General features: G+C 45.6%; 4 protein-coding genes across 4 annotated transcripts; 3 read left to right on the top strand and 1 right to left on the bottom strand.

Annotated features, from left to right (window-relative positions):
• Positions 1-30201: 30201 nt before the first annotated feature.
• STX2 (syntaxin 2) lies at positions 30202-45800 on the bottom strand. The gene is given in 17 exon segments (XM_066331788.1): positions 30202-30332; positions 32403-32530; positions 33565-33673; positions 34995-35082; positions 35085-35102; positions 35105-35138; positions 35230-35243; positions 35246-35301; positions 36050-36074; positions 36077-36161; positions 37024-37097; positions 37512-37529; positions 37532-37585; positions 38870-38884; positions 38887-38968; positions 39459-39530; positions 45715-45800. Coding segments are annotated over 16 exon segments (858 nt in total). The 5' UTR covers positions 45745-45800; the 3' UTR covers positions 30202-30332; positions 32403-32446.
• Positions 45801-49173: 3373 nt separating this feature from the next.
• On the top strand, positions 49174-53501 carry RAN (RAN, member RAS oncogene family). The gene is made up of 7 exons (XM_066331777.1): positions 49174-49289; positions 49974-50016; positions 50906-50990; positions 51081-51206; positions 52120-52307; positions 52804-52974; positions 53065-53501. The coding sequence occupies exons 2-7, from the start codon at positions 49981-49983 to the stop codon at positions 53107-53109; spliced, it is 651 nt and encodes a 216-aa protein (XP_066187874.1). The 5' UTR covers positions 49174-49289; positions 49974-49980; the 3' UTR covers positions 53110-53501.
• Positions 53502-76774: 23273 nt separating this feature from the next.
• ADGRD1 (adhesion G protein-coupled receptor D1) lies at positions 76775-149321 on the top strand. The gene is made up of 14 exons (XM_066331810.1): positions 76775-76778; positions 76844-76918; positions 77573-77637; positions 78302-78454; positions 81923-82040; positions 82903-83013; positions 84811-84886; positions 88145-88286; positions 125699-125772; positions 127584-127707; positions 138450-138553; positions 140991-141102; positions 145998-146151; positions 149251-149321. The coding sequence occupies exons 1-14, from the start codon at positions 76775-76777 to the stop codon at positions 149319-149321; spliced, it is 1383 nt and encodes a 460-aa protein (XP_066187907.1).
• A 917-nt stretch (positions 149322-150238) lies between these two features.
• LOC136369118 (adhesion G-protein coupled receptor D1-like) lies at positions 150239-178412 on the top strand. Its single transcript, XM_066331787.1, has 6 exons — positions 150239-150374; positions 153883-153974; positions 174382-174508; positions 175669-175710; positions 177572-177664; positions 178261-178412. The coding sequence occupies exons 1-6, from the start codon at positions 150360-150362 to the stop codon at positions 178354-178356; spliced, it is 465 nt and encodes a 154-aa protein (XP_066187884.1). The 5' UTR covers positions 150239-150359; the 3' UTR covers positions 178357-178412.
• Positions 178413-288358: the final 109946 nt, after the last annotated feature.

Consider the following 288358-nt stretch of genomic DNA (forward strand, 5'->3'; position numbering starts at 1 on the left):
ACAAGCATGAATCAGTCCCTTCCAAAGGCTTTATTTTCTCCCCGGAATGGAATTCTAAAAATACCTTTGGAGAGTGTCCCTCCACACACAGGATGGCGAGGCAGAGGAATTGCATCCTATGTGCACGAGCTAAATATCAGAGGTTGCAGTCTGACAGATTGCAGAGTTAATGATAGATACTTCCACCCAAAGCCCCACATTCCAGCTATTTTTAAAGGCCTTTACTTACATAATGTTTGGTGTGTTCACCAGCACGAGGCGGATCCCGGCGCCAGCAGCGAGGCTGTGCTGGAGGGACACGGGAATTACCGGGACAGGGATGGGTCCTCACAGCCCCTGGGACACGGGGATCACCGGGACAGGGATGGGTCCTCAGAGCCCCTGGGACACGGGGAATTACCGGGACAGGGATGGATCCTCACTGGTCCTGGGACACGGGACTCACCGGGAGAGGGATGGGTCCTCAGAGCCCCTGGGACACGGGAATTACCGGGACAGGGATGGATCCTCAGAGCCCCTGGGACACGGGGAATTACCGGGACAGGGATGGATCCTCAGAGCCCTGGGACACGGGACACGGGGATCACCGGGACAGGGATGGGTCCTCAGAGCCCCTGGGACACGGGGAATTACCGGGACAGGGATGGGTCCTCAGAGCCCTGGGACACGGGACACGGGACTCACCGGGAGAGGGATGGATCCTCAGAGCCCCGCTGGCCCTGGCCGGAGCCCGGAGCCTTTATTTATTCATGGCTGTGCTGAGCAGAGCCCTGCCTGCCCCGGGCCGGCTGGGCACGGTAATTCCATCCTCCCTGCCTGAGTTCCATCCTCCCTGCCTGGGTCACTCCTCCAGGTGCGAGTGACTGGAAGAAAAGGTCTCTTTGGGCAGAGCCTTTTGCTGGGCAGAGCTAGCCCTGCTCTGAGCAGTCACTCCATGCACTGCAGGTTATCCACGCCTCCTCTGAGGGAATTTCCTCAGCTCCTGAACAGATGCACTGGAGCACAGCCCCACCACGGACAGGTTCTGCTGCAGGGGTGGTGCCACTGGGCACCAAAATGCAAGTTCCCAGCTGCAGCCCGGGGCTCCAGCCTTGTCCTGCAGTTCTCCACATTCCAGAGGAGCTCCAGCCTTGTCCTGCAGTTCTCAGCATTCCAGAGGAGTCCCAGCCTGGCCCCGGGGCTCTGCGGGTACCAAAGAGGAGGAGTCCCTGCACTGCCACCAAGGCACACCTGGTACCTGCGGGCACCACCCTGGCAGGGCCACAGCCTGCTGACTGTGATTGTCACACAGGGGACACCAGGCCAGCAGCAGGACTGGGACTGTCACACAGGGGACTGTCACACACGGGACACTTCAGGCCAGCAGCAGCAGGACTGGGACTGAGATTCAGGGATATGGCACCAGGCAGTTCCCACAGCACAGGACTGCAAATGTCAGAGCTCCAGCAGCTCCCAGAGCTGCCCACAGCAGCTCAGGCAGAGCCTGCATTAAAAGATACGGGTATATTCATGTGTATGGGTATATGTATATGTATATGTATATGTATATGTATATTTGTATATTTGTATATTTGTTACATTAAATTTATATTTATTATATTTATATTTAGTATTTATATTTTATCATTATATTATATTTTTGGTTTCAGGTCTATATTATTTAACTTTATATTTATATTTAACTTTATATTTATATTTATAGTTATATTTCAGGTTTATGTTACTTAACGTTATCTTTATTCTATTTAAATATCTATTTATTGTATTTCTCTTCTCCAGTTGGAGGATCCTCCCCTGGCACGTCCCCACCCCTGAGGCTGCCCCGTGCAGAATATTTGGGTTGGTGTTTTAGTGTTAAACCAAATGTTCTCCTCAGCCCTGTCACAGCTGAGAACAGGGAGTGGCTTTGATGATATTTCTCCTAAATCTGAGAGCTCCTTGGTGTGTTCACCAAACACCAGGTTTGGGCCATTCCCTCCCGTTTCAAAGTCACCAAACAAATTAATTAGCGAGACGGTGCCACCTCGTCCTTAATCTCATTAGAGAAGACGAATGGCTACAGAATCAATTCTTTCATAGAGACTTCTGCCTCAGCAGCAGCAGCCTTCACATCACACAGGCTCCTCCTGAGTTCTCAATTCCACTGTCATTTCCTCCACTAGTTTAATTACAGCCCTTAATCAAGTCCCTTCTTTAATCAACTTTCTGTCTATGTCCATTCATTTACGGCTGCATGTAAAACAAGGAACAAAGTGACTGCCAGAGCTGTGGGGCCGGAGCAGAGCCCTGCAGGCTTTGGCTGGCCCCAGCCTCTGCTCCAGGAGCTGCAATTCCCCCCTTTGAAACACCCACAACGAGAAATTTCTCCACAATAAAGAAATATCCACAAGAAGAAACCCACCATTTCATAACGAATACAAAGAAACCCAAATTTTAAAGCCAAGGTTTACAGCCCATGATACAGTTTTTATTCTGCAGTTCCTGAAAATCCAGTGGATTTGTCCTCCCACTGACACACTCCATTGTTTAGTCTCCTGCCAGTTCAGGTTTTGGGGGTATGCAGGTGCTGTGTTCTCCAGAATGGATAATTTCATTTCCAAAGCAATAATGGAGATTTTCCAGCTTCTCTCCACTATTGTCATAACCAGTTTGTATTTCTTTCCAATGCAGTACCAAATTTTTCCATTTGCTTGGACACATTTCTACTTTTTTTTTTTTTTTCTGATTTTTTCCCCATGATGGTAAAAACATTTCTTGTCATTTCCTAAAAGAGCCTAAAAGATAAAGAGTCCAAGTGGTTTTTTTCTCTTCAGTTCTATCCTTCAAATCCTCATGCATAACTGATAAAACCATCCAGTGACTTTTTTTCTTTAAGATCTACTGGAATAAATGTTCCAAAAGGAAATTAGGAACAGAAATGAGAAAAGCCAACACTCTCTCTGTATGCAAATTTCTTCTCCTAAGTACAAAAACTGAGACCATGGGAATCCTGTTTCACTGAGCAAATTACCCAAAGGTCAGAAAGCTTGATCTTTGTCACCGGTGTCCTCTGTCTGAAAGCTAAGCTGCCATTTAAATATTTATAGGGGCGGGCTGTAACTGCAGGATGGGAGCTGTGGGAGAGCTCTGCCTGCACGGAGGAGGGAACCCAAAATATTCCTGACACGGCACATCCTCCACCAAAGGAAAATCTGGGTGAAGGGAAGGGGCACCAACCTGGAATTGCAGTGATTTATGGATCCAGACACGAAAGGAAGTGCCCTAAAGCCTTTTATTTGGGGGTCTCTTGTGGGACACAGACACAGGAGAGAATTGAGACTTCAGCAGCCACTGAAAACTGATGGGAAAAGCGGCTCCAGCTGAGGACAGGAGCACAAGCAGGACATGGAACCACGTTTCCTTTCTAGGAATATTTGTAATGAACCACAGAAACAAAGGAGGAGAAGAAGCAGCTGGCAGGTGTCCAAGTGCAGGGAGCAGACGAAGGTGTCCAGAGGCTGCTGCAGCAGCGCTGGGCACAGCAGCAGACCCCGCCAGCACCACGGGCTCTTGCTAAAAACCCTCCTGCCGGACTGTAGTGCCTTTCCTTAAACTAAATTCACTCTTCTCCCCGTGGCTGGGTACCCAGCTTATTGCAGTTTTCTCTGCTTGAGCACCACAGCAAGGCTCAGAGATCTCCCGGCCAGTTCTTCCCACACAAACCCCAGGTAACACACATGTCCACCCTGCGTCCTCCACCTGGGCTCCCTTCGAGCCCAAACGGGCTTTTCTCACCCGGGGATGTTCCCCCAAAATGTGCTTTTCTCACCCGGAGATGTTCCCCCAAAATGTGCTTTTCTCACCCGGGGATGTTCCCCCAAAATGTGCCTTTCACACCCATTTGGGCCATTTGGGAAACTCCCTTCACCCCAGACCTGCTCTGCCAACCAAAGGCAGCACAGCAAACGTCCCACAGGTGAGATCGTACTTTGGGAGAACAGTGCTCAAGGAACCACCCTGCAATAACCTGGATGCTTGAACGGGAATTACAAGGTAAATAAAGTCTAAACTCGGTATCAGAAATACACACAGTGAGCTTGTAGGAATTCTTCTCAACCATCTAAAGAGAGTGAGTATTTGGCTTTCCAGAAAGGATCATTATCTGCGGGTCCCACTAATTATCCCACAGCACTGGAAGTTCTGGAAACAAGCTGCCACCGGGAAATGGAAAGTGGGCTCCAAAAGCAAGAATCACAACTCCCTGTTAAATAATTTTTGGAAGGTGTAACAGAAGATTCTCGTTGGCCAGACAAGGCGACACCCAAAATACTCCCCTGAGGACACCTGGTGGAGTCGCACAGGGTTTTGTCAGCTCCCTGGGCACACCCCACACTGCGGCAGCCAGCCCCAGGCCATGGGAGTGGACTGTCCTCTGAATTAACTGGGTGGTGTTAGAATGATGGGACACCACGTTCCCTGTATCCCACAGCCCCGTGCCAGCTGTGCCAGCTGTGCTCTCGGCTCTTCCAGGGCATCAGGAATAAATGAGCAAGGTGTGTTTATCATCAGACAAAACCAGATCCCTGTGTCTCTGTTCAAACATCCTCTGAGGTGGCAGAAAAGTCACCGGAACTTTCCCAGAAGTTGGGAACTCGAGCCTGTTGATTTCAGCTAAAATAATAATAATAAAAATAACAATAACAATAACAATAATAATAATAATAATAATAATAATAATAAAACCACCTTCCTTTTGAGCCTGGTGACAGACCCAGCTCCCCAGCAGGAAAGGCAGACACAGGCACAGTCCCTGGCCTGGGGGAGGTTTAATCACCTTGCTCCCCCCCAGTCTGGGTTGCCAGTGAAGCTGCTCAGGTGGCTGTCAGCTCTTTCGTGGGATCAGGGATAAATGTGTTGATCAGCAGACAATAAACCCCTCGTGTCTCTGTTCAAACATCCTCCCAATGTCAGCCAGACTGAACAATGCCCACCACGGCTGAAAATGCAAAGTTTGGCCTGTGGCTGATTATCCAGATCTAGCTGAGGGTGATGGGGATTTGATTGTCAATGGGAAGACTGTTGATTCGAATTTTTAATAAATAAATTTAAAAATTAGAGCTCACTTGTCCCTTGCAGCTCGAAGTAAGAGAGAACAAAGGCACCCTGGAGGCTGTCCAGCCCCAGCACTGGAACAGGAACACCCAGAGCTGCAGCACCACAATGAGAAAATGAATGCAGACAGCTGACAAGGAAAAAGCCCTGATAAGGAATAAAATGCTCACACCAGCCAATGGAGAACACTGCAGAAAAGCTGGTATTTATTTGATTTGATAAGTGAACTGTGTGGCAAAGTGAACTACTTCCTTCCAAATGAAGGAGCAAAAAATCAGCTGAGGGCTGATTTTTTTTTCTTCTTCTCTTTTTTTAATTGGAACAGGATTTCAATATAAATTTCAATACAAATTTCTTTAATTTTTAATTGGAATAAATCTTCAGCAACTCCATTAACCTATAAACTATTGAAGAACTTTCCCCCAGTTTCCCACACTTCTTTCCATCTGAGACCAGCGTGGCCCTGTGCTCCCTCTCTCTGAAGGAGACATTCTGTAACCTCCTCCTCAGCACACAAACCCTTCCTTCACCGATGGAAATTCTCCAATCGCTGCTGGGAGCTCCAGGGAGCAAACTCCTGCTGCACCCCCCTCGTTTCTCACAGCCTGCCCTTCAGCCTCCTGTTCTGTGCACTCGGTATCACACTGCCCTGCCCTCTCAGCCTGAACGTTTCTCCCTCACTCTCATTTCCATCTTGGCTCTTGCTGCAGCTGACACCAATTCTCCAAAGCTCTGCATATTCTCCCATATTTTTAGCTCCTGTGCCAAATTGCTCTGAATGTAATTAGTTAAACACCTATCTGCAGGAATCCAGCCTAAATTCCAAGCGAGAGTCTGCTGTCAAAGTTTTTATGACAAATCCAAAGCCTCTTTGGTGCCTCCTGGGCAGGAAGCTCTGATGCAAATGACTCATGCTGCTGTGGGAATCTAAAAACACTTCTCAAAAAAGTCCCAAAAAGAAAAGTATCACAGAAGGTGCCAATAAATCCTGTGGGCAGAGCAAGAAATGACATTCTGGGGGGAAGTACAAATCTGGCTACCTAGATGGAATAACTGCTTTATTTATTATTCTTGAACACTCTGATATCAAATTTACAAGGATAAACTGAGATAAAGAGGCAAAGACACATCTGTACCACTATCTCTCTCATAAAGTATAAGCATCAAGTAATTTCCCTAATTTAGAGATTAGAAGGTGAGTGAGCATGAGGCTGGCTGGTTTCTCCTCTGCTCCTGCGGCTGTGTCCTGGCACAGTGGGGTGAGGAGTCCTCCTGGCTGGGGGCACAGGACCCTCCTGTGTGGATCCACAGTGCTCTGCTCTGACTCTCAGCCCAGCCCTGGATAACCCCTGGCCAGGGCAAGAACCCTCAATGAGCACCAGATTCCCATCCACGCCGAATCCTCTGGAACACTCTTTTTGGCAGCAGAATTGAGAACCCCTCAGGTCAGAGGGTTCCCGTGCAGGTGTGACAGAGCCCAAGGGATGTGACATGGCAGAGCTGCCACAGCTGCAGCCCTGCTCTGCTCCTACAGCTCCGTTTTAGCACCAGGGGAGGAGAAGGGACTGCATCACCTGCAGGAGCAAACGGAACACCCACCTCTTTCCCGTGGGGCTGCTGATTTTTACTCAAGTGAATTATGTACCAGCCAGACCAGCTCTGTTCCCTTTCACACACGTAACCAGTGTGTTTCTGACTGGAATTACCCCACAGTGATACTGCCACGAGTCTGAGGAGAATCAGGCCCTTAAGTCCCAAGTATTATCACCATAAAATGTAAATCCTTTAAAAAGGATTTGAGGTGGCTTTTTATGAGGAAATGACAGTCAGGGAAAAGCCTGACTGCCTCTGACACAAACAACAGGACGAGAGCTGAAGATTCATCTCTGTGAAGGAATCTGAAAGCCAGACCCAGAGCTCCTCTGAGAGCAGCTGGTCCCTCTCTACAGCCAAACCATCCCCATTCTGGCAGCAGCAGAAGCACACTCTGGCAGAAGCAGGAGCTCCCCTCACAAACACCCCCCTGGACCTGTCCTGCAAAGGCCAGGCTGGAACAATCCTGGGCAAACAGCAGGGCTGCCCCTAATCCACCCTCAGCCTCCTCCAGGGCTCTGCTGGTAATCAGAAACGGTGCCACGACCACGTTTAGGGGGATCTGCCAAACCAGAGAAGGAACCTGCAGAGACAGAGCAGGTTTCCCCAGCGCCATGAGCCCTGCTGGCCCTGTGCCCACAGGGGCAGCCAAAAGCACCGAGAGCCCAGAGCAGCCTGCAGCTTGCCCTGCTCCCAGCCTGGCCGGGCACAGAGCCCAGCAGAGCCTTGGGCTGGCTGTGCCCACACTGCTCCTCCTCTCCAGGGCCAAGCCACCCCCAGGGGAAAACCACGACCCCTCCAGTTCCTTCAAACCTCCTGCTGATCCCACGGACCCGGGACCGCCTCTGCGGAAATTATAAATGATGCATCAACCTTTATTAGCCTCAAACATTGTTCAAGACTCCCTCTGGTTACTGAGATTAAAGACGGTCGTGATTAAAAATTAATCCATTTATTGCACAAAATGGAAAAGAAAATCTTCACGGGATTATTTTGTTTATCTTTGGAGGTATACAAACACCCACACTGGAGCTGTCAGTGAAGAAACGGGCACTTTTGGATGTAATTTATATCCACTCTAAGAGGTTGCATATAAAATATATCCACTAAATACCAGACAAAAGGTACTAAAAATAGAAATCTTTCTTTCTCCATCTGATTTTTGTCAGTTATTACTGCCTGAGCATTAATCCCTGCTCCTGTCCCTGTGCTGGGGCTGACCCTGGCCCTGCTGCCCTCTGTGCCCAGCCCAGCTGAGCTGTGCCACCAGAGCTGCTGCCACCTTCTCAGGGGAGCTCCTTCCACAGAGGCAGGTGACATAACTGAATAAAGGCAGGTTAAATAACTGTATCATCACCACAGCTCCAGAACTGAGCCCAGCAAGTGAGAATCAATTCACTCTGACTTTCCCATGAAGTTATGTGAAGATTAGTGAAAGGATTTTCTTGTTCTCCACGTGCATCCTGCAGAAGCACAAGGCAGAAGTGATGGTATGCAAGGCACATCCATCCCCCCTTTGAGCCAGTAAGGAAACTGAGAGTTGTTGCCATTTCCTGCTGCCCATCCATGAAGGAGTGTGCTTACCTTGAAGATTCCTTGGAGCTCACAGTATTTTCCTTTATGACTAAATTCTCTTTCTCCTGGATATCTTGCCTCCTTGTCACTGCTGTGTGGGGTGGTTTGATGCTGGTGTGGTCTGGGTTGGTTTAACTGTGGTGTGGATGGTTTAACTGTGGTCTGGGGTGGTTTAACTGTGGTCAGGATTGGTTTAACTGTGGTGTGGTTTAACTGTGGTGTGGGCTGGTTTAACTGTGGTCAGGATTGGTTTAACTGTGGTCTGGGGTGGTTTAAGTGTGGTCAGGATTGGTTTAACTGTGGTGTGGGCTGGTTTAACTGTGGTCTGGGGTGGTTTGATGCTGCTGTGGTGTGCCTGGGCTTTGCACAGTGATGAGGCTCCCTTCCCGAGTCCTTCAATGTTTTAACTACCTGCAGCTGAGTGATTGCATTGACAAACTTCCAGAGCAGACAGCACGCTGAATTCAAGGCACTGTTCGTGCAGGAAGAGAATGGATGTCTTTAAATACATTTCTCCTCTAAACTCCAGAAAAAGAAAGGCAAACTCTGGCCTGATTTTCTCTGGAGGAATCCTTCCTTAGAAACCTCCAGCAACCTCTTGATTCTCAGCAGGATTTATAGGACCAGGAGAATTCCCTCTCAGCTGAAGAAATTTTTTTCTTTATTTTTAAGGCTGTCGCAGCAGATCTAAGGTTCCTCTCCACCTCCCATCACAGGTCTGCAGAACTCAGATCCCAGTCATGACATCCCCAGAAATTACAGTTTGGAGACCTTGAGGTCAAAAGCATCCACCTGCACTGTCCAGCACTTGCAGAAATTCAACATTGTTCAAAAGGGTTGCAAGATGAGCACAAGCTTTAGGGGTTATGGTAATTGAATTATCAATAATAATTATCAATATCCAAGGTGGCAAAACTCTCACTTGCATAAGATCAATGATCAATACCTGCAGAGTCACTGAGCAGGGCTGCATTAGGAATGTCACCTTTTGGAGCTGTGGGGAAAAGCTGTGACCTCCCACCCTGCAGGAGCCCAGCTGAAGTTCACTGGAGCCACCAGAGCTGTGACACGGGTGTGACACGAGGGAACAGCCCTTCCTCCCCACTGCCCTCTCCCTGACCACAGTGTCTGTGCAGGGTTTATCAATCCCTGCTGCCATTCCCTGATCACAGTGTCAGTACAGGATTCTAAAGTTTATCAATCCCTGCTGCCATTCCCTGATCACAGTGTCTGTGCAGAGTTTATCAATCCCTGCTGGAATTTCCCTGACCACAGTGTCTGTGCAGAGTTTATCAATCCCTGCTGCCATTCCCTGACCACAGTGTCAGTACAAGATTCTAAAGTTTATCAATCCCTGCTGTGTGTGTACAGGAGTCTAAAGTTGATCAATCCCTGCTGGCATTTGTGGGAATTCCCATTGCTGGGACGCCCCAGGAGGAGCCCAGGGCAGGGCAGGGGACACAGGGGGACACTGCTGACAGAGCAAGGACAGATGCGCTGCGAGTCCCTTGGGCTTTCACTCCCTGCTGAGTGGGTGACAGTGTCCTGGCAGCCCAGGCACTGCAGCTGCCATGGGGACACGGGGCCAGCTCTGCTGTCCCTCTGGCCCTGTGCAGGACACCACGCTGTCCCCAGGAACACCAAAACCCGTGTCCTGAGGAGCTCAGCCCTGTGATGAACAACAACAGCTCCCTTCAGTGGCAGGTTTCCTTCCCTTCAGACTCACAAACAGCTGGAGACCCACCTGTCCCACCAAAAACCCATAAAGCTGCTCCACAGCTGCCTCTGTGCCCTGACTGCAGCTCATCCAGGAGCCCCAGGGATGGTGACACAGCATGAGCTGTGCTCCGTCCTCAGAGGAACCAGAGTTGCTGAAGTCCCAGGGAGGGTGTGGTAAATACATTGTGTAAAGGAAATACATTTGTACGGGAGATTTAAAAGTGCTGAACACAGAGACCCTTTCCAGAGAGACATTTGCAGTTCCAGTACACCCAGCAGGAGAACAGGCAGCCCTCAGAATACACACACTGACTGCAGCTCCCTGGTTTATGACAGGAGCAATTTTTTTAAAGATTAATACATTTGCAGACTGATTACTGTGAGTAGCACATGGCCAGTTAATTTCAAATGAAACAAGAAAAAAATCTCTGGTTTTAGAAGATCAATACTTCCCCCTCCTCCTTTCTTACACAACATTTAATTAAGAGAAGCAATAAAATGGATAAATGTTAGATCAGGTTCTGCAAACAATCCCCATGGGTTTCCATTGACCCTGCTGAATGATCAGATAAATAGACCTGAAGCACATTGAAAACTCTGCAAAACGGACAGAATGACATCAAACCATCACTCTGAAGCCCCCAGGGAAGAGTTTTCTTACTGAAAAGTGCTACTGCAGACCAAGGGCTTCTCTGGACAAAATGCAGGTTCACACAATGAGATTTCAATACAAGATTATAAACTTGTCATCTGACATCCTTTAAATAAAACAAAACCCACCCAAAATTTCATCCGGTTCTTCCTCATCTCCATTTACGACTTCCACTGTGAGCCCCCAGCAGCTCACTGGCCCTGAGCCCTTCCTGAGACACAGAAAGGGAGGCAGAAACCTCCTGGGTTTATCAGAGAGCACAACCAGGGACACAGGCAGGGCTCAGCCTCCAGGGCACCCCAGCCAGGAAACCAAAGTGAGAATTATTCCCTTCAGGAGGTTCCTTCAGGGCCAGGCTGCTCCACCCTCGGAGGGCTGAAGCTGCACTGGACAGTGGATAAAGATGTACGAAGATGTACAAAGATTTATTAAGATCTATAAATATCTAAGAAGATGTATAAAGTTTATAGAGATGTATAAAGATATACATACATGTATGAAGGTGTATGAAGATGTATATGGATGTGTAAAGATTTATAAATATATAAAAAGGTGTATAAAGATCTATAAAGATGTATAAAGATGAATAAAGATGTATAAATATATATAAACATGTATGAAGATTTATCAATGTATATAAACACGTGTAAGGGTGTATGAGGTGTATGAAGGTGTTTTAGGCCACAGGAGTGTGGAACTGTGTGTGAAGTTTCACCGAGAGCTGGTTTGGCTGGGAGGAGGGAGAAGAGCTCTCGCCCTGTCAGGGGCACGTTGCTGTGATGTACAAACGCTCCTTTAGCAACGCAGAACCTAATGAACTCCTGAGCATTCCCGACTGATCGTTCCCCACGTGCGTTTTTAACCTGTATCGATTCCTGTTTCATTTGGCACAAAGCACCAGAGCCCAGCCAAGACCCGGGGAGCTGAAGGGCTGGGGGACAAACTCAGGGGTTTTCTGTGCTGTCCTGTGCTCGGGTCGGGTCCGAACCGGGCTGCGCAGAGCTCTCAGGGGAGCAGAGGGCTCGGAGCAGCCCGGTTGAGTGTGTGTTTGCTCCTCACCTGGCAGTGTTTGAAGGCAGCCCTCCCTGCTCTGCCCTGCAGGGGAGGCAGAGCCCTGCAAAGCATCTCAGCAGGGGAAGAACAATTGACCTGACAAGCGAGGGCACAAATCTTGTGCCAGAACAAACCATCCACAAGATTTCCCCAGTCATGGAACATAAAAAACCCGCTCAGGCTGCTGGCTGCAGACAGAGCCTTCTGTCAGGCCCGGGATGACACAAGCACATTTCCCCAAACTACTTAAAGGTTATGTAATAGAGATCTGCAGAGCATTAGCAGCCACATGACACGGCCCACTAAGATTCCAAACTGCCACCTACAAAATTTAATTAGCAAGCAGTAAACAAGAGGGAAGGGGAGGAACACGCTCCTGGAGCTGGCAGGGAATATTCCTGAGGTTCCAGACCCCGTGCAGGGCTGGGGGCAGGGCAGTGGGGAGAGCAGAAAGTCAGATTTTACCCAGAGTGAGTGTGACAGGCCAGGGAAATGCAGCACACAGGGGCCAGGGTCGGCCCTGTGGGGCTGATTCCAGTGCCAGCTGTGAGCTTGGAGCACCAGCACCTCCATCCATCCCTCCTTCCATCCATCCATCCCTCCATCATTCCCTCCATCCCTCAATCATTCCCTCCATCCCTCCAGCCCTCCATCCCTGCATCCATCCCTCCATCCATCCCTCCATCATTCCCTCCATCCCTCCATCATTCCCTCCAGCCCTGCCCAGGCCACTGCTGTGCCCACCATCCCTGTGCTGAGCCCTGTCTCGGGTGTGTCCAAGTCTCTCACTAATACCAGAGAACACTCTCAGAGAGGGGACACAGTTCTCACTCCATGTGCACTTCCCACACCACTGAAAAGGCACCGTGGCTTTCCATACTGGAGTAAAACATGCTCTTTTTACTCTTTTACAGGAGTAAAATGAGCATTTTTTCAGCTCTGTAAGAAGGAGGTACAGAAATATTCAGCAGGAGCTGAAAAGGTAAGATCCCAGAATGAATTCTCTGTTCTGGAGGAATTTAGCCTCGATTTAGGATTTTTCTAAGCCAGCCCTGAACCAGTAAACCTGCCCCAAGAAAGGTTTGTTTTCCTTTCACAGCTGGCAAGAGGGGGTGTTATTGTCGGTTTTTTCCGTCACACATCCAGTGTAAAAACTTGCTGAGGCTGTCTATAGAAATGATTTATGCTGCTCAGAGAAAGAAAAGCAATCAGTGCAGCTGTAGGGGAGGTGGAGCAGGAGAGGGAAGGGTGCAGGTGGTGGCTGCCAGCAGCTCTCCGGGGTCACATCCAGCCGTGAGGAAGAGGAGCTGCTGTAGGATGATCTCGAAAGGAAAAACAGGAGAGGGTTTCCAGTTGTCCTGGGCTGAGAGCAGGGAAGAGAAGCTGTTACACCCTCAGCAGCCAACACTGGGCACAGCAACCCCTCCTGCTCTAGGAACCCGGCCTGTTTGTAACAGAAAATGCAAAACTTTATGACAATGATATTTATTTAAAAAAAAAAAGGCAAAATCAAACCCACAGTGCCACTCCCTCTGGGCTGACTCCTGCACTGGAAATGTTTCTACCCAAGCACTGCCCTCGAGGCTCTTCACCCCAACCCGGACACACCCAAAGCACAACACAGAATTCAGCTCATGCACCTCAGAACAAAGTCAAATTCTTCTGGCACTCAGCAATGCTCCTCTGCGGATCAACAGCACACAGTGCAGCCTGGCAAGTGATTTATAAGTAGCATCTAGAAGCCTCTGTTGGGATTCAGCATCCTGACGGAGAAAATAGTATTTGGTCTGAAAATCTCATTTCCTAAACAGATAAAATAAATAGAATGTAGTGGAAAGGCTTCGTTATTATTCCCATTTACAGAAGGAGAACAGAGCCCAGGAGATACGAAATGCTTTGCTCAGGGCCATTCACAGACTCTGTGGCAGATTGGAAGCCCCACTCTGATTTCCTGATGCAGCACAAACCCAGGTGAGGAGCCACCAGCCTTTGGGCCACCCTGACTTCCTCACCAAAAGCCCAGCCACAGGAGGCTTTACAGTCACCATTTACAGAAGGAACTCCAGCACAGCATTTACCAGGGTGGTCCCAGGGCACAGAAAGCCCAGTGACCCCTCGAACTGCAGCCCCTGAGCTGCTCTCCAGGGCCGTGGCACCCTGCCCAGAGCCCCAGAGCAGCCTCCCAGAGCCCTTCCCCAGCCCTGGGCACAAACTGCTCCCAGACACTTCCCTGCAAGGAGCTGCATCTTCCCAGCTCTGTGCCTACACTCCAGTTTGAGTTTCATTTACAGTATTGGGAGATACTTTTCAATTCTAAGAGCAGCTGTTGCTCTAACAGAGGAACTGCTGCCGTCAGCAACATCCCATTTTATTGTGGCAATCAAATCCTCACTGGGGTGGGCAGCACCTGGCACAGAACATCAGCAGTCACAGGGGCCACCACCAGCAGCACCGGGTGATTTCCAAAACTCTGAGATGGGTTTCGGGTCCTTGGTCCAGGCACAGAGAATTCCCAAACAACAGAGAGGAATTGTTACCCACCCAGCTCACCTGCCATCAGAGTGGGATACACAGGCTGTGAAAGGGGGAAATGAAGGATTTGCACAAAATTCCAGTTTAGTCAGAACCTTTGGCTGAATAATAACCCAAAAATAAGTCCCAGGAAAGAAGTCGTGACTAACAGATACTTCAGCTGCTGTGACATATTTCACAGCAGTGATGAGGGCCTGGAACACTGTCAGTGAAATGACAAACAGCCTTGCCTGTCACACTGTGCTTCATTCAACACAAATTCTGAAAGGACAGGACACTGATGCATGACCAGCCACTTTCTCATTGCAGAGTAAAGTCAGAGTGATTTTGGATATTTAATTTTGCTCTGTGGTGGGGCATTTGACACGCGAAAGGAAACCCCCTCTAATATCCAAGGAAATTAATTATCCAGGCTTCTCATTTCTCTGGTGGCAACCCAGAGAGGTCCAGAGTTTTGTAACAGGAACCCTGTTGTGCTGATACATTAATTTCACACTCAGGACCACCCAGCTCTCTAAACTGCAGTGGTTGCACACAGGAGTGTGTGCACATCTAACACACATCTAACCCAGAGACACCTCCGAGGAGATTCCCTTTGTACAAAGCAGAAATACAGACACAGCCTGTACCGGTGTGGGGCGGGTCACACCTATAGAGACGCTTCAGCTTTCTGCCCCTGCAGCTGTCGGTAACTCAACGGGCTTCTAGCAGCTGTTCAGGGCATTTCCATGCAGAGATCTGTGGCGCTGCCCCGTGTTTCGTTCCACTCCCTTCTCCTGCCCCTGAAACCCACGTGCTGCTTTAGAGCCCTGACTTGGTTTGAATTCTAGAAATTTCAACTCACTGCCTGGCTCAAAAGGTGCTGCAGGTGGAGACAAATTCAGCAAGCTGGCTGTAAGAGCCGTGCCCCTCTGCTCAGTGCCCCCAGCACACAGCCATGCTCAGCCTCAGCAGGCTGGAACTCATTCGGGTGTGGAAGTAGGGAAAAGCAGGGAAAAATCGGGGAAAATCAGGGAAAATCGGGGAAAATCAGGGCTACTCTCCAGCCTCAGACAGCATGAGCACTTCACTGCTTTCATTTCTAGTCGGTCTTTTCCCTGTTAAAAGCAAACAGGCTGCACAAGCCCCTGACCAGGACCATCAGAGCAAAAAGGAATAACAAAAGCGGAACCTAAAAAGACCCAACCTCCTTTAAGGACCTGGAAGTAGCACATGCATTTCAAAGGCTGTCTGCAGTGGTGAGTCCTGGCTGACATCTGTGATTCCTGATCTGAATTACCTTCTTCATTTGTCAGATGGGCAGACTTGAAAGCCCTTCTCTAACAGAAATGTAACAGCTCCTGATCAAAAACGCCAACATACAAAATGACTACAGCAACTCCCATACCCGTGCCATATTTTCTGTCATACTGACTTTATGGGGATGCTGTAACCTCCCCTCTGCTGCTCGGTCTGTGTTTCAGCATTTCATGCTGCTCTCCTAAGGCAGCTCTTCCGTCTTGCACAGCAATAGTCCTCCTCTTTATCTGGATGGCAAAAATCATTCCCCTGTCACAGAATACTCGGTGCAATTCTTAACATTACAGCCAAGGGCTTTGAATTCGAGTATTTCTTCAAAATATATCCAATCCCTTAAGAGGCAGAGTCTGCATTTACCAGGTGCAGTGCCAAGACTCACTGATAAATTATTCTGCTGAGTTATTTTATATATAAACCCCGCATCACGAGCTGCACTGGGCAGAACAGCCCGGGCAGTGTTTTACCACTGAAATAACAGGCAGAGTAGCTGAGAAAAGAAAACCCAGAGCTGTTCCTGACTGCCCCCAGTCACACCGCACTGAGGCCACGCACAGCTGTAATGTCGCCCAGCACATCCATCACTCTGGGGATGTCACACCCCTGCCCAGCGCCACAGGCAGCAGCCAATTCTGGAAAGAGGTTAATAAACCCTGAGGATCCCCTGTAATACCCAGCACGGCACGCTGCAACATGCTAATTCTGCTATCTACGGGAATATGCAGTAATAAAATGTTATTATTCTGTTGTACGTGCTCGTCTGCAGAGCAGACCTCCCCGATGCTGCTGTCGGTAACGTCCAGAAGTACGTTATATCTGTGTGTGTATCCATCTGCAAAGCGGGCCGCCCTGTGAGGAAAGGATGAGCTCTCCGGTCTAATTCAGCGTCAGACGCCAGACAAACGCCGCGCATTTGCGGGGCCGGTGGCGGCGCGGAGCAGCAGCCGGCGGTGACTTTGCCATGACACGACAATCCACATTTGCAAGGCAAACACATCCTGTGCGACTGCAGGGGCTGGGGGCAGGGACAGCCACCGCCGCTGGCACCGACCGCACAGGCACCGGCGGGGAACAGAAACGCAGGCCGTGAGACCCGCCGGCACGGCTCGGGTTTTACCGCAAACCCTGCAAGTGCCTGGGAAATGACATCAGATTAAACATCACCGGGAGGGAGGATGGAATAATCTAGCAAGGGTTTAATCCCTTTACCTAGCGCTCGTGCACGATGCACATTTTATTATTCACAGCAGCACCAAGGAGGGAAGATTCGCTGAAGGGCATCACCAGATCGCTGCAGAATAATAAAGTTTGCCTGCCTGCCATGAGAGTATCGACGCATCCGCCACAAGCGGATTCTGCCCCCCGCACACGCATCCCCATCCCCGCAGAGCACGGGCCAGCCCGGCTACTCTCGGGGAGGGAGAAAACCCCCGTAGCTGGGTAAAATCCCCCCGTACCCGGGTAAAATCCCCCCGTACCTGCGAGAAATCCCCGCGTACGCGGGGTGAAACCCCCTGTACCTGGGTAAAATCCCCCCGTACCTGCGAGAAATCCTCCCGTACCCCGGTGAAATGCCCCGTACCTGGGTAAAATCCCCCGTACCCAGGTGAATGCCCCCGTACCTGCGCTCAGGCGGTGCCGAGGGGCAGCGGGCTCATGCGGGGAGCGGAGCGGGGCCGGCGGCGGCAGCTCCGGTACGCCTGTGCTCAGCTCTTCAGCAGCTCCGGTACCGCCTGTGCTCAGCTCTTCAGCAGCTCCGGTACCGCCTGTGCTCAGCTCTTCGGCAGCTCCGGTACCGCCTGTGCTCAGCTCTTCAGCAGCTCCGGTACCGCCTGTGCTCAGCGCCTCGGCAGCTCCGGTACCGCCTGTGCTCAGCTCTTCAGCAGCTCCGGTACCGCCTGTGCTCAGCGCCTCGGCAGCTCCGGTACCGCCTGTGCTCAGCGCTCCGGCAGCTCCGGTACCGCCTGTGCTCAGCGCTTCGGCAGCTCTGGAGCCGGCTGCGCTCCGTGCTTCAGCAGCTCCGCCACCGGCCTTTCCGCAGCTCCGGTGCCGGGATTCCGCAGCTCCGGTGCGGGCTGCTCTCGGTACCGGCTCCTCTCGATGCCGACTGCGCTCCGTGCTTCAGCAGCTCTGCCACCGGCCGCTGTCGCTGCTCGGTGCCGGCTGTGCTCAGTGCTCAGTGCTCAGTGCTCAGTGCTCGCTGCTCGGTGCGGCCGCTCTTGCTGCTCAGTGCTCAGTGCTCGCTGCCGGCCGCAGTCAGTGCTCGGCGCTCGGTTGCCCGCCGCTGTCGCTGCTCGGTGCCGACCGCTCTCGGTGCCGACTGCTCTCGGTGCCGACTGCTCTCGGTGCTCGGTGCTCAGTGCTCGGTGCCGGCTGTGCTCAGTACCGGCTGTGCTCAGTACCGGCGCTCTCGGTGCCGGCCGCTGTCGGTGCTCAGTGCTCGGTGCTCAGTGCCCGGTGCTCGGTGCCGGCCGCTGTCGGTACTCAGTGCCCGGTGCCCGGTGCCCGGTACCGGCGCGGTCGGTGCGGGCTGTGCTCGGGGCAGGCGGGAGCGGGCCGGCAGCACGGCCGTGCACGGCAGCCTATGAGGCGGCGGGGCTGTCGCAGCCGCCCAAGATGGCTCTTGGCGCCGTGTCGCCGCGGTCCCCGCCGGCCGTGCCCGCGCTCTCGGCCCCGGCCCCCGCGGGTGGAGCACCGGGAGGCCGGCCCCGGCCGGAGCAGGGCCCGGGGGAAGGCGGCGGGCACGGCCGCGGCTCGGCCGGCGGGCCGGGCTGGGCTCTTTCGCCGCCCGGGCCGATGATGGGGAGATGCCGCCGGCTCTCTCGCCCCCGGCCTTGCCCGGTGGGAGGGCGGCAGCGCCGGTGCAGAGGGCTGGAGGGGATTACCGGAGCCCGCCGGGCCTCGCCGCCCCTGGCCCGGAGAGCGGCCGGAGCCCGGCTCGGGAGGGGCGGCGGCGTCTGCCCGGGGGCAGGGACAGGCGCTCTAACGGGGCGCGGGGAAGATTTCAGATAAATCGGGTTTTAGACACCCAGCTTCAGCCGTTCTCTCGGTGTTTCTTGCTCCTGGTTTCTCCAGAGCAGACATGATCCAAAGGGCAGAATCTGGCCAGATTTTTGGGAGTGCCTTCACTACAACATGACTGAGTCCTCCGGGCTGAGGAAGGTTAAATCGTCGAGGAAACATCTGAATTGTATTGAGTGGTATTTCTGTATTTCCCTGTCAGTGTTTTACAGGGGAAGGAAATATGGCCCTCTCAAGGCACTATTTTATTGAATTCTCTTACAGTATGTAGAGAAACGCACCCCTCAGTCCAATAATGCCTTTCCTACAGCTCCTTTCCGGACAGCAGCCCTCCTCCCAGAGCTTTCCCCACAGGCATGGCGAGGAAGAGCAGGAGGATTTTCGGGAGAGTCCGGCAGGGACAAGAGGAGGCAGATCTCCCCCCGGGCCCGGGTTCTTTCTGAGGCTGAGGAGTGCTGCTCCCCAGGAGCTGCCAGCACCTGCTGCTCCTCTGGAGGCATCGGGAGCCACGGGAGAAGAGGGGTTGTCAGGACGGTCTGTGGCTCAGGTTTTGTCCTGTCTGGATTTCCAGCGTGAGGCCCTGACCCATCAGGAATCACTGCAGATGGCCCTTTGTGGGTGCAGCAGCTCCGGCCATCGTCTGCTGCGGCACCCAAAGCTCCCAGCACCCCACTCCCACTGACACATTCCTCTTGGCAGGTCTGGGATCAGCTCATGGTCACAGGGAGATCTGCAGAGCAGCTGCTGCTGCTGAAGGATCTGTCCCTTGTTCCACGGATGGAACATCCAGATCTGGGCCCTGCTGACGTGGGGGTGCAGGAGGTTCACAGACAATCTGGGCTGTCTCCCTGAAGCTCTGCACTGGCACAGCCTAGAAAAAACCAGAATTTTCTGAATGAGGAGGCCAAAATCTCAAAATAAGGTGTCCAAGATCTCTCTGCTGTGCAAATCTCAGCCCCAAATGACCCGAGATCACTCATGGCTGCAGCAGGAGCAACAAAACTGTGGCATTTTCTGGGTGAAAAGCTGTTCCTAGCCAGGTTCAGATGTTCATTCCCAGATTAGATTATGGCTCTGATCATCAGGCAAGGCACTCTCACTTTTATAACCAGTTTCTGGCATAAATGGCTTTCTCTTTTTTTTAAATCTAATTTTGGCAGGTCAGATTTCCCCCTCAGCTGAGGCACATGGAAGCTTCAGCCTGCAGAGCTGCTGCTGCCTGTGTCAGCAGTTCCCACCTGCCTGAGCACCCAGCACTGCACAGGACATCCAGGGGTGTTCTGGGGATGTGATGATCCAGGCTGCAGGAATGGGGCTGTTCCCTTGTGTGCGTTTGTACAAACAAAACCAAACTCTGCCAGGCCAACCTGGTACTTGGCAAAGTGTCAGATCCCTGTGAAATGGAGTTATTGACGTGTTCCACTGAGCCAAACCAGCTCCTCCTTCCTCGCCATGGGGGGGTTTCAAACGTGTGTCTGTGTGAGGGGGTTCATACATGGATAAATATGTTCATTCTCATCAACTTCTGAAAGCCCTGTTAGAAAAATATGGACATTTATATGAATAAATTTGATTACGTCACTCTGAAAGCAAAATATCGACTAGTTTTTAAAACTACCAGTATGGATTGACTGCTATGAAAGTTTCAAAACATATTCTTTATCTCAAGAACATGTTTAGCAATTTGAGTCATAAAAATTTTGACATATGCAACTTGTTATGCCACAGCAGATGAGAACTGACATTTTACTGGAACTGTGAGAAGATAGGATTACTATAATAAACATTTTATTATTAATTTGGTAATTTGTGTGGCCAAGTATCAGCATTAAGGATGTAGCCTGACAATAATATTTTTCTGGCTGCTGTTGATGGGTCACTGGCATGTAAGGATATACATGACAATATAACAGCTCTGCTGAGAGAAAGAGGGAATTTCAGCTCTGGGTGCCATGGAACCCCCCAGACCAACAATCCCCACAGAATGACCTCCCTTCTGACAGAGAGTCTTTGGGAAAGAGGGAGAACAAAAAACAGACTTCCCCGAGTGCCTGATACCTAAAATTCCCCTTTCCTGTATAACTCCCTTTTAACTTTTATTTCTTATGGAATTTATGGGGTTTTCCTATTGTCTCTTTCATCTTTCAATATCCAGTTTCATTTCTCAGCAACCCACAGTTTGTTCGTAAAGGCAAATGCCTTCTCCACCCATCCACCCATCCATCCATCCATCCATCCATCCATCCATCCATCCATCCATCCATCCATCCATTCATCCATCATCCATCCATCCATCCATCCATCCATCCATCCATCCATCCATCCATTCATCCACCCATCCATCCATCCATCCATCCATTCATCCATCCATCCATCCATCCATCCATCCATCCACCCACCCATCCATCAGTGGGGTCCTTGCCATTGTTTCTTTCTCTCTCAGGCTGGTTTTATCCACCAGCAGCCCCAGAGTTTGTTTGTAAAGACAAATCTGTCTCCTCGCACTGGGACAGGGGCTGGGCAGTGCCAGCTTTGGGAACTAGGATTGTTCCTCTCCCAAGGGCTGTTGCTGTGCAGAGGGCACAGAATCGGGACAAGACAATGCCAAGACCCCAACTCCTGTTTGAATGGCAATAATCTTGGTGTTGGGGTGGAAATACAAAGAGCAGGAATGTCCAAAGGACAAGTTCAGAGCCTCAGTGAAAGTCCTGAGTCCAAAGCACAAGTGCTGTGGATTCAGACCCAAACCCTCCTCCCCACAGGAGGGTTTATTGCTGTTAAATAACGACTATCTCTGTTTGAATGAGAAATGCACAGAGAAATAAATACTCGGGGTTTAGCACACCTCTCAATGAACTGTCCTCACTGTCACTGCTCCCCAGCACAGCTGGATACCAGGAGCAGAACGGGATTTTTACCCACCCTCAGGAATCCCAGCCGGCTTTGGAGCCCCTCACACAGCCCTCGCAGCAGTTGCATCTCCAGACCTGTTGTGCTTTGGGGTGTTTGTTGCTGTTTTGCAGATGTTGAGTCAATATTGACAGAGTGCAATTCCTGCTTTGGAGGCCGAGTTCTGGTGATTGTTTTTATGATGACAGCAGTGTTATGGGATGACAATGTCAATGGAGCTGAAGGCTTGACAGCCTGGCAAGGAGAAAATACATTTTTCATGTCATTCTTGCTAAAGCTTTGTCTGAGGGGAAGAATTTAATTCAAATTCTTTCAAAAATCATAGTGTTAGTGCTTCAATTGAAAGTTTTCTTCCTGAGACATTTCATTCAAGCTGTAAGTAAGTAAGAGACAATCCTGCTTGATCAAGCACAGGCAAGAGATAGGGATGACACAAAGGAATGAAAACAGGACTTTTGCTTTTGCTCCTTTTCCCTTTCCCCCTCAGCAGACCGCGGGCAGGGCTCACGCCTGAAGCGGACGCCGATGGATTTTACCACAGGATGGCAACAGAGCGCGCTGCTGCCTCCGTGTGCGCCCAGCGCCGCTTCTGCGGATGGAGCCTGGGGCATTTGCTGGGGTCAGCTTGGGGGGTCTGGGGCAGGGTTTTCGGCTGTTCTTAGGACCTGCAGCTCGCCCGGGATGCTGAATCCCCCAGGATGCTGAAGTCCCCCAGGGATGCTGAATCCCCCAGGGATGCTGGGCCGTGCCCGGCAGCTCGGGGTCAGGCAGGACAACCTTTTCCTTTTGCTCGGGTAAAGCAGTTTATTGCCATTCAAATAGGTGTGGGTGCTGAGAAACGGGCAAAAGTTACAGCAGCGCCTTCTCCCAGGCTGGACCCTAACTCCTTTCCTTTCCTTTCCTTTCCTTTTCCTTTCCTTTTCCTTTTCCTTTCCTTTTCCTTTCCTTTTCCTTTCCTTTTCCTTTCCTTTTCCTTTCCTTTTCCTTCCTTTTCCTTTCCTTTCCTTTCCTTTTCCTTTTCCTTTCCTTTCCTTTCCTTTCCTTTCCTTTCCTTTCCTTCTTTCCTTTCCTTTCCTTTCCTTTCCTTTCCTTTCCTTTCCTTTCCTTTCCTTTCCTTTCTTTCCTTTCCTTTCCTTTCCTTTCCCTTCCTTTCCTTTCCCTTCCTTTCCCTTCCTTTCCATTCCTTTCCATTCCAATACTTACATTTCCATTCCTATCCTTTCCAATACTTTCCTTTCCCTTCCATTCCTTTCCTCCTTCCTTCCTTCCTTCCTTCCTTCCTTCCTTCCTTCCTTCCCTCCCCCTCCCTCCCTTCCCCTGCCCGCTGAGCTCCCCGGGAGTCTCTCTTTGCCTTCGCTGCTCCCAGAGCCGGGCACGGGGTCAGAGTGAGCAGCCGCTGCTGCTCTAAGCAGGATAAATATTTCAGCACTGATGCCTTTTTCAAATGTCGAGATATTGCTCCGTCATGTCAGTTTTACAGCTGCTGCGGTCAGTGCAGCCAGTGCAGCCTCCCTGAACCTCCCCAGCTCAACAAACACCCCAGAGCACCCCCAGAAATGCGCTGGGAGATGCAGCCCAGGGATGCAGGAGATGCGCAGGGAAATGCACAGGGAAATGCAGCTCAGGAATGCAGGAGCTGCACAGGGAAATGCACAGGAAATGCAGCCCAGGGATGCAGGAGATGCGCAGGGAAATGCAGCCCAGGGATGCAGGAGCTCTCCGGGAGATGCCCCGGCTCTGTGCTGCAGTGCCAAAGCAGCTGCTCGTGCACTTTACATAACATTTAATCTGGTCTAACCAGCGCCGCTCCCCCAGGGCAAACAGAGGCAGGGAGAGCCCGATCCCTCCGCCCTGAGCTTCTCCTCCCTCTGCCCGCCCAGCCCGGCCGGGCGCTCCTGGGCTCTGCACCTCACAGCCGGGGGAAGCTGAACCCTGCAGCACCAAGCACAAAGGTGTTTGTGGAAAAGGGAGTTTGGGTTGTTCTCTTCTCTAGTCAGATCTCAGGATGGTCCAGTTACTGATCATTCACAGCAGCTCAGTCCACATTTTAATTTATTTTTATTTTAATTAATTTAGTTTTTTTTTTTTTTAGTTTTATTTTATTTTGGTTTATTTTATTTCATTTCTCCTGTGTATCACTGCCCTGTGCTGTGGCACTGTGGGTGTCAGGGTGTGAGAGCAGAACTTCCAAGGTTGTATCAGATGTTATGGAACAGCTCCTCTTTAAGCACAAAAAGATATTTTAATGCAATTTAAATAATGCACATTCACTGCTCTGGTATACATGGTAGGGAAGTCAACAGGGGCACTATTATATCTGTGTAGGATGAAGAGAATGCTCAGTGAAACCCAAGAAAAGCATCCCACAGGTCTGAGTCACCGTGCTCAGCACTCGCTGCCTGAGCACTGAACCAGCTTTGGGGAGCAAATCACAGAAAGCAGATCTGTCACCTGAGCCCAGCCTGTGCACAGGGACATGTGAACCCAGCGGGACTGCACGGAAACAGGGGTTTTGCCTTTACGTTCCTCCAAACTCACCTGAACCTTATAGTAATTTCTGTTATTTTATTTTTATTTATTTTGTACAGGTCAACACTTGCTGAATTTCATTGCCCTGTGCATTTATGGTTTGTTTCGAGGACTGATTTGTTCCATGGTTTTATTGCCCCTTTATTTGGAAGGAAAACCCTGTCCAAAGATCATGAGGAGGAACTGTACAAATGGGAACTCTGACAAAATCCATCTATAAATAGTTCCAAAGTCAGGAGAGCACAGGAGGGCCCAGCTGCCAGCCCCGGGCAGGGCTCAGAGCTCAGAGCAGTGACTGTGGCAGCTGCAGGCCTGGGGCAGGATTTCTGCACCCCAAAATCACCCCAAACCCCCAGGGCAGGATTTCTGCACCCCAAAATCACTCCAAACCCCCCAGCTCTGCAGCCCTGGCAGACCTCAATGCCCCTCTCTCAGGGCTCTGCTGAGCACGGTAAAACCCCCTGCAGGAACTTGCTGTGGTTCCTGGAGTGGGTCTGACCCTCACTCTGGGTGAACTTTTTTAAATCCTGCCATCGGTGACTATTGAGGAACTGTAAATCCGTGGTGAGAAATAGCTCTGTGCTGTAGGAGTATCTAAATGTTGCCCTTCCACCATGCAAATCGATTTATTTCGGATCAGTGTAGCACTTGGTGGGCAGCTCAGGAGGTCTTCAATGTGGGGAACATGAAAAGGAGCTGTAATTATTTTTAACAATGGAGGTTTAGAATGTTTGCACTGGGGCAGTGACATCGGCTCACCACAAATGGGGACGGCAGATGTGGGGAATATAAAGACAGAGCAGGCAAACCCTGGGGAGAGCCAGGAGAGACACAGATATTAAACTGGGATCTTTATTGGGGATTATTTCTTGTGGGGATAAACATCTTTCCTCAAGTGAAACACCTTCCCTGCAGTGAAAGCAGCTGGTTCCCAAAACTCCATCTGCAGCTCAGCTCAGCCTCACAGGACACCCAAAGTGACCTGGGAGAAAAGTCCCACAGGCAATTTTCTGTGCTGGAATTGTGATTGCAGCTCTGCATAACTGAAATATTCCAGGTCTGCAGCCAGAGGACTCTGTGAAGTGAAAATTGGTGGCTTTGGAGCTCACAAGGAAGCTGCATTCTCATTGTGCTTGTTTCAAAAAGCATCTCCACTGGTTCAGCTCTCCCCCAGACTGCAGGGCTTGGGGCTCGAATGGATTGTTCTGCACACTGGAGGCACATCCTGCACCACAACCATCTCATTGGCAAGGCTGGGACAGTTCCTCTACACGGGAAGGGGTTTAAAATCCTTGTTTAAAACAGTTGCCTACAACTCCACTGCTTCAAAATTAAACCCGGCCGAGTTGTTAGCCAAGTTCTGGCGTGCCCTGGATGGGAAATGGCCATGGATTGGGAATGACCAGTGCAGGGTCCCTGGGGGGTCGGTCTGACCCCAAATCAGTGTCCAGGTGGGCAGGACCCGCAGCTCCTGGGAGATGTTCCCCCTCTGGCCCCTGCTCATGCCTGCGCAGCAGGAGCTCGGAGGTGACAAAAAGTGTCTCCCCAGGAGCCTGCACTCCTCAGGCTCTGCTGACCTCGGGCTGCAGCAGAATTGACGATTTTGGTGAAATCTTTATCGCCTCTGAAACGTTAACGACGCTCCAGGTTCCTCGAATGAAACCAGCTCTTGTTAAAAGCCTCGATTTGAAACATCCCCATCACGGCTCCCAAACAAAACCAAACTGCGAGTCGAGGCTTCAGCTCCCGGCAGAGAAACGCTGACAGGAAAAGCAGCGGAGTCATGAAAGGATGGAAATATTCCAGCTGTGCCTCTGCAGGAGTGAAGGCAGAGCAGCCTCTAGCAGCCCCCCTTCACCCGGCCTTTCCTTTGTTCCAAGCCCGAAGCCCAAAGCCCCAGCCCAAGTGAGCAGGTGATTCCGTGTGCCAGGAGAGGGCCCAGGTTTGTCTCTACCCACAGCACAAAAATGTGACGTTTTCCTAAACAAAAACCGTGCAAAGCAAACACAGAGAAAATTGTATGGCAACACCCTGAATATTGAACGGCTAGCTATGCAGAACAAACATAATTAAAGGGTCTCATATCTTCTAAATAATCATTGTAAATAATGCTTTAGATAATTACTTCATTAGTTCTCAAAACACTGCTTTTATTCTCCTCTGAGATTCTACCCACTAACTCTACTCTGAATAAATTGCCAAAAGGGAGAATCAAAAGCAGAGCAAGTGTGTGAGCTGGCAAATGCAATGTGAGCTGGTACGGACTGATTCAAACCCAGGATGTTTTCAAATGGGTTTTTGCAGATTTTCAGATGGTTGGGAGCAGTTTGTTTGGATTTTTAATGTATGTATTTCTTCCTTCAGCGTGCTCTGTGCTGCAGTCAGGCTCCCTTGCTGGCAGCTATATTTAAAAACATTTAAAAACCCATTTAAAGCTGGCTGGCAGCAGCGTGGAGAGAACCAAGAGCATCCTCAGCAGGGATGATGTCCCTCTCCAGCAACCACAGACTGCCATTCCCTCCACTGCCAATACATGAACAGATCCACTGTTAAAAGAAATTACACCTCTAAAACCACAGCCTAAACAAAAGGACAGCCAGGGCAGGGTAAGAATGGGCAGAAAATCTGAGCCCCACAATGAGATGGCCCAACAGCTGAGAAGGTCTGCATTAGGAAAAGTACCTTTTTTTAAACGCATTCTGTCAGTACTGCCAGTAATTAAAGTAATGGCATAAAAAAGTGACAAACATTTTCTGGTTAGGTCCCAAGTCAGTCTGGAGCACTGCAGAAGGCTGAGACTTCCCAGCCCGGGGTTTTAAAGGGCCTTTTCCAGAAATTCATTAAAGAAATTAGGTAGGCAAGGGGAAAGCAGGAACTCTGCAGAGCAAGTCAGCAATACCCAAACCTGAGAGGAAAGGGCACAGCCCCAAATCCCAAACCCTCTGTGTGACACAACTGCCCCAAACCCTAAACCCCCTGTGTGACACAACTGCCCCAAACCCCCTGTGTGACACAGAACTGCCCCAAACCCTAAACCCCCTGTGTGACACAGAACTGCCCAAACCTTCCCAAACCCACTGTGTGACACAACTGCCCCAAATCCCGTGTGACCACAACTGCCCCAAACCCCCTGTGTGACACAGAACTGCCCCAAACCCTAAACCCCCTGTGTGACACAGCACTGCCCAAACCTTCCCAAACCCAACTGTGTGACACAACTGCCCCAAATCCCGTGTGACCAACTGCCCCAAACCCCCTGTTGACACAGAACTGCCCAGGACCTGCCCCAAACCATCCCACATCCCCTCTGTCCCAGAGCTCTCAGGGCAGAGCTGTGGGCCCTGAGCTGCAGTTGGCAGCAATGGGATTTTCTCTCAAGCTTTAAGTTGATGTTAATTGCTCTCACTAAATACTCTTCAGGTCTCAGAGCTTTTCCCCAGACTCGGGTCCAGATTGGTAGCTGTGCTTAAATCAGAAATCCCAGGGAAGGCCTGGAAGAGTACAATTAGAATTGTACAATTAGAATTAATTGTGTTTTTTAAGAGCCTTCCCATCCCACTGAAATCTGCAGCATTAAGAGCACAGAGCTGAGAGGGAGCCCTGACTGGAATGGCTCTGTCTGCCCCACAGCCAGCACTCAAAGGCTTTGCTTTCCACTTTCTCCATTAAAACCCCCAAATAAATTAAAAGCAGAGCCAGCCATGCTCTAAGGCCAGCACCTCTCCTGCCCAGGAGCCTGGTGTGGGTCAGGGACGCGGAGTCAACCTGCCAGGTCCTGCTCTGACAATGCACATCATCTGCATGTGGCCAGATCCCTGGCGGGGTGGGAAATGCTGCTGGAAAGCCCCTGAAACCTGGGCAGGGGGAAATGCTGATTGAGAACAGGAAAGCAACTGTATAAACTTCCACAGACTCCAGCCACGTGACACATCCCTTGTGTTTTCAGTAACATTCATTAACTGGGCATTTCTAAGTGCTTTAATCAAACCTCAAACCCCCACTGCTCTCAGACTGTTCAGGAGTTGTCACAAATTGTTTCTGTATGAAGAGAGCACTCAATGAAACATTGGGGTTTCTCACCTCAACATTTTCTCCAAAGAACTCCCCCATGGGCACAGCTGAAGTTAACAAATCCCATTGTTTTCTTTGTAATTCCCTCTACACCTTTTCCAGTAAGAAGCTGCAGAAAAGACAGCACCTTCCCCTGTGCTCGATGTCAGTTTACAAAAACCCACCAGCCTCATTCAAACACCTCCTGGGACATTCCCACAGCGACCCACGGGCACCAGACAGACACAGGACTCGCTTAGATGAGTTTATAGTGCATAGGTTAGAGATTACCCCCCTCCAATATGAACCAAACAAAGAGTTTCATGTGAAAAGGTCTGTTTTGCTGGAAAACAAACTCACTGAGGCAGCTGTTCAACAAGAACTAAAAACTGTGGAGTAGCCTATTCAAATTTCTGGTCTTGATGGGCAGATTACTGCATGACAGAGAGAGAACTTCAACAAGACAGGATCTGAGGGTCAGTTTACATGACCAGCTGGTAAACAGAAGGAGTGATTTTCCCCCCATCTAATTTGCATATCTGTATAAATAATATTTACTGATAAAAATCTAGAAAACTACAGAATAAAAAATATTTACCTAGAATGAGCATTAAGGCAACCAATCCTTCCTTACTTTGCATGTAAACTTCCTCACAAACATCAGTGAGCATTCTGGACTCAGAGGTAAAAGAAATTTGTTCATTATTGAAGCCGAATTTTTGAAGCGACTTCTTTATGGCTGACTTGTAAAGAGACCAATAATAACAACAATAATAACAGTATTTGTTTTCTTTTTTAAACATGTTGACATCTGAATAGCTCCAGCATATTCACAGTATACCTGGACAGCAAAGCAGGAATATTCATACATACAAGAGAAATTGTAAACTTTGCTGAATTTTATGAAGTCTGAATTCTCACTTACTGAGTAACTTTGATCTCAGACACGTTGACAAAACTAAGTTTAAGGATTTTAAACTTGTAGGACTGAGTTACTGCAGTCAACACGAGAGCTGAATCTCTGAGAACATTGATAAGTGTAGTTTTAGACTGTGTTTATAAAGGCACAAATGATCCTCTCCCCTCTTTCTCTTAGAGTGTAAATATATCTACATATCTACATGGATATGCTTGAACAACGAGGAGTCACAAACCCGAGTTACAAACACTTTACACACACGAATACAAAAATAACCTGTAACATGAAATGCAGTTATTTGGGTACACTGGAGCTCTCTGAAGCCCCCAGGCCGTGCAGGCTGGCACCACAACAGGCATCACACCAAAACACTTCACACTTGTTAGACCCCACGGGCCTCACAACAAATCCATGTCTTAGTTTGTGTTAAGTCTCAGACTCTCCTGGGGGAGTTCATCCCCGTGTGCTGTACTCACACATCAACATTAGCAAACTCCCAGAACAGAAAACTTGATTTGGCTTTAGATAGTCATTTCTGTCATATTCAGGTGAGCAATAGGCTAAACTGATCCATCAGTCTCCTTTGCACAAGAATTACCTGTGAAATACCTGCTCACGTGCAAATTCAGCATTTCAGAGCTTTTACCAGAAATGTGCAGCTAACTTTGTATAACCACAAAGGAAGTATTTAAAGCAGTTAACCTTGAAAGAAAAATAAAAAAAACCTGGCAAGTGTAAAAAAAAGCTTTTTTTTTCCTTTTGCTTCTCAAGTGTAATGCACTAGGCAGTTAAATGAGTAGTCTTTTCAGGATAAAATATTTTAGCACTTGTTGGAGAAAAAGCATGAAGTTTAAATAGGTTAAGGTGACTAAATAATTATACACTTAAACACAAGGCTACATCTTATAAAAATATTCACAAGAGTGCTAACCGAGGCAGCACTGGCAGGTACTGAAAGTCATGATTAGAGTCAGGTTAGCAATAGGAAAAAAAGCCAAACAGTCAAAACTCAATAGTCTCTCAACTCCCTATTTCAACTGCAACACTGAGATGTGAAAAACCCCTAAGTTACCTTAGTTCAGAACAAAGTTTCAGTCTCCCAAGTGTCTGGTTCCTGATGTACAATCCATACACACCCAACACATTCTGATCTTCATCTATCAGTAAACATTACGAGTGATTTTGCTTTCATTTTAACCATTAGTGCCAGGTCATCATCGTGGGCCAGTGTAAGGCAACATCTGTGGAAAAGGTTTGGTTTTGCTGCAGATGTTCTGGAGTTCCTGAAGGCTGGTAACTCTTGGAATGTGCTTGCTAGGACAGAGTTGTTGCTAGGATAATTCCAAGTATCAGAAGCAATACAGTTACACATATTATTATGAACATCAATTTCTGCAGGGAAAAGAAAGAGAAGTTAAGACTGAAACACTTGCTGGAGACAGAATTGTTTAAATATATTCAGAGCCTCAGTAATACCGACAGCCAGGCTGAGTGCTGGGATTTCTTCCTAAAGAGCAATCACTGCTATGATTTCCTGTTGTTTCCTGTTCCTAACATACATGTAACCATAGCCACCAGATAGAACCATCTGTGCAACATTTCTCTGCTTTCCTTCAGAGAATAATGGCCATTACTCCTGCCCAACTTCTGTAAACATCATCAGAAACAGATGTAGGTCAAGTCTAAGTAACTGCTCACTGCCACCCTCCTTGGATAAATATTTGCAGCCTGCTCAGACCTTTACATCTGCATGCTTAGTGGAAGTCAGCAGAAAGTCAGTAAAAACACTGTGCAGGTAAGAGCTCAGAGGAGCTGCAAGGGTTAAAAAAGGAGAGCTGGTTCTGTGTAAATGCCTCCAGGTGTGACTCTGGGTCAGCTATTTCTGACTGCAGCTGAATTCTGCTCCCTGCCCACAAACCAGGGCTGAGAACCTCCAGCACCAGAACAAAAACTCAGATGTTAAAAGAGTGTTAGTACAGAAATGTGAATTTCTGATCAGCTGTCTGAACTGGCACCGGCTCCTGGTGTTCTGTGTGGAGCTTAAAGATGCTGCATGTTAAAATCTGCATTTCTACTGCACTCAGAGAAGTTAACTGCCATTGCCTACTTAGCCTAAGCATTGTCTGGACAGGAAATGGGACTTCGCTACAGCAAAAACATGAACACTGAAAGACATCTCGTGTCCTAAACACAGTTATCTCCCACTGTTTCATTTAGTCTAGCATTATTAAAGTTTCAAAGGAAGAAATTTGAAGATGTTCTCCAAGCCATAACAGCCAACCCCACGGCTGCAGACATCCACTTCTTAAAAACTCTACTTGAACCCCCACTGGACAAAGTTCCAAGTGTACTCAGTATTGCATGTTGTTTGCTGATGTGAACTTTCAGCATAAAAAACCCACAGTTCCAGGAGCTGGGAGCCAGCCCGGGGCTGTTTGTGCCCCCTCCTGGGGCTGGGTGAGGCAGGGGCTGTTCTGTGTGCCCTGGGCAGGTCCCAGCAGGGTCACTGTGCCACAACACACACACCAGGCACACGCAGGGCCTGGCACACACAGCACACACAGAACCTGTCACAGGCACTGCAATATCCACATCAGGAACACACAGCACACACAGGACCTGCCAGGGTCACTGTGCCACATCAATTCCTGTATCAGGCACATACAGCACACACAGGATCCTTCACAAGCACAGGGTCACAGCAACATCCACATCAGGAACACACAGCACCTGCCAGGGTCACTGTGCTACGTCAATTCTCACATCAGGCACACACAGGACCTGGCACAGGCACAGGGTCGCAGCAATATCCACATCAGGCACACACAGCACACACAGGACCTGTCACAGGCACATCAATTCCTGTATCAGGCACACACAGGACACACAGGACTGTCAGGGTCACAGCAATACCCACACACAGCATCACAGCACACACAGGACTGCCAGGGCACAGGGTCACTGCAATATCCACATCAGGAACACACAGCACCTGTCACAGACACAGCAGTACCCACACACAGCACACAGCACTCACAGCACACACAGGACCTGCCAGAGGACAGGGTCACTGCAATACCATCAGGCACACACAGGACCTGCCAGGGTCACTGCAATACCCACACACACACACACAGTACACACAGGACTGTCACAGGCACATCAATTCCTGTATCAGGCACACACAGCACACACAGGACTGTCAGGGTCACAGCAATACCCACTCACAGCACACACAGGACCTGCCAGGGGCACAGGGTCACTGCAATATCCACATCAGGAACACACAGCACCTGTCACAGGCACAGCAGTACCCACACACAGCACACAGGACCTGCCAGGGGCACAGGGAGCAGGGCCACCACGTCACCCAGCCCTCCCCAGGGCCCTGGGCACACAGGAAGGGTGAGCAGAAGAACACAGAGAGAGAACAAGAGCCAAATTAGTTGATTAGTTACTTACTGCCACAGTGGCAGGAAGCCATGCATGCTGAGGTTATCCAAGCATCACCGAATACCCACAGACAAACCAATAATTAGAGCTACTATGGCAATCAACACCACTGACACAATGATAATTATCCACATTTTCTGTCAAAAAACAAGGTATGATTAATATTAAGCACATTAAGACTTGCATTTTTTTCAATTTTTCAAGTGCTTTTTGGATCCACAAGCACTTTATTAAAGCCCCCTGTATTCTTAAATTGAGATAAATTTATCTGTAGAATCTTGCAAACGTAAGAATTAACATTTTTAAGCAGGTAAATTCATGTGATTAATGCCTATACAGTTATCAGAGATGATACAAGCACCATTTACATACATATTAAGTGGCTCTTTTAACCCCTCTGAAAAGATCTTTTGTAAAGGATCAGGTGTGTTATCTCTGTGTAGATCTCAATCTACAGAAAATGATTATTCCCTCAATTCCAGCTCACCATAATGAGCCTCACTGAATTGCACAGCACAGCAAAAGGGGAAATGAGAATGCAAAAATAAACTACTCAGTAGTCTGATATCAGAATATATTATTGGTGTTGATGGGAAGAAAGCCACTGAAACAAAACAAGTGCCATGGAAAGTGCTGGAACATTCCTTTGAACTCAAGTCCTGCACAAATTCAGTGTCATGGCACAATCCACCCTTTCCAGAGGGAAGAGCCTCCTAATTAATCTGAAAACTAAAAATTACAAGTGGAATTTAAAAAAATAAGCCTATTTCAGCAAAGCACTTTTATTTTTCCTGCTAGCAAACAGATTTTATAGCTTTAAGTCCAGGAAAGTTTACTTGTGATAAACAGCTAGAAACTTTTAAGATTATTTAGAATCAGAATAATTTAAGGTATTGTGAAAGCTGATAAGAAATCATGTGAATTTATCCACTGGAATACATTAATTCTTCTTTGGGGGTTTTTACACTCTGTAATGGCAGCTCTGAGTGGAAAATTGTTAACACACCCTTAACTGTGCATGAACTGCTGATCTGCTCTCACAGTCCAACAATGTCTGTCCTCTATCAGTATTATAAACTTTCAATACTACAGCAAAAGAATTGGAATTGCCATTGGAAATGTTCCTGTGCTAAATTAAATATTGCCAGCACAATCACAGAAAGACAACAACCCTGCGTGCTTTGCTCTGATATTTAACTGCCTTTTTTGTCTCCTCTTTTGCATGTTCCACATAATCTGTCGCATTCATCACGTTCTTCTCGATGTTGTGATCATTTCACCTTAGAAGGAAATTTGGAAGAAAACCCCCATTACTGGAATGTATGGATCCTTGTCCCACTAATCTCAAAGAAAAGCTCCAGAATACCAAGAAGTACTTCCACAAAGCAACGGTGCACGTACTGGGGATGGCATTTTCCTGCTTTGGCATGGAGAGGAGAAAGGAATGAGAAGCAAGGGCTGCAGCTCTCAGCACACAGGGGATGTCCATGAGCAGGGCAGATGGAGTTCTCCCTTGTGCAGGAGCAGGAACTGAGCACCTGCAAACATCCCCCATGTGGGAGGGATGTTTCAGCAGCCAAGGCTGGGGAGGACACACAGGAGCAGAAATCCCTGTGCCTCCAGTGGGATATCACTACTGCCACACAGCTCCAATAGCTCTCTAGGAAACACACAGGTGAGCTCCTCAGAGCTCAGGGATTGGGATGTCAGTGCATGACAAATTCAAAGTAACTATGAGGAATGACATTTGGCAGTGAAATGGAGGATTGGTGAAAAGTGACAGTAAGTCATTACCTGTGTCTCTGTCCATCAGAAGAAATAACCAGCAGCAGTAAACAGCAAAGCATTACAGAGTGATGCACAAGTAACTTCTGTTCGTGTGTGATTCACAAGAAACCTGCTACCAATTTCCCTTGGCTGTATTTAATATCAAAGCAACAAAGGTCTTCTAGAACAAAACCCAATTACATAAACCAGGCAAGTCTCTAATGTGCTTTTCAGGCAAGTTTCTCTTCTAACACTATTCTTTTCACTTTCCTGCAGAAGTCAAACCACTTTAGGATCAAAGTTAAAAATACTTCTGTAGGATAATTGGTATTTACAGACTAAAAATAGAACAGATTATGTACACGTCAAGACAAAGCTTATGAATAGAGAGATGACTCGAAGCACTTGTCAAGCCATTACAGTCCTGCTGGTGACCACAGAATTGCACTCCTGCACGCAGTGCAAGGTGCACACATTGCTGACACACTGCTCCTCCACTGTGCCTGAGAACCAAAATCCCCAAGGCATTAACAATGTTCCACGAGATAGTTTTTCTTACTTAAACATGCACAAAGATGTTCAGCATATTGCAGTTAATATATTGAAGAAAATGTTACATGTAAGGAAGCAGGTCTGTGGTCAGTTACTGAAAGCATTAGGACATTGAGATAGTCAATTTGTCCACAACAAAACAAAAACCTCCAGTAATCGATTTCCATAGTTCTAATCACGTCCAGAATCACTGAATCTGCACTAGCTGAGTATCACCAACTGCCTGTGCACATTGCAGAGGGAGGAGTGAGGAAACAGCCCCAGCCCAGAGAAGTGTCTCACTGGCTCACCTGAGTCTCCACAAACATTGCCATGTCCATGAACATCTCGTGCAGCGCCCGGATGCTGGATTCCAGCTTCATGATGTCTTGTGGCGAGACTCGATCTCGTCAGGGCCTGCCTGGTTATCTGGGAGTCCGAAATGATCTGGGGGAGACACAGGGACCCACCCTCAGTGCCACACACCTGGCAGCAGCAGCAGGACAGAGGAGGACACAACTGGCCCAGGAATACGTACATCAGAGGTGAAATGGAAGGATTGCCACTCTCTACATGTCTTCCAGCTCCCTCATCAGTGGTGTCTTTCCAGCTAGGATAAAAACAACAGGAACTTCACATAACATCATACTCAGGACTGATGAGTAAGTAATTGCCATCCAGCAGGATGACAATTCAAGACAATTCCTGCATTGAGATTTTGAGGGTAAAACCTGTAGAGTCAGCACCACCCAAGGGCCATTTTGCATATAACAAAATGCAGAAAGTATTGAGTAATAATCAGAAAAACAAACATAGATTCAAAGCTACCATGAAGACCCCTGGTCAGAATACTATTAGAGAGACTACCCTTAATACTGCATTGGAAGTAAGTCATATGTGAGTTAGTCAACAAATGAGTTAAAGCCATATAACAGCAGCACTGACTTTATGCCAGATGATTTACCAAGTGTCCTGTAGACAAAAAGGGGACACATAAAAAGAGATGTTATCCTGTTAGGCATGTTAATTTGGGAATGGCTTTAATAACACTTGCTGTTTCAGAATTCAGCTTTTCTTGATGCCTCATTTAAAGTTGCAAACAATTGGAAGTAATGAAGCAAAGGAAAAAGATAATTTCTTTAATAATTTTCTATCTAAAGGAAATAATTGAGTTTTCTCTCCTTTCTTTACAGCTGTCCTAAAAAGAGAAATACGCAGGAGTTTGTGCCATGCAGTAAATCGTTTCTTTCCCCCATGCCCTCCGCGATGCTGCCCGAGGTGACACTGTGTAGCTCATTAAGGCCAGGAGCAGGGGAGGCCCTCCAGTAACAGGTGCCCGTGTCCCAGGCCCAGGTCACTCACTGATCTCCAGCTGGCGCTGGATCGGCCCTTGCTGCGCTCCCGGAACAGCGTCTGCGTCTCGTTGTACTCCGTCATCACTCCACAAACTTGTGTGCCCACACCGGAGTGCTGCGGACAGCCCGGGACACGGGGGACAGCGGACACACAGGGACACGGGACAGACAGGGGACACACAGGGACACGGGACAGACAGGGGACAGGGGACAGACAGGGGACGTGGGACAGACAGGGGACCACAACAGGGGACGTGGGACAGACAGGGGACAGGGGGACAGGGGACAGACAGGGGACATGGGGGACAGGGGACACACAGGGACACGGGACAGACAGGGGACACACAGGGGACAGACAGGGGACAGGGGACAGACAGGGGACATGAGACAGACAGGGACACACAGGGGACGTGGGACACACAGCGGACAGACAGCGGACATGGGACAGACAGGGGACATAGGACAGAGCGAACAGAGAGGGGACATGAGACAGACAGGTGACATGGGACACACAGGGGACACACAGGGACATGGACACAGGGGACACACAGGGGACATGGGACAATGGGGACAGACATGGGACAGACAGGGAGACACAGGACAGAGGGGACAGACAGGGGACAGACAGGGGGACATGGGGACATGGGACAGACGGGGGACAACACACAGGGGCAGAGAGGGGACAGACAGAGACAGAGGGACATCAGAGAGGGACAGGCATGGGGACAAAGGGACATAAGAGAGGGACAGACAGGGACAGAGGGGCAGCGGCGGGGACAGACAGGGATAGACAGTATCAGACAGGGACAGACATGGGGACAGACAGGGACAGAGAGGCGCATCAGAAAGGGCCATTCCTGTCTGCACAGCTCCCAGTGGCACTCACAGCCCCACAAAGCACCACAGGAGCTCTGAGATGAGCTCAGAACAGTCAAATTCCTTCTCCACGTTCCCAGAGTCCACAGATTTGCTCCTACCTGTGTTTTCCTGATCCTGAGGTCCACTGACGTCCGGTTTGCATTTTCACCCTGATCAAAACTCTGCTCAATAGCTGAGAACAGGACAGGAGCACTGAGTCAATGGAGTTATTTGATCTGCTCAATTACTTTGTAAATATTATTGTTACTTTAAAGGTACAAGTTCCCCAGAGACCTGTAACATTTCAGGGCAGAGGGGTGGCAGTAGATATATAAGTAAAAATTTAAAATCATTTTGATAATTGGTAGAGATCTTTGAACACAGGAACTGCTTCAATCACACCCCTAACAGAGTCCCACTACTGTCTATTACACTGGAAAAAATTTAAAGGTGTCATTTTGCAGTTAAAGTTAATCTTCTTCCAAAATGTCATCCCCCAAAAAGCACTTCAGCTGCAGAAGACATTTCTATGTGGAGGAATCACTTTGCACTGTCATTTTCTAGGTTATTTCTGAAAGCAAGGAGTTTATTTGTCCTCACAACTTACCCTTTAGCCTGGCCCGGATTTATTAGCAATCTTCTTTATTTCCTCATTTAGTTCTTCAAGTTCTTCCTTCGTTCCTTTAAAAAATTTTTTTGAACTGTTAATGATTGCTAACAGTAAATCAGCAAGAGTCTATGAATCTACCTTGCAATCTCAGAATTTTATTCAATACAACTATACAGAGCTGAACTTTATTCTCCTCCCAAGTACTTTAAATACCGTTTTTATAACAGCAACCATCAGGTTCTTGCTTCTTATGACAGGCTTCCACATAGGAAATGTTATTATTGTCAAATCTTCAACTAAACCAGGTGATACACAGTTTTTTTAACACTTTCAGGGTAATGTTAATTTGCTAGTCAACAGTTAAATGCTGCTGAGTTGTAAGTCCAGGTGAAAACACAGATGTCTCTCCCCTTTTCCTCAGTGTGGTGTGCACCATGGGTGCACTGCTGTCACACCCACTGACACTGGGGGGGATTCCATCCAGGGCATCCACGGAGAGCTTTGCTGCATCCCAGGGCTCACTGAGGGACCACACACACAAAACCACACACAAAACCACACTTTGCTCACTGCCATTTCAACGTTCAGATGAGCCCTGACTAAACCTGAGATCCACAGAGAGAGCAGTTGCAGAACCAGCTGTAGGGACACACACACACCAAGGAAAACAGGGACAGGATGAACTAAGAGCCCAAGGTCAGTTTCCACCAAGAGAAATGTTAAGGCAGCATTGCAACATCCAAACAAAGACTCCCTCAGCATCTTCTCTTCCCTTTTCTGGGAGCCCTGCCCACGGGCACAGGGTGCCTGGAGCCACCAAGGGCTGGGAACAGGGAAGGTGCCACAGCCCTGGGCAAGTTCCCTGAACCTCCCAGTTCTCTGCTGGGAAAGCACAACTTCCCTTCCAGTTGTGGGGTAAAGCCTCTGCAGCCAGGGCTGCACAGGGAACTGCAGTTCTGCAGCAGCAGCAGCAGCTGGCCCTGCTGGCACACAGGACCTGACAGTACAAGCCTCAGTGACAACTTCTACATTTTCACACTTTAGGAGAAACGCAAGTAACCTCTCTGTTTCTGAAGGAAAGAACCCACATTAAACTGAGTTTTGGTCTAGGAAAGGTTTGGATGATGCAAGAAACATTCTGACCACAGATTTTTACAGATGAGACTCAAAAAAAGGTCCAAATAAACAAATGAAAGTATTAATTAATTCAATATTAAAAATGAAACTATTTACTTAGTGTTACATTTTGCATTCTGAACACCTGAAGTTCTATTCCTGTGGACAGCTAAAACAAACAAACAATATTTCATACTATCTAGCCACACTTATGTGACATCTTAAAAATTATTACTCACTTCCTTCAGGATTTGTGCTGACAGGATAATGCTGTGCTGCTTCTTCACTTCTTCCACATTTTGTGCTATTTTTGCTATATTATTTCTGATTTCCTCAACCTAGAGGAAAAGAAATATGGCAAAGAAGACATTAGAATAATTTAGGGCAAATATTTTTTTAAAAGAAAAAAACCCCGTTAATAAATCTGAACTATTTAATCTGTAAGTAGAAGAGAAAGACATTCCAGCAGAAATGCCAACATTTAAACAGTCTGTAATTATTTTTTTAAACTATATCCTGTATTGTTAACAGCAAATACATTCTGAATGGCCAAAAACTTAAGTGCTAATATTCCTGATAAACAACTGTTTTAAAATTCAATTAGCAAATTCTTGTTGACAGGGAATTAAAAACATTTCTCTGCAATAAATACAGACAATACTCCGAAATAAATTTATAAAGCATTATCAACATTTGTTTTGGCATACAATTACAAACCATACTGGGGAGGACGTGTGGATGAATTGTTAAATTCTTCCATTACTGAAATTAAAAAGCACAGGCAGAAAACAGTCAATCTTTAACCCACGGTGAAAAACGGGACTTTACCTGTTGGAAAAAGTCATCCATAAAATGGTCCTTCTCGATGATAACTGTCTCCCCATCTTCATTTCCTTTATACTGCAAAAGACAACAAACAGGAATGTGTGAAATGCCCCCAGGACAGTGTTCTGAAGAAGCCACAGCACACACGTGTCCATCCAGAGTCTGCAGAGCCAAAGGAGTTTCCCTTTTCCCAGGACTGCAATCTAAACCAAACAAGCAGAGAGGCCACGGAGAGCCAAGTGACTTCTGCAGAGGAGTGAGACACCACAGAGGGCTGAGATGTGACAGGACACAACCCAGCCCCTGCTGCTGCCCTCGGGGGCTGCCACCCCACACCAGGCCAGCCCTCACTAGCCCCCCTGAACCAGAAACACACACAGAGCTGACAAATCCCCAGAGGCTCTGCCACAGCCCAGCCACATGCCCCAGCCCCGTGCGATCCATGGATCCCCAATTCTCATCCTGGGAAATGACACAATTAACAGGATCATATCAAGGCAGAGTTCAAACTTGTCTTCTTTAATTCCCTCCGTGGAGCACGGGCTGTTTGAAGTGCATTGAATCTAAACTGGAACAAAATATTACCTTTAACATACAGCAAACAGGTTATCTGTTGGAAAAAAAAACAAACTACAAGATAATTGTCATTAAGGGATTTTCTTCCAAGACACCTTTTTTTCCTTACAAGGCCATCTGATCTAACACCCACTTTCTGCTCCGAACCTCTGATCCTACTACCCAAGAAGTTTGGTTCTGCCTTTATTAAATTACGTGAGACATGCATTGTTTGCATGCCAATTCTGCAGTTTAATCCAGTGTCAAACACCATCATTATCTAATAAAGAAGTGACTGTCAGTGAAGATCCAGCCAAAGCCTTCAGGGAGAAGGGACAGCCTCAGACTCGGGGAATGCACCAAGCCCTGGGGCAGCCCCTTGGGATTTGTGCTCAGGGGAAAGAAACGAAGATTCCCCAAGAGAAATCCAGGAAGGAAGATGTCCCTGCACTCCTGGACCAACCACCCAGGGCCGGGCCTCCCTGGGGACTTGTGTAAGTTACTCATTTTGGGGAGATAATGCTAGGACTCCAATTATCTGGCCTTCCAGATTGCCATCAATTAACAGCCTTGCTGAACCCAAACAAGGGAGGAAGTCTGTGCCCCAAGGAAGTCACCCAAAACTTCACTATTCCAAAAGTGCACTGCTACTAAGGCACAAGCTCCAAGTTAATGTTTAAGAAGGAGCTACATTTTAAAGACATTTAAGTCCATTATCTATGCAGAAGAATACTTTCTGTTTATATTTACTGAGTAAAGAATAATTTTTCTGCTTGTTCATAACTGCATCCTGTATTTAGTTATTTCAACTAAAAACAATGAAAATACCACCTACTGAGGCATTCAGAATGTCAGCTTTTAGTCTGATCAGATCTTAGCAAAGCATGCACCCTCTGAGTGAGTCCCAAATGAATGAAAGGCAGAACTGTGACTCAGAAATGTGCATGGAGATGCTCAGCTGGGAGGCAGCTGATCATGACTCCCCAGCCCACAGCCACGTATTTCACTCTCCTACTTGGCTGCAGTGACACCACTGACAGATCCATTTGCTCCCTACAATCTGTTGAAGGATTTATGGACAGCCTACCTCAGTCATCAGCACTTGAGACACCTGAGAAGTTTGTCAACCCCTGTTCTCTACATTCTTAAATCATCTCTTGCCTAAAATACAGCCTATTTGTGGACTCTCTTCCACTGATGTGCTTTAGTGGCTCTTGTGACAGGCACACAACTGACCAAGAGCTCCCTTTTATCAGAGTTTAGCAGAAACATTCTGCTCTCCCTGGACTTCACCTCCCCAGTCCAAGCAGTATCACAAAAAGCTGATAAAAAGTTTCACGTCAATGCCAAGAGCAATCCAATAAAGTCTGTTTGCAGCTCATACCTTGACCTTGGGATCCAAAGCCTGGGACTTACAGCTCCATAAACGTTCAGAGACCTATAAAATCCATCCAGCCCTGTCAGGAGTTTGTGCTGCTTTGGCTGGGTCAGAATTAACCATCTCCACAGCAGCTGGCACGGGCTGTGTTTGGGATGACACAGGGATGTTTCAGTGATGGCACCTACAGTCAGGGCCTTTTCTGCTGCCCTCCAAGGGGGCTGGGGGCACAGACGGAGCAGCTGTCCCCAGGTGACACGAGGGACACTGCAGACCACGTGGCATTATGCTCACTGTATGAAGATGAAGCAAGAAGGACAGTGGGCACCTTTAGTGTGAGGGCATTTTGTCTTCCCCAGTCACTGTTATGTGTGACAGAGCCCTGCTTTTCTGGGAACGCCTGACCCCTGCCTGCCCACTGGAAGTACAGAGGAATTCCTTCTTTTTTTTTTAATTTGCTTGAGTGCAGCTTTTGCTTTACCAATTAAACTGCCTTTATTGAATCCATGAGTTTTCTCCCTTCTGGAATCCTGCCCCATCCCTCCAGGGCAGCCGTGTGCTGCTCTCACTGCCTGCAGGATTAAATGACAGATATTCTCACAATATCATTTCACTGCTCCAAGAAAGGCTGTCCTGATGGTTTATGAAAGTTCTGTCACTTCCACTACCTTAAAGAATTGCAGAGTAAGTCAGGCTGGAGATATCTCAGCAATTATTGACCTTTGAAACTGGAAACAGCTTTTGACTGAAAAACGTGACTGTTACTTGCCCTTGAAATTCCACTGAAGGTTGGCCGTTTCTCAGCGCAGATCACGCGTTGCTCTGGCAGGCTGAAGGATCCTGCCTGACCCTTCTCCCGGGGAATCGGCCCCAAGGAGCAGCTTACAGCGTGGTCCAGCCCTGCTGACAGCACTGGAGTGCCCAGAAGCCCTGTGCAGCCCAGGCAGAGGGCCCAGGGAGCTGCGGCAGCCCGGGCGGGTCAATCATTAACGCAGCGCCGCACACGGCAGATGGGAGCCCGCTGCAGTAAATCCCCTCACTGCACACAGGCACACCGCCCGTCCTCTGCAGCCCCACGGCCGAAGGAAGGCTCACGTCACAGGCTGACTCAGGGAAAAACAACATCGTGTCTTCCTCCTGCTGCAAAGCCTCACTTGGTGCTGGTTTCCGTACCACCCAGCTCTGACAAGTTTAACTCCTGTGCCTCTGGATTTTCACCTGCTCCTGAACAGTTCTGGGGGCACTGAGTGACTGTCCAAGAAACAGCCTAGAAACAAATCAAGTCCTGTTCAAGTTACAAGTCCTTGCTTTAAAAAGCTCCAGTCAAATATGAACTTAGATTGCCATGTACTACTCCTTTTTCAAAGATTGTGTAACAGATCTTCATCAACACTCCTGAGTAAAGAAACACAAAAATCAAGAGTTTTAAATGATTCACCAGTCAAACATGACAAATGGATTCCAGGGCTGCATCCACTTCAGCATGTCACAGGGGGGAAATTCTGGAGCCATATGGACAGTGCACCCCAAACCTGAGATCTAAAGCAGCACTGACGTTTACATCTAACCCTGTTCTGAAACAACTGAACAGCAAAAAGAAGGTATGAAAAACTTTTATTACCAGACCTTTAAAAGGACATCTGTTTGTAATAGCTGGAGTTAGCTAATGTGCTCAGCTGAACATCTGCACATGGACTGTACAGCTCTTGTAGAGCCATTTTAGACGGGCTCAGATCTGAGAACAGCAAACCACCGAAGGCTGTGAGCACATTCTGCAATCATAGCTAGGTACTACTCATTTTCTTCTTTCCTGAACCCCCACTGTAAACCACTGCTGAAAAAAGTGTATCAGACCAGAGAACTTCTTAACCTTACACTCATTAGTGCTCAAAATAACTAAAACCAGTCTGGGATTTGCTCAATTGTCCCATTAATTGTATTAAAGGACAATTCAAACAGCTTAAAGAAGTTCACTTGGGCCTGCTTAGAGTAATTTAGAAACGACATTACAATACCCCCCTGAAGTTGAACAGATACAGTTATGGTTGCTGTCTTCTGAAAAAGCAGTACTTTACAAAACTTCTTGGAGCTAAGAAAACAAGAGGAAGCAGCATTATCTGAAGGCTCTATAATCTGCATGTCATCAGCCACTTCTTTCTCCAGCAACTGTCCAACGGCCCAAACACAGTGTGTTAACCAAAATATCTGACAGTTATGTTAATGAGGTGTTAATGAACCACAAACATCGATAGGCACCATTTCTCCCTCTTCTTTATAATGATCTAGGAAAAACTAATGAGAAAATATTTTGCTTGCTGGCCAGTAAAATCCAGGGACACACAGATGAGGACACGGGAAATGAGCATTTCTGCTAAAGGCAATTTCTGCTCAGTTAGAACAGGTCAGTGCAGGCTGGGACCTTCCAAAGGCCTCGTGTCCCACAGCAGCTCTGAGGGAACTGAGGTGAGGTAGGAGCAAAGGAACACCAGGAAATCCTCATGTGCAGGAAGAGAGGCGAGCTATTGTTATTTCTGAAGACTTTAGAGGCCTAGGCCTGTTTAAAACCACAGGGTCTGTGTTCTACTCTTAGTGATTTAGCCACATGAAATACAGTGAAACGACATTAATAACCCAAACACTTTGGAAAACAGGCAAACAAGACTTAACACACTATTCCTTCAGACTTGCTATTCCTCTTTAGAGCATCTTATCCATGTGTCAAACATCTCTGTTCAAAGTGTTTATTCCATGAGAGGAAAACCACAAAATCATTATTATATTTCTGAGATTTTAGATAAAGATGTAAGATGGAAGCGCTACTACAATGAGCTGCCCATGGAAATGGGAACATCCATCTCCCTTGGACATGCAACTTTACAAAACTTCAGGTCAACTACACACTTCTAATTGTGATGAAACACAGACTACATCTTCAGTAAGTTTTACCTTCACATCATGTTTAACTATTTTCTTCATCAGAAGAAAATTTTTAAGTTTCTAAGCTATTTATTAATTCCACAGGCAGTGCAAATGACATTAATGAACATATGAAGCACTTCAGTGATACTGGCTGATACGTATTTCAAAAGCAGCCCGCTGCAGTAATGTTTTCAGAAGTCAAATCCTAAAGCTGGCTCCAAAGAGCCTCTGTAGAGCTGCATTAAACACTTTTAACCCTGTCAATGGGGGGTGTGTCAGGGTGTGGAATTGGTTTCTTCCATTTATAGAAACATGAACAGGATTAAGTCTACAGGTCCAGAATTATAAATATAAAGCCAATGTGGATCGCTATTGGTTGCTTCCTCTCTCTGGGAATTTGGCATCAGCACTGGAATTTGGCACACGTTCCCACAACCTGGACACGTTCAGAATCAGGGAAAGGGAAAAAGTGTACCTGAAAGAAATGACACTGCTTTTTTGGCATGACTCCAAAACATCATTCCTGGCAGAGAAACTGCAATTCAATAATCCTAAAACTTTTCCAATGTCAATTCATCCTTTCAGAGAGGAAGACAAAGAGGATGATAATTCCATCACTGGAGATGGAGCTTCCAAAATCCATTTTACGATGCAGAAGATGGAAGAGCCCCAGACCTGAATGCAGCTCAACACAGCCCAACTGCTACACATACGTGGAGAACTGGAACTATCACAGGAACTCCTGTGTGTTCTCCATTTCCATTTCTTTTCAGGAAAAAAAACCCAAACAAAGCAAACCTAAAACAAAACCCCTCAAATCTCCTTTTACTTTACCCAAGCCACATCCCGTTGCAGACAGACTGATGGTGCCTCTCCCCAAACTCACCCTTTTTTTTAGGATACTGTTTCCACAGCACGAAGCAGGGAAAGGAAAAGAGCCATAAACAGAGGCAGCTACCATTTTGTAAACACGCGGAAAATAAAGGCTGCAGAGCGCTTTCCTGCCGCACCACGGCCCCGGAGCGGCCGGCCGGGCAAAGGCAGCCCGCCGCGGCCCGGGCACGGCACTACCGGGCAGTCCCGGGCAGTCCCGGGCATTACCGGGCATTACCGGGCATTACCGGGCATTACCGGGCAGTCCCGGGCATTACTGGGCAGTCCCGGGCATTACCGGGCAGTCCCGGGCATTACCGGGCATTACCGGGCATTACCGGGCAGTCCCGGGCATTACCGGGCAGTCCCGGGCAGCTCCCGGCCGCCAGGCCGGGCCCGGGGAGAAGCCGAGCGCTACCGAGGGTGAGCCCCGCTCCACAGCCCGGGGGATCCCGGCGGCAGCGGGCCCCTCCCGGCCCCGGGCCCCGCCGGACCGCTCCCCGGGCCCCGCTGCCCGCCCCCCGGGCCCCGCACCTCCGCCAGATCCGCCAGCCGGTCCTTCATCCCCGCCGCCGCCCTCCGCCGCTCCCGCGGGGCCCCGCCGCCGCCACAGCCCCACACAGCGCAGGCCCGGCCGGGGGCGGGGACCGGCACCGCCACCGCCCGGCGCCGTGACGTGAGCGCTGTGAGCGCTGGGGCGCCGGGACGGGAGGGCTGCGGGCGGGAACCGCAGGAGCCGGGATGTGAGGGCTGCGGGCGGGAACCGCCGGGCACCGGGATGTGAGGGCTCCGGGTGCCGGGACGTGAGGGCTGCGGGCGGGAACCGCCGGGCACCGGGATGTGAGGGCTCCGGGTGCCGGGACGGGAGCGCTGCGGGCGGGAACCGCCGGGCCCGGACCGCTCGGCACTGGGATGTGAGCGCTCCGGGTGCCGGGACGGGAGGGCTGCGGGCACCGGGACGTGAGGGCAGCGGGCGGGAACCGCGGGAACGGGAGAGGGGAGCGGGAACGGGGAGCGGGAACGGGGAACAGGAGAGGGGAACGGGAACAGGGAACGGGAGCGGAGAACCGGAGCGGGGAACGGGAACGGGGAATGGGAAAAGGGGAGCGGGGAACGGGAATGAGGAAAGGGGAGCAGGGAGCGGACACGGTGGGCAGGGAGCGGGCACAGGGAACGGGCACGGAGGGCGGGAACGGGCACGGAGGGCGGGAACCGGGCACGGAGGGCTGGCGGCGGGACACGGGCGCTGTGGCGCCGATGCGGAACGGGCCGGAGCCGTCCGGAGCCGGAGCCGCCCCTGTGTCACCCGCGCCGGGGGTCACTCGGCGGCTGTCCCGCCGAGCCGCAGCGATCGCGGGGATGGGTGCGAGGGGCGGCGGCGGAGAAACGGCCGGTGACCTGCGGGACAGCTCAGGTGCCCAGCGGCGCCGCAGGTGCGCACCGGGATCCCCACGAGGAGTTAGTATAACGCGACTGTGGGACGCTGCCACCAGAGAAGGAGCTGTAGAAAGGTGCGATCTGGTTATTTTTTAGTGGCACAGCCTTGTCTCAAAGGCCTGGGGGTTTGCAGGAAAGGGAACATGCCCGGGCTGTGGAGGCAGTTCTCCTTTCTGCCGCTCCTCATCTGCATCTCCAAACACTTTGTACCCGCTGCCTTTTCTTCTGTACAGTTACCTGTGTCACACTTGCTACGTTTGTTCAGTTGACCCGAGTTAAGATACAGGAAATGTAAAGGCCTTTTAAAAGTAATTATTGTGCTGATCACCTATGGGTCTCACGGACTGGAGTCTTTTAGGCAGTGATCAAACACTGCCGAGTCTCTGCTGCCTTTGCTGAATGGGGTTATCTGGAGCAGATGTTCTGTGCGTCCCCTGAACTGAACGCCTAATTATACATGCTGATAAAACACACGCTAAAAACCAGATTCCACATGGTAATTAATTCTTTTAACAATGAAATAAGTGTTTGCCAGGAGCTTAAATACTATGAGAATGGAAATTTTAATTATTCCAAATTAAAGTGCTAGACACTTTGGAGGGAAAAAGTAGTTTAGTAATAAATTTGTTACAATATTAAGAAATAACTAAACCACAGTGAGTGTTAAATACACAGTTACACATTGCTTTCCCCCCCGTGCTTGTATTCTTCAAAACTGGCAAACTCCACTAATGTGGCTTTATGGTCTCCTATTTATAAACACGTTCCTATTTGTCAAAAGGAGAATTCACAAGAGTTGTACCAGGATAGCACTGTGCTGACAAGAATTAAAGATGAGTTGTGTGTTCTGAAAAAATAACCCTGACACCTAGAGGCGCTCAGGGGAAATGCTACAAACCACACAAACCCAACTCATCTCAAAAAGGGAAGGCAGATTCAACACGCCAGTGATTTTTCCAAGAAGATATCAGGCAACATTTGGATTGGCATTACACTATCAAATAAGGAAAAATGACAGCACACTGCAGGCACTCTTGTAAAGCTTTGTGTGTATTTTGTGTCTATGTCGAAAATGAACAAGGAATAAACTGTTGGTATATGTCACCTGCCATGAAATACTTCATCCTTGTCAGTTTTGTTCATTCAGATACAGGTAAAAACGTATCATTCATTTATTCTAGATTATGGGGACAGCAACAAAGATAATAGAAGTATTTGAAACATACTGGATTAAAAAAAAAAAAACAAAACAGAGACCTTAAAAATCAGAGTGACCCATGAACTTGTTATTTATAGACATATGCAAAACTTGCACGTTCTTCGAAAGTCAGTTTTAAAACAACTTTTTTCCACTGATGTTTGGACAGAGTTTTGAGATCTTGCAGAACTATTCTAAATCCAAGGCTACAAAACAATTTTTGCTTTCACTACTGCACTGTCTAGTGAACGTAGATGAGTTTGTGTGCAGAATGGAAGATCACGGTCATGGGGCACACTGAAGGAAAGCCGCTCTGGCCGCAGCCCATCGTACCCGAGAGCTGTCCAAGTGAACCCTGCACTGACTGGCCTGTCGTGACCTGGAACGTCCTCCTCCTTGCTGCCTTTGTGTGAGTGGGCATCATATCGGCCGCCCTCAGTCCTCTGGAAGCCCACCAGAGAGGACAGGGCCCAAGATGGAACCAGCGGAGGTCTCTGAGAACGTCTGGGCGCTGTCGGGGTGCTCGGGCATTGGGAGAGGTGATGGGGTCACCACCCCGAGGTGCTGGCGAGGACGTGGGCTGTGGTGCGGCCTGGCGTGGAGGCCGTGCTGGGGGACGTTCTGACCGGCTGACCTCACGGTGTCATACCTGCTGCCATACGCAGTGCCCGGTGCCATACCCAGTGCCATACCCGGCGCCCGGTGCCATACCTGGTGCCATACCTGGTGCCTGGTGCCATAGCCGGTGCCCTGTGCCTGGTGCCATACCCCGGTGCCCGGTGCCATAGCCGGTGCCCTGTGCCTGGTGCCATACCCCGGTGCCCGGTGCCATAGCCGGTGCCCGGTGCCATTCCCGGTGCCCGGTGCCATACCCAGTGCCATAGCCGGTGCCCGGTGCCATACCTGGCGCCCGGTGTCCTGTGCCATGCCCGGTGCTATACCCGGTGCCCTGTGCCTGGTGCCATACCCCGGTGCCCGGTGCCATACCCGGTGCCATACCCAGTCCCATACCCGGTGCCCGGTGCCATACCCGGTGCCATACCCGGTGCCATTCCCGGTACCCAGTGCCATACCCGGTGCCCAGTCCCATTCCCGGTGCCCGGTGCCATTCCCGGTGCCCGGTGCCATTCCCGGTGCCCGGTCCCATACCCGGTGCCATTCCCGGTGCCCGGTGCCATACCCGGTGCCATACCCGGTGCCATTCCCGGTACCCAGTGCCATACCCGGTGCCCAGTCCCATTCCCGGTGCCCAGTCCCATTCCCGGTGCCCGGTGCCATTCCCGGTGCCCGGTGCCCGCCTCGCTCCCTTCCCGGCCCCGCCTCCCGCCGCCTCCCGCGCGCTGCGCACCACGTGACTGGAGGCCCCGCCCCCGCCCGCGGCCGCGCGCCGTCGCCGTCCGGGTATTTGAACGGCGCTTCCGCCATTTTCCCTGCGCCCGGCACGGAGCGAGCAGCGGGACCCGCCTCGGCTGAGGTACCGGCCCGGGGCCCGCTCCCCGCGGCCCCGCCGCCACCGGGCCGCGCGTGGCCGCTCTGCAAAGCGCCGCCGGCGGGGGCGGCGGTCGCCGTTCGCTCGCGGCTGGCGTGGGCTGGGCCGGGCGGCGGGGAGGCTGCGCCTGAGGGAGCGTTGCGGCTGCGGGAGCCGAGGCGCGTGGCGGGCTTTCGGCCCCGGGAGCGGGGCGGCGGAGGGGCCGGGGCCGTGCGCGGCTCGGTCGGCGAGGAAAGGGCGGGCGGGCCGCGCGGGGCGGCGAGCGGGGCTCCCGCGGCCCGGGCCGGGGCGGGCGGCGGCGCTGCTCAGTCATGGTGGCCGATGGCGGGGCCCGGTGCGCGGGCAGGCCCGGCCGGGGCGGGCCCCGCTCGGCAGCGCCCGCCGCCGCCTCTCCCCATCGGGCCGCAGCGCCCGTGGAGCGGGCCGCACGCCGGTTCCGCGCGGGTCGGGAGGGGAGCCGCGGCCGGAGCCGCCCTCGGGAGGCCGCGGGCCGGGCTGGGCGCGGCGGGGCCCGGCGGGCGCGGGGGGCCGGGGCCGGGCGCCGCCGCCATGAGCACGCGCGCTGCCGCCACACGCGGGCGGGAGGCCCCGGCGGAGCTGGAAACGGCCCCTTCCGGCGGCGCCGCTCCCCGCGCGGGCCGCGCTCACACGCTGCCATTTCCCCCGCAGACGCAGCATGGCCGCCCAGGGAGAGCCACAAGTGCAGTTTAAGGTAAGGCGGGGTCCGCGCCTTGCGTTTGGGGTTTGGTTTGTCTTTTTTCCCTTTCCCTGGAAAAGCAGCGCGAGCGACTCCGGAGTGCCGACGTGGATGGTGGGTTTGGTTTCGAAGTGCTGGCCCCAATAAATGGGGCCATTTATTGTAGTGTTGCATACGAGTTACACAGAAAGAGTCTGTTAAACTCTGTCAATCTGTTCTATTTGCAGCTTAGTCTAATAAATTTTAATGGATCTTTACCTGCAGAGTGATTTTTAAATTTAAGAACTCAAGTGCCCTCTAAGAGATGTTCAGAGTGAATTAGAATAGCCTGCTTTCTGTTACGTGCTAATTGTTCAAATGTTTCAGAAGAAAATTTTCTGGTGTTTCATGTGGCTGGTGGGTTGGTGGTGTTTTTTGTTATCTTAACAGCCAGAAGTCTTGAAGACTGCTTCTTGAAGGTTGTTACTTGTGTTTCCTGGAGTGCTTGGCTAGCATATTCCAGTTCATGGTGCAAATGTTGGTGGGTTTTTGGTTTTGGTGGGTTCTTTAATTGTGAGATAGCAATAGGTTTCTCCAGTGGATGCCTTGATCATTTCCTCTCCAAATCTGGTCCTGTTCAGGTTGAAAGCCCTAAACATTCTTCATTCAGTCGCTTGTAGTGGTTTAGTAGAACCATATTCATCAGTGCAGTGCAGATTTTACCTACAAGGGCTGGATCAGACTGCCAGAGTTACAGTCTGATGGATGGGCTTAACAAGTTGGTTCCCAGCACAGGGAGCTGCTTCGTGGGGAGTTCTGTCCATTTTTTTACAGCACCTTGTAGGAATAAAAGGTATTTGTGCTACATGACTGGTAAGTGTCTCCAAATGCATTGCTCTGACTCTTCTCCTTTATTTGTCCTCAGCTTGTCCTGGTTGGAGATGGTGGCACTGGTAAAACAACATTTGTAAAACGTCACTTGACTGGTGAATTTGAAAAGAAGTATGTAGGTATGTCTGAGGAAACATTTGAGCTCCAATATCTTACAAATGGAAGTACAATCCATGAGTTCTAAATGTGCTGCTCTTTGTTATTTCCAGCAACTCTTGGTGTTGAGGTCCATCCTCTGGTGTTCCATACTAACAGAGGCCCAATTAAATTTAATGTATGGGACACAGCGGGCCAGGAGAAGTTTGGTGGCCTGCGTGATGGCTACTACATCCAAGGTAAGATCTCCTGGAGCTCAGTCCTTCATTCTGCTCGTGTTGGCCATGCTGGAAGCTGCCAGTGTGGCTGCAGTGATGAGCTGGCATAGAAGTCTTCAAACTCCTTGTGTAGAGAGGAAAATGTCCTTTGCCAGACACTGTGTGCTGATGGGGGAACATGATCAGTTCTGTTTCAGGGTGTTATTGTGGGCTTTGCTGTTACTGGCAGTGGTGCACCTTTAAAGACACGAACTACAGGTGACATTTGGTGGTTAATAGGGGAAGATGTGTGCTTCAGTAAGTGCAGACTTTTGTCTGTCTGGCTATGCTCAGGCAAGGGCTTGGAACACAGAAACTAGGTTTTCAACACTGAGGAAGCTGAACACCTCCATGCCACAGTCTCTTTCTGAAAAAGTGCAGACAATATCCCTTACTTCTGCTTGTCCTGTGCTACTTCACTTACCTGCATCTCTTTATTATACCTTATTTTTATAAAGTGTTTTTGAGTTCCTTGAGGAAGTGCTCTGGGCAGGGGCATCCTGAGTTGTAGCCCACAGGCTCTGAGCCTACCTTGAAGCCCCATTTGCGTGTCTGAGGCGAGTTAAATAGGTCTTAACTGAGTCTGCCAGATATTTGGGCAAATCCAAGCTGGCTTCTGTATATTCTCAAATGGTGCAACCCCGTGTTCCTCAGCGATACAGGTGAATTGATAAAAGCAGCTGGTGTGGTCCAGGGCAGCACAGGTGAGGTGACACAGCCATGGGACTCACAGTGACCTTGTGAACAGAACAGGAGCTGGCAGAGCTGTGATGCTGAGGGGGGAAAGCTAATGCAGATGCTGACTCCTCATGTGGAAGATCTCTGGCTTTCTCTATCCTGTGGTGCAAGCCAGGTGCAAGTTACTCCTGGTGTAAGCTGACTTCTTCTCTTGCAGCTCAGTGTGCCATCATCATGTTTGATGTAACATCGAGAGTTACCTACAAGAATGTACCTAACTGGCATAGAGACCTGGTACGAGTATGTGAAAACATCCCTATAGTGTTGTGTGGCAACAAAGTGGATATTAAGGACAGAAAAGTCAAGGCAAAATCCATTGTGTTCCATAGGAAGAAGAATCTCCAGGTAAGCCAGGAGGAAGGGTTGGGTGTGCAGGGTGCAGCTGGGTTTTGGTGCCTCTGTCATTACAGGCAGCCTCAGGTCTGTTGGCTCTTCAAACCAGAACTCAGGGCAGGGGAAGTGCTGATGTTCAGGGTCATCATCACTGGCCTGCAGCAGGAGCTGTGCTAACTGCTGAAAGGGCTTGTATGCCTCTGGCTTTGCCTGCTCAGAGCCTCGTCCCACGGCAGGGTTGGGACTGCAGTAAATCACAGGAGAAGGATACACACACAGTTGCCTCCTCAAAGTTCTGTCCTCGGGGAGGTTTGATAACCTTGCAGTTAACAGATTCTGCCTGAAACTGTTTCTAGGCACTTAAATCCTAACTGCTTGTGAATATGCAAACAAAAGCCATGCAGTCAAAAAAGAAAAGGAAGGTAAAAGAGTTGATTGTATGTTAATCTTGATATGCCCCAAACATTAGAGGGTCTTTTAAATAATGTCTGATGTGTACTTCTTTCAGTATTACGACATTTCAGCTAAGAGTAACTACAACTTTGAGAAGCCTTTCCTGTGGCTCGCTAGGAAGCTCATTGGAGACCCCAACTTGGAGTTTGTTGCCATGCCTGCCCTCGCACCTCCTGAAGTTGTCATGGACCCAGCACTGGCAGCACAGTATGAGCAGGACTTACAGGTCAGTGCCACGGGGGGAAAGATTGCCTGGTGTCACAGCAGGGCACACGGAGCTGGGGGACAGTTCTGAGGTGTCACTTCTTTGTTGCAGATCGCTCAGACCACTGCACTGCCAGATGAGGATGATGACCTGTGAGGGATGAAGCTGGAGCCCAGCGTCAGAAGTCTAGTTTTATAGGCAACTGTCCTGTGATGTCAGTGGTGCAGCGTGTTTGCCACTTTATTATCTAGCTGAACAGAACATGTGCTTAATCTTTGGGATGCTGAAAGAGATGAATGGGCTTCGGAGTGAATGTGGCAGTTTAAAAAAAAAAAAACAAACAAAACAAAATGAAAAAAAAAAAAAAACCAAAACAAAAAACCTTCATATTTTGGACCTGCATATTTAGCTGTTTTTTGGACTGCAATTATTTCCCCTTTTGAGTTTCAAATATAAGACTGCTGCAGTCACATCAGAGTGTTAAGTGGAAAATCTTGTTTCTGTCATTCCCATTCTTTTGTTTAGGTAATAAAGTTGTATTTCAAGTATCTCCAAGCAAGTGAACTTCCATGCATTGTTAGGAAAACTGTTCAAAGTGTCTTCTGTTCTTCATTTGAGGGTAATACTTGATTGTCTACTACTGCATTTCTCATTCTGTTTTCCTTCCTGCTTCTCATGTTCTGCTCCTCTTGCTAATTCTGAGCTAACAGTTAACCTTTGCTGTTTTGTTGGTGCCCAGAAGTGAGGCCTGTGAGGCTGAGCTGGCAGTGCCCAGTGCTGCAGGGAGCGTTGGGTGCAGAGCACAGGCTGCAGTTCTGCCCCTCACTGCTCCCTGTCCCACGGGTCCCCTCAGCTGTGTGCTTTCAGCAGCCAGAAGCCAATGGCAGCCAGGGCTGTGAGCTGACTTCAGCTGTGTCTTTGCATGGAACAGCAGTAGAGCTAGAGCTGCTTAAACAATTCTGAGCCTCTTCAAATTCACTGACCAGAAAACAACCCTGGTTTGAGCTGAAATGCTCTTGCCTACCCAGTGGTGTATTAACTGAAGCCACAGTGCTCTAAACATCTAGACTTTACTGTAACTGCACCAAGTTCTTAATTTGAAACTGGCTTATTACAGCACAAATGGTGGAAAATGTCAACTTTTAACACTACCTTGTAGAGATGAATCTTGGTCAATATTAGTACTGCTAGGAAGCAAAACTTAAGTTTAGGATTTTATTTTTCTGTAGTGTTTGAGTACATGAAGTCTTGAACTCTTCAGTTTTGTATTTTTGGTTTCTTAATAAAGTGGAGCATTTCATTTATTCCTTTTAACTTGCATGTTTGTGTATGTAAATTGTTTCAATACTGAACTTCTCTGCCTGGTAACAAACATTGGATTATGATGATTGTGCAATATTGCTGTAAAGGAGTAGTTTTTAGTTTAGTTCAGTTTGGGAATTCTTGGGGGGGTTGGTTTTTTTTGGTTTTTGGCTACTCAGTTGAGTTGTGTCTTTAGGACTTGAAGCTCCTGGATGAAAATGGGGAATGTTGTAAAGGGACAAACTCCCACTTAAGGTTTCATTGGCTCTCCTTGCTGCATAATCCTGCTCTAACTTCTGTGGTAGGCTTTTGCCTGTCGTGTCACTAATTGCCTGTGCAGGTCCTGGTTAATCCTGCTGCCTTGGCTGCTGCTGCTTTGCTGGGGCTGCTGTGGTGGCCTTTGTGTCTTCAAGCTCTCACTTCTGGAAACAGCTGCTCAAAAACACGGAACGGAAAACTCGTGTAGCTCTGCAGTGTGGCCACACTGAGAAGGCAGCAGCCCTGGAGTGGGTCTGTGTGGCTCCACAGCGTGTCACTGGTGTCACCTTGAGCCCTCACCTGCCTGCCACGGGCCCTGCCCTGGCCGTGACTCCTGCAGAGCAGCTCCAGAGGGGGAGAAACTGTTTGGGGGCAGCTCTGACTGTTGGGAGCTTTGCTCTGTGATCTTCTGTCCATCCCCCAAGTCCAAAGCAGTCCAGCTCTGAGATAAATAGGAACACTCCTGCTGTCAGGGCATCTCCTCAGTTTGCCGTGTTTGGGGAGTGGAGTAAAAGCATTTGTTACACTTAGTCCTTGTTACTATTTGATTGTAAATAATGTAGGTGGCTTTAAATGCAGAGTGCTCAGTTCAAGTTGCTTATCTATAACCATTCTGAGGAAGTTTTCAGTAGCTTTCTTCAGAGGAAAAAAAAACCCAACCTGTTAAGTCAAGAGACTTAGACCAGAACTTGAAGACGCTGACTGCAGGAAACAGAGGAGTGCCGGAGCTGAGTGGAGACAAACCCTCCCCTGGCCCCGGTGCCCGAGGGTTCTGTGCCTGCCTAGTCCCTGCCGGGGTTGTGTGTCCCCCACACTTGGGCAGGTTCCCCACAGCTCTGGGCTCAGGTCCCTGCCTCGGTTCTGTGTCCCCCACACCTGGGCAGGTTCTGGGCTCGGGTCCCTGCCTCGGTTCTGTGTCCCCCACAGCAGGGCAGGTCCCGGGCTCTGGGCTCTGGGCTCAGGCTGTGCAGGCAGTGAGGAGCAGACCCTGCTCCCTGGGCACTCAGCAGCAGCCCCAGGGGCTGGGCCAGTCCTGCTCCTGTTCAGGACAAAGCCGGAGCTGTGTCCAGGCCCTCATGTCCCCAAGGCAGCTGCAGAATGTGTGTGCAGAGCAGCCAAAGCACGGGCAGGAACCTGGCAGAGGAGACGTGCTGCTTGCTGGGCCTTGGCACAAGGAGAGTTAAAGCCTCAGGAGCGCTGCGGCTGCCCTTGGACCTCAAGACTTCAACAATCTTTTTTTCTCTCTAGAAACACTGGGTAGCACTTGTCTGCAGCACTGGGAATCTTTGTGCCTGCTGTGTCTCCTGTACCTACAAGTTAAAACACATCGGAATTTGTCTCTTCCCTGCAGAAATGTGTTTGCCATGTTGCTGTTACAGTCAGTTTTTCACTTGTGCCGCATGTTTTGTTTTATTTGAATACCTAAATTGAGGTTTAGGTATAAAACTTATTTCAGACTACAGTAAATGAATAATTCTGCCAAGCTGACGTGTGAAAGAACTGTCTGGGGTCCATCACCTGCGGCTTTTGCCAGGCTGAAACCAGCTGGGAGCAGTCCTTAGCTCAAGGAGTGAACAGTTCTGATGGAGCTTTAAAATAACTTTGCCTTGGCGATCGGGGCTGACTGCGGAATTCCCTTTTCCTGATGGAGCAGGTGGGATGCTCTCAGCAGATGGGGGATTTTGGGGTGGGTCTGGGGCCATTTGGGGTGATTTGGGGTGATTCCGGGTTGGAATGAGGTTCTGCTCAGCAGGCGGGGTGCTCCGAGCAGACGGGGTGACTTTGGGGCGGTTTGGGGGTGACTGTAGCCTGTTCGGGGCCGGAACGAGCTCCTGCTGCAGCAGACGGGATTGCCTGAGCGGGCGGGGTGGTTTTGGGGCGGTTTTGGGGCGGTTTTGGGGCGATCCCGGGTCGTTCCGGGCCGGTTCCGAGCGGCTCCGGACCCCGCTGCAGTTCCCGTTTTGGCCACACGGTGGCGGCCGCTGCCCGCGCGGCGCCGTCCCCTCCGGAAACGGATTCCAATCGATCTCCCATCGATCTCCCATCTATTGCCCATCGATTTCCCATCAATTTTCCCATCGGTTTCCCATCGGTTTCCCATCGATTTCCCATCAATTTTCCCATCGGTTTCCCATCGGTTTCCCATCGATTCCCCATCGGTTTCCCATCGGGTTTTACATTTTCACAGGTGAAATCCGCCAGAAGTGTGAAACGCGCCCAGACCGAGCTCTGCAGGCAGAGTTCTCCATCCCATTACTGTTGGCACAGCAAAGCCCAGGCACCAGGATCATCCTTCCCACAATTCATCAAATTTATGTTGAAGAACCGTTACAATCAGAGTTTATTACATGAAAACAGCCAGCACTTTGATAACTGACACTGAACTGAAGTACGGCTTCACCTGCGGAAAAAAATCATCCATTAAATGCTGATCGGATGATGTTACAGAACAGAAATGTGGCGAGGAACGTGCAATAGCCAAACCCAGCAGAGCACCGTCGTGTTGTTCATGGGCTGATCCTGTAGTAAAGTTGCGCTGTGAGCAGCAAAGTGAACCGAGAGCTGAAGGGTTGTTGTCCGGGGTGTTACAGGTCCTGTTCTGCCCTCAGGAGGTGTAAATAGCGCAGGAAGATGCTCCTGACAGAGCCCAGCCCTGAAGGCGCCGGAGGAGCGGCTCTGGTGCTTTGCTCTGCTAAAAACGGAGACCAGAGTAAGAGCTGAGAGAGAAATGGGATTTAGGCCCGTGGGATATTCCGTGTGCAGTTTGAAAGGCTTTCAGCCCGGGACAGGCGTTTTCCTGGGGCACTTTGGGATCCTTCCCGCTGAGTTTTGCCAGTTTTGGGGGTGCAGCCCCTGACCCTGCACCCGAGCCTCCGCAGAGCCCAGCACGTAATTCAGCAGATCGTCCACTCTGGAGGGCACAGCGCTGGCTGCTTCGGTCCATCACTCTTCCCAGGTTTATCTCCGTTTTAATTGCGGCTGTGGAGCGGAGAGTGGCTCATTGTGGTTCACCACCAGCACAGGATTAATGGTTTTATTCTCTCCGAGCGAAAAATCCTGCTCCTAAATACACGGCACACGTCCCTGGCTGAGGCAAATCCGACCCGCTGAGTTTTGTAATGCCATTTGCACAGGTGCTGCCCCGAGTGCAGAGCTCTTGATCCCGTATTTAACTCCACGGAGTGATGTGCTGGGTTCTCCTTGGTGATCCCACCTCCTGCTCCTCATCCAGCTGACTTTGCATATGCTTAGAAAGTCTTAGAGCCCAAAAGGGAAACACTTCATCTCTTCAAAAATCAGCGCTTCTAACTAATTAAAAGGGGAATGAATCAGGTTGCGTCCATCGTCTTTAGCTGCAATGACATCTGAAAATGACATTTCTTTAAGGAGCCTTTTGAAATCACTGAGAGATTGACAAATCCTCCAGAAAAAGAAAGAAGGATTTCTTTGATCTCCATATCCTATCCATTTTCATAGTCAAAATCACATTTTGAATGGTTGATTTTATTCCAGTTTACTTTCCTGCAGTGTACATTAAGAACAGTGGCAGATACAAATGTGATTATTTTTTAAATTTCATTTATTGTTTTGCCACTATGTTTTTAGCAGTTCCATGATTCCAGGGTGTGTCTTGTGATTTGGGGATCTTTGGGATGACTGTTCCAGCCGACAGATGTGATTATTCAGATTATAAAGCACTGCAGCAGAGTGAGGATCACACCAAAGGAATCACAGGGGCTGAGGGAGGCCAAGCAGGAGAATCTCTGCCGGGTTTGGGTTTTGTGCTGGCCCCAGAGCCAGGACAGCACCTCAAATTATCTGACGTGCTCTGCAATTCAGTTTTCAGGCCTTTCCATTAGCTAATGAGCTGCATTTCAGATTTGGTGACTCCTCAGGTTTTAGTCAGAGTGTAGATTTGGGAGCTTCTGCCAAGTCCTCAGCCAGCTCTGGGTCCTGTCCCCAGCCTCTGCTTTTGTCACTTCGAGCTGAAACAGGAAACCCCAAAAACCCTCCGTGCCCACAGGAGGAGGAGTTCTGGGGTTAATGTCTGTGAGAACCCCAGATGTTCCTGCTGAGGAGTCAGTGCCCACAGGAGGAGTTCTGGGGTAAATGTCTGTGAGAACCCCAGATGTTCCTGCTGAGGAGTCAGTGCCCACAGGAGGAGGAGTTCTGGGGTGAATGTCTGTGAGAACCCCAGATGTTCCTGCCCAGGAACATTTCGGTGCCTGCTGCCTTCTCCTCTTGTGCTGGTGACCTTCTCCCAAGGCACTCCCAGGAAACCTCCATGGAGCTGTTTTTACCCCGAGGAGCAAGAGGCAAATCTGTGAAACGCTGAGAGAAAAGCTGGCACAAATCCCAGGGGGAACGTTTATCATGGTTTAGGGATTATTCATCATTATCCGGTAATATTCTAAATATTATTTTAATATTTGTGTAATTAAGGAGATCTGACTACCTGAATGATCCCAAAACATACCCAGTTACAGACAGTGGCTTCTGGCAAAAAGGATTTGGTTTAATCACATTTTAAAAGGATTTGTAAAACATTTTATTTGTACAATTATCCAATTTTACGTCAGCTTGACATTAAGGCTCAGATAATCAAAGATTTGATAAATTAAATCTTTGGGACTGGCACAAAATCCTAAACTACTTTGCAAAAATCTGATGTTTCCTCCACTGCATGGAATTCAGGGCATTGCCAAGATGCAGAAAAAGAAAATAGACAATAAAAAAACCTAATCCAATAACCATCAGTTAGGAGCTGGGACCTCATTTATGGAAACTTTAAATGTATAATTTATTGTATGGTTTTATCTACCTGCCTAATTGCTCTTTGAATCATCAGTGTCTGAATGTTTTCATAAAGAATATCTATATATAAATGTATTAAATCAGCTTAATATTACATATGTTGCACAATAAAAGTATTTTCATTTGATTAGGCCTAAATTTTATTGCCAAAACCTTGTATTTTGTTTTCTGGCATCAACCAGCAACTTCTCATTTCCTTAATTAGAAAAATATTTTTCCATGATAGCGTTGGCCTCGCTGGATTAGCTCCAGGCTCTGTGTTTGTTTTCTCTCTTCCCAGGCTGAGCCTTTCCCTTTGTCCTTCCCAGTGAAAGGTTCCACGGGATGTTCTCCTGGGCCGGGAGTGGGACCAAAGCCTCCTTAATTACTTGTTCCGAACATCCTTAATTACCTGGTTCCTCCTGGGGAGTGGAGCCGCACCCTTCTGTGCCCTCTGGTGGGGAATTCTGGAGGGGTCTCAGAGGGTATTTGGGGTGTTTCAGAGGGGACTGTGGGTGTCCAGAGGGTATTTAGGGTATTTTTGGAGGCTGTTGTGTGTATTTTGGAGGCTGTTGTGGGTATTGAGAGGGTATTTAGGGTGTTTCAGAGGAGATTGTGGGTGTTCAGAGGGTATTTAGGGTGTTTCAGAGGGGATTGTGGGTGTTCAGAGGGTATTCAGGGTATTTTTGGAGGCTGTTGTGTGTATTTTGGAGGGTGTTGTGGGCATTCAGAGGGTATTTAGGCTGTTTGTGAGGCTGCTGTGGGTGTTCAGAGGGTGTTTATCCGGTATTTCAGAGGTTGTGCAAGTGAGACCTGAAGAACCCAAATTCCCGCTGCCTCTCGGGGCTTTTTCAGCCCTCCGCTCAGGAGAACACACCTCGTGTGCTGGAAACCTCCAGGAGAAGCACAACTCAGCCTTTTCTGGCCCATGCCCATGCACTGCATCAACTCAGATTAATACGATGACATTGTAAATAATCGATTTTTGCCCCTTTTTGAAAGCAAAGGTCTTCTGGCTTTAGGTGTTGTTTGAGTTTTTCTGCTTTCCCCCGGAGCCGGGGGCTCCCGCGTTGTTGTAGCTCAAGTGGATCTCCCGTAATTGGCCAATTAGTGTCGCTCATTACTGTGATGTGATTGTAATACATCGAGGGAAGGGAGAAGGAAACATTCTTCAGTCTCTTTGGAGGTGATGCAGCTGGGAAACGATTTTTCAAAGTGCAAATCTGACCAAATTGCACCAATGTCCGTCTGAGCAGTACCCGGAGCAAAGGACAGACGGCTGAGTTTACTCAGCTGTGGGGTGATTTGTGAGTGAATTAAAGAAAATCCCTTCCACAAGCGCTTAGCGGGGCTCTCCATCACCAGGGGAGCTGACAGTAAAACACGAGTGGATGAGCGTTGATGTACCAGCTGTAATCACTTCCTAACAATTCCTGTTCCTGGAATCACTTTGGCCACGGAGGCATTTTAATCCGGAATATTTATTGGTGTGTTAGTAGAGATGGTGATGGGAAAGGAGTTTTGCAGAATCTATTGATTATTAAAATACTCCTCGCTAAGATGTTTGCTGGAATATTTCAGTCCCGGTTAGGCACCAGCTCTCCCGTGGCAAATCGGTGATTCCAGGGCAAACAAGGGAAGAAAAGAGCGTCACACCTGGTTTGTCCTGCCCAGGGTCACACGTTCTCTCCTCATTGTCCCTCTGCTGGGGTCAGCTGTCACCTGCAAAGGCTCCTGGCCCGGGTTCTTTGTCCTGTCCCGATAAATGTCACCTGCAGCCTTGGCTGCTTTGGTGTCTCCGTCCTTCCCACCCTGAACGAGCCGTAGGTGAGTGGGGCTCTGCCCTGCTTGTCACCTGCTGGGCCACTGTCACCTGTGCTGGGTCACTGTCACCTGTGCTGGGTCACTGTCACCTGTGCAGGGTCACCCTCACCTGTGCCAGGCCACTGTCACCTGTGCTGGGCCACTGTCACCTGTGCCAGGCCACTGTCACCTGTGCCGGGTCACCCTCACCTGTGCTGAGCCACTGTCACCTGTGCCGGGCCACTGTCACCTGTGCTGAGTCACTGTCACCTGTGCTGGGCCACTGTCACCTGTGCTGGGTCACTGTCACCTGTGCTGTCCCAGTACTGTCCCCAGGGTTGTCCCCAGCCCTGCACTCCTCTGTGCACCCCTCTGGGCTGTACTGGGGCCAGTGTGGCATTTTTCAGGTCGTGTTTCCAGAGCCTCACAGGAATAAATTCAGAATTCGTCTCTGCAAATTCCAGTGCCTGCTCGCAATTTGCTGTTTCCACAGAAATTTCTGGCCCTGAACTTGTTTGCCTGGATTCTCACAATTGTTTTGGTAAGCATATTCTCTCCCTTGACAGGCCCCTCTTGGCAAATATTTCGAATTCCTCTCTCTTTTTACATTTTGTAGGGTTTACACAGAATTCTTTCTCTTCCCTCCAGGACATGGAGAAGGTTGTGGCCAACAGTGATGAGGAAGGAAGTTTTAAAAAAGCTGGAGGGAAACGAGCAAGAGCCAGGCTGGTTATCTCTACATTTGTGTAGGAACTGAAATTCAAAATGTTCAAAATTCTTCTTTGATAGGTCCTAGATCAGGATTACAAACAAAACTCACATTTTATTTCAATACTGAATTTTTGGTTGAGGATTAGCGTGTTATGGTTCTGATTTGTCATCTCTGATATTGTCTACATCACCTTCAGTTGGCTCGTGTGAGGATAAAGAAGGGGCTGATAGGGAGATGAGGGGAAGAAATAAACAGGGATGGAAAGCTTCTCAAACTCTCTTTGAAATATTACTCCTTCAGCCTCTTTGGGTGAAAATAAAGAACAAGGAGACAGCTGAAAACAAGATTTTACCACAGAAGAGCAGATCAAATGAAGAATATCAGCTAGTTGTAGCCGCTGTTTTTCTTTAACGTGTAAAATGCTGATTAATATTTGTGTCATGGAGTGTAACTGGGAGACTCTTACAAAAACGGTTCCATGTGATCACTTTTGTTAAACCAAGTGAAGCAGCGATGCAGAAGTTCGTCCCTGTGTGTGTGCACCCGTGAGGGGCCCGGCGAGATGCTGGGCCTCAGTTTCCCTGCCGGGATCGGGGCAGCGAACGCGGCTGAATTCAATCGGCGCTTTTAGAGCCCGCCTCGCACAGAAACACCTGGGCTGCTTTAGCAGACGGACGGCGCCTTTCCCGGGAGCTCCCTTTGTTGTTCGCAGGTGTTTGAGCTGTGGGTAAGCACCTCAGACAAAGAGACACCCAAACACCCCCAAACTAACACACACATACACACACACTCACAAAGAGACGCCGCCAAACAGAGACACCCCCAAACAAACCCACACAAACGCCCCCAAACAGACCCCCGGCTCCGGGCTGGAGGTGGAGCTGAGCGCGGCGGCCGGGGCCCTTGGCGGCTCCTCGGGACTCCTCTGGACTCCTCCCGGCTCCTCCGGGCTCCACCGAGCCGCTCCAGCCCCTTTCCGAGGGCCGTCCTTTCCTTTCCCATCCCATCCCATCCCATCCCTTCCCCGGGGCCCGGCCCCGGCCGCCTCCGGAGCTCCGGCAGAGCGATCGCGGGGAAAGTTGCGGACAGGAGCTTTTCTTCTCCTGGGCACAGATGGGAATAGAAGGGCTCGATTCCAGCACCACTCCGGGCTTGGAGCGCGTTCCTGTCACTGTCCGTCCGGCAATTTATTCCCAGTTAAATAAAGACACCGAAGGCTGAAGCAAGGAAAGACTACTTGGAGGCTCTGGGAGGATGGTTTGCCATCACTGAAGGACTTTTTTAACCTGAAAAACCTGAACCTTTTTGAACGGAAAATGTCCTTTTTAGTACCAGAAGTCGCAAAGGAAAACTTATGATTGAAATCTTGCGGGAATTTTATTTCAGCATTACTTTTAACCTTAACTAGACCATGAAGAGCTTGTTACCTCTGCTTTGTTGCCATTATTCTCTGCTGATTTTGTTTCAGCACAAATATCAGGTAATGTTTTGAATCTGGTCAGTACTGAGATGTGCTTGGATTCCTCTTGGCAAGTTTTACCTCACCGTGTCTCTGATGTTTTATGTACAGGTGTATGGAAACTACTCCCAGCTGCCCAAACACCCAGGTAAGGAACGCTCCATTCACACTTTATGACAGTGTACATAAAGATTTATTTGTGCTTTTTATTTTTGCAGCTTTTTATTTTTAATTTCCTTAGTAGCCCCAAAGAAACTGAGCCCGTGTTTGGCGTTCAGCTCTGCATTAAAGATGTAACAGTCCAAAGTTTCAGACTGTCCCGGTCGCTGTGAGCTCAGTACCCTGCTGCTGAATGTTCTGAGCAGAAACACGTGCGGAGAAAAATGGCTTGTACTGGAGATGTAAAGTCCTCTGTACACTTTCCTTGAGTGCAAGTTTCTGAATCAGATCTGCTCACGGACTCTTTTATATCCCCCCGATGTCCAGCAGTTGGGTTCAGTGATTTCAGTTGGATTGTACCCTTCACACTGCTCCGGCATCCCCTCGGGTCCTCTCCCTCCTCCCGGGGGTTTCACTCACTACAGAGCAGATTAAGGGTCTCTCATCTGTTTCCAATGTAAAAACCCTCGGAGCTCATAAGGGTGTGTGTAACTGCAGAATTGCTGTGTATAAATAGTTTAAGCTCGGGCCTCACGGTGGTGTCCGAGCACAGCTTTCTGCTCTGCCCGTCCGTGTGCTGCTGTGTGCTTTCTGTTGTTTGAACCACGCGGAATTGTTCTGGAGTAAGACACAGGGGAAAGGCCACTGCTAAAGGAGAGGCTTCAGCCTGGCTCATTGCCTCTGCTGCACCTTTGCTCCAAAGCAGCAGCACGATCCATTTCCCAAAACGCGGGTCCTGGGTGATGGAGCACACGGGGAATCTCTCCTGCCACGGGTGGAGCTCCCCAGGGTTTGTGCTGGGCCATCCTCGGGGATGTCCCTGCCTTTGAGCCGAACAAACCCGGGGGCTGCTCTGAGCCAGTCCTGGCCCCTGGAAAGGGTTTTGTGTTCAGGGCAGCGCTTGTGTGCTGCCAGAGGTCTGGGCTGGGTCTGGGTTGTCTGGAACACTCAGATCGTGGGTTTGTGTGTGTGGTTGTTGTGGGTCCCCGAGGCTGGCCGTGTCCCTGTCCCCGAGGCTGGCCGTGTCCGTGGCCCTGTCCCCCAGGCTGGCCGTGTCCCTGTCCCCCCAGGCTGGCCGTGTCCCTGTCCCCGAGGCTGGCCGTGTCCCTGTCCCCCCAGGCTGGCCGTGTCCCTGTCCCAGGCTGGCCGTGTCCCTGTGCCCCAGGCTGGCCGTGTCCCTGTCCCCGAGGCTGGCCGTGTCCCTGTCCTGGCTGCTGTGCCCTTCTCTGCCCCCCGAGGAGATGGGGAGCCACAGAACCCCAGACATTCCCAGGAGACATCCCCACCTTATCTGGTTGTGCTCTGCTCCCTCCTGGAGGGAAAACCTCTATGACAACGGCAAACATTTAGTTAGGTGGGCTAAGAATAGATCCTGAATTAATGACTCCAATTATGAATCATTTGTTAGATATCTCTGGTATCATTGACTTTGGAAGAAAGTCTGAGCGATTCTCTTGTCCTCAGAAGGCGCAGAATTGGAGTTCTGTCTCCTCAGATCTGCAACTGCTTGTTGAGGAGTTTAGCAATTTTATCAACTTGGCACCCAAAATAAAAAAAATAAATCTTAGGACCCCATCTGTGTGACCCCTCCAGCTGTACCATGAGCATGGAGGTCATCCAGGTGCTCTCCAGGGTGGGCACTGGGCACTTGAACAAAGCTTTTGCAGCGTCATGCCCATGGCACAGAAACCCTCTGTGTGTCCAGGACAGTCAAATGGCAGAGCAAGGATCAAAGAGGCAACGACTGTTCTGGCCCCAGAAGGGAGGAAAGGTGTGGGATGAACTGCAGGGGCCAGAGGACGCTGCTGGGATTTGGGTGACTTTGCACGTGAGCTGTGGGGAGATTTGCTGGTGTCTGGCAGCTGAAGTGGGCTTTAACAAACTCTGTCAGCTTCACACCTCAGGCTCTTGGCAGATTGCTGGGGAATGAAAACTGGTTGTGGGGCAGAGAAGAAGAGATGGTGTGAGGGGAATCCTTCTCCCCTAGTCCCTGTTGTCCTCGGTGTGTCCCCACCTCTCCCCCCCAAAGAAGAGCACCTCAGACTAGAGGGATGATGTTCCATGGTGGTGCATCCATAGAAAAACGTTGGTTTATTTGTACCAACCCACCCAAACTTTCTTAGCTGTAGGGCACGCTAAATTTATTTCATCACATCTGATTAAATTAATTGTTTTGAAAACAAAGGGTTTCTTGCAGCTAGCAAGATAGTAAGAAATTACAATTCATGCTTTTCTACACTATTAATGCCCTACCCTTAAAATAGAATTGTTATCTTAACAGGAGATGTGGTTGTTTTGGGCAGCCTGCTGCTGGTTACGTTTCTGTGACTCCATCTCCCAGAATTTGTTCAGGCTCTGACAATCAGACTGTGCAGGCAGAAATGCCAGTGGAGACCTGCAGGTGTTTGCCTCTGTCACCTTCTCCACCTGTGGCTAAGGAGAACTTAACGATGGAAAACAAACTGTTTCCATCAGCCCCCAAGGCTTGGGCTGGTTTTGGGGTGGTGGAGAAGGCTCTGGAGGAAGAGCTGGTGCTGGATGGGGAGCTGGGAGCTCTTCCATCTGCTGCTTAATGTGCTGGGAGCTCTGTCGGGAAAATCCAGCTCCTTGGATGCCTCCAGTCACCCCTGGAGGAGGCAGGAGCTGTGAAATTTGCCGTAGAGCTGCACATTCCCTCGTGTGCTCCCATCTCAGTGCTCTGGGCTGTCCAGCATGTGCTGGAGATCTCAGTGAAATCTGGAAATTACTCTGGAATGACTCCTCAGCTGTTGCTTCAGCGAGTGCTGCCAGATACACGAGCAGAGATTGAGTCAGAGATTGATACACATTTTAAGTGCAATTAAAATGGAAATCAGCTGGGATTTAAAAGCAGGTTTTCTGCAGTGGTAATCAGTGATATGGCTTTAATCTGTTCTGCTGCTTTGATTTATGGTCTCGCTTGTGTGCCACACTTGATTTACATAAAATATTTTGGTTTACTTAACCTTTTGACCTCTTTTATGGTTATTTTTTGTGGAGACTTGTTACGTACCTCATTGGTCTTTCATTTAACAATCTTTTAACCTGTGTTTCTTGAAAGGGTTCAAAGTCCTGGCATCAGCTTCCCATTACTGGCCACTGGAGGATGTGGATGGGATTCACGAGTTCCGGGACACAAACGGAGGTAGACAGAGCATTCCCTGCCAATGGCAGGAGCACGGCTCCCTGTGCCTGGCTGGGACCAGAGGGGGAGGAGATGGGAAAGGGGCTCACTTCTGTGGCTCCGAGGTCGGGATTTTTTCCCCAGTTAATGCTTCTGCAGGGCTCCCATATCCAAATGATGTTGTGTTTGTGAGCTGATTTTTATGGAGCGTTCTCCGGGGTTTTATGGGCTGTCTGAGCATTGCTGAGGTTATAAAGAGAAAAGGTTTATGATCCAAGGAGCCATTGAGATCCCATTGTTATTAGTTGCTTTGGTGCACACAAGGATGCTCTGGCACGCTCAGGGTCTGAGGTCTCTGGCTCTGCCAGTGGGGAAAATTTCTCCTTCCCTTGGATTTTGGAAGGTGTTAAATGCCCAAGCCCCTCGTGCACTTTTGAACGGTGCATGTGGTGTCTACAGAAAGAGAAGTGTGAGCTCTCAGCTGGATACCCCTCTCTCATTTTTATCTGCTTTGGGGTGTTTCCTTCAGAGCAGTGTTGCAGCCTCAGTTCATATTAACTCAATTCCTTTTCCAACCGGGCGAAATCAGGGGAGATTCGCAGAGGCAAAGCTCTCAGTGCCCAGCCCTCAGGACTCTGGGGACAGAGGGACAAGGACCTCAGGGGTTCTCCGGGGTGTGTGGCTGCTGCAGCGGAGCAGCTCCAGCCCCTCTGCCCCTTCCAGAGGAGCAGTTCAGCCCAGCTCTGCCCCTCAGGGGGGTCCCCAGGAGCTGGGCTCTCTCGGCTGCACTCTGCCATTCCAGGCTGTGCATCCCCACGGCTCCTCACACAAAGTCTGCTGGAACAAAGTGGCAATACCAGTCCCTGCTCCTGAGTGGGGGAAAGGTCCATAAATATCGAAATCCCTTCATTGTAGAGGTGCTCAAGTATTTTAAGCCTAAACTTTGACCTATCTTTCCACAAAATTTCTGAGAGGAATGAAATTGCCTGGCCAGAAATATATCTGGGCAATATTCTGCTTCCATTAGGAGCTGATGGCAGCATTCCCACTGACTTCAATAGAATAATAATTTGGCTTACTAAAGTTGCCACATAAGTTCTCTCAAAGTGTGTTAAAGCAATTTTCTGACCCTGGACTTCATGTGGTTTCAAAAAGAGTCAACTGCTGCATATCTAGCACTATTCTGGCAATCACGTTACAATAAAGTTTTTTTTAAAGTGCTGGGAAATTATATATATAATATATATATATATATATACACATTTATTATACATGTTATATATATTATATCTGTTATATGTATATATATATAATACAGCTCTTGGAAAAGGACAATCAATGTTACATTGTTTTTTCAAATTTTGTTTAATTTTATTTCAGCAAAATTCAGAAATATTTTCAGTGTCTTGGAGGAGAGAAAACAGAGCAGATGAGGTTCCTGATCCTTTCCTTGCAGGAAAGGCACTGGCTCACTGAGCAATCTCTTTTAACTCCTGATATGACACGATGTTAAAGAAAGTTATAAATGAGCCAGCTGCAGGACTTTGCTGCAATGTTTTGGTGGATTTTGTCTTACAGTTACTTGCAGGGGATATCAGTGGCCAGAGGACTTTGTCTGCAGTGCAGTTCTGACAGCGCTGAGTTCTCCTTTCAGAGCTGCACTGGATGGCTCAAATTCCTCTCAGCTGCTTGAAATAATATCTGCAGACACAGATATTATTTCAGCTGCCTCCAGCAGAGGTTTTATGTACCTGATATTTCACTTTGATATACAAGAAAAGTGTTCTTTATTGTTGTAATCTACTCCAGGTGACAGTGTGCTTGGGTTTGGTTCCATTCAGATTACACAATTCTTCTGTTTATTGCAAAGTCTTTCTTGTTTTTCCACTCATCATATCATGCAATTATTTTCATCCCATGTTTCTCCTCTTAAATCCTTGAAGCATCATAATCTGTCTGTCATGTTAATCCATTTTATTTGTTGAAATCATTGTGTGTGGAGCCAGATTTGTATCTCTCAAAGCATTCGTGTGGTGAGAGTGTGTCAGCAAATTAATGTTTTGGAAATCTCAGCACTAGAAGCAATTGAAGGGAAACAATCAGCTTGAAATGCAGCAAATAAAAGGAAAGTGGCCATGCTCCGGTTTTTCATCTGACCCCTGGTTTTCCCTGCATTTTTATCTGGAGGTTTTAGTGCGTGCTTTTCTTTTCCTAAGAGCATTTGTCTTTTTGTTCTGTGAGCTCAATTGGTCTAAATCCCAAATCAATGTCTCTCCATCTACTTTCATGGGCTTTTCATCAGGCTTTATTTGCCTGCCCAGGGCAAACAATTACAGTGTGCAAGATACTGTTAAATTTTCAAAATCAGAAAAAAAAATTAGAGAATAAAATTTTATTGTCAGACATAGAAACATAGAAAAGCTGCAGGTTTTCTTATATTGGATGGAGTTTGTTGTATTTTGATTTGTACCCACTGGGTACAAACAAGGAGGGCCTGGCACATCTTTCCATCTCCAGCTGAGAATTTTCACAAATTGAATTTTGACAAAGCCCTGAGCCCTCTCCAGGCTGTCCAAGCCTCTCCTGGCCTTGCTCCAGGGTGTCCACGTCTCCTCCCTGGGGAGCCAGAACTGGGCGTGGGGTTTGGGCTGCCAGAGCTCCTGCATCCCTCTCGTGACTCTCATTACACACAGTGTTTAATTCCCTGCCAACAGGAATGTATCTCACAGCCCTTCAACTGCAGCTGGATTTTTTAGTTTTATCTTCTCAGTAACTGTGAAGAAATGCTCTTTTAGTGACCTACATGTCCCTGAGCAGGTGAAGCTCCTCAGGAGTGTTTGTGAGGTAAATGTAAAGGCCACTCCTCACCAAACCTGAGATCTGTGCTGAGAGATATGAACTGGCCACTTCATTACTGACTGTGTTCATTCATTGTTTTGCTCATTTGTTTGTTTTCTTTTGTTGTTCCACCCAGCTCTAAGAATCCACAACTTCACTGTGCTTCCCTCCCATAACTCTACCTTTGTAAATACCAATGACTCTGCCTACTCTAACTTCTCTGCAACTGTAGGTGAGGAATTGCTCGTTTTTTTGTTCTGCGTTTGTCAGGAGTGGTGGTTGGATTCAGGTTGTAACATTGGATTCCAAGTTAACTCTGAGTTTTGGTTCAAGGGATAGTGTGGCAAAAGTGTTTATTGCTATTACTATTATTGCTATTATTATTATTATTATTATTATTATTACACTGTCATACATGATTGGAAAAGCACCCCTGCAATGTAACCTGGATTGCTGCAGCTCTGGGAGAGGCATCCCCATGGGAATCCCACCATGGGAGGATGGGCCCCAGGGATCCTTCAAAACCTAAAAAATATCTCCTATGCTTAAGAGAAACAGAAATGACATTTCAGAGGAACATATGAGAATAAACAGGTTAATTTATTTCTTGTCTGTCAAGGCTAAAATGGAAAAGAATGCCTCTGCTTTTCACTGGTTTATGACTGTTTCTAGGGGACATGTTAAGAAAGACAAATGCAAGCAGATTTGCAAAGCCTGGAAGTGAGATGTCAGTCAGGACAACTTTGGTTAACATGACGGTTTATTTCGAGTTTTTGTTGGGGTTGTTGTTTTGTTATTGTTTGTTTTGGTTTTGAGTTTTTTTGAGAAACAAATCTCTCTCTCTGTCCTTTTATTGTTCTTTTCTAACATCCCCACGGTAGGGGACGAAAGGAAGGAGATGACAAGTCCCAGGCAGAGCCTGGAGCAGCTCCAGGTGCCTCCATTGCAGTAACTGCATTTGTGCCGTGTGGGTGCAATTGAAACACGACCTCGTGCCCACTTTGCTTTAGGTGTATTCACTCACATCAAACTGCCAGAAAACCTGACCCCAGGAGAAGGATGGAAATGCTGAAACTGTCACTTGGGCTGCTCAGATAGTGAGAATTTCATGTTGGAATACTAAACCCACAGGTTTTTTACTCTCTAGCAGTAAGAGTATGCTGGCAAATGGGAACTCTATTAATGATGAACTTCCAATGACCCTAATTCCTTCCAGTCCTCTCTTATCTGCTTTATAGACCATTTGCATAGTTCTCACATAATAAAATATGTTCAATACGAACATTTTAGAGAGTGACACCAATAGCAAAGGAAATTACCTTATGGCAGTTTTCCTGGAGAGATGAATTCATAATTCAGGTGCCTTGAGAAGAATTTAGAAATGCTCGATTTACTGCACAGTACACACTCCCATTTTTAAAAGAAACTGGATTTTGTTTTTGTCAGCTGGAGGCAAGACTCGATGGTTTCATCCTCAAAGGGAGGGGAAGATATCTGAAAACTGATGTTTAAATAAGGATCTGGGATGAGCTAAGAGAACACTGAAACTTGCATTCACTGCATTCACTCAGAAAAGGAAAAATGTCCTCTCACTGCTGGAGCTCCTTCAGAGCAGCTTTTCCCAGTAATGTTCCATAAGAAATTATGAAGAAGGGTCCTAAACCCAAGGTTCTGAATCTTCAGAGTCCTTGCAGAAATGCTGTCCCAAACAAAGGTGGTGAGAGGCAATGGCACGTTCTGTCAGCTCAGAAAGTCACAGTCCAGTGTCCTCTGCTCTGGGCAGCGTTTGAACCAAGCAGAATGTCTGATGGTGGCTTTGGCTGTGATTTCCTGCTGTTCCTATTTCATTGCTGAAATCAGTCAGGATAAACGGGAACAACTCCCCATCACCCTCTGTCAGACCCTAAGGGGGATCCTGGAGCAAACTCGTGTCAGCTTTGGTGGTGCTGAGGGGATTCCTGGCCTTTAGCTGGGAGATGAACCAGCAGCGCTTCTCTTTGGGAGGGAACACGGAAAATCACAGGCAAATCACTCATGATCCTCGTTAGACACGCGATGGCCGTTCCAAGTGCCTGTCTGGAAAGGAGAGCAGTGCCCATCCTGGGAGTGCACCTCGGCAGGGGAATTTCTCTGGTTTCTAGTGAAAAGCAGGGTTTGCCCACCGACTTGCCCTTTCAAAAAATAAAACAAAGAACTGCTATTTTGTGACTTTTTAATTGGTTAAAGCATTTCTTTACTAGCTCAGCCTAGCAGTGAGACACCTCTAGGAAGTGTCTGGCATTCAAAACTCTGGGAAGCACGAAGGTAACTCAGATCACTTTAATATTGTCATTTTTGGTGTTTGGGTTCTGTCAAACAGCCTTAGTCAACCACAGAGCTGAGTGGGTATGAGTGTAATATTTACAAATGTGAAATAAAAGAGGTATCTGTGTAGTCTTTAAAAATACAACAAATCACTGACAAATGGAAACAAAGAAACCGAAGGAACCGAAATTGGCAAACTGAAACAAAGAGAAACAAACACTAAAAAAGAAAAACAAACACTAAAAGTCACAAGCCCATATGGCTGGAACAAGATAAACATCTGAGCTACACGAGTCTGATAAATCCTGACTGCAGGAAGGTTTCCCTGATGTGAACGTTAATCTGGATTTTGCCTTTGCTGTAGATATTGTAGAAGGCATGGTGAACAAAGGAATTTACGTCACTGAAAAGAAAGGAGTCACCTTCCTCTTCTTCGGAAGTTATCGGAATTCCTGCATTAGTAATCCAGAGGCTTGTGGGCCTGAAGGTGAGAAATCAACATTAATTATGATAGACTTTTCTTTTGCTGCCAAATTATGTTATTCAATAATCATTGTTTCTTTCCTCCCTGGAATGAAATCTAAAAGTCAGGCTTGACACTTTATTGACTTTTAAAACAATTGAGTGTTGATTGCTGAAAATTTAGTCTTTTCTAACTGCAATTTAAATCAGAACTGATCACCAACTACTCAGATTCTTTGCAGGAGTGGCCTTGGGGTTTTTAGATTTATCTCTGGAGATAAGAAAACTTTTAGGTCTCTGGTGTTATGGAATCTATTTGTTTTCATGCTGAAATCCCTTCATTCTGTTTCCCTTCCCTTTCTCTTGGGTTGGGATCACAAAGTGAAAGGTTTGACAAGAGCTGATGACAGAGGATGATGGAAACTGTCATCCAAAGTCATCAACAGTCAAACCAAACATTTCCTGGTCGTTCCCACAGGACATTCACTGGAGATTCACAATTCCGTGGAAATGGAAAGTTCCATAGCAAGTGGAGCTTTCCCTGAGCTCCAGCAATCTCCAAACTTGAGCAGCATTGTTAATATTGGATTTTCTTGCTTTCCTGGATTTGGGCCATCCATCAGATGGGTAACTTGGCTTGAAAGAGGATCACTTTGCTTTGAGCTGCTGGAGAACTTTGCAAACACTCAGAGAGCAGCTGGTGCCCGGCTGTTACCTGAGAGGGTTGGGAAAAGGGCTTCAGCATTCTGCTGTTGCTGTGTTTGGTGAAACCTGCTGGACCTTTTCAGATTTTTTCATGCTACGGGGAAATAAAAATCATCAGGAAGTCATATTCTTTCCACATCTATAGTATGACATAACAATCAGAATAAATTATTTTTGTAGTACCAGAGCACTCACAGTATCTCACAAACAAGAACATTAAGGGCATAAAACATTGAAATGTTCAGTAGATAAAATGTGAGGAGAAGAAAATGTATAAATAATAAACACTAAGTCACTGTAGCAGGTATTAATAAAAGGAAAAAAAGAGAAAAAGCAACATCCTTTTGTCTAAAGAACATGTCTGTGTTGTTTTCAAATCAAAGGCACCTATGGTGAGGATAAAGTGAAATTTATTCCTGCTGCTGCTGCTTAACCATCCCTTGATGTGTTTGTGTGAAAGTGATGTCAAGAGCACTTAACAAAAGGGAATGCCTTTGGAAAAGGTGTTGGGATCTTCCCAGGTGAAATACAATAACCCGTGAAACAAAAATCCCCGTTTCTGAATTTCAAAACACTTCAGGGCTATTATTTTCACTTGAGAAAACAAATTCTTCCCTCGCTTTGCTCCTTCTCAAGTAATCTTTAAACAATGGTTTTCTGTAAGCATTTTGGGCTCATGGGAGAGGCATTTTCAGTCAAAAGAAACATTTGTGGAAGATGCAAGAAAATATTCTCCTAATCCTTGGCTTGAACTCATTTGGAGGAGCTGCATGTAGTCAACAGAATTGAAGCGTGAGTGAGGTTTGATTTACCACCTGTGTGTCAGTGACGCCTTCTGGGGCAGCCTTTATTAAAGAAAGCCATCTCATGGAAATTATGTTTATTCACTAACACGGGGCCTGGAGAGCTGCTGTTTTACAGGATAATGGTGAAAGTTACTGTGAACTGGAGAGGATTATTTGTGGATGAATTTAATCACGTGTGCACTTGCATTTTCAGGATAATTCTTTTATTTTTGTGTGAGTGGGGGACACAGGGTCTTTCCTGTGGCTCTGCATGTACAGTTCTCCCTTTATTGTACCCTTTGCCTTCAGGGGCTCCTTGGTGCACTGAAGGGTGCAAACACAGGGGATGACATGCCCAGGAAATTCAGCTGTTGGGGGAGCCCAGAAGTGCTCACTGGATTCAGTCTGGCTGTGCTGATGTTGGGGAACACCACAAAAATGTCGGTGTCTCTTGGAGATCAAAGACCTTTGAGTTTCACTGAGAGAAGCTGCTGCAGTGATCACTGCAGTGTCCTGGGTGTGCTCCTGGGATGCAGAACGAAGGGAGGGATTGTTTATTTATCTGGTTTAAACTGCTGGAGCATTGTCAGTGTTAAAAATGCTGTCCTGGTTTGTGCCAGCAGATCTGTCCTCCAAAGCCTTCCCACTGTCTGTATTCTACACACTGGAAATTTTAAATTGTACTTGCTTTCTTCATTCAAGTCTCCTTCTCTTTGCTTTCCTCAGGAGTAACATTTTCCTTTTTCTGGAAGACTCAAGACCAGCAGGCCAAGCTTCTCCCTGCCTCTGGTGGACAAGTAATTTCCAGTGGCTTCAAAATCTCCTCAAACGAAGGCGAAGGCTCCGTGGAATTTTACACCCGTGGCAGTGCAATGATGAAATGGAAAGCAAGCTTTAGTCCACCAGGTAAAGTTCCTGTGTTTAAAACAACCCAAATTTCTTTGTTATTTTGCTTTGTTCTTGCAGAGAGAGGTAGTGAGAAGAGCATAACTCCAGGACAGAGAAGTGGGTATATAAAAATAGCCACAGACCTCTGTGCTTGAGATTTCTCTTGGTGTGGGGAGGAAGAGATCAAATGCAAACTGAAAAGCAGTGATGTATTATAGAACATTTGCCATTCACTAACAGCCCTTGGATCCTGCTTCCAGTTGTGTCTGGAGTGGAGTCCTTATTGACTTCCATGGGTTCATGCATGTTTGGATGGAAACATGAGCAAAGAATGCAGATTAATCCCTGACAGCTCCCAGTGTATCCCAGGGGCTGCTCTCGGCTGAATTCAGGCTTTATTTGGTAACTCTCTAACTGCTGTTTGGTGCTTTCATGATCCTGTTTTCTGTTGAGTGTCAGGTTTTCTATGCCAAGCCATAGCATTAATAAACATTTTGGTGTATCACGTATCTCACTGCTTCTGTCTAAACTGTGCATTGCTGGGGCGCAGTAATATCCACTGACTGGAACAAATTCTGGTCTTCTAGGAATGCTAATGGCATTCAATGAATGTTTTCTTGCCTAATTTGACTACCTATACATTGTTAGAATAGGACTCGTGCTAGCAGTTTCATAAACATTAATGAATCAGTTTAAATCTTATTTTAAGAGAAAAGCAGTAATGGCAATTATAATTCCCACGTTCATAGATTGTCCCATCCAAGTGAAAATTAATATTGTGTTTTCTGCCTCTCAAGCGTAACAAGGAAGCTGTGAGAACTTCTGAGTAGTTTATTTGCCTGTTCTCCAGCCCTGGCAGTCTTTGCTGAGCTGAGTTTTGAGGCAGCAGTGAAGACACCTGGAATCTTGGCCAGTGGCCCTCAGCACGTGGAATTTATGGAGCTGTAGTTAGCTCAGGGTCAGGCCAAGCTGACGGGCATCCTGCCAGGGATGGGCTTCCCCAGGGGGGAAAGATGAATGGGCACAGCACCAGCATTCCATAATTCAGGACCAAACCCAGCACAGGGGAGCTCAGGGTGAGATTGTCAGCAGGACAAACCCAGCACAGGGAGCTCAGGTGGGATTGTCAGCAATCCAAACCCAGCCCAGAGGAGCTCAGGTGGGATTGTCAGCAGGACCAAACCCAGCACAGAGGAGCTCAGGTGGGATTGTCAGCAGGACAAACCCAGCACAGGAGAGCTCAGGTGGGATTGTCAGCAGGACAAACCCAGCACAGGGAGCTCAGGTGGGATTGTCAGCAGGACAAACCCAGCTCAGGAGAGCTCAGGTGGGATTGTCAGCAATCCAAACCCAGCACAGAGGAGCTCAGGTGGGATTGTCAGCAGGACCAAACCCAGCACAGAGGAGCTCAGGTGGGATTGTCAGCAGGACAAACCCAGCACAGGAGAGCTCAGGTGGGATTGTCAGCAGGACAAACCCAGCAGAGGAGAGCCCAGGTGGGATTGTCAGCAGGACAAACCCAGCTCAGTAGAGCTCAGGTGGGATTGTCAGCAATCCAAACCCAGCACAGAGGAGCTCAGGTGGGATTGTCAGCAGGACAAACCCAGCAGAGGAGCTCAGGTGGGATTGTCAGCAGGACAAACCCAGCTCAGGGGAGCTCAGGTGGGATTCTCTCCTGGGAGCTCAGGTGGGATTGTCAGCAGGACAAACCCAGCAGAGGAGAGCCCAGGTGGGATTGTCAGCAATCCAAACCCAGCACAGGAGCTCAGGTGGGATTGTCAGCAGGACAAACCCAGCACAGGGAGCTCAGGTGGGATTGTCAGCAGGACAAACCCAGCACAGAGGAGCTCAGGTGGGATTGTCAGCAGGACAAACCCAGCACAGAGGAGCTCAGGTGGGATTGTCAGCAATCCAAACCCAGCACAGGAGCTCAGGTGGGATTGTCAGCAGGACAAACCCAGCACAGGGAGCTCAGGTGGGATTGTCAGCAGGACAAACCCAGCACAGAGGAGCTCAGGTGGGATTGTCAGCAGGACCAAACTCAGCTCAGGAGAGCTCAGGTGGGATTCTCTCCTGGGAGCTCAGGTGGGATTGTCTCCCCGCAGGTCCCTACTGGACTCACGTGCTGTTCACGTGGCGGTGGCGGGAAGGGCTGAAGGTGTACGTGAACGGCAGCCTGAGCAGCGCGGACCCCGCGGGCCGGCGCTTCCATGAGTACGGCGCGGGCGGCGCGGCCGAGCTGCTGGCGGCCGCCGAGGGGCCGCGGGCCGCCACCGGAGCCTTCGACGAGTTCGTCATCTGGGAGCGGGCCCTGAGCGCCCGCGAGGTGCGCCTCTACTTCACCGCCGCCGTCGGTGAGTGAGGGATTTGGGTGTGTGTTACACTGGTTTACACTCCCTGAACCCCCGCGAGGTGCGGCTCTACTTCACCGCCGCCGTCGGTGAGTGTGGGGCTGTCAGTGGTCTGAAAACACTGCTGAGCCTCAGGGGCTGCCTTAGTGTGTGGGATTTGGGTGTGTTTCACACTGGTTTACACTCCCTGAGCGCCCGCGAGGTGCGGCTGTCCCTCACTGCTGCCACGGGCCAGTGTGGGGCTGTAATAACCTTAGAAACCCTCAGTGAGGGATTTGGGTGTGTTTTACACTGGTGTACACACCCTGAGCCCCTGCGAGGTGCGGCTGTACTTCACCGCCGCCGTCGGTGAGTCTGGGGCTGTAATAGCCTCAGAAACCCTCAGTGAGGGATTTGGGTGTGTTTTATACTGTTTTACACACCCTGAGCCCCCACGAGGTGCGGCTGTACCTCACTCTGCTACCACGGGCGAGTGTGGGGCTGCAATAGTGCTCTGAAAGCATTGGGGAGCCCCAGCTGCCTTAGAAACGCTCAGGGTGCAGGAGCTGCCTGTGGTTTACACTGCTTTAGGTGGGAATCTATAGATAAAATTACATGTCTGATATAAAAAATTCAGGTTTGTTACGCAAATTCTCATTTGTGTTTGTATTTCCCCAGGTGTGCAAGTTCTGCTTTCCTCAACACTCCCGTGGTCCCTGATGACACCCACTCCAAAGCCCGTGGTAGGACAGTGCTCAGAACTCTGTTCCATAGTGGCAGAATGTGCAAAAATCCCATCGTTACAGACCCTCTCCCCTGCTTCATTTTCCTTAATGGCACTTATTTCTGTACCTCAATTAAAAATGCTTTTGGATATGCATAGGCGGAAGTTTTAGCCACCGTGGAAAAATGGGAACACAAAGGAAATTAATTGTTAAATAAAATAGTTATTATATTCAAAAGGAAAAAAGTAGCAATTTTTGAATTATTATTATTAACTCTGAAAATATAGAAGGCTAAAAACCATTTTGATATTTTTTCCTTTTGTTCCCTTTAAAATTAGGAAAAAAAATTCCCACCACAATAAGAAAATTTGTTTTCATCTGTTTAGTAGAAGTATAATTTAAAAAAAACAAACAAACTTGATTTTTCATATGGAGAATACAACAATTGCCTGGTTTAGTCTATTCTCATGTTCTTGCTCTCCAAGAGTTCTGTTGGTTTTCTTTCTTTCTTCTATCAGTTATTGTTCGCAGAAACTCATGGCAGATAGACCTGAACTGCCAATGAAAAATTAATGTTTGAATTTGCCTCCCCTGCCCTTTTCCCTTCCCGTGCCCGTTGCCCGGTGGTATTTCGGGGCAGTCCGGGCTAACCTGGGCCGTTGTGGCTGTGTGTGTCCCGCAGCTCCCCGACGCCTACCTGCCGGTGATCTCGGCGCTGAGCCGGGCCAGGGGCAGCCCCCGGAGCCCCGGGCGGGCGCTGGGGCAGCTGCAGAACGTGTCCTCCAGCCTGCCCGCACAGCCCGTGTCCCAGCACAGCGCCCTCGGCCTGGCACAGGTGAGTGCGGGGCCCGGGGGCTCGGGCTGGCACCTGTGAGCACAGCGGGGCCGCTGGGGGCGGCAGGGGCGGGCAGCAGTCACAGAGAGCTGAGAGCAGTGCCCACTTTCCGGGTGGCAGAGAGAACTGAGAGCAATGCCCACTCTGGGGGCAGCAGTCACAGGGAACTGGGAGCAGTGCCCGCTTTGGGGGCATCAGAGAGAGAACTGAGAGCAGTGCCCGCTCTGGGGGTGGCAGAGAGAACTGGGAGCAGTGCCCACTCTGGGGGCATCAGAGAGAGAACTGGGAGCAGTGCCCACTCTGGGGGCATCAGAGAGAACTGAGAGCAGTGCCCACTCTGGGGGCAGCAGTCACAGAGAACTGAGAGCAGTGCCCACTCTGGGGGCAGCAGTCACAGAGAACTGAGAGCAGTGCCCACTCTGGGGGCAGCAGTCACAGAGAACTGAGAGCAGTGCCCGCTCTGGGGGTGGCAGAGAGAACTGAGAGCAGTGCCCGCTCTGGGGGTGGCAGAGAGAACTGAGAGCAGTGCCCGCTCTGGGGGTGGCAGAGAGAACTGAGAGCAGTGCCCACTCTGGGGGCAGCAGTCACAGAGAACTGAGAGCAGTGCCCACTCTGGGGGCGGCAGTCACAGAGAACTGAGAGCAGTGCCCACTCTGGGGGCAGCAGAGAGAACTGAGAGCAGTGCCCGCTCTGGGGGTGGCAGAGAGAACTGAGAGCAGTGCCCACTCTGGGGGCAGCAGTCACAGAGAACTGAGAGCAGTGCCCACTCTGGGGGCGGCAGTCACAGAGAACTGAGAGCAGTGCCCACTCTGGGGGCATCAGAGAGAGAACTGAGAGCAGTGCCCGCTCTGGGGGTGGCAGGGGTGGGCAGCAGCCAGAGAGAGAAGAACTGAGGTGTCTCACCAGCCCTTAGAGGTATTACTTTGTGCCTTTGGACCCACCATCGCCAAGGAAAGACATTGAGGGGTTGGATCTCTTCTCCCAATTAACACGGAGAAGAAGAAACAGCCTCGAGTGATGCCAGGGGAAACTTAAGTTGGATCTTAGGGGAGAAGCCCTCCCTGGAAGTGTTGCCAAGCCCTGGAACAGCCTTGCCCAGGGAAGTGGTAGAGTCACGGTCTCCAGCGAAATGGGTTCAGGGAATTTATTTTGTTCATCTAATGCACAGAGGGGGAAAAGCAAGCCGGTGTTTTCTGCAGTCAGAGCTGAGAACAAGTGTCCCGGTAACATAAAGTTAGCCTGCTGGAAAGAAAGTGATGGGCATCTAATTCCCTGATCTGAGCGGGCTGCGAAGCCATTATTGCAGGACTCGGCTCCGGCCTCGCCGCCGATTGTTCCCCTAAGCCGGAGGGTGATTCCAGAGTGACGAGGGCGCTTTACTCAGACAAAAAATACAAATAAGCCTTCTGAAAACGACAGGGACAGCAATTGAGAGGTTGTGTTAAAAGCTTAGTATTTGCAAACTCTAAAGCTTGGATTTCACGGATCACAGTTCAATATGTGGAAAAAGCCCTTCTAAAAAGCTTTAATACGTTGTTTCCTTTGTTTTCCTGAAAAAATTGTGTGGGCTCTACATTGTAAATGGAGCGGCATCCTGCCAGACACCGTCCCTGCTTCCCACACCATTCCCGGTGCTGTTTGGGTGCTCGTTCTGCTGTCTGCCGCTGCTTTGTGTGCCATGGCAGTGATTTGCAGACAGAAATGTGGGACATGATTATCTCTAGCAGAGCTATTTTGGGACGTAAATACGAGAGAGTCCTGATCATAGGCAGCGACTCTGTCATTTGCCTGATTGATGGTGAGGCTTTGTATTGTCACAGCTAATTCTCTGACAGACAGGCGCTGAGCGTGCATGTGATCTGCTGTAAAGTCATCTCTGCCTGATTGTCCCACGCCTCACAGCACAAGGAAATTTGATTTAAGTGATATGCAATAAACTTTCTGATTGCTGACCCACGTTTGTAATGAATTGCTTCTGACAAATCTGACTTGGGTGTTGTTATGTGGTGTCTTCCACATTTCACAGTGGAACTTCACTATATTCATTCTCCGAAGGCTTTTTCATAGATAAGTTTAAGCTGGAAGCGGGTTTTTTTTTTTTTTTTAATTTCCAGTGCAGTTTTCTGTGCTCCCCTTTCTCTGTGTGTGTGCACATCAGCAGGACTCCCTGGGACTGGGGCTGTTTTGCTCAGCACTGGGGCAGAGCCTGGGGCACTGGAAGTGTCCCTGCTCACATAAAAGGGGCTGGAAATATGATTTTTAAGGTCCCTTCCAACCCAGCCCCCTCAATGATTCTCCAGATGTCAAAGGAGTTTAGATAAAATGGGAGAATAAGTTCACTTTAGTCAGTCCTGGTGTTGGCTCAGCTGTAATGGCTGCACCCTGTGGTGGTGGGACTTTCAGTAAAATAATTGTTACTTTGAGAAGTCACCACACAGAACGTGGTGAGGGTGCTGGCAGGTACAGATGGATCTGTGACTGGAGTGGAAGTGGGCTTGTCATCTGAACATAAACCTGAGAAAAATCCTAGCAGAGATCTGCCCTGGATCCTTGCCAGGAGATGTAAATGATTTATAAATAACCGAGTTTTATTTGTCTTTTAGGCATTTTTGAAAGCTATTGAAGACTTTATGTTACTGTCCAATTGGATTGATGTACCAGAGGTAAGACAAGTGGGCTTAGACTGGTGATTTCCTTCAGTTGCTTAAATTCACACAGATGATAACAGAACTGGTTGTCACTCTCATTTTGATTGCTGGGGCTTTTTGGCACTATGAGTTATTTTATCATCTGTCACTGATGAAATACCTGCAGGGTGAATCCAGAAATTTCCTGAGTTTTTTGTTTGAATCTTCAGAAAACACAGATTTCTGAGAAGAATCTTAGAAGAGAGAGCGTTTAAACTGAGAGAAGGAGGATCTAAAGTACAGGGGGGGTCTCGTTGAAGTCCAAAATGCTTTTAAGACAAAAGGACGTCTAATTGATTTAAGTTTGTACCTTAATCTTAGCAAATCATTGATCATCTCTGGTGTAAATGGATTTCAGGTAATATAGATTTCCTTTTCACTGAAACATGCATAACCCTGGGAGTTTATGAATCAAGTTTCAACCTGGAGGGTTAAAGCAGCTTTTGTACTGAGGAGCATTTGGACAAAGATGAAAGAAAGGCCAGACTGAGCTATCTCAGCTTGTGTTCCAGGAAAGATCTGATACCAATCTTTACATACTGTCCAAAACCACGAGCACAGTTCTTGGCCTCATCCTGAACCCTGAGTGTAACAGCGTGTGTGATCCTGGCTGTCCGGGCTGCTGGGAGCACTTGGGGCTGTTCTGTAAAACACACATTTGGGGAGGCATCAGCTGCTGTAAGGTTTATCCAGGGAGGAGCCCTGTCTGGGGCAGGGCTTTCAGCTGCAGCCTGTGCAGAGCAGAGCAGTCCCTGCTGACAGTCCGTGTCTGTCCCCGCAGAGCCCGGCCGTGTTCGGCAGCCTGGTGCACACCATCGGCACGGTGATGGATCACCTGGCCCTCAACCTGGACGGGACCCCGCCGCCTCTCACCCTCGAGGGCTCCTCGGCCGTGGCAGGTGGGGCTGGCAGAGGTGTTCCCGGGTGTCCCAAACCCTGCTGTGCCTGCACCTCTCCTCTGCCAGCACGGGACGAGAACAGAACCCATCCCCTCCCTCTCTGGAATGCAAACCCCAGTTTCATTTGTAGGAAGATGTCCCTGCAGTCAGACTGGTGATGGCTCTGGCTGTGCTTGAGCTTCCCTGAGGTTATTTGGGAAGGAATTCAGAATAAGTGTCCTGTGTGGAGTAATGCTGTGCTAATGGAGTAAAAGGGCCTGCAGCTGACATGCAGTGAAGGTGTGGGTGCTGCAAAACCTTCATCCTTACAAGGGTTCCACAGGAGACTGAAAACAATAGGAACAGTTTTCACCTTTCTGGAGAATTTTATTTTACTGCTGGTTAGCATCTTAGCGCCCTAATTTCATCCGCATCTTTGGATGCTGCAGGTGTCAGGTGTTTTACCTGTTCTGGCTGCCTGCTTTGCCTTGTTGAGACCCTTTGGGGGGTGAATAACCTGAGCAGCCCCCAGGACCATCCAGCACTGCCTGGATCTCTCGCACGCTGGGATTCTCGTGTGCAGGACTGAAATGATGCCTGCAAATGTCAGTGCAGGAGGGCTGCTGGGCTGTTCTTGCCCTGGGGAGCTGTGTCTGAGCCTGGGGAGGTGATCCCTGCTGGAATAACTGCACAAACCACCTGCTCTGCCAGACAGGACTCGGATATAAAAGGCAGGTTTGGGCCTGGGGGATTTGCCATTTGTCTGCAAACATCTGGGGTTTAAATGCAAGACGTGCAATAGCTCCTGGGGAAGTCTGGTTAACCAGTCAGGGGGGTGTAGAGGCTGTTGATTGCTGATGTTTGTGTTTGGGTTATCACACAGATTTCACTGTGCTCAAAATGCACCCTCAGACCCTGAACGTGTCCCACTATCGATTTCCATCCCAAGGGCAGAGCTACATTTCCATTCCCAGTGAGGCTTTCCACGGGAAAGGTAAGGAAAAGATTAAAGACAGAAGTGGACTCATGTGCACAGGGCATCCAAAATCGATTTTGCTTTAAGAACAAGTTTTGGTTCACTTTATTTTTCCAAGAAACTGATTTGATCCTTGTGGATTGCACCGAGTCTGAGGAAGCAGCAGTGGTCCAGTCATACTAATGAGCAATTAATGTGCTGGAGATTTCATATTAGTTGAATTAATGTTGAATAATAGAGCTGAGCAACAGAGACTGAAGCCATTTAATTCTGACACATTTTTACATTAGAGAAGCCATAATTTCATAATTATTTTTTTAAATTATCTCAACTGGTTATTTTTAAGAAATTCTAGGATGTCAGATCAGGTATTATCTATCCCTTCATGCAAAATTGGTCTTTTGTATAAAATTAAACCATAAAATGCCAGGTTTAAGTGATAGCAGCTACAGGAACAGGATGAAGGTATAGACTACACTCGTGGCAAAAAGGCAGAACTCAGAAATCCACACCTATGCTGAAATGTTAAGAATCTCGAAAAGAAGCATGGCTAAAATCTGCACCTTTAGTCAAGACTCTAAAATAACAGTGTTTGAAGTTAATTATCTCTGTTAAGTGTCCACTCTGAGATTAAAGGAAGCCATTTACAGGAGTACCCACCTCCATCCTCAGATCCTTGAAAATCTGATTTAATGTGCCCTGAATCGCAGCCCCCAGCATTTCCTCACCCGGAGGCCTTTCTGCAGTCCCCTCTGCAGAGGGATGGTCCCTCTTTCATGAAGTGCAGAGTTGGCTGAAAATAACCTGCAGTGAGAAATTCTCTGATAATTACTGAACTGCCTGCCTGAGTTGTGGTGACAGCTTTGTTTCTTTGCACTGGCAGGAGCTCTGGCTGGCGACTGCAAGTCCTCCCAGGTTTGAATAACTATAATTGCAAACCAACTTGTGATGCCAGAAATAGCATGTGAGAGGAGTTTTTTTCCTTTCCCGCTTGCACAGCTCCTCACCATGCAGATTTTCTTTGATTTTCCAGAACACTGTCATGCTTTGTATCCTGAAATGATCCAGGGATGAAATGTTTTACTCTTTTCCAGCTAAAGCTCACTTCTGAGCAATTTCAGCCTTCAGACTTCTGCACTGTCCTGATGAGCTAACCTAAAAAATCTGTTACTTCACCTTGAACAGCTGACACTACAAACACTTGGAACCCAACAAAAGGGATAGTAAAAGCCATCTGTGTGGCTCACTCTGAGCAAACACACACATCTGTCTCTTCACTCAGCTGCTGGAGAGCCCAAAATTCCCTGGAATGTGGGCAGCAAACAGAACATTGGGACTGATTGCCTGGGTTTATCAGCTGCCAGTCATGGAGGGGCTGGCCTGGAGACCCTGGTGGCTCCCAGGGAGGCACTGCAGTGTCCTACCACCCTTCCTGCTGCCGGGCTGTGTGTGTGTGTTAGAATTGACAATTGATGGCTTTGACAGCTCCTTTTGGGGGTGCAGTGTGCAGCATCCTTCTGTGGTACTTTTGGTGTGTGAGCTGTACAATGCGTGTGTTAGAATTGACAATTGATGGCTTTGACACTCATTTTGGGGGTGCAGTGTGCAGCACAGGCATCCTTCTGTGGTACTTTTGGTGTGTGAGCTGTATGATGTGTTCACACCTTTTCCCTTGGCCGTTAGAACTCTGCTGAAGCCAGGATGTGAAGGTCTGTGTAACTCAGGGCTCTTGATCAGCACAGGGCTCTAAAATGCAGCCCTGCAGAGCCGTTCTCTTGCTCGGGACTGAGGACTAACCCCTGCTCCTCTCCACAGCCTACATCACCATCGTGGGCCTGCTTTACCATGACATGCATTATTTCTTCCATTCCATCAACCCCGTGGACACCAAGTGAGTATCCCAGGAGGTAACAGCCGGTTTATTGTCGTGGTGACACACCTTTACACGGTCAGGTCTTTATCAGCTGTAAACAAAGGACAAGCCATAACCCTGCTCCTGCTGAGGGGGTGTAGTCATTAACTGGAGAGAGATTGAAGTTTACATTACGTGTTTTATTTCAGGTCGCCATAAAATAGATTCCCGTAGCGACGTGTTTGTCTTTCTTTGTCTTCTCCTTCCATTCATCAGATCTGGTACTAGAATTTCATATTTTAATCTGTCCCATGAAAGGAAATTGCATTTTTTTCTCCGAGCACATAGGAAGATAAAGCTTGCACTTAAATGAAACAAGTAAGAAAACATAACATCCCTCTTTAGACAAAATCTGAATCCTAATCCTAGAAACCCATAAGGTGATTTTATTACAGGAGACCAGGCAATTATTTAAAGACCTTTTGCTTTATGAACCACATCAGTGAAATCATTAGCAGATAAGATAAGGTAAGTGCAGAGCTGTATAACCCTCTGCAGCACAGCACCCCCGGGGATTTTTGCAGGGCCATTCATGCAGAGCACGACAGGTCCTTGTAAGCAAGCGCAGGACTTGTAGGAAAACGTGTTTCCATCTGATTTTCGCTGGGGGCTGGATCAGTTCCCAGTGTCAGGCTTTTGGCTGGGCTGGTGCTGGCAGCAGGAGAGGAGCAGCCGCTGGGGCCAGGCAGGGATTGTGTCTCCGGGCACTCCTTGGTGGGTGAGGAGCCCCTGCCTGGCTGCTGCGGGTGATCCCAGCCAAAGAGTCACTGAGTGGCATTTCTGAGCCAGCAGCGAGCTGTGCTGTCCTTTGCCCTGCTCCCTCACGGGCAGGACCCTCAGCAGGGGCTGGGAGGAGCTGGGCCATCAGGGTGCAGTATTTTGTACCTACATGAAGAAGCTGAGGCAATAACTGATGGGAGCCTAGGTTTTTCAAAGGGGAGGATCAATGCAATTTATTAAGGTAATAAGATGTAATCTCAATTTTTCAAAGGGAGAGAAATAAAATGATCCTGACTTAGGTCGAAGTTCAGCAAACACAACCAGATTAAAGATGCTGCATATCAAAGCTGTGTATTCTAATGCATGTCACAGATGCTGGGCCCTGGTACAGCAAATGAAACAGAGCTGCAATCTCTGAGTGCATTCCCTGAAATCTGTGGGGCAGGGCAGCCTGGAGAGCCATTCCTGTTCCCCTGAGCTGTGTTTGTTCCCAGCACTCGTTTTGAGGATGAAGTCTGCCCTGTCACAATGTTAGAGAAACACAAAGACACGGGAGAAGAAATGTTTCCTAGATTTCTATAATTAATTCAAACTGCTTGAAATGTCTGCAGCGTGTAATGCACTGCACCATCATGTCTATAAATCTGTAGGTGCAGCTCTGCCCAAGCCAGCATCCAAAAAGGTAATAATTCAGGGGATGCTGCCTTAGCAATTTTTTCTCTGTGGAACCAAACCCCAGGTACTCAAAGATGTTTTAAAAATAAGTATTCACTTCTATTCTGCTTGCTTTCTTTTTTTTTTTTTTTGTGCTCTACTATTATAACTTTTTTGCTTACTTTTCAGTAGAATAAATTTTTTCTCAGAGTAGTTTGTTTTAAAGTATTTCTTTTGTGTTCCTTCTACCACTGAGCTACTCAAACACCTGTAATTTGAAACTTGACCTCTTTCATTTTTTGTGGTGGAAAGCCAAAACCAAAACTCTTGGAGCTTTTGTGCTGTACAGACAGATGATTTCTATTTTCAGGCTACATAAATACAAGTTTCTAAGGGGAGCAACTTTTGATTCTTTACCCAAAGAAAATGAAACACAGCGATGTTTTGAGCCCATTCTGCTCCTGTTTGTGTAGATGTGCACCTGACACTCAGGGCCAAGGTGAAGAAAGGCTTGTGCAGGCACAGAAACTCCATTCCCTGCTTCTCATGGAGATTTGTCTCACTTCAGAATTCAGCAAGGTCTCTAAAGTTAAAACAAGCAGATAAAGGGTGTGAGAAAAGCATCCATGCTCTTCGTCTCTGTAGGAGAAACCTCAAACTGTTGGATAATGAGTTTAACTTTAGGAGTCCTTATCTAAACTTAAATTTGTCTGTCAGAGTAGCAAATTCTGCCTTCAGGTGAACAAGCTGCATTCACACGCAGGTTACTGGGAGCAGAAGTAATCTCTGATGCTGATGGGTTTTTTAAGGTCAGCACTAAGGGGTTGTGCTAAATGAGTTCTGTTCTGTGACCCTGCCAAGGAGCTGAGTGAAGTTATTTGAACGACTGACATGAGGTTTTTATTTCGTTTTTTCTAAAATAAAAATAAGAAACCACTGCAGACAGGTGTGGGTGTAAACAAGGTGGTTTTTCATTTGCTTTCAAAGTGGCCCTTTCCAGGGGTGGGCTGTGTTCAGAAAGCCAAGCTGGTGGTTAATTCACCAGGGCTCAAACTTCTCGTGGTAAAACCCATTCATCCACCTGCTCCAGAGACAGATGACAGCAGTCATTTAATCCTGCAGTTTGTGACTGAGGGTAGAAAATTCTACCCTGAAGCCAAATGCATCTCAGTTACTCCTAAATGTGTGAAAATGTCAAACTCATAAGTTTTACCTTAAAATAAGGGTTCTTATGTACTGCAGAATTGCTTCCCACTAGAATAAATGCATTTCCAGCACTTATCAGCTATTTAGATTTAGTCGAGTTTAGCTGCTTGTGTTATGACCTTTCTTTCCCTCTAACAAATTTAACTGACCATCAATTTTTCAAGGTAAAGCCATAAATCACTTCTGGATACATCCCTATGTTTATGTGCATTTGTCTGTGTGTCTCACGTTGATTTATCTGTTTGATCAGCCAGCCTGAAACCCCCTGCAAATTTTCCTCCTCACCTTGCTCAGGGTATTGTTTAGATCCCTTTATAGGATATTCTCTAATTGCCTCAAACACTTCCAGCAAGGCTTGTAAACCTTTGCAAAGAGGAACAGAGTGAAGGAAGACCTTTGCTATCAGTCTCCAGGTGTCCAGAGCTGTTCCTTTTTCTTTATAGTATATATATATATATTATAAAGCATATATGTAGTTCCCTATACTTTATAGGTATGGCTCCCAGTCCTGTAGGGTCCTTTGGGGCCAGACCTTGCTACCCTAGAGGAATTCATTGGCTTGAATGGAAAAAGGAGGTCCTGTGTTCCTTTCGTGTTATGTATGAACTAAAGAACAGTTGTTATTCTTCTTCTGTAACATTTTTATCTCTTTCCAAGGATTGCTGAAGCTGCTGCCTACAAAGGTTACATGATCTCAGCCAGCAGCCACCTCATCTCTCTCACAGTGGAGCCCCTGCCCCAGCTGTCCTACAACCTGTCAGGATCTCCTCTCATCACCATCCAGCTCACCCACAGGCTGGTAAGTCTCAGGATTTCCTGTCACCATCCAGCTTCAGTGCCTGGGGCCATTTCTTTGTGTTTCTCTGGTGATTTTTGTGGCAATTTTAGCAGCAATGCAGCTGCCATTTGTGGATACACCGTTATGTTTTTCCCAGCATTATGTCTTTTTTCCCCATCCCTGCAAAGGCTGATGAATTGTTGGAGAAGGAGCAGTGACCAGAGCAGTGTGAGGCCTTTGTTTCTGGGTGCTCTGGGTGTGTTTGTGCAGGCTGCAGCAGACTGGGATGAAGTGCTGCTTTCTCACTGGAGTGTTCAATAGCAAGAATTCGCTTGTGGTTTCACTCTTTGATCTTAGTCCACACTGAGATAACTGAGGGGGTTGTTGGTTTGATGTCGGTGGAATGGAGGAGAGTTTGGACTCTGAGGTGAAGCATTGCAGCATCTCTGACCCACTTACAGCTCTGAATGGCAACAGCAAGGAAAGATTTAAATTCTTGAACATTTCCTAGAATACATCTCTTAGATGTTCTTCTGAATATTTTATCATATTTTTCTTTTAAAGCTGTTTTCAAGGCAGTTTTTCTTCTTTCTGTTGGGCTTTTGATAAAGCTGGAGTCAGCTCCAGAAAGCAGGAGGGGTCCCTGGGGCCCCGGACTGAGGTGTGCTGTTTTTCAAACTGAGGACTCCTAAAATGTCCCGAGAGGCCTCTTAGAGCTGGGCCCTCGTGAAGAGTGAATTTTGTGCGGATCATTTACAAAAGGCACTTTGCTCTATTTACCCAGGTCCCTCTCACGCTGTAGTTATGATGATTTACTAGGAGGCTCTTAAGACAAACCTGTGGTTTTTTCCTTTTCCGGGGTACAGATAGAAATGTTGTATTTTTCAGGCACCTTTCTGTGCTGCAGCCAGCAGAATCCCGGGAATGAGGTGTGACCGTGGCTGGTGCTGTCCCCTGGAGCAGATCCAGCTGCTTTGGGATTTCAGACTCCTCCTAGGGCAGGCTGTGCTCTGTGGTTTCTCTCACAGAGCTCTGCTGCCTAATTAGCAATGCAATCACAATGTTCCATTTGACAGGAGGACGCTTCCCTCTGACACCTGTGGCTTTCAGGATGGAATTGCCCATTCGGCTTTTAATGAATGGTTCAGTTTAACACTGAGGAATGGATGAATAGATTATTCCAGCTGTGGCCGAGTGTGGCCACACCGGGCCAAAGCTGTTCTCTTGCACACTGCTATGCCTCCAACGAATTCCATGGAATCATTTCGAACAATATAAATTTAGACAACTGTAAATTTACTTAAGGAAACGACTTTAGCAAGTTTACAGAAGTAAATTCAAGTGAGTTTACTTCAGCAGGTTGGGAAAGGGCTCCACGTCCCTGGAAGCTTTCGGCTGACAGCAGCACAGATCCTTTCTTACTCCAGATATTCAGATACTTCAGATATTATTTCACTCTGAAGTGGTTTCCTTTGCTTGAGTGGGGCTCCTCATGGAATAGAAGTAGAATTTAAAATGTAAAAGAAATTCTGGCAAGATCACTGTGTCAAAGTAGGTGCTTTAGTCAAGTTATTTATCCAAGTTTGTGGTTGAATAATATGTTTAAACTGAGAGCATAAAAACTGGCTTAGAAACCTGTTTTATCCATTAAAATACTGCAGGAATAGGAGAAATATTTGAAATGGATACCATTTAATTCTTATAGCTGTTTGTTTGTTCCACATAATGTTCTCAGTTGAACAGAGGAAAGCGTAATAAGAAAAAGTAAAAAATACCAAGTCCAAACAAATAGTTTTTCTTTATGAAAGTTTGAGTCTGACTTCTTAATTCCCCTTCTTGTAATGTGTGTAGGAAAAGTGCCAATCACTGAGCACGAGAAACCCAAAGGCAGCTGGAATAAACCAAGTCTATTTTAGGAAATAGTTACAAAGAGAATTCCTGTGAACTCAGAATCACCCCTTGAAACAAAACTTCGCAGAGTTTGTGGTCCCGCAGCTGGACTCGGGGTGAGTTCAGTGTCCCTGGGGCAGGGCTTTCTCCGGAACTCCGCGCTGCTCCCACCGCCCTGAGGAGCTGCTGCGCTCCGTGGGTTTCTCTCTGCTGTGACCCACGGGGTGTCTGATCCGTCCACGGGGATTTCTGTAAATGGGGTGTCCGTGCTCCCAGTGCGGAGAGCCGCGGGCTGAACTGGGGCCGTGGGGCTGGGAAACGCTCAGAGTTCATAAAACCCTGTTAATTAGGGTTCTTGGGCCGGGGGGAGCACACTGCGCTCAGTTACAGGCTGTAATGGCAGCACAGTCTCCGTGAGCACTGAATCTGTTCCGTTTCTCTTTCTCATCAGCAAACTTTTGCCTGAATTAAGTCCTCTAAGAGGCAGAATTTAAGACACTAAATTGCAATAGTCGGTTGCTGTTCAGGAACACTTCAGCGATAGACAGACAGTTTGTGACAGATTGAAAAAGTGGTGATGCTCTGCTCTTCACCAACCCCTGTGTGCAGCGGAAGGGATCACAGAAATCCCCCAGCACCTCCAGGGTGTGCGGGAGGATGTGCAGTCTGACGGTGGTTGGAGGCTGGAGACAGCTTGGGCTTGACCTGCCCAGATGTTTTGTAGTGAGGCAACAAGAGTACATTTTGTAAAATGATTATCTGAAAAAAATTCAGTTTCCAGCAAGATGTTTTTCATAGCAGGAGCAACTAGAGAAGAACTAACATTTCACTTCTGTGATCCAAGAAATTACAGCACAGGGTAGAAATTTAGAAAAGATGAGTGTCAAGGCTGAAATGCAACAGAACGTTCTCTGGAAAAAGTCAGAAGAGGCAGCAGAGGAGGAAATTGTGTCAAACAGCACCAGTGTTTTGTAAAAGTCATGTGGCTACATAGCACAGACTGTGTAGCATCAGCCTTAATTTCTGCCCATGCTGCAGTTACGTTTTGATGCTCCTGGGGACAGAGTAGCTGTAAATTCTCCTGTTTCAGGCGACTCTCAGCCGGTAGAAACAGCAGCAGGGATAAATCCAGGGATATTTGGTACAAAGAGGGCACAGAAGTGCCACAGAGAAGGTGATGGGACACAGGGCAGCAGTCCCAGCCTGGGGCTGCTCAGGGCTCTGTGGGTGCCTCTCTCCTGGCTGCCACTCCAGGGAAAATTGCCTCACATCTGGAAGAAAACTCCTACACCAGTTTCAACCACTCGGAGTTTTCTCCAGGGCTTTATTTTCTCCTTCCTCTTTGCAGAAGGGGAACATGTGCAGCTGCAGTTCTGGAGAGTTCCGAGCTCCTGGCTGCTGCACCCTCTGTGAGAGTCCTCACATGAAGATTAGATGCAAATTGGGAATTCCTAAAGCAGCTGCTTTTCCCTCAAACACAGTTTGGGGCAGTGCCACTTTAGAGCGTTGTTTGATTCAGGGAACAAAGGCATGTTTTACTGAGATACTACAAGTCGGGACTAATTGAGCTGTGTTCCCCCTCAGTCCTTTGCTCAGCGTGGTCCATTTTAACAAACACAGTGCCTGGGGACTCGTGAGCTGTTAATGTTTCCTACCACGTTCTTACACCGGATCATTAAACAGCTGCTTCTCCCCTCGGTTTTGGGGCTGCCTCTGCTCTTGCGCTTTGTGCAGTTCCCTTCAGAGCCCCCTGTGACCTTTCCCTCTGTCAGCTTCTCCTCTCCACCATCAGCCTCTTCCTCGCTCATCTTCTGCTCTGTCCCCTCTCCTGGCCAGTGCCGTGGCTTTGCTGAGCCGCAGGAGCTGTGGGAGCAGCGGCAGCTCAGGAATCCAGGAATTCAGGAATCCAGGAATCCATTCCCTGTGCTGCAGTGCGGACACACACAGAGCTCCGCAAACCAACCCTGCCTCATCCAGAGCCTCTTCTGTCTCCTCTTTTGTCTCCTTCTCACCCAGCTTTTAATGAGCAGTGGGATTTTTGCCTTTCAAACACACCCAAACCTCATCCTTTCCTCTCTCCTTTTCCTGGGCATGCAATTCCCCGAGGTTTGTTTAACATCATTACTGATAAGGAAAGAAAATAAGGGAAGAACCAATTCCCGTTTGTACACAAATATCAGTGCTACCGTGAGAGAGACTAATCAATGTGGAGCCAATTAATTTTTATGGCAAGTTAAGTGTTGGCTAATTTATATATTGATTGAGGAAAAACAATGAATCTTGTCCACGTCTGAAGAACACAGGTATAATTTTTCACTGGATGGACTTTGACAGAGAGAGCTTGACTAAAATACAATTAAAACTGTGACTCTTGCAGAATGTACCACAATTAAGCAAAAAGAAAAAATAATAATAAAGCTCACGATTTTAAAATCGATGCAAAGTTTGGCACCTTGTTACACAAGTTCAGTCCTTGCTGTAAAGAATGCAGGAACTCCATTGAGTTCACATGAGAAATGAACACAGTTGCAGATACTTTTCTTGCCTCTGGGCAACTTTAAAACCCAGCAGTTACGATGATGAAGTACAGCTTCTTTTAACAATGCAGCAAGAGTTTTCTATTGTTAATGTTATTAACAGAAACATCCCAGAATTTATTTTCTCAGGGGACTCCGTCCTACCAGCCTGGAAAGGTGAACTAACAAAACCCACAATTTTTGTCAAGCACATTGAAGATGTTCTGCTCTAAGGACCAGGATTTGCTTTGTGATAAGCTGTAATTCATGGAAGGTTTCATTTCCATGTCAGGACAGGTTCAAACCTTTGGAGACACGAAACTTTGCCTGTGTTATCACTCATCCATCATCAAACAAGTCCTCAGTATTTCTTTGTGAGAGAAATAGCAGGATGTGGGTGGGAACAGGAAATTTATTAATTTGTCTGTATTTCTGTGTCATAGAATATTAAAGCCTTGAATGTGGAATGCTCCTCTTGGCTTTCAGTTTAGAGGGACTGGACCAGGAATATTTGAAAGCTGCCTGTTGACATGTCAGACACATAACACATGATGAGGGAGTTCAGTTTGGTTTTGTGGAACTCAAAGTTTAGTTCATCATGAAGGTTGAAAAGTTGTGTCAGCTTTGCTGTTCTGGTGATAAAGGAGCAGTGGGCAGTTTCCAGAGGGAATGAATTTATGGTTAGGAAGAGGAGGCTTTGAAAACTCCACAAGTCCATTAATGTAAGTCGATTTCTTCTCCCCCCCACATTAAACATTTACCCTTTCTGCAGGAAAATGCTGAGCATTGCCTTGCACCACTGAGTGGGAAAACTGGAACACGCTCTGCTTTAGGAGAGGGATACTCACAGTCCTGACAGAAAAGGGAGAAATGCTGTTTTTACAGTCTGACAGGCAAAGATTTCTGCTCTGCTGGTGGCTCAGGGTTTGCTTTGAGCCCAGCTCCTGCAGGATTTGCCAGGGACCAGGACAGGGCCAGGGCTGAGCTGGGCACGGGGCAGAGCTAAACAAGGACAGAGAGGAGATGGGACAGCTATAAACAGAGAAATCCCATGGGCAAATACAATTAAAGAGAAATAAATCTCATTTATTTGCCATAAAAAAAAAAAAAAAAAAAGTTGGATGAGCTTAAAATTCTAATTCAGAACATTAACCTGTTCTTAAGAAAAACCCAACTAATTCCATTTCCCTTTTTAATTTCTTTGCCCAGGTTTTTAATTTTCTAAATGTTTTTTTCTTTGAAAATTATTTTTCTCAGATCAATGGACATCGAAGTTTTGCTTTTATTTGCTTTCCTAAGGTTAAATCTGGACTTGTTTCATGCAGGTATCTAATGCAAGGGACTGTAGAATATTCTCTATAGAAAGTCCTTACGAAGATAAGTGTAGTAATTAATGCCTCAGAGGCACAGGTACTTTTAGTTCAAAATCTGATGATTGATTTCAGAGAAATCAGACACAGAGACATATTTTTAATATTGGTTAAAATAAATTCTCATGTTTAGTGAGAACAAATCCAATCTGGTTAACTGGTAAAGAGAGAGGTTTTTTTTTACTTGTCATATCTATATTTATCCTAATTGAGTCATCCTAAAGGCTGCTGTTTATTTATTTATGTGAACTCCCAAAGTTAGGTTAAACACTGCTGCTGTTCCCTTCCCCAGCATGGCTCTCAGGTTGGGAATGAAGGAGCTGACTACTCAAGGAGATACCTAATTAATAAAGCTGCAAGGAAAAAAACATCCTGTGGCACTTTAGATCAGCTCCCATTAAACTTGTGTGAGTTATGCTGCTCTTTGTCAGCACTTTTTACAGCAGACTTTTTATTTGCCTGAGGATGTTTTAAATAATTTCAATAGCAAGAACTTGGGAGCCAGTGCTGTGTTCTTCACTCCTTGTTCCAGTCTGCCATGATAATTGATATCAAATACTGCTTGAGTAGCCAGCAGAAGGAGAACTTTGGAGAAAGCACCAGACACACCAGGGAATTTGGTTTTCCTGAGTGATTTTGTAATTATTCAGCTACACTGATGAAATACTACCGATTCCCATTTGTTATTAGGGATGGCAATTTTACCCTCAAAGAGTTTTGGAATTTCAGATTCGGGAGAAAGCTTTTTTCTTTGCTTCTTTGTGTTTTTTCCCAACTCAGCCTAAAAATAAGTTTTCTTAATTTTTGCATATGGCAGATATATGGTAATTTTTGAGGAGCATTACTTAAAGGCCCCCAGAACTGGATTGATTTTTCTTTATCACAAAAGTCAGCTTTGCAATGTGATGCTATTAATTTGCACTCCAACTAATTAAAAAGCTAGAGCAGTATTGAATTTTTCTTCTACCCTCTGATTTCTCAGTTTCACCTTCTGTGTAATGGTTGTTTTGTGATTCATACGAAGCCTTTCCCCAAGATTTATTCAGTGTTAAAGTCCTGATTTCCATTGGTTTTGATACGACACCCTTTGTATCGACACGATCTGTTTTCTGATCACTTTTGTCTGTTCCTGCTCCAAGTGGGGAGAAAATGTCATTGTAGAAGTAGCTCAGGCCTTAGTGGGAGCAGGTGCTCACAGGGGTCAGGCAGCAGAGTCACAGGGTGACTAAACGGGGCCAGTTTGGGCTGACAGGACACCCCCAGGGCACTGGGCAGCCTCTGCACTCCCCAGGTGGCCAAACGCTCCCAGGTGGCTGCTGTCACCTGCCGAGCCCTGCAGGGATGTGACACCACAGCAGAAGGGGCCGTGCACAGCCTGGAGGCTTTCCGGAGGTGTTTGGGGGTGGTAGAGCACAGCCCGGGGGGAGGTGGGAACGTTCCCTTCCTTGGGCCTGCCCGCAGTGCTGAGTGCCCCCGGGCTGCCACCGAGGAGCTGGGACAGCTCCTGTGCCCCTCCTTGGCAGAGCACCTGGGCTTGGTGTCAGCTCCTTGGGGGAGCAGGAACATTCACACTGAAAATCTGCCGAGGGCCAAAGTGTCCGTGGGGCCGAAGGGGAAAACCAGCCAGGGGATGATCCAGGGCACCAGAAAACCCAGCACTGCCCTGCTTCAGACCAGCACTGCCTCGCTCTGGGGAGCAGAGAGCTGTACCCGGGCAGGTGAGGCTGTGCCTGGGCAGGTGAGATGTATCTAGGCAGGTGAGGTGTATCTGTGCAGGTGAGGCTGTACCTGGGCAGGTGGGGGCTGTGCCTGTGCAGGTGGGGGCTGTACCTGTGCAGGTGAGGCTGTGCCTGGGCAGGTGAGGCTGTGCCTGGGCAGGTGAGGCTGTGCCTGTGCAGGTGGGGGCTGTACCTGTGCAGGTGAGGCTGTACCTGTGCAGGTGAGGCTGTACCTGGGCAGGTGAGGCTGTACCTGGGCAGGTGGGGGCTGTACCTGGGCAGGTGGGGGCTGTACCTGGGCAGGTGAGGCTGTACCTGTGCAGGTGAGGCTGTACCTGGGCAGGTGGGGGCTGTACCTGGGCAGGTGAGGTGTATCTGGGCAGGTGAGGTGTATCTGGGCAGGTGAGGTGTATCTGTGCAGATGAGGCTGTAGCCGGGCAGGTGAGGCTGTGCCTGGGCAGGTGAGGCTGTGCCTGGGCAGGTGGGGGCTGTACCTGGGCAGGTGAGGCTGTATCTGGGCAGGTGAGGCTGTACCCGGGCAGGTGAGGCTGTACCTGGGCAGGTGAGGTGTATCTGGGCAGGTGAGGCTGTACCTGTGCAGGTGAGGCTGTACCTGGGCAGGTGAGGCTGTACCCGGGCAGGTGAGGCTGTACCTGGGCAGGTGAGGCTGTACCTGGGCAGGTGAGGCTGTACCTGGGCAGGTGAGGCTGTACCTGGGCAGGTGAGGCTGTACCTGGGCAGGTGGAGCCGTGGGGCAGGAGCAGGGCTGTGCTGAGCAGCCAGCACAGCTCTGGGTTTGTCTGACAGGACCAGCCCTGCCCCTGTCCCTGCTGGGCGCTCCTCACCACTGTGATCTGCTGCCTTGTGTCCTTTCGTCCATCTCTCCTTGGGGCGGAATGCACAGGGATTGTGCAGGAAGGGAGAAGCAGCCTGGGAGGGACCAGCTGGGGATGAGCTGGTTTGGGTTTGGGGATGAAATAGGACGCTGTGTACAAACAGTTCACTCTCTGAGTCCTCCAAAACCCTCTGAAGGCAGCGTGGAGGGAACAAGCTCCTTCAAAATGTGTTGTTAAAACTGATCACTTATTTTAAGAAACAAGTAATCTTACACTTAATCTAACCGCCCTGAAGTGTGTGGTGTCACTTTAAATCATGGATTTCACAGTGAACCACACAAACATCAGACCCAAATATGTCCTGTGAACATAAAACCTGAGGAATGATAGAAGAATTTCCCATAAAAAATTTATAATTTGCAGAGACTTAGTGCTTTATTGTGGTAAATTCTGTACCCAAGGGAACAAAAGCATAACTTCAGTATGTAGTACATTTCTGCATTGTGTATTTTGATTCTTCCTAGTCTGCAGACTGTTGATTAGCTTCTTACTTCCCTTGATTTGAGTATTTTGTACATCCCAGAACTAGATTTACATATTTAAGCTCCTTCTCTGGCTTTCTCCTGAGGAAAGTTAGAACTCAGTAAATATTGTATAAAAAAACCCCATAAATATTCTTCCACTTCAGAAAAAAAAATTGAGTTTGCTTCCTGCCGCTATCAACTAGCCAGCAGAAAACAAAGTACTGGCAAGAATATTTAGCAGAGCAGCAAATTTTAAGTGGTTACAGAAGACTGTTCCTGGAAGGCAGACTCCAGAAGGGAAGCTGTGACCTTTTTTCCTAGGTATCTCTTATTTTATTGATGTTTTATACACAGTTGTCTGGGTATAAAACTGTGAAGACTCTGTCTTCACTAAAGATATGTCAAAACACTTGGAGATTGACTGGATTCCATACAGTGATCAAATGTTCAAAGGCAATTAATCAACACGAGGGCTCTGTTCCAGTGCTTCTCCTAACAGAAAGTGCTGCTTCCACTTTCCTGCTGCACACATTTCATCCTGATGTCAGCTGCTGTGCAAGTCTCGTAGGACACAATCTTATTACTTGATATCCAAGCCTCTGTGTCTTCTCCTTGTATTTTCTTTTGATTCATTGAGGAATTTCCCTTTCAGGCCATTTGGCTCTGACTTTGCAGCGCATCGATGGTGGCACGGAGTTGGTTTGCTCTGAGCTGGAGAATAGTCAGCCCAGATGCTGGAGGTGTTTGTGCTGCCCTGTGCTCGCAGCGAGGGGCAGGCAGAATTCCTCCTGGGCCTTTGGAGGGTGAGGAGCAGCCCGATGAGAGGGACGGGGAGTTTCCCTCCCTGCAGCTCCTGTGGAGGCTCTGGAGCTGTGCAGGGCCAGCTCTGGGGTTCGGGTACCCAGTCCCCCTCTCTGTGAACCAAACCCCGTTTGAACACCTGGCTCAGGCTGTGTTTGGGGGAGGTTTTCTATTTTCACCCCCCGGGACTGAGATCTCTGTGTTGGCTCCGCAGCCAGGCTGCCTGTGCAGCCACAGGGGCACCAGGTCCTCCAGGACACCCTCTCACACCAGAGGGTTTGTTCGAAGGTTTTGGCTGAGTTTTTCCTGTTTGCCCTGATTGATAAGGGAATGTGGAGCGGGGAAGGTCCAGATCTGTGGAGCTGAAGCTGTGTCCCCCTTGGCTGCAGGGGAAGCTCCTGCTGGGAGCACTCCTGAGGGGAGCAGGTGGGATCCATCAAGGAACCAGAGGTGCTGCTCGGGCCTGCTGTAAGGGCTGCACAGATGAGATATGGAGATTTATATTTGTGATGACAGGAGCTTAGATTAGTTGCTGAGGAAAACTTGCCCCATTTTGGATTTTCTGGAGTGTGCATTTTTTTAAGCCTAAGGAATGCATTTAGAAAGATAGAGAAAAAAAGTTAAAAGGGGATGATACTATAAAAGTCCTTTATTTTTCCCCATATTCCATCTTGCATGACTGAACTAGATTTTATATGTTTTGATGATGCCACAAATGTGACATTTCAGCCGAGGGCTATAGAGCCTATCGAGCCTGAAAATAAAAACGTGTCCTGGAAGCGCTGATGGATCAGTGACGGGGCTGGAGCTTCCCAACCAGTGGGAAATGATGACAAGGCTGCATACAAAATGAATGGGTTCAGTCTGAGCTGCAGCCTCTCCCAGCTGCCTGACACTGCTCTGGGCAGGGCTTTGTGTCAGAGCACTGGGGCTGAGCAGGACATAAAGGTGTGTCAGAGCACTGGGGCTGAGCAGGGGATAAAGGTTTTATCTCAGAGCACTGGGGCTGAGCAGGACATAAAGATCTGCCAGTGCCACCTCCCTGTGCTGCTGCTGGGCTGGGCCATCCTCCTTGGGAGGGGGCTCAGGCACATTCAGCTCAGGAGTCTGAAGGACAGTACAAAGAGCAGTATTTCACATTTTGTACACAGTATCTCCCGTGGCAGCACGTCTGCCAACTCCAAGAAAACATAAGCTAAAAATAAAGGTAAATTTCAGAGCACTTGGGAAAAAAATTGTGCAGCTTAAACATATGGTCTGATGAGAGTCTAAGTAGCTTATATTTTGAGAGCTAAATATAGAGAAGAGTATTCTAGTATACGCCATTTAATTGGAGAGTACGGCAAAACTGCAGCTCTGTGCTCTGTTGATGAACATCGGTGTTACACTGCAAATCTCACTGGCAGGAGGACAGATGTGATCCCACGCTGTGTGTGCTGCAGCTGTGCTGTGCAGGGAGTGGTGCTGCAGCCCTGCCCCTCTGTGCCCCGGCTCTGAGTCTGGCCCTGCTGAGGAGGACCCCGCTGGGCGAGGCTGAAGGCTGCCCGGGGACCCACAGAGCTCTGCCCGGGCAGGGAGATGTTTCTGGCTGCTGTCCTGGCCGACAGCACATCAGTAATTTATACCACACTGATAATACGTTGTAGTGCCAGTAACTTTTTATAACACTCCTAAAATTCCTGATTCCTGTGGGGAAGCATTCCTGCAGCGTGGGCATCAAGTGATCACTTTCAGATGTCACTGAGCACTGGGACGTTGGTTCCTGGCCAAGTCTCTGTTGAGGTGACCAGATTGCAGATTTTCTAGGCTCCAAGACAGGGAGAAGGAGTTTGGAGGGCTGGAAGGGGGAGGAATGCAGACCCCACCTGGGATGTCCTTACAAGCCTTCAGGCAAGCCAGAAACCTCTTTCCCCTTCACATCTGCCTCCTGTTCCTCTGCCATGCCTTGACGGTCAGATCCTGAAGGGCTCTATCAAACCCATCACAACCTGCTGTGTTATTTCATTTAAAGTCACCTTGGGTTGTAATTTAATCCTTGCCCTACATTCCTTTGGTGTAATATGTGTAAGTATTTTCCAGGGTTCACTCTGTCCTCCTCCTGCCAGCTACAAAAACTCCAGACTGGGAGAAAATGTGAGCAATGAGGCAGGGCTGTGCCTGGTGCTGCCAGGCCAGGCTCAGGCAGGAATGCACTTGGAGAGCACCAGGCCATGGAGATGATTTTTGTTATCTCTGGAAACGTGTGCTAAACAAACTAAACACAGCTCAAATCTCACATCTGCTTATCTGTGCCACTTCTGCATGGGCCAGGGAGGGAAAATCACCCCCAGGAAAATCCACGGGCACAGCTGAGCTTCAATTCCTGCTTTGCTTTCTGTTTGCTCCGTGAACAGAAAGTTTCTTTTGAAATCCTTTTTGTTTCCTGATAGAACCCAGTCAAAGACACTGGGGAAAACTTCAGGTTTCTTGCAGGAAGGTAACAGAGGCACAGGGGCTTTAAGATGCCTTAAGATTCCACAGTCACTCCTTTTGTTTGCTCCCGTGCTCTCATTTTATGATATTTCTAAGGTATTTGTGAGCTTTTTCCCTAACATTCTGCTAAGTGATTTCCTGCCTAAACAATTGCATTATTACTGCAATAACAGATGTGCTCACTCCTGCAGTTAAACGTTGCAAAGTAGTTCTGAAACACCTACAGACACCTGTATTTCATTTCTCCCACATGACTGGGACCTTGAGGGGTGATGATCTTGATTCCAAGGTCCAAAAACTGAACTTGGGTCCTACTGTTGTGTTTGGCCAGAGGTGGGTGGCTGTGATTTACTGCAGAGGATTTGATTTGAGCTCTTGTGGACACAGCTTGTGAAACCAATGGGAACAGAGAATTGCTATTTAACCACAAAACAGGTAAAAGACTGTGGGGTCAAGAAAGGACTTTTGCAGTGACATCTGAGTAGATCAACACTGAAATAATGCAGGGGCAGTTCCTGGAGGTGTCAGTTCCTCCCAGTTAATGTAATTACAGCTTACACAGGTCCCTTGGCAGTGCAGTATCTCCTCTCTGTTAATGATACTTGAAACAGCAGAATGTCCCAGGGAAAATCTTGTAATACATTGTGCTGTGGCTTTAATTAAACTTCAAGCAACTTTATCTTCTAAAAAATCGTGCCTAAGTAAGATATACATGATGTTTAATTTGAAATAGAAATAACATCACTCTGGAGTCATCTGTTTAAAGATACATGCATTTAATTCTTCATAGAAGGAAGATACAAGGTGGCAGTTTTTGGATTTTTTTTTTTTTCAGATAAAATATCAACATAACAAAGCAACTCTCAGACACCAGTGAGAATGATTACTTAGTTCTACTTAAGGGGAAAAAGAAATAGAAGTGTGGCTTTTCTATGAGGACAGGGACTCTTGTGAGGACAGGACCCTCGTGGGGACAGGACCCTGGTGGGGACAGGGACTGTCATGGGGACAGGACTCTCATGAGGACAGAACCCTGGTGGGGACAGGACCCTGGTGGGGACAGGACCCTGGTGGGGACAGGACCCTCAGGGGACCCGCAGCACTCGGGGACCGCCCTGGGCACCGGGGCTGTGGTGTGGGGACACGGGACAGCTCCAGCTGCTCTCCTGGCGCCTCTGGAAACGGGAGGGTTTGTCCAGGGTCAGAAAAGATCCCTTCACACATCGTTTTCTGCCCCTTAGTGACCGTGCCTCTCGTGGACAGGTTGTCGTTCGAATGTGAATATGTTTCCCCAAATTTATCCTGCCCTGAGGTAGGCTGGAGAAAGTTTTTCTGTCTCCTGTTGGCATGAGTTTATAGGGACTGCAGCAGTGGAGGGTCGCCTGAGAATTGGGTATTTCCAGCTCGTTCTGCGCAGAGGTCGCTCGGGGTGATGTGTAAAACAAAGCACTTTTCTCTGTGACATAATCCTGCCTTTCTTACGAGTTTCTGGGACCACCCGCCGTGGCCAGAGTCAGATCCTTCAGTGGTGCATAGGAAATGCAGTCAGGCTGGACTAAAACATCTGGGACAGAAAGGCCCCTGGATAATTACAGAATTTGGAATTTCCATAGTGTTCTTTGTTTTCCCCCGGTGTGAATTATAATGAGAAATCCTCTCAAGGTACAAAGAATTTCAGATTTCCACTGGTTCAGACACTGCGTGATGTGTCCAGGATGTTCAGTCCACAGAGGCTCTTGGTTAAATATGGGATGGCAAGAAAATCTGTCAGGTTTTTTTACGGGTTAAAGAAGGACAGGGGAGGTGAGTGCTTAACTACAAAGCTGGGAAAGTAAGAGGGAGCAGGGAGCCTGGACGGTGGTGTGGAAGCATGAATCACAACTACTGCAGTTCTCCTTTAGTCCCTCAGGGTATCGGAATGTCCTGACTTTCCGAAGGGGCACTGAAACATCTGCTGCTGCTTTGTTTATCATCTGGATTGTTCCGCCTTCAGGCCAGAAAGAAAAACAACCAGGGCAACTTTTCTGGCCTGATTTTGCCTTTTCCAGCCCTTGTAAAGAGAGAGAACTCTTCGGTCTCCACGAGAGGGGAGCCCAAGGAGGAGCAGCTGGGATGTCACAGAAGGGCACCTCTGCACCTTTCCATAAAATTCTCTGTGGCCCTGCTCCAGCCTCTTTTTTATTGCCCTGGTTCCCTCAGGCCGGCTGCTGGAGGAGTGGCAGCTGTGTGTGATGTGGTGACACATCCACAGCACCCTGCTCCGCTCACACAGCGGGACATCCATCGTTTTCTGATCCCTGCCAGCCCCTGGAGCCCACCCAGCTGGGCAGACATCCCCCAGGCCCCAGCCCTGGCTCCCCGGAGGTGGCAGGAGGCCTGATGCATCTCCTGCAGTGCTGCATGGGGGTGGCAGCTGCAGCTCCTGCAGTCAGCTCTCCCACACAGGGGTAGCTTTGTGCTTTTTGGGGTTCCTCATGGCAATTTCTGGTTTGTCACCACCAGCCCCTTCCAATTCCATCTGCACCTGCTGTTCTGGGCAAAAGCACTTCAAACAAAAAGACAAGCAATTACTCAGAAGAGCAGTAGCCTGCCATGTGCAAAGTCTGTTTGCTTCTTTGCGTCTCCCCATGCACTGAAATGTTTTTGGGGCAATGGTTTTTGTCATTTCAAATTATAAATAATTCCAGGGCGTTACTTAGGAATGCTCCATTAGACAAATGGGTTATTTGCTCTGTGCAAATACAGATGTGCTCTTGAGAGTGTTTCCATAAAACCTTTGTAGCATAGATTTGAAGGACATTGGTGAGGTGCTTTGTTTTTGTGACTTTTACCTCAGCACACTAATAACTTGGTATTTGTCACCTCTGTTTTCCACGTTGTCATGTGTGGACATGGTGACAAACAAGGACAAAAAAATCCACAATACCCAATTCTCTCATGTCTGCAGGAGTCACATACATTTGCAAAGGGGAGATGTAAAACACACCCTTGATTTCCACAAATGCTGTCTGCTTTTCTCAGGTGTGAACATTGCCGTGGAGAGCAAGATGTTTAGAAATGTTCCATATTGGTCTGACTCTCCTCAGAGTTTAGTCTGTGCTAATATAAGAAAATTCCCTTTTTTTAGTGCAAGGTGGAGAATTCAGGTCATGTCTCTGCCCCAGGCAAAGTAAAGTTTCCTTTTCCATTCCTTCCGTGGAATAAGTGAGCTGGAGAATATCTGGAGTGGGGAGTGCTGTGTCCAGGTGGGCAGCTCTGCTGTCCCTGTGTTCCCACACCCTCAGCAGTGCTAGCAGAGCTTTAGAGTGCAGGATTATTCTGGGGGCAGATGCCTTCCCTCTGGACTTGTTTTCCTCCCAGCCCACAACTCACAGTACAAACTACGCAGCAACTCAGCAGAATTATTGCCACACATTTCATTCACGTGGACTGATGTTTTTCTAAGAAATTGGATTGTGCTTTAATGTTTCCTCAACAATTACCCAAACCTGTTAGTGGTGCTGGTGGCAGTCCAGCTCTGACTGCAGCGTGGGCTTGGCTGAGTCACAGAGCATTTCCAGCACATCCCAGGGCTCAGGAGAAGATGTCCTGGGTTCTCGGGAGTGTCCCAGTGCCACCGTCACCCCAAAGAGCAGCCCAGGCTGTGCATGGGGCTGGCTTTGCCCACAGACAGCATTTCTGCTCCAAACTCACTGCACTGCCTGCCAGGAGATTCTGATGTGAGAGTGCTGCCAGAACCTCCTCGGTGTGAGTGGATTGTCACCCAGACCTGGTGCTCCCTTCACTCCTCTCTGCGCCCTGAAGCAGGGAAGGTGAAATCCTTCACCAAACAATTGCAGAAATCTCCCAGAATTACATTTCTCTGTTTCTGCTGAGGCTGAACTAAGATCCCTCACTCAGATTGCTCAGCTTAAAAGAAGGGTTATACTGTAAGGAGCTGCCTTTTATTTTTTAATATATCTTTATTTTCCTCTTCTACTTTGGAAAAGAGGAGAAGTGGCTGTTCAGCTGCAGTTTTTTATCAGGCTCCAAAGACCTTTGTTAGTGCTCCCTCTCTTCAAAAGCAGCACTGCTGCTCATGGGCTGAGGGGGGGATTTGGGGGGCAGATGGGGAAGGATCTGTGCAGAACATGCTCAGGAAATGTTTTTCTCAAGTGCCCTTTTATTCACTCAGGTTCAGAACTCTGGACGGGCTGATTTAGGTGTCTTTGTGCTGAAAAGATTGAATGGCTCTGGCAAAGGATTTATAAACCTGTGTCGTATTTTTAAAATGGAAACTTTTTATTTTGGCATTTTAACATGGAATGTGTATTTCCTCTAATGTGACACACTGAATCTGAATGTTTTCAGTGTTATGTTTCAAAAAATGAAACAAGAAGACTCGGGGTTTTGTTCCACACATGTAGGGACATTGTATTGAAGAAGAAAATGGTTTTTTTGCCAATCTAGAATATATTGCTACAACTCCCTGCCTTGTTTTCTGTGTTGATCACTGTAACCAGACTCCTCAGCTCTCTGCTTCACTCAGCTCAGTGCCTGAGCCACCTTCTCCTGGTCTTCAGGAACTCTGGTTTTCTGTTCCTTGTTCCATGAGCAGCAGCCAGACAGTGCTTGTCTTTGCAGACTAAACGCTGACAAACCTCCGTAAAGAGCAGAGTTTTCAGGGTGTTGTTTGTGTTGTGATATCCCAACCAACCAGACAAAGTTTAATCAGCATACTTTAAATTAATTTTGTATATTCTTTGTGACATTTTGGATCTGTTTTTTTTTTCTTCTATTTTCTGTGAATTACGATGGATTTAACAGAAAGTTGTGCTGAAGAACTTTAGCAAAATGTTTTCATAATGTTTTTTGTCACCTGAGACGACATGTCCACCAAGTTTGGTCTGTGAGTTTGGAAAGTCCAGATCAGTTATTTGTCAGTAATTGTCTTTCTTGCTGCTCTCTCCATGAAATCCAAGTCCCATTTCTGTGCTGCAGGCCGGGCTCTGGCCCGGATCAGCAATGGCAGGTGTGTAACACACCCTGATTCTGGAATCAGAAGGCAGAGCACAGAGAACTGTCTGCTTAGGGAAATGGGAGATGGGTCCTGGATTCTGCTCACAGCTCTGCACTCAGGGTCGTTTCTCTCTCTGGAGTGTGCTCACAACAACAGCAGCCACGGTGTCTGCTGTGCACGTTTGACACCACATTTCACACCAGCCAGGAGATTCTGGGAAAGGACACAAATGAGCTGAGCATTTGTGGTGGTGCAGTGCCTGGCAGACACAGCAGCAGTCACAGGGATAATAAACTGGCACTTCTGGGGGAGAAAGCTTGGGCGCTATCTAAGCAAGCAAGAGAATTTCAGGGAAATGGGGTCCTGTAATCAGTCCCGGCTGTTGGGTAGCACTGCCTTGATAAACTGCAAGATGAATCAACCTATTCAATGCCAGCTGTATAAAATTACAAGATGGATGGGACTGAAGGGATAATAGAATGCAAAATAAGACCCAGTAAGGTGCAGCAACTGTGCAAGGCCAAAACTCTGTGAAAAGCTACATAATAAAGAGAAATATATGCAGAGGCCAGCAGCTGAATGGATTTGCACTGAGCAGGGCCCATATTTCTGTCTGAAGTTTGCAGGTGTCAGCAGCTTTGAATGTATTCACCTTTCTGAGCCTCTCAGACAGGCTGAAATGTGCTTGTTTTCCTTCTTCAGAGGCACACAGGACATTTAATGTCCTCTCACAAGTGCCAGGCAGCTCCAAGGTGTTCTAAGGCACCAGTGTGAAGGGGTAAAGTTTGCTGTTCACCAAATGCATAAAGATAAGGGTGAGGATGAAGTGGTGATTTGAGGAGTAAAATAACTTTGTGGAAAGAGCTGGAGGATGGAATAAACCAGGCAGATGGAAAGATGGAATAAATCAGTCACTCTTCTAAGGCCTAGAGAGCAGCAGGCTGTTGTAGAGGGTCCCACCAGATGAGGTACAGGTGTGTGAGCCTTCCTTCAAAGGCTGTTTCAGAAATGAAGAGCTGGTGAGAAGTCTTGTGTAAAAGTTATACTGGACCTGTTACTTCCTAGGGATAAATTCAGGTTCTTTCAAAGTATTATCCCAAGGTTGGTTTAGTCTGATCCATATTGGAGATGGATCATAAAGTGCTTTGAAGCATGATTTAAAAGAACAAAGTACAGCCACTGAGAATATGCTGGGGCCCAACAACCTTTTGTGTCTGCACCAGCTGCCCCCGAGGTGCCCTGCTATTCCTCCAGCAGAATTGCTTTGTGTTTCCTCTTCTGAAAGCCTCAATCAATAGCCAGCTTTGCTTCAATGGCACAGCACAGGGTTCTTGTAAAGCAGCATCTCCTCGCTGTCATCAGTGTTTGCTCTGTCAGAAATTCGTCATGCCAACAGTGATTTTGCAGGCAATCGTTCAGGGGTTTCACCTGCAGTTCAGTCACCTCTCCGAGGAGTTCATTCCTGTCGAGGAGGACTGAGTGCCTGACCTGGGGGCTCTTAGCAGAGCACCAGATGTCACTGCTGTCCCCGAACAATCCTGGTTCGTAATGGTTGTTCATTTAATTGAGGTGATGTTCTCTCTGGATGAGCATCAGGCTTATTTATCCACAAAAAAAGGGATAACTGAACTCACCTTTTAAATTATCCTTCTCTTTCATGCCTCTTCTCTTTTCCCGAGACTTCAGAACAAATTGAACGCTGGCAGTTGTGTAATTATAATGTCCCTCTGCTTGTCAAGCAAATTTTCTGCCTTTCTGTGCTGTAAACCCTGAGTTCTCCAAGGGTCATCAGCTCTTTCAGTGGCTCCTGTCTCCTAAATCCCCAAACATCTGCATTTTTGGTGAACTATTTCACACCTAAACACAACAAAAGCATTTAATGTATGCTTACAATATTCGTTTTGAGGGCCTTTTGCAATTTTTTGGTTGCTGGGCAGGGTTTTATCTGGGGCAAAGAGCCCTGCAAGAGCCTCTCCCTCTGTGAAGTGTCCCAGGAGAGCTGAGGGCTGTGCTTCACTGTTGTGCTGCCTCCTGGCTCCACGGAGCACCTGCAATGAGCACCAGGAGTGGCCTGGGTTAAGGAGCCTTGAAAACTCTCCACAATGTGATTCTGAAATGTTCTGACCTCACAGAAGAGCCCAAAGAGTGCCCCAAGAATCAGTGAGAGCCTTGGGGATGAGGAATAAATCAAAGGCTTTTCTGCTTTCAGCATTTCGGCTTGGGGAGGCTTTCTTCTCTCTCTCTCTCAAAGGCACATGCCCAGGCTCTGTCTGCATTTCTGGTGCAGTGCCTCTGTCCTTGGGGACACTGATGCCACAGCTCCATTGGACATCACTGGGCTGTGCATAAAAGCTTATGTAGGACAAGTCTTCTGGGCTCAGCCAGGCAAAACCCACAATATGGGGGATTAGAGCAGGAATTCACTGGAACAGCTCAAAGACTCTGTGTCACCTCATTCTCTTTGAATTTCATGTAACACACTACAGTACAAGCAGCACCTTTGGTCCAGGCTGGGCATGGCTGCACAAGTGATCCCAGGGATGGATGAGCCCTGGTTCCAAAACAGTGGAGGGGAAAGGCAGGGATCAGGCCACGGGGTAAGGATCAGGGCACTGGGTAAGGATCAGGGCACTGGGCAGGGATCAGGGCACTGGGCAGGGATCAGGGTACGGGGCAGGGATCAGGGCACTGGGTAAGGATCAGGGCACTGGGTAAGGATCAGGGCACTGGGTAAGGATCAGGGCAATGGGTAAGGATCAGGGCACTGGGTAAGGATCAGGGCACTGGGTAAGGATCAGGGCACTGGGCAGGGATCAGGGCACTGGGCAGGGATCAGGGCACTGGGTAAGGATCAGGGCACTGGGCAGGGATCAGGGCATGGGGCAGGGATCAGGGCACTGGGTAAGGATCAGGGCACGGGGTAAGGATCAGGGCACTGGGCAGGGATCAGGGCACGGGGCAGGGATCAGGGCACTGGGCAGGGATCAGGGCACGGGGCAGGGATCAGGGCACTGGGCAGGGATCAGGGCACTGGGTAAGGATCAGGGCACTGGGCAGGGATCAGGGCATGGGGCAGGGATCAGGGCACTGGGCAGGGATCAGGGCACGGGGTAAGGATCAGGGCACTGGGCAGGGATCAGGGCACGGGGCAGGGATCAGGGCACGGGGTAAGGATCAGGGCACTGGGCAGGGATCAGGGCACGGGTTAAAGATCAGGGCACAGGGTAAGGATCACTTGCTGTAATTGAACAGCAACTCAAATGCTGAATTCACGTTGCACAATATTGGTAAATAAGGATCATGAGGGATAATAAATCCCCCACACCCTGGTCATAATTTATTTTAAACAGCCAAACAAATGAAACCAAATTAAACTCGTAAGTCATAGTGTGAGCAGCATCCAAAAAAATGTCAGTTCTAATAAAGTATGACAAATAAAAGTATTGGCATAAACTCCAAGGATTTGTACCATTGGCATCACAATAAGGCTTTCTTTAGCTGATCTTGAGACATGACTCAAAATGTGAAGAATGAGAATATAAATATAAATAAAGGGATTTTTTTTTTCCTAAATGCTGAAAGGGTTATTTTTAACACAATAAACATTTTCATTCTAAGTTAACACTCATCTGGGCAGTTAGAGGATCTTTTCAGTGGGTTTAGCACAACCAGCTGAAGTATTCAAAATAATCTGTACAGAACTGTCATGGAGCTGGTTTAACTGGATTATTATACTAATCAGATTATAATAACCCAGAGCATCATTCACAGTCTTCATAATGAGCTCTTGCTAATGAGTTCTGTGTTACTTTTCCTTAGATATAACATTTCTGGGAGGAGAGAATTTGTTTTTCAAAATATAAACTCTGCACTCATATTTTTTTATGCATGACAATGAGGTTTTGTTCTGAAGCACCCGAGATATTTTTCATGCTTTAATTAAATAAAATCAGTGTTCAAATAACAGTCACTGCCTGTCAAAGGATACAGTGCAGTCATTCAAGTGATCTCCACCAGAATAATTACCCTGCAATCAAGCTGTAATTTGCCTTTTCAAGTAGACTGAATGACCCAGATTGATTGAAAAAATGGAGCTGCCTTTTTAATAGAAAATAAGAGATGTTCATTTTATTAAAGAGACGTTAATTCATTAAAAAATAATTAATCGTGAGATGTCATTTGGCTAATTGGAAATATTTGCTGGGAACTTCAGGCGGGTGCTGGTGGGAGCTGGGTGTGTGTAAATTCAGCAGCGCCTGTGGCCATTTCACAGCGAGATTTGTCGTGCCCTCAGAGCCCCTGGAACTGCTGTACGCGGAACCTGGGCACAGGTAAACTGCCCCGAGGGTCCCTGTCCCGTCCCCGTTTGCTCCGGGATTAATTCCCTGCCCCGGCTCGTTTCCCAGCTCCACCGCAGCTAACTGATGGAGCTGGGGGATCCTCAGGCTGGGAGGGCTGCAGGAGTTTCACGGGGCGTTGTCCTGGGTCAGGTTTCCCAGAGTGTGCAGACTGCTACAAAATGTGCTGAACCCTGGGGACTTTGGCTTTCTCACATGGCTGTGGAACATGGGCCGGGTTTTCTCTTGCCTTGCCCTTTGTGCAGCTGTGTGAGCAGTTCTGCTGCTGCCTGGTGCCATTTGGGGCTGGCCTTGCACACAGGAAAATGACCAGAGAAGGGGCATTGGTGCCTTTACAATGATTGCTTATTTTCAGTCCTGTCCATATAGCTTTTTTCTTTACTCCTTTTTTTAATCTGGCCTTAAATTTCTGATTAATCCTGATTTTTATAAAATGTTAATGCTGTACAAGACCTCTCTTCACTAGGTGTTTCAATTACTCTGTTTCAATCAGAGTATTTAATCTGAGAAAATCATACTGTATGATCAGGACACTGGCTGCAAAGAAAGCTGACAGACAAATGGCTGTTTTATGGAAAACTGGGAGAGGTACAGAAAAATGTGTGTAGAGAAAACTCTAAAGCAAACAAAAGATTTGGCCAAGAAGTTAAATTATAAGGGTAAAGTTTAAAACCATTTCTTCCAGAAACCCCTGAAGGTTTTGTGGAATAAGGCAATTTCTTCAGTCCTGACGCTGTAAGAGCATAGGAAGCTGGAATTAAATTAATAAAAATGAGAACTGTGTAAACCTTTGCTCAAACTCTGAACCAAACAGTTCCTAAGTTTATATGAGATTCAAAAGAAGACACTGTTAGCTGAAAATGCAGTGTAAGAGCCTGCACTGCTGGCTTTGTGCTTGAGCTGCGTTTAAAGGCTGTGGGAAGAGCTTTTCATGTGGCATTTCTGGCTGGTGCTGCCCAGCTTGGGGTGAATCTCCGGCAGCTGTCACTCCCGGGAGCCTGGAAAAGATGCACTTTGTGTGCCAAGTGCCAGAGATGCTCTGAGCAAACCATGCAGTTGTGGAGGCGTGCCCCCATTTTCTGAGCTTTCTAAAGCTAAAATAAGAAGAAAGACTGGAAATTATCTGGTTTTGGTAGAGTTCATCTTTCTGCCAGTTCACCACTCTTCGTTTTTTTCCTTTCCTGGGATATTCCTGTTCCAATTTCAAATAGAGCCAAGCTGAGCCATCAGAAAATGTGTCTTTGTCCCAGGCAGCTCTCAGAGATCTGCCTGTGACACCAAACCTGGGACTTCTGCTGCTCCGGGGCCAGTTCAGGTGCCTCATCTTCCAGCTCAGCCTCTAACTCCTCAGGGCTCTTTGCTTTTGTTCTGACTCTGAAACAAAAGTGTGGGTGTTCCTCTCTCAGTATTCTCTTGTTTTCACTCCTTAAACTGCAGTTCTTTGAGGGTGTTGCTGAATTAAAGTATCAATTGCTTTCGTTCATAATAGCAGTCCTGAATATGTAAATCTGCTTTCTGGAAGGGTGAACATTAAGATGGATCTATTTGTATAAGGAGCTTTTTTTCATAAACTTACCCCATGCTTTTACTGCCTTGTGCTCCCTCAGTTAGGGCTTTTGTGGTTCCCTTGATCATTATGTTTGTGAACTGCAGCTGTATAAAGCGAGTGTTTGTGATCACAAAAGGAAAGTGAAGAGCTAATTTTACACTGACCAAGCCTTTGATATCTAACTCCAGTTTCTGGATCTGGCATAATCGACTTCTGTAACTTGGGGAAACTGTTGAAATGTAGCTGGGCCACTCGGGTCAGGCACAGAGAAGTATGGTGACTTTTCTCAAGGAGGGAGATTGTCAATAATAATTCAGTTTGCCCATCTGTGTAATGGACACAATGACCTTTCAGGGTTTTTTTTTGTTCCTAACCATTCTGTCCCCTTTAGCTGCTTGTCCTTTCCGAGCTGAAACTGTGTGTGCTCAGAGCTTGGCAGGCTGGCACTGGACACAGGCTTGGCACAGAGGGGTTTGGATATATTGCTGCCCTGCTGTTTGGAATTAATTGGTAGGTAATTTACGATGTTGTTTCTGAGAAGTCTTCCTCTTCCAATATACGTGTTTTAAAAGCCCCACGTCCCAGATGAGGTGGGAGCAGGCCAGTCCTGGCCCAGCCCTGGCCGAGTTCCCAGAGAGTGCCCAAGGAGCCACCTCTCCCTGCACTGCTGGTGTTCTGCAGTAAAACAGAGGGAAATTCACTGCAAACAACTCGGGCAGAGCTGCTGCTTCACATATGCCACAAATGTTTTACTGTTTGGGCTGTGTCCATTTCCCAGCATACTTGGATCAGACATTCATTATTCAGTTTGCTGGTAGGATCTTGGGGGAAGAAACTGTTACGCAAAATAAATCACGAAGTTGTATCTAAAACTGTTCTCATAATGACTCCATGATTTCAGCTGGAGCTCTTGTAGAGCTGTAGTGTCAGGGCAATAGCAGCCTCAGCCTTGCCCAGGTGCCTGTGCTTGGTTTCTGTGATTCATAGAGGATTCACATGTTCTGCTTTATTATTATTTATTGGAGCTTTGGTCTCTCAGAGAAACTTCAGGGAAAAAATTATTCTCTGTTAAAGTCACTGTCTTAACAGAAAGAGACAGTGGAAAAGCCACTGTGTTCTTTCTGGTTTCTACAGGAGAAATTCCTCCTCTCTTTCCCTCCATTCCTTACCCAGATAAAGAGCCTGGGGGATTTTTATAGCAGTGCCAGGTCCCCCTGAGCCCTAGAGGGAATTTCGCCCTCTGGAGCCTTGGGCTGGGCTCTGGAGCCTCTGGGGACTCCTCTCCCTTCACCCAGTGAATCCCTGACTCCTGATCCTGCTCTGAGCCCTCTGTCACTGACACTGAGCAGCTCAGGAAAGGCTCAGTGCCCAGGTGAGCAGGATAAAATGGTCTGTTTGCTTTAACTCAGATTTTCTCCAAGTCCTGAGAAACCACTGAGCTGGGGTGGAACCTCTCTCCAGGCCAGAGGTTTACAATAGTTGTTATTTTAGTCCTCTTCACTCCAAGCAGGAGCAGTGCCCAGTTTCTGTGCTGAGTGTGCAATGGCTCAGCTCAGGGCAGACGCTCAAAATGTTCTCCAGCAAACTGCAAATTCCTCCTCACACAAAAGCAGATTGTGCTTGTGGGAAGGGGACACAGCTGGAACCCAGGGCAGAGATTAAGGAGTGGGAAGGGCCCTTGAACGCAGCAGCTGCTTTTCTTTTAGCATTTCTTACACGAGCTGCTCCTTTGAACACAGAATTTCACATTTGTGAGCATTGGGGTGATCTGTACCTGAGTCAATCCAAACCGAAGTATTGGAAAATGGTGTAACCTGGAAAAAACCCAAATGTAGCTTTGTAGAGGACCCCACCTTTGTGCTCTAAAGGATTCTGGTGCTGAGAAGCCCTTGAGCTGGCAGCCCCTTCCAGTAATGAGATCTGGGGGAGGCTGAAGTCTCTGAGGGTGTTAATGAGGAATTTTGCTGGCTCTGTAATCGAGACAATGTTCCAAAACTCCCTTAAATGCAGGGAAAGCCTAGCTGGCTGGAGTGTGTTCGTGATCAGGCCATGAGCTCTGTGATGAGGTTCACAGGCAGGTTCAGCAGACACAGGGATTGTGTTCCAGCTCAGCCCCAGTCCCTGCTGCAGCCACCCTGGAGCTCCTCGTGGTGCAGCAGAAAGAGAATAAAGATACTGGCAGAAGTCTCCATGAGCTGCCTCAGTGAGCAGATTGTCAATAGCTGCTTCTCTAGGTAAGAGACAGTAAAGGTGAGATGTCCCTGGAATGTCCTGACTCCCCTGGGACATCAGGTGTGGCCTTTGGGTTTTGTCGTTCCTCCTGCTCTGCTGAGGCTGAACGTGGAAAGAACTGGGGGATTTTGCAATCCATGGCAAGAGAAGCAGGAGTAAAACTCCAGAAAAAGCTGGCTTGGATCAATATTTTGCTGGTGGGAAATGAGCAGGAATGAAGCATTAGTGTGTAAAAAAGAAATAAGAGCCCTGGCTGTGCTGGTGGAAGTGCTTGGAGGATTCCCTGAGCTGCTGTTTGCCCTTCCCTGTGTGCACTTGGGTGCACCTGACCTAAAATGCACCCAGCCTGTACTGGGTAGCCCCAGAGGGGAGCACAGCACCAGAGGGGTCTGAAGAGGCATCAGAGAAAATTCTCTGGGTCAATAATGTTTCAGATAGGATTTTACTGCTCTTGAGAGTTCTCTTTTCTTTCATTCCCTGTATGTCTCTGGAACAGGTGAGAGCTCCTCGTGTGTGTGGCTGAGCCCAAGAAGAAGAAAGGAGAAAGGGCTGTGATTTCTTTTCTCTCTCCAGCTCCCTGTCCCCTTCCTCAGGCTCTTCTGCTTTTCGATTCTGTGTAGCACGAGGAGCCCGTAATGAAAGGCTGCCCATAAACCAGAAGATTGCCTTTAAATTATATTTGTTTTCTTTGTGTTGATGCTCAGGGCTGTTTCACTCCGGTGCTTTGAACTTGTGATTTATGAGTGGGCACAGCCTGGGCTGTCCCCCAGAGTGATCTGATCCCTGCCAGGTGAGCTGCAGCTTGCTGGAGTGTTTGTGTGGTGCCCCAGCGATGCAGCAAAGCCTTTGGGGTGCCCAAGGACCCCAGTGGTGCCCTGGTGATTCAGTGTGCTGAATCCAAACACGTCCCTGGGGAAGGTGGTTCTCCCCTTTCTCCAGTTCTAGAAATGCCCGATTTTGAATCAGTTACCACAAGAGTTTGTGGAGGAGCCTCTCATCTGTATGAGAAATGATCTGGCATTTTTTAAATGAGCCACCTTCTGTGTCTCTCTGAATAGGCAGTGGGGGACATGAGCACAGGGTAAATGTGCACAGCATGTGCCATTTTTGGTCATGAGGGCACTAAAAAGGTTCTTGAGTTGTAAGTCATGGTTGGAAGGAATCTCTTGACTTATTTGGATTGTGTATCACTCCGTGACAGGTTCGCCATCATCACTTTATTAAAAAATACATTTATTTTCTAGGCTGTCAGCCACTTATTATTTATGAAGAGGTCTTAATTGGAAGTGTTGTCCCACTGGAAATATTCCCATGAACACTAGCAAGATTGTTTCCAAAAATAACATATTTAGCAAAAGAAGGAAATCTTCATACTCTGTAGCATAAAACACCCTGAACTCCCCACCCTGAGTGCTGGGAGACTCTGTGTTCCTAAAAATGGACTGGCCTGCTTTTAATATCTCCTGATCCCAGCAGGAGGATGGTGCCTGGCACCCTCTGGGGTCACTGGGAGTTTCCTGTGGGTTCTCTGAGCCCTGGAAAGCTCCTGGCAAAGCTCCAGCAGAGTGTGCTGAGGGCTCTGGATTTGGAGTTTGTAACTTTTCTGATGGACTAGAGTTATCCCAGTAAATTAAATTGTGCACTCAGCCATTTCTGTCTACATGGGATTATGGGGGTTTTAGATCTAAAAGCAGTTCCACTACTTGTGTAATGTATTTTTCTTCAAGAAGCAGCAAGACAAGAAAAGGCACCAGCTGATTTGGAGGGTGGCTGTGTCCCAGGAGCTCACAGGGCTGTAACTCTCGGGTGCACTGTGGAGCTACTGACCACTGCATCCTGGCAAGGTGCTAAAACGTGCAGGTTGCCACGAAGGGACATTTCCCTGGAGTTCCACAAAGGGAAAGGGAAGGAGCCTGGCAGTGCTGCCATCGAAGGGAGACAATAATTCCTCATTCTTTGCCCATTTAAAATGGCTGCACTAACTAATAGGCGAGTTTGGAGACTTTGCAAAGCTCTGATGAGCAGCTGCATTCCTCAGACCATTAGATCAGTATCCAGAGGGAGCCGCTGCTGATTTCAGGAATCTTGGAAAAACTGAGCTGCAGGCCAGCAGGGCTGGGGGCTGAGTAACTCTGGAGAAATTCACATTTGATGGCAGCAGATGCTTCATGTGGCTTCTGTGACCTGCCTGGATGAACCAGCCCAGAGCAGGTTCTCTGTTCCTGTGAGAGTTTGGGGGTTTGTTCCCATCCCTGCGTTCCCTGCCATCCCCATGGAGAGATCTGGGGGTTTCCCCATCCCTGTTCTCCCTGGGGCATGGTGGGGCAGTGCCCACCTGCACCTCCTTTAGGGAATGTCTGTGCAAACCCTCGGCTGGGGACAACCTGATGTTACTTGCAACCTGACAAAAGACTGAAAGGTTGAATAAACTCGTATTTTAAAACTTTCATCCTGGTTATCCCGGGGAAAACCAAACCCTGTGCTGAAAATTGCAGGCTGCAGCTCCTCAGGAGCGCTGCATTTCTTGCACTGCTGCGAAGCCTTGCCATGGCCTTGGTGTGGCTCTGGCTGTGTGAGGAGATGCTGGGCGCTGCAGGGGGATCCTTCTCTGTGCGCTCTGCCCGCGATGTGCGCACAGCTCCGCTCACTGCCGTTGTCTCAGCTGAAGGATCAGCTCAGGCTGCTCAGCTTTGCCGCCGGAGTTAATGCACCAGGCCTAATTCCAGGCTGGTTCTCGTTTCGCTGGATGTGGTTGATGCACACATCAAATAGTTCTGGCACCCTGACGCTTCCCGCGAATGAAAAATGACACGGAATAGTTGTGTGGATTTCATCCCCATTCATGCAACAGGCGAGAGGACAACTCATGTTTGGCAAATGCGCAGGAATGGGAGAAAAGATCCAAATCGCAGGAAAAAATGTGGATGTTCTCAAGAGAGGGTTTTTTCCCACAACGAAAAGGAAAAAAAAAGGCAGTAATGGAAACCCATCAACTTAATCCCTGAAAGACGTGGTCAGGAGAGCGCGTATCTTAATGAGGTGCTAAGATCCAAGCGATAGCCTTGGAGAGGGTGTGTTACATCTCTCGCAGCTCGTGAGGCATTACAGGAGAGCTCTTATCTCCGGGTGAGGATTAACTTCAGGCGCAGCTGGGCGCTGGATCTGCGCAGATCAGCCCCTCGTGCCCCTTGCCGTGGTTCCTTTGTTTTATTTATTGCCCGTACTTAGGACAGCAGCTGTAACTCACTAGAGCGATAGGAAACTCGCGGGTTTGTGGGGGCAATTCTCTGTTTTCGGATCATTTTCACTCTGTGCTCTCCTGTTTGCTGTAAGTGGAGCCAGTGAGGCAGTGCGGGTGTGTCTGTGCACCCAGAGCGATGGGCTCAGGGGACAAACCCCGGCTCTGTGCACTGCAGCGGCCTCGGCTGGTCCTGCTCCCCGGGAGATGTCCCAGCCCAGGGGAGCACGGGCTGGCCGGGAGATGTCCCAGCCCAGGGGAGCACGGGCTGGCCCGGGAGATGCTCCAGCCCAGATGAGCACGGGCTGGCCCGGGAGATGCTCCAGCCCAGATGAGCACGGGCTGGCCCGGGAGATGCTCCAGCCCAGATGAGCACGGGCTGGCCCGGTCTGTGTCCTTGTCACTGTCCCGATCTGGCCCGGCCTGTCCCAGGCTGGTCCAGACTGTCCCGATCTCTGTGCCAGTCTGTCCCAGTCCGTCCCGGTCTCTGTCCCGGTCTTTCCCGCTCTGTCCCGGTCTGTCCCGGTCTTTCCCGCTCTGTCCCGGTCTTTCCCGCTCTGTCCCGGTCTCTGTCCCGGTCTGTCCTGGTCTCTGTCCCGGTCTTTCCCGGTCTGTCCCGGTGTCTGTCCCGGTCCCCGGCGGCTCAGCCGCGCTCCCGCTGCGCACCGCCAGCCCCGGGGCCGCGCTTTAGCGAGACAGGGCGCAGGAAATCCTGGGATAAGGGATGTGAACCCAAACCAGGGACGGGAAAGAGCCTGGGGAGAGTCACACGGGCAGAGCGAACCGGGGAATAAACCCCAATGTCCTGGATCCAAGGGACTTTCTGACTGCACAAGATGAACCTTCCCTTATCTCACCTAGGGAGCCCAGTATCTTGTCCTTACGCAAGCGTAAGTTTTATGTGATATTTTCCATTCTGGTTACAGCAGCCTTGCGGTAGAGGGCTGAGCGCAGTCTGGAGCAGTGCGGTGAGCTCCGGGATGTTCTCTGTGCTCGGTGGTGATGTGGGGGTGAAGGGCAGGGGGTTGCAGCCTACATAAAGAAGATAAATGCACTATCCCCAACTATTCCATAAACAGTTCATTATTCCTCTTATTATCATGCAGAGTAAGTGAAATTTTAATGTTTCACTGCTCCAGGCTGTCAAAGTCCTTGTGCTCTTCAAAGAGAAGGGCTGAGATTTTGTTCAGTCTTTGCAAAGGAAAATTAGGGCATCTTTGTGCTTTTAAAAATACTTTCAGAAAATGTCGTACCTACTGTTTATTCACTTGGAAGTGTATCTTGGGATAACTACTATGTGCCTGTTGTGTGAAAAATTGCCTGAGAGGTCTCCAAAGCCTTCTCCATAATAAATATGAGTCAATGTGGATTGATGCTTCTTAATCATGACTTTCACTCTCGTAGGTAACAGATGTTTGCTAGCTCAGATTTCATTTTTGCCTTGGCAAATAGTGTGTGACTGAAAGCAATAAGGGCCAGTGAGATTTGCCATTGCTGCTGGGTTTTTAGCTTGGTGTTGTTTTGAATTCAGCCCAACTTGTTGCTAAAGCTCGTTATTGCAGGTAGCAAAGCTCTGCTCTGTGGGGTTTCAGTTCCACCTGAGCTTGGAGAAAGCTGGTTATAAAAACACAGCGGCGTAGGCTGGGGTGGGGTCCCTGCCCACCCCTGGGTGCTGTGGCTCCGGGGCAGAGCCCAGATCCTCCCCACCCGGGGCTGAGCTGCCCCAACTCCTTGTTTCTCACTCAAATTCTCTCTGCCTCGGTAACATCGGCGCTGGGAATCACAACTGCCGTTGGAATGCTGAGTGCCTCAAATGGTTCTTGTCTGATGCAAACGTTTCTCTTCTTAAAAAAAAATTAAAAAACGCCTTCAGGAGGAAAAGTCCAGGCACTGTTTTGGAAACTGAGAATTGTGGAAATACTGCCTAATAGGAAAAGTATTTTTAAAACGGATTCTCCTGTGCGCATCCCTTTAAGGGATTCTGGTTTGTGCCTTCTGGGCCCTGTCATTAGTTTTGGAGAGGCAGCTCTGGGGGGAGGCTGTGCCTGAGGCAGCCGAGGGCAGTGTGGAGGGGCTGCAGGAACAACCCAGCCCATAGTGCATGGGAGGGACACTGGTGCTCACTGCTCTCCCTTTTGGGGTGACTGGCTCAAACTCAGAGTCAGGGCTGTGACCTGTGCCCTCAGCCCATCCTCCAGTTCAGCTGGCTCTGGACTTACAGTTCTTCTCTTACAGATGGATGTAACTGTTGAACTGTAAGGACATAGCAAAACTCTCTGACTGCTGCACTGCTAATTACATAAATGGGACTTTCTCAAGAGAATATTTTCACCTCTTCATTCTTTGGAACAGAGCTGTGCTCTACGGAACGTGAAGAATGATTTCACTTAAGGATTAAGGCAGATTTTCATACAAATCATCAGTTCAGTTCTGGGTCTGTTGGTGCTTACATAAGGACAGGCAGCCACGCTGAGCTCTGCTTCTCACTGACTGGCATTTTAAATTTTTTAAACATCAAATATTTACTGATGTAACCCAGTTGCTTTCCAAATTGAATTTCAAAGGTCCTTATCCTGCAGTTTCTATTTGCACACATCCTCCATTCAAGGCAGCTCCATTCAGCATCTCTAATGAAAATGAACCTGCTTCTTTCTGGAGCTATTTTTTAACCTTTGTTACCCTGATTTACAACAATATTGTGGCTGTTATTAATCCAGCCTGCAGTCAGCGGGTCTTTGGCATGGGTTTGACTGCAGTGCTGCATCCTGAGTGCTTCTGGCTTCCCAAACTGAAAGAGTTTTGGCTTTCAGCTCCTCATCCCTGCCCAGCGTTCAGCAATTCACACAAACACCGCCGTGCCCCGGCCAAGGAGCAGGAAAAAGGGCAATGCATCCTTGGATATTTGAGACTTTTGAAGCCGAGGAGGGCACGGAGGCACAGCCCCCAGGGAATACGTGGGTCATGGGGGTTTGTGCTCAGGAACCTTCGGGTTCAGGCCTCAGCCTGACCCCACAGCCCAGCTGAGTGCAGAGGGATTTCAGCAGTGGGGCTGCTCTGTTAGGGTGCGAGTTCTGTAGCTGCAGCATTAAAGCAAAGCCACCTGGAGCTGTGCATGTGCGTTTTGGGAGTTCATAATTGTAACTCCAGGGCCGCAGACAGTTTCTGTTGCCAAAATTGCAGCTTTCCCTGAGCAGTTTGGAAAGAACTGACTTCAGTGCTGCTCAGTCCCCAAAACAGAGAGAAGAATTATTGCACTTTGATGCTGCTCAGTCCCCCAAAGCAGAGAGCAGAGCTGTTACACTTTAATGCTGCTCAGCACCCCAGAACAGAGAGAAGAGATACGGCACTTTGATGCTGCTCAGTCCCCCAAAGCAGAGAGAAGAGCTGTGCTCTGTTAGCAGTGCTGTGACACTGTCCCCAGAGCACACCCAGCAGCCACAGCTTCTCCAGGTGCATGGAGCTCACCTGTGCTGTGGGCAGGGACCTGAAATGGAGCAAGGAGACAAACTGGAGTGACACAAGCAGCGGGGAACAGCTCCTGCAGCTCGTCAGTGAGGGTGTGACAGAGGCACTGACATCTGCGAGGGCTCAGCTCTTGGCTTGGCTGCTGTTGCACAAAGCCCCTCGTCCAGTGCTGTAAAAAAGATGGGATCCTGTTAAGAAAATGGCATTTTTATTCAAATGGATGTGGGCTTGGTAACAGAAAAATAACATGATCTTCTGTTGCTCTATGTATTTGAAAGCAGTAAATTATTTTGCTATGTGCCATAATTAAAAAAGAAAGCACCAGGACAAATTTCTCATCCATCCCCTCCTCCTTTTTGCTCTCTCCTATAGAAATGATATCTGGTAGAGCAGCCAAGTTATTTTTCAGTCTGTTGCTCATGGGTCTTTTCACTCCTTTTCTGTTCTCACACTGCTTGCCCAGTACAGCAGCTGTTAAATAGACAACTCCGAGAACTGGGCAAGGATATTGGTGTAACATTTGATTAACACTATTTTTGCAGGGAATTGATGTGTCAACTATTTTTAGCCTCAGGCAAAGGACTAACAAAATCCAATCCATGTGGCAGCCTTCTCTGATTTCAGATGACTTTATAACCTCTGATATTTCACTGGGTTTTAACTTTATGTTGCTGTCTATCAGTTTCCCACCCTCTGTGATCTCATGCAATATTTTAACTGTATAATTGTCCCATTAGGAAATATATGCAGCAAACTTTCCTGTTGGCCCTGGGAGCCCACACTCTTGTGCTCACTGCTCCAGAAAGTGTGTGTTGGCACAGCTCTATTCACAACAATGGAACAACTGCAAGTCTGGCTTTTATCCAGAGCACACTCTAATTCCCTATTCATAACTTAAATTCCTTTTTGTGCAATTTGCAAATTTTTTTTTTTCATTACATATGCCAGTTACATCTTAGGGCGAATCAGTCAAATGGACTCTAAATTAAAATAGTTGGCTGATCTAAGCCCAAGATCTGTTGCAGTGCAGTTTTCTCACAGCTTGGAAGAAAACAGCCAATAGAAATGGGTGAATTATTCTTTCCGTCTTTCTTTTTCCAGGTAACTGAGTAGATGAATGAACCCTAAAGTTTTAATCTTCTAGGTAATTAGGAGAAATAGGTGGAAAGGAAAGTCAATAAACCATGTGTCCCTGAATAGGTCACGCTAACAGTCGGGGCGTCACTGTGAGAACAGGAAATCCTTAAATTAGATGCATCATTTTAGTCTCTCATTTAATCCATAAACCAGAATCAAAATTTGTTTTGAATCATCCACACCTAAGAATTTGTAAGTGAGGCTGTGAGTGGCTCAAAAGGCACAAACATGCAGACAAGAGGCTTGTCCAGTGCCTTTTCTTACCATCTTCAAAATAATCCATGATATCCTTGGAGGTGGAGAAAGCAAGGCATAAACATCTCTGATGAGACAAAATTCTGTATTTTGCAAACAGAGACAAGTGGACTCCGATGGAACTCAGTGGGGTGAATTGTCAAATGCTTTGGATGAGGAGAAGCCCAACACTGGCCTTGGAGCTGCTGGGGGTGGGTCAGTGACAGACCTGAGCCAAAGGTTCATCCTCACACTGCAGAAGGAAGGTGCACACCCTCCACTGCTGGTGGCCACATCTGTGTGGCAAAATATTTGCTTTTTAAATCCAGGGGAGGAGAGGAGAGACAAGCTGATCTCAGAAAGCTTCACCCCACCCTCCGCTTGGCTCCTCTTCCTTGGCAAGCCCTCCCAGCAGCAGCTGGCTGCCTGTTTTTCTTCTGCAATTGTGTTCATGACATTTCCTGCAAGGAGGTTTTCCTGAAGGTTTCCAGCAGCCCTTTCAGCCCACACCCCCCTTTTCTGGCCTCCTCTTCCTCTCAGCAGGCTTGTGCCTGGTTCCCAGCAGGGGCTGTGCTCCCAGCACACAGCCCTGCACATCCCCTGTGAAAACCTTCTGAATTTCTGGGGTTTGCTTGTCTGATGCCCTGCGAGAAAGGGCTCTGTGGAAGGGATGCTGGGCAGCCCTGCTGTGGACACAGACAGACAGACAAGCACGGAATTACTGGGGCTGGAAAAGCCCCTCGGGATGCTGAGCCCAGCAGTCCCTCCTGAGGTCCAGGCTCCATCACAAGGCACTGACTTTGCCCTCTTCCTGGTTGCTTTTCCCTTGCAATGGATTTAGTTTTTGGGACGCTGCATGCAGCCCTCTCCATGCAGAAGGAATGATGTGAGGAATGTGGATTAGGGAGAGCACATGCACAATCCTGGATTACTCAGTGTGCTGCTGCCTTCCCTCTCCTGAAAGCTTCATAAACTGTCCTTTCACAGGCTTTTAATAAACACTCAAGTGACTTAATCTTTTAGTGTAAAAGCTTGCTTGTATTTTAAGCTTTCTGTTATCAATGTCATTAAATCAATATCCTCAGTTCTACAGGATCCAAGGCACATATAAGCTGTCACACACAGTTTAACTTCAGAAGTGCAATATTGAGGTACAGTCAGTTCCTTTTTCATGGCTTAGAGAGTACTTTGAAGTGGAGCTGTTGAAGATCAGAGGGAGTTTATTCCTCTGTAGCCAGTTTCTTATGTACTGGGGGCTTTCTATCCTAATGACAGTTGTGCTGCAGAACTTCAGTGCAGCTGCAGAACATGAGGATTTGGTGCAGTTGTCATAAATGGCACTGGAAACCTTGTGGAGACTACATCATGGCTGATAAACATGGGACAGATTCTTCAGAGAAATAAGGAGGCAAATTAGGAGAGACCCTTCTTCTCCATTCTTTAATTTATTTATCTATTTTTTATTACTATTATTTACTTCTTCTTTCCCCATCTGAGTACACTCACAGCTCTGGACAGGTCAGAGCCTGTATGGCCTCACTCAGTTCATGGTCTAATGAGTGACATCTGTGTTTAGAGTTAGGATGGAGAAAAACAATGGTTTGTCCCTTGCCAGAGAAATTTAATTGAGGGTAAAACATACATCTGGGATTTATTTGTGTAAAAGGTACATGACTGCAGTACCAAGTCTTCTTCCAGCCTGACCCCGAGGTGCCCTTTCCACTGAGTCTATTAGAATCTAGATTTTCCCAGAGAAGCCTTACAAATCAGAGCTGGCAGTTATTGTTCCTTTGCTGTCATTACAGCAGATTTCTTTTTCTCCTTTTCCATGGTTTTTTATCCACTGTCTGTCACAGAAGTGAAATAATCTGTAACACCAGGCACCTGTAGATCCCTTCAATTGCGTCCGGAAAGCCATGGAGATGATGGACATCCAGCACAGCCTGGAACAGGCCTCGCTGCTGCTGGAACAGGAGGAACTCTGCCAGCAAAGCTCCAAATTAGAGAAAGTGCCGGGAGCAGGCTGGGGCTGCACCAGGGAGACGTGTCCTGATGGTGAGGGACATGAACCTGTCCCATTGTCCCTTCCCAGGGTGTGGTGTGTGTCAGTGTTTGCTGTGCCCCCTCTGGGGAAAGGGCTCCAGGGTGTCCCCAGAGCCAGGGGAAAGCTGAGTGACAATCCCTGCTCCCCACAGAGCTCCTGACCTGCAGGATCAGCTGGGGAAGGGACACTGACAGTCCCTGCTCTCTCCCTGACCTGCAGGATCAGCTGGGGAAGGGTCAGTGACAGTCCCTGCTCTCTCCCTGACCTGCAGGATCAGCTGGGGAAGGGACAGTGACAATCCCTGCTCTCCCACTGACCTGCAGGATCAGCTGGGGAAGGGACAGTGACAATCCCTGCTCCCCACAGAGCTCCTGACCTGCAGGATCAGCTGGGGAAGGGACAGTGACAATCCCTGCTCTCCCCCTGACCTGCAGGATCAGCTGGGGAAGGGACAGTGACAATCCCTGCTCTCCCCCTGACCTGCACCATCAGCTGGGGAAGGGACAGTGACAGTCCCTGCTCCTCTCCTGACCTGCAGGATCAGCTGGGGAAGGGACAGTGACAATCCCTGCTCTCTCCCTGACCTGCAGGATCAGCTGGGGAAGGGTCAGTGACAGTCCCTGCTCTCCCCCTGACCTGCAGGATCAGCTGGGGAAGGGACAGTGACAATCCCTGCTCTCTCCCTGACCTGCAGGATCAGCTGGGGAAGGGACAGTGACAATCCCTGCTCTCTCCCTGACCTGCAGGATCAGCTGCTGCTGTGGCTAAGGTTGGGGAGAAACAGCGTGAGGCAAGAAACTGGAAATCTGGGCCGGGGACGTGCTCAGGCAGATAAGAAAATCCCATTTCTGTTGTGCAGAACTGTGGGGTAGGCAGTAGATGTCCTTATCTACAGCCTGAGGTGTGTGGCAATCCAGGAGGAGCTGTGGAAGCCCTGGCTGGGCAGAAAAGCTCAGTCACCTCCAGGGCTGGGTCAGCTCCAGCCAGGAGGGAGCTGTGCTGCCTGGTGCCTGACACTGCTGCTTGGGCTTGGGAGAGAGGAGAGGGAAAATTGCATCAGGAACTTCTTGTCCTTGGTTGAGTTTCAGCAGGATGAGGCGGTGGGGATTTTTTTCTTCATTCCCTAAAACGAGGAAAGCAAAACTTGATTATCTTTCGTCTTGACAGCAGAATTGTGTTGCAATAATCTGAGAGCTCTTCATTCACCAGTGATTTTTTTTTATGTTGAAGACTCTTGTAATAAAACAATTGCCATAAGGCAGGGTCCACATGATGTGGACTTTAGGGATTTACGTATTAGAAAGGGTTGAACAAACACTGGAAATTCTCTAGTTTGCATATTTTGTCTGTAACAAACTATTACTTCACTCCAATATAATTTGAATAATTTTGTCATCAAGCTCATAAGGGAGCGGGGAATGGGATCTCAGAGCTTCTTGAATATAGGAGATTGAGCTAGTTGCTAAACCTGTTTATGGAAGATAGAAATTATGTCATTATAATGCTGAGGTGTGCTAAAATAAAATCTTGAATTATGGCATTACTCTTTCAGTTTGAATGTATGTTTTAAAATAATTGCTGTTGTGGAAAGGAGATGGCTGGGAGTTGGTCACTGCAATGCACATTTCAGAATTATTAATCGTAAAATGTGACAGTTTTATTACTCAGTGAGAACAAACGATGAACAAAATCCAAAGAAGCCAAATATATGCTGAAGAATGATGTCCCAATCCTGCAAAAATTAACACATATATTTGTGCTTATGTACAATAACGATCCTGTTTTGCTGTTTGCTTAAACAGGACACAGATTTCTCACTCAGAGGGGTGAGAGTTTAATCCCAGGGTGTAAAATTAGCACCGAGTACCAATCTCTGCATGTTTGGGTTGGGTTGAAGATAAGAGGAGTGAACAATTTTGCTGCCAGTTCTGGTGTGTTAATCTGTAATAAGTCTGTTGAAATCATTGCAGCAATGAGGATGTGAAGTAGCTGAATAGTGGAATTTATCCTGTTTGAACATTCCTTCAGGGTTTCTATCTTTTTCTTGCAGCTGCCCAGACAATACAGCCAAGCCCTAAACAAAAGTAACAGAGTTCATTTTTACTGTGCATTTCTGGATTATAGGTATGTCCATAATTCCAAATTCTTTACGTTGATTTTATTAAGTTACATGCACTTTGTGATACTGTGTGTTATCTGTCTTCTTCTTGCTTCCTTTCATTGATGGAAATGGTTAAAAAATGGAACCACTGGTTATAAAAACAATCTGATTGTTCCTCATTACCATCCCCAGGAGACTGGTTATTCCCAGCCCCTGGGCTGGGTGGTAATTTGGAACTGAAACATTTGTAATCCAAGCTGCAGACTGGCCCCAATGGTGCTGATCTTGTGTCCACCTGGGCAGGTGCTGGGATGTTTCCAGGTGGCAAAGCTCCAGCACAGCCTTTGTTCCCCTGGGTCTGTGCCTGTGTCACAGCATCGTGTCACATCAGTGCTTCAGAGCTGCAAAACTTGGCCAGTGCGTGGAATGGATAAAATAATAACCTTGAATGCAAATTAGAATTTAATGGAAATAAATATCACCTCAAAGAACTGTGGAAAAGCAGTAGCTTTTTATTTCTTTTTTTAAACCACTGAATATATTTAATTGTTTTCATTTGAAATACGCTGCTCCTAGTGAACTAATTGAGAAGAATAAGAATAGGGAATTTTTTAAATCGTGGGGATTTGCAGGTTTTGAGCCATAGCAGTGGGGATGCTGTGACCCCTCCTGCACATCCTGCACTTGGGAAGGTCACAGGAGATGTTTCACTGGAGTTTGTTTCACGTGGGCTGCACTGCCCCAGCTGCTGGCAGTAACTCCTTGTTATGGTTACGCCCATATTACAGTAAATTAAAGCAGATTTTAATGAAGCAAATGAATCTGGTTGGGGCATTGTTACTGTACTGTTCTCCACTGGGGCTGGGGCCCTGGGGGCTTTGAGAGGCTACAAATTTAAATATTAGATCTGTCCTTCAGCTGAGCTTCACTGTTGTCAGGATGGGTTTATTCCCTGGTGCATGGTTGTTAATTTGGTTTCTGACCTACAGCAGACTCTCTTTGAGAACTCAAGGATGTCCTGAAGGGCAGAAGTCTGAGGTGTGGTAATACCTGTCTTTAAAACAAGCTCTAAGAGGAGTACAGATCACTCAGTCACTCTGCAGGACTCAGAAAAACACCAGAAGAAATCAGCAGTTCCTGTCAGCCAGGGGTGGTGACCTGTGGTGCCCATGAGGGGCCTGTGGCTTCTGTGCCCCCACCCCACTGCAAGGCTGGGAGAGCACAGGGAATTCTGGCTTGCCCTGGCTCCAAAAAAACCCAAACTCATGAGGATCTCTGCTCAAAGAACTGCCCCAAAACCCCAAAGTGCCTGAGGATCCTGCCCAGCCAAACCCAGAGCGGAGCAGGAGCTGCCCCCGGGGTGAAGTGACAGCAGTGACAGGGGTGGACACTGCAGTCTGTGCCCTGAGTGTCCTGACAGGGTGGGTGTGCAGGGGTGAGGGTCAGCAGCACAGAGCACACCCTGCTCTGGGGGGTTTGCAGGATTATTGACTTGTCTGATACCACAGCTCTCAGAGTACAGAAATCTGGCTGAAGTGCCATCAATGAGACGCAAAATGTCAGGCAATGGTGTAGTTGTCATTCATTGATTATAAAACTAGGAAGAAACCTGTAGAGACATCCATGGAGGGGACTGATCTGTGCCTTGTCCTGGTGAATATTCTCCTTAACTATTTCTGTGATGGAATTGAGAAGACACTGGCAGTGTTTGTGGGGTCTCCAGCCTGAGATGGCTTCCAGACCTTTTTATCCCCTGTATGGGGCAGTGCATGTCAAATTACCCTGCAGCAGCTGCATGCTGACAGAGATTTTGTTCCGATTTTTGTGCTTTCAGCAATGGAACTGGCGTTTGGTCTGATGAGGGCTGTGTGCGTGAGAGTGGGGACCTCAACTACTCCGTGTGCCTCTGCAACCACCTCACCAACTTTGCCATCCTGATGCAGGTGGTGCCTCTGAAGGTGAGACTCAGCAAAGCGTGCCCTGACTGCCTGATTTATCAGATTTATCTGTGTTAAAGATAAATACATCAGTCACATCCTCACATCATGGAAGGGGCTGAAACTGGGCCCATTTATACCCAGCCTGGATTTATTTCTTGCTTCTGTCATGTTATCCAGGGAGTTTAATTAACACCCCAGCCCTCTGTGTCAGTCTGACCACTTGAAGGTGGGGGTTTGCTTCCTCAGGTCATCGGGTTTTTATCTAACCATTATTATCTTTATTGCTTGTGAAGCACCCCGTGACCCCAGCTGGTTTCCAAGTACAATTTTTCTAGGAACTCTCCAGGCTGATAATAAAATTCAGGTTTGCCTCAAGACCTCCCATCTTGTAAGACAGAAGTATCCTGGGAGAAATGTGCTGGTTTTAACCCTGTTTTAAAGAGCAGCATTCAGGGAATTATCCAGGATTAAACAGGACAGCTATTAATTAAAGGCCACTGAAAGATTGGTTGATTCTCCACTGGGGAATAGTTCTGAAAAGCCCAGCTTTCAACTACACAGATCTAGGATTGGGATGATTAATGGGATGGTGCAATAAGTTTTTGTATTATGCAAGGTCAGTAATTAGAGATCAAAGATGTTTCATATAGAAATCCTTGGAATCAAGTTTTCCTTGAGAAGTCTGAAATGCATAACTAGGAAAGGCTGGATGTGAATGGACCTTCCAGTTCCTCACAGTCCTTTAATAGTTCCATTTTCAGCTTTCCCTCTCCTTAAATTTTTGGTCTGATGCATTTACACCCACCAGACTTTGTGCAGAATGTTTTTCCATAGCTCTGTTTTCCCCTTTATGACAAAAGGAAAATCTCATCCCAAGTCTTTGTCCAAGACATATCCTTTAAATCGACCATTTAGGATTATCTTTTAACTAGTGAAAAGAACTGTTCTCCTGATTGTGTAATTGGTGTGAAGGTGAGAGTCAGGCAAAGACAGAATTCCTGGTTTTTGAGCTGTGCTCAGTTACAAATCCCCAGAACATTTGCTAAGTAAAGCCCACTGAACCAACCTGACAATTGGAAACTTCTCTCAGGTGTCCTTAGAACCCTCTTCAGCAAATGTTAACATGCTGTGGATTTTGAGCACATACTGGTGCTTGTTCAGCATGTTCAGAAATTCATGAGCCAAGCTTGAAAGGGCCCGTTTAAATCACCCCTGAACACCAGAGTGCCAATGCTCTGACAAACTGCTGCAATGATGTTATACCTGATCTTGAACTTTTGTATGTTTCAGTCTTCTTTTCACAAATGAAGCACACAGATAATGTGAAACAAGTAAAAGAGGGTGGGAGTGTGCAATTGCCTCCCTATGAACAGTTCTGTTTACACAGCTATAATACATCTGTGGCCAAATAAATTGAAATGGATCAATTTTTTTTTTGTATGAACACTGTTTTTTATAGGAATGTTCCTTCCTAGACAGCAGGAACCCAACCCAGCACTGAGAGAGCTGCAGCCCAGAAGCGCCTCAAAGAAAACTGAGATGCTCTCATTTCATTTTGGGCAGCTCTGCTCCCCCCAGCAGCCAGTGGAGCCCTCTGCTCCTGCCAGGAAACACAGCAGCCATCTGGCAGATTTTATTTTTATACTGATCCAACAACTCCAAAGCGTGCCAGGCTATTTGTACCATCTGCCACGTAGGTGTCATCTCAGCAGAAGGATGCTGGGCACCTGGGGACCCAGGTTAAAAACCCCTTTGAAGTGGAATCATTTTCTCCCACACAAAAACAGAGCTTGGGTCCTCCTCCCTGAGACACCAGTGCAGGACACAACTGAAATATTTATGTCTCCTAAACCATTCTCTGAAATTGTTCTCTTTTCCTGTTAGTCCTCCTGCTGTCTTTTCCAGCAGTGAGAGTATAAAAATGACTCCCACAAAGTTCACATGTGGATGGACATTTCCAGCTAAGCAATAGCGTTGTACAAGCTGTGGTAGAAATTGTTTGGGGTTGTGAACACATTTTCTGCATTTCCAAAGCCAGAAATGGCTTTGTTTTTTATCCTGTTTGTAGCCTGCTCACAATTCAGAAGAGACCATCAATCAATACAATTCAAGCAGCTCACAATGGGCTTGAAAGCAGACAAGTGTTTGTACAGGGAAAATATTTAAAACCATCTGATCTTGATGATGGAATTGTAGAGATAACCCAGAGCATTTTTAGGGAGCCCAGGACTTTGAAAAGGTTTGGGCATTTATCTGTGAGCTTCTATTTACAAAAAGAAAGTCATCCCAAATTTCTTTTCTTGGGGCAATATATGTGTTTTTATTTTATTTTATTTTTCACTGTTATAACTGAGTTTTGATAAGGTATGGCTGACTGAGAAAAAGGTGCATCAATCCCTGTTTATTAAGGCTGTTTTGAAAAAGTCCTAATATTACAAAATGCTTTAAAAATATGGGACATAGGTGTGTAATTTATCAGTTTGGAGCATTGTTTCCTAAATCTACTATTGCAGTTATTGATCAAACACTGCACTTCGGGTGCAATAAAACAGCAGTCTGAAATCATAAGATTTTTTTCTTCAAATTTTTAGCCAGCTCCATACTCTGATAGGACAGTGAAATGGAAATAATGTGGCACCCTCTGATTCCTACTCTTTTGTAATTTTAATATAATTACTTTTCTCAGCATGCTTTTCATTGCTGAGAACATAAAAAGAATAATGCCTTAGTCCAGTAATTTTTCTTTTGCGTTGCATATTTAAAAGCTGGATAGGCATTGTGATTTTTTTGGTCCTTGTTTATTACTGACAATTCGTGTAACTGAAAAGATCTCTACAGACAGCCCCCAGCCAGACGAACAAAGATAAATCAGCCTGGCTGTTTATTCTAGCCTTGCTTTGTAAACTTCCTTCGCTCTTTCTCACTCTCTCCACTTCATCTCCCTGATGTGTTCACAGTGTGATTGTGCATCGTATTTCTTTTGTCCTTACTGTGCCCGTGCTCATCTCTGCTGAAAATGGAGCGCTGCTCTCGATTTTTAACTCGGAGCCATTGTTCTTCCCGTGGCTGTCCCTGTGCCAGCACAGCTCTCTTGATTTCGATGGGAGGAAGAAGGAGAATTTCTGGTTGTCCCTAATCCCACAGAATTACACAGAAGACGTTGGGCTGGTGCTGCAGGATGCTAAACCCCTCGAACTCCTTAGAGAATCGTTTGGCAGTTACTGAATTTTGCTCAACTGAGGAGAACAAAAAATGACTTTTCTATTTTGGAGAAGCACAAATATTTAAGAGTGCCGTAATGGTGAAAAAAAAAAACCCTTTGTCTGAGAAGCATGATAGTCTATTTTAATCAGAACGCTCCACAAAAGAGCACTGACTCCCTTTCCATGGTGGAAATGGAGGCCCGAAGCCCTTGTTCTTGGTGACGAGGGATTTCCCCGTGCAGTAGAACAATGTCATCATTTACCTTTACCCATCACTTCTCTCTCAGTTCGCTCAGTGTCTGTATTTTGGTGTGTCCTGCAGCGCCCTTTCTGTGCTTCTGGGGTGCCCAGCACAGTCCTCACCCAGCCCCAGCCCTGGATCCTTCGGGACCGAGCCCGGAGCCACACACCCCCGTTTTTACTGGGTTTTCCTGGGAGCTGGGTATTAACCGCCCTCAGCCCCCCAGAAAGGTCTCAGCCTGGCAGGAGAGCTGCATTTCTGCCCCTGGGAGCCTGCAGGGGCTGGTCCTGCCCGCGGGGCTGCGCCCTGGGCTGAGGCTGTCACTGCACAGGGCATGGCACAGGTCCTCAGGGGTCACTGCACAGGGGATGACACAGGTATTGAGCTGTCACTGCACAGGGGATGGCACAGGTCCTCAGGGGTCACCGAGGGGATGGCACAGGTCCTGAGCTGTCACTGCACAGGGGATGGCACAGGTTTAGCTGTGACTGAGGGGGAGGCACAGGTCCTGAGCTGTCACTGCACAGGGGATGGCACAGGTTTAGCTGTGACTGAGGGGGTGGCACAGGTCCTGAGCTGTCACTGAGGGCATGGACATGGGTCCTGAGGTGTCACTGAGGGGATGGCACAGGTTCTGAGCTGTCACTGCACAGGGGATGGCACAGGTCCTCAGAGGTCACTGCACAGGGGATGACACGGGTATTGAGCTGTCACTGCACAGGGCATGGCACAGGTTTAGCTGTGACTGAGGGGGTGGCACAGGTCCTGAGCTGTCACTGTACAGTCGATGGTACACGTCCTGAGCTGTCACTGCACAGGGGATGGCACAGGTCCTGAGCTGTCCCTACAGACAGGATGGGGACAGGTCCTGAGGTGTCACTGCACAGGGGATGGCGCAGGTTTAGCTGTGACTGAGGGGGTGGCACAGGTCCTGAGCTGTCACTGAGGGGATGGACACATGTCCTGAGCTGTCACCGAGGGGATGGCGCAGGTCCTGAGGTGTCACTGAGGGGATGGACACAGGTTTAGTTGTCACTGAGGGGATGGCACAGGTCCTGAGCTGTCCCTGCACTGGGGACGAGGCTGCTCCTGCCGGCACAGGAGGCACAGGACAGAGCCCAGCGCCGGGTGTAAGGGCAGAGCAGCCCCCGGAGTCTCCGGAGGGATGGATAATGTGCTGTGAGTGCAGCATTTACCATCCCCTGAGACACTGCGAGCCTTGGCCTTGGAGGGAGGGCAGAAAACACACCCTGCTCTCTGCTGCACCGACACATTCCAGAAGAACTAGAAAATTTGGGCTTTTCTGGTCCCCAGACTTCATTGTAATCCGATAGCACTTCACGACTTGAGTCCTTCCTCCCTGCCGTGCTTCCTCCCAGCTTTATTAAGAACCTGCTGTTTGAGATTTGTAATGAGCAGAATTCCTACTGATGGATGACATGGTGCCCAGAACCATTTTAAAAAATGATGTGGGCATTTAGAAACACTAATTAATATCTTGGCGGTGATATTTGGAAAACTCTGTATTTTTCACGTCACAGTGAAGTTTTAAATAAGCGACACCAGGCTGGGCTGGCTGGAGGGAAATGTGCCTTTAATCCTGAAAAGCCCCTCTGCAGCAATTTACTGCAGATTGCTCAGAGCTGGGGGTTCAGAGAAGGGGAATTCAAAACCAATTCTGCTGGAAATGGCTGATAAAGATGATTGCATTGTGAAGCGTGACTCAGAGGCCTTTTTTTCTTTAAATTCACAGTGTCTGATGCATTGTGGCCTGAGAAAAGAAGTTTTTGCATCAAATTAGGCTTTTCTGTGGGCGGTGATTGTGCAGTGCCACTAAGCATGGCCCCTCCAAAATCCATTCTGTGGTCTCAGGGAGCAGATTGAGCCTCCTGAAGTCATCACAGATGTTAATTTTTTTAAAAAATGGAATGTTATGTCCCTAACAAAGTGCTTGGCAAGCTGAAGGAAAACAGAGATTTGTACTGTTGTTATTATCATTTAATATATAAATAAAGGCCTCTCTGGACTGAAATTGAATTTCAGCAGCCTTTCTGGAGGCAATTAAAGCCATTAGCTCCATCAGCCAGGGCCAGCGTTTTAATGTCTCTGAGACACTCCAGCTGCCAAAGTTAATTATTCATCCTTTTCTTAATTGGATTCAGATTACATTTTAAAGGTACAACTTCAGTAGATTTGGCTGGGCCTTAATTGTTCCCCCCTCGGTCCCTGCCCCTCCCTCGCCCAGGAATGTCTCATGGGAGGATGCTGAGGCTCGGCAGAGGGATTTCAGGCTGGGATTTCAGCCCCTGGCACCTCTGTCGGATCAATAAATGGGAACAACCATCCCTCACTCAAGGAACTTTATGGTGGGAATGTTCCTGGGAGATGGAAAGTGACCAAAAGGGACACAAAAATCTCCTTTACTCTGATGTTTGGACTTGGGGCAGGATGCAATTGCCATGGCATTTCCAGCAGTGAACAAATATCTGTGATTTCCTGAGATGTGCCCGCTCCATGAGCCCGTGCAAACACATCCCCCTCTGTCTGTTCCAGTGGGTGACTGAAATACTGATCAGAGGTGTGACATTGTCCTCAGCCTTCAGGACTCGTTTTTTTCAGGCTGTAAAACCTTTTTGGTTCAAGAACTTGCCCTTTTCTGGAAGGTGAATTGTTTTTCAGAAAGGAGAATTCAAAAGTGGTTTAGACAGCGAAATTACTGCTTTTGGTGTCTAAATGGTGAAGCTGTTATTTGGTACAGAGACAAACCCTTTCAGGATCAGCTGTGACAAGCCTTAATCTAAGAACTGAGCTCAGCCCTTTGCCTGGTGTGTCTCCAAAGGCAGAAGCAGAGAGGGATGTTTGGCTCTATGTGAAGGAGAAAATTTTAGGTTAGAACTTCCCCAAGAAATCCCTTCCTTTGGAGAAAGCCAGAAGTGGGCTCTTTGCCAAGCAGAAGAGGTGCAGTCCATGGCCTGAGGGGTGAATAATTTGGAAAAGGACAGGAGGGAAATGGCCCATGGGAAGAGGGAGCACTGAGCAGAGAGCCCAGGCAGGTGCTCGGAGCTCACCAGGGGTCACTCATTAACTGCTCATAAATAAGGAGGTTTCCCCTTCTAGACACAAACAGTTTTTCTTGCAGAGCCTACTGAATGAGTCTTTCTGCCTGAATGACCTTTCCCAGCTACTCCAGAGATGAACAGTACCATCTCATTATAATAATATATTTTCATCTTCCCTGCAGTTATTTATAAACACAGGGGTTAGATATCACTCTTTCGTTCTTTTTTTGCCATGAACAGCATTAGAAATGACAAATACACACTTGGAGTCTGAACTGGTATCTTTCCAGGATCGTTTCTCAGGCCTGTGAGTTTCCCAAATAAAAGTCAAGCAATGTAGTAATTTCTTTTATTTGGGAGAAGAAGGGCAGGAGCTGGGGCTGTGGTGGCCCAGAGGCTAGAGCTGCTCAAAGCCCAGCTCTCTGTGCAGGCTTTTGGCAGCACTCGAGGTTGGGCTGTTACAACCTCAGCTTTATGTGGGGTGGGAATTTTAGATTTTACCTTGTCAAAGCTGAAAGGAAGGAACATCTGTCTCTGATTGCTGGCACTCACAGCTGGATGAGCTCGTTTCTTGGCTTTTCAGAGGAACAGAATGACCAGAGAAACTCGAGGAAGCCAAACATTTTAGAAGAAAAGAATAATTTAATGTAGATCGGGACAAGTGTGAGAATCAGGCTCATGGGACTGCTTCACAGATTGCTCAGTGTTTTACTTGGTACTTTTTAATGCTATCTTCTTCAATAATAGCATTGCAGCTTGATTAGAGTTTTTGTGCTGACTACAAGAACATCCCAAATTACTGTTTTATATTCCATGTCATGCAGGGAGTCTGTAAACTTTCAAAAAGACCAGCTGAGGTAAGGTAAAATCAGCCGTTATCAGAGCCTTGGAATTTATTGAAATCCTTTCTTAATTAATGAGGCCCAATGCTTTGACAACCCCGGTACTTGTAACAAATTGCTCCTTGTTATCCCCTAAGATGAGAGCGCAGCCCATCCAGATGTGCTGTGGCAGCTGGGCTGGGAGAGCTCTGTGAGATCTCTAAGTACAGTTTATTTCCCTCCTTCACCACAGCCCTGACACGAGGCTGCCCCCCTGGAAATGGTTCCAGGCCTCTCTCTGTGCTGTGTTCTCTCCCCTGCATTTCCCCTCCAGCCTCCCGCAGCCTGCCAGGGTCCTGGAACAATCCAGAAAGCTCAGAGCTGCCCACAGCTCTGTCCCTCACATGGGCCAGGGGGAGAAGGGGAACTGCTCTGGGGCTGCTTTGGGGAAAGCTGTTCCCAGCCCGATGTGAGTTCTGATTTAGGAGCATCGTTCCTAAAGCCTCATCACATTTTGGTTGTGCTCACCAGAGCAAGAGCAATTTCCAGCTCACAGGTGCAGGGACCTGTGTAGGTTATTTCAGGTTTCAGTGAATCTTCTAATTTTGTTGGAGAAAAGATTTTCTCCCCCTTTTTTTATTTCCAAGTAATAGAGGCTCACTTGTGAGAACTTGATTCACATTTTGTCTTGCTCTGCAGGGGTTTCTGGAGAAAGACTGAACTAAAACCCAGAGGGAGACTTTCTTAGAAACATGACATCAAAGAAATTAGAGGGAAAAAAATGTCTGTGTGATCATCATGTTCTTTTGGATTACTGTGGGGAAAACCCCCTCAGTTTGATTTTGGGGGGATGGAACACCTTTCCCACGTGGACAGGACTGGGCTGTGCAGCCTGACCTACCTGGGGCCTTCCAGTACCTTGAAGGGAGCCTAGAAAATGGGGAAAAACAGTTTACAGGAGCTTGTAGTGCCAGGAGAAGGGAGAATGGCTTCGAACTGAAGGAGGGAAGGTTTAGAGCAGACTTTGGGAAGGAATTCCTCCCTGGGAGGGTGTGAGCCCCTGGCACAGGTGCCCAGAGCAGCCCAAGGCCAGGCTGGACACTGGGCAGTGGGAGGTGTCCCTGGGACAGTGGGAGGTGTCCCTGCCCTGGCAGGGTGGCACCGGAGGGGCTCTGAGATCCCTCCCAACCCAACCCAGTCTGTGATTTTGGCCATTTCCAGTAAGAGACCCCCACCCCTCTGAGATCTCTGCAAACACCACAGTACCCCACTGTGAATCTGAATTTTCCCCGAGCAGGGAAACTCTCTAGGGAACATTTTCTGGCTGAAGGACTCTGGGAGTGAAAGAAAGCCTTGAACTGCTGAGAAATAGTGATTTCAGAGTGATTTTAAATCTGAAAAGCTTCCTCGGCTCCCCTCCTCCTTCTGTAGAATTGTGAGCCACCTGTAGCCAGGGAAAAGGGTGTCTGCTGGAGAAATCAGGAAATAAGGTCCATGCATTTTGGATGTGAATAGACCTGATGAGGAAATCACTTCTAAACTGCTCCACTTCCCACACAGATTATTCCTGTTTCAGGAATATTCTGTGAAGAACACCTGTAGTGGCTTCCTTGGGGGATGAGGGACGATAGGATCTCTTCTGTAGGAATTATCTGGAGCTTTTAAGTGTTCCAGTACACAGAACTCTTTTGTTTCTGTAATTGATGCTGTCCAGTCAGGGAAAAGAAATGTGTCTTTGGCTGAAAAAGAAGAAATGCTCAAGAGCTGCATCATATTTCCTATGAGCAGTGGCACCATAGCAACAGTTGTCTGTCAGAGCTGCTGCATCCCCCAGCGCTGATGGCTCTGGGATTGCTGAGCACTCGTGGGCTCTTTGCTGTAAACCACCCCACGTGAGCTGCTGCAGACAGTCACAGCCAAAATCTACATGCAGGGCACATCTTCGTGTCTGTATTTATGTTTTCCCATCACCACATGGCACAGCATTCCTCTCCTTTAAAAGGAATTTTAATGGAGAGTTTATTGGTGGAACTGCTTCAGTTTGATCATCTCTAATGAAATACTTCATTTGGGTGGGAAATTTTATTGTCTGTGTGGAAAATAATAGAAAATCCCAAACATATGTGAAAGGATTAGTTTTTATTAGATAAAGTGGCTGTAAAAATTTTGGAAAAGGTATTTTTCCTTTTAGTATTTTTTATAATAAATAAATATCGTGAGTGCATTTTCAGCTCGGAATTTAATTAGTAGTGACTCAAGATTGAAATAGAAACAGTCTTTCAAGCATCAAAATTAAAACATTTTGATCGACTAATTTATTTTCCTTCAGTTTATGAAAATGTCAAGTCTATCCAAAATCAAGGCAGGAAAAATGTTTGAAAATTCTTCTAGGATGAGAAAGCTTTTTCCTGCCTAGCTCTGTTCTACTTATTACATACTAATACTGCCTGGCTTCCTTTGTTGGGTGTGGCTTTTTTTGTCATTCTTTTATGAGAACTTGCATGGAAAATTAAAACATACTCAGATTAATTTAGGATGAGTGGCCAAACCACAGTGTCCCTCGTGCACTGACTCTGTCCAGGTTTAACACAGATACTGCTGGAGAGCACTGTGGAGTTACAGCTCAAACGTTCATAAAAATTGAATTATCTCTACAAAAGATGCCTGGGGATAAAACCAGAGGCTGAGACGAGAGGCTCACCCTTCTGCTGCTCGTGCTGGGTCCCCTCTGGGGTTTTCCATTCTGTGGGTGTCAGCCCAGCTGCTCTGGGGCGCTGCAGACCCCATCCCTCAGACAGAACGAGGGGATACAGCTGGCTGTGTGATGGGATCTCTGGGTTTGCCAGCGGGCCCTGCTTGGGGCAGAGTGCTCTGTGTGCCCAGGGCCGTGGGGGCACAGGGGTATGGGGGCACAGGGCAGTGGAGGGCACAGGGGTGTTTGTGTACACAGGGATGTGGGGAGATCTGTTGTGTGTGTAAAGGGATGTGGGGGGCACAGGGGAATGGGGCACAGGGATGTGGGGGCACAGGGGTATGGGGAACACAGGGATGTGGGGGGGTCTGTGGTGTGTGTACAGGGATGTGGGGGGCACAGGGGAATGGGGGCACAGGGGAATGGGGCACAGGGATGTCGGGGGGTCTGTGGTGTGTGTACAGGGATGTGGGGGGCACAGGGATGTGGGGGGCACAGGGGAATGGGGGCACAGGGATGTGGGGGGCACAGGGGTGTTTGTGTACACAGGGATGTGGGGGGATCTGTGGTGTGTGTACAGGGATGTCGGGGGCACAGGGATGTGGGGGTCTGTGGTGTCTGTGGGCACAGGGAGCCACTGACTGCAGTGTCACACATCCTTTAACTGCAGTGTCACCCAGCCACTGACACGGAGCTCCTGCAGTGTCACACACGCATTAACCGAGCCGTTTTCCCTTTGTGCAGCTGACGAGGGAACACCAGGTGGCCCTGTCCTCCATCACTTACATCGGCTGTGCTCTGTCCATCCTGTGCCTGATGATCACGCTGCTCACATTCGCTGTGCTGTCGTGAGTAATTTGAACCCACGCCTGCTGAGCAGAGAAAGGCAAGGCAGGATCCCTTCGGGCCACTGGGTAGGATCCCTTCAGGTACTCAGGATAAAACAAAGGCTATTAATTCTACAACCTCCCTTAATTAGATTCTGCACATGTATTTGTAACACTTGGTTGGTTATTTCTAAATTACTTTCATTTCCTGAAATGGGATGGTCTTTATATAGCAAGTTATTTCCATCTCATGAGAGATTTTTAATTTATTTTTAAGCTGTCCATGCTTTGCTGTAGTTCAGGAACCTTGCAAAGAGGCTCGCAGGAGGTTTTTGCTCTGGACTCCAGTGCAGAGGGACTGCAGGACCAGCCCCTCTGCCCCCATCCCCACACCTTTGGGCTGCTGGGAGTACCCAGCCAGCACTTTCTCTGTGCCAGTGCCCTGGTGTGGGGTGGAGAGCTGAGAAAGGACTGCCCAGTGAGACATCTCACTCAGCACTGGCTGCCTGACTTGTGTTTCACACAGCTTGTACACAATTAACTCACACAAGGCACGTTTGTGTTGGTGTCTTGCTGTTGTCCATCAGGCTGGTTTCTGTGTCCCTTCAGTGGAGGAAGGACACTGTAAACAGTGTGAAAGTCTCTCCATGGCTCGTGGTTACAAACCTCTGCCCGTACCAGGGCAGCCCCTGTGAGGGCTCTGTGCTGGGAGGGTTTCTGCCCCAGGGCCTCATTCCTGTTTGTGCTCCAGTAGTGACAAATGAGTTTGAGGCCCAGCTGGGCTTGATACAAACATTTCTGGAAAAAAAGCTTTCATAAAGGTTTGTGTCTAAATAAAAACCAGAAAACCTGACTAAGGGTGAAGCAACTTGTCCAAGGTTGTGCAGCACTGTGGGAGTAAAGGCAGGGGATTCTTGTCTCCTTTCACACACTAAATCGTACTGTTCCCACTTAAGAGTTTGGTTTTTGTTTTCTGTGCCTAAGTGTGTATTTTGGACATCCTGTTAAGAGGCCAGTTGGTAGGGAAAAGGACTTGCTGAATCTCAGTGACTGATTGCAATGCTGGCTTTTTCCAGACCCCATATTTTTTCCGAGTTTCAAGATCTGTGTTGGTCATACTTGGATTAGGAGCTTAACGTGTGGCAAAATCCGCTCTGACTGAGTCCAGCATCTGCCTCTCTGGCATTGTGCTGTTGGCATGTTTGGGCTAAGGGGAATGATCTGCTCCATTTTAGTCCGAGTGCAGAATTGGATGGCAGAGTGTTTAGAAAGGAAAAAGGAGCAGAAGGAGGAGATGTTGCTGCAGCAGGGCTGAAAGCTCCTCAGGGAATGGAGGAGACTTGGAAGAGAGCTTGGCCCAGCTGACTGTCACAGGGTGAAGAACCCCACCTCCATACAGCACCCCTCAAAGTGCCAGTTTCAAATAATTTGATTATCTTTTCACTGGAGAGCAGGGTCTCATTAAGCAGCTGAAGTGGAATTTTGCAATGTGGTGTTAGATGACTGTGACATAAGTGGAGAAGAATCTGGCGAGTTCTTTGCTCCTCCATCCCCTTCCTGGGAGGACAGTGAGCCCTGCTCCCCTCCTGGGTGACACTGCCCAGTCCGTGGCACATGCAACTCCTCGTTAGAAATCCCTTGGCACGAGGCAGAGCATCCTTTGAGCTCCTTTTTGGGATCCTGATCCTGCTTGTCATGTCCCTCTCCATTGCCTTCACGTGGAGCAGGGCAGCAGTTCCTGCACTGGAACAGGAACCTGTTATCACCAGCACTGTTTGTTTTTGAAGGAGAACAGAATTAAAGGCAAGGCTGGGGATGTTCAGATCAATGTTTTTGTTTTCTGTTTCCTATTTCTGGATGAGAACAGCAACACGAGGTCAGCAGTCTTCCAGGAAAGCATGTTCTTGTCAGATTTCCAGCTGGTTTTTGAAAAGCCAAGAGAGATATGTTCAAATGATGTTGAAACCACAGCCAGGTCTCTGTCAAGACAGGCACTGCCCATCTGTACGTGGAGCTCTCCTTCCTGTGCTCAAAAGTGATATTTGTGTAAATCAGAATTGAAATCAGTCTTTTCCCCTCCCCTTGTTTTCCATACAGGCAAATAGCAACAAAATAAGCCCAGAGCTCTGGCACAGAGTGGGCTGAGTGGTGCCAGGTGCTGTGTGCCTTCTGTGAGGAGTGGGCGGGACCTCCTTGGCCTCACAGGATCAAACCCTTGGTCAATATTCTGTCACTGCTCATCAACTTGCTCGTGTGCAAATCGATGTTCTGCTGCCTGTAGGACAGCAGCAGGACCCCAAGGGACCCAGCCAGGTCCCAGCCCGTGCTGCTGGCAGGAGAGCCCCAAACACACCCTGGAAGCCCCTCCAAACCCAGAGGCAGTTGAAAAGCTTGCTGATACCCCTGACTGTGTTATGCCCTGGCGCTGCTGTGCTCAGGTGTTTCTGTGTCCTGCCAGGTCTGTCAGCACCATCCGCAACCAGCGCTACCACATCCACGCCAACCTGTCCTGCGCCGTGCTGCTGGCCCAGGTCCTGCTGCTCGCCAGCTTCCAGCTCAGCCCTGCCACTGTGAGTGCCACCGGGGTCTGCTGCTGGGCCAGGGGAGGGACGCTTCTGCCACGGGAGGTCTGTTTTTCATGTGCCTTAGCCAAAAAATGCCATCCTGCTACAGGGGGCAGCTCCTTAGGCAGAGTACCAGGACCTAAACATTGACGCTGGCGTTAAAACAGCTGGGCTAGACTAAGACAAATAGGCCGAGTTCACAGTACCACACACCAGTAAAACCCATTCCTTTCCACTGTTGATTTAAAAAAATGCAATTTAAAGTAACGTAAGGTCTTTGATGGAAAGTTCCACCTGAAGAGCAGAAACAAAACCCGATTTTATAATAACTTCCAGGGTGCTCTGTGTTTTGGCTGGTAAAGACTTGGCTACTTTTGTGACCAGCTGTTGGTCTGCATTATTTTTCAGGAGCAGCCAGTGATTTCTATTCTTGGAGGGTGATGGTGATGTTTTTTCTCAGTAGAAGTAAATTTGAGGTTTGCACATCGTTCATTTTGCCAATACAACAGCTACTTAAATTTATATTCAGCTCAAATGGGATCCCTTGAATTTCTGTTAAGTTTATAAATAACTGTAATGTCTGGTTTGCACAGGCAGTCATTACCTGAGGACCTAAAAGCACTTTGGAAAACTAAGTTCATATTCTTTTGCTGTTTAAGATTCAGGTGGATCCTGAATGAGTCATGCAATGTGCAAGGGAGAAAATGAGAGGGGATGGCTTAGAAGGGAAAATGAGATGGAGACATTGGAGAGCAGCAGAAGATGAAACCGAAGACAGTAGAAACCAGGCATGAAAATAATCCTCTTTAAGTAGAGAGCTAAAACCCTGTTGAAAGGACATGGGCTTGAGGGCAATAGAAGGCTCACTCAGCGTAACAGCATGTCACATTCTCACGGCTTTTTCTTTTTCATCCATCCCAAATTTTCAGACAATTCAGCAGAGTCCCTTCCGATGGTGTGTGTGAGGCTCTTCACACCTCATCAAGGGCAGCATCCTTCAGTGGTTAGAGCCCAGTGACATCCCAGTGACATCCCAGTGACATCCCAGCCGCTCCTGCCGGGGGTGGGATGCTGCAGAGGGTGTCCCAGGGACCAGTCCCGGTGTCACCCACATCCTATGGAGCCTTGTCCACACTCAGGGTCCTGCTTGTTTAGTCGAGCTTGTGGAACGCTCACACAACTCAGGCTGCAGTTTAATGGGTGCAGACCTTCTCTAAACCCGAGTCCAGAGCTCCCTTGGTGAGATGGGGACAGCAGCACAAGAAAGCGAGACCCGTTTTACCCCGCGGGCTTTGTGAGCTGAGATGCTCCACAGAACCCTGGGTTTCATTGCCCTACCTCCCGTGTAACAGCTGTAATGGTGTGGGATAAGCTGCAAAGACCTTAAAGTTGACAAGCGTGATGTAAACGCTGTCAGCTGGGCTTTTGTTTTTATGCTTTGTCCTCCTGGAACCGGGGCGATTGTGATTCATCCTTTTGTTGGTCTGCTGTCCTCGAGCCCTGTTCTCGCTGCCTTTGACAGCAGCCCAGGTACCTTGAACTGGGCTTTAATGGAGGTGCTCAGCGGCCCTTTAGGAAAGAGAGAGGCCGTATTCACCGGAGGAGTTTGTCCTCTCGGTCTGTGCCGGGCCGGTGTGCCCGAGCTGACCCTCTGTGCCCGCGGAGCCAGGGCTGGGCTGGTGCCTCCTCCTGGAGGCTGCTGTGAGCCGCAGCATCCCGCCGCTGTCCGGGCTCTTTCGGATCTGGTTACGGGGCTGGCACACGGCGTTCCCTGCTGCTTTCAGCCTCCCCATTTTGGGGATATTTTGGTTCCCCCTTTCGGGGATATTTCGGGTTTGGTTACGGGGCTGGCACACGGTGTTCCCCGCTGGTATCAGCCTCCCCATTTTGGGGATATTCTGGTTCCCCCTTTTGGGGATATTTCGGGTTTGGTTACAGATCTGGCACACGGCGTTCCCTGCTGCTTTCAGCCTCCCCATTTTGGGGATATTTTGGTTCCCCCTTTCGGGGATATTTCGGGTTTGGTTACGGGGCTGGCACACGGCATTCCCCGCTGCTTTCAGATGCGTTCTTTAATGATGTACAATTCACTCCACAGCAGTTTTTCTTTGGTAGAATGACAGTGGTTTTTAACCACAAAGCTCTGTCTTCACAAGCAGGACTATAATCCTTCCAGCACACCCATTTTATTAATTTATTTATAAAAAGGTGAACATTGACACCTATCATCAACAGTGCTAAAACAGCAGCCTTGACTGATCATGGCATATTCCAGGAAGGCAATTATTCCCAAAACCAGGATGTCTTTCTTCCAGAAAAAGTAAATATCTTCGTACACAGCATTTACTGCCCAGTCCCTCAGGTACCTTTGCTGTCCTCACGGCTCCTGATGACTTCCTTAACTTTCAGCAATGGATTTGTTTCTCCTGGGGTTTGCAGTCTTAGTCACTCACTCTGCTGTAAACCAGAGAGCAGCATTTTTAAAATAGGTTCCCAAACTGCAGCATGCAATTAAAATAATTAACCATCCACTGTTCTTTAGGTTACTACAGCCTTCCAAACACCTGAGTGTGTTTGTGGGGAAAACGGGGATATTATTTAGACACAGGAAAATGAAAATTGAAGTATAAGGTGTCAGCCAGGACAGGTTTTCCCAGCACAGCCAGAAAATCTCTGATGTCTCTGCAGTTCTGGAGCAGGGTATTTATCTCTTTCTCCCTCAATACTCCTGCCTGGTGTTGCTGGAAACTTCCCAATGGAGAGGTGGAAGGAACTGCTTTTGTCTGTGATATATCTATAGAATTACCTGTCTGTTTTAATGCTGTCCTCAGTTTAAAAAATGACAAATACTTTGTGGGAGGCCCTTCTGAAACCTGCTTTACTTTCTCTCCGACAGTAACAGGACAGACCTTGCTGCTGGCTGGGTGCTTTTCTGTTGTCACAGACTCTAATTGTCAGCTCTGAGAGTGGCAGGAACAAGATCTGCCTTTTTAGGAGTATTCTGCCAAAAGTCGGGTGTTTCACCTGGTGCAGCAAGAGAAACAAGCCTGGCTGTGGTGTGTAAAGGCTCAGCTTCTCAGGGCTTTTAGAGAAGGCAATTTTGCCATGTGAGAGTAACTTCTAAGTAATAATTAAGGAAAAAAACCCACCGTAATGAGCAGATACTTTGCTACGGATTTTATGTACAAATCTGCAACTAGGTATTATACAAAATTATATATGAACCAACCTCCTGCTACTTCACTGGGTGTTATTTTTCTGCTGTTTTGTGATTCATATTGTTTGGCTACTCAAAAGTTGGAAATTATCCATTTGACAGAACTAGCCTGTAAGTCAGCTTTATGTTGCATTTATATTTTTGTGGACTAATCTTCTGGTAGAAATCAAAAGGCATTAAAATGGATTTTATAGCCTTATGATAAAATTAACTGGAAAGGCTATTACAGCTTTTGTCAATAAGCTAATCTGGTTTAATAATATGTCGCTGAACTTAGTGAAATACTAAACCACATACAGCCCTCACACGAATTAACCCCAAATTTATTGCCTTTGAATCCATGTAGTCCCATTGGATTTGCATTAGAATGTCCTTGCACCAGCCCCAGTGAGTCAGCACAGGAAAGCCTCAATTTTCATTACACTACCAAGTCCCAACATTTTAATTTTCACTGGAGCACAAAATCCCAAATCATCAATATAAAGAATAAAATGCCAGCACAGCACAGCTTAACTCCCACAATAAACGGAATGAACCGTGAACATCTGGGGCAGGATTGGCTCCTGCTGCCCCAGCACAGCCTCCCCCTGCCTGGAGCCTTCCCGGGGCTTGTCCAGCTGAGGACGGGAAAAGTCTCCCCATTTCCCTGGGCGGGGTGCAGGCAGCTCCTCGGGGCTTCTGCAGGGGCCACAGAGGGGATGGCACAACTGCAGGGCAGTGTCCTGGTCAGCTGCCAGGCAGGGAGGGGACAGGGCTGGGGACAGGGCTGGGGACAGGGCTGGGGCTGGGGACAGGGATGGGGACAGGGCTGGGGACAGGGCTGGGGCTGGGGACAGGGATGGAGACAGGGCTGGGGGACAGGGCTGGGACTGAGCTGTGCCCTCTGGAAGCAAAATAGGTTCCCTCAGGGCTGAGACTGGAAGCTGTCTCTGGAAGCAAAGGAGGTTCTCTCTGCTCTGTCACTGAGTGATGGGAGCAGCCACTGCTGAGACCTGGAAAGCCATGAGAGGAGAGGGAAGAGCTGTGAGAGGGGAAAGGGAAGAGCAGTGAGAGGGGAGAGGGAAGAGCAGTGAGAGGGGAGAGGGAAGAGCAGTGAGAGGGGAAAGGGAAGAGCAGCGAGTGAAGAAGGAGAAAAGCAGTGAGTGAGGAGAGGCCGGTGGTGAGCACCTGAGGTGTGAGGAAGAGGAAAGGATTTGGTTCTCTTCTTTTGCTGAGCCAGGCTGCTCAGAGGCTTCGAGGAAAATATAAAGTTTGCTGAGAGGAGCAACTCGAGGCAAACCAGGCAGCAGAGTACAGGACAACACCTGACCCCCCTGCTTTGACTCCTGTGTTTACTACAGGCTCAGCAACCAGATGCAGACTCTCCATTTTGATTCCCTAAATATTTTGCAGATTTTAGTGGGAGTATTGCTTCTACTGTTAAAAATAAATAACACATTTGGATTTTCACATCACATTTGGCAATGTTAGGGGTTTTTTTGATTTTTTTAAAGGTAAGAGGATTTGTTATTCTGAAGCTATCTGAAAATGCAGTAGAAAAATGAGATTGTCTATTGCTTCTTTTAAAGACTGTTTTACTTCAGTGATTTAGCATTTAAATTTAGAATAGAAACTTAAAAAAAGAAGAAAACCAATGTGACTGTATCACAAAGACCTAATGTATTCATTTTTACTCTTAATTTAGCTGCCTTGCAAGATATTGGCCATTCTCCTTCATTTTTTCTTCCTGAGTGCGTTTGCGTGGATGCTGGTGGAAGGATTTCATCTTTACAGCGTGGTGATCAAAGTATTTGGGTCAGAAGAAAGCAAGCACTTATACTATTATGGAGTTGGATGGGGTAAGCATTTAGTAGCTGCTTACTTTAAGTCTCCTCACTATAGGACAAGATTATATTCAGAAGCATATTTGAAATTGTCATCTTATGATCACAGTTTGCCTTGCTGAGAGTAGGTCTGTTGGATGAGAGAATGTTTAATTTTTCTTCTTAATCAGACTTCAAAAGGTGCAGCCCTTGAGCCATTTCCACCCCAGGGAATGCCACGACCTCCCCAGGCCGGATCAGACCTCAATTACCAAACCAGTGGCAGGACTGTGGGAGGGAAGTCTCACTGCACTGCTGTGTTCTTTTTTTGGTTCTAACTCACACCAGTGGCTTATTCTCTGTGTTGTGCAAATCGTGCATGAAAAACAGGCACAGCTGCACAGAAATGTCACAGGACTCCACTGGCTGCTGCTCTGTGCCTTGAAATCCTCGCAATGAGTTGTGCACAGAGCCCCAGTACTGTGATTAGGAGTGGAGCAGTGGCTCTGTGACATGGGCATGTCTCAGACAGTTCGAGGCTCTCCAGAGGCAATACTGAGAGCACAGTCCGTGTGCACATTTGGAGAGCCAGAACTATTTTATTGCAGACCCTTCCAGCAGAGGTCTCCTGCTCCCACAGCCCTGGAGGAGCAGCAGTGGCGCTGGACACAGCTCCACACCCCAAAGGACAGGGAACCTGAGTCAAAGAACAGGAATAGAAAAGGAATATCCGTGCAATTACAGACAAATTCAAAATATGTTAAAATATGCATTATCTTTCCTCCCCTCCAGATTCATTTGGAGATACAGGAAGAACAATTCTATCAATAATGCAGACCTGCTGCAGTCATAATTGAAATATTTAATATCTATTTGGCACCATGCAGGTCTGGGTAATAATAATGCTGTGAAATATGTGTGTGTTTCACAAGCTACCTACTTTTCCTTTTTTTTATTTTAATTTTTTTAAATTTTATTATTATTATTATGTCCTTTTTATTTTGAGCATCTTTCCTCATTCATTTAAAACTCTCCTTAGCAGTTTGTGCCTAAGGGCCCTGGTGAACAGGAGCCCCAGGCTGAGGGCAGCAGCTGCAGCTGGGAGGTTTTCTCCTCTGCCCTCACTGTTTGTGTGGCAGGTTCAGGAGCACCAATTCATTTTGTGCAGGGTTTATTGGTGGTGAAATGGCAGAGGACACAAAACCAAACCAGGCATCTGATTGATTGGGTAAAAAACCCCAAAACTCCTTTTTTGCCTTGGGGATTCACACATCAGGCAGAGGTTGCTGGAGCAAAGCTTTTTGCCCCTCCATTTGCAGGATGCTGGTGACAGGGTTTGTGATTCTGGATGTTTCCCCACTTCAGGCACTTTCCTTTCCTTCGGCAGCTCTCACAGAGTGCAGACTTTGTTCTGAGCTGTCAGATGACATCAATTCCATTATTTGCTGTTAGTTGATGTAGCCCCTGACTTCTGCCCAGATCTGGTGTAACACAGCAGAAGAAGATCACAGAAAATGAACCTCCTCAATATAAATGGGAGAATATACTCGTCCCCAGCAAGCAAAGTGGATCTTTTCATCATTGGAGGGAAATACACTTTCATTTGTGTCTAATGCTTCATCCTTCTCAATAAATGGCATATTTAGCCTTTTAGAATTGATGTCCTCAAATTGCTTTGAATTGTCTGCCACAGAGTTTCTACAGCCTGAGGGGGTTTTGTGTTCTGTGGGTTTTTCATGTATAGAAGACACAGAAGCTTTCAAAATACAATTCTTCCTAACTACTGAGTATATTCCATGTTTATAAATATATATTCATATCAATATATAAATATTTATAAATGTGCTTCCAGCTGCAGTTATTAAAGAATGAAAATACTTCTTCCAAAAATGGTATTTCTGCCAGTACTGGAAAACTTTACACAGTTTGTGAGGATGATAGTGGTAAAATTAAGCAGAAATTGCCTGTCAGAGAATTTTGTAAAACCCTCAAAAACCTGAAGAATTAAAAAGAAAATTGAAACTTTAGGCTATCATGTCTAATACTCTGGGACCTGTTTATTAAATTCTGTAAGATGATAACAAATCAAACCTTCACATTTTATTAAATCATACAGGAATTAGCAGGCCATCATTTAATATTGGAAGGGATGGGTTTTACTGTATTTGGAGCAGTAAACCCCTTGCCTCCTGTCCAGCTGCTCCATTCCTGCAGCACCAGGAGCAGAACTGCCCCTGTGTAATTCCTGTAATCCCTGTGAACCAGGAGCAGAGCCTCTGTGTAATTCCAGTGGATTTACAACTGCCTCTGTGGAATTTCTGTAATTCCAGTGGCACCAGGGACAGAATTGTCTGTGTAATTCCAGTGGATCAAGACCAGAACTGCCTCTGTAATTTCTGTAATTCCTGTGAATCAGGAACAGAACTGTATCTGTGTGATTCCAGTGAATCAGGAGCAGAACTGCCTCGGTGTAATTCCTGTAATTCCAGTGGATCAGGAGCAGAACTGCCTCTGTAATTCCAGTGTTATCCCATGAATGTTTCTGCACCTCCTAGGGCACTGCACCAGACAAAACCACGTGGAAACAGAGTCCTCTAAACACAGAAGTCTTGCAGACCTGTGACATGTTTATGTTAAGTATGAGACAGTCTGAGTTTGCTTCTGTCTCTGCTGCTGGGTGTGATGGGTACCCAAATGTCACCACTCTTTGTCCTCTCCCCTGCTCTTCATGCACCCCTGTGAGAAACCCTGAATTCTTGAGCAAAAACGCACTTACCTGGGGGGAAGTGGTTCAAATAAGGTTAAAATAAACTGTTTCACTTGGTGCCAGTGCTTGGATTGCAAGAGGCAGAAAGTCCATAAAGCAAAACCAGGCTTAAAGAGGACTGTGATTCCCGAGGAAATTGGCACTGATTCAGTTTAACAGTTAAACCAGTGCTTTATTAAAAAGTCATTTTGTTTGTCTGACATCAGTTGATTAAAACATGTTGGATTAAACAGCTGCAGGAGGATGTCAAGTTAGACTTAATTTGGAAATGACTCTGAGCTGTTCTGTTCATGCAAAATTTAGCAGAGCTCGCAGGGTTTACTGGAAGCTGTGCTTTTATTCCTACTATTGCCTCTGCCTTTCTGCAGGCTGCCCACTGGTGATCTGTGTCATTTCTGCAACCTCGTCCCTGCACAGCTACGGAGAAAGCAGCAAGTGAGTATGAACACCCTCACTGCAGGAGCAACAGGGATGAGAATCTGATGTGGAGATTTGTAAATGTGTTAACTGGGCTGTGCTGCTGCAGGACCCTCCTGAGGAGCAGGGAGAGAGCCTGCAAAAGGATGACTTGTGTAGGCATGTAGTTAAACACAGAAGCCTCAAGTCTGGTTTTCACAGAGGTGATGCACAAAAAGCTCCTGAGAGATTTTTTCTCATTTTCACTGAAAAGCTCCTCAGTGAGCTCCCTGCTCAGGGGGAAAACTTGCACCAAGATGAGAGTAATCATTGATTAAAGATATTCAATCTTCTGAAGAAAACTGCGGTTACACACCTGAAATCTGGAATGTGTAATGTCCAAGACTTGGAAAATTAATTTCCTTTCTAATTTAGGAAAAGAAGAGCAAATTTTTCTGAAAGAACACCGTAGAATTTAATCCTAAAATAATTCCACATGTGCTAAGGCTGGCTGTGTTTGCCAGCCCCTTCCCAGCAGCTGCCAGGACAGGCAGGGAGGGTTTGCATCTGCCCCTGGCTGCCATGAGACAGTCACTGCAGTGAGACATTTCCCAGTGCTCAGCCCTGAAATTAGCCCCTGGCTGAGGATACACAACAACAAACTGCACATAAACTCTTCTCTTGTCCCGTCTTTGCACTCTGTGAAGGTGGCTGGGGCAGAGGTGCCACTGGCTGTGACAAATCCGTGAGATCCCACCTTGGATCCCCTGAGCCCTGAAAAAGCCCCTTGGATTCCTGAGGGGAAAAGGGGCTTTTTCCTGATGTGCCATCGCATCTCTTGCTTTCAAAATTAATCAATATTTTTGCATTCTCTTTTAGTTGTTTTATAAGTTGTGGTTTTGGTTTTTTTGGTTTTTTTTTTTTTTTGTTTGTTTGTTTGTTTGGTTGGTTTTTTTTTTTTTTTAATTAATAATGTTCATAATGAAATGACTGTGTTTCCTCTGAAACCACTCTGCTTTCCCCCTGCAGCTGCTGGCTCTCACTGGACGATGGAGCAATCTGGGCTTTTGTGGCACCAGCAATGTTTGTCATTCTGGTAGGTACAACCACAGCAGCTGCTCCTTGTCTGTGCCAGCCACCAGCAGGGCTGGCCCCAGGCCTGGGGTCTCACCTTGTGCCAGCCCAGTGAAACTTCAGCACTCCTGAATTCTCCAGAAATTCTTGGCTGCTGCTCCCAGTTTCTGTGTTGTGCATGGGTGTGTATTAGTTTATGAGCATGAATTCTCACGCTGTTCATTTCATTACTCAAAGACAAAGGTAGGACCCCAACAGCCCTGCTGGGGTCATGAAGTGCTCCTGGGAGTTTTAGCATTCTCAGAAAGAGCTCCCAAAGGAGCAGACTCTGAGGTTTGTGTTTCACACTCACCAGGAAAAGCTGAGAGCAGATTCTCCCCAGTGGTGGGAGGTTTTGTGAATGCCCCAGTGGAATGGTCACAGCAGAGCAGGGGCAGCAGCAGGGGTGTGATGGAACAGGGTGTGAGCTGTCAGCCCCAGGGCCCTGTCCCTGCAGTGCTCAGGAGTCTGCTCTTGTCCCCTGGGTTTGGGGCTGGGTCAGGTAGGGCAGGCTGGCAGGACACGGCTGTCCAGGTGAGTTATTTGCTGTCAGGTAGGGCAGGTTGTGTGGCTGTCCAGGTGAGTTATTTGCTGTCAGGTAGGGCAGGTTGTCTTGCTGCTTCTGACCTTCTGTATGTGAGTTTATATGCAAAGGTATGTAGGTATTGATGATCAGAGAGCAATTAAAATAACGCAATATTCACATTGGCAGTTGCCTTCTGGCCATTGTTCAGCACCAAAGGAGGACCTGAGATGCAGCCATTGACCCCAAACCTTTCCAGGCTGCTGTCCAAGGATGGTGGCAACCAAAACACACCAGGCAGTGAAATGCTCACTCACCTGAGCAAGCCTCCAACAATCTGCATGCACAGCTGCTTGGCAGAGAGAGTTTCACTGGCTGGCTCTAACTTATGATATATAACATTTGTGCAGCTCAAATTATGTTCTTGTAGGGATACAAATACTTTCAGAAAGAGAAAGAGTGAGCTCACAAGGTTGATCCACGTGGAGCAATTTGTTAAATAGTCTAAACCCAGCTCTGCCCAAAATAGCAGCAAGTGAGCTGACAAATTGCCTCTCTGGGCATTGGATATTTCAGCTGAAAAATGTGTTAGTGCCCACAGGGAAATAACAGGGCCAAACACTATCTGGTGTGTGTGCCTGTGTTCTTCCAATAACAAATTAGCCACCACTTGCATAAACTGGCACTGAAGTCTGAAAATAGCTCTTGAAAAGCAGTTTCTGACTCGTTCAATGCACAGTGTCTCTGCCAAGAAGAAGGATTATGCTGTGAAGAAAACAGGGGGATTGCTCTTTTCAACTCCCACTCCCCAGAGACAAGGCAGGCACAGTCCACTTTCATCCTGCCCAGCCTCACAGGCAGTGCAGACACCGTGGAGCCTGCAGCAGAGTGATGTGGGGAAAAACACTCACACGTCCTTCTCTGGGCAGTAATCACAGAACTGCCAGCCCTGCAGAGATTCCCATACCAAATGTGCTCTTCCCTGGGGGTTGAGTCAAGGGATCTGATGAAGGAAATAGTTCGTTCTATATGTAGGGCTTTTGGCTTCTACCTACATCTTAAAGTTTTAGGATCACTCTCCCCCAGACCCCAAACCACGACACACGAGCCTCTATATCACCCTCTTACAGCAGCCTCATAAAAAATCCTGGCAATTAATTTCCAATCCAAACTAAGCTCAGCCCAAGTTGCCCTGGGAGTGTCTTCAGTGGAAAAAACACAACAAAGCACCTGAATTTTTGACACAAGACATTAAAACTTCTGGCAGAAGGCTCTGTTTGTTATCTCCCATCTGCTGCCTTGGTGTGTTTCCAGGGATGTGGCAGAATTCAGGGGATTCTGTGGAAATCTCTGAGTGCATGGGGCAGACAGGGAATGAGGAGCAGGTCCTGGCCAAGGCCCCTCTGCTGCTTTCCCTGGGATTTGTTCTTTTCCTGGTCGGCCAGTTCCACTGGGAGTTTGCAAGGCTCTGAGTAGAGCATAGAAATGGTTTTCTCAAAAAATGCTCATTACCACCTCAAAGCATTTCTAGAAGTTATGCACAAAATATGATTTGGTAGGAATAGAGAAAATGATCCCAAAACCATTGAATTTCACCAGTTATCTCTGTAAAGCTGATTGAACAAATCCACTTGCCATTGAGGGCTGGCAGTTCCACGGGATATCCTTTGGATAAACTCAAGAGCCATGGCAAAAATGAACTACTACAGATATGCTCTGATTCTGCAGCAGGTGATGATCTGCCCTTAGAAACCTAAAATTAAAAAGAGGTCAGAAGATTGGTAAAAAACCCAAGGAAATCACTATAATCAAATCTAAACATCTTTAATTTACCCTCTCTTCCTCAGAATATTTTTGTCCAAATGGAAGATGATTATTGAGTTTTAACTGAAGAACAGCATTTTTTTTTCAAGTCTTCTCTTTGCCTTTGTTCTGTAGTTGAGGATAGTTTTGTTCTACCTTTGTTCTTGATGCTTTGTAGCTGATGTGCAACTTTGGTCTGGAAGGGGGAAATGTGTCTTTCACCTTCACATTGTCTTCCTTTCTTTTTCTTTAAACCCAAGGTCTTTGCACAGCAAGACAGTCTTTGCCACATTTCCTTTAAGTGATAAAGATTTCCTTCTTCCTTCACCTGTGACTCCAGCACAAACTTTCTTTTGTTGAACATTTTCAGTGTTAGTCTTTTCAAGATTTCCCACTTTTCTGTTGGGAATTCTTTTCATTTTATTGATGTTTCTGCTGGACCTGGCATCAAAAAAGAGTGGAGCCTTTGAAGAGCAGAGTTCAGATTTAACATATTTTTCTCATTGCTCCTTTAAAATACTCTTGTACCTAAATTGTAAGCAGGCTTTGGCAAGAAACAGGACCCACACAGCCCGAGGTGTGGCAGGAAAGGGCTCTCTGAAGTCTGGGCACATGGAGCACAAAACCAAAGAGAATGCAGCCACGTGCCCTGCTGAGGACGTTCCTGCAGTTCTCAGTTTGTCACCTGGCAGGGTGTTTCTTTGTTTTCAAACGGTATTTATTTCCAGTCAGGGTATTTATTTCCAGTCAGTCAGGTACTTATTTCCAATCAATCAGGGCATTTATTTCCAGTCAGGGTGTTTATTTCCAATCAGGGTATTTGTTCCCAATCAATCAGGGCATTTATTTCTAATCAGGGTATTTGTTTGTGCAGAGGGAATCCTGAGCCCCCTGGCTGTGATGGAATGCACCAGCCGAGGCTGTTCCCGATCAGACAAGGGTGCTCCTGGAGGAAAGAGAAAAGCAAAAGCTTCCCTCTGTGGGAGTGGGAATCACTGGCACGGGGCAAGCCACACCAGCCCAACCCTGAGCGCCTCTTTGGCCAGATAAAGCCAGCACAGAAAGTTTCTGTCCCCTCTGTGTGTCGACCCCCTCCCGGGGCAGCCTGGCCCTGGGCTCAGCCAGGGCTGGTTCCTCACCCAGCCTTTTCCTCCTCCGGCTGCAGGTCAACATTGGCATCCTCATCTCTGTCACAAGGGTCATCTCCAGGATCGGTGCAGACAACTGCAAGGCCCACGGGGATACCAGTGCCTTCAAGTAAGTTTTTCTCTTTGGAGTTGTAACAACAATCTCACATGAGCAATATTTTGCCACGATCTTCTCCCAGAGCACTGACATCATCCTCTTGTGAAAAGCAAATCCTGGGCAGGGGATCCCGCACTTGAATGCAGCCAGTTAAGACATACAAATATAGATATATACACATATAAAACCTATTTAGCTAAAGCTGAATGCTGCCCAGGGTGGAACCTGAGGCTCAGCAGGAGCTGAAGTGTTTTCCTGCCTCTTACAGTCCCCAGCATCTGCTGATTCATTAATTTCCCTTCTATTAATGGAGACTTTCCTCTGCCTGCTGTAGTAAAAAAGCTGCATTTCACAGAGCTCCATTAATCTGTACTGGGTTATTGCAACTCTTCTGCTCCTTCTGAGGACAGACCTTGTTTCCAGCCCCAGCTCAGTAGAATATTTAGCCATCTGCTTATCTTTAAGACTCTCCTGACACTGCAGAGCACACAGACTTACCCTGGATTTAAATGTATGCCTGAATTCAAGCAAATCTTTATATCACAGTGCCTTGAGCCTCTTGGGGTGGTGGCCTCTGAGAGTGAATCATCTCTAAAATAGCACTTGCAAGTCTGGAGGGGAAATGTAAGGCAGACAAAAAGCTGTCTCTGAATATACAAGGACAGATTCTGGTTTCTGAAATATGTAGAGAGATTACATGTGTGTAGCCAAGAAGGTAATTTAATATATCAAGGCTAAATTAAGATGTTGAATATTCCATTTTGTATCTCCTATAGATGCTTTAGTCCAAATAGAGAAATGACACCGTATATAAATAATAGAATATGGAACTTAGATGAAGAAAAATGTGGTGATGGCTTGTGTTTAATGTTTCTGAGGCACAGGTTATTGTATGATAAGGGTTTGGTGCCACTGTTCTGAAATGGTAATATAAAGAATAATTTTTATGCTTGGATTACTTATGTGATCTTGAAAATGTCATTAAGTTTTAAATATTGGTGACAGTTAACCTAATTGAGGTTAGTTTAGTTATTGTACACTTATCCAACAGGAAGAGAAAAACAGTAAATAAGTCTACACAAAAATCCATAAGATAATTACGCTGGAGTGAAATGAGAAGCCTGGGAATTAAAATGACTGCCTCAGGTTTGGCTGAGTTCCTGTGACCTTCAGAAACACAAAGGAAATATAGAAACTTAGGAAGCAAATAACTGTGTGTTGTCAATGTCAGTTTTTATGCACTGTTAGAGGTATGAGGACAAAGACACAACCCCACAAGTACAAGAGGAGCTACAGAGGTTGCTCCACGTACAATATTGCTGGAATTTCACTGGATTGCAGGGAATTGATTCAACACACACTGTACCCTGCACACTAACACATATCATTTATTTTGACACTGTATGTGCACATAAGTAAATTGATTTATGAATGATGGGTCTAGGAATAAGATGTAATGCCTTTAATGAGGAGTGTGTGCTCTTAGCCCAAATATTATCAGCTGTAGCTTTGGAATGGTGTAACTCTGTACCGAAAATGAGATTTCTCCAGGTAAGAGAAGCTCTTTGTGCCAAGTCATTTTCATGTTACTGTTTCGGGATTTGACCTAACAAAAGTTACTGGGAGAGAGGTGGAGGAAAATTATTATCAGAGCCTGACACATCTGAAAACTTGAACCATTAAGTTGTTAATTGGAAATAGGCTTTGATAGAACAGCTTTCCTCATAGAACTAAATCAAGTCAACAAAATGCAAGAGAAGGTAAACAGAACATAGAGAATAGTTCTGTAGATGTCATTACAGAAATGGGTCCTCAAAGGAAGTTTGAAATGAGAGGAGCATAAATACATGTTCAAATTAGATCTGGGGAAGTGTTTATACCCTGATTTAACACAGCAGTGAGGCATGATGAATTAGAGTTGTATGTACAGAGGATGTCATGGAGAAAGTAACTGGTCTATTGGAAAAAAAAGATAATTATAAACCCTTAGCAGCACTGGGTTTCCATGTCTGTGTGAAGTCCTTCTGTGTTTTCCAAAGAGGAGGAGAGCAGAGCCAAGCAGGGCTGTGATCAGCCAGGTGCACGGGAGCTGTTTCCCATGGTGTGAAGTCCCCAGGGCTCCAGGCACTGCAGGCTCCTGGAGCTGGTGACAGGCTGATAACCCGGGAGGATGGATGAGCACAGCCCAACGAGCGTGTGACAAACACGGGGAAAGCAGAACAGCAGAAAGGCTCTGCAGGCTCTGTGGGGAAGGACTGTGAGGTGCTTTTTGAATCCACAAGTTCAGCTGGCTTAGGGAGGCATCCCCAAGGGCTGCAGAATGAGCCTCCGAGGGGCTGCCACACATCCCTGAGCACTGTCCCCGCTGAAATCGCCGTGGGCAAAGCTGGGCTGGGCCAGGAGGGATTCATCTGGCCAGAGCTGATGACAGTGGCACAGTGGTGTGATCTGGTGAGGCAGCAGAGCCTCGGCACCGTGTTGTGGCTGTGTGCAGGAGAGAAGGTTCCTGAGAGCTGTGCCTGTGGTTCCAGGAACCCAAAGGCAGGAAAGGAGCTGTGGAGGGGAACCTGCTCAGCCCATAAACCCGAGGCAGAACAAAAGAGGGAGCTCAGAGCTGTCTTTTCAGCTGAAGTGTGACGGGCAGCAGGGTGAGAGGAGGGAGCTGCTGTCTGCAGCAGCTGGACCAGGGCAGCAGCAGCTCAGCAGCAGCTCAGCCAGCACAGAGAGGGTGAGCTGAAGGGCCTGGCAGGGGTGGACACAGTGACCATGGCAGGGGCACAGAGGTGGCAGTGGCAGCCCTTTCCTTGGTGGCTCCGGCCAGCACCCACACAGGCTGTCAGCTCCTGCTGGGTGCCTCACACTCGTGGGTGATGCTGAGCTCAAACCCGAGCAGTGACTGAAAATCCCAGCCTGCAGGGTTCCCAGGGCAGGCTCCTCCTCGGGCTCAGCTCTGGCCGGGCTCTGGTGCCAGAGGAGGAGTTTAATCACCGACAATCACGTTGTCCCCAGTGGCAGAGGGAGCCCAGGCTCAGTGCTGGCCCTGGCACCAGCTCTGCACACCTCCAGCCAGGTGTGACTCAGCCATCGCTGGGCAGAGCACCTCAGGAAATCCTGAGAGCAGAGATGCTCTTTGGGCCCTGATGGTATCAGTTAGAGAGGGTGTTTATTGCTGGAGAAGTGCTAGTGCTAGAGAATGTTTAGTTTATGAAAAATTAAGTTACTTGGCAATGCAAGTGGATATTACCAACAAGGCGTGTTTCTCTTGGCAACCAACAGCAATGAAGTGATGTAATTATTTGGAGTAATTGTTCTTGGTTTTCCATATGGCAACAGGTCCTCTCCTGTGCTGGCTCAAACGCGGCTGCAGAGTGTGCACCAGGGTGAGCCAGTGCTCTGCTCAGCATCTGACTAACTTCAGGTTTAAAAGCCAAAACAGAAAAGAAAGTTGTGAACAAAATTCCTTTTAGTGTCACAAAATTAGTTTATTATTCCACTTCCCCACTCCCATTTCCCCCAGAACAAAGTGGAGGCTTTGGCTTATGGATCTCTCCAGGTTCAGATGTCCCAGAGGACACACCAGAGAGCTTCCTGCTGAGCCTTGTTCTGCTTCCACTGCCACTGCTGTGCTCGTTTGTTTGCTTTAAATAAATAAAAATAGCACCCCTAAAATGAATTTAAGAAGCAACATAAAAGACTAAACTTTTATGAATCATAAACTGCAAAACACCCAGTAATTTAAGGCAAAATGAATACAATTAAACAGTTTATGCTCAGAGACGCTAATTAAAGCACAATAGACTCCTGTGACAGTCTGGACAGTGAGTGTTTGGTCACTGTAGTAATTTTCCTGTGTCTGTGAAAATACCTTCTTCTTTATTGTCCAAAACTTTAATTCTGCAAGAGCAGTTTACTGGGAAGCGCTGAGCAAAGAATTATTATCATCTCCTATTTATGACTTGAATTTACTTAAGAACATGATTTTTGTATTGTTTTTGAAGCATATTGAACACACGTATAGAGTCTGAACTTTTCCTTTAGTTGTGATTGATTATTCTTGAACCTTTTATCAGAGGATTAGCTATTGACTCTCAGCAAAATAATTTGGAGCAATAATTCAGTTGTGGCTTAATGGGAATGTTTTGCATCCAGGGAAGAGATTTTCTGCCAAAAAGCTAATTTCATTGTTTTAGTTTATAGGATGCTGAATCTAATACCTTGAAACATTTAAATGCACACATACAGGATTTGTTTGAATTACCCATTCTTTTTTTAGAGACATAACTAATCATATGTTTGAGTTTAAGCATATGAGGAGCCTCTCTAAGCTTAATGCAATTAAAGCAGATTAGTTTAATGGAATTGCTCGTGTGCTTGAAAAGGCACATGATTACATTTCTGAGTTATGAACCATTTGAACTCTTTTTCTTACTTATTTCTGCTGCATCTAAAGACTGAATTCTACTCAGCATATTCATTGATGTATAAGGGCCTAAATAAGGGTGGGGTTTTTTTGCTTACTGCCCCATCCTTTCAAAGTCTCATTGCTTTTTGCATGGAAAGTTACAGTGAGAAAAGGTCCCCAGTGTGACAGAGTCAGAAATGTCCACATTTCATCCCCATGGGGGCAGCTCTTGCCTGGTGACACTTAGCACAGGTACAAATTTGACTCCTGAGTTCCATCCACTACGAGGGTTAACCACAAAGAATTCTCAGGGGTGTCTGTGGCACTGACAGACTTTGGTTGGAGCAGAGGAAGGAATGGCCAGTCTGTCTCTGCTGCAGGAACACAGGGTTTCGTTTAGGAGCAGGGACACCACATTCAGCCAACCCCTGTGATTTCCCAGCCAGTTCACTTCTGCATTCTGTTGTCCAGAAGAGACAGTTTAATTAACTTTTCTTGAATAAACTGCCAAGTCCAACTCTTATTAAATATGTTCTCACTGCTTACTCTGAAATGGTCCAATGAGTTGGAAAAATCTCTGTCTTTTTTATAAACTGTACACTTCAGCACTCAGTGAACCAAAAGTGATAGCTATCGTAGTCATCCATGGAGAAAGCAATTACAGCAAAATTAGAAATATTTCTTCGCTTTTTACCCTGTTCTTTCTCTCATTTTATTATTTTCTTTATCCCTCAAATTCAGTGAAATAGTAGAACAGTTCTCCAGTGGAAAAATATGTTTTGTGTTTAGTTAAATTAATCACTGACAAGTGGAAGAAATGGCAGTAGCTGTGGTGAGAGGGGGCGAAGGCTTTCAGGAGAGTCTCAGCACAGGAGTGATGTCAGCCCGTGTCAGGTCCATCTGCATCGGTTCATCCTCACAGCCCCTGCACATGAGACTGAGAACGGACTCTGCTGGCAAATCTCCTCCGTGCTTTGGTTTCCTGGGCAGTGTGCAGGGGGCTTGTCCCTCTGCCAGGGGTCTGGGGGGTTGTGCTGTGCAGCCCCAGCCCCAGCTGGCCTTTCCCGAGCGCACGGCAAAGGCGCCCATCATCGCACGCTGCAGCCGGGGCACATCGCTCCTGTGTTCATCTCTGCTCGTTATTGTGGGTCTCACCGTGTTTATCCCCACAGCCCCACAGCCCCTCCTGCCAGCCCAGGCTTCTGCCAGCCCAGGCTTCTGCCAGCCCAGGCCTCCTGGGACACACACCTGGGGCTCAGCACCGGGACCTCCGCTGCTCCGACCCCGGCTGCGGCTCCTGGGCCTTTGCTATTTTGTTCCTGTGATTCCATTCCCGGCTTATGTCATTTGGTGTGCTCCTCGTTCAGAGGATTATCCCAGCTGCTCATTTCGCAGAATGTACTTGTCAGTCACGGCATTGATTGGGGCTCTCCCGAGAGCTCCTGCCAAAGCCACCCCATCAGCTCCAGAGCGAAATTCCACCTCTCTCTGATGCCATTAGACAAGGCTTTTTAGGTGGGTTTTGGTTTTTTGTTTTTTTTTTTTAATCTCCTTCCACGAGGAAGGTGAGGAGCAAGTTGCAATCTGGAAACTCTTCTGAAAGTCTACAGGGATTCCAGATCTGTAGCACTAGGAAATCCTCTCTGTGCCTTCCTGGCGGCAGATGTTTGCAGTGCAGCCTCAGAGACAGGGAGCGCCTGTTCCTGTTGCTCTAGTGAAAACCAGGAGAGTTTTTCCGTTCGCTGAAGGAGAGCCATCAGTTAGACAGAGCTCTGTGACAGCCCAAACCTGCTCCAGCAGCTCCGTTTCTTCACAGTTTCTCCCTGTGTGGGAGGCATCATGTTCATTGAAACAGCACGAGTGCTGCACCTCCTGGAAACAAACTGTGGGGAGGAGGAGCTGACTGGCAACAAAAGAAATAATTAAAATGAAAGTACTGAACAGTGACAACTGGTGAGCTGAAGTGCTACTGCCAATGATAATGTCTTCAACGTAATTAAATTTTTGGCTCATTGAATATGACAAATACAAATGCAGTTTGGGTGTCTCCTCATTAGACTCAGAGTTTTTGACTAAAAATAACACGGGTTTGAATGTTGCCAATGAGGCTATTAATGAGGAAGTGCTAATCTTTCAGAAGCCATCATGACGGTAATGGGAATGTTCTTCCCTGCAGCTGCTGCGAGTCACAGCCCTGCAGAAGGCTCCCGGCCACGCTGTGACTGTTCAGGCGCTTTTCAGGCGCATTTGGGGAGCAGCGTTAAAAGGTTTAAAGTCTGTAAACCATAGCTGCAGACAGGAGGCTGTCTGCAAAACCAGAGAAACAGGGACAGTGACAGGCTTAAACCGACGGAAAAATCCAATTCCTTTAAGTTTCCTGTAGTGGGAAGGGAGTTGCAAAGCAATGGATCTGATCACCTGGGGAGCTGCTGCCTTTGTAGCCCTGCTGCCAGGAGGGACAGCCAGCCCCGTCTGACAGATGACACTGTGAGCCCTTCCACAGCTGCTTCTCCACTTGGTTCTCTGCTGAGCCACAACTGTCCTTTGTGGGAATAGTTTCTGTCCTTGCTCCTCAAGCAGGATTTGTGCTCCAGGGCCCGTGGGTACTGGCTCCAAAGGAACAAGCAGCTCTGATACTTGTGCCGATTTCTTTCCGTGTTAGGAAGGGCAGCAAGAGAAAACATATGGGTGCAAAATACACAGGGAAAACTTCATAATTATGAGGTGCTGGTTTTTCTGAGTGTAAAGATAAACCAGTTTTTATTAGAGATGCTTAGTCGTGTTTATTTTCACATCTGAATGTCAGGATGGAATAAGGTTTATTAAAACCTGGTTATTAAATCCCGGTGATGAAACCTTGCTGTGAACACAACAGAACCAGTGATGGAGATGAAGGTGTGAGAGAAGGGGCCCCTTCAAGCCACCCTCCAGCTCTCTATCCTCTTGTCTAGATGGGAATGTCTGGAACCTTGTGTTCTTCTTAATGACCTGTGGCTGGAGCAGTTTCTCAGCTCCAGCCTCCCAGTCCCTGACAGATTCGGGAGCAGTGGCTGCAGCAGCCTGGGCTTCAGATGGGGTCTCCTTAGGACAAACCAGGATTTACACAGCATTTAATGGGAACAAAACGCTCTGCTGGCCCATGCCTAAGGCTGGATCACTCCTGATGGGTCCCTTGTGGCACACGGGGTGCCAGGTTCGAGTCAGGCCAAGGGTGTTGTTAACGTGGTGTTCAGGGTGTTGTTAATGTGGCATTGAGGATGTTGTCAGTATGATATTGAGGGTGTTGTTAATAGATATTGAGGTGTTCTTGTGGCATTGAGGGTGTTGTTAATGTGGCATTGAGGGTGTTGTTAATATGATATTGGGGTGTTGTTAATAGATATTGAGGTGTTGTTGTGGCATTTAGGGTGTTGTTAATGTGGCATTGAGGATGTTGTTAATATGATAGTGAGGTGTTGTTAATGTGGTATTTAGGGTGTTGTTAATGTGGCATTGAGGGTGTTGTTAATATGATATTGGGGTGTTGTTAATGTGGCATTGAGACACTCGAGATCAGAGTATGGTGGTGTCACTCCTCTGTTCCCTCCCTGCTGCCAAAGTTCTCTGAAGGACACCTTGTCTCCTTCACTTCTAGAATTATGCCTACAGAAAGTTTCAGGTTTTGAAAATCCGTAGCTTTGAAGTTCACATTAATTTGTTTTTAAAATGTCCTAGCTGGATTTAGTTTTCCATCTTTTAATATCAGATTTTTAGCCATGAAAGTGCTGGTGGGAGGACGGGGCTGTGAGTCACAGCTTGGTGCCCGGCTCCTGAGGAGCGATTAAACGCTGCTCGTTCATCACTAACTGGGACAATTCCCTGTGAACAGCAATAACCTCCAGAGTTTGCTTGAACTGCTTCATTTACACCCTTGGCTCCAATTTATAATCCTGGAACTCTGTGTCAGCTTTATGCAGAATAATAAGAACAAATATTACAGTTGTGGCAATGCAGAATATAAATGTTATTTAGGCATGTGCCTTGTGCAGAGCTCTGGGCAACTTGTAAATCACTGCCCAGTCTGACACAGCTCTTAGCTAAGTGTGATTTACATATTTTCCCAATAAAGCACTCGCAAAATAAAACTCAATAAATGGAAAATACAGGTGGTTACAATAAAGAAAGGATACTATCTTAGTATCAAAAATATTTTTAAACTTTTAGATGCTCTCTTCAGGTAAGCAATAAAATGCCATTAACAATATTTATGTTACAGGTATTCTGGAAATAGAAATTGAACATTATTCCCAATCCTTTTCAATTGAAAAAGATGTGAGGCAGAAACATATTTTAATGAAAGAGACTGACTAAAGAGCACTTTCTTTTTGGAGCAGCATTAGAAATAACAAATAAGGCAGTAAAGTCAGATGGTAATTGAAAACACAAGAGGAATAGTGAACTTTGGAAAGTGAGATTCTGCCGCCACCCCAGGAAGAATTGTGCTCTTTACTCTGTTTCTTATTCCTAGCAAGTCTCATGTACTTTCTCTAGATGTCATCCAGGTTAGGTGTCTTATTTTAATAATAATACTATTAAAAATATAGGGAATGTCCAAATACAGCAAGAGAACTGTTGGTGCAGAAGGCTCGAGTGTCCTCATGTGAGTAAATACAGTAAAGACTCAAATTCCTTGTAAGCAGCAGCAGGACAGATGGAAATATGTCTGACATAAATATGGATGGAGCTGCATAAAGTTTCATGACTTACTGTCTGTGCAGAACAAGAGAATTAGCTAACCTTCAGCCCAGAAATCTAAATAAATAAATGATGACCACAGAGTCTATTTTTCATTTTCATAATCTGTATGGAAACCGACTGTACCCGAATGCAGCAGCATCCTGCTGAAGGAAAGGGCTTGAGATTGTCCCAAAAAGCCAAAAGAGGAGCAGGCACTTGGAAGGGACACAGCATCAACCATGACATTGACTTTGGCAAACACTGTAAAGCCTCGTGGTGCCTGGGTTCTCCAGTGCCAGCTCAAAGAAACCAAAGCCCTGTGCAGTGTGCAGTGTTCTCTGTGCAGTGTGCAGTGTGCTGCAAGCCCCTCAGCCTGCAGCTCTGCCCCTGTGCACTGTGCACTGTGCATTGTGCAGTGTTCTCTGTGCAGTGTGCAGTGTGCAATGTGCAGTGTGCAATGTGCATTGTTCAGTGTGCAGCTGCTCCCCAGGCTGCAGCTCTGCCCCTGTGCAGTGTGCAGTGTTCTCTGTGCACTGTGCAGTGTGCAATGTGCATTGTGCAGTGTTCTCTGTGCAGTGTGCAGTGTGCATTGTTCAGTGTGCAGCTCTGCCCCTGTGCATTGTGCAGTGTTCTCTGTGCAGTGTGCAGTGTGCAATGTGCATTGTGCAGTGTTCTCTGTGCAGTGTGCAGTGTGCATTGTTCAGTGTGCAGCTCTGCCCCTGTGCATTGTGCAGTGTTCTCTGTGCAGTGTGCAGTGTGCAATGTGCACTGTGCAGTGTGCAGCTGTGTCCCTGTGCAGTGTGCAATGTGCATTGTTCAGTGTGCAGCTGCTCCCCAGGCTGCAGCTGTGTCCCTGTGCAGTGTGCAATGTGCAGTGTTCTCTGTGCAGTGTGCAATGTGCATTGTTCAGTGTGCAGCTCTGCCCCTGTGCATTGTGCAGTGTTCTCTGTGCAGTGTGCAGTGTGCATTGTTCAGTGTGCAGCTGCTCCCCAGGCTGCAGCTCTGTCCCTGTGCAGCGTGCAGCTGCTCCAAAGCAGTACTCCCCGCGCACAGGGGTTGCAGCCACCCCTGCAGTTCTGTTTTCCCCGGTGTGCAGGCAGGGATGCAGCTGTGTCTGTGTCTGTCTGTGTCTGCCACAGCTGCATCCGTGCCTGCACAAACCACGAGACAGAAAGGGAGCTTTGTCCCCACTTGGTGCGCCGACCTCCATCCTGCCCGCCGGCCGCTGCCGTTGCCGTGGGAACGGGAGGAGGATTGTTCTCTTCATCTCCCTGTATAATTAAGGGTCGCTGAGACTCTTTGGGTCCACAGATCATTTTCACAGCTCAGCTCCTCGGGGGGCGAATGTCATCCCACAAAAGTTTTCTTCACGATTTGCCGTGAATGTTACTTTGTCATGCTCAATTAAAATACGGGTCCCACGGACCTCAAGCTGAAAGGCAGAAGTATTTGCCAGGGCTGGGGATTGCCGGGGAAGGTTGTTCCCGGCTGTTCAGGGCTAAGGGACTGCCCCCTGTGCGGTCTGTGGCCACTTGTCAGCTGAGGAGTGAGAAATGGCTCCGTCACTGCCTCTGACAATCCTGGAACACAATCGCTCTTACTGGTGAACGCCCTTGGGATGGAGTGCTGAGACCCTTCGGGGAGTAACGAGCTGGGGAGCTTTTTTTTCTCTCTTGAAAACTTGCTTTCTACAAGGACTGTGTGAGACAGAAGGAATTGGAGCCTGGGCCATTTTTGACAGGCTGTATTTTCTAGATTACCAATAATTTTTGGTGCTTGCCTCCAGTATTTCCAAAGAACTAGACTTTTCTCGAAACCTCAACCCTCAACACGATACACGGAGCACAGAGTAGGGGCTACTTCATATTTTTAGCATTTGATGTGCCTGCTTTGGCATCCCAGAGCAGGGAAAACAAAATTAATTATAATGGCTTTTCCTCACTGACTGCAGATTTATTCAGTCTTAAAAACGGGTCTATAAACAGTGTTTCATTATAGTTATACTTAATTAAATGAAGCTGGCTTTATGCAATCCTGTGCTTTGGACAAGTCTTGAAATTTTCCGGGAGAAAAGGCCCCATCCCCATTATCCTCCTGGTCTGGCAAGGCCAAGTAGATGTGCACTGCCACACTTGTGTTTGCTTTGCTTTTTTGGGGTTTAGAAAGCTCCGTCTCCTCCTGGCTTCTCTCCCTTGGAGCAGGTCTGTGTGTTTACGGACCATTTCTCCTTCCCTGCGTGTCCCCTGTGGGCAGCAGTGCCCTTTGCCATCAGCATTCCAGCCAGGAGCTTCCCTCAGCGCGGTGATGGAGGGACAGGAACTCGGGGATGGAGGGACAGGGAACTCAGTGATGGAGGGACAGGATCTCGGTGATGGAGGGACAGGATCTCGGTGATGGAGGGACAGGGACTCGGGGATGGAGGGACAGGGAACTCAGTGATGGAGCGACAGGGAACTCGGTGATGGAGGGACAGGAGCTCAGTGATGGAGGGACAGGGACTCGGGGATGGAGGGACAGGGATATCAGTGATGGAGGGACAGGAACTCGGTGATGGAGGGACAGGAGCTCAGTGATGGAGGGACAGGGAACTCGGGGATGGAGGGACAGGGATATCAGTGATGGAGGGACAGGATCTCGGTGATGGAGGGACAGGGATATCAGTGATGGAGGGACAGGATCTCGGTGATGGAGGGACAGGGACTCGGGGATGGAGGGACAGGGAACTCGAGGTCCTGCCCACAGCTTCTGTCCTTGGACAATCCCTCGTTATTAGCGCTGCCTCTGCCATCTCAGTTTACTGCTGGGAAAACAGACATGTTCACCGCATGATGTAACAGCCATCAAAGAGATGGAGAGGGCTGTAACTAGCGCAATAAGACTAATTTTCAGACTATTGTTTCAAGATGCCTTGCAGAGCTTTAGCCGATTAAAGGCGGTAGGAGTTGTGCCGATGCAGATTCACGTCTCACACTGACAGTTTGCCTGGGGACAAAGTGCACAGCCGTGCTGCCCTGCGACAGGAGAGGCTCTGCCCCGGGAGCCTGGGACAGCGCCACACGAGGCAGGAGGGGCAGGTTTAGTCAGGTGTAGGTGCTGAAAGGAGAACGCAGATCACACCCAGCTGCTCCACCCGCCGGCATCGGGCCCGGGACACAGTGACATTTCCTTGTCCCCGAACTGCACAGGCCACGAGGGGCTGGGAGTGAGCTGTCCCTTGGCCTGGGCTGTGTGCCACCAGAGGAGTCTGAGGGATCTGCTCATTCACACGTGCAGAGTTCTGCAGCAGCCGAGGTGGGATTGTCCTTTGCTCTATAAACGACTATCATTTTTGTCAATTATTTGATGTCTTTGACCTGGACACAGAACTAATACCATAACCTGTTTAACTCGGGGCTTGCCCGTGGCGAACTGGAATCAATGAAACCAAATCCTCCTCCACAGGTTTTGTTGTCTGGTTGTGAGAACAGTGTTGCTCTTGTACCACCTTTGAAGACAAAGTGGCCCCTAATAATAGCATGGTATATTTAACTCCCTCCCTCCCATTAAACAACAAAACAAAACAAAAAAATCCCCCCCCAAAAAACCCACAACAAAAATAACCCCCTTACCCATTAGAAAATGGTAATTTATTTTCCTTTTAAAACCGAGAATGAATCCCTCCAGACTTTCTGGTCAATTTGCTTTTGTGAGACCATTAAAGGAAACCTGTAATGGAAGTGGGCAATATTTCCTTGTCTCTTTTCCCCCCTCTTAGTTCTATAAAGCAACTCCAGAATCTTTTAGGGAAGAATCAAACAGTGTGGGAAATAGGCAAGTGAACATTTGTTTTCAAGAAAGGAATAAATCTTCACTATTGTAAGGATCAGGGCCAATTCTTTTCCCTTTAAACTGCTTTCATTTCCACATGATTTTCTAAGAATTTAATTGTTTTGGCTTCTGGCCACGGTCATCAACAAGCACTCCTGGGAAATTTGTTCTGTCATCCATTTCTGGAGTCTCATGCATTTGCAGCAGCCACAGTTTTTGGGTTTCCAAGAAGTGTAACCTGTGACAGAAACAAACCCTGCCCATTCAAACCACCTGGCTGCTAAAGAAATGCCCCAGTGATTGTGAATTCATCCTGCAGGACTGTGTCTGTGGGTTCATCCTGCAGGACTGTGTCTGGGCGATGCTCTCAGCAGATTTGAGCTGCCTGCCTGACTGGGATATTTGTCCTGCCCTCTCCTTTAGCAGTTGCCATGGCAAAGAGAAAGCACGTTCTGTTCCTCTGGGGCTGCTCCTGCTGTTCCAGTGATGCTCCAGGAGGAGCAGAGCGTGAACGGGAGCACAGAGACACAAAATATTTTGCGGATTAAAACACAAATCTGCAGCAAGGCCACTCCAATAATGGTGCTTTCACTGGGAGTGTTCACAGTGACTTCACCGGGAGCAGAGGAGGTGCAGGGTGTCCCCCGGGAGGGAGAACAGCTCGGGGCTGGGCAGCGATTCCAGGGGCAGGAGCCTCCCATCCACAGGGAGTTTTTAACACCTGCGCTAATGAGGGGATGAGCCCTCATTTCCATTGATCGCTTCATGGCAGAGTTGAGCAGGAAATCAGCTCTCCCCTCGCCTTGGGCACTGAGAGGCACAGGATGGTGAGATTGAGATGCTGGTGGTCAGGATGCTGTCCCAGCAGTGCAGTGAGAGAATTAGCACCAAACAATGTCAGGGAAGGGAATTGTGGAAAAGGAATGGTAAAATCCCACTGCAAGTTTGGTTTCCCTGGGGAAATCACAAGCTCTAAAACTCAGCTTGCAAGGATGTAATGTTTTAATTCTTCATATTTGTTTTTAATAACTTGCACTAAAGACAAGGAGAAGGACGTGTTTTGGTCCTGTACCTAATTTTTGGGAAGTGGTGGTTGGTTTTTTTTGTTTGTTTGTTTGTGGGTTTTTTTGGTTTTGGTTTGGGTGGTTTTTTTTGTTTTTTTGTTGTTGTTGTTTTGTTTTTTTTTTTTTTCTCTTGTATTTTTAGAATCTGGAAGCAATGGAGGTGGCAAAGAGATTGATCTGTGGAAAGCCTCAGCCAGACAGGGATTCCTGAACCCCTGCTTAAATGCTTAAGTCAGAAGTCACTGCTGCAGTCCTGGAACTGTCTTCTCAGTATTAAAATTCCTGAGGTAGCTCCATTTCTGGTCATGGCCTTAATTTTGTCTGGCTTGATGGGGATTTGAAGTGAGACTGGAGTTTCAGTCCCTGCTCCACTGAATATTTAATATAAATTCAGAAATATTAATAAAGCAAGGATTAGGTAGGACTCTCCTCTCTCAGGGACTGCCTTGTGACTAATCTGTGGAGTTCACCTTCTCCCTCTGAGCCAGACAATATTTAATTATTCAATATGAGCGGGACAGGTTCAACAGGGAACAATGAACGTCAAGCAGGGAGTCAAAAAGCTTTTCTGCAGAAATGGCAGGTGCAGTCCCTCCGGCAGAAGAGTGACTTGAGCCAGGCCTGTTCTCTGGGCAGCCGGAGGTTTTGGGGGAGAGGTGAGGCTGCTCCGGCAACATCTGCCTCCTGTGGGGTGTGTGCTGAGAGGGCGGCTGTGAGACACCAGGGTGAGAGAAAAGGGGCAATTCCACCTCCCTTCCCACTCGTGGGATAAAAATCTATCTGAATTTAGGTGCTGTTGCAGACTAGATTTTTTTTGTTTCTTTCTGTAGCTACAGTGTTTCATTTAGCAGCCTCTTCCTGGGTTATAAATGACACCCACAGGAAAGCAATGATCTGAAGTGACTGTAAATGGTTCTTAGTCAGATTCACACCATTATTTTGAAAGTGCAAATAACATTTGGGAAATGGGAGATGGCCTCTGCAGTTATTAGTTTTGTCTTCTTCTTCTTTTTTTTTTTTTTCCTTTAATTTGCTGTAGTTCTGCCTAGAAATCACCCAAGATTAGGTAAGCAACTGTGGATGTGCTGATTCAATCCATTCCCTGTGCCATCAGCCTGGTTGTGCAGCCAGGACAAAGGGCAGGAGGAGAGGCAGGTGCAGGTGTCTGCAGGAATTTGTCAGCTGCTGGAGCAGAAGCAAAATCCATGTGTGTCCTTTTGGGATGAAAGTCCTGCCCATTAGATCAAGGTGTCAGCAGCGTCCAGAGCTTAATTCCCTTTGGTAGAACACCCACACACCTGCTCTGATGGCACCAGTAAATGGGGTGGGAGTTGGAAGCTGACACTGAGCACAGGGATGGCACAGAGAGAATGGGGATGGCACTGAGCACAGGGATGGCACAGGGATGGCACTGAGGGCTCAGGGATGGCACAGGGGTGGCACTGAGGGCACAGGGATGGCACAGGGATGGCACTGAGGGCTCAGGGATGGCACAGGGGTGGCACTGAGCACAGGGATGGCACTGAGGGCTCAGGGGTGGCACAGGGATGGCACAGGGATGGCACTGAGGGCTCAGGGATGGCACAGGGGTGGCACTGAGCACAGGGATGGCACAGGGATGGCACAGGGGTGGCACTGAGCACAGGGATGGCACAGGGATGGCACTGAGGGCTCAGGGATGGCACAGGGGTGGCACTGAGCACAGGGATGGCACTGAGGGCTCAGGGGTGGCACAGGGATGGCACAGGGATGGCACAGGGATGGCACTGAGGGCTCAGGGATGGCACAGGGGTGGCACTGAGCACAAGGATGGCACAGGGATGGCACAGGGGTGGCACTGAGCACAGGGATGGCACAGGGATGGCACTGAGGGCTCAGGGATGGCACAGGGATGGCACAGGGATGGCACAGGGATGGCACTGAGGGCTCAGGGATGGCACAGGGGTGGCACAGGGATGGCACAGGGATGGCACAGGGATGGCACAGGGATGGCACTGAGGGCTCAGGGATGGCACAGGGATGGCACTGAGCACAGGGATGGCACTGAGCACAGGGATGGCATAGGGGTGGCACTGAGGGCTCAGGGACACATGGAGCACTGGGGTGGCAGCCTGGGCACAGGGAGCCAGCTGAGGGCACCAGGGCTATTTGGGACTCGAGTGCAAATCACATTCATTCAGCCAGAGTTGCCACACGTGCTTTCCCAGCATCTCCCCGACTTCCAGCTTAGGGCTGAGTAAATATTACTCATGACAACCAGGAAACTGAAACTAATTTTTTTTTTCAGCTGTGAGTCTGAAATGTTAGTCACTAGGTTGGGAATTTATTTATTTTTATATAAAACACAAAGGGTCCTGTTGGAAGTCACTAGAGATGAGCTCAAGAAACAAGATAGAAAACTCTGTTAAAAAACTTAACTGTCAAACTGCCTTGTTCTGTGAATTGTGGTGAAGGAATTTTGCTTTTTTAGGCAGTATTTCCTCCAGTGATTATATAATCTTGGCTTATGGGTCTGAATTTAGTTCTTACTGCAGCAGGCATCATGACAGAAAAGTGGATGTCAGAAGTCTTAAAAGGATTAGTGCTCCATATAGAAGCAATAAAATTGATTTGTGAATGAGGGGTCCCCTTCACAGAGGTAATAAAGTTTTCTTTCTGCAAGCAGTGAAATTTCTTTCCTGTCAGGTGTCAGTGGTGGTTCTGCACTGGGGTAAACACGGATCAGGTGTCGGTGGTGGTTCTGCACTGGTGTAAGAGTGGATCAGGTCTGAGGGCAGAGCAGAACCCAGGGACAGGAGCAGTCACAGCTGTTCCACACCAACTGCAAACACAATAGAACTGGGAGGCTCAGCTCTGCTCTGGAAAAGTGTCTCTGGTCACTGCAGGAAGTGTGCAATGATTTTAGATGATGGTCTAATGGAAACAGGTCTCAGAAGTGCTGAACCCTATGCTCACTGCACACCAGGGCTGCAATAGAGCCAGGGTAATTATCCACCTCCCCAAACCTCCCCTCCCTGCTGATTGATTTCTGCCGGGTTAAAATGCTGCCTAACAGCCTGTCTCCCAGCAAGACGCACAGAAGAGATCAAAATCCTGGCCTGAAGTGAGTACTGAAACAAAAGCAACCGAGAAAAAGCCAGTTGAAGAAATTTGGGTGGGCAGAGATCTCTGGTGAGCAGGTTTTACTTGTCAGGAAATAGAATTCAACCCTAGGAACAGGAAAAGGGAAGAAAAATATATCTTTTCAACTGGAGATTAAAAGGGTGATGTTAATTGGAGAGCTTAGCAATTAATGGAGAAAGTTGCTGCTGCTCCTGCCAGAGGCTCTCTGGAAAGTTCAGTGAGGGTTTTCAAAGGCCTCGGCTGTGGCTCTGTGCCAAAGGGCTCAGCCACCGGTGCTCAGGTGAGTGGGGAACAGTGAGCTGCCAGGACCTGCCAGGACCTGCCAGGTGTGCAGGGCAGCGCTGCCGGGGGCTTCTGGGGAGTGCAGCTCCAGCAGCCCCCAGCCCAGCGGAGGGGTTTGGTGCTGGGCACAGGGACCAGCCCTAAGGCACAGACGGAGCTCACAGCTGTGCACAGCCAGTAATATCCCAAAGGCTTCTCCATAGTCTCTGAACAGAAACATTTCATCACACTCCAAGTGTTTTTGTGCTTCCCAGAAGCTGTCTAAGTAATGACAGGTATATACTCAAAAAACATACTTGGCATAAAGTACCAATAGAAAGGAGATTCTGGATTTGCTTTGTTCCCAGTGGATTAGTTCCAGGACTGATCCTTCGGTGTGTTTAGATGCAGAGACAAAACCTCACCAAACCCGGACTGCAGAAAAGTGCCAATACCTGGGCTGTGAAAGAGGTTGGTGAGAAACGGGCTGTTAATTGCCAAGGCCAGAGCACGACAAGGGGCACTCTGGAGAAATTTAGATACCTCTTTGTTTTCTGACACATTTGAGCACAAGAAAAAAGCTTCTGGTGAGGTTTATGAAGTCCTGGTGGGGCTGAACCACAGAATCTGCAGTATAACCCCAGCCCTGCCCCAAATTACTGCTTCATGTCACCAGTTTTATGGAGAATATAAAGCTCCATTGAAGCCAGTGACTAGTTTTGTTTAGGTTGCACGGCTTAAGTAATGCTTGGGGAAGTATTCCTTCTCCAAAAACAACATCTATTTGATTGTGCTCCACATCTTAGCGTACTAGAACTAATCTACTAAAACATTCATGTAGCGAAGACAAATGGGAATAAAACAAAATAAAGGATGTGCAGTGTGTCAGAATTAATGCACCTAGTGCAACATTAACTTTTGTGTTTCTAGGATTTTTTTTTAACCTTGCTATCTTAATGGCCTTCTGAATCTGCATTTTACAGTATTAGTATTTTTCTCTTTTTAAAAGGATTAAAATGGAATAAGGGCAGAAAGGGGAGGGGTAAGTGGGAGAAGATAAAAGAGCACCAGGAACCCCAGAGCTGGGTCCTTTCATTGGTAGGTAAAGCTCATAAACACCTTGAATTAATCATTTCCTGCTTAGGATGAAATTCCAAGCATGTAACTATAGAACGCTGTGCAATAACAAAGTAAAAATTCACATTCTCATAATGAGATTCAAGAGGATCACAGGCAGAGCTGACCCTCAGATAGTCTTAAATGAGTTTCACCTTCACACGGCTGCTTTTCTAAATGAGTCTGCATTAATACTTTCACATGGAAAATCCCACATCTGGATTGTATTTGCATTTTAGATATGGAATTCTTTGGCACATGTGCTGAACTCCGGGCTTGATAAAGAGCCATCTTTATTAAAACATGATTTTTCAAATTATATGAGTAATTTATATGAGTAATGTTAAAGGCTTCTGAAAATCCAAACTGTGAGAATGGTTTTGAAAATATTGAAAACAATGAAAACGTTCTTGGCAACAAAACAGTTGGGGAAAATTATATTCCAAACTGCAAGTTTCCTGCAAGCAGAGGGTGTGAGAAGGGAAGGGAGGCAGAAGAGCCGTGGTCAGTGGGGGTCAGTGGAGGTCTGTGTGGTCAGTGATGGTCAGCGGTGTTCTGTGATGGTCAGTGGTGGTCAGTGGTGGTCAGTGGTGGTTTGTGATGGTCAGTGGAGGTCTGTGATGGTCAGTGGTGGTTTGTGATGGTCAGTGGTCGTCTGTGGGGGTCAATGGGGGTCTATTGAATTGTCCAGAAATATTCGTGGCTGAGCATACAGAGATATGAATCAATACAGAAAAAAACCAAACCAGAACAGAAAAAAAATTCCAGATGCTTCCCTGTCCCAGACTTCCCTGTAAACTTCAGGACACACTTTTATTTGAATACACGATGAACTGTGTGCTCAAGTCACTGAAATGAGCACGACATCTTGTCTCTAAGTTTAATGAGAAGATTTCTTCACTGGCCTGTGCCGTGCAGAATTCTCGTTTGTTTTGTGTTTGCTGTAATTACAGGCAGTCTCCTGTCAGGCAGCTCTGTGCATTTCTCTCCGCGTGGGCTTTAATCTGTACCAGGGGCACAAGTGGGACTTTCATCTCCCTGAAGCAGCTTTTTCCCTCGCATCGGCCTCCATCTCAGTAGAAATCTGATCATTTCTAAAGCCATAGCTTTAGCAGGCAGGGACTGAGTTCTGGTGTCTCACTGCCCCTGTTTCTCTACTGGCCCTTGGCTTCTGTGTCTGTAATTGTACAGAGACTGAACTCTGACATTTTAAATGCTTAACTTGATAAACGTGCATGAGCCCCACGGGTGCAACAGGAGCTCCCCAGTGTTTGTGGTGCTGAGCTGGGGCTGGATCTGCCTTCCTGGCACATCTTCCAAATGGGGACAGGTCCTCTCTTGGTGCTCTTTGTCTGGAACCCTGAAATTGTTCTCAGCTGGCCAGCAGGAGGCGGATTTGTCCTTTGGGAGCTGGAAATGTGCCCAGGTGAGCAAAGGTTCTGTTCCTCCCTGGAGCTGGAATTGCTCTGGGCTCCTCAGCAGTGCCCCAAGGGCAGATGTCCTGCCTGTGCACTGGTGAGGGTTTGGGTGAGGGTTTGGGTGACTGCAGAGTGCACAGACCACGGATGTTTGAGGGTTGCCCAGTGCTGTGAGCTGGGCGTGCTCACTGGGTTTTGACCCTTGCTCCCCAGTAACAAACTTCTCTGGGAACTGAGGACATGGCTGCAGTATTTTTGTCACCATCTCTCAGATCTCTCCCTCAGTTACTGACTCATCATCTGTGCTTATCCTGTGTGATACCAATGCTCTGTTATCCCACTTCCACAGATGAAAAAACAATTAAAATCTTGCTCATTAAAAGAATTTCATGGTAAAGGAGAGGTCCTCCTGCTGCCTTGCTGCCAGGACATAATCAATAAACTCCTTGGTGTGGAGGCTGACATTTCTTTAATGGTCTCACCACAATTTCCTGTTGTCATTTCTCTTGCAGACTAACAGCCAAAGCCGTGGCTGTTCTCTTACCAATCCTGGGCAGCTCGTGGATCTTTGGCATTTTGGCTGTCAATGCCCATGCTTTAGTATTTCAGTATATATTTGCTGTTTTTAATTCACTACAGGTAAGTACCCGGTGGCAAAATTTATGGCTACAGAAGTGCTTCTGAGAGCCAATTAAATGGATCATTAGTAATGTTTCCACGTGTTTATGCTCATTGCATTTTATTCTGTGCTCCTTCCTCTGTCTTTTAAGTCTGTGCTAAGAACAGAGCACAGAACTGGCAATTGCTTGTCTTTGTTTGAACAGAACGTGATCCCACTCCTCAGTGTTTCCAGCAGCAATAATTAAATAAATGAGACAGCACTGAGCTTCAGAAAGGAACTGAAATACATCCTTCCAGCACTGTGTACCACAGGCTCCTCAGCAGAGACACCAGGCCAGTGTTTCAGTGCCAATTTGAGGCTTCATTACTGAGACTAAATGAGAGCAAACAGAAGTTCATGGGAAGGATTAGAACTGGAGCTGTTCCTGTGCTGCATGCAGGAGGCTCAGCCCTCATCCTCTTGGCACACCAATCCAGAAAAAACCCCAGCTCTGTCCCAGGAGGAATGTAAACACCTGCTTGGCTTTGAGCAGACGTTTCAGTGGAGCACAACCCTGGAGGTGTGATGCAGCTCTTGCCCAAACAGTGGTTACAAAGAGGGAAAAAAACAATCTCCTGTGAATCCTTTCTTGTCCTGGGAACAAACGGCACAGTGGATACAGGAACAGTGAAACAGGGTCTTTGGTGCTGAATATCACTGCCAGGAAAATAAAATTATTGTGTGAGGGAAAGAGTTGAGACCTTTTCACTTTGCATTGGACTAAAAGCCCAAAGATAGCAAAACTCTGAGATGAAAATTTTCTTACTGCTAATACCTTGCTTTTCTAATCTGAAAATTCCTAATCTGGTGTTTCCCTTAGAGCATTTCCCTCTCCTTGGTCTTTGCAACCACAAACAAAAAGTTCTTTTGTTGTCTTGAAGGAAGAATTTCTGCATATTTTCAGCCAGATTTTTTCTTTAGTGCAGTAAAGTTTAGGAGGGTTTTTTTACGGGAATAGTTCCAGACAAGCCCCACAGTGACCTAATGCTGCAGGTTTCACTTGGGACACTCTGGTTTAGTGCACTCAGGTATTTCCAGGGCTCCAGCTGCCAGTTCTGTACAATCCTGAGAGAAACACGTCATTGGATTTGATTTTTCACAGCCAGACCTCACCCTTCTCCCTTTCTTCTGTTCTCAGGGATTTTTCATGTTCCTGTTTCACTGTCTTCTGAACTCAGAGGTAAGAAACCAATTGGTGTTAACGAATTTGGTGTTATCAAATTCAAAGAACGAAAGTGTGAAGCAAGAACAGACTTTCTCTATTATCACTGTCACTAATTCCCTTTTGCTTTTAATTAATCCGCGACTGTTCTGGCTTTGTGACTTGCAGCATTTTTACCCCTGCTTGACATTTGTTTTAATTAGTATAAGAAAGGTTTGAAACACAGAACAAAGACAAGAGGGGCAGTTCAAGAGTCGGGGGAGAAGCTGTCCTGGGGGCTGAGCAGGCACGGACTGCACGGGGAGAAAAGATGTTTAAAAGTGGGAGCAGGACTCACCCTGGAGTCCCTTCTGGGGGCTCTAATGCAGCTGCAGCTCCAGGGACGAAAATCAGTGTTATTCTCAGCCAAACATACTTTTGGATGCTGCTCATGCCGTCCTTAATGGGAAGGCAAACTGAGTAGAAGATATCCCAGGTATTTTTCTTGGCGGGAAGTTCAGGTTTTCAGAGGGGACTGAGGCATCTTTTGGCATTAAGGCTGCATTAGAGCGGCTGGGATAAAGCCAAGGCTGATGTAAATTTGGCTTGCAGCAGCCTCTCCTCCCGTGGCAGATGGCAGAAAATGCTCAGCAGCAAGTAGTCCTGAAAAGAAATGGTTTTTACAAGCAGCATTACAAGCATTCCTGAAAAGTAACAGTTTCTACAAGAACTCTTTTGGTTTAGGGTTAGGGGCCCTGGGAGCTCTGGTTCCCCACAGTTCTCTCTCCTGGATGTTCCTGGGCACCTCTGCCCCAAAACCTGCTGTGCTTCTGGGCACCAGCACCACTGCAGCTCTTCACAGAGAAGTCATTATTTATCCATATTGGCCAGCCTATTCCATCTCAGAGCATTCGCTGATGGGATCTCTGCCAAAATCAGTTTGGACAGTCTGGTCCGACTGGGAAACTCTTGATCTCTATTGAAATCAACTAAAATTAGGCAGGCAGGTTAAAGGTAGGGAGGAAAAGTATTTCTTTATTCTATTCTCCCCCAGGCTTAGAAATCTTCAAGTTTCAAATGTTTTATATAAAATACAAATATTTGAATTGCTGCCATTTTTCAGGAACCTCATGAGAAATTAAATTCAGAATTTCTATCCTCAGAAAGCAGTTTACACATAGCTGATGTGAGCTGTCATTTTTGGAGAGCAGTCCTGTTGGCTCCATCATAGACTCTGCATATATAAAATACTCCTTTAGCTGAACAGCAGGAATTCTCCTTGAGAATTTCTCTCTGAGAATTAAAATTCGGATATCGTAAAGAAACATCCAGAGACTGGGTATAGAAGTGGCTGGGTGACAAAGGGCTTTATTCCCAGACAGAAATGCACAGGAGTTACAAAGAACCACAGGGGAATGGGCCAAGATGGGCTGAAAACCTCTCCTTGGTCTCCACACCTAACACAGGTCAGGCATCCCAGCCATTAACCCTTGGCAATTCTCACCTCTTGTCTCAGCACCTCTCCTTCCCCAGCCGCTTTTCTCCTCGCTGAAGAATATTGCTCCGTCTCTAGGGAGTTTCATCCATCCCTCCATCCAGCATCTTTCAGTGACTCGGTCTCCAGCAGCTTTGTGTCCTGGTGGCACCGGGGTAAATCAGGGCACCGCCTGCCCGACAGGACACCTCGTGCTGCAGCCTGGGGCTCGGTGATTAGCCAGGAAACGTGAAATTGTGCTCCTGAAAAGTCCCTAAAGACAGAGGAGAGTCTAGGGGGGGATTGTTTGTTGCTTAATGGCACAGTGACATTTGTGTGGAGGAAGGAAAAAGGGAAAATGATTGCAGGCTGCACCTGTGAAAATAAACACAACTTTTTCAACTGGTTTCGCTGTTTTTGCCAAAGGTTAGAGCTGCCTTTAAGCACAAAACCAAGGTCTGGTCCCTCACCAGTAGTTCAACACGCAACATCAATGTGAAGCCCTTCAATTCAGACATTGTAAGTATTGCTCCTTTTCTCCCCTGTTGGATTTGAGTGCTCCACATTAAATTCTGTTGGAAAGAACAGAGCAGGCCCATGGGTATTTTTAGTACCAAGGTGCAGACAGGTGGAACCAGCGAGTTCATGAAGTTGCAGCTCCAATATCTGTTTTGAAAGCAAAGGACAAAACTCTGCTTTCTGGGAGACTCTCAAATAACAGCAGAGGCAGCTTTATGAACTCTGGATGTGGTTCAATAAGGCTGTTCCCTGCAATTGCAGTGGAGTTTTGCATTCTAGCAGCATTTTGGCAATGTGATAGGGCATTCTGCTTCTGAGCCAACACGTGAATATCCTCTTCCAGATTGTCTTCAGACAGAAGACATTTGTTTTTATAAAGAAGGAGAGATCTGAAGTGATAGGTATTATTAAGTGATCGTTGCCAATCACCTCAGATCCTGGCAATAACTGTTTAAAAATCCTTTATGGCATCTGCTCCCAAGACCCTGTGACAGCACTGTAATGTAAATAGATGCTTTCAAGCTTTTATTTCATCCAGGCAAAGAGTGGCTTGGCAAAATAAATAAATCGATTTTCTATACCATTTTATTTTCCAGATGACTGGGAACAGGCCAGCCACAACTCCCACGAAGCTGCACACCTGGGATAAAAGCACCAACTCAGCGAACCGCATTGATTTATCAGCGGTGTGACAGGAGCAGCAGCTCCTCAGAGAACACCAAGCCGTGTTTCAGGGCTCTGACACCGTGTCCACCAGCTTTTCCTCGCTGCTAGTAACAGTAGAAACTGGGGGGTTTTAATCACTGCCAAATGACTTGGGAATTCCATATTGTTTGTTGGGTAGGTAGCCTTTGAAACTGAGACACATGGTCGCCCTTGGCTGCAGCAATGCCTGCGAAGATGACCAGCACAAACATCACTGGTTTTGTCAGCAGTGATGAAAACACCGGGTCTGCATGAAGGGCTCCTTGCTCTCTGAATCATTCCAGCTCCCAGAACCGAGGGAAAGCAACATACCTCTGAGAAAAAGGATTCTTATGCTCTAAACTGAAATGCTTCCCATTGTGATGTTGTAATGACGCTATTCCAGACTTGCTGTGCTCTCTCTGTTTACATTTATTACCGTACAGAATTATCAAAGTGAAGTGGATTCAGAGCACCTAGTGTGGTGTTTAATCCAGATGGTACAAGGAAGGCAGGACTTGAGGGAGAGGCAGGTTCCAGGTGCTCCAATCCCGACGTGGGCGTGGATGAGCGAAGCCGATAATCACACCAACAGCACCTGGAAGGTGTAAACCGCTGGCTGTGGGCTGTTGGTGTGTCAGATCTCCTGCTGCCACGTTCTCATCCCGGCAGAGATGGCTGTGGGTGTCCTGCAGCTGCTCTGCTGCTGCTCCGTGGGTGCCGACACTTGGCCACACAAATTATTCCCCAGTGCCTCGGGGTTCAATCAACAACTCTCCGGGGAGAGCATTTTGCAAACTCACCGTGGCTTTCAGAAACCAAGGCTGGCGCTGTGACTCTTCTTTCTGCTGTCCCGTTTGCAGACACTGAAGTTCTGCCACGAAGATGTAACACACTGATGCACTCTGAGGGCAGCCAGCCCACAAATAATCCGTGTGTTGTCTGCTGCAGACAGCTTTTAAACAGGTCTCTGCAGTCTCTTCTGTGGTTTTAAACTCTGCTCAGCATTTAGTAGCTTCTGCTTTAGTACTGCTATGAAGTATCTTTAAAGAGGAAAAAACCACTGTAATTTTTCTTCTGACCAGTGTTCTGTAGGTTCTCAGAGAGGTGCCTGGAGCAGGAGGCAGCTGTGCCAAACATGCACCTGGCTAAAGCAGATTTGACCTGTGCTCAGAGCCCTCAGGGGTCCTGCTCTGGGGCTTCTCCAGAGCACCTTGCACAGGTGAGGTCCCCTCCAGAGCAGGGAGCAGCTCCTGGCCCCAGCTCTCCCTTAGCTCTGCTCTGCACAGATCCCAGGGGAATTCACTCTCCTCACCCTCTGGGCTGTCAAACCGGCAGAAACCCTGCAAGGCTTCACCCTCACGTTTGGCTGTTTCATGTTGGGGTTTTTAACCTCAATTAAATGTTTGTGTCTTCAGCAGCTCGGAGCGTTCCTGGTCCCAGTGAAAGTGCTCTTGGTTTCCAAGAGAAAAAGTGTTTGCACTCTAATGTGCACATTGGAAATTTTCTATTGGATAGTAAGTTTATCAAAAAGTAAAATGAAAGTAAATTGACCAGTAGGGAACAGGAAATACCCATCCATTATGGCTGAATTTAGTGAGGTATTTAATCCAAAAGACATGGAATTGAAAGTGTAGAAAACTCAATGCATTTAATTTGTTTGATCCAAACAAAGTTTTGTCCGTGTTTCCTCCTGCACTGAAGAAAATGTATCTGGTTTGGTTTGGCCCAATCTTTCCTGCCTTTCCCCTTCCCAGCAGAGACCTGTTGGTGTGATCCCAGAGTCCACCCAAGCTGGGTGAGATTACAGCTCAAAACATTCCACAGAAGTTATTTGGGTTGCACCAGATCTGTGCTGGGTTTCTGCAGCTGGAATAGAGCAGAGCTGCACATCACACACGTTCAGGAGATCCACAGGCTTTAGTCTCCTGTTTCCTGATGGTGAATAACTCCAGTCGTGGACAGCTAACTCCAAAGAGAGGGTTAGTAAAAGATAAATATGTACATGGCTGTGTCATCAGTTTGGTTTTTGTGTGGAGCTTTCTCCAAGCCTTTTCTGCGCTGCTCTGTCTACAGCTCTACAAATATATGGGCTTTTCTTGGCCTGAAAATGATTCTTTTTTCCCCCAAAAGACCCTGTAGACAGAGTCCTTGGAATGCAGAGAGCTGGAAGAGAAGAGTTCTGTGATAACAGTGCTCAGAGTTTGTATTGGGTGCAGACAATGTATTTAAGCATATTTTTTATACTGGAGCGTATGAGTTCTTTTGGTTTAGGTTTGTTTCTTTGGCTTGTTTTTGGGTTTTTTACACTGTGACCATGAATATAAATTGAAACCCTCCTTGATAATTTCTCTTATAATCATTGTATTATAGCACAAAGTCCTGTGAATGAACCAGACAACTTAGAAAAGTTTTTTCTTTATTTTTCTTTTTTTTCTTTTTTTTTCTTTTTTTTTTTTCTTTTTTCTTTTTTTTTTTTAATCTTAATTTTTAAAAGTATTCCCCTCTGCACAATTTTCATTACCTTCATTTTCTCCTGTGCTGTGTTGGTCATTTTGTGACTGCCCAAGGCCCATTTGAGAAAACCCCAAACAAGTACAAGTGACAGTACAAAATGCCAGCGGTACAAAGCGCAAAACCAGTTCTTCATCCAGGTGAGCTCTGGTTTAAAATTGCTCACCAAAAATATGAAAATGTGTTTGGTTTTGTCCTTTTGACTGGGACAGGAGGTGTTCTGTGTGGAGGGAGCTTTGATGGTCCTGTGAGGTGTCTGTGGGTGCAGGATCCTCCTGCAGCCCCAGCTGGAGCTGCTGAACTGGGGACGAGGCAGCTGGATCTCGTTCTGGCCCACGAGGTTTGGAGCACTGAATTTATCACACTGCACTGGGGATGGGGCTGCTTCTGGTTTTGATAAACTGGTGAAAATCCCCACCAAGTACAAATGTGTTCTGTTGCCATCGATATCCATCCTCTTTGTTTGTTTTTCTTGGTACTGAACACAGCAAATGTACTGAATAAGAAATGCTCAAATGAATCTTTAAACAATCTCTTCCTGTCCTCAGTCTCTTGAAGCTTGAAAATCTTGCAGTTTATTTATGGGCTTGTACATAGCAGCTATTACAATATTTTTTTTTTTTGGACAACATAATTTCGTCAACAGTATGAAATCTTAATTGAATGAAATGTGAGTTTTAAAAATAGGTAATGTAGCAAGGATTACTTTGCCAGTAAGTAGTAAAATAATTTCGTTTTGTTGTTTTTTCCCCATCAAATAAATAAGAAATCCTAATTTCCTAAAAGGACTTTGTATTTGTTACAATTACTCTCTTGACATGGGCTGTAAACAAGAGCATAGCAATGAAGGTTCCCTACCAGGGCTTTGCTGCAGTTACACACCAGAGCTTCACTCTGCTGCCTGTGGTCACATGCAGGAAATATTTCTGTGTTAAACTTTACACGCAGAGAATCCCTGTTCTGAGCCTCAGCAGCAGGAGGAGAGCTTTGGGAGCCGGCAGAGCCAGGGCAGAGCCAAGGCAGAGCCAAGGCAGAGCCAGGCCTTGCCTCGGTGCCTGTGGCTGAGGTTTGGGCTCCAGGGACGGTTCCAGCCCACAGCAGGTCAGAAGTGATGGGGTTTTAGCTAATACTTCTTGCTTATCAACTTCATTACTCTTGTGCTTTTATCTGAAAATGATAAATAATAAATCAATCGAGAAATGTCCCATCTCAGTCTGCTGAGCTCCCTCACAGGGATGCAGCCCTGCAGCTCTCCTTTCCAAGGTTAGAGCCACTTCTGCGCTGATTTACAGACTGCCAGCTGCCTCCTCTGTGCGGCATGGGTGTGCAGATGTGGTGAGGTGTGGAAAAATAGCCACAGCAATTGTATGCTGAAAAATTAAAGATTGGAATTTAGATGAGAAAAGTTTTTCATCCTCTTTCAATAAACCTTCCCTTCATAGCCTTTAAAATCATGTGGCAATACATACATAAAAGAAACCTTTCTTGCTGTTTTGTGAAACACAGAGGTTATTAACATTTATCATCCATGACAAAGTAATAAATTGGATCATTTTGGCACTGGCTTACAACATGTTTGCCTTTAAAAATATTTTCATTCTATTTGCGTTACGCTTGGCTGACTCGGTGTAGTGTGTCATGGATAGTTATTGCTGTAATTGCCCTTGTTCACACCATTTTCCTTCTCAGTAATCCCATATGTTCTTGGAATTCAGGGGCCATATTTCATCTTGTCAAGGATGATTACAACACCAACTGTGCCCTGACATCAGCATCTTCCCCAGGTGCTGACAGAGGACAGAGCCCTGGAGTCCCAAGGGACGTGTGACGTGTCTGAGCTCTGCCTGCATCTCCTCCAGGGATGTGTGAGCTGTCCCTGAGCTGTCCCTGAGCTGTCCCTGAGCTCTGCCTGCATCTCCTCCAGAGGTGCTCCACCTGCTCAGGGGAACCCCCAGGAGCTGCTCCGGGCTCTCACTCACCTCTGCCAAAGGCAACTGAAATGTTCTCTCAGCCCTGTTAGTTTCTGTTGTCACTCAATAAAATCAGGCTTGATTGGGCACTTTGAACATTCTCCAAGCTAAGCATTTGCTGATATCTACTCACCAACAGAGAATAAAACACAAAACGGTTCAAGACCAAAAATCCCAAACCAAAACTGCAGCACAACTAGCAACACTGCCATCACAAAACCCCAGTTTTAGTTCATGCTCATAATATTCTGGAGGAAAATGCAGAATAAAACAAAATCAAATTTTTACCCTCTAAAATATTCCAAATTGGGCAAATATCAGTTGCTTCTTGAAGAACTTGGGCCTTATATAGTAGGCTTTGGAAAACTTAAAATTCATATTACATTGATTGTAGAATGCTCCCTGCAGGTATTTTTGTTTCAGATTCTGCACAGGTCAATGAAATGTGGCCCTTGTGTGATGTGATGTCTTCTCTCTTAGCCAGTCATGTATCACCAATGTGTCAGATTTTGCCAACTCTAAAAGGAAAGAAAAAAACGAGGGAGGAATCCATGAGCTCGTCTTCAGAGAGGAGAAGAGGCAAAGCTCAGTCCTCACCCCAACCTGTGCTGGGCTTTCACCCTGTGCTGGTGACTGTGGGAGACTTTGGGCCCTGAGCCTCAGCAGCTGGGAATATTTGCATGGACAGCTTTCTGCAGCAGCAGCAAAGAGCGTAACTGATACAGGAATTATCTGTGCTGAACTAAATGTTGTGCATTTAGATTGTACACAAAGCATTAAAGTCTCTGATGTGCAGTCAATGGAACACACTCCTCGTTCACCTGTCAAACCAGCAAAAAGCATGCAAAAAGTGTCCCAGAATTAGTCCTTAAAAGCCAGATTAGCCATTATTTGGTATTTCACTGCTTATTCCATCTTCAGGAGTGAACTTCTCCCAGCTGATCCAGGGATTGCCTCAGGGGAGGTGGAATTTGATCCCTGAAATCCTGCAGGGGGGAGCAGAGCTGCAGGGCCCAGGATGTGTCCCTGCCTTTGTCCCCTCTGTTGCTGCTTTCCACAGGGCTCTTGGGCTATTCCTCTCCCCAAACCCACTCAGGAAAATGAACAGCCACAGAAAAAGTGATGTCAGTGCATTTGTTGCAGACAAAAAGCCACCCCAGTGCAGCTGTGTGGGGTTTGCTTCTGGGTTTTTTCTTTAGTAGGGGAGCAGGAATCACCCAGAGGGTCACAAATCTGGATTTCTGCTTTCAGTTCTATGATGTAGATGGAAAAATAGTGTGAAAGATTCTTTCTGGTTGTCTGGAGTCATTTCTGTCACATTCAGTTACTGTTTTACACTATCTGAATATCTGCCTGAGACACCAATGCAGGACACATTTGTGCTGCAGCAGAAGAGAACTCCTGCAGTGTCCTGCTGTCCTAAGAGCAGATTATTTGGGTCAGGGGAGTCCCTTGGGAGCACTTCAGGGGACAGAAAGGGTGACAGTCGTGCCATGACTTCTAGGAATAATTCCTCTTTGAATCCACAGCAGCTCAAATCAGCCAACTTCTGACATCACCCTTATTGTCAGTCTGTCCTCAGCCTGGACCATGAAAGCGGGGGGCAGCACACTCAGGAGGAGCCTGAAACCCGGGACTCTGCAGACACAGCTTTGCCCTGGGGCTGCTGGCAGGGCTCAGAGGTGTCACCAGGTCCCCACACAGTGCTGGCAGGGCTCAGAGGTGTCACACAGGGGCTGATGGCAGGGCTCAGAGGGGTCACCAGGAGCCAACAGAAGCTGATGACAGGGCTCAGAGGTGTCACACGGGCTGATGACAGGGCTCAGAGGTGTCACACAGGCTGATGGCAGGGCTCAGAGGTGTCACCAGGAGCCAATAGGAGCTGATGGCAGGGCTCAGAGGTGTCACCAGGTGCCCACAGGGGCTGATGGCAGGGCTCAGAGGTGTCACCAGGTGCCCGCACAGTGCTGGCAGGGCTCAGAGGGGTCACCAGGTGCCCACGGGGGCTGATGGCAGGGCTCAGAGGGGTCACACAGGGGCTGATGGCAGGGCTCAGAGGTGTCACACAGACTGCTGGCAGAGGTCAGAGGTGTCACCAGGTGCCCGCAGTCTGGCACAGCAGCAGAGCCCTGCCCAAGGCAGCCGGAGGCAGCCTGAGGCAAGGACTGTCTCTGCTCCTGCTCCAGGGCTGGACGCAGGGCTGATGCACCCAGGCTGCAGCGGGGTTCCCCCTGGAATCCACCAGCAGAGCTCACTGCAAACTCCCTGAAACATCTCCCTGTGCTGCCCCTGGAGCTCCCACATCATCCACAGCTCATAATGACCGACCACAAAACACTGCACAGCAACTCTTCATAACGTCTTCTCATTAGGAAAACGTTTGGTCCTGTGAACATCCAACTGCAGGAAAAACACTGTCCCTCCTGGCTGTGCATCACTACAGTAATTGAACAGGGAAAGAGCTGATCTTCTTCCCCCGTATCAGAGTTTTTCATTTAATAGAGCTATTTTTTTCAGATAACAGCCTCGGTAATGACACCACAAGAAATGCACACTGGGAACACAAAACAGCTAAACTCTCCTTTCTTTCTGTGTGCTGTAATTTGTGAGACATTGCACCTTCCCAGTGAGAAAAGAGGAACTTGGAGCTGTGGTCTCTTCTTTCCACTGCATAAATAGGCATCTCCTGTTTTTTCAGCAATTTGAGACCTAAATTTCTAACCTGATCATTAACTACAAACAGTTTCAATACTTTTTTAATGTTTTCAGTTTGAATTGTATTTTTAGTTCATGACCTTTAAAAATAAGCACATTTCAAACTCACAAATTCCAATTATCTGTTTGGCAATTAACATCCTTAAAGTGCATCACTACCACTAGGTGCCTCCCACAATCCTTTAAGAACAATTTTATTTTTTGTCACTTGTGTAGTCATTCCCCTGACTTCCCTGTTCCACCTATCTGGCAATATCTATTCGAGTGAAACCAGAACAGATGTCACAAAATACAGACAATTGCCTCCTACATGGTCTGCAGGTACTGCTGCTTTTGCAGGATTAATTTTTGGGACTGGCATAGGGAAGAGGTTATGTTACCTCCACTTCTGCCTTCTGCTTTCTCTCCCTACAGATGGTGAGTTTTATAAAATGAAAGTAATTTCAAGTCCAACTGTGTTTGTCTGGGATGTGAAAGGCAGCTGGGCTCTGTTCCTGGCAATCAAAAATGTTCACAGGTCCTGCTCCCCTCCTCATTCTGTGAAGCTGATTACTTCCCTTCCCATAAATACCTCCTCAGCTCATTTAACTGCTCAGGCATTTCCTACTTGGTCTTTCCAGAACTTACATCAGATACTGTAAATGTCCCTTTCTGCAATCTGCATTTTCCTTTTCTCCTTTAGCACGGGCTCGGGACACTGCCCTGCCAGGTTCTGTGACAGCCAGAAATTTGTGGCAGTCCATAAAGCCAGGGGGTAAGAGTTTTATCTGTAAACACTCAGGTACAGAAATCACCCTTGGCCGAGGGTTTTTCTGCAAACATGCTCTCCAGACACTCTGTGAAGAGGATCCTGAGGTGCTGTGAATTAGCATCAGTTAAATTTCGGGGCTGGGGGCACCTGAGGGCTGTCCTGGCTGATTTCTGCAGCAGCCAAAACCCAGCCCAGCCCTCTCCTTTTGGGCTGATGCTCTGAGAACCTCCTGGGCTGGCTGGGAGGGCAGCTGCTGCCTGAGCACCTCCTCCTGCTGCTCCTCTCCTCTTCTGCTCTGAACTTGGCCTGTGAGGGATCTGCCGGCTCTGGAGGTGCCCCTTCCCACAGAAGGGGTTCCTCCCACCTGGGAAGAACAAGGGCACAAGCCTGGAAGTGGCTGCTTTGAATTTCTATCAATAAGTAATTATTATTATTATTATTATTATTATTATTTGCCCCTCAGGTGAAGCCAGTTCTCTGCGCTCAGCACCGTGCCATGGGCACAGGCAGGGGAAGGTGAAGAGATTCCCAAATTGGGGTTAATGAGGTTATTTCACCACTCCAAGCCAGCAGTGCTGTGGCCTTGGCCAGCTCGTTATCCCCCTTGGCTCGAGGCAGGCTTGGCTGCAATGTTTTTGCCACTGCTCCCCAGATTATTTTCTCTGCTATCTCATAACTTGCAAGGGTGCAGCAAATCAAGGATTTACCTGAAGAATGACCCAGCTGATCCTGAAATTCCTCACATCTGGATAAGCCCTGCCTCAGAGCTGCACAGCTGTAATTTGCTGTATTTCCATCAGCACAGCCCATTCCCAGGCACAGGTGCCTTCCCCTTGTAGCCTGCCTTGCTCCCACAGTAGGTCAGCAGTCTCCATGGAAACCCAAACTGGAATCAGCACTTAAAATGGATTTTCTTATTAATAATTTCACTGGCATTCCAGAGAAATAAAGAGGCCCTTGCTGAGGGTTGTGTCAGGGCTCCTCTGTCACGAGCTGCCAGGACAGGAGCTGTGAACTGAGGGTTTGCCTGGGTGAGCCCCTCCTGCCACTGCTGGGACCCCACTGCCCCCACCCCCAATTCCTGGTGGCCTCAGGAACAGGGAATTCAGTCCAGGGCTGCAGGAGCCAAGACCGGGGACAGACACAAGAGAAGAATCTGGATGGAGCTGCTGGATGAGGAGTGCAGCAAACCCTGACATATCTCAGTCCAAAACTCATTCACTTCTCTGTAGCAGCTGAAGACACCAGGAGATGTAAAGACAGAACAGTAAACTGTGCCCTAATCTGTGGAAAGTATTCTCTTGAGCAGTTTTGTGTGCAGTATTTACAGTGTTTACACACTATTTATTAATATTATAGGTACAAATAACACTCTGGATGACAGCAAAAGTTTTGGTATGAGCAGCAGTAAACTTTGGATCAGACCTTGACCCACACCAGTATTACCAGAAAAAGCCAATTTTCAATAAAGAAAGGAAAGGCAACACTTTAAAACAAGTCAACATAGCAGCCAGAAGTGAAGAAGATAAAGGGCTTTTGTCTTTTCTATAGGCTGTGAATAGTTACCAAACCTATTTTGAAACATCATAAAATTCAGAACAACAAAAAAAAAATCTTCACAATTTACCAGATATTATATTATTTAGTGTTCCTGGAAAAAGATAGTCCTGGTTTATGATCCAAATTCCAGATAAGAACTGGCAGCAAAGCAAATAGAATAAGAAAAGTTATTTTATATGAGGGAAGTGGCAGAAAGAGCACGTGTCTGTTATCTCACCCAGAGCAGCCCAGCTCTCTGTCAGAAAAGGCAACATTTACCATCAGCCTCAAGAGGAAAAGTAGATAAAAGAGAAAAAGAAGAAATGAAAGGTAGCTGGGGAGAAAGGAAGATTTCCCCTCCCTTCCGTCTGAAGGCCAGCACATTTCATTTTCTGGTTTGCTCAGGACCTGAGGAGGTTTCCCCTCCCTCTGTCCCGTCCTGCTGCCTGGGGCAGGATGGACCCTCTGAGCCCTGAGAGGATAAATCAGACCCAAACCCAAACCCAAACCCAGCCTGGGGCAGGATGGACCCTCTGAGCCCTGAGAGGATAAAACAGACCCACAGAACCCAAACCCAAACCCTGCCTGGGGCAGGATGGACCCTCTGAGCCCTGAGAGGATAAAACAGACCCAAACCCAAACCCAGCCTGGGGCAGGATGGACCCTCTGAGCCCTGAGAGGATAAATCAGACCCAAACCCAAACCCAGCCTGGGGCAGGATGGACCCTCTGAGCCCTGAGATGGTAAAACAGACCCACAGAACCCAAACCCAGCCTGGGGCAGCAGCACCTGAACCCGCAGGGTGAGCTCAGGGCAGTGCCAGGCCAGCACTGGGGCTATGACAGGACAGAACTCTCTCCATAAAATAGAAATTTGCCTTTGACTGGAAGTTTGGCTGCACCACAAAATCTTGCATATCTATTGCTCTTCCTGTAAGTCACTCTACTCAGGCCAAAACTCATTTTATGCCCATCACTCTTTTTCAGGTGAGACCAAACTGTTCATGGACTCCAGTCACAGAAAAACACCAACGAGGCCAAAGTTGCCTTTTGCTCTCTAGATAAAGAAATTCTATGAGACAAATGTAACAATTTAAATGTTTGGCATTATTACACTGGCTCCCTTTTTTCACTATCATATATATTCCTGATAAACTTGCAACAATTTTTCCAATCTTCTAATTACTGCCAGCCGTAACATAGTAGAAGTTTCCCTCAGAATTTAGCCCCTCGGGATATTTGTTGTTGATGGAACCCTTTTCCTTAGAGTGGAGAAGAATTAAAGACTCACATTCAGCTGAACAGAAATGAGTCATATCCATTGCTGTCAGAGTCTGTCTAAGGAGTGATTGGTGACTACCATTCCTCTGCTCCTCATTCAGGCAGAAATCATTAGAAAAGATTTAATCAAGAAAGAGTAATGATAGAAGCTGGCCAGACAAACGAGAAAAAATCACTTGACTTCTGTTAAAAGATGCTGGATTTTTTTTTAGCTAGACCCCACATTTTTTATTGAGTCAAAGTAACCTCAGTTGTCTGTTCCAGCTGAACTCCTGTTTCCCAGCTCTAAGTCAAGTTCTACGTCAGAGGCAAGCCACTCTAGAGATTTCTGCATGCACACGGATATCTCAGTGTGTCTATACACCTTAACATTCATGATCTGAAAACCAGAGCTGTTTTGGCTACCTTACATTTTGATTACTTTTAATTTTCTTGTCTCACTCATCTTCCAGTTAAACAAAGGATGGTGAAGCAGAAAAACACAAGTTGCCATCAGGCTGTCACAATTTGGCACTGACTGTTGGCAGGACAGGAAATTTCAGGATTGAAAGATTTCTCTCACAGAAAAGCAACAGACATTTTGGATAAATATTGTTATTCAAAGATAAAAACATTACAATTAATAATGTACTACAAATAATGCAAACAACTGAATACCATTCCATTTTAGTAGACAGCCCCTCCAATCTGAAGCCTCATGGAGTAAATTTGCTGGAAGACTTCCACGCATTTCACTGTAGTTTATGTCAGGTCTTATTCTAGAACTGACTGAGACATGGACATTTATTAACTCCTTCAGAGTAACTGCTGGTGCTAAATGTCTGCTGAAATCTTGTCACAAACGTTCACAGTTTGCCCTTCCCATGTAATTTTTAGCTGTATGAGTCAAGTGACAGTGATTAACTGCACAAATATTGAAGACTTACAAAATGGAATATTGCAATAGGTTATACAGGTTATAAAGGTTTCTAGTGCCAGCCAGAAGATATTCAGTCACTTGTTTGGTCTCTTTCCTCATTTGATAGGACTCATGATGAACTAGAAATTTGTGCCTCAAACTTGGCTCCTGGTAAAGGAAAGCAACACTGGAATAAATCACCCCACACTTTCATGCCTCCTTTCTGTGTTTGGGTCAAACACTCAAATGTTCTTGGGGAACAGGCACAGACACAGACCCTCCTCAATCAAAGTTTGCTGCTGAGTTCAAGAAAAGATGAGCTACTTTTTGTTCAAATTGTTCATCTTGGGATATATTTGTGGTTCACTAGCTACCAGCAAGGAGTCCTGAGCAAGTCATTACTGTTTAAGACAGCAGTTTACAGTAGGTGCCATTTCACTTCAAAAAATAAAAAATAAAAAGGTCTTTCTACAGAAAGGTAATTTCAGAATGGAAATGCAAGAGGAAGAAAACTATTTGTGGAAATCAAAAACAGATACTGTGTCTTCAGACTATTTCTATCCCATACATGAGGAGAATTCTATTCTCCATCTCAATATTGTCTTTTCACAGCTCCTGGTGTGAATCTTATTCCAAATCTGTGCCACAGTGATCCATCATCTCTAATGAATTCATAAGGGACATTTCCAGGAAAAATGGAAACAGGGAGGTGAAAAACCCAATTGTTTTGTAGCCAGGTGTGCGTCTCTGAAGTGTGGCCTCCCCCTCTCACTGCATTCCGGGATGGAGAAAATTTTATTTCAGGGAAAATGCCCTATCCAGAAACAAAACAAAACAAGGTGCACAGCAGCCCAGCATCAGAGTAGCACTGGAGACTTTTCAACCCGTTAAACCAGTCCCTGATTTTCAGCTCTGTTTTAAACTAGAGAAACAGGAAAAGAAGTAAAACTCAATATTACCCTGCAAACACAAGTGCACCGAGATGCAACCTAGACACAAAAGAGCCAAGTGAAGGTGCCCTGCCAATCCCACAAAACCCCTCAGAGGGAAGGCAGAGCTCTGCAAGCAGCCAAATGTTAAAAGAACAATCTAAAATCTCCTTGTTATGGAGGCAAAGAGCAAGCAGCTCGTTTGGCTCGGAGCTTCCCCCAGGCAGGCAGGAGCAGGCAGGACCATCAGCATCATCCCAGCTGAGCCTGGGCCAGCCTTGGCTGCTCCAGCTGCCCCACAAGGGGCTCTGGGGGCACAGGACCCACCCCGGGCTGCCCTGGGCACTGGGAGCTGCTCTGGGCACTGGGCGCTGCTCTGGCCACTGCTCTGGGCACTGGGAGCTGCTCTGGGCACTGCTCTGGGTACTGGGAGCTGCTCTGGGCACTGGGCGCTGCTCTGGCCACTGCTCTGGGCACTGGGCACTGCTCTGGGCACTGGGAGCTGCTCTGGGCACTGGGCACTGCTCTGGGCACTGGGAGCTGCTCTGGGCACTGGGCGCTGCTCTGGCCACTGCTCTGGGCACTGGGCGCTGCTCTGGCCACTGCTCTGGGCACTGGGAGCTGCTCTGGCCACTGCTCTGGGCACTGGGCGCTGCTCTGGCCACTGCTCTGGGCACTGGGCGCTGCTCTGGCCACTGCTCTGGGCACTGGGAGCTGCTCTGGCCACTGCTCTGGGCACTGGGAGCTGCTCTGGCCACTGCTCTGGGCACTGGGCGCTGCTCTGGCCACTGCTCTGGGCACTGGGCGCTGCTCTGGCCACTGCTCTGGGCACTGGGAGCTGCTCTGGCCACTGCTCTGGGCACTGGGAGCTGCTCTGGGCACTGGACACTGCTCTGGGCGCTGCTCTGGCCACTGCTCTGGGCACTGGGAGCTGCTCTGGGCACTGCTCTGGGCACTGGGCACTGCTCTGGGCACTGGGAGCTGCTCTGGCCACTGGGCACTGCTCTGGGCACTGCCCTGGGCACGGGAGCTCCTCAGGCATAGGGGGACTGTGCCTTTAGAGGGGACCTGGATGGGGACAGTGGCAGCTGGGGACATGGGACACTCAGAGCAGCTCTCACACCACAGGCACAGCATTCCCCTCCTGGTAATTCCTCCTGCAGAAAAAATCCCATTTCAGAGCACAGAATCATTCTCCATTTGCACGGGGATAAAGGCATTTGATTAATTTCTCTCTGCACTAATTGGACCCTCTCCAATCAGCACCGTGAGCACTCTGGTGGGTTTTGCTGAACCTGAATCCAGGAGGCATTTTGGGACATGCTGCTGAGCACTTAAGCTCTCTGTTTAAGTAGGCAGCTTCAATTCTTCTCAAGCCACTGCACTAAGCACCACAAGGTCTAAAGGATTTCAACAGCTAAATCCTGCTTTCATCAGTGACTGGGCAGCTGGAAGGCCCCGTACTAAAGGACATTGAACAAGTCTTACAGTCTAAATCAGGGTGGCACAGACATTAAAACATCCTCAAATGCAAATGAGGCCTAGAAAGAAGTTCAAATAGCAGCCATGGCCCAATTACTTTCAACAAATGTTTTTGATGATACCACTGTGTGGCTTCGGGGCATGTCACCAGTGATGTGACTTGGTTCCTAAATCAGCCAGAAGTTTTCAAAAATGTTTCCTTTTTTTTTTTTTTTATTTTTTTCTTTTTTTCTTTTTTTTCTTTTTTTCTTTAAAACACAATTCACGATAATATTGGGGAAAGGGCACTCTTAACAGTTGTTACATATTTAAACTTTTAACGTGGGATGTCTACAGAGTTACAGGCAGCTATGGCTTGACAGCAACAGACTTCCCTTTACCAGAGATTCCAGTGCAATAGTTCTTCAGTATTGGAATTTCAGTCTCTGAAACAATAATGGTCTAAAATATTTCAGTATTCTCTTTGCATCCCTGCAAAAGGGAAAGAAATCTCACTCAAGTCAAAATGTTTTTTATTGTCCATTGATCTATATAAGCAAAACCTACAGCAACTAATTTCCCAGATTAAACTAATAAATTAAGATTGCCTCACTAGAAACTTGACTATGGCAAAAAACAGGCACTAAGGGAAAGAGATTTATTGAGAAGAAAGAAATCTCCATTTTAGCAGCACTTTCATAGCTCCTTTGGACAGGATTAGCTGACAGTTATCAGAGTCCAAGATAAAGATATATAATGTTTAGAAACGGCACCTAAGCTATTATTCCAGAGAACAAGCAGAGTGTGTTATTAATCTTGGGTTCTTAGACCAACTAAATTGCTGTCAGTAAATCAGTAATTATTTATGGAGCTTCTCTACAGTGACTAAGTAAAGGATTGGAATTATTTAGCAGCAGTTGCTGTGCAGGGTAAATCCACTAACACCTTTTGCTAACACGCAGGTGTGAGGGCACTCCTGGGACCCCCACCCGGTGCCCTGTGGTGTTCAGCAGAGTCTGGAGCAGGGTCAGGACCCTGTTAAAGTGAATTCAGCCCCTGGGGCACACAAAGCTGGGGCTTACACCGGGGAACCTGTGCCCAACAAAACCTGGTTTACAGCTTTCTGCCAGAGCCATCATCACCTTCTGTGCCTGCAGCCTGTCCCGGGCTGGAGCCAGCTCCTGCTGAGGGGGCTGGATTTTCCATCTCTATTGACTTGTCCCTGGCAGCAGCCAGAACAAAACTGAAGAATCTGTTAATTTGACAAACCTGCCACGTACAGGATTAAGTCCATAGCTCTGGGACAGTGTGAAGAATGAATTGTCCATACTACTCACAGGTTCCCAGGCTGTTGATCCCCTGAAGTCAGAGAAGTAAAAATACTGTCACTTTCAGCAGCGTTCAGAATATCTATCTTTAATGTTATGGCAGTAAAAACAATTTCTACACTTGTTACTCTGAGCAGATATATGTAATGAGGAAAACTCCAGACTGGCAAAAGCTGCAGGTGATAAAAAAGTGGAATTCTGAGGGGCAGATGAATTAAAAACCCTGCAGCAAGATGCTGTAACTAGAACCTGCACCAATTCAGACAGTTGAGAAGAGCTTGTTTTGCAATTCCAGTATTGTTGCTGTTTCATAGGGAATCAAATCACCTCAGACCTGCCCCTGCTGAAGGGGGTCTGAAGAGGTGAGCTGTTCCTGCTCACACCCCTGGACACCCCCAGACCCAGCACTGGGACAAGAGCAGAGCTGTACCAAAGATCTGTGCAACAGAAACTTTGGCCTCATCCTATTTTTGTGCCTTTAAAAAAAATAATGTTTTCTAATTACAAAAGAGCAGGCTGGAGACAATATAGACATGGAGTAGATCAAAATCCATAGTGAAACTGATGGAATGCCTGGAATAATATCTAAATTAGCAGTAGGAAAGACTGGTATAGTGTATAGTGAACTCCTGAGAATTTCTCTGCAGAAAGCAGAACATCACGGAGGCTTTGAAGATGTGGACAAGGCTTCCTTTTGTGAACTCCAAACCTTAAAAAGTCTCTGTGAAAGCCCTGCAAGCCTTAAGGGACTCCCTGTTGCCCTTGTGTCCAAACCTGCAGTTCAGTGCAGGGAAAGGGGCCAGGAGCTGCTGAGGAGAAGCTGCCAGGAGCCCAGACCCCGGCAGGAACTCAGCCCTGCTCTGCTTGGGTTTGCTGCTCATTGCACAGCAGGTATCAGAAGGAATTAGTTCTGCTCTGCGGCCAGGAAAGCTGCTCTGCAGCAGGGTTTAGGGGACCATCAGCATCCTGCAGAAGCCAAGCTGGCAAAACTCTTGGGAAGTCTTCCTGCATGGATGGGGAGGGAGAGAGAAAATCATCCGGGGCTGATTAAAGACTTCAGACGTGGCGTAAGTGAGTAATAACCACGACAGAAGGCAGCACATGAGCAATCCTGCTCTGTGCAGAATCCTCCGTGCGTCTGTTAAACACTTAAACATTATGTACTTTTCATTTACATTTAAATGAAATCGGAGCCATTCCGTTTGAGGCAAACACCCGGGGAAGTTGTTGGAAGTTTGCAGCACTTTCAAACCCAAGGTAATCACAGCATCATGTGCAGCGGTACTGCTGCTCCTGGAAACAGAAACCACTGCGATTCCTTCAGAGCTCTCATCGGTGCGCCCTCGCCTCTGTTACCGCCTTTGGATCAGCGGGAGCAGAACCAGGTGCTGCCTTCTCACAACAGAAAGAAGGGATGCTTTAGTTGTGTGAAAGGGAAGGGCTGGAAACACGATAAAACCAATTCCCCCAGGAACTGATGAGAGATCAGATGAGAGATGAAAGAAAGGCCAAATGGTACCTGTGAAACTATTGTTGTGGGGCAGCATCCAAACCTTGGGAACGGGAATACACCTCAGTCAGAGCTGACTGGAATTTACAGTGACGAACTGAGGACTCAAAAGGGGTTAAAAATGGCATGAAAAATATTTCAGTTGCGTTCAAGGCAGCAAGGTCCATTTCCAGACAAAATGAATCTTCCAATTGGCTCAACATTGAGGCTGAGGTGAGGAGCCAGTGTGGTGTCCCACAGGGAGGTCTGCAAACACCACCAGAACTGAGCCCACCCACAGGAATGTGTTTGGGGCTGCAGGGAGGTGCAGCAGGAATTGAAGCCCTGTACCCTGCTGTGAGGAGCTTCCATGGGGTCACCTCAGTCACCTCCAGCTGTGCTCCCACTGTGTCACCTCAGCCACCTCCAGCTGTGCTCCCTGGGCTCTCAGGGCCATCAGCCAGGCCAGAGACTTCTGGACAGTTCCTACCTAACCCTGGATTTCCATGTGCATTCTCTGCATGGTTCCAGGAGCTCCAGGGAACCCAGAATCTCCCAAAGCAGGTGCACAACATGGATGTCCGGGGTTCAGGGCAGCAGCTGCAGCCCCACTCTGTGGCCTGCAGGGACAGGTTCCTCTCTGACCCTGAACAAATCTTTTGTCTTGCAGCTACCAGGGAGCAGGAGAAGTCTGTGGACACCTTCAGCAGCCAGTGCACATCCTGCACATATTCACCCTCTGCTAAATCTAGGGTCACAGCAGAATTCAGAGAGCAGAGCAAGAGGAGAATAAGAAAATGTGAATAATTACCTGCTATTTTAATGAGCATTTCTGGCTCTAAATTTAATTATAAATACTGGAGAATAGGCATAGCAGAAAAGAGACTGATTAAAGATAAATGGTGCCATATCCTGCCTGCTGCTGAGAGCAAAGAGCTGCAGACAGACTGACTGCTGTGATCCCTGAGCCTGCTTCTACCTCATCACTCAAGGTCTCAGATGCACTGAAGCATCTCACATTGGCTCAGGTTATGCAGTTAACTAATTTAACTGACATTTTATTTTAATTTCTTTGGGAAAAGATCAGCCCCTTTTTTTCCTCTGTGCCATCTGAGAGTACAAAACGTTATCTTGTCTTGATTTAAATTATTATAACAAGCCCATTCCAGGTATAAATTCTGGCAAGATTTCAGATCTTTGCAGGAGGCTGGTACAACACTTGTGGCCGAAGTTAATCCCCACTTCAACTTTGTGAAGTTCTGAATTGGATTTAACTGAGGCACAGAATCTGCTGCAGCTTCTGCTCAAGGTAGATTGTACAAGATTCTGTGTTGCTGTGGCTTCATGGAACTCTCCTCTCCTGCCTGGGACCTGCTCACAGATCAACACCCACTCTTGGACAGAAATCTAGAGGTTTGATGAAAATATTTTTTCGAGTCACATAAGGCAGAAAGATCCAAGCAAGAAATAAAATCTGGTGGTGGATGAAGATTGTTCTTGATTGGATAAATTGCTTGAACCACTATGATTACCAGATAAATCCATGCCCAAATCCAAGTTTACTTTAGACAAATAGCCAAGGGCTAACTGTAATCAACATCCTGAGTGATTCAGTGAGTTCCACTCTGATCTGTTCAGAGCTTTCTACAAAGAACATTGGCACACTAAGCCACATTCTGTAGTTTTCAGTCCTAAAGCTATTTTTCTTCCAAATATAATTGTCTCTGCTATAAGGGTTCCCCTCTCCCTCTCCATCTGTAATTACAGTGCAATAAAATGTATGTTATGTGATCAATATCAAGAGACAGACTTTTCTATGTCCTTGCAAACAGGGAAGGAATATTATTCCCAGCTGTGTTACACCCAAATGCAAAACATCAAACCCCTTCATTCTGACTTTTCAGTAAGCTCAATCTATGCATTTTTTAGTTAAAAACATAACTATTGTGGAGGTAGCTATGGACCAAAGGCACATTTTAACCTAAAAAACCACGAAGTGATCACAAGTCAGCAAAGAGTTTTTAAATAGAGAAGGAGGGATGTGGGTCCATGCACGGGACCGAGAGATGCAGAGCTGGAGGTGGGATGAAGGGGGGAAGGGCCTCACCAGGATCTGGGATGTATATTTGGCAACAAGGGCAATACTCCACAAGTTATAGTAAAGTACAGTGAGGAAAAGCATAATACCAAACACTCAGCACTGTGTTCTCGTTAAAGAAGCAAAATTGTATTTCTAAAAGCTGCTTGCCAAGGTAAAAAGAAGTTTGTTATCTCAAAAATATGAACTTCCCCCAAGGCAAATCAGCTGAGGAAAAAGAGCAATGAAAATCGATTTTCTGATGGACAGAAAGACAATGTGTTTATGTTTCAGATCTAGCAATTCTGTTCTCCCACCTTCAATTATCCATAATCCTCCCCCCACCTTTGAAAATAAACAGAAGCTTCTTATTTTACAAGATGTGTTTTTATACTCAGTCTCCCACCAGGAAGGGCACCTGTAGCTCTGACAAACATCTCCGGGCCCCACTAATCAGTGCTTTTGTTTTCTGTACAGCAGATTTAATACAGAGGCTGTAGGGAGAGTCACGGGGACTGATGACCCCATCAATGACAAACAGGGACAGCGCCGGGATCCCAGCAGAGGCTGCTCCTGGCTGAGGGAGCCCCAGCCCAGGGACAGCTCCTGGGCAAGGGCAGGGTGGGAATGCAGAGCTCCTGCCCAGTCAGCCTTCGCTGTGCCTGCCTACCCCCAGAGCACAGGCTGCAATTAGTGACATCAATCACCAACCCCAAACCGTTACCCCACAGTGCCCCTCACTTTGATCAGCCACCAGCAGTCCTGGCTGCGAGCAAATAGACTGTCCTTCTCACATTTGGAGGAGGACTTCAAACAATATTTGCTGTAGGCAAGAAGTATTTTTGACAGATATGTCTGATAAATGGTCTGAGGAAAAAAAAAAAGGTTGAAATGTTAAGAATAAAAGCTCTGGATATATTAATTAAAATGGGCTTTGATTAACATAATCATTATCTATGAAACAAAGGTGTGCAGCAAGGAAAGATAAAAATATACTGAACACTACATGGAAAAGCTGAAAGACTCTGGAATGATGGGCTAAAACACCTGTAGGTAGCTGAGCCCAAAGAATTGGATGTCTTTTGTATATCAGCATGCTTTTGAACAATTTTAGAGAAAAGAGCACTGAAGAGTAAACAAAAAATAAATCATGCATATTCCTCAGATGTTTTTCAAAACCTCTCCATCAGTTTGGAACACAGGCATGGGTTTGTGACTGCAAATTCCTGCCATCATTTCTCTGTAGGCCAGTCAGGAGAAACTCCTCATGATGGACTTACTCTGAGAGTGCTACTGAAAACCCAGAAACCTGAAACCACGGCTGTAAGGGTGGTCCAAAGGAACAAGATCAGAGTGGTTGTGCAAACACTGGGTGTGTTCTCTCTGATTTTCTGGTGTATTCCAGAATGCTCCTCTGAGCTCTGTAACTGTGGGACACCATGCCTCTCCCCCTGCTCACCTTCACCTGCAGGGGTGTGTCTGCCAGCACAATTGGCTCAGGGAGAAAGTTCCCTGCTCATGAAGGGTTTGGCATCTCTTGTTTCTCTACTAAAATCAAAATGCCCCATCTCCTGGCTTCTCACTGATTTCATTTTTGACAGAATGCATCTACACATTAAATACTTGGGAATAATCTAAATGCAGACCCCTTGGCTTTCTTGTTCTACTTTGTTAATAACTACAAATATTAATAGAGGGCACTTTAATCTTTCTCGTGAACTCCTAGAGTATGAAAAGAAGCCCACCAAAATTCCCTGGGCCACTGTGAGGGATGCAAACCCTTGGCTGGGGCTCTGGCCCTGGTGTGCAGCACGTGGCTGTGGGGAATGGCAGAGGATGCTCCTGCTCACTCCAACCTTCAGGTGCCCTGCACAGCTCTGGGCCTCCTCCCTCAGCAGGGCTCAGAGCACTGGCAGAAGGGAGGGCTGAGGAGCCCATCACAGAGCACAAACCACCACTCACAGCTGCAGATCATCTCTTGGTAGCCAATGCCAATGGCTCTCCCAAGATGCATTTACTGCACCAGGCAGCTGCACAGGAAAAGAAATGGAAGCTTACAGCTTCTGCCCAGAGCTGCTGCTGAAAATGGGTTACTTTGCAGAATTACAGCAGTGTTTTTCATATTTTACTTTTCATAATTACAGATTTAAAGGAGAGGAGAAGAAGACATTTCTGTCCTAAGGTTTAAAACCAGTGGCTGCCTTCCATCACCACAGACTAACCAGAGGTGGTCCCTTATCCATCTGTGGTGCCAACCTGTACCAGTGGCATTCCTTTAAAACAAAGAGGGTTATCACAATGTAGCTCTGCAAATCAGTGAATTCAAAACCTGGCAAATGATGTCCCTGATGAGGCACAGAGTGATGGGAGCTGCACACAGCTCTGCTGCAGTGGGAATGGCTCACAAGAGATGCTGTGCAGTGTCGTGTTCCGAGGCTGCAGCTCAAAGCAAACTCTGCCTGAGCCCTTTTCCATCCCAAAACAGTGTCACAGGCCCTCAGGGGAGAAGCCTTTGCTCCTTGTGTGTCCATGTCTGCTGAACTGAGTTCAGAACTGAATTCTCTGTGTGCCACCTGGGCTGCTGCAGCTCCAGTGCATGGTGCTGACATGCAGCTGTCCACTCTTTTACAGGGTTTCCAAAGGTGGAAAATCATGTTTTGCTGGAAGTTAACTTGACAACATAAATCTCAGTAAAATGCAGAAGGACTGAATAGTAAAGAATTGCATGTGTCACTCGCTTTATCACCAATACAATGATCATAAATTATATTCATTTATCTTTTAAAAGTGCTTTTCAACTTCTTGGCCTCCAAAGTGTCCTACAGCCACTGATTGAGATTCTGCCTTTCTGAAGCACTAAAGTATTGCTCAGCTCGTGGCAGATTTCAGCTCAGCTGAAGTGGGCACAGTCGTTTTGGACACTGGCAGTCTGCACTGAGGCTGAAGCCCTGCTGGATTAAAGCAAAGACCTTCAGTGTCTGAGCTCCTCTGGCTGCTTCTGAGGACAGAGAGGATGTGGGAGAGGGATGGGAGCGGGGTGATGCACAGGGCTGGCTGATGCTCTGTACTCCTGAACTGGATTTCTCCTCCTCCCACACAAACTCCCAGCCCTGAGGACAGCCGTGGCAGGAGCCCAGCGGGGTCAGCAGCCCTGGAGGCCTGTGTCAAGCAGTGCAGAAAGCTTCTGGACCCACACAGGTCAGAGGAGCAAATAAAGCACGGCCCCAGCACACAAGAGCTACACTTATTCGGAGACCAGAATGAAAAAACAATTATTTGCTATAAATATTTAATATCCTTAATGCCTCTAACACTTCCAACACATCCAACATTTGCTTGCTCTTTTTTTCCCCTTCAGCTCTTGGCTTCTGCAAATGCTAAAAACCAGCTGTGGATCACGATTACATCAAATTATCTTACTGAGTAAACACCGGGTCAATCCACTTTACAAACATGCCAACAGAAATTTTTCACATTTCTTTATAGAGTACAAGGCTGATTCTAAAGCAATTACAGCCATGACAATGATGGACCAAATGTATCTCGTATTTTTCTTTACATTTTTGCATTAGTTTGACTGAAAAAGTCTGAAAAATCCCCAAGGCAACTTCAAATACTCCTCTTCTGACCTTATTTTGCCAAACTTAATTAAAACCAGAAAGCAAATTGTTACTTTTTTCTGTACTGGTTCTCGTTCCTGTCATGTACTAACTGAAAGACAAAAGGAAGTTGTTTCTTTAGGAGTCATAAATCCCAATTCCCTCCATCAATGAATGCTTCAAAGTCCAGCAGCTGTTTTGAGAGCAGATTTAGAAGGAGCCATAAAGGATTTGTGTTATTTGCATTTTAACATCGGGTTTTTGTACTGTCTCTTAAGTTAAATTGTGGAGCTCCATTCTCTGCACCATCTCTGTAACTGCCCTTTTGTTTTCCCCACTTGTTTCCAATTCTCCTGACTTCACTCCCAGAAAAAGAGTTTTCACCCACAGAAAAAGAATGGGCTTTTAATCCACAGGAGGCTAAGTGTGGGAGTCCCAGTCTCAGCAGGTGAGAAATAATTTCTGAGTTCCTGGGTGAGAAATGTTGCTCATGAAAGCCAAGGTGGGAATCCTGAGGACATCAGGAGATGGTTTAGAACAGGAGATTTTTGCTGGGGGACATCTCCAGCAGCCAAGTCCCAGTCTGGCACTCTGAGCCTTGCAGGAGACAGCCACTGCAGGTAATTGTTCCTTTGCTGATGCAGGTCTGGCCACAGAACTGTGCCTTTTTCTAGAATCTAATAATCTCTTCTAAAAACAGACAGAGGAAACCAGAAATATTTACTGTGGGAGTAATTGGTATGCATTATAAAGAGGGAAAAAACAAAACCCATTTCAAATACAATTTCAACTATCCTCCAGCTCTGGCCTTAGGGAAAGAAAATTCTAAGACTTACTTGCAGTCTTACCTTACTTTGAGGAACGTTTCATTTTGGTTTCAAAATTATTTGCAGCCTCTGTTAATCTGGTGGGCTCCCAGGTGTATTCCTAAAATGTAGTTACATTAGAAACCACCAGGAAACTGCATTTTGTGTCTTCCAGCAGAGAGAAATGGATGGAAAGTCTCCTCAGGCTTAATACCTCGTATTTTCTCATATATTTGATTCAACTTTGTAAGCATTTAATTTGGGTTGGACCATTGTTTATTCAGTTTAATCACTATCTTCTATTATTTTCAGCCTTTTTTCTATATCTTAAACCTCTGAGGTCCAGTTTAACTCATCACAAGCCTGGCCTGGCATTCTGAGCTCTCTGATTCGTGTGACAAAAGCAGCAAAGTATTGGGATTTCTGAACTGGCCTCTCCTACATTAATCTTGGGAGAATTGGACTCAAACAATTCCCTTCTAAATTTGGTCTTCTAGCACACAAAACTTTATTTATGAATATACAGCCAAATTTCTCACCTTTATCCATTGCGGGCTGAACTCTCTATTGCTTCTTTAGAGACTTTTAGAATAAAGCTGTCTTTTATACAAAATCCTTTCACACTATGTTGGCAGTTTAAGAGGATCAGGAAAAAGCAACAAATAATTTACTTCCACTTTAATGTTCCTTTAAATGGTCAGAAAAGGGTTTCAGTGAAACTGCAGTCAGATCTATTGCTAGTACCCAGTGGCATATCATGAAAAGAGACATTTCTAAGATTAAAAATAATAATCATAAAAATCATCCATGGAAAAGAATCCATCTAAAGTTGTTATTCAGTGGATAGCACAGAAAATACATTCTCTACCTGAGACTAGCAATGAGTCATCTAAGCAACTTGAAATGAAAAGCATATCAAAGGGATATTAAAAATAAAAGAATTTAGAATCCAAAAATAAATAAATATGGTCATTCCAGGCAGGTAAATACTTCAGGAGATTGCTGAGAAAGATGGGATTAATATCAATCTTATCTCCAAAGCAGACGAGTTAAAAGCACATCTGGCAATCTGCTGGTGTTATTGGTATAAAAATTCACGCTAGATATGGCAGACAGGGAATTTAAAGCAGACCTCTTTATTTTTTTCCCCTCTCAGATAAAGAAGGTCTGAAAATAAACAAGAATAGCTCAGTGTGTGAAAACATGGACAGGCAGAAAGGCAAAAACACAAAATGGAATTCAGGTCTCCGTGACAAATCTATCTATATGCAGGCTTCATTTCACACACCTTCAGAAATTAAGATTAAGGCATGGGATGCAGGGGCACAGCATTCTGGGTGCTTTGAAGCAATATATTGAATTACATTGTGGGTCAGATTCCTCCAGAGACAAGAGATAAAGTCATCTTCAAAAACTAGGAAGGACGTTTGAGAAATGCAGGTTAAAGGAATCCTAACTAGGGAAAAATGTAAAGGTGAAAAGGAGAAGCTGTTGCAGAATATAAATGTGTTAATATAGAATATAAATAGAATATAAATATCCATTCTGCTGTCCCAGGACAGTGCCAGGGAGGCAGAGCAATGCCAGTGGCTGGTGGCCACGTGTGACACAAGTTCTGCAATTACCATAAGACCATAATTACTCCTCGGGGAGCTGGGGCACATCAGCCGGGCCCAGAAACAACCCCAGACCCAGGATCACATGGGGGGATTCTACCCCACGGCTCAAGGTCCAGGACAATTCTTACATTGACCAAAATTAGATACCCAGTCACAGGAAATTAACCAAGATAACGAGAGAACAGAGCTGCCCTTCTGAGGCTGCAGAGATTCAGAGAGGATTCTGAGTGCAATTCCCAGGGACATTGCTCCTCCTGCAGAGAGGCAGAGGATGGACAGTGTGGCATGGGACTGGGACAGTTCAGCCCAAGCACAGTGAATTAGATTAAATCAGATGAGAGATCTGCCAGCACCTCTCCCCCGTGGAAGTGTTCTGGGTCTGAAACCACACCCACGATGTCCCCGAGCCCTACACTGAATTTCACCACAGAGATGGATGCTTTGTGTTGTTCTGGTCTCTGCCACATCTAGAGCTGCTCTGTGGCACAGCAGCAGCCTGAAATGACCCCACACTGCAGCTCAGCCTGGTTCAGTTCATAACACCGACGGCAGCAAAGGAGCAGTCGATTCCGCTGAAGGTTCTCAGTGAACAGACCAGGTCAGCACCAGAGCAGCACAGCAGCTTTTGCAACAGGCAAAGTCCCAGCGGCAAAACAGACCCCAGTGACAGTGCAATAAAAACCCATCCGTCCTTACCCCGGTACTATTCCACATAAATCCCTTTAGACACAGGTATGTTATGCTAATTCTCTGCTACACCTCCAGCCAAAGTAATTAAACACTGTGATTATTTGTATTTTAACTAATTAGATATACCTTCAGAGATGTTCTTGTATGCATTAAGATCCAGTCTGTACATAACATACACATCAATCTATGACAGAGAGTGGTAATTCATTGCAAATTGTGAAAAAAGGGTAGCTCACATCCTAAAATAACAATTTCTGCAGAAAGGCTTCTAATCAACATCAAAATCCATGCACTTGAGGTATCCTTGAGGAATTTAATGTGCTTCTTGTACTAATGGCATTTTTTTCTGTGAAGTTAAAGTAATAATTTTCACATCATTTTAATGTGTTGGTACTGTTCATTAAAGCAAAGATTAGGTTGCCAGATGATAGCATGCTATTAAGTCTAAAAAGAAAAAAAGAAGAAGAAAAGAAATTAACTATTTTGACACTAACTAGGCATAATTAATGACTATCTGGAGTGGATTTTCAAGTAAGAGTACACAGCTTGTTGACAGCAGGATAAGAAATTCCATAATTCCATGAGAGCAAATGTGCCAAATTGCATTTGAGGCCCTGTAGAGGTTTGTGTGACACGTGTGTCAAAATCGTGTGATGGAAATCTGAACTTCCAACTCTTGTGGCTGCTCCATGATCTATCTGTGGCTACCCAATGATACACCAACAGCTCCTAAAGGCTGCGAAGCAACAGGGAGAAGAAACAAAAAATTACAGATAACCCACGTTATCTGGAAAAAGAACAGGGTAAAACTTTTTTTAAAAGACTTTGTGATCTACTTCTTAAAAACCAATGACACCTCCAGCAATGCCCACCAGGTGTGCTTCTCAGCTCCATATTTAGAGAAGAAAATTGCGCTCTGGTTGTTCTGCAGCCAGAAGTAGATGTCAGGACTCGCTGGGCGTGGCTGGGTGGGGCAGGGGCAGCACTTACCTGGGGGAGGGAAGAAATGTGCTCTGGTTCTGCCTGAGCCCAAAGCCCCCTGAGCCCCAGGGCTGCTCTGCAAAGGCACTTCGGGGCAGGTCACAGGTGCAAGAGATCAGGCAAATTAAGTCAAATAATCGAATCAAGTCAAATCAAATCTGCTGAATTACAGAGTGTCCACCACACCTTTAATATCACACCTTTAACACAAGCACAGATCCCACATTGCCACCAACTTCACAGCCCTGTTTTCCTGCTGTGACCACAAAGGCCAGGTGGGAGTGACCCCGTGCAGCTCCCGAGAGCAGGTCACTGCCAGGGGCTCACAAGGAGCAGCCAGGACCCTGCCCTGGCTGTTAAATGTACCAAAGGGAATTATTGCATCTGCCAGGTGACACAGCTGGAACTGCTGCTTTGCACAGGGAGGGTTTCTGATAGCAATTCACTGAGCAGAGAGTTTCTTGGTTTCAGGTTTGATGCTGAGCGTGTACACAACAACAGGGAGCAGAGACAGGACCCAGATAATGAGCCTGGATCTCACAGCATGGGATATTCCCCCGGGGAATTGTGCAAGATCCCAAAGCTGAGGGAGGGCCTTGTGCATCTGCATGAGAACGAATGTTCAGGCCTTGGCCCTGCATTGTGTACCAGCTACTCAGTTCCAGCAAAAACCTTCTGCTCTTTGCAAAGCTCTGTGTGAGCCTGCAGGGCTGGAGCAAAGAGCAGCACAGAAATTGTTATTGTGTCCAGGCTTTTCAGCTCCGCTTTCATGGCATATCATTTTAATATTTCTTTCTAAATTCCTCTTATCCCTTTTTTCCTTTTTAACAGCACAATAATCCATCTCACACCCATTCATCCTTCTGATTATTCTCCTTGTCAGCTATTTGTACATTTTTACCTTTTGTAGGAATGCCACATGAAAGAATAAATTAATAATAGAGAACATTAATAAACACCCTTGTGTGTCGGGCTCTTTCAAGTTCTCTAATCCACACTTTGTTCTCTCTTTTAAGCAAGGTCCCACACAAGACTCACTCAGCTAATCAGAGGATAAACTTAAAAGGAAGAGATGAATAAATCACATTAAACTGTGAAGCAGCCAGCATCTTTGTAAAAAACCAAAGGTGAAATCCCAGCCCCAATTGAAGCTCCCAGCAAAACTCTCCTTGATTTCAGGAGGATTAAACTCATCACGAATGTAAGACCTTTATGGCCTGTCACTTTCTGCCATATGGAATGAGACTTGGAGCTGTATGAACAGAGAAAGCTCCAGCACGCCCACAGAGACCTGTTTGCCCAGCAAGTGCAGAATTCTGTTTCCCTAAGGATCCTTGCCTTTACTGGTGATTAGCTTTAAAATGTGCTGACAGAATTTGAAAATAAGAGCTCCTGATCTCCACTTCTCATTGCACTTAGTTTCTCCCCAAAGTATTTTTAACTGTTTGCAAAAATGTTCCTCCCTAAAATGATAGAGAAGAGGAAATAAAGGAATTGTTCTCCTGGACAGTAAGGGATATGATGGGCAGTGGGGGAAAAACAACCCAGGGAAAAACCACCTGCTTCCATTTAAAAAAAGTCTCCACTGGATGTTTTCATCCCTCCCAGTTATATTTCATCCCTCCCAATTTGATTCACTGGGTCACTAAATGAAAGCAGTGATAAGCAAAATCAACTTTTTGTGCAAAGAGATGAGAAAAGAAAGTACAGAGCTTCTGAGATTTTGGGTTTGTTAATCATCTGGAGAAAACAGATGTCCAAAGTACCACTGAACCTTCTGTGAGCAGCAGCTCCTTCCTTCTCTGTAATTGAGACTTCAGAGTTATAAACACTGTCCACTGCTCACCAGAGGGACCTGGCTAATTATCAGAAGTGTTCCAGCCAGTAATGCTAATGAATCCAAAGCTGCCACAACGGCCCCAGGCCATTTGACAACTTGGTACAGATGTTTTGTGGATTTCTGGAAGAATCATTTGCTTCACATGCTCACTGGAAGGGAAGGGAAGGGGCTTTTGCTACTGATCTTTGAAACATGATTTTTTAATGAAAACATAACTCTTTTTCTATCCTTTTGCAGCTCAAAGATCCTTGCTTCTCAAGGAGAAAGAAAATGCTGAACTGATTCAGAAAGAGAGACATTTTTATAGAGAAAGAGACATTTACCTATCTTTTAGCACCAATTATTCATATCCATCTGATTGTTACAGCTTTGGTTCCAGGAGGATGGATTATTACTGGATGATTTATATTGAAGCAGTGTTAAAAATGAATACTTAATATAAATATAGTGGAACAAGAGGGGCAGGGCTGTACCTCAGCACCTCGGGGCTCTGAGATCACTTCCCCCCCTCCCATGGATTTATCTCTTAAACTCCACTTAGACCAGCTCAGTCTGGCACAGCCAGGGTAACAATTCTCTTCCCCACATCTTCTCTGCCTTGTTACTGCCAGGATGGTGCCAGGCACAGCTCCTACAGAGCCTTTGGGAAATCTTTGCCACCCCAATATAAGTGACAATATCCTACAGAAAACCTCACTTGGAGAGACCAAGGACGCCCAACCAGAAGAAAGTTTTGATACAGGCTCTGCACAGTGGAAACAGCTTTAGCAGATCAGATAGAGGGCTCGAAACACAGCAAATTTAGGGGAAGAAATACACAAATTACACATACTGGAATTTGTATATTTTCTCTTTAACCAGTGTTGATTACTGTTAATTACTTTTCTTTACCATGAAAAATAGAAGTTCTAATCAATTCAAACCTTTATTATCTGGAAGATGATATCAGCTAATATGACAGTGATCTCTGGCTCTTCAGAGAAAGAGGCTCTCAGCAGGATCTTGAGACATCCTGTTATAGTTCAGGGTAATTAATGCTTTCCTGTTACTGCTGTACTGTGGACCAGAACAGGCTTAATTAAAACCTTCTGCTATGGACTGCAAAACTGGATTTTTATATCAGTACGTGGATGAACCACAAGGATTTTTTCATGTCAGTTTTCATTGCTAATTTCTGGCATGTAAATTGGATAAAAGTCTATCTTCCTTTCAAGCATAATTCAAGATCTGTGGTTAAAATACCATTATGAGGTAAATGCAAAATTAGCCAGATTTACTTAGCAGACCTTGAATCAGAGCTTACCAGAACTACATGACTTGGAAATCATCCCTGTAAAACAAGTACAAAGCATTCTTACATACAAATACAAATCTCTGTAATACAAATACAAAAGTCAGTTCAGAGAGCGACATATCAAGTAAACCACCAAAAACTTTAATCTTTTCATCTTCCCAAAGATCCCCTTCTCAGCTCCTGAATTCACTTTGTGACCTTCTTCAAAACTTGATTATTCAACCAGTTTTTGCTCTTTGTGAGTGCAAAATTTGACTTTGCTTTGATTTGAGATTCAATCCTTCCTGGAGTGAAACCAAAAAGGCAGGATATCCATAAATGCCATTAGAATCTATAACACAAAAATAAAAAAGAGCCAAAATTGCCTCAGCCCTTCCCTGCAGCTTTTCATGCATCTTTGTAGCTAATTGAGCCTACAGTGGTTCTCTTCCATTTAGGAAACTTCCAGGTATGGGCTGTGCCTTGTTTCTACATCTACACAGATCTGTGGATAAATTCCAAGAACTTTCTGCCTCTAAAACACATTTTTCACACAGTGTAAACTCCAAGCAAACAATGTTCTGCTGTTTCTGGGGCACGTGTGTCACACAGAGGAGACAAGACCCTCCCCTGGGGCTCAGCTCTGCCTCTGTCACTGTGGCCCCAGGTGCAGCTCCATGGCCAGGAACTCTGCAGGGAACGGTGCTGGGCACAGCCCAGGCCCCAAAACCTGGGACAGCCTCCTGGGAAAGCAGCTGGAGAAAACCCAAAGCCCAGAACTGGCAGGAGACAGATTCCAGACACTGGGTACAGCTGCCAGCCCCACACAGGCTGGGCTCCAGACAAGCTGGAACTTGCCACTGAACAACTGGAAATGGAAAAACTGTATTTTTCTGATGAATGAGACAAGACAAGATTAATGTTTAGCTGAAAATTGGGAAGGAAATAGCATTATTTGTTTTCTAGCTTAGACTGTCCTATTGCAGTGTTTGCATTTTCTCATGTTTTGATGCTTGTGGTTTTCTCCAAGAACATCAAATCTGCTGCAGAAACTGGGGCAAGAGGCTGAGAAAAGATAATATTGGAAAGAAGGGCATCTCACCATCTGTACACTGTGGGTTTTTTCCTACACATTATGCAGAAGCAGAGGCCAGTTTTGGATGCTTTGATCCTGAAAGGTTGAGAGTTCTCTTTCAAAGTTGCCTTTGTCTATGGAAAAAATAATAGATGCTCTGGTAAGTGATTGTAGGATCCCAGAGATATATTCAGAGCAGGAGCCACAAAGATAATTATCCAGGATTAAATTTAACCAGGATGTCACTCCTATTGTGCAAAAGAGAGAATGGGAGCCAAACCAAACTGGCTCCCAAGATCACAATTTAAACAGAGAGAAACAACCTGAATGGGTTCACTTATCCAGGAGACACTGGGTTCCTTTGCTCCCTCATTTAGCAAATGCACCATTTTTATTTCTTTTGCACAAATGTCACCTCCAGGTTACTCTCCTCATGCTGCTGCATGGCACTGTTATGGAGGGACCCACTCCAAGCAGGATTAATCTGGATAATCAGCTACCAACCTTCTTGTAATAAAATTTCTCCACCTTAAAAATTTGCCTTACATTATCCTTTTCCCCCCACAAAGTCAATAGTTCTGATTTTCTAAAAGATGAAAATGAAGTGTCCATTATGCCCGAGAAATGTCAATGCTCCTGCTCTGTGCTGGTATTGCTGGAATTGTCTGCCCGCTGTCAGTGAACAGTGAAATCTGTGGAACTCTGCAAACAGCCCTGGAAACAAAACAAATCCCTGTGTCCCAAACACCCCCCCGCATCCCGGGCTGCACCGCCGGGGATGGACAATGCTCAGCAGCCACTCCCAGCGCTTCCCTTTCAGCCAAGTTCTAAATGTCACACCGCACAGGGTGAGGAGAGTTCAGAGTTGCTAAAACGGCACGGGCTGATTTTCTCAGGCCAATTTGCTAAAGCAGCTCAAGAGACGTTTACCTCAGTGTAAGAGGTCCGGGGAATACTCTGTGGAGAGTCAGAGAGAGTTCCCCTCACTTCTGTAGTCACTGATCCTGGGGGAGATAAGCACAGGAACCAGCCCGGCAGAGCCTTTAAGCATATATCTATTTTAAGTTCTGTGTAGACTTAAAATAAGTTTCTCGTATGAGGCTGTAAAGATGGAAAAAAAGGATGCTGTAGATGGGCAATTCGTCTGTTGAGCAGAAGTGAGCACATGTAAGAAGATGTAAGTGACAGAAAAGAGGACAGTGTAGAGACAGAGGATTGCTGGCATTGCCATAGCAACAGCAGCACAGCAATTATGTGAGACACCACCGATAGGAAAAAAAGATTACTTCATTCTACCTGGAATCTCACAGCTCAGGGCACATCTCCTTTAGCTCCAGGTATCACACACAGCGTGTGGATTTTTCCCTTTCCCAGACCAATTCAATCACAGAAATGTTTGGGTTGGAAGGACCCCAAAGATCATCCACTGCCAACCCCTGCTGCAGGCAGGGACATCCCCCCAGCCACGAGCATCCCTCTGGGACAGGAAAAACAGGATGTCCAAATATTGTCTTCCTGGACTGACATTAGGGGCCAGTTATGGCCACACAAACCATCAAAGGCTTAAAATCATCGAGGAACACAATTTTCTTTAGTACAGTCAAGTGGGTTTATGCTGGAATGGAATAGATATGAAACAGTTTATTAAAATGGTTTTTGCCATAGCAAATGCCTCAACTTATCTTCAAAAGTTATTTAACTGGAAAGAGCCTTTTATAGCCACACAGACTCCAACACATCACCAAAACTGCTGATAACTGCTGGTCTGAGCATGAGAAATGACCCTGTTATGAGGCCATAAATCAGCATACCTTCTTGAACTAGAGCAGAGTCACTGGTAGTGGCACTGGAGGAGTGGTGATTCCTGGGTGGAATTAAAATGAGGAGGGAAAACGTTAAAAAAATGTTGCCTGTCCCCATAAAACAGCCTCTGCACAGCACTGCAGGGAGAGAATGAGGAAAAACACCACGACTTCCTCCCCTCTGTGTTCACTTTTCTCATCCAACCAACTCTCCAGCATGCTGACCTACATCTATCACTGCCTTTCCTGGGTAAGGGAAAGACTTCCAAGCCTTTGAACAACAGCACACGAGGCCTGCATTCGCTTTAAATGGAAAACATTACAAACTCTAACCTGTTTAAAACATTCAAACCATTATTATCCTCTTCCATCACTCTTTCCATATTTTGTCCTATATTTCTTGCCCAAACAGAACCTGTTATATAAGTTTTTGTGCCTCATTTCGCATGTTCCTTCAAAACATTTATATTAATTGATTTTTTCGCTGTCTTCCAAATTTAGCTCCTGCCATTTTTTTTTTTTTTTTTTTTTTTTTTTTTTTTTTTTTTTTTTTTTCTTCACCCAAAACTTTTTGCAGTCTGCTGGTTTTGAATTAGCTCTTATTTAACATTCCCAGGTCATCCATTTGGCTGCAATGACGTTCATTTTTGACCAAGAGCAGGGAAGTCAGAGGAGGGCAGAGCAGGAAATGTGCAGCATTTGCAGTGGCCAGGGAGCAGAGTGCACAGCTGCGCTCGGGCTCTGCTCCTCTGGCCCCTTTCCAGCCAGTGCCAGCCCCACAGAACCACCAGGACATTTCCCCTGCTGGTCCCCAGCCCTCCGGGGCTCCCAGCAGTGCTCTGAGAATAAAGGACACTAATTAGCAGTAATCCTGGGTGGGCACAGCTCAGGAGAGAGGAAAGTGTCACCAATAAGATTGAAGTGTTTAGAGTTCAGGTTGTGGAATTACAAAAACAGAAAGCTTCACTGTGAAATCACATCACTTATCTACTGTAAGTTTATAAAAAAGGGGAGAGCTTGTGGGTCAAGGCTGGGCTGCTTCTGACAGCTCTGGGCCCAGAGAAATGGCCAGAGAAAACGCCCTGGGCTGGCACAGTCAGCACATCCTCCCTCCAAGGCTCACCCACCTCTGAGAAGCAGGAGATCAGGGAGGTGATTTCAAAGAAAATAAAATATTTTGTGTCTCCGTCTCTGCAGTCTGAGACTGTACAACAAACAGGTAACACAGACCCATACTCACAATATTTCACTGTGTTCTGATGCAGAAGAAATATTTTGTGTTTGAGCTCCTTACCTGCCCGGTATCTGCAGCTGGAAAGTCACGTCTCCCTGGAGCTGTGGATGCAATTGCCGGGCACAGTGGAGATTTAAGGAGAGAAATTCCACTGAAGACAGCCAACAGACTCCTCATGGCCACAAGGAAAAGCAGATTATTTCCTACAGCAGCCTTGAACAGAACAATAAACCAGCTGCAATTTCAAAACACCTGTAGGCAGCAGGGAGAGGACAAGAGTCAAGAAGAAAAAAAAATCCTCAAAATTATAACAGAAACAGAAATACATTTTAGTATAATTCAGAACTATATTGAGATTGCAAATTAAGATCTGCATAAACATATGGACATTTTCACAGAGTAAAGAATCATCTTTCCATTTCATTCACAGAGAGGAATATATATTTAGGCAGGAAATCATTAGGAACAATTAATTTGTATGAACATACATTGTAATTTTTCTAATTTGTCTTTATAGAATTACCCACTGCCAAACAGCCCTCCAAACAAATTAAAACGTTCAATTGCAGCTGCAGCAGTCATTTTTGGAAAGTACAAAGTTAAAGTCCTCACAAGGTCAAGGGAATCAGAGACACCTGAACGAGGCAGAGGAGCTTTCAAGTGCTCCTGAAGCTGGGAAATTCACACACAGACACATCTCCTAGCCCAGCATGCTCAGGGACTGTTTTCTGAGCAGCAGCTTGAGCTGCCATTACAACCCTGCTGAAGTCACAGCAAATTCAAAAGCTATTTTGATTTTCTTTTCTCAAGTGACACCACGTAGCTCTGGGTTAAATTACTTTCAGATGCTTTAAATGTAGCTTAAAATGTACCACTTACAATCAGGAAAACATTATTGTTTATGAATGTTTTATAACGATGCTATTGAAAAATCCATTTTTGCTCAGATGATGGCAAAAAAGAAAAGATTGAAAGAGAGCCTTGGAATGCTGCTGCTTGCCAGGTTACTCCCATAAAGTCAGGGGACTGCCATCACTGTTTTTATTTGTACCCAGCGGTACAGATAGGAAAATGACACCAACTTAAAATATCTAACAACTCCAAAAATTATTCTAATTGGTGTTTTAAAAGTATTAATAATTAAAACTTACTCCCCAAAATGGATCATACATAATTTGCATAGCTACAAAATCTCACAGGAGCTGGGAATAGAGAATCAACACGTAGAGAAATTATATTTATAAATGTTGTAGCATTTTATTCACCTCCGTGGAGATACCAGTGGCACAGATTAGTAACTGATGCTGATTGAAATCTGTTTCCTACACCACAATGAAATGATGGAGGAGGGGAGCCAGCACACAAAGGACAAGGCTGTGCTCTGAGAGGACCCAAGTTCCCCCCTGTTGCAATAAGACTTGAAATAAAGGTGCTTGACTCCAGTCAGGAGGCAGCAGAAATTTTATTTCTGCTGAAGGTTTATTTACAATTCATTCAGCCCTTTTATAACACACTGTGCTAAGAAGGCACCTTATTGCCCATAGAGCTGACACCTCTCCCATGGGCTCAGGGACAGACACAGCAAACAGCTCCTGTTGGTTTGGGAAAGGAATATTGTTCACACGAGGTTGTTTGGGGAAAAAGAAAACTGTTCAAAACTTTCCCTCGGGAAGAGCTCAGCAGTTCTCTGGCTCAGAAAATATCAGGTCCACACCCCTTCAAGGGAAGGATTTGTGGGGTTTTACCCCAGAAGTTCCCCAGTGAGCCCAGCCCAGTGTGGCCATGGAGCCACAGGTGTCACCTGAGAGAGGAGGAGGCAGGAGGGGAGGAAGGAGCATCACAGGACAGGACAGGACAGGGCACAGGGGACAGGGCACAGGGCACAGGGCACAGGGGACAGGGGACAGGGCACAGGGGTACACAGGGCACAAGGAACAGGGCACAGGGCACAGGGCACAGGGGACAGGGAACAGGGCACAGGACACAGGGCACAGGGCACAGGGCACAGGGCACGGGGCACAGGACACAGGGCATGGGGCACAGGGCACAAGGAACAGGGTACAGGGCACCGGACAGGGCACAGGGGGCACAGGGCATAGGGCACAGGGCACAGGGGATAGGCCACAGGGGATAGGGCACAGGGAACAGGGCACGGGGCACAGGACACAGGGCATGGGGCACAGGGCACAAGGAACAGGGCACAGGGCACAGGGCACAGGGCACAGGGCACAGGACAGGGCACAGGGCACAGGACAGGGCACAGGGGGCACAGGGCATAGGGCAGAGGGCACAGGGGATAGGCCACAGGGGATAGGGCACAGGGAACAGGGCACGGGGCACAGGGCACAGGGCACAGGGCAGGTCTGGGGCAGTTATGGGGCTCTGGGATCTCCCCAGCAGGAGAAGCAGCCAAGGCACTGCCAGGGTGGGATAATGAAGCTCTAGATCAAATTCCCTCCCACAGCAACAGCCAGTTCCCCCCAATGGGTGCTGGCAGCTGTGCCAAGGAGAAAAACGGCCCAGGGCAGAGCCATTCATCCTCAGCTCCATGCAGGACAAGGCAGGAAACCCATCTGATTAAAGAGGCTGCTCTGTACTTTATTGCTCTTCATTTGTTTCGTATTCATGCATCTCTGGATAAATTCAATCTATTCTCCGATATCATCAGAACAACCCCAGGAACATTGGAGAGCTGAAGTGATGATGATGTGATCCAGCAGTGTGATGGAGCAGAGATAAAGCTTCAGCAGCCACAGCAGCTGCTGACAAAGACTGAATATAAATATTCCCTCCGCAGCCCGGGGAGGAGGAGCACTGATGCTCCTGGTTCTGGAATTAACAGCCCAGGAAGTGCAGCCAGCTGAGACATGGGGCCGTTTGCAGGAGCCCTGCCGGCTCCCACTGGGGGAAAACCACCAAAGCTGTCACAGCACACGAGCTCGAGGAGCTGGGGAGTTGGCCTTTGGTTTTTCTGAAGGAGTGTCTAGAGAAGTCAGCTCCATTTCCATGATGCTTCCTGCACATCTAAAGCACACGCAACCCCCTGTGCCTGTGGGCAGCCAAAGGCTCACGCCAGACACCCAGCAGGTGTGGGTGACACACGAGGACACTGCAGGACCTCTCTGGGAGCAGCTTGGTGGCAATGGGCAGACAGTTGGCTATGTGGATAAGAAATCACTTAATATTTAAAAAATAGTGATATTCATATACACTCTGAGGGTCTTGCTGAGGGTATCTCCTTATTAATGGATTTTTTTTTACAGTAATTACCAGAATTTGGAGTGACTGCTTCATAACAAAGTATCACAAAATAAAATTTATACACAGAACTGGTCACTAGATGTCACGGTCCTGTCATTCCAACATGGCCAAAGGTACAGAAATCATCAGCAGAAAAGAGAATCTTGTATACAAGCAAGAGGCAGGAGAAAATCTGGAAGATGAAGAAACAGTCTCCTTGACAGTCAGCAGAACTGGAAGAGCAAGGTGTCACTGTTTACTCTGTAAGACATTTGTCCCCTCTGTTCTAATCACTGATTTATTACATTGGTTCCCTGAGGAATCAATTCCAATTACAAATATTCAAACCACAAGAGGTGTCACACCCAGGGAATGAATAATGCAAGGTCTCTGCATGTGTGCTGCCAGAAGGGTGAAAAAAAAGCCTCCAAAATGCACCATGATGCACAGCAGCAGGAGCTGCAGGATGTGAGAGGCAGCTGAGCTCTGAGTGAAGTCCCAGGACATTGCATTTCCCCCAGGACAGCAGGACAGTGTGACAGCAGGACAGTGTGACAGCAGGGTCAGCCAGCCCCGGGGATGTCCTGCTCCCATTCCTTTCAGCAGGATCAGCTCTTATCAGGACAGGCACCAGTGACGTACTTTTGTACAGCTACTGCTGGGTTTTGTACAGCTACTGCTGGGGTTTGTGCAGGTACTGCTGGGGTTTGTGCAGGTACTGCTGGGGTTTGTGCAGCTACTGCTGGGGTTTGTGCAGGTACTGCTGGGGTTTGTGCAGGTACTGCTGGGTACCACAATTCAGAGAAACTCTGATTGACTCACAGTAGAAGACTTCAAAAAGACTAAGAACTAAAGACTTAGACTATATTAATCTGAGTTCTTATTCTGGAACAAAGCATTCTGGCTTGTAACTGCTACAGAAACACATGCAATTATTGGGGTTGTTTTTAAATGACAATTTTACTTCCATTTAAGCTTGGGAAAACACATCAATATCTGTCAAATGAAAAAGGCTAAAATGATAGAGAAAGATGTATTGAGCAATTGTATAAATTGTGAGGGAAGAAAATCTACCAAGCTTTCCTGATTAAAATTTTACAGTCAGATCTCAATTTCAATCAAGTTACAAGCCCAGCATTATAAGCATTGTTCAATAATATAGCAAGTGACAGCTCCTGTCCCAAAGAGATCAGCCTATTAATATCATTTGATTTATGAGATGCAGTAATTATATTATGCATGAAACTTGCCCCTAATGATGCCAAGAGCTACACATTGATCTCTAAAATGGAATTCTGTGCTAGTATGTATTTACACATTCTCTGAGTGTATTTGCAATCTATTGATGTTCACAGTGTAGGACCAAAAGGAATTTCAGATGATCTGACTTATTTTTCAACAAAAAGGAAATGGATTTGTTTGTCTATTTATTTGTTTGCTTATTTAAACAAACTTGCTGGGGTGAAAACCTTATTTCCTGTGGGACCAGGACCAGAACCAGCCAGTATCCGTGGGGTCCTTAGAGAGGTCTTGCACAGTCTAATGAAACCCAGCTGAAAACAACTGCACTGCATGAGATGAAGCAGGATCTGAACAGAAGCATTCAGAAGGCTGGAGAAGGGAATAAGTGAGCAGTGTATGATGACAGAAATGCCACATTGCTCTGTCACTTGAGGTCATAAAGACAACTGTACAATGTCTGCATTTAAAGAACCTCCCACTTTAATGAAAACTAACACAAGGGAGGGTAGGTGGAGCATGTGAATTCTGGTGTCATTTAGAAGCACTTCTGGAGAATATGGGCTAAAATGTCATAATATTATCTTTAGCACCATTAAACGTTCTAAGAATTCAATCAACATGCTCCTTGCAATTACATAATTCAACCTCAGGATAAAATAGTATAATTGCTATTTTATGGCCATGATTACATAATGAGTGGTTTTATGGCAATCTCAGCTAAATCTGGATTTGGGTAATTTTAAGAAGTTGTTGATTTCTACAGTACCCTTCATGATTTTGATTCAGAATTCTTCAAAATAAAAAGAAATTCTGTCAAAGTCACAGATGTTGTTTGTAGTTTCCTCTTTTGAAAAGATTTGAGAGTGATTTTGAAAGTGGTCAATGAAAGCTTAAAAACTGAGACACTGTAGAGTGAATTTCTTTTTAGAGGCATAAACAGCCAGCTTCAAGCAGATTAATAGAAATTCTCAGCACAAAATGATTCTTAATGAAGGTGATAAGCCCCAGAAAATAACCATTTATGGGCAATATATAACTTAACTTAAAACAGCAGCTCAATCACAGAGCTGCTGCCTCCCACACACCAGATTCTGTGTGCTGTGCCTCTTAAGATCTGGAGCATGAAAGACACAGCCTAAGGAAGAGAAAGGAAAAAAAAATTGGAAAGAAAGAAATCTTTGTGTGTCTCTATTGTGCCTCTCAAATATTGGTTCAGTTTGAGCAGCTCTGTCCTAGAGCTGCCTCAGACATTTCCCTGGAGATGCTCTGCAGGGCAGCCTTTCTCTCTCATCCCAGTTCCCTCCCACCCCAGCTCCCTCTATTCCCAGTTAATTAACTGATTGATTAAGTACCAGGCCAAGTTAAACGGCACTGAGAGAAGGCAAAATGCAAATGCTATATTTCACATCTGAAGTCCTGGCCAAGCTGAGAGGCTCCTCTCTGTTCTGAGGTTTCTGAAAAGGGATTTAAAATAACCCCCCCATACAAACTGCACTCTAATCCAGAGAGGCTGCAGCTCAAGCTGAGTCCTCCTGGCACAGGAGCAGCCCTGTACAGGTCTGTGAATATCAGATTCTCATGGTATTTCCGTGTTCCTTTTCTGGATTGTGAACAGTGTCCTAATTTATGCTAAAACAATTCAATGCTGGAACCATTCATTCATCTCGCTTTTCAGGTTCCTAAACGTTTGCTCCTCCTCTGGATTTGCTATTCTGGTCTTTGTTTTCTTTCCTGCCTGCACGTGAGGTAGAAACAAAGACTTTTGCAGAGTAGGCAGCACGAGATTCCTTCAGGACAGTTATCATTCAATGTCTTCCTGTGATTCTCTTCAAATATGAACACATTGGGGTGTGTTTCCACAAATCTTCCCACCTTTTCTAGCATTTAATAGCTGGTTTTTGAAGCAGAGGCACTCCACATAGTGGGAGCCAAAAAGTACATTAGTGAATTCATCTAAGAGAAGTGTGCTGTTAAATAACATGCAGACCAATTAATGTAAATGCCATGGTGAGAACCTGCTGACATTGTTGAAGTTAATGATCCAGCTGCATTATCATTTCCAACACTGTAATGTTGAGAAAACCCATGAAACTCGGTTTGCTGCATTCTGCATTTTCACTGGGCACCTTTCAGAGACAGCTGCACAGCCTTTCTGCACTCCAGTAGAGACCACTGTGGGAATTTACCATGGAATCTGGGACAATAGATGAGCGTTACCCACAGCCTCGAGCAAACTCCAGCACTCTGATGAGCCCAAGGTCTCATCCACTGCCCTGATCCATTTCTGTGCCTCCATCCTCTCACAAGCATATGACATTATTATATTTGTGCACGTAAACAATATTTAATGCACAACATCATGAGGAAGGACAGCCCTTTTGCCAGGCTGACCTGGACCACGCAGAAACCATTGTCTGCTTCTCAGCCACGGATGTTCTGCAGCTGGAGGAGCCCTGAGAGCTCCGGGCAGGAGGCGCAGGGTGCAGGCGAAGGCACACGCACTGCAGTGCCTCTCCTCCGTAACAGCAGAGGCACAAAAACACCCGTCCTGCCCCCTAGGCAAAAGGACATGCTCTTCAAAGTTTACCAAGGAGCTGCTCTGCGAAATAATTGCTTGTCATTTCTGTATAATTACGTTTTGACTGCAGCTGCTCTTCAGACAGGTAGGAGATCTGAAGCGTGGGCACTTGTCACCCTCTTGTCGGGGTGCAGGGCAATGAAGGAGGCTTTCGAAAAGTCAGAAACCCACATCGGCAACGCACAAAGCTCTTCAAGAAAATTAATAAAAGAACACGGTGCTCTAAATGGCCTAAAGAACAGGACAGCCAGTGATGAGTTTTGGTTCGTTTCATCAGGAGTGTTTGTGCTGCTCATTTTCATAGCCCGAACGAAGGGCAGTGCTTGAACAGCAGCAGAAAATCGCGAAGAAAACAGTGCAGCATCACGGCCTCGGTTCCTATTGCACAAGGAATCACTGCGATCTTATTTCAGCTGGGCTCAGGAGTCCTGATCACAAATGCATTCCGCCACCAAAGGACTTTTTTCACCGCAAAATGAAGCTCGTATATCCCAGCCCCTGTCCCCAGCAGTGCTGCCATATATCTCTTTCCTACCTAAGTGGGATTCATTTTCCAGTTTTAGAGTTTCCTTTCAGCTACAAGCCCTGCACAGGGACTGGTCCTTAGGATGGATAAAAATGACCAGCACAGTCGGTCCTCTTACCTCAAGCCACTGAGACCCAGTTTCTCTGAAATCACAGCAAGGCCGATTCCTCTGGCCAAGGGAGGGATCTGATGAGGCCCCAGGCACACAGACAGACAAACAGATCGACCTTTTTTTCTGTCTAGAGATTTTCTAGAGATCTCTGATATGCTTTAAATTCCAAAACAAAGGTACAGATTCTAAAAAAGTGCTCAGTGATGGAAAAATACCAAATACCAGATAAGACACTACAATAAAATCACATTTTATGAGAAAATGGAATTGTTAAACTGGTTCTTTTTTCCTTTCCTGTGACTTGTGTTTTTCCTGACAGTGGGTGTCTGTCAAACAAAACCAGATTTATTTGTGAGTAGCCTCCTTGGACAGCCCTTCTTTTGTTGTTGAAAAACAGAAATGGAGGCATCAAGAGTACCCCTGATGCCATCCAATCCAGCCTTTCAGCACAGAGTAGATGGTTTCAGGAAGATAGCAGCTTCAAAGAAATATGTTGGCCTAAATTTCAATTATTCTGCTATGAAGGAATGAAACTACTTGCCCAAAGGAATTTTAAGCTGCTCCGAGCCAAAGTCTGCATTATTTCAGCTCTGTAGGTTTCATGTGAGATGTTTGGGTCCTACAGAAACACAAACAATTGTGGCTCCTACTGAAATGACATCCAAATTCTTAGCTACCAAACCATCCTCCTTTGCTGAAGGTCACTGAAAATTCTTCTCAGTGAAATGAACAGAGGATTCAGAAGACCAGAAAGCTTTTGTATCAATTTGAAGTCCACAATGAAAGTTACAAAATGACAGTTCTATTTTAAAGCTAATCACAGCTTTGATGCTCCTCACCCAGTGCATGTACAAAGAGCCTTTGGTTGACTACACAGCAGCTAATTTGAGGATACCAATAGATCACACTACTCCTCCAAGGATTTTTTAAACTGACCCTTTATTGCCTCTTTTTATCTCTTAAAAGCTGATGTCACTGCGGCGCTGGCAGAGTGTCACTGTGCAAAGCTTCCAGCACTCAGTAGCCTTTGGAAGAGCATTCCCATGGTAACACTTCATATCCTGATGGCTACATCCTTTCAGCACAATGAGCTTAATATCAGATGCTTGAGCCATCTGTCCAGCTCCTCAATTAGCATAGTTAGCTACTGAAACTTCAGCAATTACTGAAATCACACTGCAATCAAGGAACAAATCCACAACACAAAAGCAGGACAAAGGAAACCTTAAAGCCACACTCAAGCAGATCTGGTATGAGTGAAAGGAGAAGGAGAGCTACTTCATCCAGAATTAAATGCAATTAGAACTTAATCTGCCCCATAATGTTGGCCTCAAGTCCTCATTTGGACTGTGAAGCAACTGGAATCCTGTTCTCATTATTGCAAATGACTGTGTGGTGCAAGGAAACAGAAAACCAAGATCAGCACTTGTGTCCTCTATAAATAAACTTGAGAAACACCTTGGGACTGAGATGAAAGCAGAGCAGCCTAAGGGCAGGCCACGAGAAGGAAGATGCCCTTTTCTGCTGGCTTTGGACTTGAGGTAAATACCGTGCAGTCATCTGGATATATGAAAAACCTGGCAGATATAAGTACACTGAGCACAGTCAGACCCGTGATGTGTGGATGTGGAGCGCAAATCACTGCGTTAAGGCAGCAAAGAGAGGGGACAGCGGGCAGGGCAGGCTGTGTCACAGAGCCCAGGAGGGACAGCACACGGTCTGGGGGGGACACACCTGCAGGGGAGCTCCTGGTGGGACAGGGCAGGGCATGGCTGGCACTCGTGCCTTTTGGAACTCGTGCCTTTTGGAACTCGTGCCTTTGTCCCCCTGCAGTGCCAGAACCCAGCAGGTCTTTGGCTCCTGTTCTCCTGGGGGCCAAGCTCAGGGGCTCACCTCACCTGCCTGGAAATTCAGAGGTCTTCAACCAGGTATCTGCACCACCTCAGGAGTCCTCAGAGAGACACAGACATTTCCAGAGCATGACTTATATGGCACTTCAGGCATTTAATGTAGAATAAGACAAATCATTCCCTATTTCTCTCCATGGGCTATAAAAGCACTCTGAAGGCTCAGCTCAGCTTAGGATGTCTGTACAGTGGTATCTAAATTAAGGCAGCACAGTCCTATCCCAGAGTAGTCTGGTAATCGTGAGAACTGTTTTCTTGGTATACGGGGATCACAGATGTCATGAAACCAATGATGTTTCCTACTACAGCTACAAGATCTGCTAAATCCATGCTAAAGCATCACAGAAAGGTGCTCAAGATCTTGCCCTGACAGAAACAGCAGCCTGTTACCACTCCTCAGCCCAGCACTTCTTTCTGTTTGCAGCAAGAGAAAATCTGCTTCAAGCTATAAGAAAACTGTGTGAAACTGTGTAACAACTGTATCAAACAGTAAGTTTATGTCAAAAGGCATTCTGGTGACACAAGTCAGCAAAAGAAAGGCAAGGTACCAATGGATGCACTGCTAGCAGCTTGTCCCCTCACAGCAGCAGTGCTGCATGGCCTTTCATCCTTCAGCTCCTGCTGGGTTTGATATTGAAGCGTCACTGTCAGCCCTGAGTATTTCAGCTAGTGCTTCTACTTCCTGGATTTAATCCATTAAAGGAAGCAGTAAAGCCCAGGTGTCCTCCCATACAGCTGTTTGTTTTGCAGTCTCACGTTCCCAGCGTCTCCACCTGCAAGTGAAGAAAAGTTCCCTTTGCCAAGAGCTGAGGGGTGTCCCCTCCATCAGCCTGGGCTTTGCCTTCAGGTCACTTCTCATCTGCTGCACAAAGTCAGTCTGTCCCCAACAGGCCAGACCCCCAGAGCCAGGGGTCAGCTCCTGGAGCCAGGGGTCAGCTCCTGGAGCCAGGGGTCAGCTCCTAGAGCCAGGGGTCAGTTCCCAGAGCCACGGGTCAGCTCCAACAGTCCCCCTTTCGTTTCCCCAGCAGGCTCCATTCCAGCCAGCAGGCAAAGATGGTGACAAGGGGCTGACCCAACCCAGACTCTCTAGGCTGGCTGACTGTCACCCTGATATTGATCTATTTCCAGCTGTTACCCCAAGAAGAGCAGATCATGGAGGACATTCTGTTTCTCTTTGGAGGGATGCAGGGGATTTTGAGAGCACCAAGCTCCCTTGTGCTCTTTGCAGGGTCGTGTTGCTCTTCTGTGTTTGTGCTAGAGACTATTAAGTCTGCTCATTGCTACAAAAGACATTTTTCTAGGTAGAGCCATTCACAGCACAACATTAATTTTTCTCCTCATTTTGTATGAATGTATTGATTTGACCACAGCTACAAGCCATGATGTGTTTTGCTGCTATAACATTCAAGTACTTGAAATAATATTGCCATGTAAAACAGAGCTATTAACTGCAGCCTAATATCTACCAGCCAGTGGTGTGTGATAGAAAAGCAGGGAACTATCCCAAAGGGAAAACTCAAAACATGTAAATATAGTTTAGTCATTCAAATAATTGTAATTGTTTTCAATAACATTCAAATGCAACATTTAGATGATGAAGTTAATTCTCTGTAGCCACTCATCCACTAGGTTTTTAGTTATTATAAACCCCAGCTATTACAAGGTTCTTTGTACAGCTGAACAGTAAATGAGCCATATGTGCCAGACTGACCTTTTGTCACATTCTATTTATGAACTCAAGCCTTAAAACAGTTATATCTGAAATCCATTTAATGTTGATATAAGACTGTCCACTTCTTGCAGTCAGAGATATATGCCGTTTTTTACTCCTGTGTGTCTTCAATCTTGGGACTTTGCTATTAAAAAATAAAACTATTTCCCAGCTATTGCAGATCTTGTAGGAGTAACTTGGCTGGAGCCACTCTTCATTTTCGTTGTCTGAAACAGCAATATTGTGGTGCCTTTAACTGCTGCCAGCAGCGCCAGCCACACGTCTGTGACTGAGAGAAATGCAATGGGAGCCTGACCTGGTTTGGGTTCACCCCACTGCCCACAGGGCTGGCTTTGCCTCGGGGTGATTTCTGTGAGTGCCTCTTCCCCTGGGAGGAATCTGTGCTGCTCCCGGGAGCCAGGAGCCCTGACTGCCTCCCATCCTGCAAATCAGCCCTGCTCCTCCTGGGCCTGCCGAGGCACAGAGGCATGAATAATTAATGCCCCCTATTTACATCCAATTATATTTACCACAGAGTGGGTTTTGCAGCTGGCAGTAGTGCTGGTGTCTGTTTGGAGTTTTTTGAATAACGGATACAGGATTTAAATTCTATTTTCCCTTGCATTTTCACTGTGACAATCACACAACCTGCAACTGCAGCTGAACTGAAAACAACCAACTGTTAATCCTGTGAAGGTCCATAAAAATTCAGGGTCTAAATTTTAAATTTATTTATCAGCAGATTGTTATTAAATCAGACAAACATATGCATACATCAAACACTTCAGTGACCCAGCATAGCCCCAGGAACTAAACCATGCACCAGCACAGGCACAAGCTTTAGAACTCATTACCAAATTGTCCACATGATACCTGAGGGCAGAGTCCTCTTTGAGTCTTCAGTAATTCTGCATTTCAAACTAGCTCATCTGGTACCATTAAATTGTAGAAATTCTTATTTTGATTTGTGTTACTTCATAGTATAAATTCTACTGTAAAAAATTTTAAGACTGTTTTTTTAATACTTTAGCATTTTTGTACAGTTTTGTGACTTAAGATGAAACCTATCATTATTTATTACATTTCCAGAATATTTTGTGAAAATAATTAATTTTTAAAGAAGTGAAAGGAAAGGTAAAAATTTTCCTGATCTTTAAAATTATTCATTTTCAGCTTTAACACTGAACAGGTGAGGCTGCTGGGAGCACACTGAGCTCTCTGCAAAATGACAAAATTAGGGTGTCTAAATTGCACTGCAAACCTGATAGACTGCATGGTGGAAGCAAAGAAATGCAATGAACAAGGGCTCATCTGCATTGGAAAGTTTTACTGCCTTAATTAATCCAAAAACATAATTAAAGCTGTGAAATCTTTCTAGTGTGAATGCAATTTTCCCGGTTAAATGAACAAGCACTTGGAGCTCACTGCGGTTCAGATATATCATTTACCCATTGACTGTACCCTACTCTGGCATATTTTAGTATACCCAGTTTTCTTCTACAGATGATCCTGGCTACCAATCTAAATTTCACAGAGAAGTTTCATAACACAGAGTCATGCTGAAATCACACAAATCTTCTAGATTATCAAAGACAAAATAATTCACATTATTATTTATAATCTTTGCAGTTGCATTGAAGTTATGTCACTCGTAAGGGTCATTTCCTCTCACTCAATATATAAATATTCAGATTTTTTTTCCTGCTGGACAGTGAGGTACTAAACAAAGCCATGAAAGTAATTATGAGACTAAAAAGACAACTGGCATCCACACAGAAGTCACAGAGCATTTTATATTGCTGGTAAATTTTGCACAGAGTCTTTCTGTTGCTTCGCATTCACTTCCCAGCTGATCTATACCAAATCTCCACGCACAATGAGTATGCAATTAGCCCTGCCTTTTCTCTGCTTGTGCTCATCTGTTTATGAGTTAGTTGGGATCACTCTAACAACATCTGCAGGATCTGAATGACCTCAGAATCTGGAGACCTGGGTTCCCAAAGGGCTCCTGGGCCCCCAGCTGACCATGGCTGCTGTCACTCGATGCTGCACAGCAGCTCCCCAGTGCAAACACCCAAAGGAGCCCCAGGGGAGCTGGAGGAGGCAGGAGCCCCAGCTGGGACCCAGGAAAGGAACTGGGGTGTCCCTGCTGTTGGAGCAGAGATGAACTGGGGTGTCACTGCTGTGGGGGCAGAGATGAACTGGGGTGTCACTGCTGTGTCAGCTTGTATGTCCAGGGCCTGGGTGTGTTAGCTTGGGTTGGTTCAGTGCTGCTGGATCCTCACTTGGCTGCCAAGGCAGAGAGCCCATTTGCACCACTGGGATCCTGCAGGCTTGTGCTTAATGGGAAGAAATTGTCCAATACCAGGCCAACTGAGTTTTCCCTCTCTGATTAGGAGTGGGTGACCTCCCTCGCAGATCTGAATACAGGATCCGCAGGGTTTGGTGTCTCTTCCCTCGTGAGCCCCTGTGGCATATGGAGCTCTGTTAAATAACAGCACTCAGCTGTCCTGTTCTGCTGGGAAGAAGCCTCCTGCTATCCAGGTACTGAGAAATATTGATGGGTGTCAATCACTCCTCAGACTGCAGCATGGCTGAGGGAGATTGTGCTTTTTGGATTCATGTTCATGTGGGAAGATGAAAGCTGCCAGTACTCTGGAGGAAATCATCTGCACTTTACACAGTTCAGTCCCCCATCTCCCCTGAAGTTTTCAACATTTCCAAAACATTTCCCCAAGGTTGGAATAGGTCAAAGTTGTTATCTCCAATTATTTGATGTGCCTAAAATCGTGATGTAGCAAAGCAATTAAGTGTCACTGAAGAGAAAGTTCTGTCAGTGACAGCAGCAGTGTCAGTGGGGGTGAGAGCCAAGGTCTGGAGCTGAGCTCTGTGCTCCAGCCCTCACCATGGGCACAGGGATGGTGTGTGCTCAGGGATGTGTGTGCACAGTGATGGTGTGAGCTCAGGGATGTGTGTGCTCAGGGATGGTGTGTGCTCAGGGATGGTGTGAGCTCAGGGATGTGTGTGCTCAGGGATGCTGTGTGCTCAGGGATGGTGTGAGCTCAGGGATGTGTGTGCACAGTGATGGTGTGAGCTCAAGGATGTGTGAGCTCAGGGATGTGTGTGCTCAGGGATGTGTGTGCTCAGGGATGTGTGTGCACAGTGATGGTGTGAGCTCAGGGATGGTGTGAGCTCAGGGATGGTGTGAGCTCAGGGATGTGTGTGCTCAGGGATGCTGTGTGCTCAGGGATGGTGTGAGCTCAGGGATGTGTGTGCACAGTGATGGTGTGAGCTCAAGGATGTGTGAGCTCAGGGATGTGTGTGCTCAGGGATGTGTGTGCTCAGGGATGTGTGTGCACAGTGATGGTGTGAGCTCAGGGATGGTGTGAGCTCAGGGATGGTGTGAGCTCAGGGATGTGTGTGCACAGTGATGGTGTGAGCTCAGGGATGGTGTGAGCTCAGGGATGTGTGAGCTCAGGGATGTGTGTGCACAGTGATGGTGTGTGCTCAGGGATGGTGTGAGCTCCCCCTGAGCTCTGCACAGCTTCCAGTCTCAGAGCCTCATTACTGGGAATGAGCAAAGTTAATTGGTGTGGGCTCCCACTTGCGCAAAACAAAGGTTTTGAAAAGGTCTGTTTTGCACATTACAGCAAAGTCAAGGTCTTCAAAGGCTTTTGTGACTGTGTGGATGAAAGGGTAGACAGAAAGAAAAGCCAGCCTGAGAAATGAGTGCTCAGGGTTTGAGGTTAGGCTGTCTGTGACTCAAACTGCTTTCCTCAAACAGAGACTCTCCGCATCACCCTCCAATTTTCTATCAATTTGGCACAGATCTATCCGGTTTTCTCCAGAAATCCCATCCTTCAACAGACAGGCCTCTTTGAATCTAAATTTTCAGAACATATCTATGCTCCCACTAGAAACGAAAAACTTCCCAAACAACCTTTTAACGTGAGGAAGGCTGCAGGAAACACTGCAAAGTGGACAGCGAAGCAGCAAATTAAATTAACACAGGATGACATGGACTCACTTAAGTGATGTGTGGCACTGCCATAAATCAGCAGAAGATGATTTAAGGAACTTAATCATTGGGATGAATCCTGGACCGACAGATGCTGGTGTTCAAATGACAGAAAACCAAACTATAATGGCACTATCTTCTATGGGGAATAAACAACAAAAAAGTGCAAGTTTCAAAAACTCAGAAACTGTCCAAGGCCATTGTGATTGTTGAATTAAATATAGCAATGAAATGCCACTTGCTTGCATTAAAATAATCCCCAAAAATTGCAGTATTAGTACACTAAAATCCTCAAGCTCAGGAAAATAGCCTGTGAAAATGTCAGTTTTCAAAAATTTCTCCTTGGCTTCCCTGTAAATTGCTATTAAAAGCTCTACTGGCCTTTATTCTTCAGTTTCTCTGTGGCTGTTAAGAGAAGTAATAACCCCGTCTTTAAAAACCTCAATAAAAAACTGAATCAGATACCAAAATTTCTTCCATAAGCCCCAAAACTGGGCTCATTTCCATCCTAAGCATTACTGCCAAAACTGAGAAAGGTAATTGATGCACTTGAAGGATGCAGGGCCATTGGAAGGGGATTTTTTTTCATCTAACTAATCTCCCTCTGTAGTCAAAAAACAGAGATAGAAACTGCCATCCCACATTTTCATCTATTCTCAGAAATCACTCTCTGGTGATTCAGAATCAGCTTTTCCCCAGATTCTGACTGCAAAAGTGAATGCATTTACATCAATGTATTAGATTTAGAAATTGAAATATTATAAAATATATTAATGAAATATGGTAGAAAATAAGTCTGGAAATGCCATCAAGTCACACATTCTATCCTTTCTCCAAGAGAAGTCTGAACTCCATATTTTTTGATAGAAGGTTTCCAAAGAATTAGTTAGAAAATTCTGTGATGGAAATTCTACTTTCTTCCTAAAACACGCGGTCTCATACTTCTCTTTAACTGACAAGCTGAGACAACTAAAGCAGCTAATACAATTTAATTGACTTAGGGTTGGCAATTCTCCAAAATAATGAAGAAAAGCTTGGAAAAAACCCATTCCTTTTCCCTCTTTCTTGAATACTAATCCAAGACAAAATTCAATGAGGATTTATTATATGTACACAAGGAAGTTGGGTGTCTCGTTATCTTAAAAGCATTTTAATTCCTGTGAAATTTAATATGCTAATTCCTCAAAACAACTTCGAAAATCCCAATCCAAAAGAATGAGAGTTGCCTGTTCATTAAAGGAACCATTCATTACAACAATATCGACTGTGTATTAACTTAATCCACACACTTACCTTCAATCGGAACCCGTTAAGCACCTGCCAGGTGTGAACGACAAACATCAATGAGTTTTTCAGGCGATAGAGCAGCTGCACATCGCCATGGAGAGCATCCAGAGGAAAAGGGAAAGGCGTGAAGTGCTTTAGCACAGCAGCTCAATGAGCCACGAGTTCTCACAATGGAGTTTAAGAAGTTACTCGAGGAGGATTTGAACAGGAAAGCGAGATGGAAATCCCCGGTGCAGGATTGATCACCTGCACAACGTATGATAGAAAGAGCCATTTAATATTAAACTGGCCCCAAGCTTTAAACAGTCAATCTACTACGTTTCCTACAGAAAGGTGAATTTCAGCTCCCGGTCCTTCATGGTTTGTTTGGATCTAATCTTATATTTTTAGATCGGGGCATTGTATTTTTCAAACCATTTCTTTTATTTAGTACATATGGCCCTTTCCGTAATGTTTTTCTGTACTGTCACGAAATCGTGCATTGCATTGGTTTTAGGAGTAATATGCATTAAGCATAAAGATAAAATAGCAGGAATGTCAATCATTATTTAGTTGCTTTTCCCCTTTGCCCAAGTCATAAACCCAATGCACAAATTTGCATTGGTAATGCAACAGCAAAAAAAAAAAGTGAAATAGTTTTAATAAATTATTCTGAAAGATATTAGATAGAGGTCAATTCCCAATTCTTTTGAACTCCATCACAGGACTCTCATTTAATTTTCTGGGAATAGAACTTGGCCCCAGTCACTTATAAAATGGGATTAAATTTCTGGCTTTCTTCCCAGAACCTGAAATGAAAGTACACCAATGAAAATCTGCAGAATCATAAAACAGAGCTTCCTAAAGAAGGGAAAGCCTTATATGTCACTTTATGAAACAGAGTTTTTAGGTCCTTAGATTGCCACCTTCGACATGAGCCAGCTTATCCTGTTATTCATAAATTGATTAAAAGGCCTGAAGTCAGGAGCAATTTCTTGAACTTGCCTTGAGCCAGTGGGCTTTCCACATTTAAAGGTTTTTTAGCATGCATTTAAAGTTGGGGAGTATGAGCAGCTATCATTTCTGTAAGACCATAATAAAGGTCAAACATTTATTAGACTGAAAGTGACATTAATCCCTTCTGAATTCTTATTAGAGGAGGTCCATCATGGTACCATTTTCTTGGAGAGTGATAGGTCAGCTGTCAAATCTATCACCATGTCTGTCTCTGTTTTCCTACTGCCAAGCCAGGACCACAGAGAACAGAAGGGATTCAAGGAAATACACTTCTCAAGAGCACCAATTGGACAGTTTTAATTAAAGACACAATTTCAAGCATATGGAAATCCATTACCTGGAAATCCTGGAGTTGATTCTTCATTCCACACTGACTTAAAGAAATTGAATTTAGATATAGGACTGCACAAGCCGTTTGTATTCTTACATCACTACCAGTGAGAAATTACTCAACCCAGAACCCATGGAAGACTGGATTTCAGCTAAGGCTGCCTTCTTACCCAAGGGAATTAAGGAATCACCCTGATGGCCTGACATCCCAGCCTCAGCTGGAGCAGGGTCCTGAGAGGTCCAGTCCAGTCCCCACAGACCTGGCATTCTCCCTTTGTGTGACGAATATTAATTATGAGTGCATGAAATGCTGGGACAGGCTCCAGGTGTGCTGTCCCTTCCAGGGGACAGGGATGCACTGATCCTCCCCTGGCACGTGGGGACCTCAATGCGCCGTGTTTGGTTAACAGATTAGCATATACTTTAAAAAGACTATTTACAATGTGAGAAATGCAATAAAATGAAAAGTGTAGTGAAAAGAAAGACGTATTTTACCCATTGTGGTCACGCTTCTGGTTTTAAATGTCAGTGAGAGCTGCCCAAGTTGCTTGTGTTTTATGTATTTGTGAATGTTGGTTTAAGAAGATCATAAAACTGCACAAGTGGAAAATATATCATTGTAACTGCAGAGGGCAAGTCAAGCAAGGGAAGAAAAAGAATATGGAGGAAGTTACTCCTGTGTTACTTATCATTAGGAGGTAATTGCATATTTCTTTAAACAGGCTAAGAAGCAGAAAAGCTTACAAGATAACAATCCATTATTAAAAGGAAAAGGTTGGGGGCGGGAGGGAGAAAGGAAAGGAGAGAGAAGAGAGAGAAAGGAGGCATCAAAATCTATAAGAATCAACAAAGAACCAAAATACAGGGCAGCCAGGGAAAATTAGGAATGAGTTCCACAGTCTTCTGCAATTTTACACCCAGGATAATTCAGTGATAGTCTGTGCCACAGGCATGAGAGTTAAAAATATGCAATGGGAACAGTCAACATTCATGGAAGAATAAACTCAGGTTATTTAAAGAGGCCTCTCTCTCCTATTTACAGTTTGATGAACAGGTCTTTCTGGTAATCTCTGCCCAAAATCGTCTGTGCTCTGCCTCTGCGGTGGAACAACGCTGATTCTCCCCAGGAGAGGCAGAGGGGCCCTTCCTGCCTGTGACAGAGCTGACCAAAGCTCCTCCCTCCCAATTCATACCTCCAAATCCAGATCTAGGCACCGTGTTTTGCAGCTCAGATCCCACCAGGAATACACACATTTCTAGTGGCAAGTATTCCAAATTTCTTTATATAATTTCACAGACTATGTTATGATGATTCGCTATGAATATACAATGTATCCCATTGCTTTGCAGCATTGACAGTGATAAATCTTACCAAGAACTTCCAAAAGTTGTGCTAAAATGAGATGTGAATTTTGGTTGAGAAGGGAGAGGGAGATTTAATTTTGTCACTTGGTAAAAACTGTCTCTCCAAAATAGGACAATGCTGAACTGAGATTAGATAAATCATTTTAAGTGGTCATAGTCACAATTCACAGAACACAAGGTGAATACATGATGATTTAAATTGGAGGAATGAAGAAAAGTTTTAATGAGAAGAATGAAAGTTCTGAAGATTAATTTATTTTCTCTATTTTCTTTTAAGTATGAACATGTAGGAGAGTTTTTGACCTGAATAATTTCTCATACTGGTCTAAAATACATTTGCCATGGATTCAGCCTCCACAGGTAGAGTAGAACTGATAAAAGACTAATAATATGACAATTAAAGAGGGAGAATAGACAATCCCAGCAGTATACATGTAATTGCAGCAGAATCTCCTGAAGCACTCTGCTGGTACCCACACATCAGCTGAGAGTACAAGCAATTCTATTTTTAGCTGCTAGATGTAGCATGTTTGGCATGCCCCAGGTTTTATCAAATCCTGTAAGGCCACTAAAACCTTCTGCATGTAGTGCATGTTAATATTATGTACTTAGGAAAAGCAGTTCCTGGTTTTAGCTGCTTCCTAAAAGATTGTAGAAGGCTGTATCACATATCCCAAAATCCATTATTAAGCTCATATTAGCATTTCAAATCTCTAAGGAAGTGGATGTTGTTGCAGGTTACCCACAAAGAATCTACTTTCAGTAATGAGGGGTGGAACTCTGACATCTGTCAACTGAGCAAATTCCACTGTTTTGTAAATATTGATCAAACAATCATGGCTAATGATACAACTCTAAGTGAATTAGACAAATGTTCCCACATGGCCATCAATTTAATTCCCAGACTAAATTAGCTTCTTCTGTAAAGCAAAATCCTTTTAAGGAAGATAAATTGTTCAGTGACATCGACGTCCATTTCAATTATGGCTTTATTCTGGTGGAGGCTGCTCTGCACAATGCACCTGCTGTTCACCTGGTTGTGGTGTAGGAAAATACAGTGGCAACCACATGACGCTGACCTGGAACATTTATTTCCCATTTCTGTAAAATACGGGATAGCTGATGTCAATGATACACAGAGGTTATTGCTTTTCTCTGTACTGAGCTAAAATCACTGTTATTAGGAAATAGACTGATTTAATTCACCTGAGCAGAGCTGTGTGTCTGAACTGCACTGGAGATGGGAGCTGCCACCTCAACATGAGCTCGGTGAAGTTGGGAGCCAGAATGCACCGAGAGGATTTGTGCAAATGGGCAGAAAACACTTCTCAAAACCCGGCTAATTGTCCCAGAGGTAATTATTGCATCACACAGCAGCCTGCCTCAGTGGAGACAAAGCTGCTCCAGGGCCAGCTCTGCTGGCCTCAGCCAGGCAAGAAGGGAGAGGGGGTTAAACTGGTCCCCCTTGCAGAAAAACCAGGGAACCTTCTCAAATCTGCTCTCTCCAGGTCTGAAATTCTGCTCGGTGGAGTCAGGGAGCAGCTCCCCATTGGCTTCTGTGGCCTTTCAAAAGCCTGATCTGGAATATGTAATGCCTTTTTATTGCTGTCTTTTAGTCTTTATTGGCAGCAGTTCATTTGTTTTGAGAGACTAGAAAGGCTTCTTAAAACTAATCTCAACCAAAGTGTCATTTATTCCCAAGCAGTTTATTTTGAAATCTTTCAGTTAGAATAAACTGGGTTTTTTGTAAACATCATTACATTTCAGACTCAATTTTGTGACAAAACGACTATTAACTTTCTCTCCACAGACTCTTTTCCTTGATACATTCTAGTAGCATTCAGTGGATGGAAAGATAGACCTGACTAGATAGTTATTCAAAATTATAAGTACTTTTTCCTCCACAAGAAAGACAGCTGCTGTTTAAATGATCTTGTCTCACGTGGGGAAAGAAAAAGCTTTACCACAGCTCTGTACAAAAATGGGCTGCCCACAGGGCAGAAACAGAGCACAGCACGAGCCTCAAAGCCCTGCTGTTACATTATGCAAAAGCAAACAGTAAAAAAGGAAGAGGTTATAGAGGTAATTTGGTGTTGCATTTAGAGGCCAATAAAGATCTTTTTTGAAGAGAGGGTCAGCTTTTAGGATATTCAGGTGACTAACTCAGTAAAAGTGCCCAAATGCCTTTAAATCTCCCATATGGTGCTCATTCTGACAATTCAGTTTCGAGAACTGTGATGCTATCAGAACAATGAAACAAGTTGAGTTTAGTCTGTGAGAAAATTTGTGTTTCTTTTTCTCTAATTGCTTTGTGTCTTTCTCTATATTTGGCCCCAGTTTGAAAAGACACACTGCAAAGATATGTTTGAGTAAATGAGAAGAGAGAATCCTGAGTTGGGAGGGATCCTCAAGGATCATAATATCCCACCTCAAGAATCAAGCCATGTTCCTGAGAGCATTGGCCAAACACATCACATCCCCTCCCAGACCACAGATGACTGCAAAATATTATCTTTATTAACACCCCAACCCAGCTACCCCCTTGGAGTGACAGGACTCATCCTTTAGCAACAAATCTGTTACCTGCCAGTCCCAGCTGAGCCAGGTGTCCCCTGGGCCTGGGGCTGCTCTTTGCAGCTCCTTCCCTTGGCATTCCTGAGCAAAGCCCAGAACACACACCACAACACACACCTGGTCTGCTCCTCCTCCCAGTCATTACAGGTACCTGAGTCCAGTCTGCAGGGCTGCTGGGAGAAGAATTCACCAGAAGTCCTAAAGCATGATTGGGAATTACTGATGGCCACCCCAGGCCTGCCCAGAAAATGGAACGTCTCCTCCATGACTCATTCCAAAACTTATTTTCATTCTGAGTTCAAATGAAAGTCAGTGAATCAAAATTAATTGTACAAATTCAAGTAAACATCTCCTTCCAATAAACATGTCCTGTGAATCATTTAAATGAAAGTATTTCCAGGAAGAGATGGATCATTTTGTGCACAGTTGTTATCTGGAACACAGGTGATGATGTGAAGGCTGATGTATCATCACACACATTCAGATCATGGAGAATGGGATGAAATAGTTGCCTCTCCAGAGTGCCAACCTCAGGAGCAATTATTCAAATGAAAATTATGCCCTATGTGGCTTTTAAAAGGTTTACTTTTCATTTCTCCCAGGCATCAGTGCAGAAACCCCTCTCCATCACTGCCTGCCCATACACATTAATTAAAACCCCAATTAATCACTATTGCATCCTGACCAACAGAAGGTTTAAGACAACACTGATGAGGAATTAATTTTCAGGAAATAATTTGGGGTTTTTTTCAATTTTTTATACCTCCAATGTACTACTGCACTTTGGATGTATGGACTTTATCTCTCTAAAATTGAGCTGACAGTGCTAATCAGCAATTAGATATTTAATCTGAATGAAGGACTCTGTAATAGTTGGTGTACGGAATGGTGCACAGGCAAATGTTCTCTTTTGGATGGTTTCTTTGGGCTCATTACTGTTTTCCTTTGCTCTGAACTGGGTCACTCTCTGACTCATTAATTGTCTTCTGAGATTTGACCCATTTTTCTGAGTAGTCCTCCAAGACCTCTCAAAAAAGGGATGAAAGCAGTCCAAATTGCTGGTGTGGGTTTTTTTTTGAGGTTGTCTGAATAATCTGAGCAGTTGTGTGAATAATCAGGAAGGGCTGAATCAAGTCTGGCAGGGTGAAACCCACAGGGCAGGACCCAGCTCAGCCTTTGGGGGAAGCTCCAAAGACCCTGGGCTGGGGACGTCACTGCCCTGCAGCTGTGTCCAGCCCAGTGTGGAAAAGGGGGCACAGCCTCCACATTGGGGCATTTTCCTATGTAAAATTTAGATATTTAGATAGAGGTAGAAACTCTGAAGTCTTTCTTGATGAAAAATTGCCATAACACGTTCATTCCCCAGAGTACAAAGAATCAAGGAGAAATAGCCTGGCTCCAACTTTGATCAAAAACACACAAACAAAGAAACACACTAATATTCTTAATTCTGAAAATTGACTGCTGCAGTTAATGCATTTAGTTTCTGTTTAATCTCATCATTGAATAGTAGGCTAAAAAGAAAATTTAAAAGGGGCAATTCCCTTTGATTAAGTGAATTGTCAAAAGCAAATCAAAATAATTGGAGAAATTGAAAAGGCAAAATAACATTGCTGGTTTGTTAGCATGGGAAATGCTTTACAGTGTCCTCTCCTGGGGGCTGTTGCACTATGGATTAGCTGCCTATTGGATAAATTATATGTCTACGTTTATCCAAATTTTCTCTCATCCATAAATTCATAATTAAAGCAAATGATGTATACTATAGGAAGTATTTTGTGGGATTTTTTTACCATGAACTTCATTGAACAGCAAGATAGGCATTTCTGAGTGCTTTTACCTAGCTGGCATGGGCAAACATCACTTTTTAAATTCCACTGTGATATTTGCAAGAAAACATATCTGCTCTTTCAGAAATGAAACCTCATGTCCTGAGACAGCCAGATAGATAGAGATGTAAACAAGGAATCTGAGTCACTGAGAAATATAAAAAAAAAACAACAATTCAATCCCAGGAAAAGGTCTCTATTTGTGGGAAAAGGCAATGCTGGCTTGAGATATGCAAAATGATACAGTCATATATTCTCAGGGCTTTATGTTTAAAATATTAAGCCTAGAAAATTCAAGATCCAATTCTGTGTCTCCTCCTTTTTTATTTCTTTTCTAAGAAAACTACATTTCCTGCCACAATTTCAGTCTACTGGTATTTGTCTCACTGTCATAAAAAAAAATTCCACATACTCTTTCTCCTTTTTTATGAGCAAACATTTCATTGTTTCAGTACCAGGTTCGTCTAGTGGAAATTCAAATCACATCATCTGGATGACTCAACAGCAGCCAGATGAAGCAAGAATCTTTACCAGACACTCCTCTCCCCAGAGACAATGCAATAAGCAACAGCCTTTTCTGGCTGCAGACATTTTAGAATGTGGAAAAATAGAGATGGTTGTACACATTAAATGCCTCACAAGCACGTAAGCTAAAACAAAACGGGAATTCTAGTTCACTGTAATTACTTTTTCCCACATGTATCAGTCTTGTCTCTCAGTCTTCAAAGGCCTGTTCTAGAATTTGGAGCAGTTTTAGTCACCACTTTGTTTTCCTACTGCTAAGGTGGCTGGAATGCAGAGTTTAACCTGCACCACTGCCAGGAGCTGCCTTAGCAGCTGCCATAACTCCATCAGGGCTTTTGTGTTAATTAGTATTCACAGTAAACACCTCACTGCTGAGCTCTGCACTGTGATGGGCACTGGGCTGATGCTCACATTTATTTTACAACAGGAAAGGGCTCCTGCCCTCAGGGCTTTGCAGTCGTGACTGGCAGTGGAGGAAACAGCAAGCCCAAATATACAAAATTTTAATCTCGTTTAATAACTGTAGCACTGATAGAAATGAAACCTTTTCTGAATTTGGATATGGATCCAGGTCATGGTTTTGTAGCTGGCCTAAATTCTTCTAATGGACCAAATTAAAACTCTATGTCCAAACATCTGCAGCTCCTCAAAACACGACCCAATAAACCAGAGCAGTGCAGCAGGTCATAGCAGGAACAGAACTGCTGAATATCTACAAGTGCTCTGCAGAGACAGAGCTGTTGTTTTGATCTTTAGAACAGATCACTAAAAATATTTTCAATATTATTGAATATTATTCAATATTCAATATGCAACCAATTGTATATAAGCACAGAGTGATTGATATGAACAATGTAAACTTTTCAAAAGCTTAAGGAAAATTCCTGTGAAGCTCTGCTGTGGTAGCAAAATAAACTCCATCAACTGGTGTTTTGAATAATGAAAGAAATTCAGTTTTGGCTTGTAGTTCAACATTTAAATAAATGTCAAGGGGGAAGAAAGTTGGGACCAAAGTCAAAGAAAGTCTGGACTGTCTTCCATCTTACTTGATCTTTGTCTATAACAAAAACCTTGTGCAAGATATTTTAACTTCTTTTCATTTCTTCAGTAGAAAACCAAAGAAAATAAAGCCCAAACATAGTACAAAGTAACCAGGGAATTTATGTGAATCCTTTCCCTATGAATCTGTTAAAAAAGAAAAAGAAAAAACCTCCTGGGATAAAGCAGAATGGCAGATCTCACCCTCGGTGAGCTAGACCAGAAAGAAAGCCCAAATAGCCTCATACAAAATTCATCTGGGTTAAGCATTGTGGGTCTGCATAAGGGCCAGTCAAGGAGAATTTAAAACAGGACAAAAAAATAAAGCAAAAATGTCTCCTGACAAATGTCTCCTGGCAGAGTTGTCCAGATTTGTTCAACATGAATATCAAAAAGCACACAGCAGTGGGGTTTGTAGCACCCTGGGATTAGGAATGGGGACTATCCAGAGATATTGTGTCTAAGTCTAGAGCTGACTGAACCAACTCTCCAGCTCTGCAGTGGAACAAGGGAGAAGCAATCACGAAATCACAGCTGTACTGTCTTTGTGGTAAAATGGATTTCATTGCCTCAGTGAAACAATTACATTTGGCAGCTGCTGCACTTGCCTCTAAGAAATATTAGAAATGCCACCACAATCATTAAGAAAAGTTCAGGATCAAATGACATATCAGTTTATGGCAACATCTGTTTCGGGGGAGTTGGGGGAGTGATGGAGGGGAAAAATAAGAGAGCTACATCACACATCTGCAATAAATTCCTGCTTTCAAAAGGGATCTGTGGAATCACTGGGACAGCCAGAGCAGCAGTGAGTGTCACTGCGGGAAGCATCCAGTGCATGACCCTACGTGGTCACCAGGATGTTCTTTGGGACCTGCTCAGTCCCAGAGCTACCTGGGCCACGTGCACAGAACATTTTGGGCACCTGACATTGTCCCAGAAACAGGGGCTGTGGGTGTCCACCTCCTCACTGTGGGGACCTGTCCCTGCTGCTCCCCAATGTCACTGCGAGGAGACTTTGCCCAGTTCCTCTTCCTGGGGAGAAACCCCCAGGAGCAGCCCCGGGAGGGACATCACTGCCCCAACAGACACAGAGAGAGGGAAAATCACTGCCCCAAACACACACAAAGAAGAGCAGTTCTGAAGGAACATCACCGCTCCAAACTGACACAAGGACAGGGGACAGCAGCTGTCCTGTCCAGGGACACTGCCCAGCCAGTGCTCTCCTGCTCTGCTGTGTTCAGGCAAAACCCTGATATCCAAACCCCAGGCACAACTGATTGAGAACCTCTACAAATCTGGGGGCAGTCCAAGCTAATTTTACAAATGAACACCAGCTCTAAGAGACTTGAAACTTTAATGTAATGTACAGCATGATGGGGAACAGACATCTTACAAAGAGGTGTCAAACAAAGTGTTTTCCACCTGAGAGGAAGTGAGGTGCAGATGTTGGAGCACTATCTCTAACAGTACAAGGAAAGTACATCTCAGGCTCTCATTTCTGCACCTTGTGGAAAAAAAAAATCAATGCTAACTGCATATGTTTTCAAAAATACTCTAAATTACTCTATTAAAATAAAGATATGCCTCAGGAAATAGCTCCTGTCATGCATATTAATAGAATAAGAGAACTCCTTTGAGTTTACTATTTCCTATTTCTGTGTGTTTCCTAGTGAAATCTCTGCAATGGCTGCTTTGAGGGACACCAGCTGATCATGGCACTTGTCCTGCCACACTCCCAAAAAATAAAAAGAAAATAAAAGGAAGAGGAGAAAAACAGACATTAAGATTAATCAGTCATGAAAATCAGACAAGTGGCCCCGACCCTTGCCAGCTTTCCTGAAAGCAAAAGGAATGAGCTTCTAATGCATGACCTAGTGACGGAATAAAGCAAACCCAGATGGGAAGGGGTTTGAGCCAAGAGCTCCATTCCAAGATTTTCCAAGAGAGGATGTTAGAGAGCAGCATCCAGAACAGCACCATCAGTTCTGCAGGGCAACTGCTCTGAGGACAGACCAAATCAGCAGTATTGATGATAACTGCAGGTTCTGTACTTTACTAGAGGAAACAATTCTTCAATATCATCTGGGATTTGAGTTAGAAGCTCCAATTATGAGGGCAGAGACCTCGCAAATGAAACAAACCTGAACTTTAGGTTCCTGTGTGTCCTGGGCAGTTACAGCCACACGTGAGCTACATTTTATCAGCTGTATCTGGTACTCGATGCTGATGAGAAGCATGAAATGTTCTCACGTTCTCTGGAATGAATCAAAATGCATGAATTCAAAATTCACTGTCCCTTTCTCCCTTGGCAGTGACCACTGACCACAGACATGACGCAGGAACCCCCAAAGGTGTGGAAAATGTGAATCAAACCCTTGCACTGTCTACTGACAAATTGTACATCATATAAACTCCAATTCCCTTAACCTCATCTGCTTTTAGCAAGAGCTCACAGCTCTATTTCCTCACCCACACAACTGAAATTAATTTCTTTGGACCCCACCAAGGAGTCACAGGAACTCACTCTCCCACTGAGCACTGCCTCATTGAGAGGAAAATCAACAGCTGTGTGTAAGAGTTAAAACCTGCATATACAGATATAAATCTAAATTCTTTATCTAACTGTCTTTACAACTCTAGGACTCACTTAAAATGAAATTTAGGACACAGAACCCTTATGTAAGCCTCTCATTTGTAATGGAAACAGGTATTGCCTTCAATTGTGTGAGCATGTCAGCAAAAATTATGCATCTGTAAACTGCTAGGGATAATCAAAGTCGTTCTTACAAACTGATTTTTGCTGACATCCAACAAAGAAATAACAAATATATATTAGAGATGCTTCAGACACAAATGCAGGTTTGTGCTTAGAATGGGCTTCTGTTCACAGCTGTAAAGTCGTGCTCTTTTAAACATACTGGGGAGACTAATTAAATGCAGTAGAAGAGAAATAGTCAGTGGAAAAGCTATGTTCATAAACAGCATAAATCTGAATTTTTCAGGTCAAAGACTCGACATGTCTTTATGTCTTCCTTGCCTCTCTTTCTCCAACAAAAAGAACATTTTCTTCTGTGAATTTCTGTAATCCACCAAGAGTGAAAATTAACATCTCCAGACCATCATTAACAGAAGCATTTTGAAACAGTAAAAAATTCCATTTGTTTCAGTCTGTGCTTTAAAGTCCCCCAAAATAGGAATTGTTCCCAAGGGTACAATCACAAGTATTTCATCAGAACACAGTTAGCAGTCACAGATTCACAGCTAACAGAGGAGACACCGACCCCAGGAATGCCACACCTGTGACCCTGCATTAGTGCTTACTTGGGTAAAGGGAAAACACTCCAATTCCTCCAAGAATATTCCTCCAAAAGTCCTGCATCATGTTTCATGCAAATTAGATTTTAAAGAAGCAGTCAAACAATGCAACATTAACGAGGTTGGTGGCCACAAGGCTAGAGGGTCTGACATAAACTCTGGTTTCTGAGGCCTTGTCTGGAACCAAACTGTGCAAGAAGACACTTGTTTAATTCTAGAAAAGCTGCTCAATGTCACCAAGAAGTAGGGACAGTGCCTGTGATGGTGCTCTGTGCTCTCCTGTTTCCCCAGCAGCTTCTGCCAGGATGGAAGTGCCCGTGAGCAGTGGTGGCAAGAATACACATTGCACAGGAACTGGAGTTAGGGTGAGGATGAGGATGGCAGAGCTGGGCTGGAGGCTGCTGCTGAGTGGGGGGCTCCCTGCAGAGGCCAGGCTGCTGCTGCTGCTGCCCTCCCCTCGAGCTCACCTTGGAGAAGAGGAAGAGCTGGAAACGAATCATCTGTCCTTCAGTGAGGAGCTGTGTCAATTAAAATAAACTTCATAATGAGAGGAATTCAGATTAAATGTGTCATCCCATTTCCCTTGAAATATAAAGATTAAAAAGGAGAAATAATGAGACAAATTATAAAAATAAGCCAGTCTGCAAGTGAAGGGAACAACTGGAAATTAGATATCTGCCTATAAAAAAGCATACTAAAGCTTACTGGAAAGTAAATAGATGCTCGGGGAATATGAAAGCTGTGTAGTTACAAAGGAGGAAAGTACTTGAACTTGTATCAAAAAAATGCTAATAATCAAAATGACATTGAGAAATTAGAACAGTGGAAAGAGAGCACACCACAGGCAATTTTAAATGTAAATGCTCTGCAAATGCAAGAAAACCCTGCAGATACTCCAAAGGCATCAGAGAGCAAAATCTAAATTACAAAAGCCATATTTGAGAACCTCAAATGTCCAGCACACACATATAAATATTCAGGTATATAAATACTGCTGCGTGCCATTCTAATATTTCCTAATTCCTGATCTGGAAACAGACATGTTGTGTGTGGCAAAAGGGTGCAGGTTTGATGTCCTGTAGCCAAAGGATCAGCCGTGCAGAGCCCTTGTCCCAGTGCTTGAGTGCAAGGCAGCTCCTTCTGGGGAAATGCAGGAGCTCAGGGTGCATCCCCCTGGGACCCGGGCAGAACAGAAGTGGGGAGATTTCTGTCCTTCCCTCCTTCCTGCAGGGATGGAGCCCTAACCGTGAGAGCTGTGGCCCTGCAGTCTGCCCTGGTCTCTCTTTTTCCACTTGCTAACTGTGAGAATCAAGGCTTGGAATACATTATTCACATCTAAGGTGACACAGTAATGACATTTATCATCATTATTTTAACTGGCCAGGAAACCAGGAGTTATGGGTGTAAAATTGAGGATGTCAATTCATACATACATGCATACACATGTGTCTATAAAATGTCTGTGGACAGGTAAATTGGCTATATAAACATTTGAAACAAAAGTACCATTTCTGCTTCCCTTAAATCTCATACCCATTTTTTTACCTTTCCATCCATGATCTGGCTTTCCGAAGAAACTCTTAAAGAAGGTTTATTCTTCAACCAGGCTTAAAACCCCCTAAATGTGAGGCAATTAACAAATGACATCAATAGTGGGTGACAAAGAACTCAAGTAACTGTCAAAAAGTGAACTAGAACTAAGTTAGTACAAGAAAAAAGCAGTTGTCACTTAGAGACTGGACTAGAATGAAGGGATTTAATGCAATCCTCAAGTCCTCCACAGGTATAAAGAATGACCCTTGGCCAGTCACTGTGTTTGAAGTCCCCAGTACGAAATGGGGAATAATGGCAATCAGACTGACTCTTTTACTTTGAGGCTGTCTTCTCCGTTTAATTGTAGGAACGCTGAGTGAAAGGTGACTCGTTCTTTGTAAATTGAGCCTCAGGCATTTCCTCTTTCTCCAAAAAGTGAAAGAACACCATTGGAAAGGTCTTGTATACCGCAAATTACCAGCACATAAAGAGGGAAATCACACCAAATTATAGTAAAATAAATCTAAAGGACAAAGTTGTAAAGGCAGATTTTATTCCCAAACCATGTCTTGAAAAATGTTAGGAAAATTCAGGCTGCCCAGAAGGTATTTGCTGTATTTCAGCGATAGTAATTTGTCCAGATGGAAGAGGAAGTTACTGGGGGCAGGGATTTAATTCTAACTCATAAGGAGGAGATAAGAAAGAATTTGTAAGTAGAAAGAAATTTAGGAGGGGAATCAAGAAAACTGTGAGTTCTCTATTGCACGAGAATAGTGAAATTCAGCAGATCCACAGAGACAGTAGGTTGGATCTTTTTGGGAAGACATTCTAAGGGAAAAAGGAGTGCAGAAGAACTGGCAGATATTAAAACAGACTCTATTAAAAATACAAAGGCAAAGGAGTGTACCACAGAGGGAAAACACTCAGCATGACTCTTTAAAGAATGTACGCATCTAAAAAAATGCAGCATAAAGGAGAAATGGAAAAATATTATGGAACTAGACAGGTACACAATCAGAAAAACAAAGGTTAAAAGGGAGTTATTGCTGGCAAGGAATATCAGAGGTAACAGCAAAAAAGTTCTTTCAGTACCACGAGACAGGAAAGGTAGAGAATATCTAAGGGAACTGTGAGCCAGCGAGAGAAGCAGAGAAGACTGAAGCATTCAAGTTATTCTCTATCCCAGGTGTTTTTGTGCTCATCTCAACAGAAAACCAGCCTGAAGTCCAGACCCAGGAGGAGATTACATGTTCAGATAAATGGACAACCTAAAGGAGTCTGTCCTAGCCTTGTTAAGAAACTGGTCAGAGCAACATTAGGAGCAGCAATAATTATGTGTGATGACTCGGTGTCTTAAGACAGCAGGACCTAAATCGCCTCAGGTGCTGAGCGCTCACTATATTAAATGGGAACTCTCTATTTATAACAATCAGGTTCTTGTTCTCTTCGTGGGTTATCCTCTGTCATACTCAGGAGAGTGCTTGGCAATGGCCATTGTTCAGTCTCGGTGTGCTGAAAATTCAGTAATTCTGTGGTGTATCTGTTCCTTCAAAGTACCATCCAAGGGAATAATTCCTGCTACAAGCAACAAAGTGTGTCTTTGTCAGCTTTACAACCATTTAGGGAGAGCAGCACGCGTCAGGAAGTTGTGTAATTACATGGAGTGATATCAACAGAGCCATTTCTCTCCTTCATTATCTATAGTCTAATAATTGGACAGTTATCAGTTAATAAATTCTAACTGCAGCTCGAGTCTGGCACTTTATAAACAATTACCAAAACCTATCAGTACAGCAGGGAAATCACACCTTACATTTTAAATCATCTCTGAGGACACATCCGTGGCCCTTGGGAGGACGGTCCCTCCAGGTGATTACAGCCCAGCAGTGACAGAAATCACAGCGGTGGGGACACTGCGTCCTGACCCGCAGCCACGGACACAACCGCTTCACTCACACTGACGAACAGCACAGGGAGTGCTGGACAGCTCCTTGGAGCTGAAAGCTGCAAGAAAGTAAATTTCACCAAGAATATTTTATTAATTTCTTTCACCTGCTTGTCTGTTGTATTTTTACTTCTCTCTGTAAACCTTCAGGCACAGCACCTTGGCAGCGTTTCTAAATATCAGCGCAATATAATGTGGACTTGGTGTTTTTTACTGTAAATGTAACATCAATTAGATGCATCACAGGGGAGGATAATTACCTGGATTTATTGGGAAAAATCTGCTCAGTATGAATATCTGAACGTAGCAATGGCCCCTGTCTTCCCACCTTGTGGGATAAGCTGAGGGGTTGCCCTCAGGTTTTTTTAAAGACACTTAGTATTTTGTTACAACTCAGCACTCTTCCTCTGGAAAAGAAATGGAAAAAATGGTTTAACAACACAGTTCCCTTTGCAAGCTGACATCAAGATACTCTTAATAAAGACAGCAGTTTATTCCCTTAACTTCTGCCTGTGGCACTTACTCGATAAAACACTATATAATTAAGTCAAAAGATCAATATGTGACCCTATGAATTTACAGCCACCAAGACATCCCCAATATTTGTGTATATGGTCCTAGACATAATTTAATCTATGTACTTACACTGCAACTTGGAAGAGAATGTATAAATAATTGAGAATTCCATGCAAATACCCCATTGCAGAGGGACACCAAGCTGCAAGTGCTGTGCATCCATCCCATGCAGGGGCTCAGATCCCCGTGGGAGGCTGTAGGAGGAGGGAATAAATGTTTGCCTGGTGCATTCCATGCCCTGAGTTTCCTCTAACAGGCTCCTGTGGCCCCATCTCTGCTGAAATCAGTAAACTGTTCCCCTGGATGATCCCATACCTGCAAGTGAATTTTAGACAACCACCACTTCCATTTTCAATACACTTCTAGGTACTGAAAATCAGATTTGAATAAACCATAAGCACTCAGAAAATGGATAGCCACCGGAATGAGCTCCAAATTTATTTGCAAAATTCCTTGTGACTTCTAAGCAGATCACATGCTGGTTTGAGTCTTGAGGCCAATGCTGCATAAACCAGTAACTTTCTGCTCATCTTCTGTATTTGCACTTTGGAGCTGGGGAAAATACAGGGGAAATTGCACCCAGAAGTGCAGATGATTTATTGTGCCTTGGGCCAAGCGATACAATTTATGCACTATGTCCTACATAGCCCAGCCCAGAGGCTCTGCATAACACTTTGATGAGGATTTAATTTACTTCCTGTAGTGATAGTATAGTCTGTCATATCAGAATTTAAGTACATTAAACAGCAACACCATAAAACGTCTCATTTTCATTCATAAGTCAGAAGTAATTCCAACAGGGAAAAAAAAAAGGATATTTCACATCAGAAACAGATTCTCATCTTCTGAGACAATTTTTTTTTCCTGTTGAAAGTCCTAAGAGTGATATCCCATAACCCCCTCTGATCCTGTAGTTGGAGACACTGATAGGTGGCAAGGCAGCAGTATATGGCCATATGAGTGTCTCCTGTCCTAAACCCCTAAAGGGATGGTAACACCATCGGTTAACACTGTGGGCTACGACATGCCACCACGCCTGCAGTGATCACTAAAGGTTTCTGTAGAGACCAGGTCACTGAGTGTCTGGGCACTCCTGGTCCCTGTTAGCCCCCAGCCAAAGAGATAAATTGGATTATCAGCAAGCAGGCCCTGCAGGCTGGGCAGTGCTGGGATCACTCGGGCAGGGGGCTCTAGGCAGGGCCAGCAGTGCTGGGGGATGGATTGGGGCTGATTTCTGAGCAGTGAAAATCATCCCAGTGACAATGGCTCAGCCTTGTTCTGTTCCCCATCCCTGTGGGGAGGGAAGAACTGCACTCCCAGAACTTTGTCCTGCTGCTTTTCCTCTGCACCAGGATTTTATTTGCAGTGACGTTCTCAGACACTTTTAGGACATTGCCAGGGCAGGCTGCGAAGCCCTGAGTGCCCCACTGGTGTCATTAATAGATTAAATCAAATACAACATTGTGAGTTCCAGCCCTGCACAAGACACTCTTAATAATCCAGTCATATTTTCCCTGCATTGAAATGATAATGGGTTCTTATTTCCTAGAGACTTCAAGAGGAATATGTGAAATACCCTAAATAAGAGATGAATGTGCACAGAGGTTAAGTGAATTATTCCATGGGAACTCATTCCCTTCTGCCCAGATCCACTGACACTGAGACACAGATTTCAGACATACAGGCTCATGCCATAGAGACTTCCCAAAAGATGAATTTTTGCTCACTTGCATGTGTACATTCAGTTCACTTAAAATTCAATTTGCATACATGCTGTTTTTCTTATTAATGACAAAGAGAAAATTCTTGGCTGGACTCAGCCTGCAGACTGGGTAGCTTGCTTTTTATCTCGTTTTTCTGAGAAGAATCTAGCTTTTTAAACAGGACTTAAGTATTCCTGATACCAATGCTCATAAGGGCTGAAAAATCTCGGAGCTCAAGAGCTCCCTGAAGTAGCTAAAGCACCACCTGAAGAAGTGTGAGTGAATAGAACAGTGTCTGACTTCTATTTCTCTTAAGCTTTTTTGTGAACATTTGTCTTTTCCTTATTCTTGGAAAACAACCAACTGAAAGAGTTTGTTTGTCAAGCATTTACTTCTCCAGTTTCTACAGAGGTAGGAATCCTCTGTGAAGTTCAAACACTAATTAATAAATTCAGCAGACGATGAAAGTCCAGTTATCACGATCCATTAATACAAGGCTTTGTAATGCAGCTGCTGACCAAATACCAGCAAATTTGTTGTAAAATTACTTGCAGGTCATTTGATTCTGTCACTGAGGTGATTTAAAAAGCACTCAAAAATTTCTTGTTACACTAGAAAAGTACCTTTGCTATTGAAATATTTTTAAACAAACACAGAGTGTGTTACATAAACAAACAGCACAACTCTCAGAGGGAGGAGCCAAGAGGATGAGCTCAGCATCAGCCACATGCACTTGGCTTTTCTAATAAATGATGGGTCTTGAAAAGGGGAAAGATGAAAGCATCAAATTAACACTTGAGAATCTCTTTAACTCAGAATAACGTTTATAGTAATCTCAGAACCCTTCTAATTCCACTCAACTATCCTTCAATTGATATTAAAGGCTGTGGCACATAATAACTGTGAGGGAAATCCCATTCTTAATAGCTCAAAAAAAAGACTCAAATATCAGAGCAGTAGAGCATTTTCTGGACTTGCACAGAAGAAACAGCTGAGGACATGGAAATTCTACAGGTATTTTATATTTTTTCTGGAGTTCCTGTTACATTAATTTTAACATTTTGTAATTTATGTTCTGTTCTCTATGTAAGTGATGGGTGTCTCCTTTCCTGAATGAAGCATTTCTCTCTAATCATAATGCAGTTCCTAAAACCCATTAAAATCAGAGGCACAGTGTTAAAATGTCAAGTGTGTAATTGATGTGTGAAATAAATGGACTCTCAGGGCTGTGTAAAGGGTGAGCAGGCACTCTGAAGGATGCTCCAAAGGAAGCCAGCAGAACTCTCTGTTGAAATACAACAGACAGGAACATTTTAAGGGAGCTTTTACCACTGCCCTCCTTTCTCCTTCCTGACTATGGCTGTAAAACACAAACAAAAAGTCCACAAATAAAGTATTTCACTTGGGAAAAAATCCTACTGCAAATCTCCCATTTCTCTGCAATAAAGTGAGGAAGACCCAGCAGCAGAGCAAACAGCCTGAGGTTTATTTTCGTGACAGCAGCAGATTGTCACAGAACTGAAGCTGGGTTTTGATTACTTTTTGTAAAAGGCCACAACAGCCAACACTGACTGGAGCCTGAGCCAAGGTGGAAAAGGGTGAATGCTCCAGTTACTTGGGAAGTAACTCCAGGTGCCTCTGGCACCTCCAGAAACTCAGGAATAATTATGGATCTTACTCAAATGAAACTTCTACCCCCTATAACAAATACAGGCCTAATCTCCTTTTAGTTTGTTTAAATGAGATACTTCTCTTCACACTGAAAAAACTGTTAAATCAAAAAATTACATTTCTACATTTGAGAGAATAAGAAATTTATGTGGATTTTTATGTAAATAAGATTTATTAACACATTCATTTTTAAAGATGTGCCATTTTGCACTATGATAAAATATTTTAAATTAGTCTGTAATTCAAGGGCATAGATGAACACCTTTGAAACATCTAAAGAGAACAGAGAACTACAGGGATGGATGCATAGAGGGTGAAAATTAATAGAGCCTAACCTTCTAATCAGTCTGAAGATTTTAATTTCCACTGCTACCAGCAGAATTTAATTGTCTATTTAATTGCATAAATGTTGCCAAGTATCATATTTTATATTTTTACAGTCATTATGAATATTCATCTAAAAATGATGATTGCAAATAGGTTGTCAATAGAGCAGATAGACAGTCTGAAATGCTTAATAACCAGCACTATGATAATTATTGACCCTTGTACACTATTTCCCATCCAAGGTATATAACGGCCTCCTCAAATTAACAAAACTTAATTAGGATACATTCCAGTTACCTTGGGAGATGGAAGCCTGAGAGAGTAAAATGAAATACTAGTCTACAACAAAAAAGTCTGGTCTTGTAGATGAGCATTGACATTACAAAAGAGAACAAAAAGGTGCCAAGCTCAGAGCTCGGGTGAGGCTGAGTGCTTTGGAAAATACTGAGTGATCTGGCTTGTTTCCCTCCTCATTAAAGTCTTCAAGGAGATTGGAATCCAAATTAATTCAGTATTTTGGCCATTGAATATGAGGAAAATTGTCATCTCTCACACTGCCATTCAGGGTTCCTTATTGCTTCACCAGGAAAAGACCACAGCTACAGCCATATTTGATTTCTTGCTATAATTCATGAGAAACAACAATTCAGGTTTTTTTCTTCTATTTTATGCTCAGTGATGAGAATAAGTGAAAGGCCTGATGGAAGTCTGGCACCTTCTGAGGATGTTTGAGGCATCACACATACAGATGTTCAAAACTACACTGAGAACACAGCAGGCTTACCTGTCCATCTCTCAAACCTTATATTCACAAACTTGGTTTAATAATGATGTCTGTTCTGATGATGATTTACTCTAAAAATCACGCTAAACGTGCTGGTCCTGGGGGGTAAAGGTCAGATTACAACCGCTGAAGCTATCAATCCTCAAACGAAGCAAAGAGGTTGCCCTTGCCAGCCCTGGGATGGAGCGTGGTGCAATCCCCTGGTCACTGCCTGTGCCCTCCAGGACACTGCCACCCTCCCCAAAGCCCATCCCAGCCCTGAGCTGCTGAGGGGCTGGAGTTCCCCCGAGAATGCTCTGAGGGTCACACATCCCCTGTGCCACCGCCCCACTGCCTGCAGCAGGAGTGCCTCCTGTAACAGGTAATTCCTCTGCAGAGAGTTCCAGGGGAATGCAATTCCAAGCGACGGAATTCACCCCCTCCCTCCAGAGAGCCTTTGGATCAGACAGAGCCCTGTTATAACAGTAACCTTCCACTGATCCCAGCCAGACACTGATTTTTGTCATGCCATCAGAATGAAACTGGAAATTAACAGGGTTTTTTTCTTTAACAGAGGAAAAGAAGTTTTTAATTAACCTGGGCTCCCTGTGCAGCAGCTGAATGGAAAGCACTGCAGGGGTACCTAGCCAGCAGAGCCTCTGTGCACAGGATGTTCTTTCTCCTAATGCAAATGTATATTTGCATTTTCATATTTCTTTAATCTATGATTCTGTTTCACATTTGGGCAAAATTGGCTCCACTTTTTTAGCAGTTAAACACCTCCATGAAATGCATTCCTTGCATGGGCAGACCACAGTGAAAGGTGAAGTTCCTGGCTGATATAAATCACCAGCCTGACCTGAACGGAGCCGAATTGATTTACACCTGCTCAGGACCTGCCAGCAAATCTCTGAAACACAAAATATGTCCTTTTCCTCTTTTCTTTAAGCCACTTCATTTTTATTACCCTTTGAAAGGAACTCTGAAGTGTTTACTTGTCAAGAGGATAAAATACTTGCTATTGAAGTTCATTCCCTGAAGTCCCACAGTGATTGCCAGCATGGCAGGGGTCATTCTCCTCCCCACTCCAGACCCAGGCCCAGCACAGAGACATCAGTGAATGCCCAGAGGAGCAGCACAGGGTCACAGCCAGCACAGGAGCTGCTGGGATGTTCTCAAGGAGAACGTTGTTGTAGAGACCTACCAGAACTTGTTTCTACCACTAGCTGAAGGTCTAAGAGTTTATGGCTGTATTAAGAAATTAGGGAATGGCTGGAATTTTTAAAGTTCTGGTTTCCTTGTGAAAAAGAGAAGTGGAAATAATTTAAAATAGCTCTATTCAGAGTCCAACTACTCTGACAGGTTTCTTCAAAAACTTGTTCTCCACGTGTGTGACGAGCTGAAAGTGTTCTGGATGTGTTGGGATGGTTGGGGCCTCCTGCAGTGCAGTGTCCAACCAGCCTCCAGAACTCCAGAAACCCTTATTCCTATCCTATCTACTGCCCTTTAGATAGAGAAAAATCTCTAAACTGAAGCACACACCCTGTTAGCTTTTATTCTGCTTCCCCAGAGAGAGAGTTTCATTTACCATTAACTCCCTGGATGCTGCCTTGTTTGATAGCCTGAAAAGCAAAGGTTGAGTGTCTGCAAAGCTGCACTCTTAACGTGCTGTTTATTTGATATTTTTAGAGATCCTCTCAACACTTCACAGTCATCAAGCTTCTTGATCTTTTTATAGTTTGATTTACATAAATGTGTTTCTTTCTTCTAAATAAACATCCATGCAGTTCAAGGCTTCGTTGATTTCCAGCCTGTTGCAAGTACAGCAAGAAAAGGCTAAAGATGAGAAATTACAGGGATAAGTATATTTCACTGATAGAAAGAAAGACTGTGTTTATCCAAGAAAATATTTTTTGGCAATTTCTGTACCACCTCAGTCAGGGAACGGTCTATAATCATAATGCTTAGAGACTACCAAACAAGTTTAAACTCCAAATATCGCATTACTTCTAAAACCACAAAAAGAATAAATACTCCAGTGCTGTTAATTTAGAGTAGGCTGCCTACAGCTGAAATCCTCTCAAAATCCATCACTTTCTGTACAACTCCACATTGTGGTCTCTGTTTTCCATTGTAATCCATCAGGCGTGCAATGTAAGATACAAATCACCATGGAGCTTTATGAATTAAAGAGACAATGCTGCCAATAACTGCAATAACTCCTGTCCCAGGCCGTGGGAACAGAATTGCTGCCCGGCTGGGTCACTCAGAGGGAGCTCCCTGGGACTGAGTTGGGCAGAGTTGGGCAGAGGGGTCATGCTCCTGCCCAGGGCCGTCACTCTGATTTTGGGATGCCAATTCCCACATCAAACAAGCCCTTAGAGCACCTCACCCCTCAGAATTCCCTGCCAATCCAAAGCTCATACTGCAGCTCCAGTGGCTGCTGGTGACTCCTCTGCTCTGCTGAAATTCACAGCAGTTTTGTGAAAGGACAGACACCAGGACAAAATTCCCACCCTGCAGAAATCCCTCATTTTCAGACCTGTAGCAAGGAGGGGGAAGGGTGTAATTGCTGTTTGTTCAGTATCAGAACCAAGGTTCAACAGTAAGAAATCTTCCAAAGGCAGGAATTAAAAGACAAACAATTAGAAGAATGGAAACGGAGTTTCTTAATGTTTCCGTCATGGCAAGGAGCGCCAGAGTCAGCCTGAGGAGGCTGGAGGTGAAGCCTCCCAAACCAAAAATTCCAGAACAATCTCTACATCTGGGGGAAGGGAAAGAACATATACATATACATATACATATACATATACATATACATATACATATACATATACATATACATGGGAAAGAATGGCCCAGAAATGGGTGACTGGAAGGATTTCTTCCAGGAGATGTGACCTGTCAGAGCTAAAGGAATGCCTCAATTCCATTGAAGAAGCATTTTCTGATGAAAAGCTGTGCTCTTTAAAAAGCTTCCACAAGCTCTGAACTCTTCAGCATCACACATCTCCTTTGCTGCTTTGGCTTTTATCCAACAGCATTTGCAGCATGTCTTATTCTGTTTATATTGTATATTCCACAATAATGCTGTCTGAAACTGTATTTTAGTCTGATTTTCTTCTCCCTTAAGTTGGTAAGAATTGCAGAATTGCTCCCTAGAAGCCAGTGAATAAAGTGAGTATGAAGACAGCCAAAACTCTGCCTGCTGTCTGATCCAAGGGTGATGTGTTTACCCTTAGCATGTTCCAGCTGTTTGCTTTCAGCTGCCATGTGAAGACAGCTTACTAGTGGCCCATTATGAGATGAAAAAATATTTCATGGTGGATTGAATTTATTTTGGGTGCACATTCAGAGCTCAGAATGGTGTAACAGGACTATCTTATGAATCTTAATGCAGTGAAGGCAGTCTGCTTAGACTGTATTTGAATTTCAGTATCAATTATTTTTTGGCTTTGTGAACCTGAATAGTGGAATATTACATCTAAACAGAAGAGAAAACCAGATTTCATACATATATTCCAAAGAACCAAGGCCACATACATAAAAAAGGATAAAGCTATATTATTTCAAGCATAGTGAGAGATGAGCTTCACGGAAAGTCATTTGTGACTAAGTCTTTGAAGCTGAAGAATGTGTAGTGCTTTATGTGCAGAAAATGAGGCAGCACGTGTCTCCCACATCCACAGAGGGGTTTGCCATGGTTACAGTGAGCCCTGTATTTGTGATTATCATCAGCAGAACTCTGTGGAGTGGTTTTTGTCTCAAATATTCAATGAGCATGAAGAAATGCTCTACCAAAGCGTGCTGCTCTGAATGTACAGGTGAGGTGTGTGCACAAGGGCTTCTTCCCACTGATTATCTAAGAAGTGCCCTTACATTTTTCTGCTGATTGGTCCTTGTTCAAAAGTTCAAAACAACCAGCAGCACCAAACCAGGTATTCCATCAAGATGCTGCAGCACAACAGCAGTGTGCCCTCCAAAACAGACTATTTTTAGAATTTCTACATCACTGGTGATCTAATTGTTGCTGAGGTTATTGATTATTCTTGGTGTCTCAAATTCCTTGAGAGTTGAGTATTTTAAGTATATTTTAAAGGTAATACTGTTTGCAAATAGAGAGGGTAGAAAATTACCAGGGTACCAAGAGGCAGCAGTACAAGACAAATCTGTTGTCTCGCAGCACAGCCCGATCAATACAGTTATTAAACTGAGGTACTAAGTGTGTTTGTCTTGAGCCATGTAATTTTAATGTTAAATTAAACCAGAAAGAAAATGCATTATCTTTAAGGACATTGAATTTTCCTTGTCACAGCAAACAAATAAGGTCACAAATGCATTTATTACCTCTGGTTCTTTCTTCCGTAGCCATATCAGTCATTTCTATTAAAGAATGGCTCTTCTTCTCAACAGTAATAGAATCATTCAGTTTCTGTTATAGTTTGGCAATTAATTTATCCTTTTCTGGAGAAATAATCCCAATTCTATTAATTTTTACATCTTGAAGATTCTGACTTGATTGTGCAAATTGCTTATTTATATATATAAGATTTCTCTTATAGGTACATATTTCCTTCTGTAGTTTTTTTTTTATATATAGAATTTAATCAATTCAGAAGTAATTGCTTTGAAGAAGTAATTGCTTTCCAATTAAAAAAAAAATAAACTATAACCTATAAGAAAGGAAATACATATGTCTGCATTGGAAGGAAAATATTCAGATTGCAAAGGCCTTTTCCAGATAATACAGAAGAGAAAGAACATTGAATGTATAAATTGTGTTCAATTAGACAATCAGGATTTTCAGGGTACAGTATCACTAAAACATGAGCTGAAAGGGGTTCAACAACATCATGCAGTCTGTTTTCCTCCTATCCACTCCTTCACCTGCTCTGACCAGGCATCATTTTTCAACAAGTCTCATATTCTGCAAGGCTTTTCCAAGTCACACATCTCCCAGTGTAAATGTGACCAATTTCATTTTCCTCTATGCTTAGAAAACACGGAGATAGAAAATTTGCTCTTCTTTTTCCCAGGATTTCAATCTGGAAAGGCATCTCCCATGGGATTAAATACTCTGTGTTCAGTCCCTGTCACATCACTAATGCTACAATTAATCCTGTATCGGTTTTTTCTGTACTGGTTCTGTTCTGATCTATCATTTTGCGTTATGAATAAAAGACCTTAATAGGCTGCTGCTCCTGACAGATCAATTTAAATTTCTTTTGGACTGACATGTCATTTATACAGCCTTGTTGAGATACCTGACCGTGTCCTGGGAACTGTTTTTGGCATTTAAATCAGATTTAAGACTGATTTAAGTTCTCTTACAGGTATTTGCATCCTAATCAGTAAGTCTTTACTTCCCTGTGGGAATTCATTGCAATCCTTTACCCTTACTGGGGTTTATCACTTTCCATACATCAAGAACGTCCTTTCTCCTTCAAATCCCTATTTACCCACCTTGCTTGTACTAATTTCCCCACAAATCATCGTTGCTTGCCTGCGAGGGAGATGCTGCAATGACTCTCCTGTGTTTAACTTCAGACAAAGCCCCTGAAGGAAAAAGGACACGGCTTTAAAAGCTCCAAACCATCTGAACACCCGATTTTTAAAGGCCTGATTTGCAGATAGCTCCTGCAATAACCCTCTCACAACTCACCCTCATCAGGTGTTGAGCTGATTGTCAAGAATGTGACTCATTCAAAAGCAGTAGTTCGGGGAAAAAAAGAATTAAATTTATATCTGTGATACCGATAAATCCTTCTAAAATAACTCTGTGATGGACAGTGAGCATTTGCTTGAATTCTCAAGTCTATATTCAAATAAATAGCTGCATAAATAACCAGAGGCAAATAAATCATCCCAGCAATAAATAAATTCTCTTTCATCCAACATGAAAAGCATATTGGTTCTGAAAATGAAGTGAAGGAATTGTTGTTACAGAAGCTTCCTTTTCAGGTGATGTGTACCTCCTCTGTCAAACACTTGTCAAGGACAAATTAGGTATTATTATATATGATTTTTAATTTCCCAGTGAAAAATTGTATGTGATATTTCATTTCCTAAGTGTGTAGGTGAGAATGAGTTAATTAATGCCGAGCAGTCTGGAACTGTTCTGTTTGTTGTTTTACTGAGCACACTCCAATCAGTGTTGGCTGTAAGCATACACATAGTTCATGTCAGGAAACAATTCCTGCAAGTTTAGACAAAGTTCCTGGTGAAGATAGATAGAATGTCATTAGACAAAAAAAATTAAGTAATTTTTTCTGAACTTTTGACACATCCAAATGGGATTTTAAGTATTAATTTTAGACTGGTTTGTCATAGTATTATTTTTAATTTGTAAGTATTGACACTAAATAAAATATGATCTGCAACATCTTGTCTATGAAACCTTGTGCTCAACATCTCTCTTAAACTAACTATGACTTATAAATCAGAGTTTATTGGAAAGGAAAAGTATTCCAATGCATATCATGAAAAAAGCACAGCAAGTTACTTCCCACAGGTAAACAAAAGACTTTCAAATTTTCTAAAATTTAAAGGGAAAATATCCACTGTTACAGCAATGATGGACACAGAACAACCTCCTGCATGCTTACCATGCCAAGTTCAAGCACTTAAGAACTAGCAATTAATCACCAGGTTTAATTTGCAGACAGTCAGCACTATTGACCCTTATCCATTGTTTTTAAAAATTGTTTCTGTGCTCTGATGTTTTATCAGTTAAGGTGTTAACTCTGTAGCCATGAACATTTGTCATTCCACTGCCCCTCTCCACACACCCATCATACTAATTACCAAGAAAGCAATCAGTCTGAACGCCAAAACAACCTCTTCCATCTCTATTAGAAAATCCATCCCATAAACTGAAGTTTCAGAAATGAGCAGTTATCTTATTCTGTATCAAGTTCTGACTAACGTTCTTATGGAAAATGCTGTTGAGTCATATTGCTGAAAACTCAGTGAAAATTTTATCCAAGTCATAAAAGAATTTCTGCCTTATCTAACTCAAAAGTCAGAAAATTACTGTAGAGACTGAGAGAAATTAAATTCAAAATTGCGTTTTCGGTAACAATGGCATAGAGCAGGAAATCATCTTTCTGAGGACAGAGGGACATCAGTTCCAAGAATCCTTTCAAAGCCTTTCATATCCAGTTCCTGGAACAAACCCACTGCAGGGATCACACACTGTAATTTTTACTGTGGTGCTGAGCAGTGAACTGTGGTTCTGCCTGGGAAGAAGTGAAGTTCAGCCGTGAGAACTGAAGGATCTGGCAGGACAGTGCCCTGTGAGCCTCAACACAAACGGTGCATCCTCACTCCCTTTTCAGGAGGAGAATTTGTGTCTGCAGCCCCCAGGGAGTGCCCAGTGCCCAAGCCCAGGGCCCCATGAGCACCAGCCACGTCCCACTGCCAAACACTGTTCAGAATTTCTGTGAAGGGTTAGGAAGCATGAAAAAAACCTTCTGCCTTACTTCTCCACACATTGTTAGAAATAACTCTCATTCTTTAACAGCATGAGAGTGATATTTCACACAAGATCTTCAGAAAAATAGCTATCAGCAGAAATTGCAGTCAAAAGGTCACAACAATTTAGAAATAATTTCAATTATGTTTCCTAAGGCTATAGGGTTTCTTTTGTGATGTTATCCTAATAACCTTTAAGGAAATGACACGTTTGGGAAAAAAAAAAAAAAATGGTTTGAGGAGAGGAACAGTAGCCACAGGTTTATGTAATATTTATGGATCTAGTTCTCAAAATAGAGGAACTGGAAAAAATTAATACATTCTCTGCCTGAAGTTTTTCATCAGTAATAATACATCAGGTTTAATAATCCTATCCCAACACTACAACAAAATTCAATTCCTGTTTGTAACATTTTTTTGGGCAGCTTTGGATGAATATCACCTTTACAGGTAAAAGTATTCCATGCTAACTCCCGGCAAAGCTTGGGAGAGACAGGAGCAGGACCTGTGGAAACATTTCCTGTGCCCCCCAGTTTAAGCAGAGGAAGCTCTGAGTGCCAGCTGTCTGGTCCATACACAGACACAAAAAAAGGAGGTAGAGCCATGTTCCACAATTCCCTTTTGGCCTCAAATTCTCCTTGAATTACTGATTGCAATCCATCATCTGAGCACATTTGTGGTCCTGGTCTAAGTGTCCACATTTCCAGCAGCAGGATGGCCCAGGGCCATCACTCAGAACAGCAGGGCACTGTTTACAAATAAAAGCTGTGGGTGCTGCAATCACATTTACCTCAAAAGGGTCTGAGGAAGGAGAAATCACTGACCAGGGATACAGACCTCAACAATGAGGAACGCTGACAAAATTGACAATATGACTTTGGGAAACAAAAAGTGGTTATTCGTCATCTTTGAGTGTGTCTAAGGCTTCCAGCATGAAGCACAGGAGAGAAAAAAGAAGGCAGGAATATTTCATTTCTGTTCTACACATACATTTCCTTTCAGCTGGAAATGACAAGAGGAACTGAAACAGCCATCCCTTCCAGTAATGGATATTTTTGCTGTCTAATATACATCAGGGTAAATGATAGCTATAGTCAAATAAACCACTGAAGCATAAAAGAATTCAGGCATGGAAATGGAAAGTTTGCCTCTATCAAAGACATTGGGGAGTCTCACCTGAAAACAAATGTGTATCTACCTAGAGGGGAAAGTCATGTCAGAATATGGCTTCTATTTCTTGAGCATCATTTCCAGTCTAACATTAAACAGTAACAGAACTCAAACACCTTCAGTTCCAGGGTCTTCTCATTCCCACCTCAATACCATCAGACCATGTTCTTACATTCATTTGTTTAGAGAAAAGAGAGAGCTTGTTTCAATATTGTCAGTGTGGTATTTTATCAGTTTGGACATCTGTCTTTCCTGGGTATCTTACACACTCTGTGTTTTTTTAAAAAGTTGGATTATTTCACGATTCTTAATGATACTCTAAAGGAGTTAAAGTACAGAATTATTGTTGTCCTTGTGTCCCTTAAAACCACAAATCTGTAGCATTGGGGTTTTTTACAATTTTTTTACTATCTAATAGCAAAAAGAAGCTCTGTCCTTTCTTGTAGAGGGAGAAGAACCATGTTACTTTCGTAATTCAGGAAATTAAGTGAATTCTTCTTTTTCATCATTTGTAGACACTACAGGAGTGTCAAAAATGAGCTCCAAGGTCACAGCCTGCAGCAACACTGCAGCTCAGCTGACATCAGGAGATGTTCCCATTCAGAGGAACAGCAATTTCACCTCTGGATTATCTCTCTCACATCAGCAGCAGATGTCTTAACCTCTTTGCGCCTCAATTTTCTCACCTACAAAACTGTGTCAAATGACACTGATGGCTGCCAATTCTTAACTGTTCAGAACACCTTGTCAATTGTGCAGAGCAAAAGTATATTTTTAGATCACAGGCATCACAGAAGTCCCAGCACATCCAGAGACACCAGGGGTAAAAGCCTTTTGATTTCAATGGGAATTGTTCATGCTTGATGAAATAAGGATGATGCACAAAAGCCTCTTGTCTGTTGGAACTGACAGTGACTCTGCATCTGCTCAAATTTCACCTGGAGAGGAAATAACTTTTATTTTGGTGAAGTATTTTAACCTTGATAAGAATGTGCTGGGTCTGGCATTAAGTGGAAATGGTTTCACAACTAGAACTATTAACAGAGTTCACTCTTAGAAACATTTTCCAATGCTGAAAGTCTCTTAAATTACAGTACAAAAAACCCAAGCATTTTGTATTTTTTCCTGAATTTCAATTTCCTGAATGCTGGAAGAAGAAATATGGTCAAACTGTTGGCATTGTGCGTGTGCACCACTACAAGCCAGTACAGAATGACAACTTGATTTATGGTAGCTAACCACAGAAATATTGTTTTTTATATTGGGGAGTACATACCAAATCTTATGCACTTCAGTTTTTATGATTTATATTTACCCCAAAATGTCCAAATTAGTCTTAGACATTGTTTTTCCAACATCCTGTAAGAAGAATGCATCCTGCATAAAATTGGTTATTGCAGGACAAGCACTGCAAAAAACCTCCTGTATCTCCCTAAGAAAAGGAGGGGGAAAGAAGTGGCTTTGTTTAACCTTACAAACATGATTGCTTAACAAAAGACTCTGAAAATATGAAACCTATAATTGAAATAGAAATGAAAACTTACTTTGAGTTGTAGGATACTAAGTTTTAGTTACTATATAACCTGGTCTAGCTAGCTGAAGGAGAATCCCTTTTGATTGAACAATCCCTTTCTGCTGGCTGAGGGATCCAAAGGTCAATGTAGCAAAACAGAAAAGTCTAAAGAGTAGTTTTTAGAGTTTAAAATATAACACAGTATGGTGATATAGTAGTTCTTATAGGCTATATGTAGATTCTATAGGATTTTGTGTCTTGTGTTGGTTCGTCACTGTAATTTAGAATATTCATCACAAAAAGAGATATAATGGATTGTAACAAGGACCTCGCTCTCTTACCCTTCCTCTTCCCCCTACTCTCACTCTCTCCTGCTCTCTTCCCCCTGCCCTTTGCTCTCTCTCAGCTCTCACCCTTCTGTTCTCTCTCCCTCTCTCTTTGGGACTCCCCTCCAGCCCAGTGGCTGAAGGCAGGACCCTTTTACCCACAACCCTTGCAATAAAACCACGTGTTCTGGAATATCTCAGGTCAGCAGAGTTCCTTGTCCCTGCCATCCTCGGATGCTCCTACAGTTCCTCACATACATTTCTATGCAGAATTCTTAATTTTTTTAATTTTTTTTAATCATACAAATGTCTGAAGCATTCTCTGTAATACACTTTATTTTTGGAAAGATAATTTTGGAGAGGTAACTTCAGCAAATTAGGATTTGTGATGATTGTTATCACAAATTTCAAGACCAAAACAAACTAAAAACATGGTTATCCATGTAGTCTGGAAAGGGTTGCTAAGGTGCATATTTTTACCTCTGTGTAGCACTGCAGACTTTTACAGAAATCAATTTAGACACCACCAAAACTGTGCTACATCTCTGGCTGAATCAGGAGATCAGGAAAATACTAATACTCTGCTATACTGCCTTCCACTCCTTAAAAGGTTGAGGTTAATAGTGCTTCCCACAGCTGGTTGTGCCATGCCACCACTCACTTCAGCTCCTCTGCAAGACAGGGATCACTCAGTCTGTCAGCAGTTTGTGCAAAACTGAAATGTCTCGTCTTCCTGATACCTCAATTTGCACATTCAGCTGAGTAACACATTGTGCTGTACTGAAAATGCATTTTATACACAACTTTAATTTCCAAAGATGCTGTGCAGATAATGCTGACAGCAATGTCCTGTTGTTACTTTATTAAGCAAAACAGGATATGGAAACACGGTTCCTTATGGCACGATCAGGATTAGGATAATTCTGTAATTATCCCCAGACTCATTTCTGTCCTTTGCCCTGCAAAGACAAAACATGCAGCTCCCAGACAGAGGGAAGATGAAACAGAGCTTTGTTTGCAAATTGCAGTGCACAGCTCTGGAAGTACACAGCTTACTGCCCTTAAGTTGCTTTTACAAAAACAAAAAAAATCAAAAAGTAAAAGCAGAAAGAAGGAACAAGACATGAGTGGCACAAATGAGGAAAGGTCGTCAGTATTGTCCAAAGTATTTCAGTAGCATGGAAAAATTGTGTGGTCTTATATCCACATTTCCTGAGATGTACTGTGCTAGGAGAGCAGACAGTTCCCTCCTAAGGAAACAATTATCTTCTAACATGCTTAAATAAAGTTAGCTTTCTGAAGTTATTCTCTGAAATAGCTGATATTAACCTGTCAGCATCAAGATAAATGGGTCTAATCTTATCCAATACACTGATTCTTTTGTTCCTATCAATTTCCATCTAGCCAAGCTAGAAGGTTACAGAAAATCTATTTTTGGATGCCTTTTAGTATTGATTAGGAATTATTCTGAAATGTGTAACAGAATGGGAAATCAGTAGCCAAATCTCGAGCTTATCTTTATCTTGGGACATCAGTTATTAGATAGGTGATTTTCAAGTTCTTATCTGCTGTATTTTCCAAGAGATGATGCATATGGTAAGTGAATTAATTATTCAGGTTACCTGGTGGTACCAGCAGGTAATACCTGCTCAGCCAGTGATCAGATTATAAACACAGAACTGTCATTACATTTAGACAAGAAATATCCAAAGTTTTCTGACTCTATCAGATCAGCCTCTATTATCACAAATAGAGGAATAATTTGGGTCAGAGAGAGAACAGTGTGGAGCTGTGACAGGGAAGGTTTAGGCTGGATATTGGGAAAAGGTTCTTACCCCAGAGGGGGATTACCTGTTCAATTGAATGGTCAATTACTCTCTAATATCTTAACACTTTTTTTATCGTGATAGCCCAAACTGCACACAGGAGTTGAGGTGAGGCTATATGTCCTGGAATACACAGATGTTTAATGGCTGTGCTCTGGTCAGCTCTATAAGAGGTGGCGTTTACATGAAGAACTTACTAAGGAAGAGAAAAAACCTCTGACCTTCATTGGGCTACTACAAAGGCAACATTCCACATGAAAAGCACCATCAAGCTGACTTGTTTATTTCAGACTACAAAGAGAAACAATTAGTAATGAAGTAGTCCAGGGGAGGCAAAGCCATCCTGGTGCTGCTGGGACAAACCTGCCTGTACCTACAGCTATACCTACACCTATGCCTACACCTACACCTATACCTACACCTATGCCTGTACCTATACCTGTACCTACACCTAGACCTACACCTATACCTGTACCTATACTTGTGCCTATATGTACTCCTACACCTATACCTATACCTACACCTCTACCTGTATCTACACCTATACCTACACCTGTACCTGTACCTGTACCTGTACCTGTGCTGTGCCCAGGTAGGAGGAGCAGCCCCGTTCAGAGCCAGTGGAGCTGGGCTGGCTGTGCCAGGTGACCCCAGGGCCAGCAGCACCTCCAGGGGCTGCCTTGCTGTGGGGCTTTCCATAATCCCCTTTCCAGGACAGCAATTGCCTTGGCTCCAGCCCGGGGGTGTTTCTGTCCTGGGCTCAGGCTCCAGCCCGTGGCACTGCAGGGTGCTGGGCAGGCTTTGTGCTCACTCGGTTATCCATACATGGCATTCTGAGATAAGCACATTCTCCCTGAGATCTGGGGAAACCAGAGCTAAGAATGCTGAGAATATCTGCATGTTGTCTGTGGAGTAGGTAAATATGTATTTTCTACAGGTGTAGGTTTGAGTCTGTCAACAGGTATAGTCAGCAGTACATCTTTTCTATTATACTGATTATAATTCATATGAAATCTCAACTATAGCTTTCATTATGGAACTTATCAAAACTAAAATAAATCACTTCAAAATATATTTGCCTTCCAACATGGTTTTGATGAACACGCTTTCTCCTGGAAGGCAAATAAAATGACATAAAATCTATGCACCAGGGATTTTCTATTTAAGGTTTTTTTGTTTGTTTTTTTTTTTCCCCATACTGAGACATTAAATCTAGGTTTTCAATTGGTTTCATCTTGTTATTAAACACAAAAGTATTTCAGCCTTGGAGACTGTTCTAAAAACTGATAAGTATTGAGAGCCATGCTTTCTATTCTGACTGCCAGAACACCCCAAACATTTGGCAAATACTGACAAGCAGTACTTTGGGTCAGGAAAGCGAACAGTAACTGAACATCAGCTTTAAAGAGACATCTCTCAAACACATTTATCCCAGCTCTGTAACATGACTGGAATAATGTCTGAAATTTCAGTGTCATCAAGAAATCTGCATTACAAACACAGAAATGAGAGGACTACATTCTCTGACACTTGTGCTGATCTTTGTGTGGAAATGCAGTTACTGACCTGAGGAATGAAGGAGATCTTTTGAATTTTGTTAGGGGTTAAAACCATTCAACAAATCCACTGATGGTTTTGCTTTTGGACGGATCCAATTGAAAATGCAGGAAAACAAAGTCAAGAATAGCAAAGCTATCCATAACAGAGAAAAAATAAACTTCTCATGGGAAAGCAGGTGACCCTTGCACAAAGTTTTTTCAGAGACTGAACACTAATCAATCTGGTTTAAGAAGAAATGCATTTTAGAGGAGAAAAAAGAACTCCATTTGTTTCCCTGCCTCTTTTTTTTTTTACACCTCTCATACTTCTCTGCTCTCCTCTTATCTTCTTTTTGCAGACTTAACTTCTGCTCAGCAGTTATATCTACACAGTGTTATTATAAAATACTTAAAACCATCAAAGTTTCTGTCCTCCACAGTAAATAGTTCCTGACACAATTTAATGAAGGATAACAATCAGGAACAAGAATTTAAAGTATTAAACACTTACATTAAACATTAAACAATTAAGTTCTCCTCTGAATTTTTAACACTTATGCCAACCTTATAAAAACTGAAAATGCACGAGGAAAATATTTTAGTATGAAAAATATAAATCCCTTAAGCAGGAGAAAGAAACTGGCAGGACATTAGGGAGATCCCACAGTAAAAATATTTCAGATCACATCCACAGAAGAAAAGAATACCTTGTGATTTTTCCTATCATCAGGTGAACATGATCTCTGATACTGATCTTGGTAAAGAATTAGAAGTTTCATCTAGTTTGACAAAAATGCCTCCAAGACACTGGAAATTGTGGCACAAAGTGCTTCTGTTCACAGTGTGAGCCCAGTGGTGTTCCCATGAGTGGGATGAGCAGGAGCCCCAACTGGGCTGAGCCCTGCAGCTGGAGAAGTGACAGCCACCACCACTACTCACAGCCACACGGGGGTGGGAGACGCCTCTACTGCTGCTTTCACTTGTCTGAACCATAAAAAGCTCATTATCCTGAAAGCTGCACTTTTATGTTATCCTATAGACAAAGTCAATACCAGGAGAACTGTCACACACACTATACTGATTAATATTTGAGCTATCATATTTGTAATCAGCAAAAATTCTCTTCTCCTGTGAATCTTGAACCCTTCTTTTCATTGTTTTTCACCATCTTCTCAGTAAGAGAGAAATTACATTCTAATAGAATTTTATACTCACTAAATTAAAATGTCCAAGGTAATATTTAATGAGGCATAATCCTGCTGGTCACACTCCCTTGATCTTCATTATAATCTCAGATTTTTTTTAAATGACTATCACTTTATTTGAAACTTTTCAGGAGGTTGAGGTATACCAGGACACAGAAAGAAACCAAACAGGCAAAGAGACCCATCCATGTGCTGCTTCCAGGAGTGGGGGCTGTAAGTCTGAGTGAGCAGCTGGACCAGTTTTAATGTATTGAGAGATGCACTATTGGCATTCTATTGAGGAATAAATCAGAAAGTTTTGACACCAGCAGTCACATCACCAAACCTCCCTTCTTTCTTAATATTTATTGACTTCTTTGCCCACTGGGATAGCCTTCAGAGACAGATACCTCATTTTTATGAGAGTAGCTCTACATGCAGCTGGAAGAACACCTTGGGATCTGCTTTGCTGTTCACTTCACCCTACCTGCTGAATTTTTCATTTCAAGTAATTAAGGAAAAAAGACGATAAAGTGGAATATTGTTTAAGATTAAAAAATACAGAAAACATCTCACAAATTGCTTTACACATGTAACACAAGTCGTGGAATTAGAAGTGAAGTATAATGTCCAAATAAATTTCTCAAACATTTAGAATTTATTTCAGCCCAGAAATCAAGCCACATATCAAGGAGTATTCAAACCAGACAGAAGGAAATGTGTAGTACTAACAAATCACAGGAATATTTTTTTAAATTAAATATCCTGTTTTTCTACAATATAGACACACTTCAAGAGTCTTTCAAAGCAATATATGCAATACTGAAATGGTTTTAAACTGTGTGTCACTTCAGCTTAAAAGGATAAAAATTTATTTCCTTAATCTCTTAATGCAGGTTTGTGTATTTCTTTTTTATTTTTTTAACTTAAATTAATTTCGGCAAATTATGTGATTATAGCTTTTTCCAAATCCTTTTCTGAACCAACAGATGTTCTTAAAACATGGAAAACAGCAAGAGACAGCAGGTGAAAGAAAAAGAATGTTATTCTGAAGAAGGCAAGGGTTCTGAGACAACCATTTTCAGAAGCCCAAGCCTGCAGACCACACAACAGAAGAAGCAATTCAGAACATCTGTGAAATTAGAAACAGAAATGAGATAGTTGACAGTAAAAGAAAAAAAAAAAGAAAAAAATAAAAAAAGACAGACATAAACCGAAAAATCATCAGCATTTTAAATTTAAAAATAGCTGAGGAAGACTGTTTAAAAACCCTACAAATCTCATTTGCACTATACTTTTGAGAAGACAATGGCTCTGTCAAGGAGCAGTAGAACAAACCACAGGTAATTTCAGTGGGACAACCAGCTGAAAGCCCGAGAAACCAGATTCTCTGTCTGGAAACCAATTCCAGGAGGCTGGAGGGGACCAGAGGAACAGGAGAGGAACAGGACACTCCTGTCTGGGGGTTTCTCTGCCCGAGTGCCCTGCTCATCATCGCCGCCCTTCCACGGGCTCTGACGGCACCGAACCCTTCATCCCACAACCTTTCACCCCCGCTGCTCTTTGCCAGGGAACTGCAGCATTTTCCTGTATCCCAAAGCTCTTGTGCTGTCTGGAACCTCCTCACCAGGACACCAAGGGAGCAGCAGCAGCTCTGTCACATCAGTCAGAAAGAGCTCCCCTGCCCCAGAGTGCAGCTTCCAATATTCGGGGCTTTGAAAAGCTTTCAATGGATCATTTTCCTCTTTCTTTGCCTCAGAAAAAGTAAGGAAATGATGCAGAAGTTGATATGCAATAATCATTTGTCTATTGAACCCCCGCTTTTCCCCTTTGAGAACTCTATTATGTTTAAATCAGTACACTGAGATTAGTGTTAGATATATGTACATGATTCATAAACCACTGAAAAATACTAATCTGCCCTGGTTATTATGAAAATACTCTATAATTATGCACATATTTAGTTACATTGGTTCAGATGGAGAACTGAAATTTGTTCTCACCCAGATCCCTCTGACGTTCATTTTCTGCAGCTTGTATGTGATGAACATTTATCCGTTCTCAACCAATCATCAACTAGTGCAACTAATTTTGCACACTTATTAATCATATAGCATAATGAAATAATTTATTCATAAGCAGGTAATAAAAAATGAGGTGTGTATGCCGATGTTCTCTGTTACAGAGCAGCAGCTGTCACAGTGTTTGGAGTTGTTATTCGTGCCGACCCCTATCCAAGATATATATTTATATTGCGTGTCACAGGCTCAGTTTGGTGTTTGGGGAATGTGTCTGTTCAGGATAAATGGGACACTAAATAACATTTCTTTTTCCCCAGGTCTGTATATTTAGCAGCCTGAACATGACTGTACCAATGATTGCTACCTCAGGACTACGGAATATCGAGATTTCACCTATTTAAAAAGAGGAGGAAGCATTGATTATGTAATGGGCAATCAACTGAGGTGGTTAAGAACAAAAGGTGACTAGGTAAACAGTGGTTATGTCTATTATCTGCAATGGATTAGTGTCACTGCCTTTGCTTTTCAATGCTCTTGTCACCCAGAGTAAATGGAGATTGATGGCAGCTATCACTCTATTTGTTCAGAGTTCCTGAACAAATGTTGTTCTGTAAAATTGGAAATGTTGTTCTGTAAAAAGGTGACATTCATCAGTTACATTGTTAATTGCTTCAAACCGTATGTTGATGAAAATATCAGTGCAGTGCTACTGACTTAGAGCACTACAGCCTAAGAGATGTCTGAGTCACACCTCTGCCATCACAGTCACTGTAAATGGCTTTACATCCAGGCAGTGCTTGACCGTACATCACAAGCCACAGAAAAACCCACGACACTAAACCACTCACATACAAACGACAAAGACCCTCAAAATATGGTGTGTGCTTCAGAAAAAGAGCAAGCAGGAGATATTGCCAGCGTCCTGTGTTCCTTAAAGCTGAGAATCTCGAAAGGAGTTGGTACTTCCACATTGTAATCCTCCAGCCACTGTCTCTAACCAGAAAGTAAAATTAGTAACAAATTATAAACTACCTAAATAGGAAAGACAATTATTATGTGAAATATTTGGCCTCTCCAACAGGGGATTTACAAACATTATGGATCTCCCATCCCATGTAGTGATCTAATAGATGCCCAAATGCTGAGAAGCGAATTATATGATTTAGTAGAATACTCAAAATTGAAGTCTTTAAGAGCCATAGGGATGAGTAGGACTCAGGGAAGTTTTACATTAAATGACTGTAAACAGATCATTATAAATAATCAAGTCCCTGTAGAGCCAGTAACAAGGTGGCAGTAATCAAAGGAAAATGGCAAAGGCCTTTCTGTCAGCAGTTAAACAGCGCTACCCATGTGCTCTATTTTCAATTAAAAATACTGACACACAGCCTTGTTTACATGCACACAAGGATTGAAAATACTGTTAGCAGAGGTTTCCTACTGTCTTTGGTATGTTCCCATATAACTCAATCTAATTTATCTCATAAAGTGAATTTTTTAAGCTCTGCTTGCTGTGTTATAGTGATCAAGGCATTTCACATGTTTGTGATGAGTTTGAGATATTGTTCTTCTCTTCCCACACAGCTTTTGAATAAAATGCTGCCAGTTTGATGACCTTCTCCTCTTCAAGGTTAATGGTTTGCTACCTACAAATTACTTTTCATGATACAGCTTGGGTTATGAACTCCAAAATAGTCTTCTGTTGGCTCTCCCTTCAATTTGTTTTAGGCTCAGAGAAAAGCAGATTTCACAATAGCAAAAAGGGACAGAGAAATGAAAAGAGATAATTTTGGCTCTAGAAACTTGTTTTTTTGTTCTATAAGAAGACATAAAATTATTGCAGCAGGGTGATACTGGAGAACAAGTGCTGTCATGTTATGTAGAAAAGCTGAAAGCCTCAGCAATCGCAATTTACCACTGCCCTAACTCCTTTTTCTCACATACAGAGGCTCTTGGCTAAAGATATTTTGGAGACAATAATTAGAGACACTGCATAATTGTAAAGGTTTATAAAGATGTTAATAGTCAGACAATTTATAATATGCAGGCTTTCTTATCATTATGGAACATCTGTTATTTAAGAGCCAACTGCGTAATAAACCATGTCCTAGCATTTCTTAATCCTGTCACAGTTTAAGAAGTTAAAAAGAGATTAAATTAAATTTGATCTTGGGAGGTAGCAGAAATATTTGCATCCCATGGAGGGCAGTAAAGCAGAAGGTGTTCAGTGCCACCTGGCAGGTTTCAGATCCTTCACTAAGAGCTGACACAATCCTTTACCAGCTGGCCCTCCCCACCCTTTAAACTCTGAGAGGGAATTTTGTCGGATTCCAGCAGCACATCATAACTCAATATCCAGGAAACACAAGTCTACTTTCAAGGCCTGGGAGCCATATGAGTATCTGCACTACCGAAAAATGCAACTCTGACACTTCAACTGCAGTTGTAAAAAAAGGTGTAAAAGAGTCTCTCCTGTCTGACTGTTGTTCTCTAGAATCATTTACTTTACAATGAAGCCCTTTATAAAGGAATGGAAAATCCTGCAGTAATGAAGCAGAGCTTTCCTGGCATATTTGTGTTACCTTTGCACACAGAGTATTGCAAACTGCTTTAACTCTTTAATTTTGAACGAAGAATCTATTCCCCTTCTTTTATTTTGAAGGTTTCTTGAGTGAAAACTGGCAGCATCCTGCAGAAACACCCCTGAAATTACTCTTACCTTTATAAACAAGACAACAGAAGCCAGACTTTTGCTTAAAACAATAGCAGTTCTATTATTGCCATTCAGAAGCTGCTAAAATCATGTCAACATATTCTAACAGGCAGTAAACCCAACCTTTTTTTGTCTATGTTGTTGGAAAAGGGTTGAAAGTTTTTTATCTCTTTCACAACTACACCCTCCATACATCTCTCCCACATTTAATTACTTCAGCAGTCCATCAGACTGTCCATCACAGCACTGTGTTACATTTTTTTGGTTTCCATTCTAAGAACCGAGTTAGTACTGCTTCTTTGTCTACAGAGACCATTATTAAAATCCTTACTTACAGCCACTTGTGCAATGCCTTCCAGCTATTTCAGTCCAGTTTTATTCAACACTTATAGATATTTTTTAAATTTATATCCTTTTAAAGGAAAAAAAATTACGGATTTCCACGGGATTGCTATTCCTCTTTCAACACTCTTTTTCTTATTTACATTTTATTTCCTTTTTTTACTAGTGCACCATGATTGTGCATTTAAAACAACAAAATCACACCCCTGTATTTATTTGGAAGAAAATGCCGAACTGCAGCATCTGAGCCCTATCAAATATAAACTCAGCTCCTGTAATTTTTTTCTGAAGTATTTGATTTACTTTGTCTAAATTTTGTTTTTCTCAATTACTTAAGCTACTTACAACAACAAAATCCAGGGCTCCTCTAGCACTGCCCTGGGACACTGGTCTGGTTTTCAGCTAGGGAAAATCCAAGAGCTCTGGGAGCACATCAAACTTAGAGCAAAACATTGACGAACTCAGCAAAGGTTTGACAGTTTCGCATCAGTTCCTATGTGAAACTGTCACGAATTCAGGTTTTCTAAAGTGGTTCAGATTTCAAACTGTCCTCCTTAAGTAAAACATGCACTCAATTAAGCAAAATTTCCAGAAGTGACACATCTGATAATGGTACCCTAAAATACCAGCTTAGAAGCATCAGTGACCTATTATGAAATAGATGGTGTTAAAAGATTCAGAGCTTTCAGAACTGGGTGCTGCAGCACTGCCATCAGAGGAAATCAGCCAAACTATCAATCCTTTTACCACTATGCAAAATTTATTTTAGTTAAAACCCTAAGCCTTTCATTATCTAAATTAAAAGTATACTGTGTTTATTGAATTTGGAGATTAGCTTGCTGTTACACACTGTAGTCTCACTTTGATGTCTCATGATTAATATTCATTAGATTTCAGACTTTTAACTACACATGTACAACATCTAACAAGAAACCAATCTTACAGAGTTCAATTATTGTACAATGCTGTTAGTTCTGATTTTATCTTTCATTTTTCTGTGGATTCCCATGGAGTTTTCATAAAATCAATGTTTTAAGGTTGGTTGTAGCAGGTTGATCACATTGATGGATCTGGCTAAAACTTGGACTTTCAAATCCAAAGGACATCTTTCAATTTCTTTTTCATTTTTAGTTTTATATGAGTTCATTCTAGTTTTATATGAGTGAAAACTTTTAACTTCAGTTGTCTGAAACATCTGAACTTTCAGCAGAATTGGAAATCAGCAGAACCTGTTCACTCCTCAATCAAGTCAGCCCAGAATGTGCCACAACACTTTGCACACCATTGGTCAACACTGACTCTTGTCCCTTTCCAGAGTCTCAGAGACACAAAACCTTTGTAAGCTCTGGGCCCTACTGAAACACAAAAAACCCTAAGCTGCTACTTTTTTGGAATTCCTGATAAGACTCAAACCCAAAAGCCTGGAACACTTGTGTGGCTGTTACCCACAGGGGCTGCTGTGCAGGAGCACTTCCCATCGAGGCCTCTGCCAAGATTCCCATTAAAAGTTTCCACATCTTCCCCTCAGTAGAGGGGAGAAAGTCACAAACTCCAAAGCAATAGCAACAAAAAGCAACAACAAACGGAAATGTCAGAATTTGAATTGCAAACCATATGTGACCCTCAACTGCTAAAAACTAAATCCAAATTTGAACACTGAAGGTTTGAAGTTGCTCTGCTAGGCATAGAGGTTGCTTCTTCTCATCTCTTTAACAATCTGCTGGACATTCCAGCTGAATCCTCATTAACAGCACTTTTATTAATTCTTGGTTTGGCTCAATCAAATCTGACAGAGAAGCAGACATCTCAACCAGAGGATGTGTCCTAGATGAGAAAAACGAGGCCTCATGGCTAAAACAGCAAAATGTTCCAGGTCAGAACACAGCTGCCCTTGTGATCAGCCATTCAACAACTCCTGACCCAGAACTGCAAGTACTGACTTTCTACATGAGCACAAGCAATGTCCATGCCACCCAAATATGTTCCTTCATGTATTATTAACGTTTGACAGCAAATTATAAGCTTCATTTGGTTTCTTATGGACCTGAATGCTTCTCAGTCTTCACCCCCATCTAACCTCCCCTAAATTCACTTTTTAAATCTGAATTTGAAATTCCAGTCCCTACCTAACTTAGTGTCCAAGTGAACAAAAAGTTACTTTTCAACTTTACTAGAAGAAGGAAGCAGTTTGTTCATTTCAGTAACAAAACTAACCAAACTTCTCTCCAGTAGGATTCTATGGGTCATTATATTTCACACCTTTCTAATTTTTCCCAGGTCTCAGGTAACCTTACAGTCACTACACCAATTTATAGGCATGTTTAGCTAAATCATCTCAAAATTCTATGATTTCCTGCATACAATTTAGGGCATGTGACATGATCTGGGTATTTCATTTATGCCCCTCAGTTGCTGAGCCATCTTTCTACTTCAGCTCTGGCTTTTACTTTCAGCCAATCAATCTGGCTAAATTAATTTGAAATGTGGGAAGCAAAGCCACATTACCCTCCTGGACAAAACAGGCCTTTCTGTCCGTGTTTCCTTAATGCATGAAAAACATAAGGCTGTGTTTTTGAAGTGCATAGGAACTGCAGAAGCTCAGTGAATAACAATAATTTGTTGTTCATTTTCAAAAAAACATAAAATACAGTTCTTTTATGCCCACTTCTATCATAATTTTCATGACATGAAATACTAAACTATTTCAAAGGCTGCTCAGTGCTGCAGATACTCCTGCTGCCCACATTGCTATATAATTTTGCAGTAATTTAGTACAGAAATCTGCCTTTGTTCGGGAGTGAGCTATTGCTGAAACACCAAAAGGATACAAACAGAAAATAATATGCATTCCATTGAAGGCATTAATAGGAAGTTTCCCTCACTTCCAGGCGGGGAAGTGACAGTAAGAAGCACAAAGATGAAAGAGACATAAAGATAGACCGTGTTCTTACAAAGTAACTCTTTTACAAGTAGGGACAGTTTGGATGTTTCTCCCAAGCACTAACATTCTGTATTTACTGTTGCATTTCATTGTATGGATTTTTTCCCCACACTGAGTTAAAACAGAATAAACAGAAGCTTGAGTTATAACATGTAACATGGTCAGAAAAGGACTTCATAGAATCAGATCAATTCTTATTTCTTATCCACACGGATTCATAAAACGCTTATATTGACTCTGCTGCTACAATTGTTGTGTTTGGTTGCCCAGGTTTCATAGTCTGTTAGAAGCTAAAGGAAGAGCTTTTTGTAAGAAAAATAGAAGTCACAGGACTTTCACAGTGATGTTCTCTCTTCTTTATGGTTTTTCTCTAAAGCACTTTTAGAAAGTTTTCAATCTCTTGTTTTTCCCTATATACACATATTAAAAAAAAACAAAAAACAAACCCTTCACTATAATAGGTTTTTTTACCCTATGATTTCACAGTCAGCAAAGTCAATGGAAATACATGTTTCCATGTAGTTCTGTAACAAAAATAACCATATTCCCAATCAAAGCATGGAAAAATGTACAAATTAGATGTGAGACAAGTGAAATGGAAAGGAAGTGAAAAGGTGGAAGGAATCCTATTCAGCTCCAGAAGTTTCCTTGTAAGACTTTCTCCAGAGTGATATAACAAAGGAACAGTTGTTACAAACTGGTGCAGTATTGTCTTCTAGAGGGAACAGACATGACAAGTGATTATTCTGGAGCAGGAAAGGTAATACATTCACAATGTTTCTAAAGAACTAATTATCCCTCAGATATTAGTATTAGATATTAGGAAATGCCATTGCATATAGAGTTGTATCCCTTAAATTATTAGAATAATTTCTTAACTCTATGCAGACTCCATTTTTTGTAGGAACCTTAAACAACAGTGGCTTGAAATACAGGAAAGAGATGCAATTTCTCTCTTTTCTTGTTATTTGCAGACCAAAATTCAGCTGCCTGGATTATTTCCAGTCTGGCTCTCAATATGTATGAAGGAAGAAACAATGGTGCCTGTGATTTAATAAAAGTGATTATCTGCAATGAAAAGCTGGGACCCTTCTGTAATTCATCTAAATTAGATCTGCACAATAAAAAAGGAAATTTTTTTTCTTCTTAGCCCTTCCATCCCAGCTGAGAACATCCTGGTTCCAAGTGAGGTACTGAGATAAATCAGTATCTATAATCTGAGCACCACTGAACACAGAGATGTAACTGGAATTCTGACTTCATTCGCCACATCACACTCAGCAAATGATCCAGAAGGAGTGAGATGAGCTCCTAACTATGAAGAAAACTTACATATAATGTGTCCACCAGCAAAATAAACAAACCAGCCAACAGAGTCTCAAGAACTGGGCACATCAGTCATGTGGACTTTTAAGATTCCAGAAACTTTGCTGTGATGTTTTTTATGCCCCCCCGCTCCAAACTATTAAGAATTACAATAGTAATCACTATGCACGTTGGATCAAATAAAAATTCCATTTTCTTTTTGCTTTCTGAAAAGCAAAAAGAGGAAATTTCTATCATGGGTCAAGAGCAGTGCAACCAACGTTTTGAGTCTGCTACAGTACTCTTCTATGTATCAAATAAACCTAAAATTATATGACCCTACTGCTGCATTTTGCAATAAAAAGACTGTTGGTCAAAAGGGTTTTAGTTAAGGAAATCTGAGTTTCCCCCAAAAAATCCCACCAAAACCAACCAACCAACCAACCAACCAAAAAAAACCACAAAACCAAAAGCACCAGTAGGTAAGCTGACATAATTAAAAATAAAAAAATAAAGTTACAAATACTTACTACTCTGGAAATTTTAAATGGTCTTGGGACCAAAAAAGGACTCTCCCATGAATAGGGTGCATTATAAGGACAGTATGTGCTCACCTGAATACAGCTTTAGTGATGTAAATTTCTGCTTAATAATGCTACTAAAAATTTAATTACTAACCTATGCCTTCATTGGCAGCCTGGGAATTGTATCGTCTTTTAATTTCCTGCTGTACCTAAATTTATTGTCTCCTAAAATAGCAGGATCTTACATGGCAAGGAATATGTGAAGCTGTGCTCTTCCTTGCTCAAGTTGCTGGCATTTCATGGAAAGGTCCTGTTGGGAATTGTGCTCCAGGACCATGTGTAAAACATGGAAACAACTTTGGCTGAATTATAGACTAACAAACCCATTTTCTTCAAGCAAATTATTCTTCTTTCATTCTCATGTTGTGTTGATGTTGACTTAGAATGATTTTTCAAGATATTTCCAGGTCAATCCAATTATTTGTTTAATTCAGTCCATGTGTTATGGCTCTGAAAAGGTGACTTTCATCATAATTTTAAAATTACCACCTTCATATAAAAGTACTAAAATCCTGAAAACAGCACAGTTATGCTTGTTTTAAACTATTCTATTGGAAATACTGGTTAATTTTATCCCCAGAATACTGAATACAATAAAAAGTTTAAATATGCTATTTTAACTTCTTTCTGCAATTTCTACAGGAATACGTGATGCCTTCCCAAAGCAGCTTGGATGACATCTCTCAGGTTATCAGGGATTTAAACACTGTAACCCTTGTCACAGGTGGACCTCTCAAGCTGCTGCTGAACAAGTGTCTCTTCTTTCTCAATCCATCAGCTCCTGAGGTATTTCTGGACAAGCAGCATCCCAGTCTTCTAACACATTTAAGAACCTTCTTATTCCTTGATCATCATTTTGTGTTTTTCTCAATGTCTCACTAGAGCAGTAAGTATTAAATATTACATTTTCTGTTGAGACCAATATTAAGATTCATGGAGTTTTTTATTCTGATACTGATTGCCTTCACCTCCAACAAATTAGTAACTTAATATTAAACTCACACAACCATAGCAATGAAAATTAAAATAAATACTGCATTATTCTGTATCCTGCCTGGCACACAGTTACTTAGGCTGTCATGAAGGGAAATTTAGCAATTGGCTTAAGAAATGTGCCAATATTTAAACTGAAAAGAACACAAAATATAAAAAGAAGGAGCCAGAAGATTTTGATTCATAAGCCATTTCCTTTGGTAGACATTAGATATTGTGTGCTTGAGGAAAGGAAGATATGTGAAGCCAAATGGAAATCAGCCGCCTGCACCCCCAAGCCTGGAGCTGTGTCTATTATTTTCACAGCTAGATTCAATAGATGGCAATGTGCTCCTCACGCATCACAACAGCCAGCACCAGGCTACTGCATGAAAAACTGGGGCTCCTAGCCAAGAACTAGAGCACTGCTGGAAGACAGAAATGTATTTAATAAAACATTGCCCACGAGCGAATTAACTTCCTCAATATTTGTGTATCAATGAAACTGCACAGACTGAAAAGAAAATTATACTTGCCATAATTCCACGTGCCAACCCAGCACAGGAATTAAGGGAGCAGAGAGGCCAAAGCCACAGTCATAAATTCCCATTGAGAGAAAGCAAATATTCTGCCCAGGCGGAGTCTCAGCCTTTCAAGGGGGAAAGTGCTGCTCCGCCAAGCCTGGGGCTCTCTGGTCACTGGCACAGGGCTCGCCCAGGTGTTCCCTTCTGCTGCTGCTGGGTGTGCCTGAGGAAGGTGAGGGTGTTCCCTGCAGGGTGTCCCTGAGGAAGGAGAGGGTGTTCTGGGTGTCCCTGAGGAAGGTGAGGGTGGTCCCTGCCAGGTGTCCCTGAGGAAGGTGAGGGTGTTCTGGGTGTCCCTGAGGAAGGAGAGACAGAAGGAAGCAATGCCTTCCCCAGGGGATCCAGAAAGGTCCAGCCAGTGCTTCCCCTCTCCACTGGCTCCCTTTCCATCACCCCACAGCAAACCTGTGAGCCCCAGCACTGCCAGCAGCACCAAGGGCAAAGCCAGAGCAGTCCTTCCCCACAACATCCCCATGGTTGTTTGCAAGCAGGAGAGGATATCATGGATCACAGGAAGTGACTGGAGTGATTTCTTGGAATTTGTTCAGGGAAAGGCTGAGGCTGTGCATTCTAAAAATCAATGAGGTTTGAAGCACCAGTAAGACATAACATGCTGTAATATGTGCCATCCACATACTGCACTTGATTAAAAGGGTGACTCCTCTTTTCTGGGAAGTCTTAATGAGTACATCATTTGTATAATCACACCAGACATTCAGACACTTCTGATTTTTTTGATTTTCCTGAGATTTTGTTTGTTTGTTTTGGGATTGTTGTTTTTCTGAAAAAGTTTCTCTCTCCAGATATAAATCCTGGAAAGAGTATCAAGCACAAAATGCAGCTTAATCTGCTGAGTCATGACAAAGCAAATTTACTGAATAGATAAAAACACCCTGCACACAATAATATACTGATGAAGGTGGTAAATAAATAAGCAGTGCAATTTGCTGGTTTCCTCTGTGTGCAATATATGAGGCCATAACTGCATTGCTAAACTAACTGTGTCCTCCTAGAAAGATTTCCAATATCAATTACAGCACTGACTGCATAGCTACTAAATAGACTTCCCTGTTGTGTTTCCTTGATTATATGTAAAATTCCTAAATTAGACATGTTTCAAACTCCATTTAAAATTTAGTATAATTGGATATTGTGTCAAAATCGTGCAAGGTAGAACAAGGACCAACATTCTAAGATTTATACCTTTTAGTTTGAAATGAAGGGAAAATAACCTATTCTAGATAATGTCATTTAACAAAAACCATTAAGATACTTTGGGTTTATGCTATGGAAATTATGCCAGTTTTCTGAACTATTAAAAAAATAAATCTGAAGTTTAGCTCATGTGAGTCCCTAAAGCCTTAGACACTGTTCCAACAATAAATTAAGAACTTTAAAGTGTGATGTATAACAAGATGTTTTCCCATTACTCAATAAATTAAGCTGTTCACTTGACAGGAATTTCATATGTAAAATAACAGTACATGGAGGAATATATTAATAATGCCCTGAAGTTATTAACTGCTCACCTCAAAATTTCTGAATTATCTTAAAGATGCAAAACTCACACCTTGATATATATTACTGTGTTAGAATTCTGTCATTGTCATCTTTTCTGGGTGCTGAGAGTCTCCAGAGAAATGCTAGGAGAGTACTAGGGGATATTGGGACAATGGTCACCAGCGCACAACCGAAATGGTTCTGCTTAACTTACTAAAGAAGAAATAAAAAGCTTCAATTAGTGCAAGATCTATTTTACTTCTATAAAAATATGCTTTTAATCTATCTTCTGTCTATCTACTTATTTCCACAGAACTTAAGGGTAAGTTGCATGGTATTTTATTTTCTCTTAACTTTATTCAGATTTGTCTGCTAATATGAAAATGTCTGACAATGTTATTACTTCCCCAAAATAAGAAAGCTGGGAGGGGAAAAAAGTCATTGGTTTTCCCTACACCCTCAAGGGTTTGGAAGATAAGGATGCACTAAGAAGTTTACTTAAACTTTAATACCTCCTTTAAAATTTTACACCTTATGCCACAGGAAATAAAAATCAGAGTTTTAACACAGCATACTCTCACAGCCTGCCATCTAAAGATGCTAAGTAAGCAGAAAACAACTCAGGCTTTGGGGAATTCTTGATGTTATTATGAGAAAATCCAAAATGAAATTCACCTTTAGAGGAATACCACAGAAATGCTAAAAATAGTTAATGGACACTGATGATCTTCTTAGTGAACATTGACATTTCTATAAATCCTTTTAGATAGGTTAAGATCATACTCAAACAAAGGAAATAAAATTGTAACTCTTCAACATTTGCCAGTCATCCCACCCATGTTTTCCAGTGTAACATCTAGGTTGCATTTTATACAATTAGCCAACTTATTTTCTAACCCAATGGGAGACAACTTTTATATAAACGCTGAATGGGGCTAACTAAATTCTGAATTAAACTTCATCTTCCTGATCAAATACTTCCACTTTGAAATGCTCAAATTTTACTGAGACAGAAATATGATGGGTAATACAGTCCAGGTTTGGGTTTTTTAAGGAATATTTTTTTATTCTTCAACGGGCCAGAAAATAAATTACAAATACATACATGAGTCTGTCTGTGAACATGTACTTAAAAAAAGCCCCACAGAATATTTCTTGTTTAATCCGAAACAAGATTGAGAGACAACTGAAAGCAATCCCATTGCACTCATTCTTCATGACAGAATTGCTAAAAGCCAGAGAATTCAGTCTCTACTGACTCAGAGGTTTTGGATTAGGAAACAAAAGATCTGCTTAGTCTGAGCACAGATTGTTCAGGACACAAAGGGCAAATCAGGACCCAGTTGCTGCCAAAGAGCAAAAGCCATTCTCCAGCCCTGGGAAGCCTTCCAGGGCCTCTGTGGGTGCCCAGGTACCCCAGGAGCAGCACAGAGCTCCCAGCCAGGCACAGGAAGGGACACCCTGATTCTCTGGGAGTGCCACAAGCACAGGATTTCTCCTTCCCACCTCCATTTCTAGGGCTGTGTGTCCTGCCCACGTGTCCTGCCCCATGGGTTGTACAAGAAAAATAAGGGAAACTCCTGCAGGTAATTTAGCTTCTCCTTAACACATCTGGCCTTTTCCTTAACAGACCTGACACTGAAACTTCATTTCTGGAAGTGCCATGTGCCACACCAATGGCACGCTTCAAAAATGGTTTCTCATCAGACTTGGTGCATTAGCATTTCTCGGGATAAAACCTTTTATTGGAGTGTCACTGAAGACTAGACAGCTTTTTTTACAAACGTTTTTGAAATAAAAATCTCTGCAAGCTACCTAAGAGTGCCAGGTGCACTGAAACATTGAGCAGTTTGGGCATAATTAAGCCCCCTGGTGCTCGCCTCCACTCCCTGCCATCAGCAGCTGCTTGTTTTCTTTCTGGAATAGAACCACACATGCTGATGGCTCCAGGAGCAGAGAGCTCTTTGACAACATCTTATGACTACAGATCTCATCACCAACTTTCCATCTGAAAAATGTGAAAATGCCAAACCCCACTTCAGAGAAAGCTGAAGAAGAATAGCATTGCATGAAAATGATGAGCAGAAAACACTGGCACTGACAATCCAAGGCAACAATCAATATTCCACAAAATACATGATTGAAAGTTTTCAGTTCTGCAAAAACCATAGGAAACAACAAAAATTTTCAAATCCAGACCATGAATTGCAACTATTTTAGCTATTCCTCTTGTAAAAAGACATATTTTTTCTGTTGAAAATCAATATAGAAGCCTTTATGGAATGTCAAGATACTACAAAGCTGTAAAAAAATCTTTCACACTGCTCATTTGAAGTTTCTGATTCACCACTCTGCTTCTCCGTAAGAGTTCACATTTTTAGAGATTTCAGATCCCCGATTTTTAAAATTACTCCTTTCCTTACAAGGAAGTTTTAGCCTGCAATGAGACCTCCTGTCTGCCTTCTCTTCCCCACACTGAACAGACCAAGCGAGCCCCAGCCATTCCTCACATGAATTCCAGACCTTCACCATTCCTGCGACATTGTAGAAACCTACTAGAACTACTAATTTTTTCCCTAGATTTCAGGATTTTACCAAGTAACTGTTCCTTAAATTCAAAATACTGAATTTAGGGTAGAATTTCTTGCATCTTTGACTCACTCTCAATAAAATACATATAATTCATATTTGCAGGTGTGACAGGGGAAGATACACTATTATCACCCTACCGTAATTTCACTCTTCCACTTTCCCCTCAATAAGAATTCCACTTTCCATATAACACTTGGTCATCTTGGTTTATAAACTAGAGGATGTTACTGTAAAAGTAAAAAGTAATGTACATTCTCACATTGAATACTCCCCGTAGTCTTTAGATGACTAAAATTAGCCTAAAAGAATGCCACAGTCTAACTGTGCCACAATTCCTCATTACTAAAATAGAGCAATTTGTTTTCTGTCTCATGCCCAGATCTCACAAAATTTCTATCAGGACATTTGAGTGAAATCTTTTAATCAGTAGGCCATATGACATGATCATAAGTGATCCACCAAAGTATCTTGAAAAGATAAGCTTTTCCTTGGGGTGTGGAATTTTCAAACTAGCTCTTTGTTGTCATTGTACACTCGACAATCTACTGAGACATTCAAGACTTTAATCCTCAGAGTCAGGATGTGCAAATATTCACAAGAGCCAGTCCTGCAGGAGCAGGGCACAGCTGCAATGCCATCAGGCTGTGGCACAGGAGATGAAATTTGGCCCACGGCAGTGAACACATCTGCATCAGCTGGTGATGCACTGGGGACAGGGAGCTGAGTCAGCTTGGTGAAGTTGAAGTCTCTTTTGGGTAGGAGAGGAGCTGTAGGGAAGGGCCACAAAATACTCCCTCTACTTTTACTATCTGTCAGTTTTGTTCAGCGTTTTCATGAGTTAATTCTCTCTTAGACACAGAAAAAGTTAATGCTAATAATCAGAGGCAGGAAATACACTTTTCTCAAACTCTCCTGCAGAAAATAAAAGCCCTGGAAGGCCAGCAGTGAATCAGAGTTAAGTTAACCTCAGAGAGACAAGGTCTCATTAGAGTCTGAGAGGTTCCTTAAATTCTACACTCATGCTCCTGAATGGATCCTTTGCTCATCGAGCAGGCAGAGACATGGAGGCAGAACTGTAATATCAGGGCATGTAAATTCCATGGGCTGTAATAAAGTTATCACTCTTATTTACTAAGAAGATAAGGAGTGAGTTAAGGAACTTGGAGAAATAATTTTACCTCAGAATTCTGGCAATACTAATGACCTGAAAGCAATGCAGTCAGGAAACAGAGCCATTTAGATAATAATAATAATTGCACAACAACAGATTAAATACTCTGGGAGCCAGCCAAGCCACTAGGAAACAGGATAATAAATATCTGTCACATCCCAAATAGCAAGCAGTGCCTTTCTCAGACCCCTGCACACACAATGCAGCACTGCCTACCCAAAACTTGATCTCTAGCCCCAGATACAGCCTTGTTGTAAAGAGAATACTGATTGCCAAAAAAACCCCCAAACAACCCAAAGCTACGCAAAAAACACAACCAGACCCAAACTAGCAATAAAACCAACCAACCAACCAACCAAAACACCAAACAAACAAAACAAACAAGCAAACAAAAAAACTCCACTCAAGATCAACCCTTTTTCATACCAAAACCTCTTGGACATCCTAAGGTGAAGCTGAGGACCAGACCAGCAGCTTTCTATTTCACTTGACCCTTTGCTGTCTGAGATTTCTCTTGCTGGCTCTTCTCCTCGTCTCTACCCTGTAAATTAAGTTGATGTTCTGATTGAATTTTCATTAGCCTTGACAAGATTATTCCTTATTGTTGTCATTTGAGTTAGGCAGTGTTTGTCTTTCCCTTTATGTCACCTTCTGGAATTATTTCTTTCTCTGGACATTTAAAATACATGGTGCCTTCTGTTTGTCACAGTTATTGGTTGAAAATCTTCCTATAGTATTAATCTTAGGTCAGCAAGAAATGAAGGCATTGCATGTTAAAATGATACACATCTCACTGCTATAAATAGAAGAAACTGAAATAGCAAATAAAGCCAACAAGAAGTGACAGTATAGGATATTTCTGTGTCTAAACAAACAGATGACTTCTGTACAGGAGTGTATATCAGTGCTACTCGAACAAATATTGGGAATTTATTAGGCAAAGAAATTAGGGAGATTTCAAAAACATCAAAACCAGCATGTCATTGATCCGAAGAGAAAGGTTTTCTTGAGTGAAAAGAAGCAGCTATGTTTTGATGCATGGAGGGGATGGTATGCAGTAGGATTCCCTTATACACTGAATATTGCAGCTGCCTTATCTGTAGTTTGTACATCTGTTTGCTGGTAGACATCTGGACTCTCACCTTGCAGCAGACAGCTGACAGTAGAGATATGAGATTTCCTGAGATGTGCCTGATTTCCTGACTGTAGATATTCTCACAAAAATGACATTGAGGTGGGAGAAGTACATGTTTTTACCGATAAAATTGTTACCTAGACCACTTTGTTCCACAATTACAATTTATCATTGCTTTCTCACAGCACTCTGGTAAGAAGGATGACACAAACGAAGAAAAGAAGTCTGACAGACCAACAAAAGATGCCTTGGTTGTCCCCTACATCTAACAGTTCCTCTCTGTCTTCTGACACGTACAGTAGAGAAAAAAAACAAAGAAATGGACTCATTGGAAACAGAATCACACACCTGAAGCCTCAAAAGAAGACACTGTGTATTCCAATCTTGCAAGTACCAATCTTTAACACATCACTTTTGCTACAGCTGCTGCCCAAATATTGCAGCTCTGCCCTCCCCAGGGAAGTGCAGAGGGAACCTCCCGAGCCCCATGCATCCTAGATATTGCTGAGGTGGAAGGGGACACTTTCTCAGCCAGCAGCTGCTGCTCCCAGCACTGCAGTGCAGATGCTGACAGGGTTTGACAGCAGGGAGAAGGAGCAGCCAAAGCTCAGAGCAGGGAACTCCAGCCCAGGAGAGACATCTCCAGAGCAGTCTTTCCACAACCCCTGCCAGGCAACAATTAGCAAGATTGAATAGCTGAAAAGAGAACTAAAAGCCCAGATATGGCATGTAAATTATTCCAAATCTCATTAAAACCCCTCACATACACATATACACAAATTAGGATTGCCAAGTTTTGTTTCAGTTAGCTGTACAGAAATGCTTAGGCTTTCAAGAGTAGCTAAATGCCTTTTGACAAAACAAAGGCACAGAACGGACTATCTGGCCTATCACAATCCTAGATATAACATCTGCTGGAAAATTAAAAAAAAAAAAAATCCAGAGCCAAATGCTTTGCTGTTAAGGAAACTAGCAGCTTAATGGAAGTCAGTGACATACATTAATTCAGACCATCTGAGAATTAGGTCTTTAATTCTATTGTTTCCATCACCTTTATGTTTTCAATCCTCTACCAGTTTTAATTAATTTGTCTCCTCTAGGCTCACTGGCTCAAAGTTCTTTGAATAAAGAATGGGAATAGGAACACAAAGAGGAAGCAGATTTATTTCTCCAAGCTCAGCCAACTTTAACAATTTTAGCTATAGGAGTCTTTCAGGGCATCGAGTAGTCTCAATATTGTTATTGTTATGTATTTGGGTTTATTGCCTGGATTCTGTAGTAGATTATGTTTCATATGGGTATCCTGATGCCTCATCTCAAGCCCTTGGATTAACTGAATTTTGTTTTTTCTCAGAAAACACGGTAGGGGGAAAAAACCCTTAAAGTATAAGTGCCAATCTGTTAGAAACTGTGCAGAAATCTGTCTGAAATTCCATACGAAAGAAAGGACTGCAGAATTGTCCTCTGCAGAGCAGAGTGCTCGTTCTTTATGGCATCTTACACCATCCATACTGACCTAGACTCTCACTCAGGTAACCTCTGACTCCTCTGCCCCCCGCCCCCCCGGCACAAAAACCTCTTAACTGCACACAAAGGGTGCAATCGGAGTGGTCTGGGGATAGAAATGAACACCCGAGTGCTGCTTTTGTTCCAGGGCATAGTTTGGAGAGGTTTTCTCAGTGCAAGTCCTTATCATGTGCCTTCCCTGTAATTCATCACATGTTCAGAGGCCAAACAAATTATCCTGTAATCCAGTGGGAAAGTATCAAAGCTGATACTTTCTGCCTTATTGCATTTGCTTCACGAAGTCAAGGAGGATATATCTGTGATAAGAGTGCAGAGCAAATGACTCTGTACAGCTTTGAAGCAGGGATAATCAGAGCAGAGCTGAGTTAACCTGGATGCTGATTTCTTTTCCAAGGAAGATTTTTTGAACAGTGGGAAGCTGTCCAGCTCTGCTTCCTACATGGGCCCTCAGAGCAGCAGGACAATGTTCTGGGGCAGTGCTGAAAACTTTTCTATACTCGTAGATCTGCTGGTCAAGTTTTAACTCTGCAGGCTGCATAAGAAAAGCTCCTTATTTCACCTTCGCGTGGTGAAAATTTGCAGGATTTTGCAGGTCTGCCAGTATACATTTTTGTTACCAAGATGATGGCAGAGCCATTGCTGACACCCAGACCCCCTGGTGTAGCTCAATTGATTGTTAAAATATAGACAATATCAAACTATATTCTATGTATTTTAGAATATCACTGCATATTGTACCATGACATAGGCAGAAAGTAGAGACACATTTCTAAATTCATGTTATTTTCAAGCTCCTTTGTTACCTGTGTAGGGGTTTAGTCAGAGAAGCTGAAAACAAGAACAGTGGAAGCACTGTAATGGTCCTGCCTTACAGCTGGGATGCCATTATGATAAATCTTAAACAAACAAGATGAAATTACTCTCAGCAGCTCAGATCACTACCTGTTAAATTTCTCCCTCTTCATAGATCAGGACTTGGGAAAATTCTGGACCATGAAAGATTTAACAATCAAGGCAGGAGGATCAAGGTAATTCTACAGCCATTTTCATATGCTTCACTCAGTGATAGAACCAGCTTTCCCTATGTTTCTTTTTAGTTCTATATAATGTGTTTTCTTTTCCATCCTTTCAGTCTTCAGCTGTGGTAGAAAGCAAGAAAATGAGCCCCGGGACATTACAAGGACACACTGTAATGCTGTGCTACAATTTTAATTGCAGGCAGTTCTTATTTGGAACATTCTCTCCCATTTGGAAAAAGTACTGCAGCGAGGAACAGGCCTGTGGATCTCATCAATTATAGAGCATTCTTATTCCCAGGTAGCTCTGATTGCAGTCAGGCTTTGCTCCAGGTACCAGGGCAAAGTGGAAATGTAGCATTTTTCCACTAGGGATGTATATGGATGTAAACAAAGGCACAATACAAGCATGCACTACTGAAAATCACAGACGTAAGCATTCAGCCCTCTCACCTTTTAATTTGTTAAAAAGGTAATTAGTAAAGACAGTTATGAGATAAAGGCAATTTATTTTACGGATAATTGCATGCATTTCCAGTATGAGTAGATTTGGAATGGTTCACAAAAGTATTAAAGCCATTCATCTCATTAGCTTGTTGCCTGACTGTTCAAGGTTTCTTTTTCCACCCAGCAGCCTCAGCTTTGCCAAATGAGATCCAATGGAAATTCGTACCCATACTCCAGGCACTGTGGCATAGCAATTACAACAGCCTGATGCAAATTCTCTAAAACTGCACATCACATTATCCTGCATGAGATGTTTCTATAAAGCAGAACACTGTGCACTGACTCAGCCTTGCATTGCAATGGCGACATCCTCTACCACTTGACAGGAAACCATAACAGAAAACAAGATACCTTCTTTAAAATTTGTGCCATTTTGAAAAGTTTGAACTTTTTGCAGTACCAAAGCTGGTAACGCACCAATGTTCAGCTTTTGCTGAGCAGAGCTTGCTCACCAGGAAGGGCTCCTCTGCTCCTCACTCTGCCCCACACCAAACAGGATGAGAGGAGAATAAACCAGGAGGGACACAACAGACAGATAACCCAAATTAACTACAGAAATATTCCACAGCATGGAACGCCCACGGTGCTCAGCAACAGAATAGAAAGCAAGGAATTTTAGAGGGGTTGGCCTGTCTTTTCCTCGGGAACTGGATGGGCATTGGTCTCCCTTTGGGAGGGGGAAATGATTGCCTTTTCATCATTTATTCTGTTGCCTTCTTACCTCTTCTTCCACTTATCCTTCACTTACTAAACTGTTTTTGGTGGCTTTTTCACCCCAACTAAGCACTGAAAATCAGTAATTAACAGATCACTGATGCAAAGGGCTGAGACATGTACATTTGGTATAAACTCCTAGTGTCTAATCACAGAAAAACACCACAGAAATGTTCCAAGAAGCCATAAGTGAACAAAATACACAGCAAGAGTACAAGGAAAACTGAAATTATAAATGTGCCCTCAGATGTATTTGAAAGGCAGCTCATCAGTGTGGTGCTATGATAATAAATAATTAATAATACTCCATTACATTTGTGGAGTGCCCTTTAGTGACAGACCAAGGTGCTTTGTCAGGTGAAACACAGCAGAAGTAAAGCAGTGCTGGTACATCAATGCTTTCTCAACACAGATGCAAAAATGCCCCAACAGAACTGACCTAAGTAAAAACTATTTGAAATAAAGGCAAGTCATTATCACGGGAAATAAACAGAATCTGCTCTTGACAACTTCAAGTTAGAAATAAAAAACAGTCAAGGGGAAAAAAGGCTTGTAGAAGTCAGTAGCATTAATAGCCAAGATCAGAGGTGATCAAAGTAGGAAGCAAATGAATGTTTATCCAGTTATGCATGTAAGGCTGTAATGAACTAATTTAATACAGCAGCTTTCATGCTCCAAGTATTTCCTAAGGAACAGATTTAATCCATATTAAATACAGACACAAGGGCTCAGAGTCAGGCACCAGTGTAGTAGAGAGTAAAAAAGATGTTGGAACCATAAAAGATAACGTGTCCACTCTCATTAGCATTTAACTGTTACAAAATGTGCCCTGGAGTTGGAGTTCAGAGTCCAAGATCAGCTCAAGCGGTTTTACTGATGCTGTCCATGGTTTTAGACTCTGGAATTCTTGATTCTACTTGAAAAAAAGTACTGTTACATATCTATATATATATATATTATATTATAATTCACTTAAGGAATTATAATACTGTACTTGTAACTATTTTTCAGCAAAGTCTCGAAGAAAAAATAAACAATTTGTATAAACAAAGCCCTGAATTTGCCAACTACCTCCAGTGACACACATTACATTTGTTCAGCTTTCAGACACATAAGATGATTTCATCAATACAGCCCATCTATTAATGCAGCTATTCCAGTAGGATTCTGTAATATAAGGTAGATAGGACTCCTCAGGTAATATCAAAATCCTCAGAAATATAAACCAGCTGCAAGATGAGAAGAAGCCAAGATGCTTTTTGAAGGGATAACAGTCTATAATTTGTCATTTATTGAACACCTGGAGCTGTGTGCCATGAGCACGCCATGGGCCGGCTGCAGAGGGAAGGAAGATGACACTTGGTGAGTGCAGGGCTCTGGCACTCAAGGCAGGATGGAGGAGTATTTCATTTGGTCTATTTACTCATCTAATACTCATCCATTTTATCTGATCACTTTTGATTAGTCCTGCAGTTTTCACTTTGTACTTTGACTTTTTGTAGAGAGCTCTGATGAAGGCAAATGGGGTGAAAAAGTGAATTATAAAGGTCACAAGAACAAAAAATGAATTTGAATAAATCAAGCCATATAAGAAGTCAAAGCAGTCCAGTAAAGTTCCCACTAATTGGAAGAGGGGAACTATGAAAAGGGAAAAAAGGGAATACCAGAGAGGTACAGCTGCACTGCTGGAGAGTTGACACCCATTAGCGCCAGCCGTAGGGGCGGCTGCTGATCCTTAACCCCTGCAGAGATGGCAGAGATGCTCCTCTGCCGCGGGTGAAACAAACACAGTGACAGTCTTTTATCAGCTCTTCAAGTTTGTTTCCTTGGGATTCGAAAAGTGCAGCATTTGTCATACTGCCAGCCCTATTACATTATCACATGGATGTTATCACCCAACAATTACACACGGGGCTGAGCAACTTCGTTCCCTCTGTATTTGATATGTAAGATACTATTTCCGCTATCTGACATGTCAAGTTTGAAAATTCAAAGCAGCCTAATGTATTAGTAGTATAATAATATACAAAAATTCAAATAGCCCACACTCTGGTTGGATTCATTCCATCTATGTGAGAAATTAAAGCAGTCATTTCCATCTTCCTCCACAGCAAAAGGCCAGAGGGCAACTCAGTGCATCAAGGAGATTTGATCTGTGTTCACAAGTGCAAATGTCACACTACAAACAATACTACAATGTAATTTTACAGCACAGTTATTCTCTCTTCAGTTCAAATACTCATTGAAAAAAACACATATGCTCCATCAAGTTAACGAAAGAGGTCTGATAAAACACTGAAAAAATATTGCCATTTGAATTTCAGGAAAATTTGCAGACCTGAGCTTCCAGCTCTTGCTTAAAATGCAACAGGTTG

This window comes from Sylvia atricapilla, chromosome 17 (genome assembly GCF_009819655.1).
Source record: "Sylvia atricapilla isolate bSylAtr1 chromosome 17, bSylAtr1.pri, whole genome shotgun sequence".
Lineage (NCBI taxonomy): Eukaryota > Metazoa > Chordata > Aves > Passeriformes > Sylviidae > Sylvia > Sylvia atricapilla.

Bases quoted from the DNA above. Each gene is read 5' to 3' on its own strand.
- RAN (XM_066331777.1), top strand. From the start codon at position 49,981: ATGGCCGCCCAGGGAGAGCCACAAGTGCAGTTTAAG. The intron at 51,207-52,119 runs GTAAGATCTCCT...CTTCTCTTGCAG, and splicing joins TGATGGCTACTACATCCAAG to CTCAGTGTGCCATCATCATG. The intron at 52,308-52,803 runs GTAAGCCAGGAG...TACTTCTTTCAG, and splicing joins ATAGGAAGAAGAATCTCCAG to TATTACGACATTTCAGCTAA.
- ADGRD1 (XM_066331810.1), top strand. The intron at 78,455-81,922 runs GTGAGTGCGGGG...CTGTCCCCGCAG, and splicing joins GCGCCCTCGGCCTGGCACAG to AGCCCGGCCGTGTTCGGCAG. The intron at 127,708-138,449 runs GTGAGACTCAGC...CCCTTTGTGCAG, and splicing joins TGCAGGTGGTGCCTCTGAAG to CTGACGAGGGAACACCAGGT.
- LOC136369118 (XM_066331787.1), top strand. The intron at 153,975-174,381 runs GTAAGTTTTTCT...TTTCTCTTGCAG, and splicing joins GGGGATACCAGTGCCTTCAA to ACTAACAGCCAAAGCCGTGG. The intron at 177,665-178,260 runs GTAAGTATTGCT...TTTATTTTCCAG, and splicing joins AGCCCTTCAATTCAGACATT to ATGACTGGGAACAGGCCAGC.